This window comes from Gordionus sp. m RMFG-2023, chromosome 3 (genome assembly GCF_954871325.1).
Source record: "Gordionus sp. m RMFG-2023 chromosome 3, tfGorSpeb1-WG-v2, whole genome shotgun sequence".
NCBI lineage: Eukaryota > Metazoa > Nematomorpha > Gordioida > Chordodea > Parachordodidae > Gordionus > Gordionus sp. m RMFG-2023.
This window is the reverse complement of record NC_088777.1, coordinates 21722161-22010518: the sequence shown is the minus strand read 5'-3', so window position 1 is coordinate 22010518 and position 288358 is coordinate 21722161. Positions and strand designations below refer to the sequence as shown.

Below are 288358 nucleotides of genomic sequence, written 5' to 3'. Positions count from 1 at the left end.
GATTTTACCGGAAATATATGCCATAATGTTTGGAATACCTACCCTATGATTTCAGACAATTTTCCAAATTTAATTTATATTAATTTTTCCATAGATTTTTCTTATAAATTACTAAAAGGTTAACCTCTGTTTACAATTCATAATATAGGTATTCCAAACATGATAGAATATAATTTCGGATTTCTAAATCTAAAAAATGCGCTCAAGAAACTTTTAAACAATAGGCGGACGATGGATAGGTAAATTTGAAATATTTTATAGGCTAAATGGAATAGAAAGACTTCTATTAAAAATCATTTTTTTATTTCATAATATTGCATATTTTATAAGTTTAAGTAAAAATACATTAAAATAAAATAAATAAAGAGCCAAACTAACCATTAAAATAATTTTTAAACATTGGTCGGGTGGGCGGCGGGCGGTTAAACAAATTTTTAGATAAACGAGTAGACGGGCGAGTGAATTTAAAAACCCATGGGTGGGTGGGTATTCGGGTTAAAACCCGCCCATTGCAGACTTCTAATTGAGGCATGACCTATTACTATAGAAATTTATTCAGAATGATTATCTCTAAAATAATTTGTAAACGAATATAGTATTCATTAACAGATATTTTAGTATCTAAACAATTGGGATTTGGGATTAAAATAGGATGGAAATGCAAGTCATGCAGCTAGGGTCACCATGGGGAACCTGTCTTCAGATCATTTATTTATCAAACTTGAAACAGCAAATGCTTTTAATTCATTAAAGCGCAACATTTTAATTTAGAGTTCCCGAAAAATAGCAGAATTCATTAAGTACCTACTATCAAACTATGTATAACCATCTATAATCGTTACAAAAAACACAAATTTGCCAGCGCAAGGACTTCAGCAGGCGATCCTCTAGGGCCACCGATGTTCTGTTTAGCAATATATATAATAGGATATAAAGAATTGTGACCTTAATCTGAATGGTATTAGGGTAATGATACATTCTCAGTCTCTAAAACGAAATAAATAAAGCTTTTGACATTATAATTCTAGCTTTGAACAACTAAACTCATTAAATAATTCAAATGTAAAATTTATTTAAGAACAAAATATTCTTCTCTCATATATAAACCTATTTACTTCTATGATTAAAGACGAAACTTATTGGGTCATCAATAGCCAGCCAACTATTATTCAAACATTTCTGGAAAGGAACTTCAATAATATAACATGCAAAATATCCTTACACTCTTAACATCACCTCAAATCTATTATATAATTAAAAAATTCAAAATTCTTTAACATTTCCAAAGTTTTTTACTGCTTTAGATCATGGGACATTTCTATTTCCATAAATTTTCTATATGAAATTAAAAATTAAATTCATAATGGAGGATATTTTTTATTATTCCAGAATACATGGTTAAAAATTACCCCTTCCACAAAATCTGGAGGTCTTGGTATACGCTCACCTTTACCCATATCAATCTCCTATCATCATCTACCAGTAATCGAGACAGGCATAAGCGAAATTTTGCTAAAAGGGACACTATTAAGTAGACATCCTCCATAAATTTATCGGAGGTCTTTAGGTCCACTTATTATAAGCCTTTGGCTATATTAAATTTTTATAAAAATAATTTTGGATTTTTACTTTTTTCATAAAAATGCTTTAAAAATTTTGAATATAGTCGTTATTTAAAAATTATTAATGTTTACTAATTTTTCTTTTAAATTCTTCTAAGTGATATATTGTATATTTTGAAGGAGACGGGTGTGGTAGGAATGTTTATTAGCTTAAAATAATATTTACGATAACAGGCAAATTTCAGAATAGGGGGGATCTCCACTTGCCCACCCCCTGGCTACACCTACGAACAGAACTCATTTTTAATCTAATCAAAACCACTCAGGATTCGTTACTTAATCCTGCGGTCTCAAGCAGGTCGCCAAATGTAATAAAGAGAAGAAATTTTCCAACAACCAATACACAAACGGATTGGAATGCAGCTATCGTGTAGATATGTTGACTATTTACTTTTGAGCAATGTTACAATACAGCTTACAAATATAACTCTGTTCATTAGTTATGAATAGACATAAAAACATGTTCTTTTTTTCTAAGGATAGTGTGGGGAAAAATTTAACAAGACATCCTATCCATTATCTTTTTAATAGATATAAATGCATAAGGCATGAAATAATAAACATATTTCGGAAAAAAAATATAGACCAAATAATTAACAACCGACTGGATGGATATACACTGATCCCATGTAGTGTTGTTAAACGGCTCGTTTTGAGCCGATTTTTAAAAACGGCTAACTCAATATTCCATCCAGAAAAATATTACGCAAGCCTGAAGATTTAGCTCATAGATGGAATAAAGATCTAGACATATATTAACGAAATCTCGAGGCTTAAAAATAATTTTTCTGAAAACATTGAGTTAGCCGTTTTAAAAAATCGGCTCAAAATAATCCGATCGTTTAACAACATCAATCCCATGGGGCAGGCAAACTTATATATTGAGACTTTACCTGTATCGACATTTTTTCCTCCTCTCAGAGCGATTATGATTCATTTGGAATTGCTAAGGGAAAGAAAAGTCCAAAATATTATCACATATCTGTCAATAACATATCATTCCATTAGTTTTATTAACTTCCTGTTTAGAAGAGATGCCAAATATAAACTTATAAGTCAAAGTAGCCCTTAATCTAGAATTCCAAGAACATTTAAAATTAAACAAAAATTGAGCTAAGAAATAATCCGTTTTAATTTCAAATTATTCAAAGATCATGGCCATTGTATTATGATGACGAAAACTTGTAATCATTTTTTTAAAATTATTTTAAATCGCCCTCGGTAAAGGATTCAAACGAGAGATTCCGAATCCCCACGGATTCCTTCTCACAATATGACACATATATTAACTTTTTAATTATCTTATATATTTGAAACCAATAAAAATTATTATTTTCCAAGTCTCACAACAATTTAATAAATTTCTAGACTTTTTCAAATTAAAAAAAAGATGGAAAAATGTTTTGGAATAATTTTATTTTTCTATAGAAAAATTCTTAGGCCGTTTCTGGTCCGACTTATTAACTAAACAACAGGCTGTTTGGCCAGCTATTTAACTTCAACTAGAATTAAGAAAAATAAATTTTTTTTAAAAAAACAAAACATAAAAAACAAAACATAAAAATCTAAACATAAAAAACAAAAACAAAAAAACGAGAAAAGAAAATAGGAAAAGATAAATAACAATGCCATCAAACACTTAAAAGTTAAAACAAACTAAAGGGTAAAGTAAAATAAAGAAATTTTGTTTCGATATCTTTTGCTTATCTATACCACTCACACCATATTAGCACATATCAAAAGTTATTTAGCCTGCCGAACCAAGACACCGCCTTAATTTCATTAAATTTTTCGAATTTTGTCAATCTTTTTTGAAGATTTAGACACCGTCTAAATAGATCAAGTTAATATGAAAATAAATTAGAATATATATTATAAATAAATTATTTTTAACATGACTAATCTATGATAATGTTCACTCATTGTTTTATTATAACTAACTTTTTATAAACTAAATGTAATAAATTTTCCCAATCTTCATTTGTATTGGAACAGAAATTTATTTGTAGAGATATGTATGACCCTTAAACACTATACCATAGTTATACCCCTGATAATTTGAAACAAATTTAGCAAAATATTTTGGTGTAGTAATTAATTTATTTATTGATATAAAAGATAAACCAATTTCTAAATCGAATTTAAAGATTACTTTGGAATCAAAAGCTGTAACCGATAGTTTGCCAATAAATCCATTAACCGGTAAAGTGTTCTATTTGTAAAATAATATTTGTTGTCTTTCAGAAAATAACATTGAAACGCCTAAAAGTATTAAAAAAATGTTATTTAAATTTAATTCTGAGTCATCGAAGAATAAAAATGATATTATGGCAACTCCTATAAAAAGTTTTTAAATATCTATAATTTTTTATATTAACCTATTATTGGTAAACTATTAGATGAAGATGTAGATAGTTTGCCAAGTTCAAAAGTCAAGAATTTACTTTCTAAATTTGATAAAGACTCTAGTCAAAAATTAAAGACTATTGATACTAAATCAAATATAAAGCCTGGAATAGGTTTAATAAAAATAATATTAATCATTATAATCTATATAAATTTACTAATTATATTTAGAGAATGTCGACAAAAATAAGATAAAAAATTTATTGGTTAAGGACGATTTAGAGCCCAATGTACGTTCTAAAAGGAACAGTGTATCTAATGCAATAGGTAAAATTCTATAAATAATATTAAATAATTAACAAACATAGACGATCCAAAATCATACTCAATGGTTAAAAATTTATTATCTAAATATAATATGGAATCTGATGTAAAGTCAAAGACAAAAATTGAAGCCAAAACATTGCTAGACCCAAAAAATGGTAAAATATAGGAACCTCGTATTTAAATTATTTAAATATTAGAAAATATTATGAAACTCTCAAATACTGGAAAAAGTTCGCAAAAAGACAAAGAAGAATTAGATAAGCAAGTAAAGGGTAAAATAAAATAATTGGCACATATAATCTTAAGCAAATCTATAGAAAATTTAAATTATCCTACTGAAATAAAGGTTAAAACTATATTGTCTAAATTTAATGTGGACTCTTTCCAAAAGTTAAACAAAGGAAATACAACTGAACCAGCGCCAAAGCTCAAAGAAGGTTGTTTTATATTTCATAGTATATATCGTATTAGGATATGGAAAATTCAAGCGGATTTGGATTCTCTAAATTTTAAATTCTCTGCTTAGAGCGATTTTTAAATATAAAAAATTGGATTTGACCTGAATAATATTTCAGTATATATATAGTACATATCCTATGAAGATCGGACCTGCCGTAAAATTTATGTATATACAAAATTATATATAAATTTTTATAAATTAAGAGTTTGTAATTCAATTAATTTCTGATAAATATGTCTGAAAATTACAATGTGGGGGCTCTATACATGCTGGAAACAGATTTCGTAAAATGAGATTAATTAAATTTAAAAATTGCTAGTAAATGAATTTAAATATGGATTTCATATCCCAATGATTCATTATATTCTATAATATATATATAACCATGTGAAATATGATTAAAATTCATTTTTTTAGATGAAACTACCGAGGATAAGGACAGAGCGACTAATGTTAAAAGTATAATTAACAAGTATTCTAACAAACCTAAATCCAAGACTTTGGATAATATATCAAGTAAATCCCTCAACCCCGTACCAACTAAAGAAAAAGGTAAATTTGAAAGAATGATTCAATTGGATGTGAAATCTGAAAGTTCTAGAGGTGAGGTCTCGACAATGAGTGAAAATGATGAAATTTCCCGTTTGCATAAAAGGCAAAATTTGCTGGTAGAAAATTTAGGACTTCAGACAAAGAGCGTGAAAGACAATGTCAGCACGAACTTGGATAAAAAAACGAGTGATGGTATTAAAAATAAAACCAGCCAGATTTTACGCGACACAAAAAGCGATTTCGCTAAACCTGCTGCAAAGCAAGCATCGGTTGTAAGGATTGATAGTGATAAAATTATTAGAAGTGAAAAGTTTAAAGAAATAACTAAAAATTTAGATTTGGATATCAACAAAATGTCCAGCTTAGTAGAAGAATCATCCAAAATAGCAGATAGTAAAATTATATTTTTTTTTATTAAATTGAATGCTTTGGTATTTTATAAATGGTTTATACTATAAAACTTAGTTTAATGAACCTCTTATTGATTTTATAGACATTTTTGTGACAATCCATTTCCTATTAATCTATACTAGAGGGGGGGGGGGGGGTACGACACAAGATCGCTATTAAAATGCAAAGATGGTAAAAAGTTGTGGAAACGATATTGTCATTAGAATATAAGGAATAAATAGCATTTTAAATGGGGAGAGGGGGAAAGGGGTGGGGGGGGGGTGTTTAAACTTGCCTTATTTTTTTGTAATTTTTTGATCTCGATGCTCTGACTATTCTCCAATGAAAATATAGTTGTTATCAAAGTTTTGGAAAGGAAAAGGTTATAGAACATATAAATGGGTTAGCCATATTAGAAGATGCTATCTGAATACTGAAATGAAAAAGATTAGAAATAGTTTTAAAATAGTAGTGCTGTAAAAAAACCTCAATAAAAGTAACGTCGTTACTAGCGTTGTTACTTTTTTAAGGAAAGGAACGACACCAGTTACTTGTTTTAAAAGGTAACGAGTAACGAATAACAGGTTTCTTTTTTTGAGCAAGTAACGCGAAACGTTATACGTTACTTTAATTTTTTTCTTAAAACTTATTTTATTTTATTATATTTTTCTCAATTTTATAAATAATTTTACCATCGTTTTTAATTAATTTTAACCTAGTTCTTCATTTTTATTTGTTATTGAATTTAATATAGCCAAGATTGTTAATCTAATTAATATTGAATTAATCAACGTATTAATTTATATTCTCTTAGAATTTATTTGTAAAAAATATGTAAAATAGTACTTATTTTTCTGATGAAGATGCTCTGCCCTGATCCCAATATGAAGCATTTTTTACACCAATAAAGAAAATAAGGACTCTCAGTCTACACTTTGTAAGTATTTATGCCTTAATTCAAATATTTCAACTTCAATGTCCAGAAGTTCGAATCTAAAGAGACATGAAGGCAAAAATATAAATTCAGATTAAATTTTGATAAAGATTTTAAAAAATTGATAAGGATCTGAATGTAATTTCTTGTATAGATTCAATAAGTATTTTTAAAAATAAAGATCATGCTTTAAATAATAAACTTCCTCAATTAAAATTGTTTATTAAATATAATACAACTCTCTCATCCTCTTCGCTAGTTGAATGTTTATTTAGCACAATCTGATCAAGATTTTAGAAATCAATTGTTGTTAAAAATAAATAAAAAATTACAAAGAGATCTTATCTTATAATATATTATTTTTGTATAATTTGTTTTTTTATTAACTATGGGAAAAATAAATAAAAAGATTTATATAATATTTAGTATTTTTTAAAGTAAAGATTAACGTGTTACTTTTTTGAATAGATAGTAACGCATTTATTTTATACAAGGTAACGAATAACCGTAACGCGTTCTTTTTTCAAATGTACAGAGTAACGCTTTTTTTTCTTGAAGTAACGTTTACAGCACTAAAAAATAGTGATAAAACCGAAAAATTATCAGCATGGCCTAAAAATAATAGAATACGTATTATTATTTAGCTTTTATCATTTTAGGGATAAAATGTGTAAAATAAATTTTAGATAATTAAAATAATCATAGGAGGATAAAAAAAAATTTGTATGCAGGGGATGTCGATAAAGATTATTTTTTAGGGATGATAGGGAATTGGTAGATGGGGGGGGGGATTAATATAGTCATTGGCTTAGAGGGTGTAGAAGTGTCTGATCATACATGGTAGTAAATAAGCCTTTTTAAGTTAGAAAAAAATATATTATCCATAAGTTTAAAAAAATATTAAAGAAAGAGAATTAAAAGATGCCGCTCTGACTGCTGAAAAAACAACAAAAGAAGAGGTAATGGATTGGAAAGATTGGGCTATAAATCCCAAAACTAGGCTTAGGTATACTTGTTGCCATAATAACAATTTTGAATATTTTTTAAAGCTTTAATATTTTGAATGTGATATTGCAAATCTTTCATCTCATAGATGTATCATTTATTACTTATAAATTATCCGAATCTATATTATAGCATTTCGCGAGGAAAGCACGGGAAGATGTTCATGTTTTTTTTAAGCGGTGAAAAATCCCCGGGAAAAACTTTCAGTAAAACCCCCAGTTACTGACATCCCAAAAATAATGAAATCATCAGGTTTTTTGAAAAGGCCAGTGAGTACAATCAAATACTTAACTGGGGGGAAGGGCATACCTTTTCCTTGTAACTAACTTTTTAGAAGAGTTCAGTGTTATGGATAGCCAATATGGGGTAAATATAATAAAAAATATTTAATAAAATATTATGGCTAAATATTCAAAACAATTTTGAGTTAGGTGTGAATATATCTCAACCTCTTGGATAAAGTTGGGGTATAGGTCCATTGACTTTTATATCATTAATGGCGAAGTGAATCGGCACAACTATATAATTTTTTTGTAATACATTAATATTTCATTTTATAAATGATAATTAATTTTTTTTTAAACTCTCAAAAAAATTCAAATAAATATAAAATATACACTAATAATAGTAGCGTCACTAGGGAAGGAAGGAAGCGTGCAGGGGCTCAAGCTCCCTGAAAAATTTGAAGAACCCTTTCAAAATTTTGAATTTTTTGCCAAATGTAATTTGGATGATGTTAGCTAAAAAGGTAATTTTGGATATGTTAGCCAAAAAATAGGTCAATTTTGGATAATGTTAGCTAAAAATAGGGTAATTTTGAAAATAATTTTTTAAAAAAAAATTAGCCCCCTGAGATTGTATAGACTAGAGACGCCCTTGACTAGTGATATTATTCTTTATTGAAAAATAAAAAACTTATATTTTATTCTATAATAAAAAAAATAATTAAAATTTCAAATTCAATTCTGTAATTTTATAATTTTAAAGTTATCATGTATAAAAATAATTATATTAAAATTTCCCGGAATTGTGACGATCTCCTAAATTTAACGTCAACCCGGTGATAGAAATTATTCTTTTTGGTTAGCAAGGAAAGATGCGGAAGTTTGTTCCTTTATACTTTCCAAAATTTAGAGCATCTATTTCCTGCAGGTGACATTTTCCGATAAGAATATGTTATTCTTGTTCCTATTCTCATAGTAAAATTATAATTCATGTTTGTCATTGAATATTTACTTGCTAACTTGTTAGAAAGCTAGTATTTGATATATCCCCCTGGCTTTCATTCTATATATTTATTAATTGAATACCACGTTCTCTAGAAGTTTAATATGTTTTAGTCTACGTACAATTTAGTTCTGATATATATTTTGATATAATGTTTAATTTTTAAATTGGGGGTCTGATAAAGAAGCCAACAAGATAATTTATAAAATAAAAAAGTAAATTAAAATATATAACATCACCTGTATATTGCTGACTAAAGCTAGTTTTTAATAACATATTTTCTTTTTAAGAGAAATAACCTCTGAGCTCTCATTATCATTTACTAATAAATGAGTCTCTGCATCATTTCTGAAAAGTAATACAAAATTTAAGGTAGCACATTTTTGTAATGAATAATTCAATTGTTTCCTTAAGTTTTGAATGAAATATTAAAAGCTCCTCCACAAGATCCAATGCAAATTTTGAAAATTAAATATACCTTTTCCAATTCTTTTTAGAACATTATTAGGACATTTCCAGACAGAGCGTTATTTCAAAGCAATTTCTGAAACATGTTTCAAGCAATTTATTTTTATTTCCAAATATAGGGTAATAAATTGTAGAATCAATTTATTTTTATAATATAATATTTATAAAAAAATTTAACGATAGTCCGATCTTAGGCGCCATTTATTCGTTTTATGAGAATCAAAATCTTTGTTTATATTAAGGATTAAATGGCGTCTGAAATTGAATCATTATCTAGTTTTTCCAAAATATTATATTATAAAAATAAATTAATCGGACAAACTATTATCCTTTATTTGGAAATAAAAAAATTAGCCGGAAAGTCACAAAAACAGCTTTGAAAAAATTTTCATCTAGAAATGGCGCAGTTTTACTAGCTCCAGAAATAGTTTCGAGAATAACTAATATAATATACTGTACCATATGGTTGGGACTTTTTATTTTAATGGCTTCGTTTTATGTTATTATAGTGAATATTATGATTAGAATCTCTAAATGGAAAACAGTTAGGAGGGTAAGGATGCTACCAAGATCATCTCTTGTATCTAGGAATGTAGCTCAATTTTAATTTCTCTTATTTAAGATTTTCTATAAAAGGTACATTTTTTAATGCCAATAAAAATTATTAGCTTTTTAATTTTATTAAATTACTAGATGATAACCCGTCAAGAATGACTGGTAATCAAAATTTTCTTCTTTACTCAATGAATTTTTTTTTTGGAAAAATCCTTAGATGGCAGATTTAAGAATTGCTGTAAGGGTGTTTGAGGATTATTATAATAGATAGATTTAGCACATAAATATAATTTTTGTAGATTTTTGATAGCCCGTCAAGTATGAGGGGGAATAGGAATTTTCTTCTTTATTCAATGATGGATGAATAATAAATTTTACCTTTATTTGATGATGCATGAATCAGAAATTTTCTTATCTTATGAGGTTCTAGCAAGAATGTATTTTTTTATATTTAAATTACAAATACAAATAAATTAAATTTAGTTTAAAAGATTTTTTATTGTGCGTATTAGTTAAAATTACTAACCATATACTTCATAAACATTATAAAAAATAATGGAAAATTTTAGAATCACTCCTCATTTAAATAAATATAAATTATCACATTTCATTAGATAGGAAAATTTCTGATTCAATCATTATCAAATAAAGGTAAAATTTATTATTCATCTATCATTCAATAAAGAAGAAAATTCTTATTCCCCGTCATTCTTGACAGGCTATCAGCTAGTAACTTATATTTTTGATAACGGGTTCTTAAAAAATCCTTAAAAAATATGTAAATTTAAGGCAAGGTCACAACAGGCATTATTTTTTTTTGTTATTTATGCTAAAAAATATGAATTAATATTTCATGCTAACTTCACAATGGCTTTCTTTACCCTGTGTCCAACAATTTATTGAATCCATCAATTATCAGAAATTGCATATCTATGGTTTGCCCATTCCTCTATGTTCAAATAAAGTTAGATGGGAAATGAAATAATTCAGTTATTGAAATTAGAGACCTAGCCTTCAGCCCAGGTCAGCAGCAAAAATAATTTACAGGCCCATTCCATATTTAAATAAAAAATCAAACCCAAGCCCATCATAAGTTTCAAAAATTTTGGCTAAGTCTATATCCAAAAATTTAATTTATTGCTCTAAAAAATAAACAATATTTAAATGTATTTGGCCAATCAGTTTGTTTGCAACACTGAAATTTATTATCATTAGAAGAAAAAAATGCAATATATTTTTAAGTCACAGTTTAATAGGCTAAATTTAATTAAAATTTTTTAGGCTTTTTATCAAAAACCTAGTCCTGACCCAGGCACATTAGTAAATATATTATTTCTGATAAAAAAATGGATTAATATATCCTCCATATATAACTTCACAATGGTTTTCTTTATTTCCTTATTTCCAAGAATTTCTTGAATCCAGCAATTATCAAAAAAATTTTATTTATATATATAAATTTGCAATTGCTATCAGCTAAACCAAGCAATTGATTCAAAAGATCTATAATTGTAAAATTCCAGATTTTGCAGGACTTTTATTTTTATGTGCTTACCATCTAATGAGCCAATGCAGTTAAAATATTCTTGTGCAATCTAAAAATATATTAATATCTAAATTTAATACCTTCTCTCAATGTTATCTAGTTGGAACTGGAATATAAATATCTTCTAAAGTTTTTATGTAAAAGTTACCAAAATAATTTAAAAATAACTTCAAAATAATTTTTTATTTAAAATTTTTCTCTTCTTCACAAATCAAGAAAATAATAACAATTATACTTTTAAAATTATAAAAACCACATAATGATTTTTAACAAATTAAATCAAATCAAAATAAATATTGATTGACATTTTTTTCTAAAACAAATAAACATTTTTCTCCGTCTTTAATTTAACATCTGCGACACGCCCACCCTTCATAAGCCCAGATACCATCTAATTATCGTAATTTTAGGATATTGATCCTTTTGTCATTTATCGAATTGTACCTTTGAATCTTATCGACTTTTAACCCGATTAATTACACTTTTGAATTGCAATTCGACATATGAAATGCGAGTTAAATAGAAACGGCTCGTTTTGAGCCGATTTTTATAAACGGCTAAGTCAATATTTTAACAAGAAAACAATTTTATAAGCATTGAGATTTTGCTGATAGATGGCTAATCCTTTATGCAATCCATGGGCAAAATTTTCAGGCTTGCGTAATATTTTTGTGGATAAAATATTGAGTTAGCCGTTTTTAAAAATCGGCTCAAATCGAGCCGTTTAACAAAACTAGTTAAAGTACATGTATTTATATTAAATAATTAATATAATTTGTTTTACAAGTGTTTCATAATACATATACTCGTATAATTTTGATTAATCAATCCTTTTACTTTAATAGGTCAATACAATAAAGAAAATTACATACAATAATTAAAATAATAATGTCTAATAATCCTTTATAAGCCAATGACAATTTATTTTGTTGTAAATTTAAATCAAACAACACTGCGAAATTTTTTTTTAAATTTCACAATTATTATTTTTTTCTTTAATTTTCAATTATATAAAACGAATAAGTATGAACTACACAAAAAAATATAAAGATGTGAAGAAGGGTTAAAAAAATATAAATTTATAATTATAACTATTAAAACTATTAACATGGAATATCATCACATCACATTCCATTTTTTTATAAAGGAAAAAAATAATATACATATCGCTTCAATTAACATATGTGGTAAATTTAATTTATTCTTTCACATTGTTGATCTTATCAAAATTACAAAAATTAAGTTAAAATTAAAAAGACATATTTCAGGAATATCACTTCATTAAGTTTACAATATAAATTATGCCTGAAATTTTGTTCATTGTCCTCTCAATATTTTCACTAAAAAAATTTTTTTTTTACAATAATAAATCTTTTCACTAAATTTATTTATTTTTTATCCACTAATTCGGTATGTTGGATAAGACTAAAAAAATAGTCAGTAAGATAATAAATCACAAATTATCAGTATTTAAATAAAAATTAAATCATTAACTGAGTAAGAGCAATTAATTAAGTAAGGAAAATTTTAAACTTGAGAATATTTAGTAGATCTTCATCTACGTATTCTCAATTGTCAGGTTCCCATAATTATAATTATACATCAATTTGAGAATATTTAGTAGATCCTTATCTACGTATTCTCAATTGATCGTTATGTCAGATTTCATTCCGTCCACAAATTCCACACAATTCAATTTATTTTCTAAATTTTCTAATATACAACCCTTTTCCCATTTCTTTTCCTTATTCTCGAATACTCGAACCCATATAATTTGTCGCACAAGAAACTTTATATTCTTTTTTTCACAGGGTAATTTAATAACACTTCCCTTTGATTTAAGAAAATCTAAAGGTAATCTGGTCCTTCGACCCAAAAACAATTCCACAGGAGTAAAACCCTCCTTATTTTTAGAATTATTATCAGGGGTTCGAACCGAACCGCAAAACCGGAATGAACCGTTATGATTTTCTGAACCGTAACCTTAACCGAACCGTTATGAAGAAAATATTAAAAGAGCGAACCGAAGCGTTATAAATATTTTGAACCGGTTTAAACAGGTTTAAAACGGTTTTAAAAATAATTAATTTTAAATTATTAACCTAAATTTAAAATTTTATATTTCCTTGGGGGCATTTTTTAAATTGGTGATTTCTTTTCAAATTAAATATTTCTATATTATCAACATTATATATCAAATTAAATATTTTTATATTATCAACATTATATATCAAATAATACCAGGTTTGTTGTTTTTTCTTTAAATACTTAATTTATAAGAGATTAGACATTTTATCTGTTAATTAGATAAGATATCTTAAAATTAGACATAATTATTCTTGGCTAAATTAACAAATTTATATATAAGATATTAATAAGCTTTTAGAATAATACCTGCTAATAATTAGGAAAAAATTATATAATTCTATTATTAATAAATAACATCTAATAGAAATCACGTACCTTTTACATTCATTTTTATATTATATGGTTTATTTTTTATCTCATTATAAAAACTTGGATCATAGAATTTAAATGACAATAAATAAAATAGTCAGCAATATTTTAATAATATAATAATTTTTTATTTATAATCATTGTTTTTTTTAAATTCAGAATTCTAATATTATAAATTATTTATTATTATAATATGTTAGTTAGCATTTACCATTATCATATATGCAAAATAAAAAAATATGATTAAAGAATGGCATTTGTAATGAATATTTTTCTAAATCTGTATTTTTAAATAATAAAAATCTTACTATAAATCTTCTGTTTAAATAAGTTAATTAACATTGCGTTAAATTATTTTTATACTTTTATTTATTTATTAATGTGTTTCATATTTAAATAAGCTTACAGTGAATTAAAAATATGAATTACATTTTGATGTTAAACTATATATAAATACTATAGTTTAACTTAAATTACCTATTCTGTCATATTATATTAACATCTAATAGAAATAAAGTACTGACCAATTTTTATATAATATTGTTTTACAATAATTTCTTATTAATTGATATATTCAAAAAAAGTTTATCTTAGTTTATATAGAATATATCAGAGTGGGTAATTTGAATTAAACTATACTAGTTATATTTAGTTTAACATCAAAATGTAATTCCTATTTTTAAATGTAAGTCTATTTAATATAAAACACAAATAAATAAAAGTATAAAATAATTTAATGCAATGTTAGTTAACTTATTTAAACTGAAGATTTATAGTAAGATTTTTATTATTTAAAAATACAGATTTAGAAAAATATTCATTACAAATGCCATTCTTTAACCATATTTTTTTTTATTTTGCATATATGATAATGGTAAATTCTAACTAACATATTATTTTAATAATAAATATTAGAATTCTGAATTTAAAAAAAATATGATTTTTATAAATAAAAAATTATTATATCATTAAAATATTTATTGCTGACCATTTTATTTATTGTCATTTAAATTCTATAATCCAAGTTATTTAAAAAAATAAAAATGAAGGTAAAATTGTTTCTATTAAGCTTTTTTATTTATTCTATTTATATAATAAAAGATTTTCATCTATCATCATATAGCTTTTTAGTTATCTATTAAATGGTTCGGGAAAAGTCAAATCCTGTGCATTCCTATTTTAAATTAGATATCATAAAAAATCAATCTCTTTGTAAAATAGAAGATTGTGGTAAGGTCTTAACTGGGGACCATGCTGCAAATCTTGAATGACATATAGAAAGATTCCACAATAGGGAATTCAAATTATTAAGAAAAAAATTTGACTATTAAAAAAATTCAAATAACGAAAACTGCAAACCAGTATAATACAATCCAAGATGCTTTTAAGTCCAACACTACTACAATACAAATCAATATAAATAAAGAAACTTTAATCCGCTCCTGCACCGAGCTAATAACAGTTCACGGTAGGCCAATAAAATATATGACGACAAAGCATTTCGAAATATTATAGATCCAATAATTATAGGATTGGGTGGAAATTTAACTATCAATTCGGAAAATATACGCAATAATATTAAAAAAATGGCGTTAGATTTATCGGGAAATATAAAAAAGGAAGTATATCAAAAACTTATTTCGTTAAAATTAGATATAGCAACTAGATATGATAGGTCCATATTGGGGATCAATATTCAATTTATAAATAACGGAAAAATAAAATTAAGGACTCTATGCATGAAAGTGATTAAAGAACGACACACATCAGAATATCTTAAAAAAATTATTCTAGATGTTCTAAAAGAATATGAAATAAAAATTGAGCAGATTTACACAATAACCACCGATAATGCAGCAAATATGATTAAGTTAATTAAGCTATTAATACTACACAATGAAGAAGATTATGAAGATGATGACCTTAACGATTATTTTAATGATGATTTAAATAATAATGATATAGATAATGATGATTTAAATAATAATGATGATTTAAATAATAATGATATAATTCATGATGAAAATAAAGAACCTTTTAATATTGAAAATATTAATCTTGCATCAAATGCCAGATCCATATTAATAGGTATTAGATGTGCTTCACATACATTTCAATTAGCAATTAATGATTGCATTAAAAATTCAAATGAAATTGTCATTATAAATAAAGCAAGAAACATCTGCAAAAAAATAAGAAATCAGACAACAATGGCTATTCTCTCAAAATTAAATTTGAAAAAACCACTAATAGATTGTTGCACAAGATGGAACTCTATCTATTTAATGTTGGAGAGATTACTAGAGTTAAAAAGCTTTTGCCAAGAAATATCGCTTCAAAGCGATCGCGAAAAATATCAGAGAATGAATGGAAAATAATTAGTGACATAATAAAAGCTTTATATCCAGCTTATGTTTTGACAAAATATTTACAAAGTGAACAATTGACAATGGGCGATTTTTATGTTTCGTGGATCAAATGTCTCATGCAAACGAAAGTAGACACTCCATTTGCCAGACTTTTAGTTTCTACGATGAAAGCACGAGAAATAAATTTCAAAAATGAAGTTTTTTGCTCTGCTATTTATCTCGACCCTAGATATAATGTATTTTTAACTTTTGAAGAAAGAGAGATCGCCAGAAAACATCTTTGTAAAACTTGGAACTTGATACAAAATCTAAATAATCAGAATATTGAAATTCTAAATACTATGCCTACGTGTTCGTATTCGAAGGATAATTTAGATGATGATTTTGAATTATTAAAGTCGCATAAAAGTCTTAATAAGAATAATTCTCAGGGCATAGAAAATTATAATAAATGTATAATAATAGAATATATAATTTGTTCATTTGATAATATAGAGAGATTAGAAAAAGATACTAATCTTTTGAATTGTTGGGAAAATGTAAAGAATAGTATGCCAGAACTTTATAAGTTAGCTATAAATGTGCTAGCAGTTCCAGTTATGCAGGTATCCGTAGAAAGAGCATTTTCTAGCCTTAAGTTTATACTCTCTGCGCAGGGAACTAAATTAAATCCTGAAATATTATAAAATATTTTAGTCATCCGTTCTAATTCTCTTTTTAAACATAAATAGTATACCTTTTATTATATTTATGTGTTATTTTATTCATCATTGTATTTACTCATGTTTGTTTTTATCTTATTTATTTATGAAATAAAAAAAATTAATTTGTCTAATTTATATTTACTAAGTTTAATAAAAATATCTATTAGATTATCATGGATAAATTAAATAAGAAATTATAAACTAAAAAGATTTTTCTCTAAAATTAATATATGCATGGTTAATGATTAATTTTTTTTTAAATTAAATTTATAAAATCCGGAACCGAACCGATATGATTTTTTTTTAAAAAACCGAAATGGAACAAAACCTTTATAAAATTTTAAACTAAAAACCGGAACGAACCGAACCGTTATACTAAACGGTTCGAAACCCTGATTATTATAATACAACTGAGCCATTCAAATTTCATTTTTTTCTAGTTTGGCCTTTTTAATCCAATTTTTTACTATGGCTACCATTCTTTCAGCCTGACCATTTGAGCTAGGATGATATGGCGGAGTCAACACATGTTTTATTTGCAATGAAGTACAAAAATGTCTAAAATATTTACTTATAAACGCTGGACCTCCATCGGACACAATGGTTTTAGGAATCCCAAATTTAGACCACAATTTTTGTAATATTTTAATAACAACTTTGGTTGTTAACCCATGAACTTCTTCATATTCAATCCACTTAGAATATGAATCCACAATTAAAAAATATGTTTTTTTATCCAAATCAAAAAAATCAATGCGAACCCTTTCCCAAGGTTGATTTGACTTTGGCATATACCTCCCATTTCTTTACGGAGCATTGGGGATCAGGTATTACATGGAACACATTTATTTGTAATTTTTTCAATTTCCAACAGCACGATTTCCACGCATTTTACAATCATTTTTGCATTTTATTATATTTTTCCAATGTTTTCTCCCCATTAAACACAATTTCAAATGACTTAAATCTTTGTCTCTCAAAGTATTTAATTTAAGATCTTCCCAAGTTGTAGGACCTCCCTTTAAGATATATGATAAATTACACACTAATGCATCCACCCTATCTAAAATTATATTGTCAATTATTTCAGGATCTGCACAATCCGATCCTAATCTAGACAAAACATCTGGCAAATTATTTTCTTTCTCTCGCCGATATTTAATTTCCACATTAAAACTTCCCACAAGCAACAATCAACGTTGTAATCTCGGGGACATCATTAATTCTTTGTAATCATTTTTAAACAAATGAATCAATGGTTTATGATCACTATAAATCACAAATTTTTTACCAATCAAATATTCACGACACTTAGTTAATCCAAAAATAACCGCTAAGGCTTCTTGTTCAATAACAGAATACCTAGTTTTTTCATTTAAAATTCTTGAAAAAAAAATAATTGGTCTTTCTAAACCATCAATTATATGTAATAATGCACCTCCAATACGCTTTTTAGATTCATCTACGGCTAAAATTATTTCTAAATCATTATTAAACATACTAAAATCGGTTCTTCACCAATTTTCCTTTTCAAAATTTCAAAAGCATTTTGTTGTTCAAATTTTCACTCAAAATGAACCCCTTTCTTTAATAAATCGTACAATGGAGATTATCCACAAAACGATGATAATAATTTACCATGCCCAAAAAAGATTGTACCTCAGCTTTATTACTTGGCTGATTTATATTAAATATATTTTTAAAATTTTTATCAAGAGGTTTCACTTCAACCTCATTAATTTGATGACCTAAATACACTATTTCAGTTATACCAAGAACACTTTCCTTGCTACCCCTCAAGTCCTTATCACGAATTCTCTTGAAAACTTCTTCAAGACGTTTATTATGTTGTTCTGGCGTCACTCCAATTATCAACACGTCATCCATATAATAAAATACACCTACTAGCCCCTGGAAAACAGATGCCATGGTACGTTGGAAAATAGGTGCTGACACACTTAATCCAAACAGTAACCTGCAAAATGCAAATAATCCTTTAGGGGTACTTATCGTTAACAACTTTGAATTTCCTCCTTCAAAGGTAACTGTAAATAAGCTGAAGAAAAATCAACTTTGGAAAAATATTTCGCACCTTTTAAATTAGCCAAAATTTATTCAATTCCCGGCAATGGATATTTAAATTCAACAACCCACCTCTTTAAAGTTACTCTAAAATCAGCACTAAGCCTCAAATTTCCATTAGCTATTTCACTGGAACTAATGGTGTCGCCCATTCACTATATTCCACCGAAATAATAATGCCATGACCCAACGGTCCAATTCGTCTTTAATTTCCTTTTTCCACTCAAAAGGAACTCGTCGACATGCTAAAAAATGGGTGAAAATATCTCTTTTAATTTCACATCAACTTTATAATCATTAAGACCTCCCAAATTGTCTTTAAAGATTATATCATATTTCTTCATTAAAATAGATATATCTTGACACATTCTCTTCAATTTAATAACTTCTAACAACAATTTGATTCTCCTTAATTACAATTTTATTTTTAAAACTGTCCGATTTAACCATTAATTTATCTGAAATATCACACATATCAGAATTAATAAGGGGATTCACTTCCTCTTTTATTAAATCTGCTATTTTTATTTCATGAATTTTATTTCTGACATTATCAGTCATAATTTTGCATTTAGTATTTTTTAATGTCAAATCACTATTTGTTGTAAAAATATTCCAATAATTGTTTAGGGGACCAATTTTAGTAATCCAATCCCAACCCATAATGGTTTCAACATTTTTTTCTACCACCCATAAATCAAGAAAAATTGTTATATTATTTAAAATCACTCCCAATTTAGTTTTACCCAAAACCAAAATTTCAGACCCAGCAAATTTTCTAACACACAATGATTCTTTCTCCAGTGTACCCTCAGGCCAATATTTATAATAATTCGCTCTAGACATTATTGAAATGCTTGCCCCAGTGTCAAACAAGATTTCTATATTTTGTCTATCAAATTTTATATTCACACGAGGACATGTACACTGATTCTCTCAGTCATTAAAATTTTATTCATTCTAATCAGCTGAATTATATTCATTATATTTGAATTATCATTAATATTCATGCCTAAATTCAACTCTGAATTTAATGGCCTCTGAATATCAATAATTTTTTTATTAAATATATCAGAATTATTTTTAACATTATATATATATTAAAAATTTTATTATTAATATATGATTTTTCAAATTTTATATCATTCTCTCTCAAACATTCACTGCAATCCACTCATGGATTGACACAATTCATAGCAACATGACCCATCTTCTCACGATTGAAACACATTCGGTCATTATCCTTTTTACCCACATCTTTTTCACTTGAAATAATAGGATCTTTTATAATACCAACCACTGGATTTTTCAATACTGAAAACCATCTTTAAAATTTACTTCTTTCACCATGCAATTTCTCTTTATATGACCTGAGAAACCACATCGATGACAAATTATATCATTTTTATCAGTTTTACACTTACATTTTCATTAACTTTTCGATCAAGCGAAAAACAATTTCCCACTATGACCTTTTCGGCCACAAATATCACAATTTTCACTGAAACTATTGTTTTTATTTCTAAGTGTATCTATATCTCTAGAAATATTTTTTAAACTTTCTCTAATTTCTTTGATATCAATTGGAATTACGGATTCATTTTCATATAATCTTCTCAGGTTTATCAATCACAATATCAGATATTTGCTTTTTAATTTCACTCATAAATGATTTAAAACTATCATTATATCTTTCAACATCATAATACTTTTACCAATAATAGGTATTCACTAGTATTTGACTTCTCATTCCCACTGGAATTATTTATTTTTTGATATTCAAATTTCTAAATTCAAGAAATATCAAATTTAAAGTATTTTTTATATCTTCGGAAAAGTCTAAAGATTTTACAGATATCATAGAATTTACATCCACAATATTTAAATCATCTTACTTACTCACTTTATTTGTATTTCTTCTTAATTATCTTAATTAATTGTATAATAAAAATCAATGAAATATATAAGATGAAAAAAATTAAAGCTGTAACTACACAATTGGTCACATCCAATTTATCAAAACTCGAATTAAATACTCTAAAAATATTATTCTTATAAATTTGCATCTTATTAAAAGTAGGATACCTATGAGTATTATTAAAAAAATAAACCATGTTCTCATTTAAATATTTATAATAAAAATTTTATCATTAAATTAGACCACTGCATTGTGTATAAAAATATATTTAAACAAATAATATTTTTTACCTTGAATCCGGATACGAATGATCTTCTTTAGGAATCTCGTCCTATAATTTTGTTTTTCTCTATTCAGATATTTTTCCCAATTAAAATTCAGATCCTGGTCACGGCACCATTTATGTAAAAGTTACCAAAATAATTTAAAAATAACTTCAAAATAATTTTTTATTCAAAATTTTTCTAATCTTCACAAATCAAGAAAATAATTATTATTATACTTTTTAAATTATAAAAACAACATATGAATTTTTAACAATCAAAATAAAATAAATATTTATTGACATTTTTTTTTAAAACAAAAAATATTTTTCTCCGTCTTTAATTTAACATCTGGGACAGTTTTTCATATAGCATCACACCTCTGAAATCATGGTAGCAATGCATTTTATTTATTCTGCTACTATATGATAGTTGAGAGTAATTAAGGCCTGTTCTTAAGTATCTTAAATAGTTTGCCTATTCTTTGGATATACTGAAATAAATAGTGTTTACTTTGCTGTTCAGCAACAAATATTTTAAAAATATTATCTAAATAAAATTTGTTGAAAAAAGAATATTTTACCTTCACCATATTATAAATCACATGGGAATTACTACTGGCTTAAAATTGCTATGATGATTATCATTGGACAAATATTTTTTAAAACAACACTATTGGTTAAATTAGATTAACGTTTTTTGAGGATTATTATAATTATATATTTAAATTTCGGTTTGACTAAACTACAAATGCCAAGGTAAACTTCAAATGCCATAGTAAACTGCAAATGCCATAGTAAACTGCAAATGCCATAGTAAACTGCAAATGCTTAGGTAAAAATTTTTGTATAATCTCTCTTAATTGGAGCGAGGTTCATTTTCTTATTCTATAAATAACTTATAAAAAAATATATTCTTAGATATATTCAATAATAAATGAATAGACATTAATAGTTGTATTTCCTTTTATCTCATAATAAAGAGTTTAAATCCTTTAGTATAATTAAATTAAAAATAATTATAAATACATTTTATATTATTGTAATTTAAAATGTTATTATAGTACTTTTTATAAGTTATTCATATCAAAAGAAATGAATCTCACTCCAATTAATAGAGAATATGTCAAATATTTTTACCTTAGTATTTGCAATTTAGTCAAACCCCTTATAAAATGTTAAATATATTTTTAAATATCTTGAATAATAATTTTTTTTCAAATAATTTTAATATAAATATACAATAAAATAGAAATATGAATTAAAAAAATAAAATAATATTTTTAAAATAAATATAGTAAGATTAATAATATTTTATAATCATTTATGTCAACTTTATCTAAAAATAGTTATTATCAATTTGATAAACAGATTTTATAGTTTATAACCAAAAAAAATATAAAAAAGGATTTGATTTAGATATAAATTATAATGCAAGGTGGAGCTAATACTTTTTTAAAAATCTGGTTTTAGACAGAATACAAATTTGGGTAGCATACCAATATTAAAATAATTTCGAGAAATTTATAATGCTAATTTTCTTCACTCCATGAGGGAAAAAGTAGAAAAAATTATTAACTTACTTTTGGATAAAACATTTTGGGTGTAAAACTTACAAAACATTGGAAAGTAGTTTATCGATAGTACAATTTTCTATACTCTCTAGTATTGGGTAGGATAAAATGTTTTGGGTAGTAAGTATCACAAATTCATTGGGATAGTTTGAAATAGATTAGGTTAAAATATTTAACTCCACAAGGAATAAAGTAAAAAAATTTAAACAACTTGGTTTTTAACTAGATAAAAAGTTTTAGTTTATTTAGATATTTTATCTTTTTCCTCGTTAACAAAATTGTACTATTTAATGCAAACCAATCTGAGGGGTTTTATAATACTCATCTACTACCCAAATATTATTATCTAGTTCAAACTCAAATTGTTTAAATCTTTTCATTTTTCCTCGTGGGCACATCAATTTTAAAATACTCTTAAAGGTTTTGTAATACTGGTCTGCTACCTAAAAAATTATCTAGTCAAATTTTTAAGGAGCTATTAGCGCCACCTTGCCTTAATTTTTTTAAAATAAAATATTATTAGCATTGTTATTCTTGTTTATTAAAAGATGGTGGGGGGGGGGGTGGGTATTTTGTCTCATTTATTTTCGTCTAATAAGAAGTTTATGGATATAATAAGTTCATTAGATTTAATTGTGTATAATTTCATCATTCATTCATCCTTCCGCCAAATATTTATTCACTTTTTGGTTAAAATTTCCGATCAGACTACATATTGAATGTAAGATTTTAAAATCTTGAAGATTATAAACGAGAATATTAAAATTGAGTTCTTAAGAAATAAAAATTATATTCCTGCAAACGGTTAGATTTGGAAGAGGAAAATAATTGTTATAATGAGGAACCTGCTCCAATTTTAGTATTTAAAATAATATATTATATTTTGATTAATGTATATGAATGTTTAGAAATTCTATTCGTCGATCTAGCCAAATTATGATTAATTTGAATATGAAATATAAGTTTTGGCTTATAATTTATATTTAAAATTTTCTCCAGCCGAGCGAGCCAAAAAATAATAAAATTCGAGGTTTGGTATCCTATTATTATTCAAATCTCGAAACAATATTTAAAAAGGCGTAATCAAGATTTTAACAATAACTAACTAAGCCTCGAAATGCCACATGAAGGGAGAGAGGTATAGCCCTCCTTTGCCAAAATCTCGAGGCTTAGGTAAAATTTGTTTAGCTAAAATATTAATTTCGGCGTTTTTTTAATTAGATTAAATCGAGATTTTTAACACTAGCATAAGCCTGATATAATATTTTTTGTTATCGGGTTTTATAAAAGTCAATAAAGAGCTGATTTAAAAACTATTAAAACTAAATTATGTAGAATTAAATTATTCATTAAAATTATAGGGACGATAACGAAAGATTAAAATTCGCGCGTTATTTAAGACAAATGCTTATTGATAGTGGAAAAACGACTGAAATGATATTTCACCGGGAATGTAACCCTTCGTCAACTATGTTAACGCGAAAGCCTTGGGATGATAATGATATGGTCGGAAATTTTGTTAACAATTTTTTCGATAGAGATGACTAGTATAATCATTCAATTTTATACATTTTCAATTTTTTTATACAAAAAGAGTTAAGCAAAAATATTAATATTTAAAATACAAAATTATATTAAAGTGGTTATTCGTAATTTTTCTCTTAGTAGTAGGAAATATCTGAGGATAAGTAACGGCCATGGAGTTTTCCTTTTTGGATTGAAATATTTGAAGACTCACTTTCAAAATCAGAAGGCAAATATCTCCCCTTCATAAAATCTTGAGCCTTGTTAAAAATATATCAATATCACTCAATAAATATTAATTTAGCATTAAAAGTTGAATCTTAATTGACTTTTATTATTTAAATTATTATATAACCCTAATTAAATTAATATAATCATTTATTAATTGAAAATTAACAAATTTAATTGTAATTAGCCGAGTTTAACATCACTAATCAACTATATTATATTTTTAAATTTAATTATCATGTCTCTTCCTTAGTGTTGTTAAACGGCTCGTTTTGAGCCGATTTTTAAAAATGGCTAAATCAATAATTTATTCATGTAAAATATTATGCAAGCCTGAAGATCTTGTTCATCGAAGCAACAAAGGTCTAAACATACATTATAGAAGTCTCGGCGCTTAGGCAACATTTTTCTAGCGAAGATATTGAGTTTGTCGTTTTAAAAAATCGGCTTAAAATGAGCTGTTTAACAACACTACTCTTCCTAAAATTATTTCAAGGTCCAAACACATAAAGTATAAGAGATTTATTTATAAAAAGTAGGTAGACATATAGTTTATAATCCTCTATAATATATAATTATTTATAAAATTTTAGGTAAAATGCACTTTTGCAGACGTATCTGACAGTTATATAATATATTACAATTAATATTTTTAAAATTTTACTAATCAATGCTTTTGATAATAAATATAAGTAACAATATGCATTTAATTATTTAACGCCATTTATTTATTTAAAATATTGTTATAATAAAACATCTTGTTATTCATCCCACAATGGATATAATAAATTAGATATCTTTCCTTTTCTTTTTTACGTGTTTTTAGGAAAGGTATTTTTTTCTTCTTTGAAAAACAGTTTTGAGTTAAATTTTTAGTACGAATATATTTTAGATATTATTACAAACTACTATTATTTTAAAATATAATATACCAACTAGAGATGGTGCGACAATAATATATAAAATTTTAATTGCTTTCATGATATCACTCTGGTTCTTATTTTATAGTTACAAAATGTTAATTTCTTATATGTCATCTTTGCCGTAAATAACTCAAGACTTCTATATATTTGCATAATTTCTTTTAAAGATTTTTAGTGTTTTTGTTTCATCAATTTATCTAACATAAAAAATTCTGATATGGGTTACCATCGTAAGTGTCATGGCTATGACTGTAAATTAACCAGCATCTATTATTTGTGTGGCTATGTAATTTAATATTATTACTACAGCTGCGGAGAGCATATGAATGCATATTTTAGTATGCAATAATAGTCAACTGTGTAGTCGTTTATATATCATTAAAAATGGAAGATAATCTTTTAGAAATTTAATATCTCACTATAATCGATTACTTATCTTTTTTCCATCATGTCATCTAAGAGGAAGCTCTAACTACCATATAGTTTTATGATTTAGATTGGTCGTTTATATTCTCTTCTTCAAGAATTGTTAATTTGGTAAGGCTTATAAATTTTTTCTTATTAGTCCATTCTATAAAACATTGTCTAAAATGGTAACAGAGAGTTAAATTAGTTTCATGACCTTTGTCAATGTAAGTTGCTAAGAATTATATAGTCTTATGTGTTTTTTAGATACCATTATCAATTGAGGCATATGTATGAATTAATTAACCTTTTTTATCACTTGTAATTCTTTAGACGAAAGTTTTTTTATATCAGCAATCGAAAATGTATAAAACTGTAAAAAATAGATTTTGTATTAAAAAATATTATTTTTAGAAATGTCGTGTATTGTTTTAATTTTTTATATGCTAGTTTATTTTGTATGCAAAATATAATAAATGACAAAATATGAAATTCAAAATAATTGTTTAGAGTTAACAAATTTTAAAAAAGTTTAATATATAAATATAAAACCCGGCCGAAGGCCGAGTAAAAGCGGGGCAAATTGGGGGTATGGGGAGCGAAGTCCCCCATAAGAAATTTTTAATTGATCCCTTTGAGATTGTAAAGGCTAGCGACGCCCCTGTAATTCATTGCAAACCCTATACCCTTTGACATGATTTGCAATTTTGTGCAAGCCAAGCATAACACTAGCCATGGTAAAAGTGGCAGAATCTTTTGAATCCTTTAAACTTATTAAAGCTACCCTCTGAGCATCACAAATTAGAAAAGAATATCAATAACTTTATATGATTATCAGTTTCTATAAATATACAAAATAAAAATTTTAAATCTAAATAAGATATTACCAAGTGGTATTCTTGATCCCTAAAAATTGTTGCGATTTTATCAGTTCACTCTGACATGTTTTGAGAGCTGTATATCTTTTACTCCATTGAAATACCTACGAGTCTCCCAAGATCCCTAAAACATTTCTTAGTCCTTTACCGATTGCATAAATGAACAATGATTAAATTTAATAGATGACAATTAGTACCAAGTAAAAGTCGCCTTTGGTAATCAAAGCCTGTTCTACGTTGATTCATCCTCTAATTCTTGAAGCACTTATAGCTTTGCCCTACTAAAAATTCAATGAGTAGATTCATGAAACTACTTTTGTATATTATATTTTTTAATGTCAACACCAGTCGTTATTGGATTCAATATAACTATATTTTTCATGGTTTGAAAAAGTACATTTATATTATTATAAATATAAGGTTGCTAAAAATAATAATCAGCATATATATAAAAATATGAATTAATAATTTTACTAACACTTTATTACATGATTCAACATAATTATAAAATAATAAGACATATATATTAAAACGCAAAAGGTTAAAGTTAAATAAAAAATTAAAAAAGAATTCTTTCTAAAAACTTAAAGTATTATTATAATATTTACAATATCTCAAAACATCTCTTTCCTTTTATCTTCATTTACATAGTCTATAATCTTAAATAATATAGTAATAATTCTTCTAATTTGAATAAGCCATTTTTCGTTTACAAGTATTCATCTGAATATTACAAACGTTACTTTTACAACTCAAGTTTGAGCTAATAATTAAAAAAATTTTTTATCGTTTTAGTGCCAAACTCAGCAAGAGTGGACGATAAATTATTGATGAGCTAATTAAAATTTTATTATATCGTTTTAGTGCCAAACTCAACAAGAGCGGACAACAAATTAATGATGCCCTTGGTGAAGATTTAAAATTGGATTTCATGTCTAATTTATCCGAGTTAGCTGACTTATATATGATCTTTAGCAATTTCTAATAGATTATTTTATATCAAATATAATTAAAAACGTAAAATTAATTTATTACTAAGTTATACATTTAACTCGTGAAGTATCATCTCAAATATAATGTGTATCATCTATGCAAAATAATTTCAAAAGATACTTAATAACGTTTTGAAATTAAGGCAATTTTTAGCTCACCGTAGTTTATTTTTAATTCGTAAATACTACATTCCAAAAATTTTACATGAGTCCTTTTTTTTAAAATACTATCGGACAAATTGCTAAATTAACGGGTTTAACTGGGCCCTTTTTCCAAATTACCAGAAAATTATTGTGGGATAGACCTATTTCCACTTTATCTCATATCACTGCTGTATCTATGATTTACGTAAAAAGGGGAACTTTTCAGGGATATTTTTAGGTTCTCTCTTTGAAGAACTTTGGCAGAATTACATTTAAAAAAATATAATTTTAGTTTTTCATATTAGAAAAGGATTTTCTCAAATTTTTATTGTAGGAGGGGGGAGGGGTATTGTCATAAACTGATATTTATGGAAACTGACAAATTTGCAAAGGCAGAAATTTCCACTCTATCATTTATCGTCTCCAAATTGATGAACAATTATATGCTATCTGGATCACCTGGCAATCATTATTTATAGTGCATATCTTTCTTTCCATCTAAAGAATATCCCTTTAAGCATTCTTTTTTTTTTATCAATAATTAGCTATAAAAATAAATTCTAACCCTTAATACAAAACGTAAAATTATCATCTACCCCCGCCTCTCCCAGCAATACATTTTTTGATAGCAGATTAAGATATGAATGGTTGGGTGAGGTCCTTCCTAGTTGAAAACTAGGTAGTCTATAATCAGTCAAAAAAAAAGGTTTCTGCTAGCAAAATAAGTTTACGATACACCCATAGGCTTACGACTAGGATGTGATAGTATAACAGCATAAATATATAGATTGCAACCAGGATTTGGTCTTATCAGGAATTTGTATTTATTTGAAGAGAGATTTTGTTAGAATTAATACTAAAAAATTAAAAATCGTACGATTATTGCGATATCATATATTTATAAATACTTTTAACCCTTTATAAAGCTCGACTTTTTAAAATAAAACTAAAAAAAATTTTTTATAAAAAATCTTAATTTATATACACCAAGGATGTAAAATTTTTATTTCGACTTTTATTTCATAGTATACAGGTAAATAAAAATCATGATACAATTTGACATCATTGAGCGAAATGTATGTATAAAAAATATTTATTTATTTATTATGAAATGTTTTAAAACAATTTCTATCCTGGTTAAAGCATAAATAAATTTCACATTTTTTTTGAATATGCGCTTAACACATCATTTTTTTCGAGTGTTGGAAGCTTCTGATATTATCTTAGGTAACTTAGATCCTTTTTGTATTTTTCTTTACTAATTTTACCTGCCATTAAAAAAGCAGTAACTATTTGAGAATTAAAAGTAATAAGTTTTATAAAAGATTTTTCATTTTTTTTGAAGTAAATGTCTTCAATACAATAACCATGCATTAACAATGCAGGTATCAAATGAAATTTTATTGGAAGATAGAACCTTCTACCTTTGATATCTAAGCTGTAGCATTCCACTAACATAGTAAATCTCTCTCATTCCTAATACAAGGCCTAGGGATCTGAATAAATTTTTTTCCGTCAAGAACCATCGTCTCACATCTTCTATTGGGTCTATACTTTTGAAGGATGATATAACATGAACAAATTTGTTGTCAAACCATTTGACAATTATATTATTATTAATGTCAGTTTTGTAGGAAACTACCTCTCACCTTTTTCTTGAGATCGCGGTCGCTTTTCAAATTGCAACCTTTAGGCAATTGGTGTGAAGTGCATTTGTGGGCGAATCTATATCCATATTGACAATAGGATGATTAAAATTATCCTCACTAACATCAATATCTGTTTCCGAAATATCACCTTCAATTATAAATATTTTATTTGACATCTATAAAAATAAAATATATAAATTCAATATTAATAAAATAGCTTATTAAATTCCCAATGAATTAATTTGGGATCATAATTTTAAAATTATATTTACAAAAATTATTAAAATTTAAAAAAAATATAAATTCATGATATACTTAAATATTTTCTCTTTTTTATAAAATTAACACTTTTCAGAATTTTTCAATTAAAATATATTTAAATAATATGTAAAATCAAGTAATTTAGAAAAAATCGAAACGGAAATATAGTCAAAAGTTATGTGATCATAAAATAAAAACAAAAGCATATTTTTTTTGATTATTGAAAAAATATGATTGGATACATTCTATATTTATTTTAAAATGTTAAATTAAATTAAATCATTGAGTGGTTTTTAACACTAAAAAATAACATGCAATATGATGATGTCAAATTAGCTCACAGGACTTAAAAGGATTAATTTTTATAAATTAGATTTATTAAATATTAATTTTGTGATTAGAGTTAAGGGAGAAAAATCAAGATACTATGTGGCATTCAGCAGTAATAAACCAGAGACCTAATTTTCAGACTCAACCCGTGTAAAGAATTTACGACTCGGGTTTTTAAATAAAAATATATCGGCCTGTTTTTAAAATGTGGTTAATTATATTTTAAATTATTTTCTAATATTTTATATTCTATAAAAAAAATTACCAGTAATATTAGTTGGATTTGGTTAGTTTAAATAGTAACTTTCTTTGTTATAGTCTGTATAATTTTTGATTAGAAGTAAAATTAAAAATTATTTTAATTAGTGAATAATTTAAAACTATTTTACTTTACTTTTATTTTATAAATTAGTTAAGTATTTTTTAAAGATATAAAGAGTTTTGAAATTCTATAATATAGTTTTTACTTTTTATTATTATTATACATAATAGTTGAGTTTTAATTCGACCACCCAAATTTTTTATTTTTGAGCGGGTCCGGGTTTATAGAAAATAATTTCCATCCCAATTCTGGTTGATAAAAAAGTCCGGTCCGAGTTTAATTTTTTAAAAAATTAATACCCAACTTTTTATTATTATTATACATAATATTCGAGTTTTAATTCGACCACCCAAATTTTTTATTTTTGACCGGGTCCGGGTTTATAGAAAATAATTTCCATCCCAGTTCTGGTTGATAAAAAAGTCCGGTCCGAGTTTAATTTTTTAAAAAATTAATACACAAGGGCCGTTAAGGACCTGGCTTTGATCTGCACCTGCAGGTCCCTCTTATAAATATTTGTATTACTGAAGTTGCAATAAAATAACTGTAAATTTTTTAATACGATACTTTTATTTACATAATTATTTTATTTTTAGTGGTTAATAAAAATATTATTACAAGTAAATACATATACAAAAAGTATTCCTTAAAATATTTAAATACATTTTAGAAATTGTTTTGAGGGTATTTATAATTTATATATATCAAATACATTTTTTTAAATGTATTTATATTTATATTAAAATATTTTTTTGAGGTGTATTTACATACTAATACATCATTCTGAAAATTTGCCCAGCCATAATTACAACACATTAGTTATGTCTAATGGGAGCATGAACTAAACAGTAAACACATTATAGGCCGTTTTCACGTCATGTCTTAGTTGGTGCCTAAAAGTGGTTCACAGTCGAATACCAAATATGTAAAAAGGGTAAATTTATCATTAGAGGACAATATGAGATCTGATTAATTGACTAGAGACAAAATCCCCCTTATTAGAACTTCACTTTCCTCATTTCCATTAGAGAAAAATACAAAATCATTAATATCAGACGTATCAAGAAAGATAAAGAAATATATTAAACTAACTTTATTTTTACCCCAATTGTTCTGCCCACCAATAAATAATTTTGCCCTTAAACACATTTATTGAACTGTAAAATCAAGGCTTTTTCAAATGAGTGGATCGAATTTCTCTTTCTTCCAAAAAAAAGAAGTAAATAGAAAATTTTAATTACAATTATGGCTCCTTCTAGATAACCTACTAATTGACCTTTATTTTTGCTTGTTTGTAAATAGAATTTTTATCAATTGTAGAGTATAATATAGAAATATAAGATTAAATTTACGTGTTTGCAATCATACTATAAATCCAAAATGATCGAGGATGTATATAAAATTTTCAGAAAAAAGTTCTTTGTAAAAAAAGCGCACGTTTTACAACCCAATGAGATACCATTAGTCTGATGTTATAATATATTTTGTGTGCTAAAGTAAAGTTGGGCTTAATGAGATATTTATTTTGGCCAATAAGGTATTTTAATAGGCAGATTGAACTAATAAAAAAAGGAAAAGTAACCAATATTGTGATGAACATCTTTATAATATTTATTGTAGCGTGTAATTTCTGAAAATAAAAATAGATGTATACTTTATAATCATGACAGAAATCCCAGTATAAATTCAGATGAAATTTTTTTTAATGTTATTGGATTTTTACAACCTCCTGTCCTAAAATATTCTCTTATTTTATAAAACATTATTATATACATAATGAAAACTTTATTTTTATTTTCAGAAAAAAAATTCTTGGCGAAAATATTTTTTTTAGACCTTGGCCATCGGAAGGAATCATAAACAAAAAAGTATTTGGCTTTAACAGGTTATATTATTTTTATATTTAAAAAATGAATTAGTTTATAAAAGCAATATTTATAATTTGATTGTTAAGCTAGACTAGAATTTCGAATAAATTTACAATTGAAACAAAATCATATCCTTACAATATATATTCTTGATCATATGATAAACATTCTTAAAAAATATACAAACATGTTTTATTCATATTTTAAAGATCGACAAAAATGTTCAGCCCTCCAAAAAGACGCAAATCTGATAGCGATATATACTATTTATGGAGAACCATTACTTATAAGTTTGTGTTTAAAACGTTTATTAAATTTGGTAAATTTTTATGTAGCATAAATGATAATTGTTATTTCTCTATTATTAATATAAATCATATTATCTAAATAACTTTTTCAATTATGTAAAAAAATATATGACTCCTATATTAAATTCTCAGTCTTAATGCTGAAAATGTAACTCGAAGATTCTCAATGAACGCTAGTAGCTTTAAAAAGAATAAAGATGATCGAATAAAGTAAAATAACAATTTTATTGATAAAAAAAATTTTAAATTTTTATTAGGCATAGTAAATTAGATGATAGAAAATCTAAGTATGAATAATACTATTATAAAATATTTTTTACTAATTAATATAGGTATATAAATTTTTTTAAATGGCTGCTGGATAATTTAAAAGGTATACTTTATTTACCATCAATGTTGTCTAGTTAAATCATATATTTTTTAAAAACACAACAAAAGACAAAGATTTTGACCTATTAGATTTGATCGATCAATATTTATACCTTCTAAAGCATGGAGGTATCGATTTTGATTTAAACATGTTCGAAATTCTTTCTTCCATATGTTCCTGTCTAGACTACGAACGTATCTTAAAAAGATATTTGGCAGGACTTGATGCAGATTATATGGACGCAGTCAAAGCCGGTTGCTTCCCTACGCCTACACTGCTTAGCTGCCATGCTTATAAACGAATCCTTGACATGAAATTTTCACCTTATTTAATACCATCTTTTTAGACTTTCAAATATATATTTCTTTCATTCTTAGACACTTTTGTAAAAAAATATAATAATAGTTTGTATATATTCAATATTTTTATATGGGTACAGTCCAACAGAAACTCTTATGAGAATATAATATGTAAACAATATTTTGTTTCCATTCATTTCGAACATCATAGAAAAAAGAATAATAATGTCATTCATTACCCCTATTTTCATTCTTTTGATCTAATTCCCATTTAAAACGAGCATATATTAAAAAATATAATTTTTTACACTAACCATAATTTATTAAATAAAAATCAGCCGAATATCTATAAAATCATTTTAAATAATTCTAAATAAATTTATTTGCTAAAATAATTTTTCAGATCAATGAAATTGCATATGTCGAATGCTGCTTACTTATTGAGTCCTCAATATCAAGGAGAGCATCTTACTGCTAGATAATTTATTGAAGGATATGATATAATACAAGAATTAGACATTTAACAAATAAGTGATGATCCAAATATTTCAAATGATACATAAATTTAAGAAGTAAAAGCGGCAAGTTTAATAACAAATTATGTGGAAAGCAGTAACTCCCATAAGAAACAATAAGATTCGGACCTCAAGTTAGTGGAATGAGCTTTGCTCTCAATGTCCTTTAATAGAAGTGATATTTTACTATAACTTTTCCTTACTACTTCAGAAAGAAATTGGTCGATTTGGGTTCAGCAATTGATTGAAGATCTCGATTAGTAGTTTTACATTATATTTAATTTTATTAAACATCGTATGACAATAAAATAATTGATAAATGTCGAATATCAAGATAATGTCAATCATCAATTTTATTCTGGGAGCTTGGAATAGGTTTGAGCTAGTGTTGTTAAACTGCTCGTTTTGAGCCAAGAAAAACGGCTAACTTAATGTTAGCCAGAAAAAATATTGCCTAAGCCTCGATAGATAATATATGTCTAGACCTTTGTTCCTTCTATGAGCAAAATCTTCAGGTTTGCGTAATATTTTTCTGGATGAAATATTGAGTTAACCGTTTTAAAAAATAGGCTCAAAACGAGTTGTTTAACAATATTAGTTTGAGCATCCCTTTGTTTATGAAATAAAACATCGTGAGTTAGAAGATATACATAAACATGAGTAAATTTAATATATATGGTGAATTACATATCAAATCAACCATAAAAGGTCTCAACCAGATCCTCTCAAAATTTTTTTAAATTATGTACATTGGTAATATATGCTATAAATATGAAAATAATTAAATTTACACTTCATTACACCATTTACTCGCTAAGAGATGGGGGTTTAAAAAGCGAGAAAATGGTACTTTGACAAAATACATTTCATTTATTTTCAAATATCGCAAAAATAAATTAAAGAGAAATAATATAAATTTTATTATATAGATTAATAATAGTTCTTTAATTTGACATATAAATAAATGTGATAGAAACTCGACTAATACCCAAAACCAAAAATAGCCATAGAAAAAGGTACTTTTTTAAAAATAAAATCTGTAGATGTAAACCAGACTGCTTTATATTTGTACAAAATCCTAGACTGGGATTTCTGAGGGGGTCGGATAGAAACTTTGGTTGATTTGATATGGAATTCACCATATATACATATTTTAAAAAAGATATATATGGGAATAAAACATCGACAACAGGAAAATTGATTAAAAAATATTATAGAAAATGATAATATTGAATATAAATTGAACAAGATCTGCCAAGGAGAGCGAAATATTAGTTATTGAATAACAATGAATTTAAAAATATTATGGAATTAATATTATAGATTCATTTTACAATTATATATAAAATAAAGTTAATATTGTCTTAAAAAACATGTATTTGAATTAGACCGTATTTGATGGTAAATGTCAGTCCATTGACAGAATCGTATTTGGCCGGTCAAATACACAACCCTGCCATTTATGCACTAAATTAAGCAAAAATTTATTTGTAATTTTTTAAAATAATTTAATCAATATTCAGCTGATATTCGTTAAATAAATTATAAGTTTAGAGTAAAAATTATATTTTTTAATAAATGTTCGTTTTAAATGGGAATATGTTCAAAATGGTTTAAAAAAAGGGCAATAATATTTTTTTAATAATTATTATGGAAACAAAATATAAAAAAAGACGTTTACGTACAACGGTAACCTATAAATTTAAGTATATAAAAGATTGCAAGAATTAATTTAAATAAAATAATATAGTACAACTATCCTGTATAGTTTAAAAAAAACATACCAAAGCAAGGATTAGCTTACAGATAATAGAGCTAGGAATGCTGAGGATGATGGGGTAACCAAAAGCGATAAGATGAAAAATATATATATACTAGAAAGTTTAAAAGTAATACATATAAAAAAAATCATAGTAAATTAACTACGGTGATATGGGGATCGGAAATAAAGTTAAGAGCTTAAAAGTGATGGATAAATGGCAGAGTGGAGCCAAAATTTCAATGGTCCCATAAAGTAAAAACTAAAATCACCAAATAAAAATTAAATAAGACATCAAAAAATGGAAAGATATATTAGAGAAGCTTACCACCAGGTGAAAGTTAAAATATAATTGGAAACGACTCTTATCGACTAGGACACAGACATTTCCAAAAATCACAATTTTTTAAATATATATTATAAATAAATTTGCCAAATGAAAAATAAACAAAATACCAATTTGATATAAGCAGCACGCAGCATCTATCATTAACCGATATTATAGCACATGGCCAATTTCATATATTTTAGAAATTTAGAACGAGAAATATAATTTTGTTATTATTTCAATAGCAGTGATTATCAAAAAAAGTTGCAACAAATATAAAATATATCAAACTAAATAAGCTGAACGCAATTTGGCAGATCTAGATCTTGGATTATTATGAACTTCGTCCTTACTAGGTTCAATGACGTATTTATTGAAAGGTACCCATTTTCTATGTGATTCTGGCTGGTAATTTAATTTATCCTGATTTTCTTGACTTAATTGTTGATTATGAAAACGATGTTTGACTAAACGATCTTCCAAAGAATGAAATGATAATACGATCAACAAGGGTGGGAATATTTCATCTGGTTGTAAATCGTTGTATACAATATTTTGTTGATTGTAGGATAATATCTGCCTCTTGAAATGACTCGATCGAAATTTGTGGAAGGAATGATTAGCAGATAGAGTAGTTTTAAGGTAATCATTAAGTTTTAATAACCCTATTTCAATCTGATTATATTCATCATTTATAAATGCTCGTAGTGCTTGGAATGTTTTGGTGGCAACATGAGAATTTCTTCCAAGTTTGTCTAATTTAAAGAGTGTTCTTTTTACCTTATTATCTAAATATTAATCAAATACAAACAAGCTATTAATAAATCAAGTATTACAGTGTAAAATTAATCATTAATATTAATATTATTAATCAGAGGTAAAAATTGTACTATCCAAACTTAAATACTTCACCATCCCTTCTTTAACTTAATAAAATTTCCAAATTCAAAGTCCATTTTTTGCAAATCTATTTATAAACATAATTTACTAATCAGAGACCCACTGTAACGATTTAAACACACTCCCATATTAGACAGTCAAAGAATGTAATTGCTAGATGTACTCATACTTTTAAAACCAAAATATAATCAAAGAAATAAATGGTAAGATACTATCTCTAAAAAATGAATGTATTACTTATCTAGACAGGTCCATTATTTGAATTAATCTTCATAAATATTCAAAAAGCAAAAATTGTTTTGAGAACACCAGCAATTAAAGAAATTTTTGAACGGCCCAATGCAGAATATTTATAAATATTTATATCGATTAACGTTTAAAAACAATAATGAATTTTATTTGTAATTCTTTTGCATATATATACTTTTATATAATTATCAAATTTATATGCAATTTGATTAACCTCGATAATATAATATTAAATGTAGGAAAGTTATAATATTCTATTATAAATATAATATTCAAATTATAACCTTTTAAAATATATAAGATATTATGATATAACAATAAATACTTTTAATAAAAGTATTAAATGATTATGAAATCAAAACATTACAAATATACACTATAACAACTGACAAATATTATTATAATAGTAAAATTATTTTTAGAGAATAGTGATGAAGACTAGAGATCTGCAAAGTAGGGCCGGGCCCAATATTTTTTAAGAAAATTCGGGCGGGGTCGGGTGGGGCCTTAGAATTTTTTTAAAATATATCTAAATTTATCAATTTTAAGTTGAATTTTTTATGTAAAATAAAATATGTGATTTTATTTATAGAAAGTGGACGCCAAATAACATATATCGTTTATTTTGAGTTATCATAAAAATTAATTTCTATATTCAAATAAATCGAGCCGGGCCGGCAAAATTTTTTAAAAAATCGGGTTCGGGCCAGACCGGGAAAAACTTTATAAAAAAATTTCGGGCCGAGCTTCTAATGAAGAAAATCAAATGTCTGAAAATGATGAAGAACAACAAATACAAAATATAGATAATTTGAATGATGTTTCTACTAGTAACACAAACGTACCTGATGAATTAACAATCAATCTTAATGATTACCAATATAATATTATAAATATAAGATGTGCATCTCATACCTTATAACTTAAGTAGATCATGCATTAAAAAATTGCTCAGTTTCTAATATAATTATTAATGCTCGTGCTTCATTCAAGAAGCTAAGGAGACAAAATAGATATCAATCATACTAAAAAAATTTAACTTAAAAAGATCTGGATTATCATAGATTGTTATCAACCTATGACATGCAAGAGAGATTGAATGAATTAAAAGATATGTGTGAGGAATTATCAGTATATCATACATAAACTTTATTTTACATCTTTGAAATGGGACACAATTATAGGGTTGATAAATATCCTAAAACCAATTAAAGTAGCTACCAAGAACTTACAACTTGGGTAGATAATCTTAGGGGATTTTTATGGCATATGTCTAAAAGTTAAATTAAACATTTATATTTTACTTCACCCTTTGCTGGTTCAATAATAGATGCTATGAATTTTAGAGAGAAACAACTTTTAAACAACAATGCCTTTTGTCATGCCTATATCTATATTTAAGCTATGTTTTAAAAATATAATATATATTATATCTTATATAAATTTAATTAATAATTTATTTTATTTAATTTAATTCTTAGTTTTATTTTACTTTATATATTTTTCTATCTATTCATAAAAAAATAATAAGATTTTTTTAATGATATTTTTAATTTTTATTATAGAGATATCAAGTGCTTCCGACTAAGAAAAAATAAGAAAAAAAACCAAGTCTAGAGAGCATATTATTAAAATATGGTATAACATGGAATTTTACTATGTTATAAGAATGGTGGATATGTAATTCCATATCAAATCGATAACTTTTCGACCCGACCTTTTTTTCGAAAAAATTTTGCATGCTGAGAGAATATCATTAGAAAGCATAGAATCCAAAATTTTAGCCTCCTAGTACTCATAGTTTCTGAGATATCAATGGTCAAAAGTGCCAAAATGACCTTTTTTCGAAAAATACGATTTTCTAAAATTGAGATAAGATAAAAAATAATGATTTTAAAAATATAAGTTATATGTCATTTTGTAACTCTATTAAAGGCCTTTTATTAAATATTAAGGATTTTTTTGAAATAATATTGTTGCGATTTTTATTTACGTTATAAATTTTAAACATGAAAACTCCAGGTGTTTCGCTTTCCAAATTTTTTTGAAATTAATATTTTCTTATTCTCTAACCTTATATCTATTCATAAAAAATTTAAACTTGGGACAGCCGTGAGTTTTTTAGTTATTACGATTTAAAAAATCAAAAAATTAATATTTTTTTCAAAAATAGATGGCGCTCCTTTATAAAATAACGTGTTTTGTTAAGATTATTATTTTTTCAAACTTTTTTTCATTTTTAAACATAAATAATAAGATTTTCCAGCATTACTATCATGAAAAAATATTATATAGATCGTTTGATAGGCTTATTACTATATTGATAACTTGTAAAAATTAGTTGTTTTTATAATTAATGATTAAATTTCCTAAAAAGATAGTTAAGATTCCGATATCTCTTACAAGAAAATATAATAATTAATGTTGAAAGATAAAAGCAAGTTTTCATGCACCTGCCCTAATATTAATTTTTATTTTAAAAATATTTTGATATTAATTTTTCCTTAAAATTATTTATAATGTATAAATATAAATGCGTAAATCCTTTTTAAGAGTCTAAACACTTTAATTACAAAAAGAACCTGCGTAAAGTCATGACGTGGATGACACAATATTCCAACATTGAGGCGGAACACTATATTTGTGTTAAATGTCGTAAACGGTTATCACAAAAAATATTGAAAATATAAATTCTGATAGCGAATATGTAATTAATATCAACACAGCATCAACATCAATAGATACAATCAATATAACTTTAAACGAATTGGAATATCTCCATTAAGAAAAAAAACTAACCGAAAAAAATTATCTAGCTAAAATATCAAAAGCTATTTCAGAAATAATAATTAACAATCCAGAATCGGATACAAAAGACAATAGTGATATACTATAATATACTAATTTATCTAAAAATAAAAAATATCAATTGCTGACCATTCTGCCTCCTAATTGAAGCGCAAATAAAATAAAAACGACATTCAACGCTACATATCATATGGCATATAATTCCAAAATCATTTTAGAAGAAAGGGGATTCTTTCAACTCCAAATGGAAAGCCTGCAAAATATCTCAATCAAAAAACAGTTGATATTGTTAAAAATAAATTTTTGCAGTAATGAAATTAGTAGAGTATTACCAGTTAAAAAAGAATATTTATCATTGAAAAGGGGGAACGAGTGAACACTCAAAAAAGTAAGTTCTTAATAATTTAAAATAATTATATAATCATTTTAAGGCGAGTAAACATAACAATTGTATTTTCGAAATTTGCTAGCTTAAGACCAAAAAATTGTATATTAGCGGGGGCTAGCGAAACATATAGTGTATGCGTTTGTAGCATACACCAGAATATTAAACTTATGATTTTAGGTGTGAATTAGCAACATTGACTAAAAATGGTGAGGATACATTAACAACTTATAGAGATGTTATAGGCAGAGTGATTTGCAATCCACCGTTACCCACCTGTTATTTTGGTGACTGCAACGAGTGTCCTGGCTCGGCACTCTTAAAGAACGCATCGAAAAATTATTTATAAAAAATGATATAGCTCTTGTTACGTTTAAACAGTGGGTTTCGGTAGATAGAACAACTCTGGAGACTATTTCTCAATCTTCAGACGAATTTATTAATTATTTTTTCGATAAAATGAATATTGCCATTCATTTATTTGTGAACAAAGTTCATTTCACAATAACCTTAAAAATAGGAGTGTTGATAAAATAGCGCGCTACAGCGGTAGCTCGCTACTTTCAATTTTACATAATAACTACATTTAAAAATTATTAAAATATATTTTTTATTAAATCTAAAATTATAATCCTTATAATTAATTTAATTTTGAAATTTATATTTAAAATAATACATTATAAATCTAGTTATTAAAAATGTGTGAGATTGTTGAAGATAGCGAAATTTCTTTGGAAAATGAGAAAAATATAGATTATCCTTTCCCAAAATTCAAAAAATACTTTAATCTTGAAGAAAAAATTACTACTGGATATCGGTTTCGATGCAAGATGTGTCGCAAAATTCTATCCTCAAATCATACAAGCAGCTTTAATTTGAAAAAAACATTTAAAGGTAATATATTAAACAAATTTAATATCAATTTGTAGGCTAATCCTTAATTTTTAAAATAAATTTAAATCAAAGACCAATCTATTTTTATATATTCATAAATTTTATCTAAATTATTTAAAACATTTTAAAATAGTTATTTCACATTTTTATGTACTTATCTCTTACATAATTTTTATTCTAAGTGTTACTGTTATAAATTTAGACTGTTCACACCTCAAATTATAAAGAGATTGAAAAATATCTCAAAAGTTTTGGGGTAATGGAACAAGATACATCCACTTCCAAATCAAATATAATTCAAACAAAATTAAGCAATTTGGATTCATCAACACCAGGTGTATCTCAAAAATTGGCTGACAAAGTCATAATTAACTTTATAATAGATACTGTTCAACCATTATCCTTGGTGGATAATGGTTCTTTTATAAAGATGATTAACACTTTTTCTCCAAATACCAAGATATTTTGCCGGCAGACACTGATGGCAAAAATTTTGGATAGCTTTAAAACAATGAAAGAATCTTTAATATTAAATCTATAAGATGTCTCCTACATCTGTACAACAGCAGATTGCTGGACGCACAATAGAAGGTAAAAATGTTTATTTTTTGATTTATAATATAATATTCATATTTTTAGAGCTTATTTAGGAGTGACCGCATATTGGATTGATCCAAAAAATCTAAAACGTAAATCTGTAGCATTAGCTCTAAAAAGAATAATTGGCTGTCACTTATGACATTCTAGCAAATATTTTTTCAGAAATCCATATGTTTTACAAAATTCAGAACAAGGTTTGTAAGATGATTACAAATAATGGGTCTAATTTCCTGAAGGCTTTCAGGTTTTAAATTTATTATAATTGTTTTATAATATGATATAAATATAGAATATTTGGTGAAGATAATAATAATACTTGTAATATTAATGACAATTAAAGTGCAATAATAAATAAATTATAGTCATGTTTTATACCAATATTTTATTTGTTGAAATAAAGTTACATAAAAAATATTTTTAAAAAAAATCAAAATAGCGTAAAAAGTAGCTAAAGCTAGCTAATAGCGAGCTACTCATTTGAAAACGATAGCGGTAGCGATAGCGCGCTACTTTTAAAAGTAGCGTTTAACAACACTGAAAATATTTTAGAAAATAATCACTATCTAATTATTTGTGACTTTTCCAGAGTTGTTAAAGTAGCGCGCTATCTTTTTTTGGTTGCTATAGCTAATAGCGGCTACTTTTTTTGTAAATATTTAATTTTTTAGCGCGCTACTTTTTAAAGAAGTAAGCACGAAAATTTAAATATAATACCATAATTAATTATAATTTTAATGATTTATTATTTAATTTTGAAATTGAAATATATTTTCAATTTTTAATTTATATTTTCAATTTGTATTATAAACCTAAAACCTGTTAATAATTTAAAATGGCATCGCTTATGGATATCCAAATCGTTGAAAGTGATGCAGAGTCAGACAATGATGTTAATGAAATGGAAAATACCAGGGAAAAAAATGATATTCATGGAAATACATTCCCATTCCCTAGATTTCAAAAATTTTTCAAAATAAATATTAAAACAAAAACTGGTTTCAAATTTAATGTAAAAAAAATATTTCGTCAAATCAATCAAGTAGCTATAACCTAAAGAAACACCTAAAGGTAAATTATCATTTTTACATAAAATAATAATATTTATTTTATTAGACTGTTCATGCTAATGGTTTTAAAGAAATTCAAGAACATTTAAATAACTTTATCACAAGAGAATCTACATCCAAAAAGTCATTTCAGACTAAATTAATTAATACAAATGCTCATATCTCTCAGAAATTAGTTGATAAAGTTATTGTGGATTTTATCATTGATACAGTGCAGCCAATGTCCTTGGTTGATAATCCAGCATTTTCTATGATGATTAAAACATTATCACCTGGTACAACTATTTTATGTCGCCAGTCACTTGTGAATAAAATAGCTGATAAGTTTAAAGTGATGAAAGATGCTTTAATAGTAGAGTTATCAGAGATATCTCATATATATACCACGGCAGATAGTTGGACACATAACAGAAGGTAAACACTTATTTATAATTATAAATTAATCTGATTAAATATTTTTAGAGCTTATTTGGGAATCACAGGCCATTGGCTAGACCCTAGGACTTTAAACAAATATCTGTCGCATTAGCCCTCAAAAGGATAATAGGATGCCAGACATACGATGTACTTGCAAATAAAATTATTGACGTCCACAAGTCTTTTAGGATTCATAATAAAGTTTGCAAGATGGTGACCGATAATGGGTCCAATTACCTGAAGGCCTTCAGGTTATATTATAAATTTTTAATATTTATTTTAAGTTATTTTGATTAGATTTTTACTATATTTATTTCTTATTAATTAATATCCATCAATTTATATACAGTACAGGGAATTCAATGTATTCATTTGATAAAATATTTTTACTTAGTTACATCATAATTCCTGAGGTTCAAAATTTAGAATAGCTACCAAATGATTTTACCACTCCATTTTTGATAAATATCACTACACATTTATATAAAAAACTGGATGAATAATTTATTCTATTTAATATGAATATAGAATATTTGGTGAGGATAATGTTGAAGGTGAGATACAGAATCTTAGTCAGCATGTATTGGAAGAGGAGGAAATGGGTGTTGATGCAGTTGATATTAATGAGATCTTAGAAGAAGGTTTAAATTATTTTATAATACATGTTAATCTTATTCTATAACATCTTCAAATAACTCCAATTCAATGTTACCCAGTTATCAGAGATGCTCTTGCCATAATCTTAATTTGATAGCAACAGTGGATGCTGAAGGAGCCCTAAATAATGAAGATTTTAAAAGGGTTTCAAGATCCACTTTCCATAAATGTCAAACTTTATGGAATAAGCAGAACAAGTCTGCTAAAGGCTTAGACTTATTTTAAAAAAAATTAGGCAGATACTTATTAACTCCTAACCATACAAGATGGAACTCTGTATACCAGGCAATAAAATTAATAGCATTTTTTCTATAGGAAAAAAGATTAGAAATGAATTTCCTATGTGATCATGTTGGAATCCAATATATTAATGATGAAGAGCATACTTTTATAAAAGAGTATACAGAAGTAATTTTAATTAATAATGATTAGGTTATGCAATATGTGGCTGTTTCCCTTAAAATTTTGGAAGGTGAGGATAATATGGAAATGGGGTATTATGTTCCCACATTAAGTATCCTAACCACCAAACTAAAGAGATTTAATAATCTAATCTTATGCCAGCCTCTAGTAGACTCCATGTTAAAAGGCATTGAGAGAAAGTAAATAAAATTTATATTGTTTTGATTTTGACTGAATAATTTATGTTTTAAGCTAAAAAATTTATAAAATGTTATGATTAAGATATATTTTAAACACTCTATTTTTGCAACTTTTAGATTCCCCAACCTTTACAGTGATGATAATGTCTTGACAGCAATGATTCATTCAAAGTTTAAACTTAACTGGCCATACATCAATTCCCATGATGCTATAAATCAACGTGATAGGCTCATGGCTAGGCTCAATAGTCTGAACCCAAACAAAGAAGGACCTATTACAACATCGAAGACATCCGACAATAATTTTTTTGAAATTGAAGAGCGTATAATGGAAAATCCACTAGATTCCTTTTTTAAGTCAAAAAATACTGAAATGAGTATTTTTGATAATCTTTCTTATGTTAAAAAAATGTATATAAAATTAAATACTACCTTGCCCTCAAGTGCTAGTGTCGAGAGATTATTTAGTAAAACTGATACTTTCTGATCGTCGCTCTAGACTTGGGGATGATAATATTGAAATGATTTTATTATTAAAATTCAACAAATTACTATAAATATTTAAAATTTATTACATAAATTTTTTTATAATCAAAATTAACTATATTTTAATATTTATAAATATTGATTTTTATATATTATTTATACATTTACATTATATGCAAAATAAAAAAAAATTAGTGTAGAGATAGCGCGCTAATTTTTTTGACAAATAGCGATAGCGGTAGCGCGCTACTTTTAAAAGTAGCGATTAACAACTCTGCTTTTCAGAATATTATTCCTTTATTGTCCAAGACGAAGTTCAGGGTTATCATCGGACAACTTCGCAAGTTACGTTGCATCCATTCTCAATTTATTATAATATAGGAGATCAAATAAACAACCTAAGTTATATGGTAATATCGGAATCCTTAATTCATAATATTGTTTCATTCCATTTGTTCCAATCGCATTTGATTCATTTAAAAAAAAAATTCTACACTCCACCAGAAAAATTTCACTACTTTTCTGATGGTTCAGCAGCGCAATATAAAAATAGGAAAAACTTTATCAATGTTTGCTACCATGAAATTGATTTTGGTGTTCAAGCAGAATGACATTTTTTTCCTACGGCACATAGTAAAAGTGCCTGTGACGGCATAGGCGGCACAGTAAAAAGGTTAGTTGCCAAGGCAAGCTTACAAAGACCTTATACTGATCAAATAATTACACTACAATTTTATAAATATGCGGAAGAGCATATAAAAGGTATAAATTTTTCTTATGCCACTATACCAGAGTATGAGGAAGAAGAGATTAGGCTAAGTGAGAGATTTAGTAAATCTATCTCAATACCTGGGACACAAAAAATTTATGCAGTGTTTCCGATTGGTTTAACTAAACTCAACACTAATCTTTATTCAAATTCGCAGACATTTATTGTGGAGAATATAGTATATCCACGTGACTTTTGATTGAGAATCTGTTAATCGATGAGATTAGAGGATATGTAACATGTGCATATGAAAACGATTGATGGTTAGGATTTGTACAATAAGTAAATGTAATTAGATGAAGTAAAAATTAATTTTCTTCACCCTAAAGGACCAGCAAATTTTTTTGTTTATCCAGCGGCACAAAATATACTTTTCATACCAAAAAATAATATTAACAATAGTTAGCCCATCAACTATAATTTATCGCAAAACGAAATTACCATGGCGTCAAAAAAACGAAATTACCATGGCGTCAAAAAAACAAAATTTAATGAAAAACCGAAAATAGGTTATATCTTTCATGAATTTTAATTATATATAATAACTTCAAAATTTATAAAATAATTTTTCGAAAATTAAAATTTTTTATAAAAAAAATGATTATAACCGCAGCGAAATAATCTCATTTCATGATATTAATGCTGGAAAATCTTATTATTTATGTTTAAAAATGAAAAAAAGTTTAAAAAAATAATAATTATAACAAAACATGTTATTTTATAAAGGAGGGCCATCTATTTTTAAAAGAAATAATTTTTTGATTTTTTAAATCGTAATAACTAAAAAAACCCATGGCTGTCCCAAGTTTAAATTTTTTTTATGAATAGATATGAAGTTAGAGAATAAGAAAATATTAAATTCAAAAAAATTTGGAAAGCAAAACACCTGGAGTTTTAATGTTTAAAATTTATAACGTAAATAAAAACCAGGGATGTGAACCCTTCAACAAAAAAAAAGGGTCCGGGTTCGGGTCCTTTAATAAATTTTTAAAGGACCCGGGTCCAGGGTTCGGGTCCAGGGAACATAAAAATAATGACTCAAAATAAGACTTTTTTTTCATTCATTTTTATTATACTTCAATATATATACACATTCATAATTCAAAATGAAATAATTTAAATTTTAAATATTTTATTCAATCGAACGATCATAATATCTTCTAAAATATCATCCTTGAGATTTCCACGTAAATTAGACAATATGTATTTCAAAGAAGAAAATCCACGTTCTACGCTGACCTAAAATAGATAGTTATCTTTATAATATATAAATTATTGTACCTGTGTCGCCGGTACAGCCATGACGAATCTAGACAAGGTATACAATTCAGGATATATTAGAGAATTTTCCTCCCAGAATGTTAAAATATTTTTATCCCTATTAATTCTCTTAACTTCTGAGAATTTTTCAATTAAAGATACAATCGATATTTTTTTCACCTTTCTATCTGATCCTGATGATAATTTTATTTTTTTTTCTCTATCTAATAATAAAATTTCGAGATCGTCAATATTACTTTCATCATTACTATCGCTACAACCATTAGATGTTGAAGCCTCCAATATATTGTTAATAGAGTTATGCTTATGCCATAAATCGTCGAGATGGTCTATTGACATTTGCTTTTGCTCAATACTTAATAGAACTTGATATCGAGGATCTAAATATATTGAGGCATACACAACACTATTTTTCAAATATTGTTGCTCTCGTATTTTTATGTTTTCTAATATTTCGTATGAAAAGGAACTTGTAAATTTTTCTAATTCTAATCGACATCTCACCCATATGCCATAAAAATCGGATAAACACAACTGTTCTGACTGCAATCGTAATGTAGTAATTTTCAAAGGAACCAACACCCTAGTAAGGTCTTTGATTTGATTCCAATCATCCTCTGACATAATGATTTCACATGATCCTATAATAAAATCATCACAGAAATCTTTTAAACTTATTAATCGCTCTAGCATCATACAGATAGAGGACCAACGGGTTGTGCAATCTAATATTGCCATTTGCCTTTTCATGGATTTTAATATTCGTACAATTGTAGGAGTTCTTAAATATTTAGCAACATCCCTTGCTTTATCAATTATAGTTTTAAAGATATTGTTTTTGAGGGAATCATTAATAGCTAATTGTAGTGTGTGGGTTGCACATCTGATACAATATATCTTCGTGGAAAAATCTTTTATTATCTCCTCCGGTATGTCAAATTCACTTACGTCCTCAAAATTATTATCATCATTATTTATATCTATATCATCCATTTCGTCCAATAAACATTCATTTAATAATTTAATAGATTTGACTAGATTAGCACCATTATCCGTAGTAATGGTATAAACGTTTCTTAAAGGAATATAGAATTTATTTAAAGTTTCTATTATCATTCTTTTTATATTTTCAGAAGTTGAACTTTCTTTAATCTCCTTCATTGCTTAATTTCTTAAGATTATATTATTTCCTTTAATATATTGTATATTTATTCCTAAAATATTTCTCCCTAATCTTTGGGCGGAATCTATTTTTAATGAAATTAATTTGTTTTTTGTTTCTTTTATAATTTTTGCTTGTATTTTTTTCGATTCATCAACCACTAAGTCCTTAATTTTAAAACGGTTAATTGATGTTCCAATTGCCTTACTAATAGGATCAATAATTTTTTTTAAACCAGAATCCTTAATAATATTGAAAGGTCTTCCATTTATTGTAACAAGCTCAACTAAAGCATTCATCAAATTCTCCTCAGACATTTGAATATGAATGCTTTTTTTTAGGCAAAAAGCATATTAATAAATTTAATAAAATATTATTACTTACACTAGAAAATAATTTATGGTATCAATCTCTAAATAAAATGAAATGAAGTCCAGGAAGAAAATCAAAAGAAAAGCGCGAATATAAAATAAATGATTCCACGAAAAAAATTAATAAAATTATAAAAATTTTATATTATTTTTTAAAAATAATATTTTTACATTATTTAAAAAAAAAAATTTATATGTTAAAATTTTTACCCTGAACCCTTGAACCCTCCACTTTTTAAAAGGGTTCGGGTCCGGGTTCGGGTTCAGCCAAAATACGAGGTTCAGAGGGTTCAGGGTCCGGGTTCACATCCCTGATAAAAACCGCAACAATATTATTTTAAAAAAATCCTTAATAATAAAAGGTCTTTAATAGAGTTACAAAATGACATATAACTTATATTTTTAAAATCATTATTTTTTAGCTTATAAAAAAGGTCATTTTTGTCATTTTTGACCATTGATATCTCAGAAACTATGAATACTAGGAAGCTAAAATTTTGGATTTGATGCTTTCTAATGATATTCTCTCAGTATGTAAAATTTATCGAAATTAAAAGGGTCGGGCCGAAAGGTTATCGATTTTAAAGGAAGGTGAATCAATCCCGGTTTATGTATCTTCATTTGAAAAGGATTTAGTAGAAAGTTTTCTTTAAAAAAAGATGTTAAACAAAAACTGTTACAAAAATCGGAGAATATTAGAAATATTTTAGTTAATTTCCCTAAAGAACCTTGGTTAAATAAAACTGAATATTTTAAACTATTGGAGAAATCAGAGTAATTGATGCCCAGAATTATGTAAATTGTTTGATATCATACTGGCAGTGCCAGCTACTCAAATTAGTGTTTAGTGTGGAAAGATGTTTTTCAACAATTAAATTTATACCATCTCTTTATAGATGTAATTTGAGTGAGACAAATCTTGAAAATATATTAATTGTGTGGTCTAATAAAAATTTTTAAGTAAATAAAGATAAATATTGTTAATATTAAAATTAATCATTGATATTTATTTGTATTATTTATAATGTGCAATTAATAAAAATGAAGGTTTTATGTATGTTTTTTATTTTATGATGAAATAAAAAAATTATACCTCTATATACATAATTTGAATGTAGATTTGAATACAAAAATGTTCAAACCAGTTAGAGCAAACCAATATTTTATTTTTTTACAAACCCAACCTGAATCATTATTTTTACCTAACCGAACTGATATTTGTTTCGATTTGGATCCCTGCCACTAAGTTATGAAAATTTTAAAAATTAATATTAACATTCTCTGAATCCTTAGAGCTGAATATGATTCTGCATTCAATTTTTAAAAATAGTGAATAGTTAATGAGGATGCATAGGGCATATATTAATCATGTAAAAAAAGTTTTTTTATAAATTTCATTGTTACCAGTTTTTTTTAAGATTAAAAATAACATCCTCTAAATCAGCTCAATAAGTTAAACAAGATTCTATATTATTATTAAATTAGTGCCTCTTTAATAGAGGACAAGTAGGTTGAGATCTACAGAAATATATGGCCTAATTTAAAATTTTGTCCATGCCCAAATAAAAAAATTTATTTAAGAAACAATTAAAAATTATGTATTTATTCACATATTCTCACCTTAAATAAAAATAAATTTAACTCCAAAATTCTAACCAATATTCATATAAAGTTGCATTTTATTTTATTTGTATACATTTAAATTCTATTCAGTTAAAAATATAAAAAGTTAAAATACAATCGAATTTAAAAATTATTGTGATTATATAAAAATAATTTGTATGATTGATGTTGAAAAAAGATGATATAATTATTTATATAGAGAAAAGATATTTGAATTTTTAATATTTATTTATCAGATTGGGCTTTGGTTTGGACATATTTTACACCACAACCTGAACCCGAGGAATTTTTTTTATGTTGTAACTCAGCCCAGGCCTTGGGACAGCCCATGAAAACCTATGTAGAGACAGATAGTTTCTGGGGGAGCATATGCCAACCCCATTTTTAAACAAACAAATTTTCTTATTTTTTATCATTATTCAAATCATACAAATACTAATATGATTTGAAATTTTCAAATTAAAAAATTCAATGCAATTTTCTAGAGGCATCTATAAGAAGCTATTATTAAAAATTTTAAAAAAATATGATTATTGAAAGTTTAAAATATTGATAATATATATATATATAATTACCTTTGGTGTCTAATTTAACAAATGCTGATTGAATTATATTACTTAATTCAACAGTAGTTTCAATGATCTTCATGAAATTTCTCGCATCAATTATAGCTTTAGCTATAAAGGATGCATTCATTTCTTCACCATATTTAATTAAAATATCTTTAATATTAATTTCTGACAATAAATTTACAATATCATGAGCTGTTATATAGTTGCTATATTCAAATGTAATCATTTAAAATTAAATATAACTTATCATTATCCATTCTCATATTTAATGGCCCAATCTTGTTTAAAGAAAACCCTCTTTCACCTTTATCAAATTGCATTGATGAGCAACCAAGATCAATCAAAATACCATCATATTTAATATTTTTAGGAAGTAGAGAATCAATATTAGAAAACTTACCTTGAAGGGCATAGAATCTACCACTATCAGTTTTTATAGCTCCATTTAAAATTTAAACTATTACTTATAATCCTTTTCAAATTTTTGGGCTATTTTATAAGCTAAAGGATCTTGATCTAATCCATATACTATATTCTCAGGATTAGAATCCAATAAATACTTGGAATGACCTCCCCCTCCAAAAGTCATATCTAAAAATACCTATATATAACTATAACTATAAGTAATATAATGAAAATAAGCAACTTTTTTAAATTTAGGTTGAAATAATTGCAGAACCTCATTAACCATAACTGGGTTGTGCAAACGCCACATCTCGAGCAGTTGTACTTAGGGGGTATAGGTTTTATTTGAATCTAGGAAATGTTCAATTTTTAATGGTCATTCATAATGCCGTCAGTCAATAATAATGATACTTACCAAAACTAACAATTCATTTTAATCTTATCTTATCCAGCACGTTGGTCATAGACCTTGTCAAATGGGCGAACGTTAATTATATAAAAGTAAATTCTTCATATAATTATGACGATTTATTTTCTCAAGGATACCAACAAACCAGTGGCGTAGCTACGGGGGGGGCCCCCACCCAGAGCAAAATTTTTTTTTATACGTTTAAAAGACTCTAAAAGTGACTTTATATCAAATAAATACCATGAATATTTATTATCTTCTAGTCTTGATGTTTGTGGAAAGATATTATATTACTATTGATATTATTATGGATAGTATTATTATAAAGTAATTGAGAATAACCTACTAAATAATAATAATATAATATTATTGATGCATTTAAAAAATATATTATCGAAGATATGGTCCCCCAGAGCAAAAAAAAATTTGGATCATACGTTCATAAAAATACTTTAATTTAAATAAATACCCCAAGATAATATTTTAAATAAAAAGTTTGTTGAATATGATTATGAACTTTAAAATTTTGCTGGTTCTGATATTTGTGGAAGAATTATATTACTTTTAAATATATATAAATTATTCTGTATATTTTTATATTAAAGTTATTGATAATAATCTACTAAATTGATGCATTTAAAAATATATTTATTATATATTATCGAAGATATGATTCGAAAATAATAATATGAAATAAAATAGTGCATAATCTACTTTCTGATGCTTATATTTCTAATAATACATATTTGGCTTATATTTTGTTGCATTTTTATAAATGAAATGAAATTATTAAAATGATTAAATTTTATGACTAAAAAGTAAAAATAGTTATTTCCTACTCTTTCTCAAATTGATAATTGGTATGGATATAAGGAAATATCTAGGTAATAAAAAAACATACTAATCGATACTTTTATATAATTTTAGCCAAAAATAATGAAACAAATTTACCACCTAATATCTCATCTGTTGAAAATGATAAGCATGTTCTAAATACACGAGGTTAAAATAATATAGTGTACTAATTAATATCTTATGCATTACAGGCTCTATTGAAAATGATGTAGATAATGTAAATACACCAGGTCATAATAACATTTAATATAAAAGAAGTTATTTAAAATCAATAGCTAACTATTTTTATTTTAGTATTTAAAATTAAACACCTAGCCATAGTTTTGACTAAATTAAAATTGCCAGTACAAACCACTTTGGGTAATATATTATTTTAAATAATTTTGGCTAACCAAATAATATTTGACATTTATAAGATATACCCAAACGTAGGAGGGAAGAAAATGATCTTATTAAACCCATTTATATACCCAAAGAAAATTATAGAAAACTTCTAAGTACATTAGATCAAATGAAATCACTCCCTAGTACAAGTAATATAATCTATTATCTTTAATATTTATATCAAAATTTTAGGTATATCAAGTATCACATTGAAGAAGAATGATAGTAGTCAACAAAATATTATAGGCTATATCAATTTAGAATTTAAAGGTTATCTAATATGTTGTTTTATTTTAATTTATTGTTTATAGGGGAAATGAACTTGATACTTTAGACTCCAATTTACCTTCCACATCAGGTATTATATAATTTTATTTTAATAGTTATTCTTATAATTATAGAGATATGCAGTTATGCCAATTCAGATTTCCCATATGATGTATCGAATTTTGTTACCCATCATATTAAAGAAAAATTATACATATATTCTATAATATGGCATCCTCCCTCATCTTATATTTTCCCTCAACTCAATTCTAAAATGAAAATGTTGTCACTTCAACATAATTGGCTAAATCAGTTTAAATGGCTTAGTTATTCTCATCTTACACATTCTGCATATTGTAAAGTATGTGTAATCTTTGGTCCTAGATGTTGTAGTTGATGTGAAGATTGTCTGTCAATCAATCAAAAAAGATATTATTATTATTTATTATATCGATCGCGTATTGTCGGTATTGTACATTTATATATGACTTATGATTTAAGATTATAACAATAAATATTATTAAAACCAATATCGTTACAGTGGTGCCGAAACCCGGGACCTTGCGCATTAACAGGGATTATGTTATTATCAAATCAGTACTTTAGAATATATTTTATTAAGTTTTTAGTTTCTTTATTATAGTAATAGGGTGGAAATGGCAAAATTTATCTATTATACGGTTAGTCAGTTACATGTATTAGCAATAATTGTGTTAGTAATAGTTTTAATAGTGTATTATGTGGGGTTTTGGATGGGAAGAATAAATGTGAGGGGAATTGTAATGTAGGATTCCGGGTGGAAAGAAGGGCGGAGATGGAGGTTCTGGGAAGGAAGGTAGTGAAGGGAATACGTTGTTTAGATGTAGCAGAGAGGTTCATATCAGTAGGGAATGCAATGTATTAGGTGAAGTGAGAAATATGGAGTGGTATAGAAGATGTTTTAAATGTGGTAAGGAGGATCGGATTGTGCGGGAATTCATGAGTGGGTAGGGACATGACTGAAGGAAAGGAGTAGATTAGATGATTTAATAGTTTATAGTTTAAATTTATATAGATTTATATTTAATAACAAAATTATTTATTATTTGGAAAATATATATAATATATTAATATTTATAAAAATTATTTTAATGTGAGTAATGTTTTTAGGATGATTTTGATTAAATTTTTATATTTTATTAATTTTTTAATAATATGTATAATTTTAATTGGAATATTTTACATGTATTTTTAGATAGGGATTATTTTGTCTCTAGTTTTATATATATATATATATGGGGGTATTTAATGGGATTGGTGATTATTGTGTAGATGGGGATGTTTGGGGTATCATGAGAATCCATAGAGACACGGAAAGTAATGGAGGAAGGATGGTTAAAATGGGGAAGGGTTGGGAGAAGTTAAGTCTTGTTGGGGAGTTCAAAGTCTTGGAGAGAGTATTGAATCCTAGGGGCATAGTCCGGTCTAAAGTCCATTAGTAGTTTGACTGGGGGGGGGGGGTAAGTTGCAAGGGTTATTTTTGAGTCCACAATAGGAGTTCAAACAGGGGGATCTGGTGGGTGAGACAGAAAGGGTGTTTGGGGAGGGGTCAAGTGTAAGATCAGGGGTTGGGGAGAAGGTTAGTAGATGTCTACATGGGGTTTTAAACATGGAAGGAGTACAGATAGAATTTTGATACTGGAGCGACAGCGAGTTTAATGGCAATTGGGGAGGTGTTGAAGTATTGGCCGGAGAAGAAGTTAGAGAAATCAAATAAGGTGTTGTATCTATTGAATGGGAAGACAGTTGACAATAGGGGAGAGTTGACAGTGAAAATACCAGGGGTTAATAGGGTTATTCGATTTTGTATAGTAGATAAATTGGAGATTATTTTGGGGTGAGATAATTTATGGTGGGTAGGGCCATTGTATAATTGGTGGGGTGAATTTAAGGGGATTGAGAAAGAGATGAGTAAGAAGGAGGTGGTAGAGAAGGTTCAAGTAATGCAGAATGAAGGGGAAAATGGATTGATGATGGATGATATAAGGCCGGAGAGTAGAGAAGAAAAGGAGATTTTGGAGAAGTATAAGATAATATTTGAGAAAGGGTTAGGGACTTTGAAAGATTTTGAAGTGACTATGAATATGAAGGATTACAAGCCTAGATTTTTACTTTCAAGGAGAATTCCTTTCCAATGGCGCGAGGAGATTAATAACGACTTAGATAGGTGGAAAGAGGAAGGGATAATAATACCTGTGGTACATAGTGAGTGGGCTACTCCATTAGTACCTGTTTGTAAGGCATATGTTAAGTTACGTTTGTGTGCTGATTTTAGGATAACTTTGAATCCGGGTTTAGTTGAGGTGAGATATCCTTAGCCAAGGTTGGAGGAAATCCTAGCTAGTTTTGGAGGGGCTAGATGGTTTTCAAAGGTGGATTTTAGTAATGCCTATTTGCAATTAAGGGTGAATAAGGATGAGTGATAAGTTAACGATTAATACACCGAAGAAGTTATTTAATTTTTTGCGATTACCTTTTGAATTAAGTTTATCGGCCCAGTTTCAGAAGGCCATGTCGGAAGTGTTTGCTAGAATCCAAGGGATATTTTATTATTTAGATGATGTGTTGATAGTGGGCAAGACAAAGGAAGTGCATAATAATAGATTGAGAATAGCTTTATCAAGGATTTTAGAGAAAGGGTTAAGAGCTACAAGAGATAGAATATTTAGGACATGATATAAGAGGATATGAAATTAGACCCATGAATAAGAATATTGATAGTATATTGAAGATGCGAGTGCCGAAATATAAATTGGAGTTGCAGTCATTTCTGGGGATGATTAATTATCATCATCGTTTTATTGAAGATTTTGCGAGGGTGGCGATCCCATTGTATGAGTTAATTAAGAAGAATAGTAAGTTTGAATGGGGAGATAAGCAGGAAAGGAGTTTTCAAAATTTGAAGCAAGAGATTAGTAAGAGTCCCATACTGGTGAGTTTTAATGAAGAATATGAGGTAATATTAACCGCGGATGCTTCTAATGAGGGGGTTGGAGGGGGATTGTTGCATATAATAGAGGGGAGGGAACGGCCAATATTGTATTTTTCAAGAGCTCTAAGTAAAGCAGAAAGGAATTATTCCGTCATAGAGAAAGAGGCATTAGCGTTAAAAGTAGGGTTAGTAAAATGTAGAGAATATTTAATAGGTAGAAGTTTTGTAGCATACACTGATCATAAGCCGTTGGTGGGGTTAATTAAGAAGGACAACAATTGTTGTTATCAGAACGTTTGCAGCAATGGTTGTTATTAGTTGGGCCATTTAACATGGAATTGCGGTATAGGAAAGGGAAGGAGAATTTTATGCCTGATGTTATGTCCAGGCTATATGTGGAAGTGCCAATTGTAGAAGATGTGGACGGTAGAGAGGAAAAGATAAATGTGATAGGAGTTAAGAGAGAGAAAATTATGTGAAGTGGGATGAGTTAGTTGAGGCAACGAAACAGGACATGGAATTAAGTAGAGTGGTGAGCAGTTTAAAGGGGGAGCGTGAATGGGATATAAGAGATGGAAGTATGAGTTGTTGAAGGAAGAGTTAAGTTTGGTGGATGGGAATGTAGTAAGAGGGTATCGGATGGTCATACCGATGTCTTTGAGAGAGTTTGTATTGGAAATGTTGCATATGGGGCATCAGGGGGTGAGTAAGATGAAGAAAGATGCGAGAGAGTGTATATGGTGGCCCAGTATTAATGCGGAGATTGTATGGTTAGTGCAAAAGTGTGAAACGTGTAATGAGTGGAAAGCTGTGCCGGGTAGGAAGAGAGATAGATGGGAGAAGGCTCAGAGGGCTGGTGAGAGGGTACATGTCGATTTATTTGAGTTGGATAGAAAATTTTGTTTTTTAATGGTGGATGCGTATAGCAAATGGATAGATTTTCACAATGTGACAGGATTGACCACGAAGATAGCTATTAGAAAGATTAAGGATTTTTGTGGAAATTATGGGATTATTGAAACAATTGTTTCTGATGGACGTCCTGCTTTCCAGGGTAAAGGATTCAAAGAATTCTATGGGAGGTTAGGAAAAATACATATTATGTCTTCCCCTAATTATCCCCGCTCAAATGGTCAAGCAGAACGAATGGTGGGGATAGTAAAGGGATGGTTGAAAAAGGAGAAATATGGGGAGGAAAAGGTGTAGCTAGCACAGTTATTTTATAATAATTCAATAGGCATATGGATCACCATCAGAATTATTTTTGGGAAGGGTAACTAGAAGGCCATTGGATATATTAAGAGAGAAAGAGAAGGGGAAAGCAGAAGAATGAGGAGTTGATGTTTAAAGTGAAAATGAAGGTATGGGTATGTCTGGAATCGTCCATGTAAGTGGGTAAAAGGAGTTGTAACGAAAAATATTGGATGTAAAAAGGTAGAGGTAATATTGGAGGAGGGAGGGGATACGGTAGTTAGACACATTAGGCAATTAAGAATATGGGTATAGGAAGAAATAGGTGAGGATATTTTAGAAGAGATATATGCGGATATTTTATTATGGAAAAGTATTAAAGAGATAAAAGTAAATTGTGATAGGTGAATTTTGGGTATAGGGAGATTGAATGAAATATTATAGTGAGGATTGAATTTTAATAGGAGATAGATTTTTACGAATTTTAATGGGTAACTGATTTAGTACTAAGTATGATAAATATTAGATAAAAAGAAAGGAAAGGAGTATTTATAGGATCTAATTTAATATTTTATTTTATTAAGACATTAGTGATATTTCGAATTAATTCTTATTTAATTCTTATATATAATTAGGTTGAATGAGAATTATCGTGTAAATAAAAACGTTAAAAAGTGGTAGGAAAGATACAGCTGTTTTATATTTTTGTGGATAATATAAGAAAATATTAAAGAATAATTCATGGGAAAAATGTGAATGTTATGTAAATAGAAATAAGATAACGTAACATATAGTATTAAATGTTTTATACTAGTGTTAATTTGGGGGTAATGTTATGTTATTTTTAAAAAAGATGTAACGTAACACGTATTATATTATATGTTTCGTAATGTAATGGTAAGATGAAATGATATTAATTTTTTTTTTAGGTTATTAATATAATATTACGTGTAAAAAGAAAAGAGAAGTAAAAGTTATTGTAAAGGAGAATTTTGGTTTAGGGTATTAAATCAATTGAGATTGGAATGAATTTATGAAGGTTGATTTTGAGTTAATTTGAATAACATGTTAGAAAAGATTTTATAGATGATATGTTAATTTCGTAATTATAATATCGTAATAAAATATAATTAAATGGAAATTATATTGAAATTAGTAAGGGATAAGATTTTGTTGGAGTTGGTTAAAAAGATAAATAATTGGTGGGGGTTATATTTAATTATAATTAAAGTTAATTATTATATAGAAGAAATTCTGTTTTGTAGTTTTGTTATGGTAAAGGTGTATGATTTTAAATGTAATTTTGGTTTATTTTTGATTAAAATTGGATATTTTGGAAATGTTGTGTTGTGAAGTATTGATGAAAATTAATTGTATTGATATTTGTTCGATTATTTTTTTTAATTTATGTTAAGTAAATTGTCTTATATAGATGTTGATGGTGATGAAGAAAAATGGAAGGAATGTATGTTTATATATACTAGTAGATAGCCCGTCAAAAATGACGTAGAATAAGAATTTTATTCGTTTTTTTAAGAAAGATGTTACCTTTTATTTAAAAATCATATCCAATTTATATAATTTTTAAACCCCCCCCCCTCCCCATTTATGTCAAGTTTAAGCAATGTCATTGAGTCCAACCCATTAGGACTAAGAGTGGAAACTATTATTTGAGTCAAAATATATTTAAATGAGCTTGTACCCAATACCAAAATTCTTTGTAAATATATTACTGGTTACATAAGACTAACATTTAACATTAAAAAATTTCAAGCCAGGTCCAAGCTCATAATATTTGGAAAAAATTTCCACGCGTTCAAGACCTTATAATTTATAAAAAAAATTCTCAAGCCTAGCTCAACCCATAATAATTTTGAAAAATTTTTCCTAGCCCGGCCCATAATAATTTGTAAAGATATTCCCAAGTCAGGTGCAAGCAAATATTAATCTTGAGGAATATTTTTCAAGCCCAGTCCATCCCATATTAAGTTTCAAAACTATTTCCCAAACCCGGAGATAGTTAAATTTCTAAATAATTTATCAACACATGGGGAAATCTCGGATTTACCAATTAGTGGGTTAACTCCTTTTATCAAAAAATTTGATAAGGGCTATCTATATCTTTTGTTAGGTACAAAAAAAATACTATCTATTTAAAAAATGCCATTCAATACTAATGAAACTTATATGCAATTTATTTATATATTTTTTAAGAAGTTTATTTTTCTTGCCATATAAATTTAGGTAATTTTTTAAAAAAATGATGAGGATTAATTATTATTTTGTGTGTCTGATAAAATTAAGAGCAAATCCTTTATGACATTTTAATTTTTGATGGAAAAAGCGACAAAATAAATCTGGGCAGTCGTCTGCAGAAGAAATAATAAAGGTATAATATCATCCCATTTAAGATTGTAGGAGAAAGTAATGAATAATGACGGATTTGTACAACACCCACGGCCTGATAAAGCTGATGCCCTGGGCTACTGGTAAAAGAAGAACGCAAAATAATATTTCTGCCAAAGTGTCAGTCTTGGTATCCCCCTCTAAAATAGAATCATGAACGACATTGTCAGCTCAACCATAAAACGGTCGTAAGTATTGTTATAATGCCATGACAAAACTACAGCATATTTTCCCATTAATAATGTTAATGAAATTGGCCGCACTACACATTCACGTTTGAACATCTCTCTAAATATTCATGAAAGTTCTTCAGGGAATCGGATCTAGTATTATTTATAATAACTCCTAATGAGGTAAATGATAGTGGAATTAAATGCTTTTATTTGTTAAAAATTAGGTAGAGGTGGCATAGGGATTGTGGTAGGGGTGATAGAAATATCATTTGGAGGTAACTGGGTGTATAAAATAAACATATAGATATAAAACATTAGATAAAAAACAAAATAAACCTCCAGAGGATTTCACAGTGCCTTATTATCTTGGACACCAGTAACTCTAGAACGGGTAAGGCGGTTGTTGAATCGCCATTTTTTTCTTTGCTTATCTTTAATAAAAGATTCAACATGTTTGGTAGCAATGTGAGGGATTAGGGTTAGCCTAGACAAATAAAGAAATCAGGCAAAAATATAAATATACTATTGTTGAAATTAAACAAACATTAAAATAATGTAAAACCGATAGAAGGGTCAATATTAGATGCATATTTCTAATAAGTTGGAGGGCTATCATCAAATAAAATTTTTGGGGGACTAATCAAGTCTATTATGGTATTCTAAAAGTTAAAAAATAACATGATAAATGTAATGATCCAAGCATCTAAGATCTTTTTATGATCATAAAAAATGAACAAATAAATTACTTCTTCTGATTTCAGGAATTCAAATAAAATGATAATCTCTAAAAATTGGTATCTGGCACTCCGATTTCAGTCAAGGAAAATGATAGTCTCTAAAAATAGATATGATCATAAAAAATCAACAAATAAATTACTTCTTCTGATTTCAGTAATTCAAATTTGGTATGAACATCTGTTTATAAAAAAATCAACAAATAAAAAATAAATAAATAAATACGTACCGATGACATGACGTAACGATGACATGACGTAGCGATGACATGACGTAGCGATGACATGACGTAGCGATGACATGACGTAGCGATGACATGACGTAGCGATGACATGACGTAGCGATGACATGACGTAGCGATGACATGACGTCACGATGACATAGTGAGGACATCGGAAAATTATAATATAGATATATATAATTTAATATTAATATGTGTAATGTAAAAAGTTAATGAGTGATTGAAAATATATATATTCTTAGACAATTTATTTGGTGGTAACCAACTAGAATATGGTGTTTTTAAATATTTTTTTGGAATGAATGTAACAGGGGAATGATTAAATATTATGTATAGTTTTTGGAAAATAATGTTATATGTATAAAATAATTGATATTGGTAATGGCAAGATGCTGTTTTAATGATTACATATTATGTATAGTTTTTGGAAAACAATGTTATATGTATAAAATAATTCATATTGGTATTGGCAAGATGTTGTTATGTTTTAAAAAAAACAAAAAAACCAGAGTTGTACATTTGCTCAAAATAAAAAGATCTTCAAAGCTAGATCTCGCTCAGAAATCTTCAAAGAAGATCTTTTGTACAACTCTGAAAAAAACTATGAAGTTAAAAAAGAAAAAAGAATTGAAGAATTAAAAAAAAAATTTTTTAAAAAAAGGAAGAATAAAAAAAAAAATTAAAAAAAAAAGAAGAAGAAAAAATTAAAAAAAAAAATTATGAAGTTAAATAATATAAAGGAAAGAAAAGGATAAAAAAATGTTAGAAAAAAGATTTTAGAAAAAAAGAAAGATTGGAGGTAGTGAAAATGGGACAAAATATCTAGGGTTAGATGAAAAAGAATTGTCAATGGTCAAATGGATTATAAAATGGAAGGATACAATGGTCAAATGATATGATGAATGGTCAAATGACATGTGAGGAAGAAAGTAACATAAGGGGAAAGATGGGCAATGATGTAATTAGATGTTTAGTGTGGATCAGATGAGCAACGAGATGTAAATGAAATGATAGCATGGAAGATTGAAATGGTCAATGAAAATTGTCAATTGTTAGATGTAGGATAAATAATGTGAAGGATACAGTAATAATTATACAAGTGGATAATCAAATGACATGTGAGGAAGAAATGTGGATCAGGTGAGTAACTGAGATGTAAATGAAATGATAGCATGGAAGATGGAGATGGGGTAAGATGGAATGGTCAATGGGAATTGTCAATTAAATGGGAATCAAATGGATAGAGGTTGGTCAATGGGCAAAGGATAGGGTGAATGGTCAAAAGGTTGTGGGTCAATGGTCAAATGATATGATGAATGGTCAAACGGGAGGATAGGATACACAGTTTATGGAATAAGAATGATGTCTGATGAATTAGTTCAAGATCGAATGATGTTGGTTTCAAGGACAGATGGATGATTGGATCGAGTGATGTCTGATCGAATGATGTCTGATAAATGGTTTCAAGGATGATTGGATCGAGTGATGTCTGATATGAATATGCAAGCTGAAATGGTGATTTGCTATGATGTAGATGAATTGGTTCAAGATCGAATGATGTCTGATAAATGGTTTCAAGGACGATTGGATCGAGTGATGTCTGGTATGAATATGCAAGCTGAAATGATGATTTGCTATTGCTATGATGTAGATGAATTGGTTCAAGATCGAATGATGTCTGATGAATGGTTTCAAGGACAGATAGATGATTGGATATGGATGTTGGAGAAGGGGGGTGTTTGATTTGTTGATGATATATAATGGGATTGATATAAGGGGAAGGTGTTGTAGTTGATGTGAAGATTGTCTCTCAATCAATCAAAAAAAGATATTATTATTATTTATTATATCGATCGATCGCGTATTGTCGGTATTGTACATTTATATATGACATATAAATTAAATTGTCTGTATTTTTTTTCCTCTTCATTTCTAAATAAAATCAAATTGTCAGCTTTCATTTTTAATTTATCTAATAAAAATCAAAACTTAATTTTTTACAATTATCTTTTTCTTAAAATTATGTCTTTAAATAAAAAATTAATTATTTAATCTTATAGTATACCTGGTTTACTAAATAAAATTACAATATTAAGAAACTTAATGGAAGAAAAAGATATTTTTATATTAATGACACGAGAAACTTTAATAACTAATAATTTAATTAAAAAATTAAGAGGCTATACAATCTTCAATTCTAATTCTTCCAACTATCATAATGGTGTATCATTTATTATTAAAGATTTTATTCTAAAATATACATCCAATTTCACTCCAATCAGTAATCGCATTTCTTCAATTACACTAAAAACTAAAGGAAAAATCACACATCTTATTAATATTTATGCTCCGGCCAATTATTCAGAATATCCTAATTTCATTAATTCTCTAAACAGCCACCTTAAACAAATAAATACCAATCATTTTATCATTATAGGTGGCGACTTTAATATGGAAATAGGTAACGAATATAGAAATAATACTATAGGTTTTGCTGCACTAGATCAAAAAACTAATCAAAACGGTAAAAATATTATTGAAACCTGTAAAAAATTCAACCTTAGAATTATTAATTCTTTTTTTAAACAAAAAACAATAATTATTTTACTTATTTCAAACCCAATTCATTATACAAAAGTCAACTTTATTTTTTTCCCACTAGTATTAAAATGAATTTTTTTATTCAAAATATTATAATTCTCAATGAGATAGATTTCTTATCTGACCATCGTCCTATTGGTCTACAACTTTTCATTAAACCCTCATTATTAAGAAATCTTAATATTACCAATTCAAAAAATCTATACCTTCCAACCAAAAAAAAAATATAACATCAATAATTTAAATATCCAAACATTAGCTAATAAATATCATTCAAGTGTCAAATCAATCAATAATAACAATTCATGGAACAATATTCAAAATTCCATTATCAATTCTGCAAATCTTCACTTAAATATTAAAACCATTTACCCTGATTGGCTAAGTCTTCATACTTCCAACCTAATCAACTCTTTACCCAATAAAAATATAAAAAAACAAACTAGAAAAAAGGAACATATTAAAACCAAACTTAAAATTATTAAAAAATCAATAAGAAGAGATAAAAGAAATTTTCTTAAAAATAGAATTAATAATATCTCTGAATTTAAACGTAATAACGGTCTATATAATGCGTTTAAAACATTAAAATTCATCACTTCTTCCAATGATAAAAAAATAATAACTTGAAAATTGGTAAAATTATTATAAAAAATCTTTTAGATCAATTAAACATTTTCGTAGATCATTATAGATCACTTTTTAATAACAAATTTCCCTGTCCCTCTTCCTTATCTTCATCTCAACTTATTACTACTCCCCCCTTCCCCCTCAACAAAAATGATTTTATTAATATTATAAAAAATCTAAAAAAACATAAATCACCTGATGATAATATTCATAATGAAATATTAAAAATATTTCCAAATACTATCACCGATATTATCTTTCCTACTTTAAATACTATATAATATTCAACAATCCTATCTACCAATTGGTGTAAATCCACCACCATCATTAACCTACCTAAATTCCCAAATCCTTCCACTATCCATGATTACAGAAGTATAACTCTTTCTTCCCCTTTTTACAAGATATTTACTACATGTTAATTGTATTGTTTATTCGAATTTGTGAAATAATTTATTTAAATGTTTTTTTACATATTGTGTTGTTTATTCAAATTTGTGATATAATTTATTGAGTATTAATTTAAATTTGTTACATATACCAGTTGATTGAAATGTTTTAGTATATATACCAGTTATTATTATACATATGATTATTATATTTATTTGATTTTTAAAAGTAGAAATAAAATTTTATTTAAAACAAAATATAAATTGTTATTTTCTTGTTTCTTTTATGTACGTTTTTGTAAAAAAAAAAGAAGAAAATATATAAAATTTGCCTAAAATTAAAAAAAAATTAAATTAAATTCGAAGGACATGACTTGTTTTTAAAAAAAATATATATAGTCAAATATTATTCACTACCTTATCTATTGATATGACTACCTATTGTGATGACTACCTATTGTGATGACTACCTATTGTGATGACTACCTATTGTGATGACTGCTTAACCTATTGTGATGACTGCTTAACCTATTGAGATGACTACCTATTGAGATGACTACCTTATCTATTGATATGACTACTTATTGTGATGACTACCTATTGTGATGACTACCTATTGTGATGACTACCTATTGTGATGACTACCTATTGTGATGACCACCTAGTGTTGTTAATCGGCTTAGCCGAGTCGGCTCGAACAGAGCTCACCCAAATTTTGGGTCGTTTTTTTCGACTCCAACTCAAAGTTTTGGTCGTTTTTTACGACTTCGACCAGAGTTCAAGCCGAAAAAAACGACTTCGACCCAAAATATGGGTCGTTTTTTTCGACTCCGACCCAAGTCCAAGCCGAAAAAAACGACCTCGACCCAAAATATGGGTCGTTTTTTACGACTCCGACTCAAAATTTGGGTCGTATTTTTCGACTTAAACTTGAAGTTTGGGTCATATTTTTCGACTCAAACTTGAAGTTCGGGTTGTTTTTTTCGACTAAAACATGAAGTTTGGGTCGTATTTTTTGACTCAAACTTGAAGTTTGGGTCGTATTTTTCGACTCCAACTCAAAGTTTGGGTCGTTTTTCTGACTCAGACTCAAACATCGGGTCGTTTTATTCAATCCGACCCAAAATATGGATCTTTTTTTTTAAAGACGACTTAAAGTTAGGGTTGCTTTTTTTCACCCCTAACCCAATTATCTAGATCATTTTTTTCGACCAAAAGTCAAATAACATTTAGTATATATTAATATTATAGGCGGGAAAGTTACTTAAAGCTTCTTTAAATTATAATGCTATTAACTATTCATCATAGTTATATTTTAAAATTTTTAATTGATGTACCATAGAAAAGTGCCATTTGTCATGATAATTATTTTTGAACTTTTTTAAATGAAATAGATAAAAATATATATTGTAGACATGTTAAATCAAAATTTCAGTGATGATGTACCATAGATAAGTGGTAATTGTCATAATCGCTATTTTTGAACTTTTTTGAGTTTTTTAAAGCAAATTGCTAAAAATATATTCTAAACATGTTAAATTAAAAATTCAGTGAGGATGTATCATAGATAGGTGACAATTGTCATAATCGCTATTTTTGAACTTTTTTCAATTTTTTTAAAGGAAATAGCAAAAAATATATATTCTAACCATGTTAAATTAAAAATTCAGTGAGGATGTATCATAGATATGTGACAATTGTCATAATCGCTATTTTTGAACTTTTTCAAATTTTTTTAAAGGAAACATCTTAAAATATATATTCTAAACATGTTAAATTTAAAATTCAGTGAGGATGTATCATATATAGGTGACAATTGTCATAATCGCTATTTTTGAACTTTTTCAAATTTTTTTAAAGGAAATATCTAAAAATATATATTCTAAACATGTTAAATTAAAAATTCAGTGAGGATGTATCATAGATAGGTGACAATTGTCATAATCGCTATTTTTGAACTTTTTCAAATTTTTTTAAAGGAAATAGCTAAAAATATATATTCTAAACATGTTAAATTAAAATTTCAGTGAGGATGTATCATAGATAGGTGACAATTGTCATAATCGCTATTTTTAAACTTTTTCAAATTTTTTTAAAGGAAACATCTTAAAATATATATTCTAAACATGTTAAATTTAAAATTCAGTGAGGATGTATCATATATAGGTGACAATTGTCATAATCGCTATTTTTGAACTTTTTCAAATTTTTTTAAAGGAAATATCTAAAAATATATATTCTAAATATGTTAAATTAAAAATTCAGTGAGGATGTATCATAGATAGGTGACAATTGTCATAATCGCTATTTTTGAACTTTTTCAATTTTTTTTAAAGGAAATAGCTAAAAATATATATTCTAAACATGTTAAATTAAAATTTCAGTGAGGATGTATCATAGATAGGTGACAATTGTCATAATCGCTATTTTTAAACTTTTTCAAATTTTTTTAAAGGAAATATCTAAAAATATATATTCTAAACATGTTAAATTAAAAATTCAGTGAGGATGTATCATAGATAGGTGACAATTGTCATAATCGCTATTTTTGAACTTTTTCAAATTTTTTTAAAGGAAATATCTAAAAATATATATTCTAAACATGTTAAATTAAAAATTCAGTGAGGATGTATCATAGATAGGTGACAATTGTCACAATCGCTATTTTTGAACTTTTTCAAATTTTTTTAAAGGAAATAGCTAAAAATATATATTCTAAACATGTTAAATTAAAATTTCAGTGAGGATGTATCATAGATAGGTGACAATTGTCATAATCGCTATTTTTGAACTTTTTCAAATTTTTTTAAAGGAGATAGCTAAAAATATATATTCTAAACATGTTAAAGTCACCTATCTATGATACATCCTCACTGAATTTTTAATTTAACATGTTTAGAATATATATTTTTAGATATTTCCTTTAAAAAAATTTGAAAAAGTTCAAAAATAGTGATTATGACAATTGTCATCTATATATGATACATCCTCACTGAATTTTAAATTTAATATGTTTAGAATATATATTTTAAGATGTTTCCTTTAAAAAAATTTGAAAAAGTTCAAAAATAGCGATTATGACAATTGTCACATATCTATGATACATCCTCACTGAATTTTTAATTTAACATTTTTAGAATATATATTTTTTCCTATTTCCTTTAAAATAATTGAAAAAAGTTCAAAAATAGCGATTATGACAATTGTCACTTTTCTATGGTACATCTTCACTGAAATTTTATTTTAACATCTTTACAATATATATTTTTAGCTATTTCCTTTAAAAAAATTTGAAAAAGTTCAAAAATAGCGATTATGACAATTGTTACCTATCTATGATACATCCTCACTGAATTTTTAATTTAACATGTTTAGAATATATATTTTTAGATATTTCCTTTAAAAAAATTTGAAAAAGTTTAAAAATAGCGATTATGACAATTGTCACCTATCTATGATACATCCTCACTGAAATTTTAATTTAACATGTTTAAAATATATATTTTTAGCTATTTCCTTTAAAAAAATTTGAAAAAGTTCAAAAATAGCGATTATGACAATTGTCACTTTTCTTTGGTACATCTTCACTGAAATTTTATTTTAACATCTTTACAATATATATTTTTAGCTATTTCCTTTAAAAAAATTTGAAAAAGTTCAAAAATAGCGATTATGACAATTGTCACCTATCTATGATACATCCTCACTGAATTTTTAATTTAACATGTTTAGAATATATATTTTTAGATATTTCCTTTAAAAAAATTTGAAAAAGTTTAAAAATAGCGATTATGACAATTGTCACCTATCTATGATACATCCTCACTGAAATTTTAATTTAACATGTTTAGAATATATATTTTTAGCTATTTCCTTTAAAAAAATTTGAAAAAGTTCAAAAATAGCGATTATGACAATTGTCACTTTTCTATGGTACATCTTCACTGAAATTTTATTTTAACATCTTTACAATATATATTTTTAGCTATTTCCTTTAAAAAAATTTGAAAAAGTTCAAAAATAGGGATTATGACAATTGTCACCTATCTATGATACCTCCTCACTGAAATTTTATTTTAACATGTTTAGAATATATATTTTTAGCTATTTCCTTTAAAAAAATTTGAAAAAGTTCAAAAATAGCGATTATGACAATTGTCACCTATCTATGATACATCCTCACTGAATTTTTAATTTAACATGTTTAGAATATATATATTTAGATATTTCCTTTAAAAAAATTTGAAAAAGTTCAAAAATAGCGATTATGACAATTGTCACATATCTATGATACATCCTCACTGAATTTTTAATTTAACATGGTTAGAATATATATTTTTTGCTATTTCCTTTAAAAAAATTGAAAAAAGTTCAAAAATAGCGATTATGACAATTGTCACCTATCTATGATACATCCTCACTGAATTTTTAATTTAACATGTTTAGAATATATATTTTTAGCAATTTGCTTTAAAAAAACTCAAAAAAGTTCAAAAATAGCGATTATGACAATTACCACTTATCTATGGTACATCATCACTGAAATTTTGATTTAACATGTCTACAATATATATTTTTCTATTTCATTTAAAAAAGTTCATAAATAATTATCATGACAAATGGCACTTTTCTATGGTACATCACTTAAAAATTTTAAAATATAACTATGATGAATAGTTAATCAGAGCATTATAATTTAAAGAAGCTTTAAGTAATTCCCGCCTATAATATTAATATATACTAAATGTTATTTGACTTTTGGTCGAAAAAAATGATCTAGATATTGAGTTAGGGGTGAAAAAAAGCAACCCTAACTTTAAGTCGTCTTTAAAAAGAAAGATCCATATTTTGGGTCGGATTGAATAAAACGACCCGATGTTTGAGTCTGAGTCAGAAAAACGACCCAAACTTTGAGTTAGAGTCGAAAAATACGACCCAAACTTCAAGTTTTAGTCGAAAAATACGACCCAAACTTCAAGTTTAAGTCAAAAAATACGACCCAAATTTCAAGTTTGAGTCGAAAAATACGACCCAAATTTTGAGTCGGAGTCGTAAAAAACGACCCAAATTTTGGGTCGAGGTCGTTTTTTTCGGCTTGGACTTGGGTCGGAGTCGAAAAAAACGACCCATATTTTGGGTCGAAGTCGTTTTTTTCGGCTTGAACTCGGGTCGAAGTCGAAAAAAACGACCCAAACATTGAGTCGGAGTCGAATAAAACGACCCGAGCTTTGGGTCGGGGTCGCGACTCGCGGCGTTTTAACAACACTATGACCACCTATTGTGATGACTGCTTAACCTATTGAGATGACTACCTATATGACTTCCTATTGTGATGATTGCTTAATCTATTGAGATGACTACCTATTGAGATGACTACCTTATCTATTGAGATGACTACCTTATCTATTGAGATGACTACCTATTGTGATGACTACCTATTGTGATGACTACCTATTGTGATGACTACCTTATCTATTGAAATGACCAAGAATCAAACCTTAGCACGTTCTTTCATGCAAAAAGCTTCTTTCTTCATGGTGTCCTGGCTCTGGATGTTGGATTGAAATAGGATGAAAGAACCAATATGGAAGTTGGATGTTAGGTTATGAATTTTATATTGTGAGACCAATGATGATTACTTATTATTCTAATCCACGTAAGAAGAAAAGTTATTATAAATTAAAATTTTATGCCGAAATAAAGGCATGTTGTAAATTTACTTATTAAAATAACTTAAATGTAAATCAATAATGGACATATTTGAACACATAAAAAGCCTTAAAAAAATTATTTACTTAATTTCTTAGTGAAATATTGATATTTTTGATTTCTTGGATGATGACCAATTGTTGTAAATTAACTGAATTACCTAAAGATGAATTTTTAATTAAAAATATTACAAAGTTAAACCATTAAAAATCCTAAACAAGAAATATTATTTATCAAAATATAATTGAATTGAAACATATGAATTAATAGATTTAATAGATAAAAATCATATGATTAAATAAAAAAAAATATAATAATGCATATTAGAAAATTGTAAATTTAAAATAACTCGAATGTGATAAAAAGTTTTGGAAATGTTAAGCTTTGAAGACAAAAGGTTATGTAAAAATTAAACAACATTATTTTAGAAAAATATTGTGTGAAATTTAAATTTTTTTTAAGAGAGGGAAATGTGCATAATATTTTATTTGCATATTTTAACCTCGGAGATTGAAAATAAATAAAAATAAATTAAATATTAAAACGCAACTTAAATTATTAAAATAAAATATATAAAACGCAAAATTTGAAAAAACGCGAAATATTATATAATAATTTTTTTTGATTTATCATTCTTACGGAATTCTACATATTTATCATTCCATACTCCAAAATTTTTATTCCAAATTCTTTTATTCCAAATTTAAAATTTTATGCCGTATTCCATATATTTAAATTTGATCAATTGTTCCTTATGATTATGATAACGTACAACAATTTTAACAAACCTACGAAAACGTATAGACTCACGCGACTCATACAGACTTATGCGCCCACCGAGCAGCAACTTGATGCTTTGTCGAGGAGTGAATGTTAATTGTGTTGTTTATTCAAATTTGTGAAATAATTTATTTAAATGTTTTTTTACATTATGTGTTGTTTATTCAAATTTGTGATATAATTTATTGAGTATTAATTTAAATGTTTTGTTACATATACTAGTTGATTGAAATGTTTTAGTATATATACCAGTTGATTATTATACATATGATTATTATATTTATTTGATTTTTAAAAGTAGAAATAAAATTTTATTTAAAACAAAATATAAATTGTTATTTTCTTGTTTCTTTAATTACATTTATTTACAATCTTATTGTTACAAATCCGAACTTGCTCAGGGGCTTAATGTTATTTGGGAGAGCGTAACAGGAATCAAGATAAATAAAATCTATATAAAATAAACAAAGGATTAATCTTAATAATAATTTAATTAATAAACACTTACTATTCTACGAACCTAAAATAATATGATATAAACTCCTTTAATTAATTTATTTTTATTAAATAACTGTATTACCTTCTTTTTTTTTTTATAAGACACTGAATCTTTCTTTCTATCTCTATTATGAACACAAAACAATTTCCTTTTCTATAAAATTCCAACTCGTTTTTTATTGAAATAATTGAATTATATATATGTTCATTTTTTTTATAATCATTTGAATATTAAACATAATAATTTTTTGAAGAAATAAACATATAAAATAAAAATCCATCATTTAAATTAATGTTATTCCATAAAATATAAAAATGTAAAATTTATCTTTGCATATAACAAATATAAGTACAACTATTTTTTAAACTAAATTTGCATAATACAACTCTTGTCTTTAAGACATTAACAAAAATATTCATAATAGCATTCTTCAGACCAGGACCAAACACTATTGAATTAATTACTTCACTTAAAATAAGATTAGAGAAAGCACAAATTTATAAAACCGACACATACATTAATTTTTATCGATATTTCTAAAGCATTCGATTCCATAAAGCATCAATATCTTTGGAATATCATCTTTAAATATAATATTAATATTAATATTATTAAATTATAATGTATATTTATGAAAACAGTATTTTAAATATTAAACATAATAACCTATCTTCACCTTACTTCAAAATCAAATGCGGCATCAAAAAAGGATGCCCCCTCTCTCCTTCCTTTCTTAATTTATTAATTAGTGACCTCATTTATTCTTGCAACTTTCACAACGTTGATTGGCTTTGTTACGCAGGCGATATATGTATTATTACCGAAGACTTAAATTATATAAATAATATATTTACAAAAATATCTTTAGTTCTCCTTAAAATGAATCTTAAAATTAACTTTAATAAAACTAAAATACTTTCAACTTCTCCCCTTTAATCTTAATCTTAAATTTAATAACAATAATATTATTTTCACTAAATCCCTTAATTGTTTAGGCATTATTATTGATTATAAAGGCTCAATTAAACCTAACATATCTTCTAAACTCACTAAAGCCAAATCAGAATTTTTTTCTCTTAATAAATTATGGCATAATATTTTTATCAAATAAATTTAAAATTCAAATTTTTAAAACTTATCTTATTTCTTCATTAACCTATGGTATAGAAACTTGGGACTTTACCAACTCTAATTTAAATAAAACCCAAGTTTTTATTAATAAATCTTTAAAAAATATTTTAAAAATCAAATACCCTTATATCATTTCTAATTTTAATTTTTGGAATTCCTGCAACATTCTCCCCCTTCACAGACTCCTTACCTACAGAAAACTCGAACTTCTGTGTCATTCATTAAGTCATTCATACCACAGCATTATAACAGATGCCCTAAAACATATACCTTCGAACAAAAAAAAAACATTATTACTCATATCGAAAATCTTGGTACGGTCATGCCATCAATATTCTTAATATCAACAAAGTCAATGGCCTATTCCTTATAAATATTTCTCAAAATAAATTTCATTTAAAAGCTTGGCTTAATCAAGCAATCCTCGATTATTCATTTTCATCAAACCAATTAATATTAATTACTATTATATATATAATTTAATTTTTTCATATTAACTAATATCACAATCTTTAGATTAATATACATAAATTTATAATTATTAATAAACTAATAAAATAAAATATTTCTTTACATCTCATTTGCCTAATAATCTCTAAATTTAATTCTCAATTCTTTCTTTTCTCTTTTTATTCCTCCTATTTCATCTTCTTAAATTACTAAATTCCCTTCTTTATATATCCCACTACCTTTTATTAATAATTTATATATAAAACTCTTTTCTTACTAAAAATTAAGTGGATACTTGCTTTATCCACAAGAAATACCGTAAGCTCTCTTAAATTAAACGGGCCCTGATAGTAGGGTAAATTACTATCAAAATATTTTGTGAATCTCTGCTCATTCACGAGAGGTACCGTAATTCCTCTTAAATTAAACGGACCCAGACAGTAGTGTAAATTTTCTGCCAAACAGTGAATACAAATTAACTGCACTGGATACGCCCTCTATGGGAGGGGGGGGGGTGAAGTGCCTACTTAATTGTGGGATGTCTCCCCAGTGTATAATAGGATGGGATATATGTCATATGATTTAAGATTATTACAATAAATATTATCAAAACCAATATCGTTACACTAGATATGGTGGGATCAATCATCAAAAGTTGGGAGAATTAGCTTTGAATGAATTTACCAAATACAAAAATGCAAAAGAAAGATTCTCATCTCACCAAAAATGTAACTATCATAGAAACTCAATAAACATGTTAACCAACTTAACCCAAATTGCTAAAGGTGTTATTCCAGCTATTGACACCTAACTTTTAGATTTAAAAGCAATAGGGGTCACAAATAATCGGAAATATTTGCAAATTATTATTCAAGCCTACTTAGGAAGGCAGGGAATGCCATTAAGAGGCCACAGAGAAAAGAGTGGTGAATTGGATTACAATGAAACTTCAGTTAATGAGGGTAACTTTAAAGAGTTGCTCAAATCATATTGTCATCTAGGTGGTGATAAAACCAAGATCATATTTGACAATGTGGCTAATAATGCCCTATATATACTCCTGATACACAAAATGCTATTATAAACATATGTAATAATTTTATTGTTGAAAAATTGGTTAAAATTGTTAACAAATCTGCCTTTTTCTCTGTACTTGCAGATGAAACAACCGATATTTCAAATCAACAACGATGTCGTTGGTTATCCGAATATTAAACTTGGAAACCGTAAAAATTAGTGAATTTTTTTTACAATTTATTCTACTTGATAATGGTATAGGAGAAAATATAGCTAAACAAATCATATCTTTTTTAAAAAACAATAATATTGATATAAATAAAATTCGAGGCCAAGGATATGATGGGGCTCCAGCAATGTCTGGAAAAATCAATGGGGTTCAGACATATATAAAAAAAGGTGCCCAAAAGCTCTCTATGTTCATTGTGGAGAACATTCTCTAAATTTAGTTATCTCTAAAGCATGTGGAATTCATGAGATTGATAGTAGTTTAAGTAAATAATTATTCACATTATTTATATAATCTTTATTTCATAGAAATTGTATCCAAAATAATCGAATTTTTAAGTTTTGGTAAGCGATCAAAGGTGTTGTGTGATGTCTTGAAAGATATAGATGGATCTAAAGTTCACAAATTAAAAAAATATTTACCTACAAGATTCCTTCAAAGACAAGATTCAATTACTGGCTTTCTTAAAGCATTGGAAGGAATCGTTGAAACTTTGAAAATGATTAGTAAATGGAATGATAAAGATTCATATAATATTGCACAAGAATTGTGTTCATCAATATACCAAACCCCGCTTATTATATCAATTTCTTGTGTGAATTATTTTTTTTTAAAAACTGTAAATCTAAGTCGATATCTTCAGAGGGAAAATATTAACATTGTGGAGGCAATGAATGAAACCAAGAGGCTTCTTAAAATATTTGAAGATAATGAGGTAAATGCAAGCAATATTTTTCCACCAATATATGATAGATGCTTAAATTTGGGTGAAAAACTTAAAATTAACATTGAGAAGCCTAGGCTAATCATAGATGATATGTTAGCCTTGGAATCATCTTTTGATTATTATAAAAAAGTTATTTTTTTACCATTATTAAAAACAATTATTACTCATTTTAAATTAAAATTTGCTGGGCATAGCAAAATATTAAAATATTTTAATTTTTTTTTGCCATCATCATCAGAAGATTTAATTATTACCAATAATATAATGCTTAGTATTAAAAAAATAAGTATTTTTTATGAATCCGACATTATTGGAGGATATGAACAGCTAGAATCAAATACTGAAGCTTGGTATTCTGATCTAAGCACCATCATCCCTACAGAGCGTCCCAGCAACCCGGTTGAGGCATTACAATTATTTAAGGAAACATTAAATTTAAGAACAAATATCAAAATGCTTTTAATAATATTAGCAACACTTCCCATAACTACTTGCACCAATGAGCGATCATTTTCAACATTGACTCGACTTAAAAGTTATTTAAGGGCAACCTCTGGCCAGGCAAGGACCAATGGATTGGCTCTTCTGAATATATATAGAGATCTTAATCCTACCCCAAATGAGGTCATAGAGGAAAGGGCTAAAGGGCCACTAAGAATTATTAAATATATAAAATATAAAGTTTTTTAATAGTATTTATAATTTTTTTTAATCAAAAGCAATTGAAATATTTTGTCAAATAAGCATTTATTATTATAAATTTGTTTAGTTTACATAAAATATTATTTTCTTATTTATAAATTGTTTTACAATAGTTTATATTAACATTTATTTTATATATAACATTTAAAATATTTTAGTCTATAATTTAAATGTGATACTATTAATTATCAGAGTTGTTAAAAGATACTTTTTAAATGGATCTAGATACAGATACATAGTCTAAAAAGTTATCTAGATACAGATACAGCGTCTAAAAAGTTATCAAGATACAGATACAATTTTTTAATGTATCTTATACAGATACATTTTTTATTATGCTCTTATAGGTTTGCATAAAGCTAAATTAATATTATATTGTGAAAATTCATGATATGAGCTAAAAAATTTATTGACGCGATATAACATTTATCAGAATATAACTAAAATAATGATTTTAATATAATATATGATTAAATAATTATAAATAATTATTAGATTTCAGCAGAGTTGTTAAAAGATCTAGATACAAGTATTTAGATCCTGTATCTAGATATAAAAATGTGGTATCTGTATATGTATCTAGATAGATTTTTGATTAAAATATCGGTATCTAGATATTTTTTTAGACGATGTGTCTGTATCTAGATCCATTTAAAAAGTATCTTTTAAGAACTCTGGATTTCAGTAATAAAATATTTTCAAAATTTTGATCATTTAGGCATCCTCGTTTATCTGTAAGGACATTTTTAGCAACACTAAATAGTCTTTCCACAGGGGCGCTTGAAGGAATTGTAGTGTTATATTATAAATAACAATTTTATATCAGGGTATTCTTTAAAAATGCTAAAATCTCTACATTCATTTTTGAAAAAATTATTTAAAATTTGTTGATTATCAAAATTTAAATCATTATTAGAAATTATATCTGCTGTAGGGTACTGAAAAAAATCTGAAATTAAATTATTTGTTTTTTTTGGCAGGTTATTTGCTTGCAGTCAGTTGATGACTTTGATAATTCACAAACTTATCTTTGTATCAATTGTTTTTTATTAAGATTTTCTTCCATTTGCAACCATGTCTAATCAAGTTTAAAAAAAGGGTGGAGCATGGTTGCTATAATATTATCATCTTCAAATAAGGTCACAATAAACCTAGAATTATTAAATATTTTTAATTTATTATATTAATTTACCTATCCTCAATCCCTTTAAGTAAGGCATCTTAAGAGTGGTAAACAGATGAAATAAAATAAATTTTACAGTCAAATATTTTTCAAATATTTTTATTTATAATAAAAAAGGGGTATATAAAATGTATCTTAAAAAGTATCTAAAACAGATACAGATACCTCTAAAAAAATATCTAGATACAGATACCTTTCTAAAAAATCTATCTAGATACAGATACTACATTTTTATATCTAGATACTTTAACAACTCTGCTAATTATAAAATATATCATTTATAATTAAAGCAATTTATATGTGAATACTAATAATTATAAAGTATATAATTTATAATTAAGGCAATATAATATTTATAATTAAAGCAATTAATATCATTTATAATTAAAGCAATTTATATCATTTATAATCAAAGCAATTTATATCATTTATAATCAGCAATTTATATGTGTAATACTAATAGTTATATATCATTTATAATTAAGGCAATATAATATTTATAATTAAAGCAATATAATATTTAAATTTAAATAATCGCTTTTTATTTGTAAATATTTCTATAAAAGTATAATAAATTGAAACGTATATTTATAAAAATAATGTCGAAATGTGTTATTTTAATTAAAATTAGTGTTGTTAATGGCTCAATTTGAGCGATATGGCTAACTATATTAGCCAGAAAATTATGCACCTGAAAATTTTGCTCATGGATAATACAAAGGTTTAGACATTATTTGTGAAATTTTGTTTAAACAATTTAATTTAACATTAAATACGGCAATTCGTGATTGTCATTTTAATTTAACATTAAATACGGCAATTCAATTTAATCATTTTAATTTAACTTAAAATACGGCAATTCGTAGTTTAGTCATTTTAATTTAACATTAATTACAGCAATTCGTAGTTTAGTCATTATAATTTAACATTAATTACCGCAATTCGTAGTTTAAAAATTATAATTTAACATTAATTACCGCAATTCGTAGTTTAATCATTATAATTTAACATCATATACTGTTTAAACAATTTAATTTAACATTAAATAAGGCAATTCGTAGTTTAGGCATTTTTATTTTAACATAAAATAAGGCAATTTGTAGTTTAGTCATTATAATGTAACATTATATACGGCAATTCGCAATTTAATTTAATTTTAAATACTACATTTCTTAGTTTAGTCATTTTAATTTAACATTATAACGGCAATTCGTAGTTTATTTATTTTAATTTAACATTAAATACTGCAATTCGTAGTTTAGTTATTTTAATTTAACATTATATATGGCAATGCAGTTTAATCATTTTTTAACATCATATACTGTTTAAACAATTTAATTTAATTTTAAATACTACATTTCTTAGTTTAGTCTTTTAATTTAACATTAAATACGGCAATTCGTAGTTTAATCATTTTAATTTAACATTAAATACGGCAATTCGTAGTTTAGTAATTATAATTAATAATTTAATGGAAGGCGCAACTAAAACAATTAAATTTTTATTTTATTTTTTATTAACACTAAAATATTTAACTTTTTGTGCTCTATATATATACATTTTAAATTTACATTTTTACTTATTAAAATAATAAGTTTTTTAAAAGGTTATATAAAAGAATTTCGACAAGGTCTTCCTTATATTTTATAAAAAGTATAAAAAAGAATTCGAAAAGGTCATTTAATTTAAAAAGAAAGTTTTAATATTCAAAATTTATATATTAACATTTTCTTCTTTTTTATTGTCTTCTTTCCTCAGTTTCTTATCTTCACTTACAGTCATTTGTTTCTCATTTGCTCCATTAGTCATTTGTTCGTATATCTTGAGATTGTTTGTTCGACCATCTGATTATCGTTTGTTGAATCGATTATTGAACATCTTTTTTGAAAAATCGTTAGTTGCACATCATTGTTGAAACGTCGTTGGTTGACATTGCTTGTTGATTTGCTGTTTGTATTGATCATCCCTTTTCTCTTTCAAAATTTATATATATATATTTTTTTTTACAAATTTTTTTATTTATTTATAACAATCATTTTCTATGTCGTAAGTCATATTCTCGTTTTTGAACTTGACTTAGAATTTTCGAATTTTGAACTTGACTTTGAATTTTCGAATTTTGAACTTGACTTTGAATTTTCGAATTTTGAACTTGACTTTGAATTTTCGAATTTTGAACTTGAATTTGAACTTGTTCACTTCTTCCCCCTCTAAAAATTTTTTCTGCTTTTTGGTAGAATTTTTATTTGATATTATGTCGTTATTTAGCCTGAGTCATATCTTTTTCATTGGTTTGTTTGTAGCTTGTTATCCTTATCGTCTAGTCATTCGCCTGAAAAACTATAAAAATCATTTTTATTGGCTCTTAAGAAAATTAAACAAGATAACTAAGTCACTTTATTATGCTATATTTTTATTTATATGCACAAAAAAACAAATTGTTATATTATTGAGAATATATCTGAAAGCTAAACATTTACTTTATATTTGAAAAATATAAAGAATTATACTTTTAAGATTGAAGACCAAAAATTTTATATTATTGTAATCTATCTATGAAAATTATAATGTTTTAAATTTTCTCCATATCTGTGAGAGAATGCCTAAAAGTCAGGATTTTTAAATTGTATTTAGGTTTAAAATTACATTTGGGGTTTTTATTAATAAAGGTTTAATCTTTTCTTTGCAAATATTTATTTAGCTAGAATGCTTTATAGATAAAATTTAAGTTTGGATGTTTAAGCTATATAGTCATTTGTAATTTAATCATGATGATTAAAAATTCCTAATAATTCATATTTTTTCCTTGCGAAAGATTCATAATATTAAAGGGGTTAGAAAAGTATTATAATCATCCTCACATTAGCTTGTTCATCTCGTTATTTATTATCATTTTTATTTATTTATCAATGTTTGTAAATATATATTATGATCAATATATCTCAAATAAAATAATTTTGGAATAATTGAAATGATAATGGAATAAATAATTTATCAGAAACATTCATAAGAATAAGAATCATAATTTGGAATATAGAATAATAGAATATTTGACATTGTCTCTTTTTATATAATAATTTTTTTTTTATTTATTTAATTATTTTTATTTTTAAATTTTATTCCTTTATTTTTCAATTTAAACAATTTTTTTATATCATAATTTATCTTCAACTTGTTCTTTATAAGAAAATTTCTCTTACTCCTTCCATCTTCAACATACGATCTCCATATCATACTCTTAAAAACTTTTTCAACATCAAGATATTTAATCACCTTGCCTCTTATTTTAATATTTGTTTTAATTTTCTTTATTTCCAAAGTTTTTTTAAATTTTTTATTAATTAAAAAAAATTTTATTTTATTATTTTCTTTAATTTTTATTTCATTATTGTTTTTAATAACTATTATTTCTTCAATTGTTATCATATGATTTATTTCTTTTAATTTATAAGAATTTATTTCTTTTTTTAACATTTGGTATTAATTTACATAATTCAATTTTATTCAAGTTTTTATTATTTTGACTTTTAAAATTTTTATTAGGATAAGATATATTATTTGATCTGATTTTTCATTTATCTCTTTTACCTCTTTATAATTACAAAAATATTTTAATATAGATATTGCTTCTTCATAACTTGAACTTCCATATATCGGTAACATTGTGTCCATAAGCAAATATAAATCATCTGGTAGATTAAATGTTAAACTCAAAACATATTTACTCTTATGGTATATTAAATACTCTTCTAATTCATCTATGGATTTTGTTTTATTCTTATTGTCCCATATAGGTTTATTCATATTTTAAATATTTTATTATTAAAATTTTATTATATTTATTTTTAATTTTACATTTTAATCATCTCTTACGTGTTTTTAGAATTAAATTAACATCATTTTCCATAATCCTCTTTCTTCTAATTCTACCATGTTCCAGTATCTAAATTCATATCTAAAATTAATTTTTTATACATATTTCGGTTGGTAACGTAATAATTATCAAATATTCTCTGCCACCATAATAATTTAATGGAAGGCGCAATTAAAATAATTAAATTTTTATTTTATTTTTATTAACACTAAAATATTTAACAATTTGTGCACTATATATATACTTTTTAAATTTACATTATTACATATTAAAATAATAAGTTTTTTAAAAGGTTATATAAAAAAAGAATTTCGACAAGGTCTTCCTTATATTTTATAAAAAGTATAAGAAAGAATTCAAAAAGATCATTTAATTTAAAAAGAAAAATATAAAAGTTTTAATATTCAAAATTTATATATTAACTTCGTAGTTTAATCATTTTATTTAACATTAAATACGTCTATTCGCAGTTTAGTCATTTTAATTTAACATTAATTATCGCAATTCGTAGCTTAGTCATTTTATTTTAACATTAATTACCGCAATTCGTAGTTTAGTGACCTCATTTTAACATTAAATACGGCAATTCGCAATTCGCAATTTAGTCATTTTATTTTAACATTATATACGGCAATTCGCAGTTTAGTCATTTTAATTTAACATTAATTATCGCAATTCATAGTTTAGTCTTTTTAATTTAACATTATATATGGCAATTCGTAGTTAGTTACTTTATTTTTACATTTAATACGGCAATTCATAGTTTAGTCATTTTAACCCTTCAATATTCTGATGGGATATGAAACCACAGGCATGCTAGAAATTATATTACATAAAAACTGTTAAATATTATGATCTAGATTCTTCAGTAGCTTCATCAAATATATTTTAGAATATATATCCCAAATTTAATATATTTCGGTTGAGTAGTTTTTAAGATAAAAGCATTTTGTGACTAATTAGAGTTTGTGAGACCCAACCAAAGTTTTGTAATTTTTTAAGAAATTTTTTTTTTAAAAATTATAAATATATATACTACTATATTACAAAATTTATTAAAACAAAATTTAAATATCTTTTATTTTGATTGAGATATATGAAAGAGAAAACTTAAACATTTTTTTTAGTGGAGTTATTTTATTCTTATTTTCACAATCTGGCTCATTTCTCAAATTATTTTTATCGTATATTATCATTTTTACAGATTCTGATAGTAAATAAAATATTATTTAATATTATCATTTTATTTGAAGTGATTATGACTATATAATTGTTAGTGAGGAAGAAGATTTTATTTATGATAGTAATCTGATACACAATCTGAATTAGATGAAGAAGAAGATATGCTAGTTGAAACAGACAATAAACTTAAATATTATTTAGGTAAATATGGAATTATTTATCATATCTATTTCTGTGTAAAATGAGCTAAAAATAAGGTGACTCAATGGAAAAAGGATTGTAAATCAAAGAGTAAGAAAACACGTCAACAAAATTTATTTTTTCATATGCTATACTAATTAGTCTTAAATAAGCATACACATATATGGATGGCTTTATTAACTGAAAATCACCTGATATTTACAACTGATATATATATTAATATGATTGATTTGTATGTATGACATTTATAACATTGATAATATATAATATAAATCTCATTTATAACATATCCCCACACATATGATCTTACAATTCCTCAATCAGCCGATTTGTAGGTTTCCTGGCTCTTTGTGATTTCCGTGTTTCTAGTTCTCCGTTATCTTCCACATTTTCTAAAATCTCAACTATATCCGACTCTTTATTTTTTATATTTCCCTCTTCTCTCTCTGACTCCATATTTTCTCCATTTTCTTTCCCTGGCCCAGACTTCTCCATTTCTTTAGCTACCTCCCTTTTTCGAAGTTGATCCGCATGCTTTCGTACCATTCTATCCTTGCTTTCTACCAAATAAGAATATCTACCAGTTCGATCTTATAACTCCTTCTCTCCAACCTGAATTTATTTCATTATGCACCCATACCGGTTGTGCAATCTCAAATTCTCTCATATGACTATGTTCATCATGCGCTACTTTTTGTCGTATATTCGATCGTTCCATTTCATAACTAACATTAGGACGTAACCAATTTAATCCCGTTTTTAAATTTCGCCCCAATAATAACTTAGCCGGTGAACTTCCAGTTGATTGATGCTCACCCATTCTATATGCTAGCAAAACTTCTCCAATAGCTTCCTCGGGCTCCCTGATGTCTTTCCTAGTTGCAAAATATCGACTCTTGAGGGTTCTTATCGTTCTTTCCGCTAAACCGTTCGTTTTTGGATGGTACGGTGTTGTATGTATCAATTTAATATTTTTCTCGAAACAAAATTTTCGAAATTCTCCAGAAATTAATTGAGGTCCATTATCTGATACGATTTGTCTAGGTGTTACAAACCGTGCGAACCATTTCCTTAAAACCCCGATCATTGTCGTGGACGTGGTCTCTCTCATTAACTCAACCTCAACCCATTTAGTATGTGCATCAACTCCAACTAACCATGAATACGAATCAATAGGCCCCGCGAAATCCAAATGAATTCGTTCCCATGGTATATTAGATATGTTCCACGAATATAAAGGAACCTCCATAATATTCGACCGATTACTTTGACAAGGCATACATTGACGAACATATTGTTCAATATCTTTATCGTAATTCGGCCACCAGCAATACATTCTAAAAATTGATTTCATAAGATTTATTCCTGGATGCCCTCTGTGTATAATCGTTAATATTGATTTCCTCAAAATGGTTGGAATTACCAACTTCCCATTCTATTCAATAACATCATGATCTACTGACCATTCCTCTCTACGATTATAAAAACAAACTAACTCTGTATTTTTTTTCGCATCAAAATCCACCCATTCATGCTCAATGTTTTTAACTACTTTTTTAAACAAGCTATCATTCCTTGTTTCCTTTTGGAGTTCAACTTGACTAATATTTATATCGTGCAAATTTATAGCTCTAATTTTTAACGCGTTTTTTTGATCATTATTTGATTTTATGCCATCTATTGGCAGTCTAGATAATGTATCAGCTACTTTATTTTCTTTTTCAGGAACATATTCAATATCAAAATCATATGCGGACATTTTCCAAGCCCAGCGCGTTAATTGACTATTGGATATTTTTGGTAGTTCCCGTTTATCACCAAATAATTTTTCCAAAGGTTTGTGATCTGTTCGTAATAAAAATTTTCGACCAAAAATGAATGTATGAAATTTTTCCATACCAAACAAAAGTGCTCGTGCCTCTTTTTCTATTAGTGCATAATTTTTCTCTGACTCTAGAAGTGTTCGCGAGGCAAATGCGATTGGTCTGCTAATATCTTTTTTCACTAAATGACATAACACAGCTCCAAAACCAGTCTTGGAAGCGTCACATTCCAATATAATTGGCAAGTTTGGCGAATATGCAATTAGCGTTTTATTTGCTGACAAAAGCTGTTTTATTTTATTAAATACCTCTTGTTCCTTGTCCGACCAACCCCAGCAAGATTTAATGCTTGTTAATTTATGCAGAGGAGCGGCAATTCCATGTAGATGTGGTAAAAATCTCTCGTGATAATTTACAAGTCCTAAAAAAGATCGTAATTGGTGTATATTATTAGGAGTTGGTATCCTCGAATAGCATCTATTTTTTCTTTCGCTGGATGTATTCCATATTTGTCTATTATGAAACCCAAAAAAGAAACTGATTCATTTAAAAAACGTATTTTGGCTCATTTTGCCTTCATACCCACCTGTTTTAGTTTCATTAGTACTTTTTTTACGTTATTCAAATGTTCTACATCATTTTTCCCCGTTATGATAATATCGTCAAGGTATACTCCGGTCATTTGGCAGTCTTGTAATAAATTGTCCATATATCTTTGAAATATGGTCGGCGCACTAGAAAGACCGAAAGGCATACATTGATATTGGAAATAATTAATGTGGGTCGATATGGTTAAGTATTCTTTTGAACTTTCTTTTATTGGTAATTGTAAATATGCATCTTTCAAATCTATTACCGTAAATTTCAATCCATCTTTTAATTTGGTTAAAAGATCATCCACCGTTGGTACAATATGATAATCGTACAAAATATATGGGTTTAATGTCACCTTAAAATCCGCACAAATCCTGATTTCTCCATTTGTTTTTCGTACGTTTGCCGTTGGAGTGGCCCATGTCAACCGTTTTTGTGTTGGATCAATCGCCTTCAATATTCCTGATTTAACCAATCTATCGAGTTCCATTTCAATTGGTTTTCGTAATGGAAAAGGTACTCTACGAGCTGGCCATGATTTCGGCTTTGCTGCGTCACTCAAATGTATGCTAACTTCTATATCATTCACCCGTCCAGGCTTGTCATCAAAAACACTAAAAAATTCTTTTGTCATGCCAGCAATTTGTTTATTGGTTGTCATAACCTCTTTATTTGTGATACTACGTATAGTCACTTGTCGTGGAATAAACATATTAAATGCCAGTATCCATGGTAGTCCAAATAATGGAATGTCATTTGAACGGGTCACCACAATCAGTAGTGATCTGCTTATCTTTCCAAGACGAACCCTCACCATAGTTTCACCAAGCACATCTAGCGGTTGGTTACCATATACTGATAAAGGTTTGGTTGGTCCAAGTTTGGGTCGGCCAATTTCATCCCAATATTGTTTCCCAATCACCGATACCTGTGCCCCCGTATCATAGTCAAAAGGTACTCCATTTATCCAAACAAATATCTTTGCACTATTTCTACCAATTTGGGAAATATTATTAATTGAATCTGACGAATCATTTTCATCTATATGCATAGCTTGTAACTTCTGTCCCTTACAATATTTAGCAAAATGCCCTACCTTTTGGCAATTATAACATTTCACCCTTGATGCAAAACATTGAAAAGGGGGATGAGTTCTTCCACATTTTAAACATTTATTAAATTTATACATATCATTATTGTAAAATTTATTGTTATCTCTAAACTTAAATTATTATTATTGTTATTGTAATAACTAAAATTACCTTTTTCTTTGTTATTATTATTATATGAGTACTTTTGATTAGAAAAATTTTCTTGATTATTCTCTATCTGCTCCTTAGGTTTATTGACTTTTTTTACCATGATATTTGTCACTTCATCCTCAGCCCTTTCCATTGCCAAAGCCATATTTAAAACCTGTTGAAAACTCACCCTTTCTCCCAAGTCTCCATCTGGAAATCTAGTGCGAATATCTTTCTCCAATGCACCCATTTTGATTACAGCACCATCTGATTCCTCAATCTCCCATCTAAGTCAGATTCAAATTTACATTCTTGAGCCAATTTTTTAAGTCGAGCTGCAAACTCCGCAACTGATTCACCAACCCCTCTTTCTATCCGAATAAATTTAATTCTCGAGCTAAATAATGTTGAAATAGGCTTAAAAACTTTCTTACCCACTTCAATAATCTCTTCATAATTAAGATCTTTCAATATTTTGCTAAATTACTAATACCCATATACGCAAATAATATTTTTTTTTGGTTTCATTATTTACTAATATACCTCTTATCTCCAACATATCATCAATATATTCAATGTAATCAGCAAAATTGTTTTGCTTGTCAAAGTTATCAAATTTGATCATAATGTTATCATTTTTTTCTTCTTTATTCATAATTACTTTATTTTTGTCTTCTTTGTTCATAATAAGATCATCGACAACGTCGCCAATATACTAATTAGTCTTAAATAAGCATACACAAATATGGATGGCTTTATTAACTGAAAATCACCTGATATATACAACTGATATGTATATTAATATGATTGATTTGTATGTATGACATTTATAACATTGATAATATATAATATAAATCTCATTTATAACATATGCCAGGAGTAAAAGAATATGGGAAAGAAGCTGACACTTCAGAAAAATGTTTTGATTTGTTTATATCACCAAAAATGATTGAAGAAATTATTTATCAAACAAATGAAAAAATTAAAATTATAGGTAAAAACTACACTGATCAATATGAAAGTTCTACTAAAGAAGTTGATGTAATAGAATTCAAGGCATTATTGGGGATTCTTTATTTAGCTGTAATTTACAAATTAAATAATCAAAATATCTCAGATTTATACAAATCTGATGGATTTGGAATTGAGATATTTAGAACAACAATGATACTCAAAAGATTCGGATTTCTAATTCATACAATAAGATTTGATGACATATTAACAAGAGAAGAGAGAAAAGTGGTAGACAAAGCAACTCACATTAGAAATATTTTTCAAGAATTTGTTGATAACTGCTACAGATCTTATACAATATCAGAATACGCAACCCTAGATGAAATGCTTCCAGCATTTCGTGGTAAATTCCTATTCAGGCAATACATGCCAAATAAACCATCAAAATATGGCATAAAACATACTCCTTATAAAAAATCAGAATATTTTTGTCAAATATAGAAAATAAATTGATTATTAGAACACATAAATATTTTATGTAATAAATGTTTTGCATGTCAAATTTAACATATTTCAATTGTTTTATATTTTTTTTTATATTTGAATGTATTAGTGTAATTTTTATTTTATATTGAAGAATAAAGATCCATATTATAATTTATTATGATTATATGATGGATAAGTTATTTTTTTAATTTTATATTTGAAATTTAAAAAAAGTAAACTTTTTTTAAAAATTTTTGCCACAAATAATAATTATCCTCATAATCTTTAATCTTGGCTTAAGAAATAAAAATATTTATATCTTATATCTAAATATCACATGAAAATAATGAATATAACTGGAGATATATACATTTGAAATTGGGGTCCATTAAACCCCGCCCGAGTACTAACGTCATTTTTTCACCGGAGTATTGAAGGTTTAATTTAATATTCTATACTGCAATTCGAAGTTTAGTCATTTTATCGCAATTCGTAGTTTAGTTATTTTAATTTAACATAAAATACGACAATTCGTAGTTTAGTCATTTTAATTTAACATTTAATATGGCAATTCGTAGTTTAGTCATTATATTAACATTAATTACCGTAATTCGTAGTTTAGTCATTATAATTTACCATTAATTACCGCAATTTATAGTTTAATCATTATAATTTAACATTAATTACAGCAATTCGTAGTTTAGTCATTATAATTTAACATTAAGGCAATTCGTAGTTTAGTCATTATAAACATTATATACGGCAATTCGCAGTTTAGTCATTTTAATTTAACATAATATACTGTTTAAACAATTAAATTTAACTTTAAATACGTCAATTCGTAGTTTAGTCATTTTAATTTAACATAAAATACGGCAATTCATAGTTTAGTCATTTTAATTTATAAAATACGGCAATTTGTAGTTTAGTCATTTTAATTTAACATAATATACGGCAATTCGCAGTTTAGTCATTATAATTTAACATTAATTTCCGCAATTCGTAGTTTAGTCATTATAATTTAACATTAATTACCGTAATTCGTAGTTTAGTCATTATAATTTACCATTAATTACCGCAATTTATAGTTTAATCATTATAATTAAACATTAATTACAGCAATTCGTAGTTTAGTCATTATAATTTAACATTACGGCAATTCGTAGTTTAGTCATTATAATTTAACATTATATATGGCAACTCACAGTTTAGTCATTATAAACATTATATACGGCAATTCGCAGTTTAGTCATTTTAATTTAACATCATATACTGTTTAAACAATTAAATTTAACTTTAAATACGTCAATTCGTAGTTTAGTCATTTTAATATAACATAAAATACGGCAATTCATAGTTTAGTCATTTTAATTTAACATAAAATACGGCAATTTGTAGTTTAGTCATTTTAATTTAACATAATATACGGCAATTCGCAGTTTAGTCATTATAATTTAACATTAATTACCGCAATTCGTAGTTTAGTCATTATAATTTAACATTAATTACCGCAATTCGTAGTTTAGTCATAATAATTTAACATTAATTACCGCAATTCGTAGTTTAGTCATTATAATTTAACATTATTTACCACAATTCGTAGTTTAGTCATTATAATTTAACATTAATTACCGCTATTCAAGTTTAGTCATTATAATTTAACATCATATACTGTTTAAACAATTTAATTTAACATAAAATACGGCAATTCGTTGTTTAGTCATTTTAATTTAACATAAAATACGGCAATTCGTAGTTTAGTCATTATAATTTAACATTAATTACGGCATTCACAGTTTATTCATTTTAATTTAACATCATATACTGTTTAAAAAATTTAATTTAACATTAAATACGGCAATTCGTAGATGTCATTTTAATTTAACATAAATAAGGCAATTCGTAGTTTAGACATTTTAATTTAACATTAATTACCGCAATTCGTAGTTTAGTCATTATAATTTAACATTAATTACCGCAATTCGTAGTTTAGTCATTATAATTTAACATCATAACTGTTTAAACAATTTAATTTAACATCAAATAATGCAATTCGTAGTTTAGTCATTTTATTTTAACATAAAATACGGCAATTCGTAGATTAGTCTTTATATTTTAAAATTAATTACGGCAATTCCTTTCATTATAATTTAACATTATATACGGCAATTCGCAGTTAAGTCGTTATAATTTATCATTATATACGGCAATTCGCAGTTAAGTCATTTTAATTTAACATCATATACTATTTAAACAATTTAATTTAATATTATCGCCAATTCGTAGTTTAGTCTTTTTAACATTAAATAGGGCAATTCGTAGTTTAGTCATTATAATTTAACACTATTACCTCAATTCGTAAGTTATTCATATTAATTTAACATAAAATACATCAATTCGTAGTTTATTCATTATAATTTAACATTAATTACAGCAATTAGTAGTTTAGTCATTTTATTTTAACATTAAATACGGCAATTCGCAGTTTAGTCATTTTAATTTAACATTAATTGCAATTCGTAGTTTAGTCATTTTATTTTAACATTAATTACCGCACTTCGTAGTTTAATGACTTTATTTTAACATTAAATACGGCCATTCGCAGTTTAGTCATTTTATTTTAACGGCAATTCGTAGTTAATCATTTTAATTTAACATTAATTACCGCTATTTGTAGTTTAGTCATTTAATTTAACATTATATATGGCAATTCGTAGTTTAATCACTTTATTTTTATATTAAATACGGCAATTCGTAGTTTAGTCATTTTAATTTATCATTATATACTGCAATTCGTAGTTTAGTCATTTTACCGCAATTCGTAGTTTAGTTATTTCAATTTAACATAAAATTCGGCAATTCGTAGTTTAGTCATTATAATTTAACATTAATTGCCGCATTTCGTAGTTTAGTTACTATAATTTAACTTTAATTACCGCAATTCGTAGTTTAGTCATTTTATTTTAGCATAATATACGGCAATTCGTAATTTAGTCATTTTAATTTATCATTAATTACCGCAATTCGTAGTTTAGTCATTATAATTTAACATCATCTACTGTTTAAACAATTTAATTTAAAATTAAATAAGGCAATTCATAGTTTAATCATTTTAATTTAACATAAAATAAGGCAAGTCGTAGTTTAGTCATTTTAATTTAATATAAAATAAGGCAATTCGTAGTTTAGTCACTTTATTTTTATATTAAATACGGCATTCGTAGTTTAGTCATTTTAATTTATCATTATATACTGCGATTCGTAGTTTAGTCATTTTACCGCAATTCGTAGTCAAGTTATTTCAATTTAACATAAAATACGGCAATTCGTAGTTTAGTCATTATAATTTAACATTAATTGCCGCATTCGTAGTTTAGTTACTATAATTTAACTTTAATTACCGCAATTCGTAGTTTAGTCATTTTATTTTAGCATTATATATGGCAATTCGTAGTTTAGTCATTTTAATTTATCATTATATACTGCAATTCGTAGTTTAGTTATTTTAATTTAACATTATATACGACTGTTATATAGGCGATAACAGTGGTGATAGATAACGGTGGAGATTTTTATTTATAATAATTTTATTCTAAAACTAAAATGATACTTACAATAAATATAAAATAAGGCATATATATGTATTATAAAAAAACAATTTACGAAATATATAGTTAAAGGCTATAATAACAATTTAAGTTAAATTAAAAATCAATCGATCAACATTCCCCTTCTTCTGAAAAGCATTCCCACAATCCATCTGAGCTGTCATAGCAAGCTTGTCGTCCAAATGATTTATCATTTTGATTGTCAAGTTGTTGCATAAGTCGTCTTAATCGTTAGTTTGTTTAAATCGTAAGCTTCATATCTCAATAATTATTATTATCAATTTTTTAATATTGTTATTATCATTATTTGTTATTAAATATATATGAAGATTTTGAATGATTTAAATAACGTCGTTATAGAATAAGTAAACTAAATAGAATTAATTTAACGAATAACAAATTTGATTAAGAATAATTGAAGCAGAATAAATTTATCAAATATTGAATATTTGGAATGAAATAAATAATTGGTCGCGTTTTATTTTAATTTTATATTATATATATTTTGCGTTTTAGATAATAGCGTTTTACGTTTCTCAATTTTGCGTTTTAGATAATAGATTTCATAATATATCATTTATTTTTTACCGCGTTTTTTATAATATATCATTTTATATTATTTTTAATTCCCCTTTATTTTTTTTTTAAAAAAAATCAATATTATATTATGTATTTTTTTTTTATAAAAGATGATATGTACGTCTGTACATCCATCTCTCTCTTCAGAAATTTAAACTTTATGCCCTTATTTTTTAATTTAAAAGTATTTTGAAATAATAATTATTCATAAGATTGCTTTTAGTAAAAAATAATTTATCTCAAATTTTTAGAAAAAGATCTCTTCATCACATCCTTGAGTATTATTCTAGAATGAAGACGTTTAGTTTTTATATGACTTCTCTTAGTGATACTTTTAATTGTCTTCAAATTTATAAGTCTCAAGTTTTTTTTATCGCATTTATTGTTACTTATAAGAGTTTTTTTTAATTTTATCATTTTCTTTAATCTTTGTTTCATTGTTTTCTTTAATGTTTATTTCCTTATTTTCTATAATCACGAATATTTCAAATTTTATTATATAATTTATTATATAATTTATCTCTTTTAGTTTATAAGAATCTCTTTCATTTTGAATATTCGGTTCTAATTCAATATTTTTCAATTTTTTGTTACTAAGAGATTTACAATTACAATGATAATTTCTTTTATTATAATGTGTTTCTTCATCATATTTATTGTCTAATTTTCTATTTTCATAATAATTCTCATTATTAGATTTATTAAAATTTTTATTACGAACATTTTTCTTATCATGGGATTCACAGTTATGTCCTCTAAAGTTGTTATTTTTATAATTTCTGTAGTCTCTACAATTATAATTTTCATAATATCTAAAATTGTTATATTGCAATTTTTATTACAATTAATATCATATCTTTTAACAAAGTTTCGTCCAAAGTTGTTTTTAAAAGGTTCATTAGGTTTATAATCATTATAATTCCTTTTGTTATAATTATTATTTCTATTATTATTATAATAACCTATGTCACTAGTATTATAAAATTTTTTTTACGTGGATTTAGAATATTTTATAAATCATCATTGGTTTTACTACATAGAATTCATAACCTATTGTCTAAATATCATATTGGTTCTTGTAAGTTCATATACCCAATTTTAATAATCATTTCCATTTATAACAACTCCATTATCCATGATAGATTCGTCTAGTTTGATATTAAGTTTAGTAATTCTCCTTCCCAGTTGAATCATCCATTTGATCATCATTTGGTACATTTCAGTGTCATAATTTTGTGTGTGTCATTTATCGGCATATGCACAATATATACGAGATTTTTTTATATATCATTGTGAGTTACCATTCCTGGGCCGGGACACCATGTTACATAGGTGATAACAGTGGTGATAGATAACGGTGGGGATTTTTATTTATAATAATTTTATTCTAAAACTAAAATGATACTTACAATAAATATAAAATAAGGTATATATATATATGTATTATAAAAAAAACAATTTAAACGAAATATATAGTTAAAGGCTATAATATATAATAACAATTTAAGTTAAATAAAAAATCAATCGATCAACAACGGCATTCATAGTTTAGTCACTTTATTTTAACATTAAGTACGGCAATTCGTAGTTTAGTCATTTTAATTTGACATTATATACGGTAATTCGTAGTTTAGTCACTTTATTTTAACATTAAATATGGCAATTCGTAGTTTAGTCATCCTATTTTCCATCATTTTATCATATTTTAACATTAATCTGCGCAATTCTTAGTTTGAACGGCAATTCGCAATTTACTTGGCAATTCGTAGTTTTTAGAAATTTGTATTTTAGTCATGGCCGTTTTTATTTGATATGAAATTGTTTATAATATTTCAATAAATATCTGAAAATTATATAAACTAGTAGAAAGCCCGTAAAAAATAACGGGGAATGAGATTTTTATTCATTTTTTTCATCCAAGATCTTATAATTATAAAAAAGTTCATCAAGCCCAGCTCAACCCTTAATAATTTGTAAAAGATATTCCCACAGGTGCAAGCTAATATTATTTGAGTTTCCAAGTCCAGTCGTATCCAATATAATTTTGAAAATTTTTTGTTACCTCGTAGTTAAATTTTTAATTGATTTATCAAGGGGAAATATCTGATTTACCAATTAGTCTAAGATGTAAAAAAAACATGTGAATTTGTATTAAGGGAAACTGGGAAGGCCTGGGCAAATATTAGAGAATCATGACAAATAAAATAAAAATAACCGACTCTTATACTTTTTGGTAATATGATCAATTAAAATTATATCTAAAAAATAAATTGTTGTTATTTTGTAGGGTTATTGTTGCTTTTCAGATAAATTTAATGTATGTCTTGCATTTCCGAAATTATTTGTCTATATTTTTATGTTAAGTAAAAAAAAAATGCTATCTATTTGAATTACAAAAATGCCATTAAACACTTATGAAACTTATATGCAAATTATTTATATATTTTTTAAGAAAATATTTTTTATTGACATAAAAATTTAGGCTAATTTTTTTAAAAATAATGAGGAATAATTATTATTTTGTGTATTTGATAAAATTAAGAGCAAATCCTTATTGACATTTTAATTTTTGAAGGAAAAAGCGACAAAATAAATCTGGGCGGTCGTCTGGAGAGGAAATAATTAATGTACAATTTTATACCATTTAGGGTTGTAGGTGAAAGTAATGACGGGTTACCAAGCAGTGTACAAAACACATTACGTCCTGATAAAGAAGGCATATGCTTATGGCTTGGGATACTGGTAAAAGAAGAACGCAAAATGATATTTTTGTCAATGTCAGCATTGGTAGCCCTCTCTAAAATAGAATCTTGAACGACAATGTTAACTCAACCATAAAAAGGTAGTAAGAATTGTTATAAAGGCCGACAGAACTACTGCATATTTTTCCATTAATAAAGTTGATGAAAATGGCCGTACTGCACATTAAAGTTTGAACATTCCTCTAAATAATCATGAAAGTTTCTCAGAGAATCGGATAAAGTAATATTTATAATAATTCCTAGTGAAGTGAATGATAGTACGGAATTGAATGTTTATAATTGTTAAAAAATAGGCAGAGGTGGCATAGGGATTGTGATAGTGGTGATGGAAATATCATTTGGAGGCAACTGGGTGAAAATAAAATAAACATAAAATATAAAACATAAAATAAAAAAAACAAAATAAACCTCAAGATGAGTTAATTTCAAGCGTAGTTCTTTATTATTTTGGCTACCAATAACTCTAGAACGGGCAAAGCGTTTGTTTATTCGTCATTATTTTCTTTGCTTATCTTTAATAGATTCATCATGTTTTGTAGCAATGTGAGGGATTAAGGTTGGGTTAGCCTAGAAAATAAATCAGGCGAAAATATAAATAAACATTATTATTGAAATAAAACGAACATTAAAATACTGTAAAACAGTAGATGGGTCAATATTAGATACATATATCTCGTAGTTGGAGGGATATCATCAAATAAATATGGGAAGGGGGGGACTTATCAAGCCTATTATTTTATTCTAAAGGTTTATTTTGCATTTGTTCATTATTAATGGCTGATATATCAATATTTGAACAATTATAAAGAGGAAATAAGATGGGGATAGTTTTCTAAAGTAAAAAAAAAATAATTCTAAGGTAGGAATAAAATAAAATAACATTCGGAGAGATCAATTGGCACATTTTTAAAAAAATAGGATCCTTGTGAATAAGTATAGAATAATTTAAATAATATATAAATACCGTAATATGTATTTTTTTTGGAATAAATATATAATCATATAAATAGAAAACCCCATTTAGTATTTTTTATTGAAAGAATAAAAAGGAGTATTGTTAAAAAAGGTTTTTAATTGAATAAAAATAAATATTGTAATATATAATGATTTTTTAGAATAGATATAAAATCATATATAAAAATAATAATAATAAAAATAATGTACTATGTATATTTTTTTGAGCATTATACAAAATAATCAGCAGGAATAATAGAGCAATGGTGGATCCGACAAAATGGTAAGCTTTTAAAAAAGTAGGATCCTTAAAAATTGCTATATTAATTTAGTTAAATTTTAAAAATGTACTTTGTATAAATTTCAGTTAGACAAAATATTCATCAGATATTAAAGGGCATATTGTGCTGCCCGACAAAAGGATGCTTAAATAATATAAAATTGTTCAAATTATAAAATAATATCATACTAAGTAATGTTCACTCTTATTTGTATAAACCGGGATTAATCGGATATAACCTCACGATATACCACATTGGTTGTAGTTCTTGTTTTATCATTGGTTATAATCTTTAGGGGAAATCTCTGATTTACCAATTAGTTTACAGGTAAAAGATATTTCTTTATAAAAATATTAATATAAGACTAACATTTAATATTAAAAAATTCCAAAGGTTAAAGCCTACAATCAGTAGTGTACGCAGGAATTTGGTGTGGGGGGGATAATTAAAATTTTTTAAAATAAAATTATTGTTATTTGGAAATATCAAGCATAAATTTATTAGGACTAATAATTATTTCTAATATACAAATTTAAATTAATATGAATTATAAAAAATTAAATATATAAACCGATATATAAAAATAAATTTGATTTAAAAAATATTAAACGAATATAACCGGCGGCATATAAACACTTTAAATAAATCTGAATTATAAAATATTAAGTGGATATAACCAGGATATGATGACTATAAAATAAATAATCCATAATAGAAATTTAAATTTTTTTGAGCTTTTAAAATTTATATATAAAGTATAAAAAATCTAAATGTTGGAAATATGAACAATTATATTTTTTATGTAAAAGAAAAATATATAAGACATTAAAAAATGATAGCACAAAAAATATTATAGAAACATTATATTTTTATAATGTAAAATCCAATCTTCGTTGGGAGGGAGCTAATTTTTCAATTATCTCATCCGTGTTTGGCGTCAAATGCCTATGAATATTCAAAAGGGCCAGACCATTCAACCTACTTTCAGAAGTTGTACTTCTTAGGTACGTTTTTAATCTTCTTAAAGAAGAGAATGTTCTCTCATTAGTTGCAGTACTAATGGGAAGAGTTGCTAATATATATATTTCAATATATTGGGAAAATAATCTAAAAGATGTTTGAAATGATGCAAAGCATCATAGCATTTTTTGGGACTATATCAACCATAGTTAATCTTTTATACCATAGTTGGCATTCAGCTAATAAAGCATCATGATAAAAATCTTCCAAATATTTTATTTTTTTTCTATCACCATCTGAAAATTCAGAGGGCTTTTGCGGAAGTAATATCTGCAGATTGATAAGTGTTTCTTGATAAATTAAAATCCTTTCATTTACTTGGATTATAAATGTATCCAAAAGAGGTATTTATTTTATAATTTTCTTCTATTGACCCTATATTAATATATGATAAGTTTGCCTTACTGTAAGTCGAGGGAGACAAATATTGAACTCGTATAGCTCTGCTTTTGATTCAACATTAACATATAAAATATGAAATTCCTCATCAGCATTAGCTCTAATTTCTTTGAGTTCTAATAAAATTGTCTCTGCTATTCTCATCATCTCAATCAAATCAATATCAGGTTTTTGAAAAGTATTACATAAAATAGTTGTATAATTAAATAATTTATTAATACATTCTAATGCGAAAAAAAAAATTGGTATAAGTATTGAATCCAGTAACTTGCTTGCTTCTGAAGAAATATCTTTTTCAGACATTGTGATATTTCTATAAGAGCATTAATAATCGGCTCTTCTAACTCGATAAAAGCTGTTACTGCTTGATGTCGAAGACTCCATCTTGTTGGACAAGCTTTTTGCAATTTTTTTCTCCTTGTTGGGCAAGGAGTTTCAGATATAATTCTGTTCAAAATATTTTGACGCTTGGGGTATCTAAACATCTCATAGATGCTAGATATTTTACCTGATATAAATATAAAAAATTTAATTTAATAATTAAAAACCTAAGCAATTTGATATCAATGGTAAAGAACATGAATCCGATATTGCTAAGTTGAGTGAATGGGCAGCACAGTGGACATATATAGCTGTTGGGCATTTTTTTTTAATAAATGCCTGAAGCCCATTGAATTGTCCACTAATTGCACGTGCTCCATCATACCCTTGCCCACGTATCATATTTATATTTAGCTATATTTTTTAAAATAATTATATAATAAGATTAATTATTACTTTTAATTTTTTAAGATTCACAAATATTACATCAGCTAAAGCAGACCCAGTCATGCTTGAAACAGGAATAAATTGGAGAAACATTTCCTTGATAATGTTTTTATGAGTATCTACATATCGCGCACACAACGACATCTGCTCAATGCCAGCAATGTCCGTGGTCTCATCTGCCAAAATTGAGAAGCATGGGGCAGAATTGATTTCAACAATCAATTTATTTTATATCCTAGGGCTGAGATAAGTAGCATTTTTATTGGTACTAATGAGGCTCTCCATTAATACAGGATTTCCTAATGCTTTAAATTTTAAAAGTCCACGGAAATTACCTTCGTTATCATTATTATTAAAATTTAAGCTTCCTGAATCCTTGTGGCCACGAAGTGCTAGGCCTTGCAAGCCACAATATAAAATAGCCTCAATAGTTAGTTTTATCTTGCCTCTATTTTCTTTTGCAATTTTAACCCTATTTTTATCAATTATTGATGAAATGGGAATCATATCCCCCTTTTGAATTGATGAGGAAATCATCAGTTCACAGCTTTTGTTTATTAAATTATCATACTATACTTTTTTGCTTTTTAGCATGATTTTCACCTTCAGCGTTTTTTAAAAAAAGTCTAATATCCATGACTAGAAATTTGAAAATTATAATACGGGGAAATTTAAAAATAATAGATAAATATTACGCCACAAGAAAAACTTGAAAATGAAATTAATTGATAAAGTAAATTAGTAAATGAAAAAGGTATAATAATATAAAATTTTAAAAAGAAATAGATATGAATAATTATAATAAAATATAAAAATATAAAAAATAATATTTTTGAAAAATATGTCCGGCATCTGCATTTTAGCTTTGGGGGGGATTTGTCCCCCCCCCCCGCTGCGTACGCCAATGCCTACAATATTTGCAAAAAATTTCCAAGCATCCAAAATCTTAATAATTTAAAAAAAATTTCTCAAGCCCACCTCAATCGCTAATAATTTTGAAAAGTAAGAAAATATTAATTTTGAGAAATATTTTTTAAGCCCAGTCCAACCCATAATAATTTTGAAACCAAGCCCAGAGATATTAAATTTATAATTAATAAAGTGGAAATCTCTGATTTACCAATTAGTCTACGGGTAAAATATATTTCTTTATAAAAATATTAACATAAGACTAACATTTAACATTAAAAAATCCCAATATAGGTTCAAGCCTACATATTTGGAAAAAAATTTCCAACCATCGATCTTAAAAATTTAAAAAGGTTTTCTCAAGCACTTTTCAATCCCTAATAATTTTTGAAAACCAAGCCAATATTAATTTTGAGTAATATTTTTTAAGCCCAGTCCAACCCATAATAATTTTGAAAAAATTTTCCCAAGCCTAGAGATATTAAATTTATAATTAATGAATGAGAAATCTCTGATCTACCAATTAATCTATAAGTTAACTCAGTTAAATTGAATTTCTATATAAAATATTAATAATTTGTAATATTTAGTAAATAATGTATTACTTTGACAATAGGTTTTAATATAGCCTCCTACAGTTGCATTAATTTTGAAAAAAATTTCCCAAGCCTAGAGATATTAAATTTATAATTAATGAATGAGAAATCTCTGATTTACCAATTAATCTATGAGTTAACTCCTAGTTATATATGCAAAAAAACATGTGAATTGATAATAAGGGAAACTGAGAAAGCCTGGACAAAGCACTTATTAGAGAATCATGACAAAATAAGGTCTGCCCTAATATTATTATAAGAAATAAAAAATATTACCTCGTATTATTGGAGATAACTCCAAAAATGTTTATTTTTACATCTTAAACTAATTGGTAAATCAAATATTTGCCCTTCAGGCGATGATAAATAAATTAAAAATTTAACTATCTCCGAGGTGGGAAAAAATTTTCATAATTATATTGGATACGACTGGGCTTGGAACCTCAAAAATAATATTAGCTTGCACCTGACATGGGAATATATTTTACAAATTATTAAGGGTTGAGCTGGGCTTAATAAACTTTTTTATAATTATATGCTTCCTAATATTGTGAGCTTGGACCTGGAATGACATCTATCGTAAAAAAATGAAAAAAAATCTCATTCCCCGTCATTTTTGATGGGCTTTCGTAATAATTTGTAATATTTAGTAAATAATGTATTACTTTGACAATTGGTTTTAATATGGCCTCCTACAGTTGCATTAATTTTGAAAAAAATTCCAAGCCTAGATATTAAATTTATAATTAATGAATGAGAAATCTCAGTCGTAAATTATAATATTTTTTTTATATATTTGAAATGTCAATCATTTCAAATTATTTTTTTTTATCGTTTTTGATGAAAAAAGATTTTTATAATAATTAATTTTTTCATGAATATTAAAGAAAATAAAAGTGTATAAAAAAAACCTTACCTTTCTTCGCGATTTTTGTAATTTGAATAAGTTATTTCTATATTTAGATCTTTGCCAGTTTGGATTGTCTGCTCAATTTTGATAGTTCTTTTTTTTTTAGTTTTCTAGTTTGTCATTTAGGTTTGTTATAATTTAGTCTTTGACAGTTGTTGGCCGTGACTACAGGATAGTCTTGATACCAAGGTTATTCGTTATTATAAGGTAAAAACAATATTTTTATTTTATATTTTGTATCTCTCCTCAGGACACAACGCAATCACATTTTTGTTTAATTTTTTTTAGAAATTTAATTAATTTAAAAAAATAGTTTTTAAAAAAAGAACGTATTTTTAAATATTCTAAAATTACTTATTTACCACAGCCGATTTAAAGTAATATAAATTTTCCATATAATGAGATGTGCTTTATGTTTAATTTTGATATTGAGCCTAGCTTATTTAATAAAATTTCGGAGTATCCGAGTATTACTTATCAAAATCTTTATCGTTGATAAATTTAATGTAAATAATGCATTAGTGACAATTTTATTATTGATCATAATATATGGGTTATCTATTATAATAAAATTTTTGTTTGGAAAATGTACTCTGGTTGCGACCAAAGTATATGGTAATTGGAAAAGAGACGCTATAGCGTCGGCTGATTGTTGGAAAAAAATTTCGGTCTTAAAAAGTAATTTAAATGTGGTTTTAAATAAAATCAAGAACGGCAGACCAGAAGTGGTAGAAACTTTGGAATGTAATAACGATGATCGTTTGGATATTGTGGAGAGATCTGTAGTTATCCTCCGAGAATTGAAAGAAATAAAAGAAGTGATTAAGATTATATATCAAGATATAAATAAATTGGTTATTGCGAATAGTAATGGTAATAAAGGCCAAATATGTGGTCCGACATGGTCAAATTGAAAAAATATCTCCGTTGAAAAAAATGGTTTTTCTGGTAATAAAAAAATCTTAGAAGATTTGAAATGTACCCGCTGTGGGTATAGGGGCCACAAGGTAGAGACCTGTGTGGTCAAAGAACAAAATTTTCGTGAGGGTTTTCATTTAAAGAAATTGACATTAGAAAATTCTAATGTTAGAAAAATTTCTGGTACCAACACAAATAAATTGGAGGTGCCACAATCGCATTATGGTAAATCCCGTTTGTGCTTTAAATGTAACAAACCGGGACATGTAGCCATAAATTGTATCGAATGACTATATGATTGCAAGTGTAATCATATAGTAAGTAGGAGATCGGGTGGTAGAAATAGTAATAAAGTAAATAACCATGCTGAAATGAGATATGATTCTCGTAAAAGCCGTGGTTTTAACAGAAATTTTTTTCATCCTGATGATAAAAATAAAAATAATGAAGATTCTAATAATTTTAAATGGGAGAAATATCCTAAGGGTATTGTTAAATATTCCGATAAAAGGGGTGTTAATACTTTCAGATGGGAAAAATATCCCAGTGATATTGCAAAAAAATATATGAATATTGTTAATGAACCACTGAATTCCGAGTTGAATTTATGTTCAAATGGGAATTTTCATGAAACTGAGGTTTCAAATGAGATAAATATTGATCAGTCAATTAAAATATATGAGATTTTAATGACTGAGAGATTAGTCGAATCTTGTCCTTGTCCGAGAGTTACTGTAAGAGTTGACTCGAGGGACATCGACATGTTGTTCGACACAGGGGCTAGCATTTCCATAATGTGAAAAAATTATTTTAAGTATTGGCCTGGGGGTAAACTTGAAAAAAAAATCTATGTGTGTCAGACAATTTGATGGATCTGAAATTGTAGTTTTGGGAAAAACTAAGTTGGGAGTAATTCTCCATGATACCACATTTTTCCTAGATTTATGAGTAGTAAAAAAAGATGTGGAGACCATCATGGGGTGGGATTGGATTATTCAGTTAGGTCCTTTCAATAATTATTGGAATATTTTTGCCATACATAATGGTTCGGCCCTAAATGAGACTAAAAACAAAAATATTGCTAATAATGCTCGAAAAAAAATTCATGAAATAGAAGGGACGGATTTAATAGTAAAACAAGATAATTCAACCCTTAATTCTGATAGGTATGTAAATTCCACGGAATTAATGGTTGAAAACAATATAAGCATTGATACAAACCAAATGGTTGCTATTGATAGTAATGAATTACATAAAATGCTTGAAGATATATCGCTTTTAATGAAGAAATATGATATAATTTTCGAAGACAAGTTAGGATGTCTTAATGATTATCAAGTGGATGTAAAATAAGATGGGGTAAATATTATGAGAAGATATACTCGATTTTATTTTTAAGAATGAATCTTAAAACTAATTAGACGGTTTATATCGTGTTAGGGTTCAGTAAATTGGATAATTATTTTTTATGTTATTCAATTTATAAAGGTTTTGATGGTCAATTTCGGTCTAATTTATGGTTCAAATTAGACAAGGGTTAAAAAAATTGTTTGGTATGAGCTTGTTAAAAAGAAAAGAAACAAATTTTTGTATCTGCCAGATAATAGGAGCAAAAAATCATTTTTTTCAAATGAATAGAAAAGTTTTTCATGGTATTAAAAAGTTTTGTTCTCGGAGTAAGTCGAAAGGTTTTTGTTTGGATCAATAGAATTTTTTTAATATTTGTATAAAAAAATGGAAAGTTTTGTTTGCTTAATGTTATTAAAATTGTTTGTCGTGCGTAATCTGTTTTTGTAACCAGATGACTGTTTTAATGAATAGGAAGATTTTTATGGTATTAGTAAAGGTTGGTGGATAAATTTTTGTTTTAAAAATTTTTTTTTGTCTGGCCAGTTGCCAGGGTAGATGGTCGTTAAAAAAAATTTTTTTTTTGAAATTGCCATTATGTTCATAACAATTAGAAAAGACATGAATAGGGATTGGGGGATTCGCCTGATTGACCTAATATTTGAATAGAAAAGTTTTATTTTTGTGTTAGTAAAAAAGTTTTTGTTTGGTCATGTTTATGTTTTGATTATTCACATTGATAAAAAGTTTTTTTCAATCGGCAGTGTCTGCCATTTGTTATTTTTTTTTTATCTGGTTTTATGTTGTAGCCAGACATAAAAGTATATATTTGTTGGAAAGAAAATACAGTATCAATTTAGTAAATGACTTTTTATCATGGTTCTTAATAATATATATTGAAAAGAGAATCTTAAAAATTTTGTTAAAAAAATTTTTTTCCCCTAACTTATTTTTATTGGAAGTTACCTCTAATTTTGTAATTAATATTAAGGAATGAATAATACTGACCTGGGGATTCGCATGACTGGGTTAGTTGTGGATAAAATAATTTTTTTGTGTTATAAATATCATTAGTATTTATTTTTTTTTCGGTCACTTATATGATAATTTATTTTCTTTTATTTTTTTGTGTTTGTATTTCACTTGTATTTTAATGATTTTTTTTTTAAAAAAAATTAATTATTATAAAATAATAATAATATAAATATAAATAAATTGCCAAAATCACATGTGAAACGTATTACTCATTATAAGACTCCTGTCAAGTTAATTATCAAGCCAATGGTCATGAATTATCGTTTACTCAACGTTTCGGAGCAATGACAACCACCCGATTACGATGTATGACGTCAATGTAGACAAATAGAGATCAAATCCCTTTACGCTATGGCCATGTTATTCAGTGGGGCTACATTTCTCTACGTCGCCGCTTTTCACATCTTGCCAGAAACAGGCTTTTTGAAACATTCGCCTCATAATAATAACGTCAATCATTATTCCAAAACTCCACGAAGGAATACCACAGTACTATCAATGATGAATTTAGGCAATGAACATTCTTTATTACGAATGGATATCGCAGACGAAAAAAATCGAAGTGGAAAACGAAGCAGATGATTTGACAAAGATTTTATTATTACCGACAAAACAACTTAATGTTAATGTTTAAAATAATATTAATGACGATTCTGAAATTGGATGCTTTAGGAAATATCTATTGTTACTTTCGGGTTTGGTGTTTCACATAGTTATATTTACTATCACAATGGATCATTATTGAAATTAGCTATTTTTTGAAATATTTAAGGTAATCATGATATTATTGAATTAATCAAATAAAATCGAAGGACTTTATAAAATTTTACTAATCTGTTATAGCCTTATTGTAAAAAATAAAATGCTTAATTTCCAATAAGATTAAAAAATAATAATCGGATTTTTACAGAACCTTTAAAAATACGGTCACAAATTAATTGATCATGCAACACCGTTATATATCGACCATTTTTTTTAAATAAAAATATATATACATATACATTTTTTTTTGTATAAGAAAATATAAGTGTATAAAAAAACCTTACGTTTCTTTGCGATTTTTGTAATTTGAATAAGTTATTTCTATATTTAGATCTTTGCCAGTTTGGATTGTCTGCTCAATTTTGATAGTTCTTTTTATTTAGTTTTCTAGTTTGTCATTTCAGTTTGTTATAATTTCGTCTTTTTTGACACTCAGATTTACCAATTAATCTATGAGTTAACTCCTAGTTGAATTTCTATATAAAATATTAATAATTTGTAATATTTAGTAAATATGTATTACTTTGACAATTAGTTTTAATATGGCCTCCTACAGTTGCATAGAAAACTTAAGTTTTAGGATCATCTGTTTGTATAGAATAAATAAATAAAATCAACAAATAAAATAAATAAAAATACGTACCGATGACATGACGTAGTGAGGACATCGGAAAATTAGAATATAGATTTTAATATAAAATTTTTTTTACCCATATACAAAAAAAGTTTAAAAAAAATAACTATTATAAAAATTGTCGATACATCTTTATTGAATTTATATTTTGATTTAACATGCTTACTATCCCATTTACTTCAAAAAATAATAATTTACTATAACATTATAAAATATGAGGATCTTTGAAGATAGTTGATCTAAAATATTTTTAAATGCTCAAAATTTTTTAAAAATATAAGATCTTCAAATTTTACGATCTTAATTTTTTAAAAGTAAAAGATCTTCAAATTTTCAGATCTTCAAAGATCTTTGTTAATTGTGTTGTTTATTTAAATTTGTGATCAGTTGAAATAATTTATTTTAATGTTAATTGAGTATTAATTTGAATATCTATTGAAATGTTATAGTATATATACCAGTTGATTGTTATACATATCATCATTATTATTATTTGATTTTTTAAAAGTAGAAATAAAGTTAATTTAAAACACCAAAATATAACCTGTTTTCTTCATGGCGCCCCGGTACGTTTTTGTAAAAAAAAAAAGAAGAAAATATATTTGCCTAAAATTAAAAAAAAGTAAAAATTAAATTAAATTTGAATTGAGATGACGGTAACAGATTAAATCATGGGAAAATTTTCATATATTATTTTTTTTTATTTATTTTTTTTTAATATTTTTTATTTATTTTTTTTTTTTAAAATATATTTTTTTATTTATTATTTTTTTTAAATTTAAAAAAAATCTTAAATATATTTAAGAATTCAGAAAAAAAGAGTATATTTAAGAATTTAGAAAAAAGAGTATATTTAAGAATTTAGAAAAAAAGAGTATATTTAAGAATTTAGAAAAAAAGAGTATATTTAAGAATTTATAAAAAAAAGAGTATATTTAAGAATTTACAAAAAAAGAGTATATTTAAGAATTTAGAAAAACAGAGTATATTTAAGAATTTAATAAAAATAGGTATACTAAATAATTAATGAATTTATTTGAATAAACATAATATATATACAATGATAATATAGATATATAAATTTTTAAGGAAAAACAAAAATAGTTCTATATAAATTTAACAACATGTGTGATTGATAAGAAACTCATGATCTTAAAAAGCCATGGTCCTTGTATAAGAAATACTGGTGAAATTTATGTTATCCATAAAGATGTAAAATGTTTAATTTAAAAAACTTTGATATTGTATCAAAAAATTTCCTTCAAAATCCACACGATATTTATTTATCAAAAAAAAAATCTAAAAATACACCAATTGAAAGTAGTGTTGTTAAAAAGCCGAGTTTTATCGGCTCCGACCTCGAGGTCGTAGCCAAAAAATTCGCTCAGGCTCAAGCCGACTCATTGAGCCGGCTGAGTTGGCTTGCTCGAGTCGGCTCAGGAGTTGGCTCAAGCCGGCTCAGGAGTTGGCTCAAGCCGGCTCAGGAGTTGGCTCAAGTCGGCTCAGGAGTTGGCTCAAGTCGGCTCAGGAGTTGGCTCAAGCCGGCTCAGGAGTTGGCTCAAGCCGGCTCAGGAGTTGGCTCAAGCCGGCTCAGGAGTTGGCTCAAGCCGGCTCAGGAGTTGGCTCAAGCCGGCTCAGGAGTTGGCTCAAGCCGGCTCAGAATTTGGCTCAAGCCGGCTCAGAATTTGGCTCAAGCCGGCTTAGGAGTTGGCTCAAGCCGGCTCAGGAGTTGGCTCAAGCCTGCTCAGGAGTTGGCTCAAGCCGTTAGCTCAAGCCGAAATTTATTTATTTGTGATTAGTGTTGTTAAACGGCTGATCCAAATCCGCTTCTTGGCTTACTAGTTTTATTAAACAGCTGAGCCAAGCCGGCTTCTTGACTGCCATGCCGGCTTATCCCTAAACTCAGTCAAATTTTTAATCGAAAATTTGACTTAGACTCAAGAGTTGACTCAAGCCTACTTTTAAGCCAATAATTAATTTATTTGTGATTAGTGTTGTTAAATGGTTGACCCAAGCTGGCTTCTTGGCTTATTAGTGTTGTTAAACGGTTTAGCCGTAATTTGAAGCCTTTCATTGATTTTAAATCAGTGATGTAATAATATAACTGTAAGGTATTGAATGTTTTTCCTAGGACTATTGCAATTTATTTTACTATCTCTCAGCCAATATTATCTTTAGAAATAAAATATTATGTAAAAAAAAATAATAGCATAATTTAGGATTTGATATAGAAAACTGTTTTAATAAACAAATTTTCTTTTATATATAAAATATCAAACTGAATAAATTTTATTTTGATATTTTACACTCATCTTACATGATTAAAATAAAAAATTGTATTTATAAATCTTGGTATATTAAGCTTTTTAGACCATGTATCTATCTAGATAAATATGAAAGTATCATAGCAACTCTGGTGTATCTATATTCAAAATTTTAGATCTCAAACTTTAATGTTCTGAGATATAGCTAATCAAAATTTGGGGTAAAATAGACCCCACCTTTGTAGTTAAGGGAGTTTTTTCCATCTTTGTAGTGAAGGGTTAAACATAGAATTACAAATAAAAAGAAATTATTATTTAAAAAAATAAATTTCAACAAGTTCCTATTTTTTTTTATCGCATAATGTAATTTTTTAAAATTATTATTTAATATTTTTTATGCTTATTTATGCCATGCTTAGTGGTGTTAATTGGTTGGTTGTGTAGTGCTCAGACCCGGGTTTTGGGTCTAAAATATCAACTAAACCAGCTCTGAGCACGAACCCCGAGCACAGACCCAGGGTTTGTGCTCGGGGTTCAGACCCGGGGTTTGTGCTCGGGGTTCAGACCCGGGGTTTGTGCTCGGGGTTCAGACCCGGGGTTTGTGCTCAAGGTTTGTGCTCGGGGTTCAGACCCGGGGTTTGTGCTCGAGGTTCAGACCCGAGGATTTTTTAATTATTATATAGTCCTGTTCCTGCAAAAGCTAGTTAGCTTCGGTTCTCAGCAGGGCAAAGAAAATTATAATAAATGTATAGAAAGAGAATATATAATTCGGCCATTTGATAATATAGAGAGATTAGAAAAAGATACAAATCTTTTGAATTATTGGGAAAATGTAAGGAATAGTATGCCAGAACTTTATAAGTTAGCTATAACTGTGCTAACAGTTCCAGCTACGCAGGTATCCGTAGAAAGAGCATTTTCTAGCCTTAAGTTTATACTCTCTGCGCAGAGAAAATTAAATCCTGAAATATTAGAAAATATTTTAGTTATCCGTTCTAATTCTCTTTTTAAAAATAAATAATATAAATTTCATTATATTTATGTGTTATTTTATTCCTCATTGTATTTGCGCATGTTTGTGTTATCTTATTTATATATAAAATAAAAAAAATTGATTTGTCTAATTTATATTTACTAAGTTTAATAAAAATATCTATTAGATTATCATGGTTAAATTAAATAAGAAATTATAAAAAGATTTTTCTCTAATATTAATATATATGGTTTATTATTAAATTTTTTTTAAATCAAATTTATAAGAACCGGAACAAACGGAAAAGAACCGTTATAAATTATAAACCGAACCGATTTAAATTTTTTCAAAAAAAACCGAAATGGAACAAAACCTTTATAAATTTTAAACTAAAAACCGTAACGAACCGAACCTCTATACTTAATGGTTCGAAACCCTGTTGAAAAGGGGTCGGCCAAATCGTGATCGATTTAACGAATTTCATTTAAATAATTATATTTATATTTATTCAAATAACACATTACATAAATATTATATTTAGAAATATTCATATAATAATTTTATAAAAAATCGGAAGTATTTATTTTTAGTAATTATGTAAAGAAATATTTTCTTTTATAAACAAATTTCTCCCCCCATTATTTTCGCTTAATATGGCTCATAAAAAGTTAGATAAAATTATAACAAGAAAAATGGGGGGAAAAAAGTTCAAAATTTAAAAAAAAAGAGGAGTATAATTATGAACAATCGAAATTAGGGGGGTTGGTAAATTTAAAAAAATAATAATATTAAAGAACAAGAAAACAAGAGAAATTAGGGTGGGGTGGGGGGGGGGGGAGGAGGGTTGGAAAATTTAAAATAATACTTAGCAAAAATTTGGTTAGGGTACCTTTTCAGGGGCAATTATTTTTGTTATTTTTTTATGTTATTTTTTGTAATTTTTTTATGCGATTTTTTGTTATTTTTTTATGCGATTTTTTTTTTATGTAATTTTTTTATGAAAGCTATTGTTTTTATGTTATTTTTTTATGATTGGCTCATTTTCTTATTGGTTAATTTTTATTTAAGATATTTTTAAATTAATATATCTTTTTTTATTTAAGATATTTTAAAATAATTTTTTCTAAAATTTAAAATTCGTACAATTATTTAAAGGAAGTGAATGGGGGCAAAGGGGGAAGGCTAGGGGTAAGGGGTAAAATTATTAGATTATGTACAATGCGGGTAGGTTTGGGGTTAAATTTTTGATAGATGAAACTTCGCTATTTAAAATTTATTTGGTTGATTCTTTCTATACATTCCCTCTATACAAACTTAATATGATTCCTTTTATACAAACTTAATATGATTCCTTTTATACAAACTTAATATGATTCCTTCTATACAAACTTAATATGATTCCTTCTATACAAACTTAATATGAATAATTTTTTCTAAAATTTGTATAAAGAATTTGATTTTTTTTAGTGATAACACTATAATTAAAGGAAGATTCCAAAAATAAATAAAATTTAAGCATAACAATCGAAATAATTTATTCATTAAATTGAAATATACTATTAAAATTTATACAATCATTAATAAAATGATAAAAAACATTAAAACGATTTAATAATCTACAATCATTAATAAAATGAATAAAAACATCAAAACGATTTAATAATCTATATTTTCGAAAATATCTATAAAAAAATTATTTTAAAATATCTTAAATAAAAAAAGATATATTAATTTAAAAATATCTTAAATAAAAAATTAACCAATAAGAAAATGAACCAATCATAAAAAAATAACATAAAAACAATAGTTTTCATAAAAAAATTACATAAAAACAATCGCATAAAAAAATAACAAAAAATAACATAAAAAAATAACAAAAATAATTGCCCCTGAAAAGGTACCCTAACCAAAAATTTTTATTCTTTAAATTTTTTATTTATCCTTCATTTTATTTTTTACTTTATCAAAAAAATTTTTCCCATATTTTTTTAAAATAAAACAAAAAATTTTTTTTTGCGATTTTATTTAATGAAAATAAACAATATTTAAATATATCTAGGCAATCGTTTTGTTTACAATACTGAAATCTATTATTAGGAAAAAAGGCAATATTTTATTGTTTTAAATATTCTAAATTTAATAATTGTAAGCCAAAGCTTATTAAAAACGTTTTAAAAACTTATGACAGCTAGATAATATGATATTAGGCCCTCTGGGCCGCTGGCCAGAAACATTACTTTTTAAAAACTTCCGGCACTAATTTCATAGACCTAAAATAAATTTTATGGATTCAACAAGTTTTGATTTACCATCTACATCTACCTCACACCAAGAAATGAGTGGAATAGAAGTACTACAATATTTCTATTTATATGTTCAAATATTAGCTAATCGTTTAGCTAAAATCGTTCTTGACTTCTCAATAGAAGTTTTTTAAGAAGACTTATTTTACTACTAATTATAATTATATTTTTGATCTGAATTTTAATCAATTTTTTCGTTTAGCCGAAATCTTCACTACGCAATATAAGTTTTTTTTAAGAAGAATAATTCACTAATTATAATTATATTTTTGATCTGATTTCTAATCAATTTTTAAAATAAGATAAGGTATTTTTTTTATTATTAATTACATCTTTACTTAATCGAAAACGTTGAACTTTATCTACGCAATAAAACACGAAAAGAAGGAGTGGCTTTAGGGTAGATAAATCTTCTTTCGAATTCCATTTATTTGAGGGAAATGGAATATAAAACAAATTAAAATTAAATATACAAATTGTTTTTTAAGATTTCGAATGAGAAAGTCATCTTCGGAAATTCCTATCATCCAAACTAACTAAAAGATACTTTTTAATTTTAAATCTGATTAATCTAAATCGATTTCTTTTGTCCAATAGCTAATATATAGGAGTCCATATCTTCGTTATTCATGTAAACGGTAATGATCTAGAAGATGAAAAAAAATATATATATTATTTTTAATGTTTTTTTATTATCTAACAGTTGTTCTTTAGACTACTTTTTTTAGCTTATAGGTAGTATTCCTAAATGGCTTAATTTTTAAAAATGGCTAACCCGATATTTTAGCAAAAACTATTTTGGTTACCCATGTCATTATTAAAAAGGCAAACAGATTAAAGAATGGTTCCAGATCATCGAGAGAATAAGGAAGCAAGTTATCAATTTAATAATAGTTTTTAACATGAGAATAATTAGTATATGGGTTATGGGAAATATGTATTATAGCTATAAAGAACATTTTCTTCCCTGGTATCTTCTATTTCATTAATATCATTGTCTGAATCACTTTCAACGATTTGGATTTCCAAGGCGATGATATTTTAAATTATTAACACGTGATTTAGGTTTATAATATAGATTGAAAATATAAATTACAAATTGAAAATATATTTCAATTTCAAAATTAAATAATAAATCATAAAAATTATAATTAATTATGATATTATATTTAAATTCATGTTTATACTTACATTCATTATATTTTTTAAAAGTAGCTAGGTAGCGCGCTGTAGCGCGCTAAAAAATAAAATAATTACAAAAAAAAGTAGCGGCTATTAGCTATAGCTACCAAAAAAGATAGCGCGCTACTTTAACAACTCTGAAAATGACTAAAAAATAATAAAAATATTGGTTCGGATAGGTTTCTTTAAAAAATATTGGGCTAATTCAATATTTTACAAAAACAATAAATTCGATCTGATATTTAATATCGCCAAAGCCCTAAATAAAATGACTAGTTATATTTATCATTTTAAAACATTAATTAATTTTTTTTAAGTAGCTTAATAAATTAGCTATTTTTTTTAGCTATAGCTGCACAAAAAAAAATAGCGACATTAGTAATTAGCTATTTTTCTTTATAAAAGTAGTGTCACTACCTGTCCTGTATTTAATTTAATTGAAAAATATAACTAAACGCCTATTTAACAATCAATTAATATAAAAATTTAATTCCTTTACCCTAATCTTAGAGAAATCTATTTTATTGCTTAGAATCCTTTTTTATATTTTGAGTCAAAAAAATAAAAGCCTTAGCCCTATCTTAAAATAAATTTTTTTAGACCCAAGTCCATCTTTAACTTAATTTCCACGTTAAACTAAATGACCGATAAATATAAAATTGTCTTTCAAGTAAAATAAAAGATCTCTAAATTTTACATCTATTTATTTTAGTAAATGTATAATTTTAATTTTTTGAATAATATTTAGACGCAGCCTATGTCCAGTCCAATAAGGGAAATTGAAGAAGGATATAAAGTATCTAGATCGGATAATAGTATTATGATAGGAAATAATTATAAAATGACTCCCAAGAAAACCAGACGAAAATGTCGGTTCTGCGATAAATACTACCTAGTTAGTACAGCATCTAGTAATTTAAAAAATCATTTGAAAAGATTTCATCCGAATGCCTTACATGAAAGTCTTCAGAATGCATCCTCATCTTTGTTTGGAGTTAAAATACTTTCACCTAGTAAAAATTTAAATCTTAATAAATTAATCCTCAAATATTTTGTTGATGAAAATATATCTATCAATTCATTCGACAGTGATTCATTTAAAAATATATTTAAATATATTAATAAATACGCAAAAATTTGGTGTAGACAAAGCGCTTCCAAATATTTATCTAAAATATATATAACAGCCAAGAATCAAATGATTGCTAATCTTAAGAAGGTGAAGAGCCAACTATCTATTACGACTGATTTGTGGACCGGTATAAATTCGATATCATACATGGCTTTGACAATCCATTATATAGATAATGATTGGTCACCCAAAAATTATTTATTAGATTTTATCGAAATATCTCACCCACATACGAGTGAGGAGATTTGTGCAATAATTATAGATTCCCTAGAAAAATTTAATATTATTAATAAAATTACATCTATTACTCATGATAACGCTTCCAATATTTTATTGGCATCCGAATACATGAAAAAATATTATATGAAAAATTATAGTAAAGAATTTTACAGCCATAGATGTTTGGCACATATTTTGAATATAGTAGTGAAAGAGGGATTAGATTCATTCTCTTCCCTATTAGAAAATGTAGACCGATTTGTCAGGAAAATACATAGAAGTCCTAAAATGATGCAAGAATTCCTAACCTTAAGTGGTGGCACGAAAATACCAATAGATGTGGCTACCAGATGGAACAGTAAATATTTAATGATACGTTCAATCAATCAGGTATAATTATTAATTATAAATTTTATTTTTTAATAATGTTTTATATTTTTAGAATATTGATCCGGTCTTTAAATTTTGCAAAAAATTTGATGATGAGTACCACATCAACAATGAGGATAGTATTTTTCTCAAGGAACTCGAATCATTTTTATATCCATTTATAAGATAACAAACGAAATAAGCTCCGAAACAATAACCATGGTAGGCTTATCTGTATTATACATTAATACAATAATGACGTCCATGGAACGCACAGAGAATCATATGCAAGCACTCAAATAAAAAAAGCGGCTTCTAAAATGAAAGAAAAATGCAAAATATATTCAGAACATATGGCAACTTTTGCAAATTATGTCTGTGCATTCCTAGATCCTCGAATAAAAAAAAAATATATACCAACTTTTCTTAATAAAGCTACATATTTGGATCATTTCAAAATTTTATATAACCAATATAATCCGGAAAATTTAAATGTTTATGATATCGATAACGAGCTTAATCCATCAAATCTTATGTCGGTAACGATATTTAATGACCTTAGAAAGTAAATACAAAAATTTATTATATTTAGTCATATATTTTTATAATTCGCTTTTAAGGGAAGCATATCAATATCCAGATCCAGCGAGAGAGGAGATGGAAGATTATATTGGAGAGGTTGTTGCTAAACCTAAAATCCATGTTTTGGATTGGTGGAGTTCGAACAGCACAAGATTTCCCAAATTAGCAATGATGGCTAGAGATTTCTTTTCCCATCAATCAACATCTGTACCTAGTGAAAGAACCTTTTCACGTGCGGTTGACACATTGACAAAGAAAAGAAATCGAATTTCTTCTACAAAATTAAATGAATGTTTGTCATTAAAATCATGGAAATTTAATTTTTTAACTTTAAAAGATGATTTTTATATATAAATTTTAAGTATATTATATATTTGTTTATACTATAATATACAAATAAATCAATAAATTTTATGAAAAAATGTGTTCTTTGCGCTGATATAAAATATCTTATTTCAATAATCAAATAGGGTTTATGGACCTTAGGTATGTTGGAAATTGCATAAGAACGGTCAAATAATATATTTGTTAGCTTTATTATTTAAATATATTATCATATATTAGATTTATTTTGGCCTAATAGTTTTTATCATAATAATTAAAATAAATATTTCAAGTTAAAAATAAGTGAAGATAACTTTAGTGGCTATTTTTTATTTTTTTTTAAAAATTGGATATCAAATTAAGTATATAAGTAAAAATGGAAAAGATTTAACAAGAATTTTAAAAATATAATAAAACAATTTTTTGTATATTAAATCGCAATGAGAAATATACACAACATAATTAAAAATATATATTAAAAAAATGAATTGGAAAAAAAAATTTAATACATAAAAAAGAACTGAGAAAGTATTTTAAAAAAAGCGGGTACATATCATCTGAGAGAAGCTTGAATATTTATAAAATTGGACCTGCAGATTTCCTTCCAGCGAAATCTGCTGACGAAGGTAAAATCCTTCATTGGGGTGACCTGATATCTGTCTCATTTTTTTCCCTTGATTTTAATTACAAAAATATTTATTTATTTAAATTTCTTCCCAACCCCCTCCCTTTCTATATTACTAAGGGTTGACTATAAATATAATTTATTATATTAGTTTATGATTTTAAAGGAGAAAATTAATTATTTATATCAAACATGTCAGCCTCCTATTTTTATTAACTTGAGATAAACTAATGATGTATGGGTTGCCCTTGCCAGGTTTATAACTGCTGCTTTCTTATTATATTTAGAATAAATAAATATATGCATTCTTTACCTGAATAAATTACATAAAAAGTATTTAAGTAAAATAGATGAAGCGGCATTAAAGAAAAAAAAATCTTAGATATTTTTTGTTTTTAATATTTTCTTAAAATATATAATATTTAAAAAACTAAAATCTGAATATACAAAGCACGGACTATATGTATATCTAAATATTTTTTAAGAAATACTGGCCAACAAACGGCTCTGCAGCTATCGGATATAATAATTAATATTAAAATAAACCACATTTAAAAATTTATAAACAATACTTAATAATATTAATAAAAACCAACTTAATGTTTAATAAATATTTATACATCAAATTCTATGAAAAAATAAAGAAATAAAATGTTGAGTCAATAAAGGATATTTAAAAGAAATTATTTATATTTTATACCTAAAAAATAAAATATGTACAAAAAATATTGAAAAAACAGGATGTATGTAACTTTGCCTTTTTTATTTATGGAACAATATAAATTTTAAAAAATTTCATTCAACGATAAAAAAAAAATAGGAACTTGTTGTTGAATCCATTATAAAATTTATTTTAAATAATAATAATTTCTTTTTATTTGTAATTTTATGTTTAATTTATTTATCGCGTAATTACAGAGAAACCATTACAGAGAAAACAATTATAGAGAAACTTTTACAGAGAAAACAATTATAGAGAATGTCGTTTATAGAGATTTATTTTACAGAGAATGATTTTATAGAGAATTTTTTATAAAGAATTTTATTTAAGGAATGATTATTTTATAAAAAATGTTAATCTATTTTGTATAAATTTGTGTAATTATTACTTAGGTAGGGTGCGCCTGCGTAAAACAGTTTTCTATATCAAATCCTAAATTATGCTATTATTTTTTTTTACATAATATTTTATTTCTAAAGATAATATTGGCTGTGAGATAGTAAAATAAATTGCAAGGGTCCTAGGAAAAACATTCAATACCTTACAGTAATATTATTACATCACTGATTTAAAATCAATGAAAGGCTTCAAATTACGGCCAAACCGTTTAGCAACACTAATAAGCCAAGAAGCCAGCTTGGGTCAACCGTTTAACAACACTAATCACAAATAAATTAATTATTGGCTTAAAAGTAGGCTTGAGTTACAAATTTTCGATTCAAAATTTGACTGAGTTTAGGGATAAGCCGGCATGGTAGCCAAGAAGCCGGCTTGGCTCAGCCGTTTAACAACATTAGTAAGCTAAGAAGCGGGTTTGGATCAGCCGTTTAAAAAGACTAATCACAAATAAATAAATTTCGGCTTGAGCTAACGGCTTGAGCCTACGGCTTGAGCTAATGGCTTGAGCCAACTCCTGAGCCGGCTTGAGCCAACTCCTGATCCGGCTTGAGCCAACTACTGAGCCGGCTTGAGCCAACTCCTGAGCCGGCTTGAGCCAACTCCTGAGCCGACTCGAGCAAGCCAACTCAGCCGGCTCAATAAGCCGGCTTGAGTCTGAGTCTAATTTTCGGCTCAAAAACTGGCTGAGTTTAGGGCTAAGCCGGCTTGTCTCAGTTTTTTAACAACACTAATGAAAGAAAAAGGTAACATTCAAAAATTTCTACCAAAATCCAGACAATCTAAAAAAAAAAAATAAAAAATTTAAAAAAAAATAAATAAAAAAAAAATATTATAAAAAAATAATAAAAAAAAAATAATATATTTCCCCATGATTTAATCTGTTACCGAGATGACTACCTAATCTATTGAGATGACTACCTATTGAGATGGCTACCTAATCTATTGATATGACCAATGCCTAATCTATTGAGATGACTACCTAATCTATTGATATGACCAATGCCTAATCTATTGAGATGACTACCTAATCTATTGAGATGACTACCTAATTTATTGAGATGACCAATAATCAAACCTTAGCACGTTCTTTCATGCAAAAAGCTTCTTTCTTCAGGGTGTCCTGGCTCTGGATGTTGGACTGGAATATGATGACCAACACCTAATCTAATGTGACAACCTAGAAAGAACCGATATGGAAGTTGGACGTTAGGTTATGAATTCTATATTGTGAGACCAATGATGATTACTTATTATTCTAATACACATAAGAAGAAAAGTTATTATAAATTAAAATTTTATGCCGAGATAAAGGCATGTTGTTAATTTACTTATTAAAATAACTTAAATGTAAATCAATAATGGACATATTTGAACACATAAAAAGCCTTAAAAAATTATTTACTTAATTTCTTAGTGAAATATTGATATTTTTTTGATTTCTTATATGATGACCAATTGTTGTAAATTAACTAAACCTAAAGATGAATTTTTAGATATAATTAAAAATAAACCATTAAAAATCCTAAACAAGAAGATAAAACTTTAATTTTAAATATATTAAAATGTAATTAAAACATGAATTAAAAGGTTTAAATCACATGATTGATTTAAATAACCCTTATAAGTAATACTTAATATGATAAAAATGTTTTTGAAATAAAGCTTTTGAAGACAAGTTATGTAACATCTTCATTTTAGATAAGTATTTAAATGATGTGATGAGATCATTTTCTAAAAATTATCTTATGAAGAATTTTTATTAAAAATAACACTTTATAAATTAAAACTAGGGTGTGAAATTTAAATTTTTTATTTAAAGAGAGGGAAATATGAATAATATTTTATTTGCATATTTTAAACCTCGGAGATTGAAAATAAATAAAAATAAATTAAATATTAAAACACAACTTAAATTATTAAAATAAAATATTAAAATAAAACGCTACTTAAATTTTTAAAATAAAATATATAAAAGCAAAATTTAAAAAAACGCGAAATTTTATATAATAATCTTTTTTGATTTATCATTCTTACGGAATTCTACATATTTATCATTCCATCTTCCAAAATTTTTATTCCAAATTCTTTTTTTCAATTATAAAATTTTATTCCGTATTCCATATATTCAAATTTGATCAATTATTCCTTATGATAATGATAACGTACAACAATTTTAACAAACCTAAACGTATGAACTCACGCGACTCAAACAGACTTATGCGCCCACCGAGCAGCAACTTGATACTTTGTCGAAGAGGGGAATGTTAATTGTGTTGTTTATTTAAATTTGTGATCAGTTGAAATAATTTATTTTAATGTTAATTGAGTATTAATTTGAATATCTATTGAAATGTTTAGTTTATATACCAGTTGATTGTTACAGTCAAAACCGTTTAATTGCATATCGCTTAAGTGCAAAAACTTTTAAATGCGAAAAAACCCCGCGATTTTGATAATAATTACTATGGTATAATGTTAAATTACATTTATAATTGCGAATCGGTTAATTGCGAAATATCGGATAATTACAAAATTTTTCAGGTCCCATTTATATAACAATAACGTTAATTTAATCGGATAAGTGAAAAAATAAAAAAATTTATCGAAAAAAATTATTCATCATTTTTTTTATTTAACCTTTTTCCATTCATTTATTCATTCATTCATTCATTCATTACCACGCCAGAAATTAATATAAAAATGGTAAAAAAATCATTCCAAACATTAACCCTGAAGCATAAAAAAGAAATAATTGATAAATTAAACACTACATCAAAAACACAATTAGCATCAAATTACAATTGCCACGTCTCGACAATCTACCGTTTAATAGCGAATAAAGAAAATCTATGCTCACAATTTCTAAGGAATAAAAATCCTACAACTAAAGGAGTTAGAATGAGTTGTTACCCAAAGACAGAAGCAGCTTTATTGGTTTGGTTTACCCAAATGCGAAGTAAAAATTGCAGTCTAAATGGGCCAGTGATGTTAGAAAAAGCTATGTTTTTTAGCCAAACATTCAATGAAGGTAATTATAAGTTTTTATAATATATATATATATAAATTATAGGCATTCCTACTAGCAGCTGGTTGCAGAGATTTAGGAAAAGACAGAATATAAATTTTTATAATGTTTGCAATGAAAAGGGGAGTGCAGATATTATTAATGCAAATGAATGGAGCAGAAATACACTCCCATCTCTGATTAAAGATTATCAAAGGAGTAATATTTACAATTGTGATGAGACAGGACTATACTACCTAGCATTACCAAAGGGCACAATGGAATTTAGTGGAACTCAACCACTGGGCTTCAAACCAGACAAGAAAAAGGTCACAGTTCTATTTATCATAAATGGGGATGGATCTGATAAAAAGTTATATGTTGTAGGGAAATTTAAAAACCCTAGGTGCTTTAAAAATAAAAAATTACCAGTTAAATACTACTCCAATAAAAGCAGCTGGATGACAACCTCAACTTTTGAAGATATTCTTAAAGAATGAGATTCCTCATTAAAGAAGAAAATTTAATTAATTTTTTTACCAGCAAATACAACATCATTAATTCAACCTTTGGACATGGGTGCAATTAGATCCTTTAAATGTCATTATAGAAAGGGTATCATGAGAAAAATGATAACATTGATGGAAGGAAATGACACCACCTCTTTTTATAAAAGATTTACACTTTATGATAGCCTCTATCTTATAAAATTTGCATGGGGTGAGGTGACAAGTACCACAATCATAAAGTGTTTTATTGAAGCTAAATTTTTTGATAAGTCTATGGCATTTGATTGGAAATTGGAGGATGATATAGCATTAACTGACAACGAAGAAGATGAATTTGATCCCATATTTGAAGAATATGCGTTACACGATGATGATGCTAGCTGCCATGGAATTTTAGATGATCAGGATATTTGTAATCAGATAAGATTAGAGTTGGAAGGTTTAATTACTTAAAATTTTAATTAATCTTATTTTTTATAGAAGGTTATGAAAGCTCCGAGAATGATGAAGGGAACCTAGAGATATCTGATCATTTAATTACAAAAAATCAGGCTCTTAATGGTTATTATACTTTTCTTGAATCTGCTCATGAACATCTAAGGGATCAAGATTCACTAAGAAAGCTAGAGAATATAGTGGAAAAAGAATTATTTACTCCAGAGTCTAGCCAAACTCTTATCACAAAATATTTTTATTAAATCTTATATTACTTTATAATAATTGTGATACATGTATAATAAAATTAGTTCAAATAAAATCTTATGTTATAAAGCATTAATAAACTTTCATTCCAGCATGGTCTGTTAATACATTTATATTTATAATATTAGAATTTATAAGATTTGAATAGGCATAGGATTTTAAATCAAATATCATGTGAATGAAAACAAAACACTTAATAAACTTAAATTCTTTTATATTAATCTTATTGTTTCCAGTTTTTTAGGCAAAATATTTTAAAATTTGGCTTTAATAATAAATTAGAATTTAAAAAGTGATAATATATTTGTGTAAAATTATATTTCAGTAAATTTAATGAAGGTAAAATGACAAAAGTAGTTAAAATTAATGGAAATAAATATAAGGGTATTGTAAAGGAAAAAATGTTATTATCTTTCACAAAAGCTTTTTTTGCTTTAATTCTTACATATCTTAAATAAAAAATGAGATAAAATCAAGTAAACAAATTTAATTATAATTTTATTCAATAAAAAATAATTTATCAACAACGCTAATACATAAATAATTACAATCTTTTTATAATTAAGTCTTGTTTTCTTTGTTCCTTTCTGTCTATAATCATGTCTAGATCTAGAGAAAATATAAATATATATATCAAAATATATCACATTACTTTCAAGTGCTTCAGATATCTTAATATTATTTGATTGATTTAAATTAATTGAATACTTTTTATAAAATAATAACTTGATGAATTGACGATAAAAATATAGGATTATTGGTGGGAAGAAAAAAAAGCTATGATCATATGTTTCAACAAATAATATAAATTTTTAAAATTTAGTTTTTGTATTCGTTACATAACTTATTCAAATTAAAATATATAGTTGGTTACATTAATTAAAAATTGTATTTATTGCAAAGTTTGATGGCTTATATGATTAAAATATATATAGATGATAAATATCTTTATAAAAAACACAAACTGATTTTAATAAATAAATTGTTGAATTTTAATCGTATAATTGCGAAAAATCGGATAATTGCGAAATTTTTAAATATTTTGGTCCCAAGCTTTCGCAATTAAACGGTTTTGACTGTATACATATCATCATTATTATTATTTGATTTTTTAAAAGTAGAAATAAAAGTAATTTAAAACACAAATATTAACTTGTTTTCTTCAATCCTGCTCAAATTTTTGAGATCTCGCTCAAAAATCTTCATAGAGGATCTTTTGTACAACTCTGAGGTTAGATCTATCTTATATCCAAATATCAAATGAAAATAATGAATATTACTTAATATATACATGAAATTGGGGCCTATTAAACCCAACCATAGTACTAACGTCATTTTTTTTCACAAGAGTATTGAAGATTCATTAAAATATATTTTAAGTGACGTTTAAAATAACAAGCTGGTGACACTCCAATTTGGTTTATAATATACTCTTATTATTATAAATGAAAGGCATTTTTTTAAAAAATATCTTTAAATAATATTAATATACGTTTAGAGCTAATCTACGACATTTGCATCAATACAAATTAGCTAATATCATACAATTATATTTTCTTTCTAATTTTTTAAAATCCCATCGAATATAATTGTTGGAGCTTCTATACCTGGGCTCTCGCAGTCAAATTTGCTTCAGCAGAATTTTGATCAGATATTTAAAACTCAATTTCAAGGATGCATTTTATAACTTAATATATTAAATTTAATAAAGTCATTGATTGATACATGTCAGATGTTTATTTGCCTTGTCAAGTCATATATAATTAGAGTATATTTAATTTTTTGGTAACGCGCAATTTTTTAAATTGATCAATTAGTAATATGTATATCAAAGAAATCATTATTGATGGCTTTAAATCTTATTCCCAAAGAACGGAGATTAAAAATTTCGATCAAGAATTTAATGCTATAACAGGATTAAATGGAAGTGGTAAATCCAATATCCTGGATTCTATATGCTTTGTTTTGGGAATTTCTAATTTATCTCAAGTAAAGAAAATATTCTAATGCTTATATGCTTTTTAAGGTTAGGGTAAACAATTTACAAGAACTCATATATAAAAATGGTCAAGCTGGAATTACAAAAGCTACTGTTAGTCTAATATTTGATAATTCATTTAAAGCACAGTCCCCAATAGGATATGACAACTCGGAAGAAATTATAATTACTAGACAGGTTGAATTTTAAGAATAGCTAAGATATAATATAGTTTTTAGATTATTTCTGGTGGTAAAAATAAATATTTAATTAATGGGTATAATTCAACAAATCAGCGTGTTAGTGATTTATTTCGTTCAGTCAATTTAAATGTAAATAATCCACATTTTTTAATTATGCAAGGGCGTATTACCAAAGTATTGAATATGAAAGCTATCGAAGTTTATATGCATTTTAATTATTTTGAACTATATAATAATCCCTTAAAATGCAGGAATATTGATTTTTAATATTAAATTTTGATTTAGATACTATCTCTTATTGAAGAAACAGTTGGAACTAAGCTATATGATACTAAACGGAATTCTGCATTAAAAATTATTGAGAAGAAAGATTCAAAATTAGAAGAAATTCATAAAGTATTATAAAATGGTTATGTTATTTACACACATATATTTATTTAAGGTTATTAAAGAAGAAATAATGCCATTGTTAGAAAAGTTGAATAAGGATAAAGCATCCTATCTTGATTATCAAAAAATTACACAAGATTTAGATCATTTTGATAAAATTTATAAAGCCTATATTTATTGGAATGCCCAAGTTTTCACAAAATATTTAATTAAATTATATTTTAGTTTCATTAGGAATCTCTTGAAAAATATCAGACAAAATTATCGGAAGTGATGCTTAAAATTCAGTGTAATAAATCAGATATAGCAAAAAAAGATTTGATGATATTAAGCTTTGATACTTATATACACGAATTAGAAAAAAAATTAGGAAAAGTACAATAAATTTAATAATTCTATGGATTTTTAAAGAGATATTAGATACTTTATTTATTATTAACCTTGGGGCCATGAGCCCCTACAATTTCTGAATGATAGAAGGAAAATTCCTCTTACCCCCACCTATAAAAAAATACCCGGCCCCCACCTACCTTTATATAAAATATTCCATTCCAAAAAAGCAGTTAATCTTGAAAATATTTTTTAAAATAAATAATTTAAACAAATTAGGAGAGTGAAAATGAAAGAATTTATAATTTTGTCAATATTTAATTATTTATATAAATTTTCTTCCATTGATAAAATGATTTATAATAGTATTTATTAGAGGTGGGCACGGGCCATGAAGGGTCATGGCGTGAGTGTGAATAAATTTTAAATTCCAAGGCGTGATGGGCCTTCCCAAAATTTTCCCCGGGCGTGAACATAAATTTCCCATGAATCACGTAAATTTTAATTTCTAAAATTGTTTTTTTTATAAATATAAATTTGCAATTTTATAATTATGAATTTGCAATTTTATAATTATATTTTCTTATTTAATTTAGTTCTTTTTTAAAAAAGAATAATTTATGAAAACTAAAAATCTTCCGCATTTTATAAACAACATCCGGTATCATTTCGTTAGATCTATTTTCTTTTTATGTTTAGGTGTTTTTTATCGCTAGACTTTATGCTAAATTTTGCTTAAACTTTTTACAGAAAAGTCAGTTATATTTTATTTGTAAAGAACTTCAATCTTCAAATGTAACAGAAAGTGAAGAATTTTACAAGCTAGGCCAAGAGATAAATGTTGGTGTTACATATGGATAACAATATAAAAAAGTTGTGAACCAGAAAACTCTCATGAATACTTTAGGTCCAAAAATATACCATGAAATAAAATTTAAGATTAAAAGCATGATCAATAATAATTACTTGTCTATAATCACTGATATTTGGACGGATGAATAAAATCTAAGTTTTTTTTAAACATTATAAGACATAAAGAATTTTTATTAAAAACATTTGTTTTGGCCACAAAGGCAATGGATGGAAAAAACGTCAAAATTATAAGTGTAGTCAATTCAATTTTAGGAGAAATATTTTGAAAGACTCTCTTGACTCGAATTCAAATGCTAAAATTCCCAGATATCATCTGAAATTTATTTTCTGTCATTCTCTTTGGGAAAAATATTATATCTAAATATTTTATTAATTCATCATTAAATATTTCATTAAACTGCATTATTATTAAATCAAGTGCAGCATAAAATATACTAGTTTGTTTTAAAAAATGAAATATTATATTTAATAAAGAAAGTATATATACCTCTCCATTTTTGATCATAATGTTTGAAGCCAGCCTAGAACCTTCAAAATTAAAAGGTAGATATCTACACTTCATAAAAAAACATTCAAAAATTTAGTATCTAATAAGCAGAGTTGTTAAAACACTACTTTTAAAAGTAGCGCATTACCGCTACCACTATTTGTCAATAAAGGAAGCTGCATTTTTTAAAAGTAGCTTTAACTACTTTTTAAGCTACCTTTTATAAAAAAAATTTAGAAACATATTTGTTTTATTTTTTTGTTTATAATTATTGTATAGTAAATAATATAAAAATCAACATTTATAAATATTTAAATATAGATTGTTTTGATTATAAAAAATATATGTAATAAAATAAATATTTATAGTAATATTCATTTTTTATCTATTTTGTTGCATTTTAATAATAAAATCATTTCAATATTATCATCTCATCCCCAAGTCTAGATCGATGATCAGAAAGTATAAATTTTGCCTTACTAAATGATCTATCAAACACTAGCACTTGAGGGCAAGGCAGTATTTAATTTTATATACATAATTTTAATATAAGTAAGATTATCAAAAATTAACATTTGAGTATTTTTAGATTTAAAAAACGCGAGGTGATTTTCTATTATGTTATCTTTTATTTCAAAAAAATTATCAGTGGAAGTCATTTTTGTGCTTGTAACTAGGCCATCTTGTTTGGTATAGACTATTCAACTTTACGATTAGCTTATTACATTGATCTTTAGCATCATCTGAATTGATATATGTTAAGTTTAGTTTAAAATTGGGATGAATCATTACAATTAATACAATATCATCATTTTATAAGTTTAGTAATCTAAAAGTTACTGAAATAGTGTATTTAAAATATATCTTAATCATAAAATTTTATAAATTTTTAGCTTTTAACTTTAAGCTAGAATAACTAAATTTTATTTACCTTCTCTCAATGCCTTTTAACATAGAGTTTATTAGGGGCAGGCGATTAGATTATTTAATCTGTAAAATTAGAATATTTAAAGTGGGAACATGATATCTCCATATTATCCTCACCTTCCAAAATTTCAAGGGAAAGAGCCACATATTACATAACCTAAAAAATTAAAATGATATGAAATTGAATAATTATTAATTAGAATTACTTCTGTATTTTTATAAAAGTATACTCTTCATCGTTAATATATTAACATGATCACCAGAAAATTCATTTCTAATCTTAAAATGCTATTAATTTAATTGAGTGGTATATTGAGTTCATAATGGGTTAAGTGTTAATAAATACCTGCCTAATTTTTTTAAAAATATGTCTGAACTTTTAGATGATTTGTTTTGCATATTCCATATAGTGTGACATTTATAAAAGTGAATCTTGATACACTTTAAAAATTTTCATTTCTTAGGACTCCTTCAGCATCCACTGTTGTTATCAAAATTAGATTATGAGCATCTCTGATGAATAGGTATCAGAGCATTTTTCATCACTTTAAAGTTATCTGTTATCTGATTCATTAGTTTCTGGCAACATAAAATTATGTACCAGGAGATAGAGTTTTAATCATCATGGTAAATGATGGATTATCAATCAAAGACATTGGCTGAACTGTATCAATTATAAAATCAATAATAACTTTATCAACCAGTTTCTGAGAAATATTGGCATGTGCATTATTAATATGTGGTTTGAATTGAATTAATTTTTGAATGTAGAGTCGCCTATACGAAAATTATTTAGATGTTTTTCTATTTCCTTAAAACTGTTGACATGAACATTTTTATAAAATAAATACTATTAGAATTTAAAAATTACAATTACCTTCAGGTGTTTTTTGAGGTTATAGCTACTGGATTGATTTGAAAATATATTTTTTTTACATTTTAAGCAAATAAATTTGTAGCCAGTTTTAGTTTTTATATTAATATCAAAATATTTTACATATTTTGGAAATGGGAAATTTTATTATTGTTATTAAGAAAAAAATTTTCCCAGGTATCTTCCATTTCATTAATATTATCATCTGACTCACTTTCAACGATTTGGATATCCATTTGCGATGACATTTTAAATAATTTACACGTGAGTTAGGTTTATAATACAAATTCAAAATATGAATTACAAATTGAAAATGTATTTCAATTTCAAAATTAAATAATATATCATAAAAATTATAATTAATTATGATATTATATTTAAATTTTCATGTTTATAGTTATATTCCTTATATTTTTAAAAAGTAGATTTTAAAAAAAATAATGCGCTATTAGCTATAGCTACCAAAAAAGATAGCTCGCTACTTTAACAACTCTGCTAATAAGATTACTAGATGATACAAGACAATAATTTATATTATACTTCTCAAATTAATCAGGCAATCTTTTGCCAATTAAATTTAGTTTATTGCAAACCGTATTCAACATCTCTTGCCATTTTCTACAAGCCAAGCTTGTTATCAACAATATTTTATCCAAAACACAAACTGATAAAATAAAATAAAATTTTTCTATTCTAGCCATGGTGGAAATGGCAGGATTTTCAGAATCCTTTACCTTCAGCCTCATCGTTGTTGGGGACTGGCAACGTCTTTTGGCATCAATGGAGGCTTAAAAGGTTCCCTGTGATCTGGGTCTAGAATAGGATCACACTCTCCTCGACAAGGTGTAAAACCGGGGAAAGTTTACCAAAGCTTTGTGAGGAGTTTTTAGTTTATTGCGGCGAAACATGGGCAATGAAAGCCACGCATGAAGCTACATTAGAGAGAAACGAAATGAGGATGATTAGATGGATGTGTGCGGTATCTCTGAGAGAAAGAAAAACTAGCAAGGAATTTGAGGGCAAAATTGGGTATAGAAATTATTGGAGTGGTATTGCGACGAAATCAACTAAAATGGTTTGGGCATGTGGATTGCATGACAAATGATTGGGTAAAGAGATGCACCTTGATGGAAGTAGTAAAATCAAGACCTAGAGCAAGGCCCAAATGACGTGGACAAATGTTATGGCGGCGGATATGAGAAGCACGAATCTTACAAATATTGATGCTAAGGACCGTCAAAAATGGAAAAGAAAAATCAGAGGGTAAACTGACCTACCTGGGTAAACCTGGAGATCGCCATAAAACGGAAAAGAAAAAAACTGCCATCATAAATTTTTTTTACAATAGCCTTATTTAATTATATCATATAAATATAAAATACACATTTTAAATCTAAACAAAAGATAATATTACCCAGTAGTATTTTTGATAGGTAAAAATTATTGCGATTTTGTCAGTATATCACCCTGACATGTTTCGAGCTTTGCATATATTTTAACGCCATAAAATACACGTGAATCTCGTAGAAAATCTCAAAAATATTTCTTAGTTCTTTTATCGATTGGCATAATTTAACAATGATTAAATATAATCGATTACAATAGCACCAAAAAAAGCTATCTTTTGGGGCCTCAGCTCAAATCAAAGCCGATTTTCACTCATGCTTGAAGCATCATCATAGCTTTGCTTAACTAAGAATTCAAGGGGTAGAATCATGGAACTAAATTTGCACATAATATTTACTAAATTTCCAACCCTTATCGGTTACTAAAATATATATCCATTAATCTTTCAACCTTAGGCGTTTCACCATTTTCAATATATTATACTAACAAATACTTCTGATTTTGGAACATCATATGTAGCATCACTATAATTGAAAAATATCTGTTAAAATTAATTTCTTTTTGAATATTTTAATAACCATATTTTTAGCATTGTTAAATAAATTAGCCAATTTTAAATTAAGATCTTTGTCAAAATAATAGTACACAAGCCTCGAAATTTTGTTATAGTTGTCCAAAATTCTCTGCCAACTATAAGCAAAATCTCCAAACTTGCGTAATATTTTTTGGCTAATTAGACTAGCCATTTTTAAAAATCGAGTCATTTAATATTTTTCATGGTATTTATATTATTATAAAATAAAGATTGGAATATAAAATGGATTAAAGATCTACAAATTATCACCCAGCCCAAATAAGTTTTGAATGTGCTTGGTATTTTTTAAAAAAAAATTGGGCCTGATATTTTTTAATAAATTTTGGGCTGGAACCAAGTCAGGCATAAATTTTTAAATAGATATCATTACATTTTGTCAAATAAATTGATAAATTTTAAAATTCTTACAAGAAACAAGGCGCTAATATTTTTTATTTGTAGAACATTTTTTTTACAAAAAAATAATATTAAAATTTACATAATTTAAATACATAAAATAATTTTGTACTTCTTTAAATATATTTTTTTTATAACATTCAAGTCAATTCCCAATCCATACAAATTTAATTACAAATAAAATAATCAAAATATTAATTTTTTTACATCAATTAAAGAATTTTGAATCTCTTTGAGCTTTTGTTTTTCATGAGATAAATTTTGATCAGCATTTTGTTTTACTTTCCATTTTACTGTCTTCTCTTTTAAGTTCACCCAATTCTCCTTCTAGATGTTCGATGTTATTCCTCTTTTCCTAATTTTGTAATAAAATACAATATATAAAGTCTCCTATTAATTAATTAAAACGTTCAGACAGGAAAAAATATTGAATGCCAGAATCAGAAATGTACCTTTCCTTGATCCAGCATAAAATTTTATTTGTAATTAAATTTGTATGGATTGGGAATTGACGTGATTGTTATAAAAAAAATATAATTAAAGAAGTACAATTTTGTGGAAATTTTTTGTAAAAACAATGAGCTCCGTGAAGTTGGCCTAACGATTGGAAGCACTAACGATGAATCATATGTCATTTTTTAGTGCTTCGTTAGTGCTTGTTAGTGCTTCAATCCATATAGTAGCCGAATTCAAGGAAAAAAAGTTATAAGCAAAAATAAAAATTTGTGCCAACTTCACGCTTAAAAGTCGATTGAAAGCACTAACGATGAAACTTTTTGTTTGGGATCAGGCTGGACAAAAAAATTTTTTTTATAAAAATTTTGGGCCAAGGCTGGGCTTGAAAAACTAGGCCCAATGCAGATCACTAGTTTATATTTTAATCCATTTTTTTATATCACTTCCTTTTTTTTATTTTTTTTGTATATATGACTTGTAAAACAAATTTTCCTCCAAATATCCAAGGGGAAGAGGGGGGGGGTACAATATTTTCTAAAAAAATTTTACCACCATCATTATCTTAATTTTTTTGGGTTGGAATTTCTAAATCTTTATTTTTGGTTGGCACCTTATAGAATTTTATTTTTGATTTTAGAACATAGGATTTAAATCTTTCAAACAATTTATTTCTTAATTTTTTTTATCAAATATTTTAATTTTATTAATTAATATTTTTTTGTATTTCAACAATAAATATTCTCATTAATTATCAATATCCAGATTGTATAACTTTTGATTGGCATTTTTATAAAAAAAAATAATTTATATTATAAAAATAACTAATTTGAGGTTCTACTCTACAACAATGGGGGTACAATATTTTCTAAAAAATATTTCAAAAAAAAGTACCCCCTTTCAAATTTTCCCCTACATTTTATGGGCAACAGCTTGGTGCTCTAGCAAGTGTTGATAAATCGTTTCATTTTTGCATACATTTTAAAGTTTAAAATCCTTGTAATAATGAGTTTCTCTGATTTTTATAAAATTTGAAAAACGTTGTTAAGACCAATCTCTTTATATATTATATATAAAAAAAATAGGAATGCCAAGTTTTCACCTTCATAGTAAAAATCGAGATAAAGAATATTTATTTAGCATAATATACAATAAATTGTCCTACTATAGTTTAAAATGTTTTTATATAATATTCTCATTATTGTAGAGATTCTTTACATATTTATATATATTTTAGTTTTTATTGCTAAATTACTTAAAGGCAGTTAAACATGTATTATATTCCAAAAATATTTTTTAAACCATTCAACCTCAGAATTTTTTGTAAAATTTAAAATTTTGTTATTTTATATTTTTTATTATTATAAAAATATCATAATAAATATATTTTAATAATATTAAAACAAATAATTACTTATGCTACCTACAGAAGAAAAAAAACTTAAGTATCCCCTGATAAAAGAAAAAACTTGGCATTCCATTTTTTTTACAGATGTAGCTAGTTTTAGTGACATTTGCTTAAAATTTTATAAAATTCAGAGAAATTCTTTTTTTATCAAAAATTATAAACTTTATAATGGAATTAAATGGACCTTCCTGTTAAAATTAATTTTAAAAATATAGAGGCGACCTCAGCAAAGAATTCTATTTTCATCAGCAGATGAGAAATCTGCCAGTCTAATTTCCTAAGCATTCACTCCTCTCTAGGATGATATGAATCTTTTTTTGAAGTTTTTTAAATGTTTTTCTATATAAAATTTAATATTTTTTTTTTAAAATATATTCTTATTTGTATTTTTTAAAATATATTTCTGATTTGATATTGTTCACATTTGTATTTAATTTTTTAAATTGAAACTGCTTTTTAAATAAAATTGACTCTTTTATATTAAATTAATATAATTAAAAATTAATTGAAATTATACACTTTATTTTGATATTAGAAATTATTAAGAGTTTTAGTAAATATTTACAGTGAAAAATAGTGTTGACAATTAATCGAGTTCTTCTGATCACAACTAAAAGTCATAGTCGAGTAACCTAGCAAAACTAAAACGACGTTGACTAGCACCCATATTTTCTACTTTTCAAGAATATTTTTTTAAAAAAAAAACATGAATTAGATATATTTGTAGCCATATATCTTTTATTTTAGAAATTAAAAATCAAAATCTTTGAATATTTTTTAAAGAATCCGTTATATTATTCAAACCAAAATGGGCATATGAATAGTTGACTAATTTGGTAGACTTAGCTTGAGTCATATTGTAGCTTACTAAATCTAGTCATATAACAACACTAGAGAGAAGTATATTATTTCTAAATTTAATACAAAAGAATTTAGCAAAAATTTTTTTTTAAAATTTATGTAACAAAACTAAAAAAGGAAAAGTAATTTTATCTTTTCCATTATTTTAAATATATGAAAAAATTATATTAATTAATTTATTTGTAATTACTCATTTAGAGCCAAAACTTAATCTACAAAATTTTAAATTATGAAATGACAAAAATCAGTAATCATTATAATAGTAATTTAAATTAACAAATCTTTTTTAGATTAATTGCTTGGAAAAAGGTTCAATTTTGAAATAAAGTGAGAAAAATCAGATCATGCATAAAGGATTAGTTAATTTATTTTCGTTCTAAATTAATTCTTCTTTTTATATATTTTTTTAACTCTTAAAATTGTATGTTAATTGAGATAACCTTATATCTTCAAAGTTATCAATATTCATCTTTCTAAAATCAATTTTAATATATTATAAATAAAAGGACAATGATATAAAATAAATTTAATTAAGCTTAAAGTTTATCATATTTATAAAAAGTTTAGCTATCAAAATTTAAGGTTTATAAATTTACGAATTTAATGGTTTATTAAATTAGATTCAAATCATTTTTACGAAAAATAACCAATCCTTGAAGTTTTTTTAAATAAAAAAATAATGATTAATTACTAGTTATAATTTTCTTTAGGAAATTATGTCTTTGCGACTATCTGATCCGATATTTCCCATGATGATTTGGAATCTCTCAATTATAAATATTATATTTAAGGCGATTTTTAGTTTTTAATAATCTGATTTATCCGGATATCATTTCACTACTACCTACCTATTATATTAATTTCAAAAAATTTATCGCTTCATTTATTTTTATAGATTTTTGAATTTATGTGAAAAATTAAAATAAGCTGTTTTCAAAAGTTCACGGTAAAATTTTATACAAGGTAGGTATATTGATCTCAAAATTCATTTTCTGTAAAATCTTATTATTCAAAATTTATGTCTGAGTAAATGGTTTAAAATTGGGATTCCGAATCACCATGGGGGGGGGGGATGTGAACAATTATTTTTATCGAATTTTTTTACCTTAAAAAATATTATATTTAAAAATCGATTAATCCAAATATGGACAATTTTATGCTGGATCAAGGAAAGGTACATTTCTGATTCTGGCATTCAATATTTTTTTCTGTCTGAACGTTTTAATTAATTAATAGGAGACTTTATATATTGTATTTTATTACAAAATTAGGAAAAGGGGAATAACATCGAACATCTAGAAGGAGAATTGGGTGAACTTAAAAGAGAAGACAGTAAAATGGAAAGTAAAACAAAAAATGCTGATCAAAATTTATCTCATGAAAAACAAAAGCTCAAAGAGATTCAAAATTCTTTAATTGATGTAAAAAAATTAATATTTTGATTATTTTATTTGTAATTAAATTTGTATGGATTGGGAATTGATTTGAATGTTATAAAAAAAATATAATTAAAGAAGTACAATTTTGTGGAAATTTTTTGTAAAAACAATGAGCTCCGTGAAGTTGGCCGAACGATTGGAAGCACTAACGATGAATCATATGTCATTTTTTAGTGCTTCGTTAGTGCTTGTTAGTGCTTCAATCCGTATAGTAGCCGAATTCAAGGAAAAAAAGTTATAAGCAAAAATAAAAATTTGTGCCAACTTCACGCTTAAAAGTCGATTGGAAGCACTAACGATGAAACTTATATCATTCTTTAGTGCTTCGTTAGTAGAGGTTAGTGCTTCAATCCATTTTGTAGCCGAATTTATGGATAAAAAGTTATTCACGAAAAAAACAAAAATAAACAAATATTGGCGACGTGCCAAAACAAAAACTAGAGTAGTACTTAACATCCGGTTTTCGCCATTATTTAGTGCTTAATTAATGTATTTAAATTCCATTATTAATTTAGTTAACCGCCATATGGAAAAAAAGTTATTAGGTAAATAAAAATTATGACGTCACGATTTAAGCGTGATATTGGCCGAACTTTTGGAAGCACTAACGATGAAACTTATATCATTCTTTAGTGCCTCGTTAGTAGAGGTTAGTACTTCAATCAGTTCCGTAGCCGAATTTAAGAATAAAAAGTTATTCACGAAAAAAACAAAAATAAACAAATAATGGCGACGTGCCAAAACAAAAACTATAGGAGTACTAAACATCCGGTTTTCGCCATTATTTAGTGCTTAATTAGTGTATTTAAATTCCGTTATTAATTTTGTTAACCGTCATATGAAAAAATTGTAAAATGTTAAAGAAATTTTTAGAGGTCAAATTTCGGCTAGAAAATTATGAAAGCACTAACGATGAAACTTATATCATTCTTTAGTGCTTCGTTAGTAGAGGTTAGTGCTTTAATCAGTTTTGTAGCCGAATTTAAGAATAAAAAGTTATTCACGAAAAAAACAAAAATAAACAAATAATGGCGACCTGCCAAAACAAAAACCATAGGAGTACTAAACATCCGGTTTTCGCCATTATTTAGTGCTTAATTAGTGTATTTAAATTCCGTTATTAATTTTGTTAACCGTCATATGAAAAAATTGTAAAATCCTAAAGAAATTTTTAGAGGTCAAATTTCGGCTAGAAAATTATGAAAGCACTAACGATGAAATTTATATCCTTCTTAGGGCTTCCTTAGTAGAGGTTAGTGGTTCAATTACTTTTGTAGCCGAATTTAAGAATAAAAAGTTATTTGCGAAAAAAACAAATAATGGCGACGTGCAAAAACAAAAACTATAGTAGTACTAAACATCCGGTTTTCGCCATTATTTAGTGCTTAATTAGCAAATTTGAATTCCGTAATTAATTTGGTTAACCGTCTTTATAAAAAATTGTAATAGGCTAAAGGAATGTTTAGAGGTAAAATTATGGCCAGAAAATTATGAAAGCACTAACGATGACATTTATATCCTTCTTTAGGGCTTCGTTAGTAGAGGTTAGTGCTTTAATCAGTTTTGTAGCCGAATTTAAGAATAAAAAGTTATTAGCAAAAAAAATAAAAATAAAAAAATAATGGCGACGTGCCAAAACAAAAACTATAGGAGTAATAAACATCCGGTTTTGCCATTATTTAGTGCTCAATTAGTAAATTAAATTCCGTAATTAATTTGGTTAACCGTCTTTATAAAAAAATTGTAATAAGGATTATGAAAATATATAAAATTATAAAATATGTAAAACCTAATTAAAAAATTATAATTTATAATTATATAATTAAAAATAAAATTCTTGAGTCCTCAAAAATGAACCATAATTGTGTCTAAAAATTTCTATTTTAATTTTTTGTCGATTAAAAAGGAATTCTCTTGGTTCATTTGTAAATAGTCGTATTTTATTACGCAGATTTTTTAAAAACATAAATGTTGAAGGCAAAAAATGCCCGTTAGTAGAAGTCACTACTGGAGTGAATATGAAGTTTTTAAAATTTTTGTATTTGTTTGTCTTTTTAATTTCTGCCTGTGTTATTAAATTGAAATTTATGTTTGAAGGGAATGATGAGACACACGTGTAGTCCCAATGAGTGATTTGCCGAGGGCCCAAGGTATGGTTGTCATACCATCAGGTCTTAAACCATCTACTTGAGATAAATTTGATGGTTCAAGATTGTTTGTAATGTGTGCAGCTGTTAGGCTTTTATTTATTATATGGTTTACAGCGGAGTGTTGATTTATTAATCACATGTGGGGAATTCTGTGGTTAATTTTTTATATTACTCAAAAAATTTTGATTACTTGTAAATTTTTATAGTATGTAACACATTTCCATAATGTGAAACATTCTTATATAGTTAAATAACTTTCCATAATTATTGTAAAAAATATTTTGATATAATTTTTTAAAAAAAATTTTTTAATAAAGACGAACGTCAAATTTATGAATCGAATATAATTTTTTAATGTTTTGGTCTAAAATTTTCTTAGGCGTCGAGAAAGGTGTCAGAAAATTTGAAGGATTAATATGTCAGTAATTTATCGAATCAGGAACTCTCAGAATTCCTACATAAGTATTAGTGATCTGCATCGGGCCTAATTTTTCAAGCCCGGCGCGGTCCGAAATTTTTTTAAAAAAGTTTTGCCGGTCTGGCCCGAACCAGAAATTTTTTTAAAAAAATTTACCGACCCGGCCAGGTCATGCCCGAAATTATTTAAATTTAGAAAATAATTTTTAAAATTATTCAAAATAAAAGACATATGTTATATGTTGTCTAGTTTCTATAAATAAAATCAAATATCTTTATTTTACAAAAAAAATTTAATATACAATTGATAAATTTAGATATATTTAATAAAATTTCTAGGCCCATCCCTACCCGGCCCTTTTTAAAAAATATTAGGCCCGAACCCGATTTATTTTAAAAAAAATAGGTCTGAGCACGGTTCGACGGGTACTTTATAATATTGTGAACCTAATATAACTAAAATTTATGATAGAAATAAATATATGCGTAAATTTTTCGAATAAAATAAAACTTAGTAAAAAAGAACAATTTGAATTAAGAATAAAAAATTTCTGAGAATGTTTTAAACTATATCATTCAATGACACCTCAGAATAATAGATGCTGGAGAAAAAATGTAGTTGTTACAATAAAATAATAAAAATTATATAATTATTACACAAGAATGGGGTTCAATGGACCTATTTAGACAGTAGTGGAAATAATATTTTGTGACTTGGTTACAATATGCATTTTTTAATTACTTGGGGTTTTTAATCAAACTAATTAGGGTTTAAATTTTACAAAATAAGTACTAAATAATGGTAAAAATAAAATGTTTGTAGCTGATAGATTTTTTGTTTATTTTGTTAATAACTTTTTTATTTTAAATTAGGCTATTAAACTGATTGAAGCACTAACCTCTACTAAGGAAGCTCTAAAGAATTATATAAATTTCATTGTTAGTGCTTTCAAAATTTTCTGGCCAAAATTTGACCTCTAAAAATTTCTTTAGCACTTTACAATTTTTTCATATGACGGTTAACAAAATTAATAACGGAATTTAAATACACTAATTAAGCACTAAATTATGGCGAAAACCGGATGTTTAGTACTCCTATAGTTTTTGTTTTGGCACGTCGCCATTATTTGTTTATTTTTCGCAAATAACTTTTTATTCTTAAATTCGACTACAAAAATGATTCAAGCACTAACCTCTAGAAGGATATAAATTTCATCGTTAGTGCTTTCATAATTTTCTGGCCAAAATTTGACCTCTAAACATTTCTTTAACGTATTACAATTTTTTATAAAGACGGTTAACCAAATTAATTATGGAATTCAAATTTACTAATTGAGCACTAAATAATGGCAAAACCGGATGTTTATTACTACTATAGTTTTTGTTTTGGCACGTCGCCATTATTTGTTTATTTTTGTTTTTTTCGCAAAAATCTTTTTATTCTTAAATTCGGCTACAAAAGTGATTGAACCACTAGCCTCTACTAAGGACCTAAAGAAGTGTATAAATTTCATCGTTAGTGCTTTCATAATTTTCTGGCCATAATTTTACCTCCTAAACATTTCTTTAACATATTACAATTTTTTATAAAGACGGTTAACCAAATTAATTATGGAATTCAAATTTACTAATTAAGCACTAAATAATGGCAAAACCGGATGTTTAGTACTACTATAGTTTTTGTTTTTGCACGTCGCTATTATTTGTTTTTTTCGCAAATAACTTTTTATTCTTAAATTCGGCTACAAAAGTAATTGAACCACTAACCTCTACTAAGGAAGCCCTAAGGAAGGATATATATTTTATCGTTAGTGCTTTCATAATTTTCTAGCCGAAATTTGACCTCTAAAAATTTATTTAGCATTTTACAATTTTTTCATATGACGGTTAACAAAATAAATTTCGGAATTTAAATATACTAATTAAGCACTAAATAATGGTGAAAACCGGATGTTTATTACTCCTATAGTTTTTGTTTTGGCACGTCGCCATTATTTTTTTATTTTTATTTTTTTTGCTAATAACTTTTTATTCTTAAATTCGGCTACAAAACTGATTAAAGCACTAACCTCTACTAACGAAGCACTAAAGAATGATATAAGTTTCATCGTTAGTGCTTTCATAATTTTCCAGCCGAAATTTGACCTCTAAAAATTTCTTTAGCGTGTTACAATTTTTTCATATGACGGTTAACAAAATTAATAACGGAATTTAAATACACTAATTAAGCACTAAATAATGGCGAAAACCGGATGTTTAGTACTCCTATAGTTTTTGTTTTGGCACGTCGTCATTATTTGTTTATTTTTGTTTTTTTCGTGAATAACTTTTTATTCTTAAATTCGGCTACAAAACTGATTAAAGCACTAACCTCTACTAACGAAGCACTAAAGAATGATATAAGTTTCATCGTTAGTGCTTTCATAATTTTCTAGCCGAAATTTGACCTCTAAAAATTTCTTTAGCTTGCACTTTTTTCATATGACGGTTAACAAAATAAATTACGGAAATATACTAATTAAGCACTAAATAATGGCGAAAACCGGATGTATAGTACTCCTATAGTTTTTGTTTTGGCACGTCGCCATTATTTGTTTATTTTTATTTTTTTGCTAATAACTTTTTATTCTTAAATTCGGCTACAAAACTGATTAAAGCACTAACCTCTACTAACGAAGCACTAAAGAATGATATAAGTTTCATCGTTAGTGCTTCCAATCGACTTTTAAGCGTGAAGTTGGCACAAATTTTTATTTTTGTTTATAACTTTTTTCCCTTAAATTCGGCTACTATACTGATTGAAGCACTAACGAAGCACTAAAAAATGACATATGATTCTTCGTTAGTGCTTCCAATCGTTCGGCCAACTTCACGTAGCTAAAACAATGACGTAATTAGTCATAAATCAACAGGGATGGAGAGGGCACAAATAGGCCAATTATTTCAAATTAAAATTGATCTACATTTTTTTTAAAAAACTAAATTTTTTTCCCATATATTGTTTTAAAACTACAAAAAATTTATTTATATCTGTTAAATATGTTATTCCATATTTTATTTTAATCTAGTTTTTATACCTCTTATGCATAGCCTTAAATACACTTTAATTAAAAAATTTTTTTTTTATCCCACTTTTGTTTTGCTCTCGCAGTTATTTCCGGAGATAACCGGACATCTCGGCCTTTATGGCTTTGATGTCCCTAAGGCCTTTATTGTTAAAAACAAGTCAATCAAAAATTTACAGTATAGCAATAGAAAATAAACAATGAATATAATTAGCGTAATAATAACTATTTATGTAAATAAATATTGAGGGATGAATCGTTCTAGCTAAGTGTTGTTTATTGCTGTGATTTTTGATTGACGTATGTCAGGCCATGTCTTGGGAAGAAATGGATAGTTGATCCCAATTGTACGAGACGGTAGTTGCGTCGTCTTCGAGTATTGATAGGTTAGAGATTAGCGAAGGGGTATCCTGGCTAGACTGGGGCCCGAATAGAGACTCGTCGTCTTGCTGAAGTAAGATTGCTCCTTCTAGTATGGGACCCTCGAAGAGTCCTAAGTGTCTCCTTGGTGCCATCCAGGTTCTTGATGGTAGATCGGCTGGATTGTCTTCAGTGGGGATCCATTGTATATTTTGGGAGATGGCAGTGAAGTTGGACAATCCTAATTTTATCATAATCTGAGTGATGATGATTTCTAGTGATGGGGATCGCGAGCCTCCTTTTCTAAAGGTATAGTATGCCACTGATGAGTCCGTGAAGATCATTGGGTGTTCATTGTTACGGTGTATTGCCATAATTGCTCCCATGCCGACCGCTAAAATTTCCTTACCATTGATATGGGATATTGCGTGCATCGGAATGTTGAAGAAGAGGCATGCTTCACTGTATGCTACCGAGAGGTTGTCGGTTTCCCAGAAGTTAATACCCATGTGGGAATTAGATGCGTCGACGTATACGGGTGAGTTTGCATAATAATGTAAGGGCAAAGGTGTCGCTAACGCATCAATGATTAGGCGCGCTTTGGTGAACGCTAGGAAGGTGTCCACTACTGGGGTTAGTTGTCCGCTATTCATAGTGACGTAGTAGGGTGAAAATAGTCTTGACATACCCGTTATGGTGTAGGCGTAGTGGTTGACAACCCCTAGGACCCTGGCTGCAAGCTCGATCCCTATGTCAAGGTGCTGGTAGGAGTGTCGCCGGAAGACTTCTAGACACTTGAGTAGTCTTCTTCTCGTACCAGTATCCGCGGAGACAGTTTTGTTGGTTAAGTCAATGGGAACACCTAGGTAGGTGATTAGCGGTGTGGGATCCAACACTGATTTCTCTGGCGCTTTCTGCAAACCCCAGCCTTCGAGGGTGCAGCGTAACGATCGAGTTGACCACTTAACGTCATTTTCGTTGGGTCCATAGATCAGAATGTCGTCCAGATAGACGTTGTAATTGGCTTTCTTGACGGTTTTAGCGCATGCATCTAGGATGATGGATTGGAGGCAGTAGGGGCTGAAGAATGCTCCCATGGGTAGCACCTTGTACCGGTAGTTACTGTCGTTGAATTTGAATCCAAAAAATTTCCTTACGCCGCTAGCTAGGGGGATGGAAAAGAAGGCGGATCTGATGTCAATCTTGCAGGCGTACGATGCCTGTTCGAGCTTGGCTGACATGAGCGGGATTGATCTCAAACGAAAGGGGTAGTGCAAAAAGTTTTTAGAGACTTCGGAAAAGTCGCTGATGACTCTGGGCGCTCCATTTCCTTTGGGAATCACGAAAAGCGGGGAACAGATTTGGTCCTCGTCAGCCGGCTCGATGACATTGGCGACAATGAGTTGTCTTACGATGTCATGGTATTTATTGTGTACGCCCGCGCGGGTATTGTGTTTGAAGTATATGTTATTATTATTGTTTATTTTGAGGTGATCAATGCGCGGGCGAAATCCTCTCTCAGCAACTCTTCCCGTGAAGGGAGATATAAGTGGTCCCACTGTAAGTCTTGCGTTGCTGATATTGAGGCTAGGGCGAGCGGCTAGCTGTTCGTCTGAAAAGGTACTCCTAGGACCCCCGACAACGATACCATTGAGGATACCGGGAATGTTGGGTGTGCTTGAGGCGCCTCCCTGGGGCATACCAGGTTCATCGTCGGTGCTATAGACGGAGTCTTGTAGTTCCGAGATGATTGACCGAGCTGCGCTGCTGTCCGCCGAGCTACTCGATGGTAGTGAGTCAGAAAGGGGACTAGGTGTCCACCATTCGAGTATTCCAGAGTCCTCCGATAGGAATGAGGGAATATCCGATACTGACGGAGGGCTAACTTCAGGGATGTTGCACGCAGGGGTATGATTGCTGTCTATTGCGGAATCCGATGCATCACTGTCCCTGTCAGTGTCTGTCGGCGAAAACATCTGATGCCTCAGCTCCCTAAGAAATTTATTTACTATAGTTAGCCAGCTAGGGGGCTGCGATGTTCCCGCCCTTCGAGCCGGTGGGCCGTTGCTCGGACCGGTAACCCCTGGATGTACCGGTGGGTTGATAGTAGGAGGTAGAAGAGATAGTGGTAGAGAAGAGGAGGGAGATGATAGAAGGGGAATCGGGAGTACGACGGAGTCGCTACTTCCTTTTCTTGCCCCTGGCGGGGGCCGTGTCCTTCCTTTCGGGGCGCTTACGGTAACTGGAGGTAGCGGGGCCTGTTCGGCCCCTATCTCGAAAGGGCAAAGGGTCCTGGTAAACGGTGATGTTTTCCCCTCATAAAAATTTTTCTTGATACGAGGCATCGTTGTTTCTAGCGGTCTTCCAGTTCCAGTGGATGGCTAGCGCTAACACTCGAATTCTTTTGGCTTGAACTTTCAGCATTCTGATGTCGGATTCCGGCGACAGGAGCTCCAACACCTCGGCGATGTGCTTGATCTCGTGACGATCTCTGTCATTGGCCTTGCATCTGGGCTCTAGGAGATCTTGCTGCAAGCCAGCCCAAACTTTCATGAGTCTATCGTAAGCCTCAGCGGATGTCGCTGGCGGTTCGAGCTGGACCAAGGGCAACGTGGGCGGTGCTCCTGGTGTAGATGGCGGTGGCGGCGCCTCGCTAGTCTGTGTACCAATCACTTGTGGGGCTCTTTCCCTCGGGGTATAGGTGACGGGGTACGTTGTCGCTGTCGGTCCTGGTTTACTTGTGTAGAAAGTGCTGCCATGCGATCGGAAATGGCGTTCATCGCTAGGATAATAGCACGGGTACTGGGATCGACGGGGACAGCGTCCATTGAATTGTCCGGCGTGAGAATGAGGTTAATGCCGTCCAGATTCGGGTTCTGTCCTAGCGGTAGGTTAGCGGTATCAAGAGGGGGTCTATTCCCTGCAAAAGTTCCTTGAATAATACGAGGTCTAACCATGATTTCGGATTAGTTGTGTATACAAATAAAATTTACAGTATAGCAATAGAAAATAAACAATGAATATAATTAGCGTAATAATAACTATTTATGTAAATAAATATTGAGGGGAAATACATAAAAATTAAATAAAGTATTTTAGGTCTCTCTTTTGTTTGATTTAATCACATTAAAAATAAAACATATGGTTTTTATGTTTTCTTTTAATCAGGGGTTTTTCGTACTTTTGGATTCCTTAGTAAGGTGTTCGGTAAATATAAATTAGATATTTAGGTCTCGGAGATCGCCCTGAATCCAGAGGTATAATTTGAGTTCCGAAAAGTATAGGGAATGGTAGGTTTTATACCCAATTATGTAAGATAAAACTAACACAACTCCTCGTAAAAAAAGTTCTTTTTCTTACTTTGCAATTATATTTTAATTTATAATTGCGCTTTTTATTTTCTCTATAAAAAAGACTAATTTTTATGTTTATAAATTAACAAATTTTTGGTTTATAAATTGTTATAATTAATTAATTTTTATTTTTAATAAAAAAGTTTTACTTATCTTTTGTATATACGAGCGTTTTAGTTTCTTAAATAATCTATAATGACTCATATCCGATCCCATGGACTGACTGGCGAGGTGGCCCCCCAAATTTAATATCAGACTTTGGAACCAGAACCCTGAGAATCTTGACAAATCTAAGAACCATAACCTGGAACCCTATTTTGAAATTGATAAGAAATGGAACTAGAACCTATTTGTTTAAAATATTGCATGATGTATTTTAGAGAGTATATTTATTGTTTACATTTTTTTAATTTTTTTTTGATTGCTTTAACAATATCTGAAACCAGGAACCTTTATAAATGTAGTTTAGGAACCTGAACCTACTTTTCAAAATTTGATTCACTGGAACTAGAATCACTTTTAACCTTTTTTTTTCGTTCAGGTTCCAACTTCTTATTTATATATAAAAACTTTTTAACAGACCTTATTAATTATATATATGATTAAATATATAGTTATGGAGGTTTAGCAATTTAAGCATAAGTTTTTTTAGTTTAAAAAATCTCATTATGCCTGCACCATATTTCGACATAATTTATATAGTAAATGTCTGCAAAACCAGATTGTGTTTAATTTTTATTTTGGGTTGGGCCGTGCTGGGAAATCTTTTTCAATGAGGTTGGGTTAGGAAATATTTTTGTTATAATTTTTAATCAATAATATTAATAGATGATTTGAGTTTGAAATATTTACTTTGCGACACAATTTACATTTAAGTGTAGACTTTGTACCCTTAATTTTCTTTATTGGTTTAAAATATGTTTCAAATTGGGGTTAAATCATCTTCATCTGAAAAAGTAAGTATATTATGGACATAATATTCTTAAAATAAATTATAAAATAAAATAATAATACTATTATTAACATTTACTTTGATTTATGATTGAATATTAATTAGGTTAACATTCGACTAAAAATTTAACAACGAGAATTTAAAATAAAAATGAAGGAATGTTTGTTGATATGGGTTAAACTTGGTTTAAATTATTCATATTTAAATAAAAGTAATTTTATAGTACAATAAAACATGTTTTTCTTTTTTTAATTTTTTTTAAGAAAAAATTTAAAGTTAACGAGTAACGTTTACCGTTACTAAAAAAAAGAAACGCGTTATCGTTACTCCTCTAGAAGAAGGTAACGAATGGCGTTCCTTTTCTTCAAAAAAGGTAACGCCGTTACTTTACAGCATTATCTAGAATAGATTAGTGACTATTTTAAACATTATAAATGGCTGCTTGTACCAAATAAATGTGGTTGCCTTCAATTTTTTTTATTTTTAAATTTTTTTTATATTATTGTCTGCTATTTCACTTAATCTATTTTTTAACTAATTTTTTTTCTTACAGATAATTTATTAAATTTTGCATTTGTATTTAACCAAGAATATTGTCTATTTGGTTATAAAAAAATTAATATTAACATATTTTTTTTGTATTTTAGAAATTTAGGCATGAGAAAAAATATGAGTGAATGAGCATTAATAACATAGGGTAGTATTTGTAGTTATTATATTTTATCTTATTTGCAAACATTAACAAAACAATAGTGTATTCCCAAAATATCTTATTGACACATACATTTAAATCATAGATATTATATTTATTGTATGTAATCATCTATAGGAGGAAAAACAAAAGAAAACAAACGCAAAGATTATGAACGATTACGAAATACCTCTTCAAAAATTGGAACAAAATTTTAAAGATGCTCAAGTTGATTGCAGTAATGCACAAACAAGGTTGCAAGCATGCAACACGGGTATGTTCGAAGTCCAAGAGGGGGGTGAATCAACTACACTCACCCAACAATTCATAAGTTTTATACATCATTTTTTTAAAATATTTATATATGCTTTACATAAGAATCGTATTTAACTAATCTTATTAAGATTTCACACTTTCCTAAAAATATAGTTACACTAATTTTATTGTATTAATAACAAGCGTAATTACTGATAATACATAAAACATGTTGATTATGAGAAATAAGATAAGTTAAGTATAAATTCTAATTTTGCAGATATTGAATCCATAAGTAATTATAGGTAAAAGATGTATAAAAACAAATATTAAAAACTTATAAATAATCATTTTAATATTGCTAAATACTAGCAGAACACACTAACACATAGTAACCAAGCCTATTGAAGTCAATGACTAATAATACTATGTAAAATTTGTAAAGAAAACTGAAAAATATTGAACCGAAAGTTATATATCAACCTCAAAAGATCTTTTGAAGATAATAAAAAATCATCAAACATATTAGATTGTGTCAAACAATTACTGAGGCATCTAGTATAGACTTATTAAAAATGAATAAATATCTAATATTGAATTATTTTATTTATATACAATTAAATTGCTGGTTCTAAGCTCGATGGACTATTATTAGAGTGAAAAGCTCTATTGGTAATTATATTTATTTCCTGGTGACATTTATGGCGCCCTTTTAAAAGTGGAAAGGATGATGACCCAGGCTGTCAATGTTGACCTGACAGTTTGCAAGGTGAGAGCATTATGATATCTCCGCCTACGAAAGCCTATTTCCACAAGAATCTATATTAATCTGATTTATTGGTGAAGTATTATTTAATTAGACCTGTGCGCCGATGAAACTATCGGCGGCCGGCGCAATTTTCAAAAATCTAATCGACGGCCGGCGGCGAGCCGATTTTTAGCTGCCGTCAACAAAATCGGCGCAGTTATAAATTTTTATAACATAAATTTTTTTAATTGCTTAATAATTTTTTTAAAAAAAACAAATAACACTACTCTACAGTTATCTCGGCATAATTTTTAATATTTATTTAATAGAAAACTCATTATAAATCCAAAATCGATTTCGTAATTTTATAATTATCAAGTATAAAAATTATATTATTTAAATTTTCGGGACATAATGATGATATCCTTGAATTAAACATCTATCCAGTGGTAGAGAAAACTCTTTCACTAGGTGTGCTGCTAGCCGGAATGCAAAGAATTTTTTTGGCGAGCTTGGAAAGATTGGGAAGTTCACTCTTCTTTTCTCTCCAAAATTTTAGAACGTCCACATCTTGTGAATATCGTTGCGGCATTCTTGTTCTAATTAACCTATAAATTTGATACCTTCAAAAAATCTTTCATTCCTATATTATCCATTGATTGAAAAGGTAATAAGCCAGCACAACATAGTAACACATAATTTCTTGCTAAAAGCCATTTTTTAGAGGTTTTAGAATTTGTCTGGAATTTTGTTTTTGAATATAAAATATTTTTTTAAATCTTGCGATTTTGATGAAGTATCTGCTTTAATATTATGTTCAGAAGTCAAGTGTTTTAACAAATTTCTTGTGCTAATATTTGTTGAAAAGTTTTGAATTTTAAAGTGAGGTTATATTTTACAAAAAATATATTTTAATTTAGTAAAGATTTTGGATATATATGAGAAAATAATATTTAAAAAAATATACTGTGGAAATGGCTTATTTGAATCATCATCATCTCCAATAGCCATTTCTAAGCAACAATTGCAGTAAAATTTGTGAAAATTTATGGAAATTGTTTTGTTATCTCTTTTTAAGTGTAAGTAGTGTTGTTAAATGGCTCGTTTTGAGCCGAATTTTAAAAACGGCTAACTCAATATTTTATCCAGAATACTATTACGCAAGCCTGAATATTTTGTTTGTAGAAGGAACAAAGGTTTAGACATCTATTAGCAAAATCTCGAGACTTAGGCAATATTTTTCTAGCTAAAATATTGAGTTAGCCGTTTTTAAAAATCGGCTCAAAACGAGCCGTTTAACAACACTAAGTGTAAGTATCCAAAAAATTTCTAGACTATGGATTTTTTATTTTCCAGATATTAAAATTATTTATAGAATTATTAAATGTAGATGCATCCATTTTAAAAATATGTAAAATTATGGTAACTTTTGGAATTTTTGATTGATTGAATCTATAATGACGTCAATATAATTATGATTTTAAAATAGTAGAAAATAAAAATTCATCAAAATCCTGATTGACATTAAAAAAATTACAATAGTGATGTTGACCAATTATTAGAATAAAAAGGTATAAAATATGGAAGTAATTTTTACACCGGCCGTTCGCCGCCGATATGAAAATCAGTGGCGTGCCAGCGAGATTTTTCTAAACGGCAGCGTTTTCGGTGTATGGCCAGCCGGTGCACAGGTCTATGTATATATAAAAATTCAACATTTATAAATTTATTATTTTAAGATAAAACTGTAATATAATTAAAATGTAGAAATCTATTGTTAGTTTTAATCAGAGACTGCAGAGGTACCATTTATACTAGTGATCTGCATTGGGCTTAATTTTTCGAGCTCGGCCTGAAATTTTTTTTAAAAAAATTTATCGACGGCATGAATTTATTTAAATATAGAAATTAATTTTTATAATTACTTAAAATAAAGACATATGTTATATGTCGCTTAGTTTCAATAAATAAAATAAAATAATATATTTTACATAAAAAATTCAATAATATAAAATTTATAAATTTAGATATATTTTAAAAAAATTTCCAAAGTCGAACCCGACCCGGCCTTAATTTTTTTTAAATATTAGGCCCGGCCCAAACCCGATTATTTTAAATAGAATTAGGCCCGAAGCCCGTTCAGGCCGGATATGAGCCTGACCTAACTTTGCAGATCTCTACTTTGTACGTCCTGGCTAGGATTTTTTTCGGTCTTGCCTAGCCCGGATTTTTTTTATAAAAAATTATCAGGCCCAGTCCGGATTTTTTAAAAATATATTTTAGCAAGTTGTAGAATACTTGCTGATAACTCTATATCGATTGAGGCATAGGGGCCGGTATTTTATAAGGAGTCTGTCTATGTGACTCCTAAAGAATATAAATGTTGGTATGGCCTCAGGATAGTTTTCTATTTCTGGGTCCTCCAGACATCTTTTCCATAGTTTGTTGATAAATATTTAACCGTATCTCAAGAGGATTGTGAGCTATTATGTTTTCGAGTGCTTCTTTAGTTTTAAGCATCTCGAATGTCCCAGTTTCAAATAGATGATCATGTTTACCAGAGGCTATGTATACACCTCATATATACATTTGGCATAACAATATGCTACTCTATAGCGATATTTTGCAATATCCCCATTTTGGGAGTAAAATCTATAGGGATAGTTTTGAAAGAAAAGTAACATTTTCCCCTTTTGGCTTTTGACAAAACTAGCCTCTATTTATTTTTACCATGAATATTTGAATTTAAGTCTAATAAAGCTTCTGCTATGTCAAGAAAGGAATCTAGATTTGTGTAGTTTGAGAATTTGCAGTAAACAAAATTCTTAATTTGAGAATTTATAAAATTTTTAATTTATTGAGTTAATAGGCAAAATCACAGAATCTTGTTATATGGAAAAGCATTGGATGAACCTAGATTATAAACAAAATTTTTAATTTGTGAAAAACTATGTTAAAATATATTTAATATTTATTTTATTACATTTACACATAGCTATATGTTTTATGGTAATTATTATGTCCTTTAATGATATCTTAGCTCTACCAGAACATTGTCACGATAACTTAGGTGTATAAACTTTTTATTAGCACTTTTTATCAATTACTCGTAACCTTTAAATGGTTTCCTTTATGAGTTTTCTTAAAATTAAAAAAAAAACATAAATTTATATAACAATATTAATTCAAATTTTATATTTTGTATTTTTAAGATAGCATTTCTTTACATAATAATCCTTACAATAGTTATCTTTAGGTAATTTATTAGTTGATGTCTAAAATATTTTTTATCATTGCCATATTAATTATGTTATAAAAAGATTGGTCGTTTGTTGTTATTACAAAACTAACATTTAATATAAATTTTATATTAACGCCTATGAAGTACATAATTTATAAAAATCATGTATTTCTTTTTATAAATAATCAAATAAGATGCAATCAGGTTAAGATAACTATTTCAAGAAAATTTTCTTAAATTATAAACTGTGTCTAGTGCTTATTATTCCTATATTATTGGAAATTTGTTGAGAATTGGTCTAGGCTTATTTTTTAGATAATAAAGATTATTTTAGTAAATAAATAAAATTTTATTACCCTACCATAGATATTGCTATTTTTTTTATTTATAAATCTTGTATATTTAAAAAAAACAGCAATTTGATTATTTTGCGCGCTGAATTATACCCCTCTTAATTCATCACATCAAATTTTCTGCATTTAATTGACGTGACACCAAATATATCTATTTATTACGCTTAATAATTGTGCAGATTTGTCGTGGCATCCTAAGTGTCATATTGTTTTGCTCATTTTAAGTTTTATTTTATCATTTTTATTTCGGCGAATTGTTGCTGCTATTAATCCACGCCATATTGACTAGCCAAACTATCACTGATCAGAATTGCCTATGTGGTCAATTTGGAGTCACTTTATCACGCGTCACGTCGACATTTTATCACGGCGACACTATCATGAGGACTATCATGACGACATTTTATCACTCAGTTACTATATCACGCGTCACTTTATCTTGTGGCACTTTATCATGCGACACTTAAAAATTATAAATAGGGCTGTGCCGATATTAAATATCAGATCGGCACCGATATTTAGCCTTTTTCAAAAATATAGGATCGAGCCGATGCCTGTAAAAAACCGATCTTATCTTTTTTTATTATTTTATATATATTTATTTTACATTAGTAATATTTTCTAAATAATTATTTTTTAAACAATGCAAATACACAACACCCCTTAAATTTTATTTATTTTTTAAAATAGATTTATAGTATTTTAAAAGTTTTTTTTTATAAAATAGAAAGGAACACCCAAGGTATTTTAAATCTTTTTAAATAATAACGCCAATTTTATTATTTATACTTTAAATAAAAGAATTTTTTAAAATATGGTATCTGAATTATGGAAATATTTTTCAAAAGACAAAGTTAATTTTTCAAAATGCGTTATCTACGAAATACTAATTTCATAGGGTGGAATAAAGAAAAATTCATTTAATACTACCAATATCCGTAAAATTTTTTTAATTATTGAAGTAAAAAAATTAAATTAAATGCATAATTAGATTTTTTGCATAAAAATATTGATTTCTTAATTACATTTGGTTCAAGGGGGTGGGGGTGGTGAAAAATCAATATAAATATCTTATCGGGTGAACCATATCGGATCGATCGCATCGGCGAAAAATATGTGGATCGGCACAGCCCTAATTATAAATAACAAAATTTAAGTGTGGTGTTTTTGTTATGTTTATTATTAACTAATAAAATTCTTATCTCTTAAAATTCTTGAAAATAATGTATTTATATTTTGATATTTTTTAAGTCAATCGTTTTTTCACAAAGATTTATAATTTTTAAAAATTAAGGTTTTGAATTTACCCATAAACATAATAATATTTTTTTCTTTATATATAGCTCAATTTTCTATATTATTATATGTTAAGGAATATATTTTTATGAATTTGGACTTATATCAAAAAATAAACCTACCCTCTTATATCAAAATTATGAATATACGAAATTTAGAACAAATAGAAATAAATCAATATCCAGGAAGTGCGCTAAAAATAAATCTCAAAAATGCAATTCATTTATAACTACAAAATTTAATGATATTATAAGAAGTCGCCTTGATCATACTTTTAATAGTCAAAACAATTGGTATCTTTATTTAAAATTTTTATCTATATATACTATTTTATAATTAATTTAACTTCTATAAGTATTCAATTACATTCATCTATATAATATTAAATATAAATACACCAAGTTCAAGTTCGTCTACTAATCTTTTTTATTTACCGAGTTCAAGTTAGTCTATTAATCATTTTGTTAGCTTTCATTCCCTCTTTCGACGGTTTTGAATTCTTTCTTGACTTGGCTTTATTTTATCTTCTTTTAACGTTATATTGTCATCTATTTTTATTGTATCGGGTTCAATTAGTTCTTCTCTTGTTCGTATTTCGTCGGCGTGTTTTCGCGATTTTTTCTTTTTCTTCTTCACTTTTCCAGGGTTGTGATGGCGGATTCTACTGATATATGGCAATCTGGTATATCTCTGCGTTGTTTTTGATACAGTGTTTTTCAACATCTTTATCTAATTGTTCCCACCTTATAATGTCTCATGATGGATTTCATTGATATAATACCCGGATGTCCCTTATGCAATACATGTAAATCTCTTTTTTGTAGTGAGTACGGAATGATTAATCTGCCATTCCAAAATAAAATACCGTCGTCATATTTCATCTATTTTTGTTATAAAAGTTTGTAATTCTGGTGCTTGATTTTGTATATTTGTACCATTTATTAATATTTTTACTCTTTTTAAGATTGGATCTTTTGCAGTTTCTTCTCTCAGTTCTTTTCTAGATAGAGTTAATGTGTCATACGTAAGATTTATTATATAATTTACTGTATTTTCGCTTGTTAATCTATCATCATTTTTCTCTATTGGATTTGGCGATAAAGCATATTATATTATTAGCGCCATTGTACATAATATCGTAATCATATGGCTTTTATGCCCACTTATTGTCTTCAGCTATATTTGATTTATAATGGAATTTCATTTTTTTATAAAAATGTTTTTTCAGATAATTTGTAGGCCCAACGTAATAATCTAATCTCTGTTATTGCCATACTACGCCTGTTATTGCTTTAGCTTCTTGAAAATTCGTTTCAGTTATCATATTTTTCTTGGCTTGGTTAGAAGCATCTGTTTCTAATATTAACTCGAGGTCCAGTTTATAAAACTATATTTCTTTTGCTCTTTCAAATAATGTATCATCTTTTTTAGTCTAATTCCATTTAACATTTTTACTAGTTTTTTTATGTAATTCGGCTATAATTTTATGTAAGTTTGGTATGAACCGTGTTGTATGATAGTTTAATATAACTGAAAAGGATTTTATATCATGTTTATCTTTTGGAGTTGGATTTTTTTGTATTGCTATTATTTTATTTTTATCTAGGTCTAAATCCATTTTATCTTATCATCTAGTTGAACTTTTACATAAGCTTCGCCCATAATTTTTATTGTATTATTTCCATATGTAGTTGGACTCTAACCATCTAATTTTTGGCCTCCCAATTTTATTCCATATTGTTGCATTAATGATGGTTACTGCTGAATTTGATCATATTCTATTTTAATTTCGGGGTTGTTTATTAATATAGTAATTGTTGAGTGCTGTCCATATTTGTAGACTTTTCTTATTGAGAAATCTAAATCGTCATCGTTACTATTGTAATTTGTACCATAAACTTTAAGTTGCTTAATTTCTTACATTTGCTGAACGCTTTTCCGTATGCTGGACAATTTCGAATAGCATGAAAACTATTACAAAAATATCAGGGTTTTCTTATAATATTATTTGTCTAGTAGTTATAACTTTGAACTGGTTCTCTTTTTACGTATATTTTATTATCATTTTGATAGTGCCTATTATCATTATCATTATATCGTCGATTATTATCATTTAGATTTAATCGTTTATTATTATCATTATTTTTGGTCGTCTCTTTGATTTTATAAACCATTTTATTAATATCATTTATTTAAAGCTATTTCTATAACCTTGTTCTTAACGGTTAGTCTTTGCCTCTAGTATCTGGATATCTTAGACGTAGTTCTTTATCTAGTTATGACATCAATAATCCTGCGATTAATTAATCACGAATTCTTAGTTCAATATTATCTTCAAATTAGCATCTACGGGCTAGTTCCTTTTTAGTTTTTAAATAACTCAATATGGATTTGTTGGTCCGCGACTAAACAGTTCTTTCATCTTTAAGTTGTTTTGCAACTTTGTATAGATGTGCCCATACAACATCATCAATTTTTCTTAGAAATAATAATTTTTTTATTTTGGTTATTATATTTATTCCTCTATATGCTATGAATAATTTTTTCAAAGTTGCGTCATTTTGGAATATTCTTTACATTCAATATATATTTTATATAATCTACATAATCATCAAGAGAACAATCTTCTTTTTGGAATTGATTTAAATGTAATTTTTGAAATATCACCCATAATTTCTAAAAAGATATATACAATTCTATTTAATATTTAACTTGACTGAAGACCGCATTTTTTTTTATCTCGTCACTAATTTTATAATCAAAACAATTAGTATCTTTATTTTACTATATATACTATTTTATAATTATTAAATTTAACTTCTATAAGTATTCAATTACACTGACCTTTTAAATAATATTAAATATAAATACAATATATTATTTTATGACAAATATATTATTCAAAAACATTTGAATAACCTTATAAAATATAGCAACTCATGTAGGTGCTATTTCCAAATCTAATGCCAGAAAAGCTATTTCAGAGATGAAATCAAAATTAAGTGAGTATTCTAGTCCTTCGTTGGTCACATTACTAAATTATGATAATAATACATTAATGGTTACGCCAAATTAGTAAGCCCTTTATCGATCATTACAATCAAATGACTGAGTAAGTGTTGTCGTGATAAAGTGTCGCGTGATAAAATATTGTTAGGGGGCGGTAAATTAACCGCGCCGAATTATCGCTGAGCAAATTGGCTGCACCCAATTGACTGCATTGAATTTTTGGTGTGTCAGAATGATCACGCTAATTCTGGCTCAATATTAACTTGTCATTAATTTCATTGAAATAAATTACTACTAAATCAAAAATATTATTGTATTTTAGAATTACAATCAAAGCTTGCAGAGTTGCAAACGGAAAAAGAACAAATTCAGATGAAATTAACTCATGCACAATCCAATTTGAGGGGCGAACTCGAAAAATCAAACAACTTCTCTAGACACGAAAAAATTGATCTTCCCGTTCAAGAAAAAGAATTCAAAGATAACATAAAATTGTTGCATTCCATCGAGAAAACTCTCGATACTCTTCAAGTAATCATGTTAGGAAGTTGCTAATTATTAGCAATTTATGCAACATTTTCATTATTAATTCATATCACTTGAACCATTTATTCAATTTCCATATTTATTTTGCTGTTGCTTTTTAAAATTAGCAGTTTAGTAATTAGTTAAGAATTGATATTTAGACTTGCCATTCTAATATGATTTATTAGTTTAATAATTTTTCTTGAATTTTACAAAGAACGAGCTAAAAAGTCATGCGTACCATATAAACCCGGATGAAATGGATGCCGATAAACTATTAAAGGTTCAACTACAATCAAGGAATCAGTTGATCGCGAACATTCAAAATGAAATTGGCCTGAAAGAAGGCAATTACCCTGAATTGAAATTCGATTTCAGTGATTTCGCAAACATGAAATCAAGCGAAAAGGTTAAGGGGAAAATCCTAAACCTTATAAATGCGTTGACCAATCAGAAATATTGTCGTGCTATAGAGGTAGCGGCTGGTGGTAGGGTAATATTATTAACTTTATACCGTTTATCTATAATTTATTCAATTATGAATTACTTTTGCAATAAAACCACAGGGTTTTTATTTGAACTACACTGGGTATATGGGAATTCCATTTTACACTAAGATCTAGATTGATTTTGGAGGATATTTGGAAGCAACTTCTGTCTAATTTGGCTAAATGATATGTAGGGAATGTTAAGGCCTTTATCCAGAAAAATATTACGCAAGCCTTATCAATTAGTAAAATCTCGAGTTTTAGACAATATTTTTTAGGCTAAAATATTAAGTTAGCCGTTTTTAAAATTTAAACCAGCCATGCTATTAAACAACACTTCATGAATTATCCTAAATCAGTGGACTAGAATTTATTCTATAAAATCTAGAAAAAAAGTATTTTTTTCTATTTCATTAATTAGTATGAATGTTAATCATTTTAATAAAATAGAATGAAATAAATAATATCTTGATTCTCTTCTCTAACTCAGATCACAATTAATATCTAAAAATATAATTTATATTTTGATTAAAATCATAATAGATAAAAGATGCTCTAATTTTTAGTATTTACAATACTAAATACTCTAAATTAGTCAATTATATACAAATACTTAATTTTAAATACACGTATTCACTACTACCTAACTCTGTCAAAGTATAATTTTGTATGAGGCCCACAATTTTTTATAATATTTTGACACATCAAATTCAATTTCATTGTATTTTACTTTTTTTGGCATATAAAAATGAAGCTTAATAACGTAGTAGTTGACACTGAACAGACTGCCAAGCAAATTTTGATGCATGGAAAATTAGTTAATCGAACCACTTTCATTCCACTCAACAAAATAACGCCCAAATATATCAAAAATAGCATCATCGAATTAGCGACTCAAATTGTATTTAAAAAAATACAAATACATTTATATTGCTTATTCAATCAAAATCATTTTATATTATTTGATAAATGAATTCTCTTTTATCATTGGACACAAACTGTAAAACATTAAAAGCGATAATTTTTAAAAAATTTAGCTGACTATTTTATAAAAAATTTGACCCCTCAATGCCATGTGACTCTGAATTTAAGCTTTTATTTAAATTCATTTTTAATCCTAATATTTAAGAGAGAAGGGTAGAATAAGAATTGTTAAACGGATAAGTCAGCTGGCTTAGCCAGGTTTTGAATGAAGGTTATAATTAAAAAAATGCTTAAGCCAATAAATATTTTTAATTATTTTTTCTTAAATCTTTCGACCACAGTATCAGATTGGTCATGCCAAATTGGGCCAAGTTAATTTGATCAGGAATCGAATAGCAAATAACCTAATTGGGTAAATTAAACTAATATTTTAGTGAAAATGCATAATTAATTTGAGCACAAATAAAATCGAAGCAAATGAACCAACTCATGCGAGTTGATGAATTGGCTCAAGTAGTAGTTAATTCGTTGACTAAAATTGACTCGAGTTGTAGATAACCACGGTTTAGCCATTTAACGACATTACTTCCACATTTATTTACTTCATTTAATAAAGGGTGGAGGCTCAGAAAACGTGATACCAATGATAGATATAATCAAATATACAGACGAAAACATAAGACTAGCCATGCAATTTGTATTTGGTAATACACTTTTTTGCAAGGATATCGACACAGCCAAAAAAATAGCTTTTCATCCCCAAATCAAACTACGATGTGTAACTTTGGATGGTGATATTCTGGAGCCATATGGGACTGTATCTGGAGGTTACATTGTACAATACTATATATAATATAACCCAAAATCATATAAAAATGCTGGACTGCATATATTTCTGTAAAATATGAATTTGTTCCCAATAAACAATAAGTTAAACATTTTAATATGAGTTTTATATAATTATATATACATTTAGATTTTTTCTTTATGGGGCCCTTAAGCCCATAATCAATTAATTTTAGGTTTAAAAATTTTTTATTGGTCATGGATGCCAGATCGAATATCAGGTAAATATGACTACCATATATGCTTTGTTTTTGGCACTCCATGGCTACGCCCCTGGTAATATTAGAAAAAAGAGAGAATGGAAAGAACATAAATATTGAGAAAATAAATTTAAGTAATTTATTAAAAATATTAGCTAGAATTGTTTTTATATAATTTTTTTGCCCATCCCGAAAATATTTTTGCCAGGCATGTTAGCCAGGCTTTGCAGATTTTTAGTATGGCTTACTCTACTGCTACAGTCGAAAATATTGAAGTTACTATTCATTATTAACACAAACCAAAGTCAAAAAAATTTTTAAACAATTTTGATAAAAAAATAACACTAATTTTATATTTATTAACAAGTTATATAAATAATTAATAGTAGTGATTGTAAAAATAACCTATCTTTGATTAAAAAAACTAGCTCTATTACCAGTAATGGGTGAAAACGTAGGCCATCTAAATTTCTGAGTATGCCTGAAATATTTTCTCTTTGAGCAAAAAAAATTGAGTGTGCCAAAATAAATGAAACTTTTTACAAGATTTTTAGTTGATGCCACTGTAAAACAGTCAATACTAGTTAAAATTATGATGAGACAATAAAAAGTAGTTCAAAACATGTCCAATTTTTTAAATTAGAATTCTATAAAAAATTTCAACAACTTTTTGTCCTTTTTACAAATCCTTTGAGCTCCAGAAAGTTTGCTTAAATTGCTAAGGAACATTAATGATTAACATCAACATAATAAAAAAATTGATAGAGGCAAATCCCCTCCAAAATCTATACCATAGTAAATCGATGTTGTTAATTAAAAAAATACATAGGATTAGGATATTATTATTTTATAAATGTCCAAATTAATTGAGCCATTCTTTATAACCTCCACCCAACAAAATCAAAATTATTTCTCATAATTTAGGACAGGAGGAATTAAACATTATGTGTCACTAACTGTAATCTAAAAATTAGTTATGTTATATATATAAATTAAACTGTTAGAATGTTATCTATAATTAATGATTTAAAATTTAATTTAGCACTAAAATCGAAATAAATATCTATTAATAAATTAGAATTTTATAACAATTATTTAAATATCAATCTACAAATATTGTTTATTTTTATTTTCAACAACCCTCTAGCTTACCTCTTTAGAAGTTGGAGACAAATGGCTCCTGATCACCTTAGTGATTGCTTTAGTCATTATGTTTGTAATTACTCATATAGTTTTTTTAAACCAGGTTACCACAATCCATCTAGTTTTTCAGCACTCTCGAAAAGCCTCGAAATTAATGAGCTCAAAAACAAGTTGGCAGATTTGATCATGGACACAGATGGGTTGGCATCGCAATTTGATAAAATCAAAGAAAACCAAAATAAGTCCTAAATCTTTATGCATTGTATTTAATTATTAAATGATAAATTAATTTTTTTTTAAAAATTGCCATAAATTGGAAAGTAGAAAATCAAGAAAAATTGAACGACAAACGTTTATTATTTTCTAATCACGTCAATTCGGGGCAGAAAACTTGATGCAACCACAAATCGGTGGGATAATTCTGCCCAGTGGCAAATTAGCTAACGACAAATAGAGGTTGGCCTGGGTCTAATATTTTATTCACAACCCACCCACTCATGGTGGAAATAAAAAAATTCACACCCATTCATCCTTATCATTAAAAAATTTTCGACCCGACTTGCCCACTCACGAAAGACAATATTTTGATTCACGCCCGAAAATTCACTGCTTTTAAATTTTTCAAAACTATTACTATAATTTTACACTTTTTTGAATTTATTCCAAGGATCCAAACCGAAACGAATATCGGTTCGGGTTCAGGTTCTGATAAAAATAACGCTTTGAGGTTCAGGTTCGGTTCGTAAAAAATTAAAATATCCTTGGGTTCGAACTTCTAAAAACCGGCATTAGAATTTTGTATAGGGAAAATATTTTTTTTATTTTATCATTAATTTAAAAAACACATATATAAAGCTTTCATTTTTATTAATTGCACATTATAAAATAATATTTAATTTATAAATATAAAAATAAAAATATATATCAATGATTAATTTTAACATGAACAATATTTTCCTTTTTTTACTTAAATTTTTTTTATTAAGCCGCACAATTAATATATTTTCAATCGGCTCACTCAAATTACATCTATAATGAGATAGCATAAATTTAATTGTTGAAACATCTTTCCACACTAACTTGGGTAGCCGGCACTGCCAATATGTTTATAAGCTTAAAATATTTAGAAAATGTTATAAAATGACAATATACTAAAGTCTATAAAAATTATGACCGACACTTATCAATCAAATGTGATTGATGATAATCTATAAAATAATCGAATAAAATTGAAATCTAATAACTTACATATTATTTTATAAACATAAAATCATGACACTCGAACAGGTTCAGAGGCATTTTAGCAGTTTGGTTCAGGTTCGGTTTGAATTTTTTTAGCGGTTTAGGTTCGGTTCAGGTTTGATAAAAAATACCGGGTTTTAGCAGTTTAACTGTTCGGTTTGGATCCCTGATTTATTCTATTTATTTCTCTAATTTCATAATCCATTTTAATAAGAAAAAATAAATACAATCTATAAATCGAAATTTTTATTTAGGAAAAGAAGAATGTCCATCTATTTTAATTTTTCCGCCTTTCCACTAATAAGAGATTGGCTACAGAAAATAACCTTTCACTAGAAGCCGAACTTACCTTGACTGACAAAATTTTACTCGCTAATTTTCTCAAAAAAGGAAATGAATATTCCTCAAATTTTAATTTTTATAAATTTACCCGGGCCAGGCCTGAAAATTTTTTAAAAAAAATATCCTGGCCGGGTTGTATATTTTAAAACCAAATATTTGAAATCGCCATTATTAGTTGTAAAAAATAAATAAAATATATTTTAAAAAAATCCGGGCCAGGCTGGTCCATACAAATGGTACCTTTGCAGGTCTTTGATATATATATCATCCTTTTCTAAACAAGACCTCTGAAATTCGGATCCAGAAATAAGCCTACCTTATGTAGTTGCTGCATAATAAATCTTTCTTTTAAAAGAAATATTGTTCTGTTTTTTAAGGTTTTGATTATTATTGTATCACGTTCAGAAGGTTAACAAAATTTTACTAATTTTTGTTTCCATAGATTAACTTCATTTATTGGGGACGAGAATCTGCACTCAGATTATCTGAACATTCTTAAAATATTGATAAAAATTTATCTAACTCACGTAGGATGATAATATTAATTGTGGCTATTTAATTCTTGCTTGCTAAACGACACTTGCATTTCAGAATATGATTTTAAGAAACTCTGTATCATGATATATGCATAGTTCCTTCTAGTTATTACATCTTGTTTAAGGGTATGCTTTAATTTGCTTTGCAAGCTGTAGATTATTTGAAATATCGTACTATTTTTTTTACCCCATTTATATTTAAGGCTATTTTAGTTAAACAATTGTCTTAATATAATGCATATTTAATATATGGCACATATATGCTAACGTTTCGTCATCTTTGAATGCACTTATAGATTTGCTCCGCTAGCAGTCACACAACTATACATTTATTTTAATAATTTTCTACTTCTGTGTATTCTTCTAAAATTGAATTGACTACACTTTTAATATTGACGCCTGTTTTCATTTCCCTTGTGGCCAAAATAAATGTTTTCAATTCTAAATCCTTAAAGATAATATGTCCTGTAATGGTTAAAAACTTCGATTTATAGTCATCCGTCCAAGAATCCATGGTTATGGAACAAGTAATTATTATTGATCGCACTTTTAATTTTAATTTTATCGTATATTTTTGGAGCTATTAGTATTCATGAGAGTTTTCCGGTTCACAAGTAAATCTTTTATATTTTGTTGTCCATATTTAACACCAACATTTATTAACTCTTGGCCTAGCTTGTAAAAACCCTTCACTTTCTGTTGCATTTACAGATCGAAGATCTTTACAAATAAAATATACTTTTCTGTAAAAAATTTAAGCAAAATTTAGCAAAAAGTCTCGCGATAAAACACCTAAACATAAAAAGAAAATAGAAATAATGGCATGATACCAGATGTTGTTTATAAAATGGAGAAGATTTTTTGTTTTCAAAAATTATTGTTAAAACTAAATTAAATTAGAAAATATATATTATAATTATTGCAAATTTATATTTATAAAAAAACAATTTTAAAAATTAAAATTTTCTTGATTCATGAGAAATTTATGTTCACGCCCGGGAAAAATTTTGGGAAGGCCCGTCACGCCTAAATTTAATATTTATTCACACTCACGCCGTGACCCACCATGACACGCTGGGTCACGCGTAATTTCACGGCCCGGGCCCACCTCTATTAAAAATAATATTTATTTATATATTATTTATGAATTAAATATTTTTTAAATTATTAAAAAATGCGATTTTATTTTTTAAAATTAATAAATATTATTTGCTAAAAACATTAGATTTGTAACAAGATGATATGTTATTATAAGACTAGTAATTTACAGAAAAGGTATCGAAATATTATTATATATTTTATTCTTTTAATTTTTGATGTTTCATATTTTATAAGACCATCGATTATTATATTACAATATTTTCTTAATACAAACTGCAATACCTTTCAGCTCCAATTGAAAGGTTATTTATTGTTACAAGGTTCGCCGAAACGGCAAAGGTCTAATGATAAATCATTTGAAAAATTTGATTTATAAAATAATTAATCTATTTTAAATACTCTTCTACAAATTAATATTTCAACTCCTATTAAAAATACTAGTCTCCCTCCCTCCTGATTATTATAATTAATTCATCATTAAATATTTTAATAATTATTATAAATAGTCATATGCTGATGAACCCTCGACAAAACTGCAGATGGAAATCGTTATCTTCACAAATAAATAATAAAAACTATTTTATAAACTATTCTAATTTAATTGGTAATGATAATTTGAAAGTATCTTTTTTTTAAGATATTCCAATTTAGGAAAAGATACAAGTATCTTTTATCTTGTATCTTTTTGATATTTTAAATAAGATACTTGTATCTATATATAAGATTGATTTTTTTATAAAGAATCTTTATCTAGATTTATTTCCGGAGGACCTGCCCAACTCTGGTATACCAAATAAATCAGGTATACATATAAAATTAAATTTTTATTTGATATTAGTATTAAAATATATATCACATTTAATGAAATATCATTTTAATCAAAATATCATATAAATATGTCATAATTAATAGAACCAGAGTTGGCAAATTGGTCAATTGAACGATAAAGTATTTGACCTGGTCAATTACTTGAAAAAAATCTGATGAAAAAAAAATGTTTGAGTTAAGAAAAAACGATATAAATATGTGTGATCACAACGCTGCTTATTTATTGGGTCCCTAATATAAATGAGAGCATCTTACTAATAATGAATTTAATGTTGCATGTGATATAATTAGTGTTGTCGGCTCACCTTTATCCGATTTTTAAAAACGGCTTTAGCCAAAAAATATTGCCTAGGTTCGTTTTCGATAATAGATATCTAGAACTTTGTGCCATCTATGAGCAAAATCTCCAGGCTTGAATAATATTCTTCTGGATAAAATACTGAGTTAGCCGTTTAACAACACTAGATATAATACAAGAATTAGTCATTTTATAAGATGAGGAGAATAAAAATATTTCAAGTGATATCATAAATTTCAGAAGTAAAAGCAGCGTGTTTAATAGCAAATTATATGGAAAGCAGTAACTTTCATAAAAAACAATCAGTTCTGACCTCAAGTTGGTGGAATGGGCTTGCTCACCATACCCATTAAGTGGCATTTTACTAACAATTCCTTACTACATCGGTTGATTTGGGTTAATATTCTTACTAAAACAGAAATCCATTGAAGATTTCGACAACATAAATAGTTAAAAAATATTAAAGAAGATAATAATACTGAATATGAATCAGAACAAGACTCTACCACGGAGAGTTAACCATTGGTTATTGAATGACATTGATTTAAAAATATTATTATAAAATTAATATTATAGATTCGTTTTACTATTATATTCAGAATAAAGTTAATATTTTCTTAAAAAACATTTATTTGAATTGACCATATTTGACCAATCAAACCGAATTTATTTGACCGGTCGAATACATAACCCTGAATAAAACCAACGCTCTGCGAATTACCATCAACATGCCCTTTAATTTTATTAATTCCAAATAATAATCCAATTGTATTAATATTTTAAAATAAATTGCAACTTAATTAGATCCTCTATGAATTGTCATTGCACCAAATTTCTGCACCGAATTGATATGTAAAGATTTTTCTCTTACCGTTGACATCAAATATCTTAAATTAAGATAATAATATATTAAAAAATAGTTAGAAGTTTATCTTTATAACTATTTAAAGACTGAATTTTTAACTAATCTGATATCATAAATCTATTAGCCTAGTTTTTATAAATAATTTGAAAAATGTAACAAATATAGGAATAATTTGGAATAAACGAAGTTTTAATAATTATTGAATCGTCAATTCCAAATTTTTCTTTCCCTATACGTTTATACACATAGGTATCAAGAAATCAATAGACTTATAGAGTTAAAGAGCCGAGATATGAATATGTTGAATTTCAAAATTAAAAACAACCATTTTTATCTGCTACAACAAGAAATGGAGGATACGAAAAAACTCATAGGTATCCTCAAACTATTCTTTTCTTTAGATTATTTAACAACTATATTCCTCGATTACAAAGATGATATATATTTTGAGAAGTGGTTACTAATTAGAGACAATAAGCAAATTTAATCAATTTTATTTAATATAAAAAGTATTAATATAATATATTAAATTATTCTTTTAACAGAAGTTATAAAATAATATAAAAATTTCTTAAATACAAAATGAAGTTTTTTAAAAAATATATTTTTCGATTGCTTTATATCTATATATACTAAATTATAAAAATAATTTGAATATCTAATATTCGATCAAAATATTCGAATAATTCGATTAGAATACAACGAACGAATAAATGAATTATTATATTAATTCGTTAAATATTCGAATTATTGATTTTATTCAATCGAATAATTCTTTATTTGTATTCAAACCTTTAATATTTACTAAAAGACTTTTAATAGATTTTTAACAACAATCTTTTTAACTTATCTCAATTTTTTAAAATCGTATTTTTAAAATAAGATCATTTTTGGCCCTTTTGACAATTAATATTTCAAGAACCAATAGTACTACTAAAATTTTGGATTCGATGCTTTCAAAGTTATCGATTTAAACTGAATAAATTTTAATGTATGGATATTGAACCTATATAAAAATATTAAATACACCAAACTTGGTCAATTTGGTATTATACATATGATTATTTATTTTCCTTGAACAACTTTCCATGTACAATATTCTGTAATCATTTATCAAAATTACTTTACTATTAAAATTATATGTGATACCATTTTTTATCATTTTATTTATACTATTAGTTATATTGATTACTAAAGTTTTCTAAAATAAATGTTACGAGATTATTTATTTTATTTTAAATTAATAATTTAATTTTATATAATATATTTTAAAATTTTACATCTTTTTATCATAATAAAAAATCAGGCTTATATAACAATTTTCATATTAATATATAAAAAAAAATTAATCTACACAATTTATATAAAAAAAATCAATTTATATAAACATAAAAAAAAACAATCTAAAGGTTAGTATTAAGGGTTCATATCAAAATTTCACCCTTTAAAAAATAATGTTCTCCACTCAGGTTTTTATTGCATGTGAATCTTATCGTGCAGTCTGTCATACATAGTCTTGGAAAATGATATTTATTTTGGTTGTTCATATGATTGTTCAAGCCGTTCATAAGTCATTGTAATCCTTGGCTTGATTCTATCACGTTGATTTGTTTATATTGTTCTGAGTACGCTGGCTCGTCGTTAAGCTCCGTCGTTATCATTGTCAATTTTACAAAATTGTTATCACCATTTGTAAAATTATCATTATTAAATAGGATTTCGGAATATTACTTTTAATTGTCTTCAAATTTATAAGTCTCGATTTTTTTTATCGCATTTAGTGTTACTTATAAGAGTTTTTTTTATTTCAATATTTTCTTTAATGATTATTTCCTTATTTTCTTTAAAGTTTATTTTCTATTATCACAAATGTTTCAAATTTTATTATATAATTTATTTCTTTTAGTTTATAAGAATCTCTTTCCTTTTGAATATTGGGTTTTAATTCAATTTTTTGATATGAAAAGATTTACAATTATAATGATATTTTCTTTTATAATAATGTGTTTCTTTATCTAATTTTCTATTTTTATAATAATTCTCATTATTAGACTTACTAAAATTTTTATTAGAACAATTTTCTTTTATTTCTGTAGCCGATTTAATTACATAAACACTTTAATGTATATAATGTTTCATCATAACTTGAATTTAACTCTCTTGGAAACACTGCTTTCATGACTAAATATAATTCATCTGGTAAATAACCTATTAAGCTTAGAGTATTCTTACTACCATGAAATTTTAAATAATCTTCTAACTTGTCAATGGATTTTATTTTATTATTATTGTCCCAAATAAGTTTATTCATAATTTAGAGATTTAACGTTAAAATTTTTTTAATTATTCTTCACTTTTTCAAATAAATCATTTCTTACGTGTTTTTAGAATGATATAAATATTACATTCCAGAACTTTTTTATCTAGTTGTCTATGTTCCAGTAGCTAAAATCATATTGTCTGTGGATTTTAGAATATATTATAAGTCATTATAGCCCAATTTTGTTTAGTTCGTCTAATTTGATATATACCTCATCTGGTAGTCTTCTCGTAAAGGAACCTGCTTTTTCAATGTCCGAATCTGAGTGTCCTTGAAGATGTCTTCGAATCTACTCAAAAAATTATCGCCATTGCCTGAGTATATTGAAAATTCAATATTTATATTAACATTATTATTGGGAATCTGTTTAATATTTATTTATTTATTTACGATTTCCTCGAATATGTAGAGGAACTGCCACCATAAAGTTTTCTAAAATAAATGATTGTTATGAGATTATTTATTTTATTTTAAATTAATAATTTAATTTTTATATAATATATTTTAAAATTTTACATTTTTTTATCAAACTAAAAAATCAGGCTTATATAACAATTTTCATATTAATATATAAAAAAAATCAATTTATATAAACATAAAAAAAACAATTTAAAGGTTAGTATTAATCAGTCATATCAACTATTACATTATATATTTATAGATTAATTTTATTGCCCTTAAAATTTTTAAAATATTATGAATGCCATTAACACTATCTATTTTTTTGCTAAAATTTAATTTTACATTTATAATTGGCCCTACAAAAGGAATAAATCTAGTTACGCCACTAGTTAATTGTCTAAAAATATATAAATATTTATAATACTATAATTAATTTAACAAATTAGACGATGAGGGCCTAAAATTAAAAGCTGTGATTTGTCAAATATCGGAGACAGAATCTAATATAGCTGATATAAAACTTAAGCTAAGCGATGTTGATAGTTTTCAAGAAAATCAAATCAAATTGGCCAAATTGCAAGTTGAAAAATCTAAGACTCATCTCGATGACCTTCAAAATCAACTCAAGGATTCTAACATGGTTTAAAACTATTCTATTATTGTTGCCTTAATAGCCTAAATAGATTTTCTTAAACCATTATAGATATAGAGATCTGCAAAAGTAGGCTAGGTTCGAAAAATTGTGTTCGGGCAGGATCCGGTCGTTCCTTGGAAATTTTTTAAATATATCTAAATTTATCAATTTTATGTTGAAATTTTCTGTAATATAAAAATAGTTGATTTTATTTATAAAAACTAGACGCCATATAACATATATCTGATTTTGAGTAATTATAAAAATTAATTTCTATATTTAAATATTTTCGGGCCGAATGAATTAGGCCCGATGCAGATCACTAATAGATATTGGGTTTATAAGGAATTTATTGCCATTTCTCATTTATATGTTCTCTAGAAATTTTAGATCAGATTATTATTGAAATGCCTTGAAGTTTTTTTGGAAATTAAATTAGTGTTATTAATAAATTTATATTTAAGGAATACGAGAAATTAAAGGTGGCTATCATGGAAAACGACAAATATATCGAAAATTATAAAATATCGATTACTGAAGTACAAACAAATATAATTAAAGCCGAAACAGATTTTATTAACCTAAAGCTTGAACATCAGAAAATTAAGGTTCATCTAGCTATCATCTTACTTTTAAAAATATTTCACTATATCATTTTAAATTTCGATTCCCTCTTTTTATAGCTAATTAAAATGGGCATAATAATCATATAAATTATTCTTCTATATATATATATTGTAAGGGTTTAGAAATTTGGGGCTTTGCTTTATAGAGACCCGTGTTTTTATCAAATCTTGAAAACTCAATTTACAGCTCCCGCTTTTAATTGTAAAAGACCTGATTTTACAAGGAATAATATACCAGCATGTATAGAGTGTGTGTGTAATGTGAATTTACAATTTCACCATAATTTTTTAAAATTAATTAGAAAAATATTAAAATATATATATTAATAGTTCAAAAGTTTGGGCAAAATTTTGTGATATTCACGTAGCTACCTTATATGGTATCACATCAATTCGACGCGGATATATGGAGTACTGGGGAAATATTTAGATGTTGGCTAAATGTATTGTTACGCGGTTCATGGCAAGGTCTGATTAGGCTAGGGTTAATCTAAGCAAAGAAGATTATTTTTATAGTCAAAAACAATCGATATCTTTTTTTAAATTCTTTTCTATATATAGTGTTTTATAATTATGTAATTTAACTTCTAATATTATGCAATTATATTGCCCTACATAATATAATATTAAATGTAGGAAAGTTATAATAATATAATATTCAAATAACGTAACCTTTAAAATATATAAGATATTAAAATATAACATATCTTCTTTCCCACCAAGTTAAGATCGTCTACCAATCTTTTTATTTACAAGTTCAAGTTCATCTATTAATTTCTACTGTTTTATCATCTCCTAACTTTATAATGTCATTTGTTTTTATTGATTTTTCAACTGGTTCTTCCTTTATTTGTAGTTGGTCAGGATGTTTACGTTTTTTCTCTTTTTCTTCTTCCCTTTTCCAGGATTGTGATGGTGGATTCCCTTGGTATATGGCAACTTCTGGTATATCTCTGCTTTGTTTTGACATCCACTATAGCTGTTTATTAGTTTTTCGACATCTTTATCTAATTGTTCTCGCCATATATAATGTCTCGTAATGGATTTCATTGATGTAATACTTGGATGTCCCTTATGCAATATGTGAAACTCTTTTTTGTAGTGAGTACGGAATGATTAATCTACCATTCCAAAATAAAATACCGTCATCATTTTCTATTTCATCTATTCTTGTTCTAAAAGCTTGTAATTCTGGTGCTTGATTTTGTATATTTGTACCATTTATTAATATTTTAACTCTTCTTAAAATTGGATCTTTCGCGGTTTCATTTCTAAGTTCTTTTTTTGATAGAGTTAATGTGTCATAAGTAAGATTTCTTATATATTTCACTGTTTTATTTTCGCTTGTTATTTTATCAATATTTTTCTCTATTGGGTTTCGCGATAAAGCATCTGCAATTATATTATTAGCGCCATTCTTTTACATTATTCATAATCATATGCAGATAATTTATAAGCCCAACGTAATTATATTTGGTTTGTTAATGAGCTTAAATCTCTGTTATCATATATTTTTTTAAAGGTTTGTGGTCCGTTCGTATTTTAAATTTTCGTTCATACAAATAGTTATGAAATTTTTCTACGCCGTTTATTATGGCTTTGGCCTCTTTGTCGATTGTTGAATAATTCTTTAGTTCTTTGAGAATTCGTTATCATTATCATATTTTTACATGAATACAGCTCCAAATCCTTGGTTAGATGCATCTGCTTCTAATATTAACTGAGGTCCTGTTTATAAAACTGTATAGTATTTTGTTCTGTTACAGTTAACTATTCCTTTTGCTTTTAAAATAATGCATCATCTTTTTTAGTCCAATTCCATTTAACATTTTTACTAGTTTTATTATGTAATTCGGCTATGATTCCGTGTAAGTTTGTTATGAACCGTGTATAATAGTTTAATACACCTAAAAATGATTTTATGTCATGTCTATCTTTTGGCGTTGGATATTTTTGTTGCTATTATTTTATTTATATCAGGGTGTATTCCATTTTGATCTATTATGTATCCTAAATATGATATTTTTTCTTTCATAAAATTTATTTTGCTTGTTTTGACTTTTAATCTCGCATTTTGTAATTTTTTAAGGACTTGTTTTATATTCTCGATATGTTCAGTATCATTTTTTCCTCTGATTATAACATCATCTAAATTAACTGCTGTACTTTACAATCAGCCAGTAAATCGTCCATATATTGTTGAAATATTATTGGTGCTGTAGCTATACCAAATGGTAATCGTAAATAGCGGTAGTATCCATTTGGTGTTACCATTGTTAATAATTCTTGCGATTCATCGTCAATGCTCATTTGTAGGTATGCATCTTTGAGATCTAATGTTGTATATTTATTTCCATTCGCTATTTTTGCTATTAATTCTTCAAACGTTGGTAGAATCTGATAGTCTTTTAGTAGAAATTTATTTAATGTTACTTTGAAATCTCCACATAATCGTAGTTCACCTGAAGTTTTACGTACCACTACCATTGGAGTTCTCCAGGTTACTCTTGTTGTTGATGGATCTATTTTCTTGATTATATTATTTTCTTCCAAACGTTTCAGTTCATTTTCAATTTCTACTTTTAAAGGCAACGGTACTCTTCTAGCTGGCAGTGCAATTGGTTTTGTATTTTCTTCCAATTGTAGTTTTACTGGTTCGACATTTTTTATTAATCCTAATTTATTATCAAACACCGTAGCCAATTCTTTATATAGTTTGTCAATATTCACGTTACCATTCATTATTATTATATTTATTGTTGATCATATTGATTTTTAAATATGTTGGTAACTATAAATCAAATTCTATAGTCCATGGAAATCCAAATAGTGCTGCATCATTTGTTTTTGTAACTAATAACAGGAGCCATTTTATTTTATCATCTAATTGCACTTTCCTATAATTTTTATTGTATTGTTTCTATATGTAGCTGGAGCTCTAGCCATTCTAAGTTTTCGCCTCCCAATTTATTACATAAATTGCATTAATGATGGTCACTGCTAAACCTGTATCATTCCATTTTAATTTCGTGTTTATTAATACCGTAATTGTTGGGTGCTCTCCATATTTGTAGACTTTTCTTATTGAGAAATCTGAATCGTCGTCGTTATTATTGTAATTTGTACCGTAAATTCCTCTAGTTTTACAACACACGGCAAATTGGTTTGGTTTCTTACATTAGTTGCATGTTTTTCCATATGTTGGACAATTCCGAATAGCATGAAAAATTACAAAAATAACACGGTTTTCTTGTATTATTATTTATGTGGTAGTTATTATAACCTTGCATTGGTTCTCTTTTTACGTATGTTTTATTGTCATTTTGATAGTGTCGATTATCATTATCATTTAAATTTAATCGTTTATTTTAATTATATTTGTTCGTCTCTTTGATTTTATAAACCATTTTAGTAGTATTATTTATTTTTCATTTGTTTAAGCTTAACTGTTGGTCTTCGTCTTTAATATCTGGGTATCGTAAACGTAGTTCTTTATCTAGTCCTGCGATTAATGATCTCAAATTCTTAGTTCTACATTAACTTCGGGCTAGCTCCTTTATAGTTTTTAAATAACTCAAAAAGGATTCTGCAGGCCGCGACTTAATCTAATGAAATCAATTTTAGATGCCAGAACAGTTCTTCCATATTTATAAAGTTGTTTTGCAATTTTGTATATATCTGCCCATACTACATCAGCAATTTTTCTTGGAAAGAGTAATTTTTTTATATCAGTTATAATATTTATTCCTCCATAAGCTATAAATAATTTTTTCAAAGTGGCGTCAGTTTGCGGAATATTTTTAACATTCAGTATGTATTTTATATAGTCAATATAATCGTCAATGGAACATTCATCTTTTTTAAGTTCCTGTAATATTATTTTATCCATAATTTCTAAACAGATTTATTATTATTTTTTTTATAAACAGATAAAAAATTATAATTCTATCCTCGTCGCCATTTTTTATAGTCAAAAACAATCGGTATCTTTATTTTAAATTCTGTTCTATATATAGTGTTTTATAATTATGTAATTTAACTTCTAATATTATGCAATTATATTGACCTCCATAATATTATATTAAATGGAAGAAAGTTATAATAATATAATATTCAAATAACGTAACCTTTAAAATATATAAGATATTAAAATATAACAAATATGATAATTATTTTCTTTCTATTATGATTAGTTATTAGCTTAATTTTAATAGGCTTATTATATATGCTTAATTCTTTTATCTTAAACTTTATTAATTAATAATTAACCACTACATTTTAATTTCCTTTTAGGACCAGATGAATTCATAACATGTTTTTACCGAACTACGCTGTTTAGCTAAGAATAATGCTAAGCTCGTGGACCGCGTTAGCGGTTTCCCTGGAGGTATGCATTAAAGAGACGGGTTAGTATTTGTATTAGATGAGGAAAAATACCGGTAAAATCTAACACATACTAACTGTAGAATAAATTAATATTCTTTTTTAAAAAATTCCCTTTCTTATAAGCAGAACGATACTTTTGAAATGATCTAGATACAGATACATTTTCTAAAACCGTAAGATATAGATACAATTTTTAACATACTTATACAGGGTTCGTTGTTCTCGAACAGAAACTTTTATTATGTCAGCACAAAATACGTAAACTATTTTTATATTTTGTTCTCATTCAATTTAAACGCCATATAAAAAATTCCTTTTTATCTTTTTTTCGACAAATTCTCATTTAAAACGAGCATTTATTTTAAAAAATATTTTTTACATTAAATTTATAATTTATTCATTAAAAGTTAGCGGAATATCTATAAAATTAAAAAAATTTTAAATAAATTTATTTGCTAAAATAATTTTGTGCATCAATAGTATTGTTTTTAATTAATGGCATTATGGCTAATCAAGGATTTATATATATCTTTACATAATAAAAATATCCTTCACAATCTTGAATGGATATCTATAAATTTATATGGGGAAAAAAAATAATATTTAATGAATATTTATTTTTTCATATATAAGTTTTAATATTTTATATATTTTTTATTATATTAGTCTTAATATTCTTTAATATATTTATTAGAGACCTGCAGAGGTATCATTTGCACTGCCCAGCCCGGATTAAAAAAAAATTTTTTTTAGGCCCGGCTCGGAATTTTTAAAAATTATATTCGACCTAGTATATACAAAAAATTTACCTATTGGTATTTTAAAATTTTTTAAAAAAATTTTATGGCCAGGCCCGGGTATTTAAAAAAAAAATTTCAGGCCCGGCCCGGGTATATTTGAAAAATTTAAAATCAGGGCCGGGCCTGCTGGTCTCTGATATATATTTAAATTATATGCTCATGAGATAAAATGAATATTGTATTCAAATTTTTATATTTTAAGATAAAAAAGGGTTTCGGCCCGGGTATATTTAAAAAATATAAAATCAGGGCCGGGCCTGCTGGTCTCTGATATTTATTTAAATTATATGCTCATGAGATAAAATGAATATTGTATTCAAATTTTTATATTTTAAGATAAAAAAGGGTTTAATAAGTATAAATGTATCATAAAACAGATACAGAGACCTCAAAAATAGTATTTAGATACAATTTACTTTTTATTAAAGTATACCTTGATACAGATAAGACATTTTTATATCTAGATACTTTAATAACTGCTAATAAACATTTAAAATTTTTATTAACTTGGAGTATTTATGTCCGGTATATGCCCGATTTTATTTTTGTCAGACATTTAAGCCCTGATTTTATAATAGGTTGATCATTCAATCATCAACGCTGCCTTTAATTTGATAAAAAAATGATAATTTTTAAATAAATCGCAGTTTAATTAGACGGGCGTCGAATTGTCATTACGCCGAGTTTTCAGCACTGAATTATCGTGCGCTTAATTGATTTGTCACCACTATACATGTTGGAATACGATCAGCATAATCAGGTCTTTCAAAATTAAAAAGTTACGATATATATATATAGGCTATATAAAGGAAATTTTTTTGAAACCTTAGGACGAAGAGGAAGTTATAAAGCAACAATTGGTTCAAGAAAAACTTACTATACAAACCAACAACAAGGATATCAATGATAAACAAAATGAAAAAAGGGCTCTTATTAAGGATAAGAATGAAAAATCTTTAAGCCTTCAAAAACTTAATCAAGATCTACAAACAATCAACCACAACCTTAAAACAAATCAAGAAATGGTTTGTTTTTGTTATTATTTATTATAATCTCAGGTAAATTATTTTTTTTTTTAAAAACTTTATTATTTACTGAAAACTCCATTGTAAATTATGCAAATGAGAGATCTCCAAAACACAACCCACCAGAAAAGTCATTCAACCATCGCATGGGTCGGGTCAAAAAATTGTGATAATTTTTTTTAATGTTTGGAATGGGTAAATTATATGTTTACATCATATTCATAATTATATATTTCTTATTTAACTTGAAAAATTAAAGATAATATTACAATTCTTACTAATAAAGATAATAATTCGTAGAGTTAGGCCATTTATAGTCAACCTTTTTTCAAAGCCGTTTTAGAGGCATGTTCCAGGTTCAGATAATTTTTTATTTATTTTCAAACAAAGGATAAGAATTTGTCGAATTATTTATTTTATATAATATAATTTTTTTTTTAAAAGAGTTTCCGGATTCGGATTTCATGGGTCATTTAATCGTTAATAAAAAACAAACGAAAAAAAAATTAATTCAACAAATTACTATCCTCTATTTGGAAATAAAAATAAATTACCAGAAGCATGTCTCAAAACCCGCTTTGAAAAAACGTTATGTTTTGACCTTAGCAGGCTTATGAAAACATATACAAAAAATTATGTTATATGGTTTATAATTGAATTATTTTTTAGGACTACTATATGTTAGTATTATATGAGCATATGTCTATCTAAAATTTAAATTTTTAAAAAATCATAAATTTTAGTAAATATTTGAATTATATGTGATTTTAGAAATATACAAATATTTGTAATTATTATTATTTTTTAATTATAAGCCACTGTAATCGAGTTATTTTTTTTAATGGAATTTGCAATATTATCTTTTGGATTATGAGAGTGACTTTTTGGAAATTTCCTAAACTAAAAATAAATATTTATAAATGGTAGAATTATGCGATCAGGTGAGGAATAGGGCTGTTCTACATTTTGTGAGTTATTTTTATATGCACAAATATGATTGTCAAAGATTGCATGTTTCTAAAAGATAATTGCATCTTACGTTCAATTTATTAATTACCCAATAAAATGTTTGAATATTATCTTATTATTGTGTACTAAATAAAATATATAATAATCAGTTTTTTAAAAGGGTAAGACTAACCGAAATGTATTGCAAATGAGATTTAATATTAAAAATGCTTTTAGATTATTTATATCTATTTTATAATTTTAGATTATTTCTTATGACATACTGAAAAAAAATCATTTTTTTGGTTTAAGATTTCTTATTTGATTTTCTGGTGGAATCCATAAAGGAATTCATTTTTTATTCGGATTGAGCTGGGTTGGGAATATTTATTTTTCCAGGTTATGCAGAGTCGGGATGCCTCATCTTACGGTTTGAGTTTAAAAAATTGGCTTCCAGGAGATGTAAATTTCCCCCAGGAAAATTGGTGAAAAATGGGAAAAAAAATAATCACAAAATACATTGTAAACATTTCATTTTTTTATTGTAACTTTATTAATTACAAAAAGCATATAAATTTTATTTAAAATTCATGGGATTCTAATAAAATATCATAAACATCTTCATAGGATGCAATTGAAATATCATCATTATAACTTGATAATATCCCGAACATTATGTATTTGTGTGATCCTTTAAATATATGTTATGATTGATATTAATTTTTAGACTCTTTCATTCTTTATGCTATTTCTCGTTCTTGAATGAATTTTTCCAAATGCTAATTAGTCTCTATCACTCGGCACTTGAGGGTGTTATCGAAAGGCATCTTAGCGCCACTTGACAAAGAGGTTGATTTGTACACAACCCTTTCTACCATATGAGTGATTTGGTATGGATCGAGCTCTCCCATATTCCAGCTCCTTTATAGAAATCTTATTTTGAACGATATTCTGCTAAATTACCCATAATTCGGAATTAATTTGGCCTGAAATAATATTTATTAAATTTAAAGCTACAGTTAATTCGCGGTCTATTAATTTCACACCATTAACATTTTTCAAATCATTTTCGTTAAAAATAAAAGTTGATGAATTGAGTTTATCTTTTATATCCCAAAATATTTCTGGTGCGTCAGATAATACCATTGTATCCGATTCTACAATTATAATTTTATTATAAATAAATTCCAAAAAAGTCAGTACTGACTCTAATTTATAGTAGCCTTCTTTGTTTAATATAATACGCCTTCTTTGTTTGTCTCTAAATAAACTTGAAATTGCAATTTTTTGCAAAGCCTCCTTATTTTTTACAACACTTTGTAACTTTATAACAAAACCTTCCCATCTTGTCGGTCTTGGAATTTTAAGGAAGATTTGTATCCTTTCACTATTTGCCTTTCTTTAAAGATTACCAATAAAATACTATTAAATTTTAAATATTTAATTATTTGTTTGGCTTTTGCATATTTATATAGACACTTTCTTGTTATTAGCTGTATTTTTAATAAAATGTTTCCAGATGTTGGAAGTTTTCCGAGTCATATAAAATATTGCAATCTTATTAATTTAATTATATAGTATAATTAAAATATAATGATACTTATATATCAAATCTAAATATATCATTAATTATTAATAATTCTATAATATATCATATCAATATTATGTATGAGAATATTTACATTTTACCTTTGTCTTTGTACTTTATGGTTGCACTAATAAAATAAGTCTAAAGAGAATCACGAGAAAATTATTTTAAAATTTATGATATAATAAATGAAATTATAAATCATAATTTTTGATAAAATATTATATTTTATAAAATATAAATCATAATTTTTGAATAAAATATAATATTTATATTAATGGAAAATTCGGGAAATTTTTCGTTATTTCCCAGGAAATTTCTCTACCTTTATATCTCTACTTACAGCAGATCTCTCGAAATCATTAAATACTAATCAACATACTTTCAAAAAAGTTATAATAAAAATTTTAAAAAGGTCCTTTGTAGAAACACGTTTTCCCCAAATGTGTTCGATACCGATACATAAGATAATCCATTTCCGATATAATTTTTTTTATTAATCGCTAATATTTAATAAAAACATCATTCCCCTCCTTCCTACCAGTATTGCAATACTGAATAGAGGTTCTACTGTTGGCCTAGATAAAATAGTACCATTTTTTTATAAAATATTGTTTAATATTCTAAAATTATTAATAATATTAAATCTTGTCTGCTCGATCTGTTACATGAAAATATTATCTATTAGCTGGCAATCATCATCATTTTCGATATTTGGATTACTATGTATTCCTCCACTTTATTCAATGATTTGGTTTGTAGGGATATAGGATTAGATAGTAATAGTTAAGAATATTGAGTACACTCATTCATTGTATAAAAGTATATTTTAAACTTTATTTGTTTTCAAGTCATCTGGGATTTACTTTTTCAGAAAGTAATTCAATCAAGGTTATTACTCCTTTCAACGTAATATTCTGTATTTTTAGTCTCTAAGTTTTAAATTGGTAGTATTGGACTTCCTTTTGATAATCAGAATAATTTTTAGAAAAAAGACACTTCAGAGGAGGTGGGTATTTCGTACAAGTTGGGCTTGTTAGAGCAAATGACTTAAGATATCTTCAGACAAGATGGTTATCTATTTTTCCTGATACCTTGAAAATCGCCCAGGGCATAAGTTTACCCATATTCGATTTTGAGATAAAAATAAAGATTGATGGTATAGATCATAGAGCAATAGAAGGTCAAAATAGAACATTGCTAATTTAATTTTTTGACCTAGGCCAGGCCCGAAATTCGGATTTCTAAGCTTGGCCTTAATTTTTATTTGAGGCTAGCTTGGTCAGATTTAATCCAAAAATATTTATTTAACCGCCGACGTTGCTAGTTTTTTTAATTTGAGGAAGCTCATTATTCTAAAAAATGATAATCCTATCTTAAACGGCAACAAAAATATTTTTCTACCTAAAATCTGGGAAAAGGACCATAACTAAATAAAGCTAATATTTTTCAGGAGAATTCCCAAAGTTTACAGGAAATTATTCTCTCTGCGCCCACTCATAACATTATTATGAAGTTAAATGAAATAAAAATTATTAATTGTATCGCCCTTGTCAGGATATTGAACCAGTAGTTATAACGGTTCAGTTTCATCTCGCTTTTAAATTTTTAAAACGGTTTAGTTCCATTCCTGTTATTTTTTAAATGATTTATATCATGGTTCGTTTCGGTAATAAAAATATTTTAAAAATTAAAACCAAATAAATGATTAAGAAAATAAGTTAAATTATTTTATTTTAAAACATAGATATAATATAGCCACATATAATTGTGCACTAAAAATATTTTATTTAATGCCAGTCTTATAGAATATATAAATATAATTTCAAAACTGTTATTACCGATTTAAAACAGTTCTAAAATATTTATCGGTTTAGTTTTTTCCTTTCAATTTTTTATAACGATTTGGTTACGGTTATGAAAATTATATTATTTCAGCTTTCCGGCTCGAATCGACAACTTTTGATAAAAGAAGCGATAACATCTTTTACATGTTATTTTTTAAAATATTTGTTAAGTTCTGTTCTATAGTTTTTATGGCTCTAACCAAACTTTGCGCCGAGTAAGGCTTAGTCAAATCTGTTCTTTTATTTTTAGGACGGCACATATTCCAAATAGGCCATATATGGAACTGGTCCAACGTGTAAAGAAAGCGAATAAATTAATTTTGTCTCTTTCTTAAAAATATAATTAAAACAATAATTATCTAAAATTATGTGAATTTTTAATTATTATTTAACTTTTATCACAGGTCAACAAGTTGATGAACGAAAACAAATGGATTAAACAAGAATCCATATTTTTTGCCAAACCAAACACCATCTACGATTTCAATTCTATGAATATTAAGGAGATGGAAGTCAAATTGGTTAGCTTGAAGGATAAAAAACAACAATTATCCAGAATTGTTAACAATAAAGCCCTCGTTATGTTGGAATCGGTGGAGGAAAAAGTTATTAAAAACTCATTTTAATTAACATTTTATGTTATTTCAATGTGCTAAATTGGCAACCTTTATGAGATTTTACGAAGTGGTAAAATGGGTGAATGCCATTTAATGAAAGCAATATAATTGCACATTATCTTAGAGACCAACCTGTAGGTTTTAGCTCTCCCGCTAACGGCGTAAGAGTTTTTTTTAGCTCAGACCCTGTGTATAGTGTTGTTAATTGGTTGGTTGTGTAAAACCCAGACCCGTGGTTTGGGTCTAAAAAATCGACCAAACCAGCTCTGAGCACGAACCCCGAGCACAGATTCGGGTCTGAACTCCGGATACCCGGGGGGGGGGGGGTATAAAATAATTTTTTTTGATATGGGTATCAAATAAAAGGTAATTAAAATATTTTTTAATGTAATAATAATAATCACTCATAGAGGGCAAATCTAGGTCTTGGGGGGTCAGGAATATTTTTATCAGCACAAAATATCGATATGGGTATCAAATAAAATTTAATTTAAATATCTTTAGATTGAAAGTATTCATTTTTTATCTTGATGGGTGTGACTTGGTCTAGGGGGGGGGGTGTAAAAAAAATATTTTTTTTGATATGGATATCAAATAAAAGGTAATTAAAATATTTTTTTATAGTAATAATAATAATCACTCATAGAGGGCGGGTCTAGGTCTTGGGGGGGGGGGGGTCAGGAATATTTTTATCAACACAAAATATCGATGTGGATATCAAATAAAAGCTAGTATAAATATCGATTGTAATAATTATACTCTAAGTAGTAGGGATGTCTTAGTTAGTCAGGAATAACACAAAATATTGATATAGAAATTAAATGGTATTTTGGTTATTATTTTCAAATATCCAGTAACAACTATTATAAAAGTAAGGAGAAAATTCTCATTCCCCTTCATTTTTAACGATCTCAGCAATGCTGATAGATGAATCAGAAATTAAGAATATCTTATGAGGTTTACCATTTTCTCCTAAATTTTAATATTTTTATAAAATATATTAATATTAAAAAAACGCATGTGAGATGTACTTTGATATTTTCATCACAAATTGTAAATTTACAAAATAAATATCTTTTTATTATTTAAACATGAATCTTTATTTTTTTTAAATTTCAATATGTAATATTTTGTTTACCCCCTTTTATTTTATATTTAATAATAATAATACTCGTTTGTTGCGTTTCGTTTCACTTCATTCACTGTAAAATAATAAAATTTGTTTTTAAAAAATATTCAATATAATAATTTTTACTTTGACTTGTTCACTTCTATTTTCCTCTAATTATGTAATATCTTTGAGAATTAAAAATAAATGATTATATAATATTAAGTATTATATTATGTTTTTGATTTAATTTTTATATTCTGTTTCAGTTTTAATGTGGTTATTTATATAATTATAAGAAAAGCGATGCTGATGTTATTTACGATTACGAATATTTTTTTGATATTAGAATAAGAGTTTTGAACATCATAATTAAAAACCAATGTGTTTTCCTTTTCTTCCGAAATTTTTTTAAAAGAAGGAAAAAATATAATTTTCATAATTATACCTGTTTTCAACGAGAATGTTGGAATAATACATTAGAGACTGGACATTTTTTTAAAAAAAATTAGCTTCAGGCTAGGTCGGGCCTAATATCTTTTAAAAAAAATTCAGCCTGGTCGGGTTGAGCCCAGGGTTGCCAGATGTCACGATTTAGCCGTGATTCTCACGATTTCATACCTAATTTTTTACTTACCCACGTTTTCTCACACTTCACGCTTTTCTCACGTTTTTTGAGTAAATTAAAATAATCACTCTTAGTCGTTTTTAAATTTTTTCAAAATATTTTTATATTTTTTTAAAATATTTAAAAACAAATATAAAATTTTAATTTTATTTTAAAATATTTAAAAAAATTGTAGTATTTGTTAATAGTTCTACTAACTAATCATATTCATTGACACAACAGAAATTAAATTTTTAGAAAGGTTATCAAGTATAATTATAATATTTTATTTTTTAATTTTAATAAAGTTTAATATTCAAAATCCTTTATTTTCAATTTTCAAATAATAAATAATATAAAATATTAAAAAAAACGAAAATATAATATTTTATGTTTTAATATATTTAAAAATGTTTGAAAAATATATAATAATACTATAAAAAAAAGAACGGAGATGGTGTGACGCAGGGAAACAAAAATGAAAAAGGGACTAAGTGTTGTCTAGGATAGCTCTTTGGCTAGAAGACTACCATTGAAACTGATATAATTAGCTTTGAGATTCGCTATGGATAATCGTTGACGAAGAAAAAAACCCTCTCGAGGTTCTTCTGAGAGTTTGCTGATTTGTGATCCTAAGTTTTTGAAAAATGCTAAGGCGAGTTTGCCGAAGGTGCCAAGAGTGGTTGATATGATTGGGATGAAGCAATGATCGTTTATTATTTCTGTGTATTTAGAAGTTTTAAGTTGTTCCTTCTGGTCAAGGATGTTGATGGCGTGGTTGGATGGGGCCAAGGGGTCAATACAGGAATAGTCTCATACCAAAAGTTGGCCTCTCCTCCATGGGATTTGAGGTCAGGACGTTTATTGTCAGATCTAAAAAGACCCTGTAGTTCTAGAGTGGAAGGAATTTGGGCGGATTTCAGTGCATGTTGGATGATTGTATTACATTGCTTGTGTCTGATGAATCGTCTATTGCAGGAGCGACAATGTAAACTATGTCTACCCTTCGAGTCAACTGGCGAGTTGCACCCTGAGCAGATGTGAGGGTGAGTGATGGAACAATTTAGACGAATGCCGATGGCGTGGGTAAATTCATTGTTGGATAGTTGAAGCTGAAGATTGGTAGATGGGATGGCCTCAAGAAACTAATGTCCCGTACCATTGAGCAGGGAAGAGAATAGGGTGCGGTCGGTAGATTGCATGCTAGATAAGAGAGTTTCAACGCAGCGAGCAACCACTGGTGCATCCCAATCTTTCTGTCTATGGGTTGTGGGGGGATGAGAATCAGCATTGATCCTTGTTTTCCAAATATCCATAGCCACGATTAAGGAAAGGTCTTCTTTAGAATTATGAGCGGTGGTTATTGGCTTTGTCAAGAGACTACTCGATATGAAAATAGTTATTGCTAAGTCATGTGGAGATCTGATGCCGAGACCACCAAATTTGGTTGGAAGAGTTGCTTGGGCCCAAGCGGTTTCGTTGAATCTGATATTTACTATTTTTTCGGTTAAGTCCTTTATTCCTTTTTCGTAAGTTTGGAGAGGAATAGGATATTTAAAAATTGGTGTTGACCGAAGTGCATAAAGAATCCTTGGTATGAAAAAGAAATTTTTTAGCAAAAAAAGGGACTTGTGTGATGGAAGTAGTGTAAAGATGTCCTCCAGTTTAAGGAGTATGTCAAGTGTGGAATGAAGAAAGGTGCTTATTGCCTCGTGTCCTCCTACAGGCGATCCTAGATGTGTTAATTCAACGCTTGATGTGAATTTGAAATCGTGAGTGTTGGGAGCATTAGAATTTAAATGTGAGAATTCAGATTTGCTCTGGTTAAGTGAATTTAAATAACTATACATTTCTTTTATTGATTTTATCAGAGTTGTTAAACGCTATTTTTAAAAGTAGCGCGCTACCGCTATAGCTATTTGTCAAAAAAAGTAGCGCGCTACCCCTTTCGCTATTTTTCAAAAAAGTAGCGCGCTATTAGCTACTTTTTATAAAAAAAATTTAGAAACAATTTTTTTTTGCTTATAATGTAAATGTATAATAAATAATATATAAAAATCAACATTTATAAATATAAAAATATAGTTAGTTTAGATTAAAAAAAAAAGCAATATAAATAAATATTTATTTTAATTTGTTGCATTTTAATAATAATATCATTTCAATATTATCATCCCCGTCTAGAGCGACGATCAGAAAGTATAAGCTTTGCTTTACTAAATAATCTCTCGACACTAGCACTTGAGGGCAAGGGGGTATTTAATTTTATATTTAAATTTTTAATATATGAAAAATTATCAAAAATATTCATTTCACTATTTTTTGATTGAAAAAAAGATCAATTGGATTTTCTATTAAATCATCTTTAATTTCCAAAAAATTATTTGAGGATGTCTTCGTGGTAGATACTCGGCAATCTATGTTTGTTGGAGTAAGATTATTCAGCTTCGCCATTAGCCTATCGCGTTGATGTTTGGCATCATCGGAATTTATATATGGCCAGTTTAGTTTAAACTTTGGATGAATCATTGCCGCTAAGACATTGTCATCATTGTATAAGTTTGGGAAGTTACAAAAATAGAGTATTTTAAATATATCTTAATCATAAAATTTTATAAATTTTTTAGCTTTAAACATTAAGTTAGAATAAATCTTCAGTCAAAATCAAAACAATATAAATTTTATTTACCTTCTCTCAATGCCTTTTAACAGAGAGTCTACTAGGGGCTGGCATAAGATTAGATTATTCAATCTCTTTAATTTGGTATTTAGGATACTTAAAGTGGGAACATAATACCCCATCTCCATATTATCCTCACCTACAAAATTTCAAGGGAAACAGCAACTTATTGCATAACCTAAAAAATTAAAATGATATGGAAATGAATCATTATTAATTAGAATTACTTCTGTATACTCTTTTATAAAAGTATGCTCTTCATCGTTAATATATTCAATTTCAACAAGATCACAGAGATAATTAATCTCTAATCTTCTTTCCTCCAGAAAAAAAGCGATTAGTTTTATTGCTTGGTATAGAGAATTCCATCTTGTACGATTAGGGGTTAATAAATACCTCCCTAATTTTTTTTTAAACATGTCAGAACTTTTAGGAGATTTGTTCTGCTTATTCCATAAAGTTTGACATTTATAAAATGTCGATCTTGACACCCTTTTAAAATCTTCATCATTTAAAACTCCTTCAGCATCTAATGTTGCTATCAAATTTAAATTATGACAGGAGCATCTCTGATGGCTGGGTAACATTGTGGAGTTAGTTGAAGATCCTATAGAATATTGATTAGATTATCATGTATTATAAAATAATTTAAACCGGCATCAACACCTATTTCCTCCTCTTCCAATACATGTTGACTATCATTCTATATCTCATCTTCAGCATTATCCTAACCAAATATTCTATATTCATATTAAATAGGACAAATTAAATTATTCATCCAGTTTTAATAGAAATGTCTAGTAATATTTATCAAAAATGGAGTGGAAAAATCATTTCTTAGTATTCTAAATTTTGAACCTCAGGAATTATAATGTAACTAAGCAAAAGTATTTTATCAAATGAATACATTGAATGAATTCCCTGTACTGTATATAAATTGATGGCAATTAATCAATAAGAAATAAATATAGTAAAAATCTAATCATCCATGAAATACTCAATAACCATATCTTAATAAATGTTAGATTAGATCAATGACACTGTACAATAAAAATTAATGAAATAATTCACCTCTGTTTTATATTTTATTAGTTAATTTCACTAATTTTATTTATAATTTGATATAAATTATGATAATCCTAATATTACTAAAATATGTGTGTATTTAGTTAATAAAAATTCTATAAATAATGTGAAATATTAAAATACTAAATATTTTATAGATTAAATAATAATCATTCCATTCTGATTAATTTACTGCCCAAAAAATCATAACTTAAAATAAATATTATAAATAAATTTGTGATATAACCTAAATGCCTTCTGGTAGTTAGACCCATTATCAGTAACCATCTTAAACTTTATTATGAATCCTAAAAGACTTGTGGATGTCAATAATTTTATTTGCAAGTACGTCATATGTCTGGCATCCTATATTCCTTTAAGGGTTAAGGCACAGATCTTCTTTTTAAAGTCCTAGGGTTTAACCAATGGCCTGTGATTCCCAAATAAGCTCTAAAAATATTTAGTCAGATCAATTTAACTGTTGTGCCAGGGGATAAAGTTTTAATCATCATAGTAAATGATGGATTATCAACCAAGGACAATGGCTGAACTGTGTCAATAATTACTTTATCAGCCAATTTTTGTGAAATATTGGCATGTTTATTATCATTAATTTGGTTTGAATAGTATTTGTCTTTTTTAATGAAGATTCTCCTATACCATTTTTTCTCTATTTCCTTATAGCAATTGGTGTGAACATTCTAATAAAATAAATAATATTATAATGTAAAAATAACAATTTACCTTTAGGTGTTTCTTCAGGTTATAGCTACTCGATTGATTTGATGATATATTTTTTTTACATTTTAAGCACAGGAATTTGAATCCAGATTTTGTTTTAATATTTATTTTAATATTTATTTTAAATCTAGGGAATGGGAAATCGTTATTAGAGCTATTAAGTACATTTTCTTCCATGTCTGAATCACTTTCAAGGATTTGGATATCCATGGGCGATGCCATTTTAGATTATTAACACAGATTGAAAATATAAATTAAAAATTGAAAATATATTTAAATTTCAAAATTAAATAATAAATTATAAAAAATATATTTAATTATGATATTATATTTAAATTTTCATATTTATACTTACATTCATTATATTTTTTAAAAGTAGCGAAGTAGCGCGCTAAAAAATTAAATAATTTTAAAAAAAGTAGCGGCTATTAGCTATAGCTATCAAAAAAGATAGCGCGCTACTTTAACAACTCTGGATTTTATAAATCTTTTATTAAAACTCGTGAAATAAATTAAGGGCAAATATTATAAAAGATCTAAAAAACATCATCCGTTTTCAATACTAACGGGTGCATATAGAATAAAGGTAATATAAAAACATTTCCCTTATTACTTAGATACTTCAACAAAAAGAATGGAATAAATGTTTAATTACTTAAAATTTTTTCGTCTGACAGTGAAACCCCTAAAGAAATATCTAGATGCTTGCTAGAAAATTTAAAATTCGCTGAACTTGAAATTGCTATAACGGCCTATTGTGCAGATAACGCATCTGTAAACTTTGGGAAAAATTAAAGGATTTAGACAGAATTGAAAAGCCTTAGTAATAATATTATACCAATGGGTTGTATATGCCACATTCTTCACAATTCGTTTAAAAAGGCCATAATTTTTCTTAAATATGATATTAAGAGTATAGTTATTAAATGCTATAATGAATTTAGCAACTCGACAAAAAAGAGTTACAATTTTAAAAGAATTGGTAGAATGGTGCAATTTAAAATGGTCAGTGACTTTGCCATGTTCCAACACGCTGGCTTACATTAATCCCAGCGATTAAGCGGATGCTTAAGTATTTTCAACCCCTTAAAGAATATTTTTTATCATTATCAGCAACCACACCAATTTTGAAAATAATTTTTGGAGATGATTTTGCAGAGGCATATTTAGGTGTTGTCCTAAACGTTGGCACTTTAGTCAATAACATAAATTTACAATTGCAAACTGAAGATGTATTAGCAATATATATACATGATCTTATCCAAAAACTAAAGAATTTATTAAATTCAAAAATTTAACAAAATTTTTATGGGAGCGTTTCTAAAAATATTTTACAACATAATAATGATGTAGAAAAGGCAATAAATTTCAAAAATGAATTAAAGATATTTATAAAAAATATTATAGAATATGTAGAAAAACGTTATGATATTATAGATAATATATGAAAATATCTTAGCCCTATGACATTAATACAATGTCCAGAATTTGAACATTACAAAAAATTATTAGTAATTATAAAATGCTAAACATAGATACAGAAATTATCTTTGAGGAATATTCACAATTTTATTCCTATTATGAAGAAAAATAATCAAAAAACAATCACATGAATACCCAAGAAAAATGGATGGATTTTCTTTCTAATAAAAACTTACCATTGATAGAGAAAATATGCAATTTTATATTTTCTATTCCACATTCAAATGCTTCATCAGAGAGAATATTCAGTCTAATGACTACTGCTTGGCGAAAAGAACGTCAGGTTAAATAAAATATAACTATTCATGCAAAGAGTTTTCAATCCGATGGGAAATCTTTATTGCCTCTTTAAAATCATCCATAAAATATAATAATTAATATTATGCTATATTTATAAACATGAGAAAATTATATATCATAATTGTTATTAGATAAAGAATTTTCATTGTTTTTAAAATCTTGTTATATTAAATATAACATATTAACTTAGATGAGTATGCTAAATCAATTACTCCGGCCGAAGTCCGGTTAAAAGCGGGCAAATTGGTGGGTATGGGGAGGGGGCGAAGTCCCTTCTAAAATAAAAACTCACGTTTTCAATAGAAGAATATCTGGCAACCCTGGTTGAGCCACGAAATTTTTTTAAATATATCTAAATTTAACAATTTTATGTTGAATTTTTAATGTAAAATAAAAATATTTGATTATGTTTATAGAAACTAGAGGCTTTAATATCACATCTATATTTTAGATTTTAAAATCATGTGAAAATATATAATTTAATTTTTTTATCACATAAGAAAACATGGTATTTTATTCAATAAATTAGCTACAGATACTTAATTTTATTATTAAAAAAACCGAAAATAAAAATTATTTTTTAATAATTATATTATGAAATATTCGTCCTCTAGTTGATGAAATTAAACAAATCCCACTTCGTATCTATCTAACTAGGATCAGGATGGTATAGCTGGAGATAAACTCTCAGCTAACCTAATTTTAATCCTATTTGATATTTATAAGCCCTAAGTGGTCCCGATTAAAAAATTCTTAACCATAAGCTGAGTTGCTTGCAGGATTTTACTAAGTTCGATATTATTGATAAATATTTTTTATTTGAAATATTTGAAAGAACATTATTCATCTGGACTCCGGGTCGGCCTGAGAACATAAGAGGGTCGTAAAATTTACGACCAAGCAAATTAACAACACTACCTGTGTATTCGACCCATATTTTTTTTTCATATATTGACCGGCCTGGAATTTTGTAAATTGCTTCAAAGGAAAATTGAAAATATTAGCAGCAAATTAATATTTAACACTCCATTGTATTATTTATCAATCAATTAATTCATATATTTGAATTAATTTTTTATAAACCGCCCTGCCCGGTTTTGTAAATTTAGGTCTCTTATAATTATATAAAAATAATATAAATAAAGAACAGACCATTCATATAATTTTTAAACATCGAACAGGTGCAAATGGTCTAGCGGGCTGTAATTTAAAAAACATTGGGTTGTAGATTAAATTTTTTTAATCTATTGGGATTTCATTTAAGTCGAAATTAATATTTTAGATCATTTAATATTCAATTTTTTTCCTCAGTTAAATCTATGATGGAAGTTTAACCATCTTTATTATATTATTGGCACTTAAGCAAATTTTCGAAGCTAACACAAAAGATAAACAACTGTATTAGTAATTGGTGTACCATGATTTTTTGTAAATTGTAATTATAAATTATTTTTTTCGAAATTCATCTTTATTGTTAAAGTAAAATTTAATTAAAATACATTTTTAAAGAGTTAATATTTATTATGAAAAGTAGGGAAATCGCTACTCACTACTTTCAAAAAGGTAGCTCGCTATTTTGCAAAAAATATATATTGCCAAAAAAGCGTACTTAGTTAACAACTAGCTGCTATTATCATTAATAAAATAAATAATTTTTCTATCCACATATAATCAGCCTATTTCACCTAGCATTACTTCTAGTATTTACATTAAAAAAACCCAATATTAATTCCAAAAATATAAGGATCGGCACCGATATTTAGCCTTTTCAAATATCGGATTGGGTCGATCTTTTTTAAAAACCCAATCCGATCCTATATTTTTTATTGTTTTGGGTTATTTTATAATTGTACATAAAATCATATAATATTTTTTATTTTATAAATAATTTCATAATAATAAATTAATGAAAGGAACCAATATACATATTTGTTGTAAAATAGTTTAAAATTTTATACTCATTTTGTTTCCGGGAAATTTACATCCCTAGGAATGACCTTGTTAGAACAAAACAAGAATGCATTAAGGTTAGAAGAATGACTGCATCCAAAAATACTGATATCTTAATCTGTATATCACATGGAGTTATACATAATGAAGGTTGGTAAGAATAAAAGGATTTTAAAATATCTAACGAGTCACATTCCGTTTGAGGTATAGGTAATAATATTTTGGTTAAAATTTTGATTTGGCCCTTTTAAAAATTCGGCTAAATGGAACTGTTTAACAACACTACATTCACCCATAAACATTGTAACTTATGAAAAATAAAATACACAATCATATTATTCCGTATTTTGGATCATTTTTTTTATAAATTTAAAGAATTTTTAAATACAATTACATCCATTCGTTATTGCATATTTTTATGTTAACAAGAATAAAAATTTTGAATGATAAAAAGTATATATGGAAGAGATGATAATTTTTACGCATCTTTTGAGGAAAAGAGGAAAAAATAATATCTAAAACCACTTTGGCACCATAATTCCGTTAAATGAGCTCCAGCAACTTCTTCCTGATCAATGGTTATTAGGATTTGATATCTGGGGTCTAAATAAAGTGATATATATAGAATATTATTATATAAATGAGTATCCTCTCTAAATCTCATAAGTGGGGCACAAAAATTAAAAATAAAGGATTACTACTCAGTGAATTGCGCAATGCATTGTTTGGTATTTCTATGACAAACCCGCATTGTAAACTAGTAACTGAGTACTATAGATTATTATATCTTTCACTAGTTTTTTTACTTGAATTTGTGCTTTCATTTAAATTTTAAAGTTATAATTTTTTAAACTCAATTTCAAATATTATCAAAGTATAAAGAGTTGATGAATAAAAAAATGACGCTTCTAGCCGACAAGCGTAAAATTGAGGAGCTCATCAAACAATTGGATTCCAAAAAATGTCAAACAATTCAAAAAGCGTACGTTCAAGTTAATAAGGTTATAAAAATATTTTATACATGATTATTATTTTAGATATTATTTTTATACATACTTTAGAACTTTTAGTAAATTAATTATAGATTTGTTAGTTCTTCATTAATTGCTAGTGCTGTAAACATTTCTATTCGTTCAAAACTTTATGAATAATTTTTTTTTTTATTTCGTTTAATATAAATAAATACCATATACACAATATATTAGCCATGTCTAAAATAATAATTTTAAGTGAATAAAAATATATTTTTATTTATTAAAAATAAATTATCTTCCTAATTATAGATATATATAAACTTTTATATATGATAAAAAATTAAAATATTTATAAAATACATAATTTATTATGCTTTAAATTGTGTTCAAATATTAGAAAAAAACTTAAAAATAATTGCGAAATATCAATCATAAAACATTTCCCAGTTTTTAGAAACTATATCCTTTCATCCTATAAGAAACCATCCCATTTGATACTTGGCAATTATGTCTTATCCCCTTCTAAGGTATTCAGTAGGGTGACCCCCTGGGTTCCATAGTTTTATTTATGGGAATCCATGATTTGATAACTAAAATAAAAAATGATTACTCGCTGCCCCTACATTTATGTTATATTGTTGATGGGGTCATCTTTGACGATTCCGCTGAGGTGGAAAAGGCTGTTAATATTATTAAGGCTTCCACTGACAGTCTTGGACTTTAATTAACCATCAAAACCGAATATTGCGAAAATACTATTCCATTGAGCGTTTTTGGTTTTAACCAATCCCCTTGAAAAATTTATTTCATTTGGGCTCTCCCATTGGTGAGGAGTCAGTAATTTTTTTTATTTAATGATATAGACGATATTTTTGAAAATTTAAAACGCATTCTTCCCTGTCTCTCTGTTCACATGGCCTTTTTAATTAAGAATTTTTTCAACATCCCTAAAATCCTTTACTCCCTACGATCGGGCCCATTATTTTTAGAGAGGGTACATCTAGTAAGATTGAAACCAGAATAAGAGCCATAATAATTTTTAAACATCAAGTCTTCCTTCCATGGCGGTCTTGGTAGATCCCCACTGTCAATTTCAATATGTACGTTCATTGCTAGCCACCTTCAGGCACGTAGATTAATTGACAAACATCTGTCAGTCCACGATCTTTTTTTGAATACAACTAGAACGGAGTAGACAAAATCCGTCACAACCGAACTCTGTAAAACATAAGGATTTTGATCTATCACTTATGAAAAACTCCGTTGATTACTTAGCTAGATCTATATTCATTGAATTTATCAAGGATCGGGGATATGAATTTTTAAAAATTATTCCATCTAACAATCTCAAACTTGAATTCGACAACCACGAGCTCGGCTATGATCTCTTGTAACAGGCTCTTACCATAATATGCAGCAAATGTCATACTGATGATGACAATATGGCTTTGCATCATTTACATTGCAATTGTAATCCCGGTCGGCAAACCCGATACTCGAGGTGCAATCAAATCTTATCAAAAGCACTTAGGTCAACTGGTTTTCCTACCTCATTAAAGCCTTCTGATCTCTTTTCCGATGGCAGGCGTCTTAATGCAATCACACGAATTCCATGATATGGAAATTTTTCTTGTCTGGACACGAACTCTCCTTTCATTTTTAACAAGTACGCTCTGAACCTGGTATGTGAACCCTCCTTCTAAAAAAGTGGGTTTGGATAATGACTTATATTAAAATTAGTTAAAATAATAGAAACATCATTTTTTTCGATTTAGCTTAATTAGTTTTGCCAAAAATACTTTATCATCATAATTATTATATATGATATAATACTATAATACAATTTAAAAAATAACATATTTCTACTTGAAAAATTTTATTTATGCTATTTATCATAATATCTTCTAAAATATTGTCATTAAAATTTCCCCTTAGGTCCAACAATATAAATTTTAAGGATGAGAATGATCGTTCAACGCTAACCTAGTAATTAATTTACTTTAATATAATATACTTTTGTTGCTGGGGCGCCTACAACAATTTTCGCCAGCGTGTATAATTCTGGATAAATTAAACTATTATCTTCCTAGAAGTTAAAATATTTGCATCCTTATTAATTCTAATGAGTGAAAAAATTTCTAATAATGAACCAATTGGAATATGTTCACTTTGATGCTCTGTTAATTTAATTCCTTTATATAATAACAATTTTCAAAATCATCATCAAGATCATTTGTAGTTGAAATTAATGTTGATGCATTCAATAATTTACAATTTAATGATTTATGTTTTCCCCATAATTCCGTTAAATGAGCTCTAGCAACCTCTTCCTGATCAATGGTTAATAGGATTTGATATCTGGGGTCTAAATATAGTGATGCATATAGAATATTATTATTTAAATGAGTATCCTCTCTTAATCTCATATGCCCTAATAAATCATTGGAAATATTTTATTTCCAATTTCTAAAGTGTATTTATCCAACTGCCAAATCGGAGAGGCACATTTGCTCCGATTGTTACCTTAAGTGGTTTCAAAATTACACTTATGTCATCTATTGAATCCCATTCTGTTTCCTCTAGAATAACTTCCGATGTTGTGACCTCTATTTATATTACATATTATACATAGTTATATAAAATATTAAAGCTTATATATAAATCTGTATACAGTGAAACGAGTGTTTATAATTAACAATAAAAGGGGGTAAAGATAATAAGATATTTTAATTTAATACATATTGAAATTAAATAAATGGACAAGCAATTAATTAACAAGATTAATCGTTTTTTAATAAAAAGAAAGGTAAATATATAATTTTTGATGAAAAATGAAAAATAATTTTTGATCTTCTTTGAGAATGCTAAAGTAAGATTTTTGATTAAATTTTATCTTAAAAATTCTAAATTATTTTTTGTAAAAAGTCTTTTAAATATTTGAAAATATTTTATAATTTCTTAAATATAATTATTTTGTAATTGTGTATCCATTTATTTCGATTAAAATATGATAATACTATAAATTTTTAATAACTTCGACAAAATAATTAATACATAAAAAATATAATGAATTTTATAATGTTTAGAAATTAAAATAGTTATTATAATTATTAATACAAATCAATTATAAGGATTACCTAATTAATCAGTTGTCCGCGATAACCCAACATCAAATAGCTTTGCATGTATTTGTAAAAGTTAATAAAATCATAAGGAATAAATCCGTGTAAGAGCTGGATAATATTCCCAATAATTTCATCTCTTGAATTAGGGCTAGGATTGAATGCTTCGATGGAATTAGCTCAGGTGAATATGGTGGTAAGTATTCATTCCTATCTTTATGAGCATCGATAAGATGGCTTCTATGGATGGATGCATTATCCATTACAATTATTGCATCTGGTGGTAAGACACTGATAAGCTCTGTCATAAAATCAAGAGATAATAACCCATTTTCGATTATTTTATAATGGACTACCCCTTCAGTTCAAATTGTACAAAGTATGCTTACATTTTTACCCTTAGAGGATGGGATTTTTATTATTGGACGGACATTGTATGAAGCCCAGGCGTAGATTGGTATAACATGCAAGTTTATTCCAGTTTTATCTAAGAAATATTAATTTTCTCTTGGGATATTCAAGATCTTTACACAATAGATTTGACTAATATAAATTGCCCCGGGATTACCCATATGGATATAAAATCTGCTTACCTCTATGGAAAGGAAAGGATTTTATAAGAAAATTTAGTATATAATTTGTTGATTAGAAGATTAAATATTTTTTAGAAATCATGGAACGATAAATTAAAGTTATAAGGCTATATTTTTAGTTAATTGATCAATTTTTTTAAAGAAATTTTAATATAATTCCTTATATCTTGATTATAACATATTTGGATTATTAAACGAAAGATATAATTATTATTTATAAACTTAAATTTGATATTCATTCAAATTAACTGGTTTAGGATTTTGGTTCTATATTTTCGACCCTGCTTCCTGGTTCATATGTCAAACTCACGGCATCAGAAGGTCAAACTATTCTGCAGGGCTTAGAGATTAAAGTTAGTTTTAACGATATCTGGATAGAATCTTTAACTGAATTGAGTGGAGGACAAAGGTATTTTTTTCATCATTACATATTTAATGTTTTGACATATATCAAATATATACAGATCATTGATAGCTCTATCCTTAATTTTGGCTCTACTCTTATTCAAGCCTGCTCCTATTTACATATTAGATGAAATAGACGCCGCTTTAGATGCTTCCCACACCCAAAATATTGGGATTATGCTAAGTCGCCATTTTAAAAAATCGCAAGTTTTTACATTTAATTATATTTTTAATTGTATAATAGATATATAAAAGTTCGAATTTGTCGCTTGATTATTATTAGATTCTAAATTTATTTTTGGTAGAAATTGGGGGCCAACATAATCTTATCCTTAAGGGTCTTACCTACCCCTGTAATATTTATTTTAAACGTTTTTATATAGATTGCCACTGCTGATACCGTTGGTATCAGCGACTGCAGTCTGTCCGAATCATATAATACAACATTTTATTGTAATCATCTCTATGGCTATCGCTTTTCTAAATCCACAAAATAGTTAAAAAATACAAACATGATAGATTACACAGAAAGATAATAATTGTGGTTGATTATATTAAAAAATTGTTTTTATCTTTTGAAAAAGTAATACTTAAAACAATTCTTTAACACCACCTCTATAAAGTGACCAGATAATTAACTGCCCTGAATTTTCACTATTTGGAGGATTTACTATATTAAATTCAAGATAAAATTTTATATAGAGAAAATAAATATATAGAGGTTTACTTGACCTATATATTAAGATATGTTAATAGTATATAAATCAAATTGAACGACATTTCAAGAATCAAATTAATCATACTTAATTTACTAATTTTTCAAATAAGTTGTATCAGCTGTTTTTATATTTATCGTCTGCTAATTTTCATGGTTAAAATATTTTTGGAAGTTACATTTTGACTAAATAATGCACGATCCAACTCATAGGGATCAAAAAACTAAAATTTATATAGATGGGATCCCTATGACGAATTTTTTGAAAAATCGATGAATAATCGTGAAACTGCGCGTGATATCATTATAGATGCAAAAATAATTTAGTTTTAGCTAAAAAGAGGAAGTGAAAGATTTTATAACTCAACTAAATTTGAGATGTTAGAAAACTTTAATGAGGGAAAATAGACTTTTATCTACAAGTCATATACTGAATCGAATTATTGCTCAAAGAATTACTCTATTAGTACCTGCAATAGAAAGTTACATTCTATGGGGGTTTTTATTTTATAAGGTAGATTATAATATCGTAAATGATCTTTATCTAAATCTGCTATTTTTGAAGCAAAGAAAAAGTTCTTCTTGACACAGTGAAAGAGACTCAAATGGGCTAAAGAACATCAATCCTCGGGTGAATACTAATGGATGCAAATTTAAGCTTGAATACTCATAGGTAAAGAATTTTAACCACAGTATGATGAAGCTTTTAAATTTGATATCTTAAAACAATCCTCAAACATTTCTATAGGAGTTATGTTATGGGGATGTTTGACGAGAAAACGGCTGATGCAACATGTGATTTGTTGAAGCAATTAAAAATTCATCGAATTACAAAGATATTTTGTCGAAAAGCTCATTTAATTGACGAACGTGTAATTTTCACGAAGAGATTTTATTTCTCAACGCAATACACCATCTCATTTTTATAAATAGACTAAGAAATTGTTATCAGACAGCCTCTTGCCTTATTGGAATAACCTACAAGGTGTGAATCTTTGATTTGAACTCTTAAAAGAATTAAGGCAAAGTTAAAGGCTCCTATTTACTCGCTCAGAATTAAAAATAAAATGATCAGAAATAAAATACGCTCAAAATAAATAACGAATGCTCAAATTGAAAACACAAATGCCCAGAAAAATATAGTAATCGCTTAGGTATAAAACTGAAGCGCTCAGATTAAAAATAGATTGCTCAGAATGCATGAAACGCTTATAAAATAGTCTTAGATTTTAAGAAAAATATCTGAAATTTAGTCAAAATTCTGAAGTAATTTTTTCTGAGCAATTTAGGAAAAAAAATATGGGCGAAATCAAAGTTCAATAAATAAAAATATTTTAATATTATGAATTTTGCTTTCAAATATTATTATCTGACGTTTTAATATAATTTAGAGATATATTATGAATTATTTATTATATTTTTGTAAGGTAATCGCACATTTTACTGAATGACAATATCTTATCCCAGATAGGTTGAAGTTGGGTTTAAAATCAGTTTATTTTATTTGGTTGTTAAAAGCTAAAGTTTTATTAATATAGCTAAATGTAACGGCCTATTGTGCAGATATAGCATCTGTTAGCTTTGAGAAAAATCAAAGTATCGGAATTGAAAAGCCATAATAACAACATTATACCATTAGGTTGTATATGCCACATTCTTCATAATTCGTTTAAAAAAATCATAATTTTTCTCAAATATGTTATTGAGAGTAAGTAATTAAATGCTCTAATCAATTTAAAAACTCAACAAAAATAGTTACAATTTTAAAGGAATTGATAGAATAAGAATTACTTAGCCACCCGACACGCTGGCTTACTTTAATCCCAACGATTGAGCGGTTGCTTAAGTATTATCAACCCCATAAAGAATATTTTTTATCATTATCAGCAACCCCACCAATTTTATAAATTTTTTCTTGAAGATGATTTGCAGAGGCATATTTAGGTGATGTCCTTAACGTTAGCACTTTTGCCAATAACATAAATTTACAATTACAATCGAAAGATGTCTTAGCAATATATAATCACTCTTATCTAGAAACTAAGAATTCGTTAAATTTAAAAATTCAACAAAATTTTTATGGAACATTTCCAAAATGTCGAAGAAAAAGCTAAATTGAATCAAAGAGGTTTATAAAATATTATAGAATATATAGAAAAACGGTATGATAATAATATAAGGAAATATCTTAGCCCTATGACATTAAAAAAATGTCCAGCATTTGAACAATTTCAAAAAATTATTATTAATTATAAAATATCAAATATGATACAGATATTCTTTTTGAGGAATATTCACATTTATCCTATTATGAAGATAAATTATCGAAAAAAATCAAGTGAATACACAAGAAAAATGGATGGATTTCCTTTCTAATAAAACTCACCTCTGATAGAGAAAATATACAATTCTATATTTTTTATTCATTCAATCATCAGAGAGAATATTCAGTCTAATTACTACTGCTTGGTGAAAAGAACTTATAGATTACATTTATCATCATTGGAAGCTGAACTTATGGTTAAACTAAATTATAACTATTCATGCAAAGAGTTTTCAGCCTAACTCTATCATGCTGATGGAAGATCTTTATTGCCTCTTGTAAAATCATCCATAAAATATAATAATTAATATACTATATTTATAAACATGGGAAAATAATACATCATAATTGTTATTAGTAAATCAATAAAAAATATTAAATTTAATATTGTCTTAAAAAAATATTAAATTTAATATTGTCTTAAAAAAATATTAAATTTAATATTGTCTTAAAAATCTTGTTACATAAAATATAACATATTAACTATGAGTATGCTATATCGATTAACCCGGCCGATGCAAAAGCGCGAAGGCTCGTAAATTGGGGGTATGGGGGCTCAAAAGAAAAACTCACGTTTTCAAGTGAAAAGGCAACCTTGTATACAAGACTAAATAAACTAACAATTTAATCAAAAAAAATATTTATATATTAGTTGTAAATTTATAAATTTGATGCATAAAAACTTTGGGAAAAAATTTTTTTTTTCCCACTTGACAGTCATTTACCATTATTTAAACAAAAGATTCACTGTTTTGTTGGACCGTCAAATACAAATTGCACATGGTCAACTATAAAAAAGAATTTTTTCTATCAAAACTATTTTCTAATTTTTAATTTATAGTGTCTAACAAAATTTTTTAAAAAATACAATTAATATGAATATATCAAATTTTTTATCCACAATATTTTAAATTAACAAAATGGCATATATTACTATAAAAATGACTTTCTTTAATTAACCATGTGTTAAAAAATTTTTAAATCAGCAACATTTTAAATTCCTTAATTTTCTAGTGTCACATTCCATTTATAGCCCAACACAAATTTCAATATCTTTACCCATCCCAGGCTACATTGAGAAGATAGAAACAAATTTTTTATTAATTAAATATTAATACAGGAAATACATTTAATTATTTGCAATTTTTTTCATGGACACATTGAGAAGATAGAGACAAATTTTTTATTATTTACATGTTATTACAGGGAATACATTTATTTGTTATTTTTTCAATAGCATTACCCATACCAAGCCACCATACATAATTCACGAGCCCAAGATTTCATTTTATCCTAACCCTGATATCCGGCATGTAATAAATCTACAATTTTACTAAGTAATTTAAAAGGAATTACAATCCTATTTCCCCGCATTAGACAATCATCCACCAGGGACGATTATTTTTTCACAGGTTTTTCCCCTTTAAAAATAATCTTACCTGGCTCAATTCTTTATCTTTTACATTGAATTTAAAATCTTCCCAATTAGTAGAACACCTCTTAACATATGTGAAATAACAAACCATTGCTTTCTCCTTATCCATTACTTTATTTTTATTAAAATCGAGATCCTCACTTGATCCCAACCTGAATAAAGCAAAAAATTTTCTTTGCCTCGACGATATCTAATTTATATATTGAAACTTCCCACTAATAACGACCAACGTTGTATCGTAGAGATAATATTAATATTATCCTTTTTGAATAAATGAATTATTGGTTTATGATCGGTATACATTACAATTTTTTTTCCAATTAAATATTCCCGACATTGGCTAAATCATAGCCGCTAAAGTCTTCTGTTTAATAACAGAATATCGCGTTTCCGCTTCTCGGAAAACTCTTGAAAAAAATAAAATTCTTGCTAGATGCATCAATAGCTAATATTACTTCTAAATCATTGTTTAAACACACGTTTTAACATTTCAAATGCCATTTGTTGTTCATTAGCCCTTTCAAAATGAACCCTCTTTTATAATAGCTTATATGAAATTACTGCAACCCGTTCAAAATCATTCAAAAATCTATGATAAAATCTAAAATGATTGAATCTTCCCTTTATTAGTTGGCGGCTTCATATTTGATATATTTTCCAAATTTTTATCAAGCGGTTTCACCTCCATCCCAATTAATTTGATGTCCCAAATAGAGATAACTTCTGTTACCCCAAGAACACTTTTTTCTCTGTTGGCCCTCAGACATCACGAATTCTTTTGAAAACTTCTTCCAAACGTTGATTATGTTGTTACGGTGTTACACCAGTAATTAACACATCATCCATATAAAAAACTCCCTTTAGGCTCTGAAAAACTGATGCCATATTACGCTGAAAAATCTGCGATGGCACTTAATCGAAACGGTATTCTACAAAAGGCAAATAATCCTTTACGAGTCGTTATCGTAAACAATTTATGAATTTCCTCATTTAAAGGTAATTGTAAATACGCAGAAAAAAAAATCAATTTTGGAAATATATTTTGCAAAAATTACCTCAATTCCAGGCAATAGATATTTCACTTCCACAACCCCTGGATTTATAGTAACTCGGAAATCAGAACACAGCCTCAATTTTCCATTAGATTTTTTTAATGAAACCAATGGTGTGGCTCATTTACTATATTCAATCTGAATAATAATTCCATCATTCACCCATTTGTCTAATTCTTCTATTTCATTTTTTCATTCAAAAGGAACTCGACATGCCAAGAAAAGTGAAAAACCTTCTTTAAGTTTAACATCTACTTGATAATCATTTAGACGTCATAACTTCTTTAAAATTATACCATATTTTTTAACTAAAATAGGTGTAGCTTTATTAACTTTATTTAATTCATTATTTTCAAAATTTATCATTTTATCTTTATCAATTTCACTATTTGCTTTATAGTTACTCTACTCTCTCAATAATTTTTTAGACTCATTAATATGATTACTAACGACAGGCTTCTTTCCTTAGTTCAATAAATTAGACATTTCTTTTTCTTGAATTTTATTTCGGATGCTATCCGCAATGATCAATCCTTAATTTAACCTGAGGGCAAAAACATTGTTCATTTAATTTTTCATGGAATTTAGAGTTATATTAAGATTGATTTTGATAATCATTTAAGATACAATTAACATAAAAAATCATTTTTATAATAAATTTACAAAAGATTATTATTTCAGGCATATTTTATTTATATTTGATTTGATTTAAGGAAATTTTGAACAAGAAGTCACAATAAAAAATTTAATACTGCAAGTGCAAGAAATAATAACATTTGATTTACTGTATTTAGTTTTTAATTACGAACATTGTAAATAGGTTTAGCAATAATTTAAATTTATTCATCAATTTTATTTCTATTATTTTTTAACATTTAATACAAGCCTACCAAAGTATGAAACATTTTTTTTAAACCTTGTTTAGTTCAACCCAAAATAAAAGATAGCTGAGTCCTATCTTTGTAAAAAATAATACTATATTTAAGCGGCATTCTAAAAATATGTAAATTATATTTATCTGATCTTTTGCCTCTCTTAGATTTTTGAAATATAAAGCAATTTGAATAATGATAACGATTATGTTTTTAATAAATATAGTTTATAGTGGTCTCATTGAAAGATGGTATGTTTCAAAATGCTAACGTTTTATTCAAAACTGCGCTTGTTGAAGGGGGATCAACTGTTTCAAGATATACTAAATCTGCTTGAATCTTTTATTTGCTTAACACTTATTAATATGAATTTTATTGCACAAAATTTTTCATTGGATTCGAAAAACATTATTATGCAACTGTGAAACATGAATTAATTTATTTATATTTTAATGTATTACAATCTAGAAGACTATATAGACTAATAATCAGAGTTGTTAAAGTAGCGTGCCATCCGCGCTACTTTATTTCAAATTATTTATTTTTTTAGCCCGAGTAATAGTTGTTACATGTTAAAATAAAATTTCAGTGAAGATGTATCATAGATATAAGTTAAAATTGTCATAATCGTTGTTTATAAAGTTTTTTGAACTTTTTTGTTGTAAATGGGTAAAAATATAAATTGTGAGTGTCTACATGAGCGGGGGGGGGGGGGGGTAGGAACAGTTTGCATCCTAATATCTATAAAGGGGTATGTGGTAGGGGTAGGTTTTAATAATCTAGAAAATTCCATTACATTTTTAAATTGGATAACATTTTAGTATTTTTGAGGGGGGTTTGCATCCAGGGAATATACTGTCATGTAGACGCTGTAGATTGTAAACATGCTTAATTAAAATTTAATGAAGATCTATAATTATATGTCATTGTTGAAAAGTGACAATTGTCATAATCATTATTTTTAAACCTTTTTTGACGTAAATGGGCCAAAATAAGTATTGATAACATATTTAAATAAAACTTCAGTGAATATATACCCTAGATATGTGACAATTGTCATAATCGTTATTTTTAAGTTTTTTTATTTTTTTAACGCAAATGGGTAAAAATATAGATTGTAAACATGTTAAATTAGAATTTCATGAAGATGTACCATAAAAAAGTGACAATTGTCATAATCGTTATTTTACAACTTTAATTTTAACCCCAGATGGGGATTTGTATTTGTTAAAAAAATTTTTAATTTTGGTGAATGATGAGAGAAAAGTTGCAATACTCAGTAAGGCCGGAGCAGCGTCTACATGACAGGATTTTCACTGGATGCAAACCCCCTTCAAAAACCTTTGCCTACCCCCATAAAAAATCCCCTCCAGCTTCGGTGGCGGTGTCTCTTTATCGTTATTTTCACCTATTTATTGATTCGAACCCGATCCCGGAGAAGTGAACCCGGGTTTTTAGAAAAAAACTCTGAACCGAACCTGAACCCCATTTATAAAATTTTCAAAACCCCGAACCGAACCCAAGAATTTTATTTGAACCCGGGTTCAGTGTATTATTTAAAATCATATATTAATATATGTAAATACAAATATTATATTTTCAAATTTCCAATTAAATGAAGTGTTAATAAATTTTAAACAACTTAATTCATTTACGCCATTTTTAAATTTATTCTCGATTCCTATTGGAGTGTTAAAAAATTTTAAACAATTGAATTAATTTACGCCATTTATTTTTAAATTTTTATCTTATTATTCTTAAAGATTATAAATTAGAAGAAAATGGTTAACAAATCAAAGTAAAAATTATTATATTGTTAATTTAAAAATTTCTAAACATCTAACTTAAATATTGTTAGATGTAGGGCAGTTTTTGTGAACTTATTAAAATGATTTTAAAATTTATATATGCTAATCATTTATTTTTGGTTCAGATTAATTTTTACAAGATATTAATGAAGTGCATATTATAAATTAAATTTATAAATATCTCTTTTTTAATTCTGAAATTATTGCTATTTAAAAAAATTGTTCTCTTTTTATAGATTAAAGATAAAGTCATATTTGAAAAGCATTTACCCTTAATACAATAGAAAAAAAATCAATATGTTCATATTGCAAAGTAAAAATGTCTGGTAATCACTTGTCAAATTTAGAAAGACACCTGGAAAGAGATCACAACAATAAATATTTAATGAAAAAACCAAATATCAGGAATTGTTATTGGCAAAAAAAAACTAAAATTAATATATCATCTAATGATTTGATGAGTTCTATACTAGAACTTGTTACTGTAAATGGCCGGCCTTTATCAATTATTGAAGATTCGGGATTTCAAAGAATTATAAATCCACTCCTATCTGGGCTCAATTTAATTATAAACAAAGAAAATTTATCCAGAACTATTAATTAAACAGCCCAATCAATTAGAGACAAAATATCGAGAGAGGTAAAAGGAAAATTAATAAGTTTAAAAGTTGATGCAGTTCAACGACTAGATAAATCAATTCTTGGTGTAAATATTCAATTTATATCAAAGTCCATTATAAATTTGAGGGCTCTTGGAATTGTAGAGCTGAAAGAGAGATGTACAGGAGAATATATTAAAAACTTTACTAAAATTTAAAATTAATATTGAACAAATATACACAATTACTTCTGATAATGGTTGTAATTTTTTAAGAGCTATAAAGCTCCTGCAACCTGAAACTGATTATGATATAAGGAGTGAATCAGCAGATGAGGAAAATATGGATGTAAATATATATAAATATGATATTGATGATATACAAAATACTTTTTTATCAACTATTATATCATCCGATTTATAGTGTACGGTGTGCAGCTCACACACTTCACCTGGCACTTCAAGATGCTATAAAATTATCACCTATTGTGGAAACCAATGCAAAATCTAGGAGCCTAAATTTAAAATTAAGACATCCCACTTACCAAAAGTTATTAAAAAATATGAAACTCCCTAAGCCTGTGTTAGATTGCCACAAATGGCATTCAACCCATGATATGTTAGAAAGGCTGATTTTACTAAAACCCAATATCGAAGATTTTTTTCAGAGCAATCTGATTATTTATTGACTGAAGATTGGAAAGAGATAATAACGATTGTTGAAATTTTAAACCGCTAAAAATCGCAACCAAACAATTCCAATCTGAACAGTTAACACTGACAGATTTTTATGCAGCATAGTTAAGATGCTGCATCGAACTGCAAAAAAATCCAAACCATTTTGCTCAATTACTATATTCTAGTCTTAAGAATAGAGAAGAAAGGTTTATAAAGAACGAAATTCTCTTAGCTGCCATATACCTGGACCCAAGATACAAGGTTAATTAAAAGCTTAGTAAATTAATTATTTTAGATTTATATTAAAATTGTTATTTTATGGAATATTTAAATATAAATCCTTAAATATTACAGGTATTACTTGGTGATGATGATAAGATTTGTGCAAAAAGGCATCTTGTCAATTTATGGAGACGAATTAAAAGCTTAACAACGCCGATTTTATCTGATGATATTAGTTCCGATGAAGTTATTGAACAAGAAGATGATTTAGAGAAATTGATACAACTTAAAGAAAGGCAGGAGAAAATACTTAAAAGAGGGCCAACGATTGCTGAGAAAAGTATTGGAACAATAATTACTGGATTTAGCGATTATAAAAGATTAGATAAGAAGGAAAATATTTTGCATTTTTGGGAGTCTGCTAAGCTGGAACACCCTGAATTATATATTTTATCTAAAATCTTATTTGCTGTTCCTGCAACCCAAGTTAATTTATCATATTTTCACATATAAATACATTTAACATAGGTTAGCGTTGAAAGATCTTTTTCACATTTGAAATTCATTCTTTCACCACATAGATCGAGGATGAGTGAACAACTCTTGGAAGATATTATGCTAATACGTCTAAATAAAATTTTTAAAATTGATACATGACTATATGTTTTGTATTTTTAACTATATTTGCCTATAAATAAAATAAAATTTATTTTTTATTTCAAATTTATGTCTAGTTTTTTATTATGATTTAAATATATAATTTTTTTTATCATCTCAAAAATTCTTGAACACGAACCGAACCAAACCCGGGTTCAAAAATATTTCCCTGAACCGAACCCGAACCGAACCCACCTTTTTTTTATACCCCGAACCGAACCCGGGCAAAAATTTTGTCGGGTTCGCATCCCTGGTCATAATCGTTATTTTATCTTTAATTTTAACCCCAGATGGGGATTTGTATTTGTTAAAAAAAATTTGAATTTTGGTGAATGATGAGAGAAAAGTTGCAATACTCAGTAAGGCCGGAGCAGCGTCTACATGACAGGATTTTCACTGGATGCAAACCCCCTTCAAAAACCTTTGCCTACCCCCATAAAAAATCCCCTCCGGCTTCGGCGGCGGTGTCTCTTTATCGTTATTTTCACCTATTTATTGATACTCTTTTCAAAGTATAAAGGATAACTTAAATTAATCTATCTCTACTACCAACTAGCGATATTTTGTGAATATGAAGAATTTATTTTTTAGATAATAAATTCAATTAAAACCTCCATTATTTACATTGAATTAATTATTATGTCATTATGAGCTTGCTGAAATATCTAAACTTTATAAATTACATTTAAAAGGATAGTTTATTTGGAAAACAATGTGTATGATTGTTTGCAAGATATAGATTTGGTCGATGAATTGTATTATAATAATACTATAATAAAAGTATTAATTTTTACAGCAATAAATTTTGTCCTATTTCATCTCAAAATTTAATAGATAACCCCCCAAAAAATTTATTTTACCCACATTAAAGCAGCTTACCCCCTCAAAAAAATAGGATGCAAACTGTTCCTATCCTACCCGCTCATGTAGACGCTAGGGCGGAGATCGAAAGCCTATACCCCCAAATTTACATGGAAGAGCGGCCTGCATCCAGCAAATGGGCGAGAATTTGAGGTTGAGTATTGATTTAAGAGAGATTTTAAGTTCTAAATCTAGTAGCATGTCTGGGAATTGGAAAAGAGGAGTAGAACGGAAGGCATGCAATATTTTTGGGATATACAGGAAATTCTTTAGGAGAAAGAATGCATGATGAGTTGGTAAAAATCCTAAAATTTTCTTAAGTCTGTCAAATTTAATCAGGAAGTCTTCCGTAAATTTGGACATTGCTGCTTTGCCTCCAAGAGGTGAGCCTAAATGAGTAAAGTTTGATTTCTCGATTATGGAAAAGTTATCTGGAAAAGAATATAAGTTGTTGGGCATATAAAATTCACATTTTTTATGATTGAAGGAAAGCCCAGTAGTGGGACTGAGATCAGAAATGATAGATGGAATTTTAATTAATTCATCGTATGGTCCTGCAACTTCATCTAAATATCATATGTTTAAAATTACATTTGTTGTTGATATTGTCTATGGTGGTGCGAATAACTTCACAGAAGATAGCTGGGCCTAAGGGTCCCCTTGTTGTATTCCTTGACAGGATTCTATAGTCGTTTCATGAAATTTTAAAAACGACACATGACCATAGCAAGCCGATATATGCGTTGAATATTCTGGGAATGTGTTACAAAAAGAAGGAATGAAATATTCTCTCTTAAGGGAGTTAAATGCATTGTTAAAATCTATTTTTTTTTAAAAAATATTGTTTGATTTGTGGAGTAGATGGCGTGGGATGTGTGAAGCAGCTTCACACCCTGCAGGAATACTAAAACCTAATTGGTGAGGAAGTAAAATATTTGAAAGTTTGCCTTTAATCGCCAACAAATGATTTTGGATATGATTCTTCGGAAGATGGACCCAATAGCAATGGGACAAATGCCTCCATCCTTTTTGGATAGCGCAATGAGTCGAGCACAAAAATTAAGGGTAGAATACATGAAGGAACAAGGTTATTAAAGATGTTATTAAGAAGTATGGTAAAGGCTGATATAAGGCTTTGGTGGTAAGGAATGGATGGCTTTATTAGATCCTGGAGGTAAATTGCTCGGAAACCACGGTTTGGAATAAATTATTACCATCCTTTTGTATTAATGTATGTATAAGTAATTTATTATATTTTATATAAACTATTAAAAAATTTGTTCCAGGCTTATTTTTACTATTAAAATTAACCTCCTATCTTATGAAAATATTTTATGACTATATATAGACTAAGAAAACCCGGCTGAAGGTCGGGCAAAAGTTGGCCAGTGGCCCCTCCCTAAAAATCCCCCTCTAATAGAAAAATCCTGGCTACGCCTATTTTAGAAATGAGTCATTTAGTTATTAAAAAATAAAGTCCAGAGTGATATTACGAAAGCAATTAAATTTATATATTATTATCGCACCACCTCTAGTTGGTATATTATATCTTAATAATAGTAGTTTGTAATAATATCAAAAATATACTCGTATTAATAATTTAACTCAAGAATATTTTTCAAAGAAGAAGAAGAATAGCTTTCTTAAAAATAAAAAAACAGACGGAAAAAAATATATCTAATAAGATTGCATCCATTGTGGGATGAATAATAAGATGTTTAATTTTTAATAATATTTATAAATAAATAGATGGCGTTAAAGAATAGAATAAATTGTTACTGCATTTATTAATATATTCTATAACTGTCAAATACGCCTGTAAAAGTGGCATTTTACCTAATATTTTATAATCAATTTTATATAATAGAGGATTATCAATATATATCTACTGACCTTTTATAGAAAATCTCTTATACTTATTTGGACCTTGAAAATATTTTTAGAAAGAGGCATGATTATTAAATTTAAAAATGAATAATATAATTGATTAGTGATTTTGAACTCGGTTAATTACAATATTAAATTATTTAATTTTCAATTAATAAATAATTATATTTATTTAATTAGGGATAAAATAAATTAAATAATAAAAATCAATTAAGCTTCAACTGTTAATGCTAAATTCATATTTAGACAATATGAGTGATATTGATATTCCATTTTTAATACAGAATTTGATTGCAAGCTGTCATAGTGAAAATATAATTTATATTAATCTATTATAATAAATAAAATTGCAATCATTTAATAGAAATTCAAATAGTCTTATTAATTTTTAAATAATTAAATATAATTTATATATGTATTAATCTAATCTAATAATTAAAATAGCACTCATTTAATAAAAATATAGATAGTCTAATTAATTTTTAAATAATAAAATCAAATCTATATATAATCATAATAGAACTATAAAAGAAATCGTTCAGGTGGCTATCAAAAAATTTATTTTTAGTTCAGGGGGATATTAGGGAGCCATTAAGAAATAATTTTTTCCGCTTCAGGGGGCTTTAATTTTTCAGTGGGCTATAGCCACTGCGCGTTCCCCCCCCCATCCCTAGTGACGCTTCTATTTAAATATTTATAAATAACGATTTTATGTATTATATACGATACAATTATATTATAAGCAAAAAATAAAACAAATTATTTCTATTTTTTTTTTATAAAAAGTAGCCTAAAAGTTTGCCAGAACTACTTTTAAAAAATAGTAGCTAATAGCGAGCTACTTTTTTGAATAATGTTAAATGTATTTATTTTATATTCTCTTTTTTAAATCGATTAAATTCTATCAAGCCCACCAGGTCCGATCCGGCCTAATCAATTCTAAGTAGGAGTTAAATTAAAATTTATTTAAAATTTTGCCAACTCCTAGATTTGAACTTGTGACCTTTCGTTTCAGAAGCAGCTTGGAGGTGGCGCTATTATGTTTATTACAATTTGGTATGGTATAAAAATTTGGATTTAAATTAAACTCAAGGAAATTTCCGTTAAAACAACTGATACATCTGAATTTCTGTTCCTTTATTTATAATCACCTTGGCCTGTTAGAATTGACAAGTTATTAAAATAAAAATGATAAATACATATCTCAAACCTTTAATTAACCTAACCCTTTCTCTCTAACGTTTAAACCTGATTATTAATTCAGATACTTGATTAATTTTAAATTGTTTTATCCAATTAAAAAATCTTCTTAACATTTTTACCCCGTAATTTTATTAGTTGATTTTTATGATGATAATAGAGGAAAAATCTGGTGGTAAAAAACCCCATGGAAAACCCCTGGAAATAAATAATTAAAAATTTCAAATTAAAATAATATTTTCTTATCAAATTTGACGTTTATAATAACACTTTTTAAAATTCTCACATATAACATAGGATTTATTATATTAATATATGAGGGTTGGGTACAAGAATGCGAACCCGACAAATTTTTTGCCCGGGTTCGGTTTAAGGTTAACAAAAATAGGTGGGTTCGGTTCGGGTTCGGTTTAGGGAAATATTTACCCGGGTTTGGTTCCGGGTTCAGCTCGGGTTTTAGAATTTTTGAATTGATAAAAAAAATACTATATTTAAATCATAATTAAAAAACTAGACATAAATTTGGTATAAAAAATAAATTTTTTATTTTATTTATAGGCAAAATATAGTTAAAAATACAAAGCATAGTCATGTATAGATTTAGAAAATATTTAGACGTATTTCTTTAAATTAACAATATCCAATATAATAATTTTTACTTTTTGACTTGTTCACTTTCATTTTCCTCTAATTAATAATTTTTGAGAATAAGTTAAAAATTAAAAATAAATGGCGTAAATGAATTTAATTGTTTAAAATTTATTAACAATCCAATAGGAATCTTTGAGAATAAAGTTAAAATTTAAAATGGAGTAAATGAATTAAGTTGTTTAAAATTAATTAACACTTCACTTAAATGGAAATTTAAAAATATTATAAAATGGCAAGTAAATTATTAATATTTGTATTTACAATTATACAAATATCTTATATTAATTTAAACAATACACTGAACCCGGTTGAACCCGGGTTCAAATAAAATTCCCGGGTTCGGTTTGTAGTTTTAAAAATTTTATAAATGGGGTTCAGATTCTGTTCGGATTCAAATTTTTTCCCCCAAAACCCGGGTTTTCTTCTCCGAATTCGGGTTTGGTTCGAACCCCTGGTTGGGCATTTTTTGTTTTTACTTTTTTGCTAATTTTTATTGTTTTTATGCACTCTTATATTTTAGTTGTAACCTAGCAATAATTTATATTTATAAATAAATTTATAAGCTATTGCTCAATATATTATATTGATAAATAATTTTAAAAGCGAGTGCCACAATCATTGACAGCTATATGGCATATTGGAAATTTTCCCATATCCCCAAAAAATTTTCTATGTCATTAGAGTATCTATAAACACTATTTTTATCACCACTGTTTATTGTGTACTCCAAAAAAAAAATGCAAAATACTTACGAAAGTATATTCGAATTAATAATATCTAAATGTCAGGGAAGGGATTTATTTCCTGACCCATTTTTTATATACATGGATTTCAAAATGTCTGCTATGACCGCGGTTAAAACTAAAAGCTAGGTGTCGAAAGCCAAGACAGGGCCGATAAAACTCTAAGCTTCTTTTATGGCATAATGGACGGCTTAGTATTTGTTCCTTTAGGTAATATGGGCAATGCAATGACATCCTAAGATCGGTTACTCCGAACATTGGTAAGGATATTCGTAATTACGATAAAAATTATCAATGGACAAGGGAGTCACAAGAAGCAATTCTTAATCCCAGACACGTCGAATTGAGCCTCGATTCTTCCAGAAACTTGGAACGTGAATGAAAGCACTATCCAATGAATAAGGCACAAAAAAATGAGGATAGAACCATCGTTTTTCTAATCTGGCTGGGAATAAACACGCATCAATCTGAGTATTAATTAAAAAAATCGATAACTCACTGAAACAAAGGGAAATTTTTAATAAATTTTTTTTTATTTATTTAAAAAATAATAAATATGCGATCGCACAAATCTTAAAATATAATATTTTTTCAAGTTATAACATTCTTAATTAAAATGAATATGATCATTACTCGGTTAATCATAGCAGAAACTTTATAGACCCAAATGATATATCGACCCATGTTCAATGTATTGAACGTTTATGGAGGGATTTTAAGGCAAGCATCCAGAAATGGAAGAAAATCTTCCTCACATTTATACATAAATAGGTGAATATTCCTATTTTCGTAATATTAAAAATATGTCAAATTTTAATAAATAAATTAAATTTTGAGTGATTTATATTGAACTATTTTTTTTACTTTAAAATTATATATTTTTTTTGTCCAACTCTCTTTTAAATAAGCCTATAGAGGTTTAAGTAATATTTTTAGAAATTTTGCGCCTACAAGTACGTGCGGCTTGCCCACAAACGTGTGGAGGGCTCCTTATATTTTGACTTTTATACCCAAATTAAATTGATCCAATAAGATGGAAATGAGGAAAACCTAGCGTAGCTCTGTTGCATTTCAACACTAGAGGACATAAACGCTATATATCACGTATATTATCATATATTTATTCGAATAAATTGATAGTATTTGATTTACTAGTCCTAACTTAGTATCATCATTGCACATGCCTTTTTAAAATTTTTAAATATACACCATCTGTTTTTATTGTAAAATTAAAGAATTATGAAAATTTTCACAAAATAAAATTGATCAATTATCTAGTATTTGATTTAATAGTCCTAGCTTAGTAGCATCCAATATAGCACACGCCTTTTTAAATTTTTTAAATAATATACTCTATTTTTAATGTAAAATTAAAGAATTGTGAAAATTTTTACAAGAAAAAAATATGAAATTCTTAAAACTTTTGAGTAATGAAACTTTGAATTATTATTACATCAAAAAATTTCCACCCATATCCTCATGATCGCATATTTATCCTCTTTAAATAAAAAAAAAATTTTAAAAAAAATAAAAATTTTCCCGAGTTTTCAGTAAGTTACCAAAAAAATGATATTCCAGGTGGCTACCGATGAAACCAAACTTGAATGATGGCTAATAGTACAGAGTTATAATACCCAGAATAGGTTAAAGAAACTTTGCGAGGAGTACTGTGATGGGGTACGAAGCCTTCCAGATTTTATAAGAGCGATTTCCTTCAATATTCGATTTTAACCCATTTAATTATCATTTTTAAATTATTAAATATGTATATACATAATCATGATTTATCAATAAAATAAATATATCTTATTACAAAATTCTGTAAAATTAATCTATTTTATATCATAATTAAGGATGGATATTTTATTTACTTCTATAGCAAATAATTTTTACGAAAATAAAATACATGGGTTATTTTTTCCCAGTAAATTTAAACATCAGCATTATCTTGTTTAAGCAATTTTTTATGGAGGGTATATGAGTAATCTTTAAATAATGAATTAGGACCTAAAAAATTTTAGCTTATTAATAAATTATATTTTTTATAATATTTTTTTCTAAATACTAATTATAATACCTTATAAATATGAGTATATCCATTATAATTCAAAAAAAAATATACCAATATTATTAGACTTAAATAAATTTTATAAATATGAAAAAAAAATTCCGGGGGTTTTTCTGGGATTTGATTTAGATGATTATATTACTTAATCATTCTTATCTGATTCTAATAATTGAGCTAAGTAAAAATATAAAGGAAATAAATATAAAAATTAAAGCCCATATCTTCTGAGGTTGATTAACTCTTTTTATAAGCTTATTCTTTATATATTAATTGGTAAATATTTTGTGCAGGTGAAAATCAATGCTCATATTTCTATTTAAAATTAAAATGGTAAAATATATTTATGAATTTAAGGAATGCAGCTTTTGGAAAGGTTTGCTACCATAGTCAACCAATGTCGTTAATTGAGATAGGCGAATCTCATCTATTTAGAAGAACTAAAAAACACTATTTTGGTAGTAGGAAGAATAATCGGGACAGGCAATAATTTTTTTTATTGTTAAATAGAAAAAGTGAAAACCGATTTGCAAACGAAGAGAGCCTTGAATTATTTGGTAAATATTTGGCCCAACCATTTACGCCTAGTAAATTTTTAGATTTTAAATAATTTTGGCCTAATCTTGCAAAATTGTTTCAAATGAAATTGAGCATTCAATGCATATTAAACACTCCATTATATGATTTTTCTGATTTATTAATATTAGAGCCCTGTGTAGACCGATCTGATTGATTAAACAAAAATCTCTTAAATTCATAATTTTTTGAGACGATGCAGCATCTACAAGACAGGATACTCATTGGAAACAAACCCCCTCAAAAACTAGACCTACCCCCCTCCCTCCTCCCATCCAAGTTTTTTTATAGGTTTTTAATTATAATTGTACTCTCTTCATATATTTTAAAAGAATAACTTAAATTATCAATACTCGATTATCAAAAAATTTCCCTTCCCCCCATCGCAAATTTGACTGCTTTCATAAATATCATTTTAAGCTAATAAAAATTTTACCCCCCCCCCCCCCCCAATTAAAATTTTACAAATATTTGAATATCATTTTTTAACATATTATTCAAAAATATTAATAAAATGGAAAAATATTTAGTCAAAGAGATTGAAATCAAACGATAATTTATTTTATTATTATATATATTTATTTTATTAAATTCAAAATTATTAGTGAGTTAGAATTAATAAGTTTTTTTAATAATATTTTAATTATTAATAAATATCTATAATTTTTTATATTTTTCATTTTTACTTCCATTTTGTAGAACAGAAGAAATAGAAATACAAAAGTTAAATAAGGCTGAGCATGAAAAAAAGTAATGTGTCGTCAGAAGCGATATCATTATTGAATTCAATTGATCAATCAGTGTTTATCATTGCTGCTAGTTGCATCAATAAATTATTTTTAGCTCATTACTTTGTAGAAATTTACAAAAACCAAATTTAGATTTGGTTCAGGTTATTGATTTGGCGGAAAATATATAAGAACAGTTAGATACAATAAGAATGAATGTAGATAAATATTTTCATAATATTTATCTAGACGTTGAATCGAAGGCTAAATTTTATGATATAACACTAATTAAACCTCGTCTAGCACCTAGGCCATTATTGAGATGTAAAATAAATATTGGCTCAACTGAAGAATATTATAAAATATCCATTTTCATCCCATTCTTAGATACTTTTTTATCGCAAATAAAAGTACAGTTTTTAGATAAAAAACAAGTCTTTAGTAATCTTCAAGTTTTATTACCCAAAGATCCTTCTTCGTTTTCTAATGCCACTATTGGTAAAATTAAATATTTAGCAAAATTTTATTCCTATGAGATTGATACTGAAATAAATTTAATCAGTGAATTCGAACTGTGGTATAAATATTTACTACGTTTAGCTATTTTACCTGAGCATGCTATTGATGCGCTCAATCGGTGTAAAGAAACTTTGACTCAATTTCTTAATATTTTGAAGTTGTTTTTTATTCTTGCATGTTTGCATATTACAACATGTACGAATGAAAGGACTTTTTCCAACTTGAGAAGGTTGAAAACATATTTACGAACAGAGATTTGGTTCCAACGACAAACGAAATTCTTGATGAATTGGCAACAATCCCACGAAAATTAAAAATCAAATTATAATTATAGAAAATATTTTGTATAATATTATATTTGATAAGAAGTTAAAAGTATTTTCAATAAAAAAATTATATTCTACTTATATTGTATGAGAATTTAAGCTGAGGCTAGTTTTTAAAGCAAATTTTATAAAAAAAAATGACATTACACTTTATTTAAACTTTACATTTAAAAAAACTTTAATAAATATAATATACATAACTTGAAATAATAAAAAATAGGCTTGTAATATCCATAAGTAAGAATTAGTAAATAATAGTTAAAAATAGAAATATAATTATTATTAAATTATGAATAATTTAATAGAATAGCAAAACATAAGACCCGGACGAAGGCCGGGGAAAGCTGGCCGAAGGCCAGGTAAAAGGGGTTTGGGGGCGAAGCCCCCAAAACTACCCCCCCCCCCCATAAGAAAATCCTGGATACGCCACTGCATTGCTTAGCCCTTTTAAATTAAAAAAATAGAAAAATATCTGGAAATAAGTTTTATTTGAATAATGATTATGATATGCAATATATCGATTTGGTCGATGTTTATCAATATAATTGTATCACAATAGGTATATAATAAAAGTATTAAATAATTTTTTACAGCAATATATTTGCTATATTTCATCTAAAAATTTAATTGATAACCCCCCCCCCCTTTATAAATTTATCCTACCTCTCTTAAAAAATTGGAGGCAAACTGTACCTCGCCCGATCTTATAGACGCTGGTTCACTCCTCTCGTTCTATTTACAATTAGACATTTTTATCCCCTTATAAATTATTAAAACTTCTAAATAATAAATCGAGTAGTTTTCAAATGAACCAAGAGAATTTCTATATTGCCAAAAAATGTAGATATCTTCAAATATAATTACGACTCCTTGGAAGCCTAACTAAAAAGTTGCATACTAATATTTTATGTTTGTAATTAAATTTTTATCAATGTTTATTTAATAGTTATTTTTATTTAATGCAAATCCATAAAAAAATCAAATATTTTACTAAATACTTTAAAAATAAAGAAAATATTCTTAACCACCCCTATCAAAATATAGGTATATTTCCTATTCATAACTCATAAAATAAAGGTGGAACTTCTCATTAAACCGTCATTCTTTGACTAGTTATCTTCTGGTATATAATTTTTATAGTCAAAACAATAGATTCTTTATTATAAAATTGTTTCCCATATATAGTCTTTTATAATTATGTCATTTAACTTCTACTAATATGCAATTACATTGACCTCCATAAGATAATATAAAATGTAAGAAAGTTATGATAATATATAATTCTAATAGCGTAACCTTTTAAAATAATAAACATTCAAATATAACATATCTTCTTTCCCACCAAGTTAAGATCGTCTATCAATCTTTTTATTACCAAGATCAAGTTCATCTATTAATCTTTTTGTTGGCTTTCGTTCCTTTGTTGGATAACGCGGTTGCCTTCCTTTTTGACTTAGTTCAATTGGTATTATTGATTTGGTTTCGTCTGGTTCTTCCCTTATTCGTAGTTGATCTGCGTGTTTTCGTACTATTTTATCTTTTTCTTCTACGTTATACGAGAATTTTACTTTTTGATTTATTATTTTTCCTTCATGCCATCCTTTTTCAAGTGGATTTTTTGTCCAAACTAATTCGTTTTTTCCAAAATCTCTATGTATGCCTTTGTTTAACTGGTTGTGTTTTACTACAGAGGTTTCTAATTTTTCAGTAATTGATGGTTTCACCCAGTCTAATAAAGTATTTAGTCTTCTCCCCATAAATAGTTTGGCAGGTATTCGGCCCGTTGAGGAATGTTCGGAATTTCTACATGTAACTAATACTTCATTAAGGCATTTTTCCCCATCATTTGTTTGTTCTCTATTAGCAAAATACAGATTTTTTATAGTTTGTATGCATCTTTCAACTAATCCGTTACTTCTCGGATGGTATAGTGTAGTTTTTATGTGTTGTATATTCTTATTTTTGCACCATTTGTAAAATTCATTTGAAATGAATTGTGGACCATTGTCTGTGACAATTTGACGTGGAACACCATATCGTGTAAGCCATTTTTCTAATCTATTTATTAAATTTTTACTTGTGGTATCTTTGATTCTATCGATCTCTATCCATTTTGAATAAGCATCGATTCCTACCAGCCAATAAAATCCGTCTAATGGTCCGGCAAAATCTAAATGTACCCTTTCCCAGGGTTGTGCTGGCGGATTTCATGGGTATATGGCAACTTCTGATATATCTCTGCGATGTTTTTGACACCCAATACAGCGGTTGACTAATTTTTCGACATCTTATTTAATTTTCCCACCATATATAATGTCTCGTAATGGATTTCATCGATGTAATACCGGGATGACCTGTATGTAATATCTGTAAAACTCCTTTTTGTAGTGAATATGAAATTATTAAGCGACCATTCCAAAATAGGATACCGTCATCATTTACTATTTCATCTATTCTTGTTCTAAAAGCTTGTAATTCTGGTGCTTGATTTTGTATATTTGTACCATTTAATAATATTTTTACTCTTCTTAAAATTGGATCTTTAGCAGTTTCATCTCTAAGTTCTTTTCTTGATAGAGTTAATGTGTCATAAGTAAGATTTCGTATATATTTTACTGTTTTATTTTCACTTGTTATTTTATTATCATTTTTCTCTATTGGGTTTAGCGATAAAGCATCTGCAATTATATTACTTGTGCCATTCTTATACATTATTTCATAATCATATGCAGATAATTTATAAGCCAACGTAACAATCTTTGGTTTGTTAAGGCGTTTAAATCTCTGTTATCCCCATATATTTTTATTAAAGGTTTATTGGTCCGTTCGTATTTTAAATTTTCGTTCATACAAATAGTTATGAAATTTTTCTACGCCGTTTACTATGGCTTTGGCTTCTTTGTCGATTGTTGAATAATTATTTTCAGCATCTTGTAAAGTTCTCGAGGTGTAAGCTATAGGGTATTCGTTACCATTATTATATTTTTGCAAGAATACAGCTCCAAATCCTTGGTTTGATGCATCTGTTTCTAGTATTAGCTCAAGATCCGGTTTATAAAATTATATAGTATTGTGTTCTGTTACTATTCCTTTTGCTTTTTCAAATAATGCATCATCTTTTTTAGTCCAATTCCATTTAACATTTTTACTAGTTTTATTATGTAATTCGGCTATGATTCCGTGTAAGTTTGATATGAACCGTGTATAATAGTTTAATATACCTAAAAATGATTTTATGTCATGTCTATCTTTTGGCGTTGGATATTTTTGTATTGCTATTATTTTATTTTTATCAGGGTGTATTCTATTTTGATCTATTATGTATCCTAAATATGATACTTTTTCTTTCATAAAATTTATTTTGCTTGTTTTGACTTTTAATCCCGCATTTTGTAATTTTTTAAGGACTTGTTTTATATTCTCGATATGTTCAGTATCATTTTTTCCTGTGATTATAACATCATCTAAATAAAATGCTGTATCTTTACAGTCAGCCAGTAAATCGTCCATATATTGTTTAAATATTATTGGTGCTGTAACTATACCAAATGGTAATCGTAAATAGCGGTAGTATCCATTTGGTGTTACCATTGTTAATAATTCTTGCGATTCATCGTCAATGCTCATTTGTAGGTATGCATCTTTGAGATCTAATGTTGTATATTTATTTCCATTCGCTATTTTTGCTATTAATTCTTCAAACGTTGGTAGAATGTGATAGTCTTTTAGTAGAAATTTATTTAATGTTACTTTGAAATCTCCACATAATCGTAGTTCACCTGAAGTTTTACGTACCACTACCATTGGAGTACTCCAGGTTACTCTTGTTGTTGATGGATCTATTTTCTTGATTATATTATTTTCTTCCAAACGTTTAGGTTCATTTTCAATTTCTACTTATAAAGGCAACGGTACTCTTCTCGCTAGCAGTACAATTGGTTTTGTATTTTCTTCCAATTGTAGTTTTACTGGTTCGACATTTTTTATTAATTCTAATTTATTATCAAACACCGTAGCAAATTCTTTATATAGTTTGTCCATATTTAAGTTACCATTATCATTGTATTTATATCTATTGTAGATCATATTGATTTTTACATTTTTTGGTAACGATAAGTCAAATTCGATAATCCATGGAAATCCAAATAGAGCTGCATCATTTGTTTGTGTGACTAATAATGGAAGCCATTTTATGTTATTATTTAATTATACTTACCCATAATTTTTATTCTATTATTTCCATATGTAGTTGGTGCTTTAGCTCTTTTAAGATTTGGCCTTCCGATTTTATTCCATATTATTTCATTAATAATGGTTACTGCCGAGCCAATATCATATTCCATTTTAATTTTTTGGTTGTTTATTAATACCTCAATTGTTGGATGTTGCCCATATTTGTATATTTTTCTTATTGAGACATCCGAATCGTCTTTTTTATTATTGTAATTTGTTCCGTAAATCTTTTCTTTAGCTTTACAACATACGGTGAAGTGGTTTGGTTTCCTACATTTGCTGCACAATTTTCCGTAGGTGGGACAATTTCTAATAGCATGAAACCGATTACAGAAATAACATGGTTTTCTCCAATTACTATTATTATTTGTATGGTAGTTATTATACCTAGGCCCTAGTTCTTTTTTTACATATGCTTTATTATCCTTTTGATAGTGCCGTTTATCATTATCATTAATATTATACTGCCGATTATTTTTATCATGTTGATTTATCCGATTATTATTATCATGTTTATTCGGCTCTTTGATTTTATATACCATTTTAGCAGTATCATTTATTTCTAAGTCAGCTCGTTCCATCGCTAAAGCCAATTCTACCACTTTGTTTAAGCTTAACGGTTGGTCTTCGTCTTTAGTATCTGGATATCTTAATCGTAGTTCTTTATCCAGTTGTGACATCTTTAGTCCGGCGATTAATTGATCTCGAATTCTCATTTCTACATTGTCTTCAAATTCGCATCTTCGGGCTAGCTCCTTTATATTCCTTAAATAGCTCATTACGGATTCAGTAGCCCCGCGACTTAATCTAATGAAATCAATTCTTGATGCCAAAATAGTTCTTTCATCTTTATATAGTTGTTTTGCTATTTTATATATGTCAATCCATCCTACCTCCTCTATATTCCTAGGATAGAGTAATTTTTTGATATCAGTTATAATGTTTATTCCTCCATAAGCTATAAATAATTTTTTTAAAGTGGCGTCAGTTTGAGGAATATTGGTATATATTTGATATAATCAACGTAGTCCTTAAAGTCCTGGAGAATAATTTTATCCATAATTTCTAAATATATATTATTATTTTTTTATAAATAGAAATTTTTTTTATAATTATATATATTATGAAACTTGACCGAAAACCGCGCGACTTAGATTTTTTTTTATTTCGTCGCCATTTTTTATATTCAAAACAATAGATTCTTTATTATAAAATTGTTTCCTATATATAGTCTTTTATAATTATGTCATTTAACTTCTACTAATATGCAATTACATTGACCTCCATAAGATATTATAAAATGTAAGAAAGTTATAATAATATATAATTCAAATAGAGTAACATTTTAAAATATATACAAACATTCAAATGTAACAATAATATATTTTAATACAATTAACAATTTAATTAAAGTGGCTACAAATCTTTAAGACTTATATGACGAATAAATTTGTTAATTATCTCATTGGAAATGCAAGTTTTTCACACTAGATTGAACAATGGAAAAGATCACCTAGAGATGGGCGCTGACCATGAAAATCCCCATGTCTGATAGGTCTCGTGAGTGTAGATCAATTTCGAATCGTGATTTTTGACAGGCCAAAAAATCACCAGGCATGATTAGACTGTATAAATATTTTAAGGAATAAAATCTTTTAATTTAATAATATCCTTGAAACTAGTGCTGTAAACATTTCTAAAAAAATCGAACGCGTTCAACGTTCATTGACAAAAATCGAACGCGTTCACGTTCAAGTTCATATTCAAAAAAAAAGGAACGCGTTCACGTTCATAAAACCGTTCAAAATTTTATGATAAATTATTTTAAATTTTATTTAATATAAATAAACTTATATTTTTTAATACAATATATTTTAGCCATGTTAAAAATAATATAATTTTATTTTGATAATATAATTATAAATAAAATATAATATAATATAGCAAATAAAAAGATATTTTTATTTATAAAAAACTTTTCTTATTATTTTAATAACAATTGTTTTCAAAATATTTATCTGATAGACAGGAACATTTGGCAGTTAATATCAGATGAGGGGATTGCGGTATTATACTTAATAAACAGCTCTTTTAACGTGGAGAATTAATTAAAAACTTATTGTTTTGTTATTTGCAAAAAATTGAGATAAGTTATCCTCCTCCAATCCATTCTCTACTCTCGACAAAAAAAAGGATATCTCGAAATTAACAGTTCTCTAGGGTTTTCAAAGCATTTTTTTCAATAACGCTAAAGTTTATTTTTAATAGGTTCGTTCTGTGGAAGTTTTATCCATGGCCATTGAAGTTTGAATGCTGGATGTATAATTGCAGAAAGAAAATATTGATCCTTATATATATATGTTCAAATCTTTAAAAAAATAAAAATATGTAATTAATTGAGAGTGATAGGTTTAATACCTTTTATTAATCCCATTTAATACGGCGTCTATCAATGGTTGACCATATTTGAGGCCACTAATTTTTTAATTTTTAAAATAACTACCGTTATTGTTGGGGTCAAATATCCAAAATGCATTATTTCTTCAAATTTAATGATTTAACTTAGTTATATCATATAAAATCAAATAATTAATATTAAAATCAAATAATTAATATTAAAATCAAATAATTAATATTAAAATCAAATAATTAATATTAAAATCAAATGTCGTTTTAAATTGGAACCTGAAGATTTTGACATAATACTTTTTGGCCACATTTTACACTTGGTAAGCATTGGATTAGTTCCTTCAATATATAGGATGTTAATGTAAAAAATTTATCATATTTGGCCATAGTAATGATAATTCATCAGATTTTGGATTTTCAGAATCAGATGATGAGGATTAAATAATAATATCCATGCTTATGCTAATCTATTAAATTAAAATATAAACAATAATATTCAAATTAATAAACTGTGTTAAAAAAATTGAAATGTGAAAAGGAAATACACAGCCGATTAAAAAATATAAATAATACATTTTTTTTATAAATTCGGAAATATTAATTTCAAATAAATAAAAATATTTTTAAAGAACGAACGTTAAATTCAAACGCGTTCATAAAAAAGGAACGTGTTCACATTCAAAGTTAGTCAAAAATAGAAGGAACGATTTTTTTCAAAAAAACGAACTTCGTCCGAAACTAAACATCTTTTATGAATATATCATTTTCCCCCAAGAAACTATCTTAGGGAGACCTTCCACATTTAATTTTTTTTTTAATTCAAGAACTTTCACAAATAATTTTAATAAATAATTAAGCCGTGTCCTGATTAGTCTGATTTTTGTAACTTATTTCTGTTTAGCCTATGCTTAACAGATTTTGAAGGACATCCTATTATGATTTGTTTTATTGTACATTAAATAAATATTATTTGTTATTTATATATTTTTCCGGGACAAATAAATTCTTTCTTTTTACACAGTTTAGAGGAAGCCATATAGATGGCTAAACAGATATCAGGTTAGAAATAAGATGAACCAACGCGACCTTAGAATTTTTAAAAGTTTCAAAAATTGGTTTATTTTTTGGAAAAAGTTTATTTCTGTTTTCAAATTGTAATTAAAATTTTCTTTAGGAAAATTAGCAAGGTTTCCAGTGAATTATTTTCTAGCTAATAATCGTTTAGTACATGAAAGGAGAGCGTTACAAATATAAAATATCGGTATTCACTTTTAAATAAAAATTTCGATTTATAAAATAAATGTGGCGTGAATTCTTAATTACAAAAATGTATAAGGCATTTCTAGACAAGTCATTTTTTCAAAGCAAATTTAGGTACGTCTACCCTGCATTCAGTTAGCGTGAATTAGCGGAGAACTATAAAAAAATATTATATTTATATCATCTTTTGTATAATTCGCCGCAAATTGGCGATCTGAACTCATGGTTAAGCATCTTTTATTTCCAGACTTAGTAGGATATAGTCAAATTAAATTTTTTAACAAACTATTTTAAAAAAGCTAGTACCGACATCGCTTCTATGCAAGAATAATTAATTCAACAAATTATTATCCTGCTTAAAATAAAAATAAATTGATGGGAACAACATGCCTAGGAAACCACTTTGAAAAAAAAACGACTTGCCTGGGATTGGCCTATGACGATTTATTTTATTATTTTGCGTGTAGAAATGGAAAAAAAAGGAGAATTATAATATTTAAAAAATGATGCAAAGTTTTTGAAGAGATTTCAACTTGATTTTTTAATTTTAATTAAGTTTAAATTTTAATTCAATTGAACTTTTACCTTACCTTTTTAAACTTTTTACTTTAAATTCGATTATATTTTTTAATTAATCGAACCTTTTAAAATAGCTAACCAAATTTTTATATAACACCTCTATAAACCGGTTCATATAAGGTTTTTATTTAATATTAAAATTATACATATTTCTTAAATTTATCTCTATGCGCTTTTTTTATATTTATTTTAAACTATTATAAATTATAAAAAATATAGCAATTGTTTAAAATAAAAGGAAGATGAATTTTAGGCGATTTTATTTATCTATTAAAATACACGATTGAGATAAAGTAATTTAATACAACATTTGCTAAATTCTTCCATAAAATCAAAGGAGATAAGAGAAAAAAATGACGAATTCTGTGTCTACATCTTGACAAGGTACCCAAAATCAAATATAATTATCAGATGAAGAAAATAATAGAAGTAGAAAACATCTTGTACAAACTTGACATGCAAATTGATTTCTTCCATTAGTTGAAGTCAAAATATATCATGATACAAAATAAAAGCCATTAATAGGTATAATTATAAATTCTTTTAATGTCGTTGAACGGATTAATAAGAACATCGATATTCTTGCATATTAGGTTGAAAGTTAGAGAAACCCGAACTCTATTAGCAACACTATTCTATCCCAGCTAATAAGGTTTCAGTCGAGAGAATATTTTCAGGATATAAAATAAAAATTGCCAATTAAATAAGATTCCCCATATTTATCATAAAATAAGATTAGAATTGTTTATCGAATTATATATGGATACCCTTTAAATAATAACTGAACCTTCATTAAAGGTTTTTGATAAAATTAAATTTCTAACCCGAGCCTAAATCTTTATAATTTTTTCTTCCTGAAACCTTATCGAATCTATATATCAAAAGGTTAAAAATATATTTTGAAACTTTATGAGCATAAAACATATTCTTAGGATTAAATTTCAGACCTTAACCACTATAAGTTTTAAATAAATGAGATGGTATCACATGCGGACCTATGTGGCCCGGCCTCCCATTACAATAGTGATTCTGCAATATCAAATTTTGACTAGCGTAGTGTTCCAAATCATTACGAACGATAGTGCTTACAATTAGTGGTTTCATAATTCTCGAACGGGTATAAACTATAGGAGCGGATCTTTCGTAAAAATGATTAAAATGTACACCTTATTAGAAGTATTAATTAAACATAAATTGTTACAATTTTAATTATATATTAAAAAATGGCACATAGTATAAATATAGCTACATACATTTTTAACATTACATATAATATATTAAGATTATTACAGCTATTAATAATAGCTAATCGATATATTTGATATAATTATTCTGTGATTTATATGATAACTCAATTGGCGATGGATATTTTGGTTTTTGGTCATAGATAGTTGATATTATATTGATATGTTTTTTGGTATGGTATCTCTGTATTACGGGCTTTGTTTCGATAGTATTATCATTATAACTGTAGACATTTCTATTTCTATTGATAACGGTCCCAGTATAGCTAAAAAGAATATATATTTCAATTTTAAATTAACACATAGGTAGTAAAACTCTTCCTTTAAGATCGAAAGGCTTAATAAAAAAAAACAAGAATGGTTAGATCTTAAATTGATTAAATCAATAATCATTTGGAATTTATTATAAAATTAAGTTTTTTTTTGCAAAAAGTGTGGCAAAATTGTCATGTCTATATTATATTCAGACGCCCGATACTCATAGTGTCGATCTAAATTTCAATTTAAGCCAATAGCAGTGGGCAATCAAAGGTGGTACAACTAGACCTTACTTCTCGTTGGTTAATTTAATTTGTCTGCTATGTTAAAACCTTATATTGATGAGCAGCCGTAATTCCCAAGAGTTTTTCATAGGCAAATTTAGAAATGGTCACAAGATATTTGAAACTATGATTTAATTTATTTTATTTAAGCAATAATAGAATTTGATATTGAGGTAAGGAGATAGAATGAAGGGACCAAGATCACCGTTGCACTCATTTAGAAAGGAAGACAAATATTTGATGGGATCACCCAGAATAATGCGAGATACTGCTAATGGAAAGTTTTAATTAAAGGTTTAAATATAAGAAGAGAAGATATAAAAATTTGCTTAATGTATTATCTAGAATGTTTTGAGTGAAGAGAAACACTCAATGGTCGAATCTTTAAGGAAAGGAGGATAAACGAATCTTTAAGGAAATGAGGATAAACGATGAAAGAGGATAATAGTAAAGAGGGTTTAGATGTCCAGGAAACGAGATCAAAGAAGGATGGGAGAGATGGCAGTGTGAATACAAATGGAGGTGGAAGGACCCTTAACGAGGACAACGTGAAGTTAAGCAGGGTATGTGTGCGCATCAAAATATAATGGTCCATGTGGTAGATGAATGTATTGTAGAGGGCTAGATTGGTGATACTATGGAGATTACGTCCTTAGGTATTCGAATTATTGCATGGAGGAATCAGGGTTGGTAAGAATGGGCGAGGGAATAGTTTGTTGGCCTTCTTTCGTTAAAAATATTAAATGATTAAGATAAACTTAGATTTTATTTTATATATCTAGAAAATAATTTTATTGCAATTTTTTTGCCCTTTTAAATAACGAGTAAAATAATACTTATATTTTAAAAATTGCATATGCGGATGATGGGAAATAGTTCATATCAAAGATTTTCAAAACAATATGGGTTTTATAAATGAATGTTAGGTAAATTAAGGTGAGAGGTTAAAATAAACTGTTTTAGATTAAAAGTTGTCATAGAAAAACAGAATATGACGGTCCTTAAAATGGTCTAATTTCGGGGGCTTGGGAAAACTGCCCTACGGTATTAAATTTATTCATTATAAAAAAATTATTCTTAGAATTTTAACATTATTAATAATTTCAGAGACCTGCAGGCCCGGCCCTAAGCCCGGCCCGTATTTAAATTTTTTTAAATATACCCGGGCCGGGCCTAAAAATTTTAAATATATCCGGGCCGAGTTTAAAATTTTTTTTATAATATATCCGGGCCGGGCCTAAAGAGAAGAGAAGAGTGTTGAACCCGGGCCGGGCTTTAATATTTTTTATAAAAATTTATACATTATGAATTAATTGTTATAAGATTATATTATAGTAGTTATGATTAATTAATATGGTGAACACTACCTAACACCCACAGATCGATCAAATTATTGTTTTTCTGTCATTTAAATTACGCATTAAGAATTGTTGCTCAAAATCCAAAGTAACTAGTTAATTAATTTATTTAATTCAACATCTAAATCTTGCTTACATATTACTCCATTTTAAATAATCAAATCAAAATCAAATTTACTCAAAATCCAAAGTAACTAATTAATTAATTTAATTCAACATCTAAATCTTTAGCTTACATATTACTCCATTTTAAACAATCAAATTTACTCAAAATCCAAAGTAACTAATTAATTTATTTATTTAATTCAACATCTAAATCTATAGCTTACATATTACTCCATTTTAAACAATCAAATTTACTCAAAATCCAAAGTAACTAATTAATTTATTTAATTCAACATCTAAATCTTTAGCTTACATATTACTCCATTTTAAACAATCAAATTTACTCAAAATCCAAAGTAACTAATTAATTAATTTATTTAATTCAACATCTAAATCTTTAGCTTACATATTACTCCATTTTAAACAATAAAATTTACTCAAAATCCAAAGTAACTAATTAATTTATTTATTTAATTCAACATCTAAATCTTTAGCTTACATATTACTCCATTTTAAACAATCAAATTTACTCAAAATCCAAAGTAACTAATTAATTTATTTATTTAATTCAACATCTAAATCTTTAGCTTACATATTACTCCATTTTAAACAATCAAATTTACTCAAAATCAAAGTAATTAATTAATTTAATTCAACATCTAAATCTTTAGCTTACATATTACTCCATTTTAAACAATCAAATTTAAATTAATTTATTTAATTCAACATCTAAATCTTTAGCTTACATATTACTTCATTTTAAACAATCAAATTTACTCAAAATCCAAAGTAACTAATTAATTTATTTATTTAATTCAACATCTAAATCTTTAGCTTACATATTACTCCATTTTAAACAATCAAATTTACTCAAAATCCAAAGTAACTAATTAATTTATTTATTTAATTCAACATCTAAATCTTTAGCTTACATATTACTCCATTTTAAACAATCAAATTTACTCAAAATCCAAAGTAACTAATTAATTTATTTATTTAATTCAACATCTAAATCTTTAGCTTACATATTACTCCATTTTAAACAATCAAATTTGCTCAAAATCCTAGTAACTAATTTATTAATTTAATTCAACATCAAAATCTTCAGCTTACATATTACTCCATTTTAAACAATCAAATTTACTCAAAATCAAAGTAATTAATTAATTTAATTCAACATCTAAATCTTTAGCTTACATATTACTCCATTTTAAACAATCAAATTTAAATTAATTAATTAATTTATTTAATTCAACATCTAAATCTTTAGCTTACATATTACTCCATTTTAAACAATCAAATTTACTCAAAATACAAAGTAACTAATTAATTAATTTATTATTTCATAGATTATGACACTAAATAATACAAATGATATAATCAATAAAATTAAAAATAATGTATATTCTTTTAAAACTAATAATCTAAAAAGCGAAATTTGGACCAAATTTCATATCATTGTAGATGAATATAAAAAAAATATTGGATATGTACAATGTAAGAATTGTACCAATTTATTATCTTATAATTATAATCATGGTACATCTCATTTAAGAAGACATAAATGTGATGGTAAATCCATGAAAATTAATAAAATTTTTACACCTGAAAAACAGACCTATAAATGTAATCTAAAATATTTCAAAGAAAAATTTATAGATCATTTCTTAACTCTTTGCGCAAAAGATATTAGGCCTTTCGAAATAACGGTTAACATGCATTATATATCAAATGACTGGAGGTTAGTGAAGAGAAATCTATTTACTGCTAAATTTAAAGAAGTGTAAAGATTAGCAAGGTAGTTAAGGATGAACTATTAAAAAAATTTCACAATTTTAATTTTAACACTAATGATTTTATTAATATAATATTTGTTACAGACCTAGGTAAAAATATTATAAAAGCATTGGAGTTAAATGAACGATTAAATTGTTGTTGTTATATATTAAACACAATTTTAAGAAATTCATTTAACTTCAAATATTTGGAAAGTAATGCCCCATTAATAAAATCAACAAGATAATACTAAAATATTAGTGGGGCATTTAAAACAAAGTAATAAATGCCAGCATTTGAAAGCCCTTTATCAAGATATAGAAGTCCGCTGGAACTCTAAATACAATATGCTCAATTGTGTTTATTCTCAAAATGAAGAAATTATAAAAGTTCTTCAAGAACATGGGGGATCGGAAAAGTATTATATTATATACTTTCCGATCCTTCAGGATCTAGTCAATATTCTTGAGAATTTTCACAGAGCTATTGTTGAGTTACAGTCGGACTCTTATACTCTTTTTAAAGTGGTAATTTAGAATTATGAACTTCTTGAAGTTTGTAATACCTTTCAAAGCGAAAAGGGAGAAATATAAAAGATTATATTAAATTACAAGAGGCTCAGGAAGTTAATGAAATACCATCGACCAGTCGAATTACGACTGTTGTTAAACAAACTGAATCGTTTTATGACAAATGGGGCGATGGTAATTCAGGTAATAAGTTAATACCCGATGATGAATATAATAATTACATAAATAAAAAAATAGATTAAAGATTTAAGGTGGATAATTTGTTAGAGTGGTGGGCAGCTCATCAAAGCGAATTTCCAATTTTGGCAAAATTGGCAAAACGGGTATTGGCAATTCCTGCTTCAAGTGCAAGCTGTGAGCGGAATTTTTCACTACTGGGAGAATTTTTGAAGAAAGAAGAAGTAATCTTCAACCTGAAAAGGTAGATATGCTTCTCTTTCTTCATGATAATTTGTGAATTTTTAATATCATTGAGTATAGAGTTTCGTCATTCATGCTGGTTTTTACTTTGCAAACTGTCAAATATTTATTGCATTTATTATATTTTACCTTGAGTCCTGAAAGTTTTTAATCCAACATTTTTCATTATATTTTTTTACAATATTATATAATACAATTATCTTCTTTTGTTAGAAATTTATATTATAAAATAAATTATATAAATATTGTGCAATTATATTATATTTTCAAAATACTATTTATTATATACATGCATTTTTTTAAATAGCGATTTATTTTTATTTTATAAATTAAATAGTAAATAGTAAATACAATATATTTTCCATTTTTATAAATTAAATATTCGTTTTATTTGTTTAAAAATGGTTTTATTTTTATAAATGCAATACTAAATATTGTATATGCTCAAAATATATTTTTTTATAAATATCAGTTTTATAATTCATTATTCAATATAACATTCTTAAAATATTAGCTTTTTACCATGTATTTTTTAAATACAAATATCACAAATACAATCTTTTATGTTCAAAAATATTATTTGCACAAATTTTTTATTTGTAATTAAATATCTGAATAAAATATGTAATATTCGCTGAAAAATATGGTAAAATACCTCATAGGTGAATTTTTTTGAGTCGACCGACTCGAGTTCATAACTCAAGTCAGTTTGGGTCGATTTTTTCGACCCAAAACTTAAACTCAGTTTTCGACTAAGTCGACTCGACTCAGTAGATTAACAACACTACCAGGTCGAATATAATTTTTAAAAAAATCCAAGCCGGGCCTAAAATTTTTAAATCCGGGCCGGGCCGTAAAAATTTTTATTAAAAAATATCCGGGCCGGGCCTAAAATTTTTAAACCCGGACCGGGCCGTAAAAAAATTTTGAAAAAAAAATCCGGACCGGGTCGAAAATTTTTTAATCTGGGCCGGGCCGTACAAATGGTGCCTCTGCAAATTATATTCAAAATTATACTGTACATTCTTTAAGGATGAGAAAAATTAATTAAGAGTATGAATATAGACTACTACTAGCTATCATTAACCCGTTATTTAAATTGAATTTTCCATGGATTAAGTTAGATTCAATGAAGGAAAAAAGCATGAACTTATCAGCTTGAAATAAATTTTGACACAACAAATATCAGACTTGGTTTTTTTAAATAACAAATACACACCAGGTAACTTCTGATAAGATTAAAAACAATTTTTTTGGTGATGATCTAATAAATTTTTTGAAAAATATGATCATTCTTTAACTAAATTCCCCCAATTAAAATTTTTAATATAATACTCTCCCAAACCTCTGTGCCAGTTTGAGGGTCAAAATGTTAAAAATATTTAAAAAAATTATTATAAAAAAACTTATCTTATAATATAATATTTATGTATGATATTAATTTTATAATGTATGGGGAAATTTATATATATATAATCTGCATTTTTTAAGTAACGAGTTACTTTTCGAGTAATAAATTATTATAACGGGTCACTTTTTTTCAAGGTAAAGAGAAAAAGAGTAATGTTTGCCACTAGTGAAAATTCGTCATTTTTTCACTTTGACTCCCTAATATCTTCAAAAATATAAATATATGGAGACTAAAATTTAGGCTATTTCTTAGTTGTATTTGCCTTTCTTTGCTTAAAATCGACGGGGGTTGGCCGAAAATTTCCTTTTTGGGTTACATTTATAATTGATTTAGCCTGCTTTGAAGGAACCAGGGTCCGGTTCAGAACACTGATCATAACAAATAAAAAGCCCTTGGAAATTACATCTTACCAAATATTCGTTCAAATGCGAATCATGGGAAAAATATTTAAAGCTTAAAATATATTAAAACATGTTATGATTATAAATTTTTCCAGATATTAGAACAAAGTTTAAATTCTATTTTGATTGAAATAATGTTTGTCATGTAAAGTAAAACAATTAAAGGATTTTATAAGAAACTTTGAACTCCACTATTAACTTAATTTAATAATATAAGTAAGAGTATTCAGGAATAATTAAAATAAATGAGGCAGATTTTGTTAAAAAGCTATACCTTATTATGCATCTTAATTTGGACTTGGAGCAGTTTTGGGAGATAAAAAAATATGTAATTGTTTATTTTATACAATATCATTATGAAAAAAGTAATTTATGATTTGATAAAAATCACTTAAATATTAAAGATAAAAAAAAAACCATTAATTTATAGTATTCAAAAATAATTTTTGAGTGATTTTCGTAAATTATTAAATGAATCAAATTTTGTCAAAAATACATTAATATCATGGAATATATGTATTTATAATACCCTAATCCTGATTTAGCGTCGGAACCTTTTCCTTCAATTGGTACAGGTTGAAGAATACCCTTGTTATCTTTTCCCAATCCCTGTCCATGTTTCCAGCCTATTTTTTCAATAAGTTCCCTTCCTTTACCTTTAACAACCTTTAAATTGATTAAAGAATGGATTCAAATGTTGAAAATGGTATTTAAACTAGTGGGTTTACATAGAAATACAATATGTTCTTTATAAATGATTCAGTGTAATGACTTTATTAATACGATTTTAAAATAAGTATATATGCTGGAATAGAAATATTAATTAATCCAATTATTAGACTGTAAAATTAATAAATAAAAATATTATATTATATGGAATATAAAGTATTATTTCATTGCCCTTTTTACAGGGGGTTTCGAATAATTTAAATAAAATTGTAACGAATACGAATAGTAAATTATTCGATTCGTATCTGAATAGGCCTAGTTAGAATTAATTTCTGTTAAGAATTGGCTTGGTATTAATTAAATTAATATGTATTTTAATCGTTAATAATATCATCTCATGTTATTGGTTTGTATCAGTTTAAAATTAGATGTGCAATAAAAAAATTAAAAAATTCTGTCAATATATTTTCATATGAATTATTATATAATATTTCAAAAAAGAATTTTTAAAATGAATATAAATAGCAATTATTTGCAGTCGCATGAATACAAATAGTAAATTTTTCTATTCACGAATAATGCACTATTGGATTCATATTTGTTTTTTAAAAGATTTAGTGTAAACCAAAGGTAACCATAATAGTGCGCACAAATTGAAAGTTGCAACGCAGCGTTTCAAAACGCAAACAATGCATTTGTTCAAATTGAGAACATTTCCATTTTTAATTTTAAATTATTTTTTAAAAGACAAACTTGCTTGCGTTTTTCAAAACTTTTTAAATTTTGAAGTGATAAAACTTATAAATTGTAAGAATAATTATTTTCAAATAATATAATAATATTTTTAGGATAGGAACGATGAAATTAACAAAAGGTTTGCAGAAATGCTGGAAGACCATAAAAAAAGTTTCATTGTTATGGAACATTTATCAGTTATTGGTTTCAGGTATAAATATATAAGAATATTAAATATAATTAGCTTGGCATTGGAATTCCCTGGTTTTGATAACAGTCCTATTTATCTCAAGAAGAGATTGAGAAACTTCAAGGATCAGCTGAATAAGGAGAAAATAGGAAAACCTACTTAATTAAATATTCATGTTATTTATTTTATTGGTAAGTTGAATAACTACCTGGAAAATAAAGAGTAGGGCTGAGCCAATCCTTAAATTCTGATAATAATACAGTCAATCCAATACTGATCCACAATTTATATTGATTTTATTTACCATCTATATTTGAATAAATCCCACAAAATATTTTACTATTCATAAAAAATTATAGTGTATTTTGTTTTCTATTCTCAAAAAGTTAATTTCCTCACTTAAAATGTTAATTTTTGTGGAACTCTCAACAACAAAAAAACCTAAAGTACTGAATAAATTTTTTTTTCCTCTTTAGCTTTCACCTTTTCTGGTGGTAAGCTCCTTAAACATCTCTCTCCACTTTATGTTATTAATACAATCTCTTTTATCTATTTTATACTTCTTTATATTGGCTCTAACTTTATGGCCCCATTGAAGTTTTGGCCTTCCTCTTTTACGTTTGCCCATCACTTCCAAACTCTTAACTTTATTTCCTATGTAGTTCATAGGCCTTCTCATCGTGTGCCCATACCACCTAAGTCTGTTTACCATTAACTTAGTCTTAATGGGCACTACCTTTAAACTACTTAGTATTCTTTTACTGCGCACTTTATCCTTTCTTGTTACCCCAGCAATCATCCTCAGCATTCTCATCTCCATGGTTTGTAGACTTCTCTCATCTGATTCTTTGGTTGGCCATGTTTCCGAACTATATAGAATAGTTGGTTGTATTATAAAACTGTAAATTTTTCCCTTTAATTTGTGTGGGATTCTTTTATCAAATAGCACTCCAGATAAAGATCTCCACTTTAGCCACCCTTGATTAATCTTACTCTTTATCTCTTTTTCTATTGTGCCGTTTGTTTGTATAGTGGAGCCCAAATATTTGCAGCTTTCAATTGCAGATATCTGCCATTCATTTATATCATTACTCTCTGTTTCATCTCCTATCACCATATACTCCGTCTTTTCTCTATTTAATTTTAATCCGTGAGTTTCTACGATATTTAGCCAACTCACTAGTCTTTCTTTCATTTCATCCTTAGATTCGGCAAGTATCACAATATCATCTGCAAATATCATATTCCACGGGACTGCTTGAGGTATTGTGCTAATACATCTATTACTGTAATGAAGAGAAGTGGGCTGAGAGCCGACCCTTGATGAACTCCTTCGGCTATTGTGAAGCCTGCTGAAGTACCTGTTGTGCTACGGACCATTGTTGTATGGCCCATATACATATCCTGTATTATTCTTATATATTTTTCAGGAACATTTTTGTGGCGTAGCGCCCACCAGATAAGTTTTCTTGGGATTCTATCAAAGGCCTTTTCTAGATCGAGAAAGACCATGTGTAGCTTTTTGTTCTTTTCCCTGTATTTCTCACTCATTTGCCTAATTGCGTGGATAGCATCGGTTGTTGATCTTCCAGGCATAAAGCCAAACTGAGTCTCTCCTATTTCGATTATATCTCTTAATCTTTTTTCTATTATTTTTTCGTATAGTTTTAGACAGTGTGACATTAGTTTTATACCCCTGTAATTTTGACAATTATATGGATCCCCTTTATTTTTGAAGATAGGAACTAGATAGCTCTGCCTCCATTTTTGGGGAACCTCTTCATTTCCAAGTATCTTATTGTATAGATTTGTGAGGAGATGTATTCCATCATCTCCTAGTGCTTTAAGGCTTTCTATTGGAATATCGTCTGGACCCTTAGCTTTGTTGTTTTTCATATGCTTGAGGCATGTGATTATTTCTTGTTGTGTTATAGATTGTACAAGGTTTTGACATGGGGAGTGTTCGTCTAGATGCAGTATGTGCGGATTAAAGTTGAGAAGCTCCTGAAAATATTCTCTCCATCTACTCATTATTTCTTTTTCCTTTATTATCAATTTCCCATCTTTATTTTTGATTACTTTCGGAGCTCCGTTTATATCCCTAGAGTTCTTTTCTAGCTGTTTGGCTAATCTGTATATTTTATTTTGCCCTTCTTTGGTATGTTTCTTCGTACATGTCATCGTATGCCATAGATTTGGCTCTAGCCACCGCCTTTGTAGCTAATCTCTTGAATTTTTTGTATCTTGTCTTGTCATCTACGTTTTTGGATTTGTAGCATATTTTATAAAGGGTTTTCTTCTCCTGTATAGTGGTTTGTACCTCTTCATTCCACCACCATAGTTCTTTGTATGATTTGTTGCCTCCTCTTGTCAAGCCTAGTGTCGATTTGGCAGTGTCTATTAATCTGGATGAAAGGTCTGTCCACATCTTTTCACTGACTTGTGAGGAATCTATTGTTTCAATGTTTGCATTGATTGCAAAGGCATCTGTCTGAATTTAATAGGTTATTAAATTTTGGAAGAAAACCCATCTGAGATGCAGTAAAGCTAATTTTTATCTATAATTTATTTATATTTTATTTAGACTTTTTATAGATAACCTTGTAGAATTTGGACAACCAAGTGTTTAAAACTGAGGTTTTAAAATTTCTACACTATCTGAAGATAAATGATACCTTACCAAAACCTACATATGAATCTGCATTGACATATATAATAGCATTATATAAATTATTTATTTATCATAAAAATATATTATGCATTTTATTAATATTTATATTGACATTATATTCTTTTAATAAAATTTTTATATATTTTTATTTGTCTCTTTTCATATTTGGCATGGCCGACCTTTTTTAAAATTGTTAAAAATTTCTGGAATTATTTAGATAGGTAAAAGAGTGAGAAAGCCGTTTATTTTAGCTCGCTAGCACATATGGTTCTCGAGATATAGGGGCTCAAAGATACAAAAAAGAGCCACTTTGGAATCTGTAAAATTTTTAAAATGCTTATATCTATCTCAAAAACTATTTATAGTAAAAAAAATTATAATATATCATTTTGTAGGTAAAGAAATTCTCTAATGGGCTAACAAAGAATAATAAATATTGGCGCCATTATAGGCTTTTAACATCCGGTTTACCTAAATTGCTTTACCTGTGTTTTTAAGCAAAATAGTGAGTTTGTTTTCGAATTTTTTTTATTGCTTTTTATTTAGACACCTTTGCTAAATATATATACAATATCAAAACCTTGACGACGCTATCGACTTCAAAAATTGATAAAAAAATAGATGGCGCTTTATAAAATTACGGATTATGGTTAAAATTTTGCTGCTAACTTATCAATAACCAGATATTTTCACTTTATATACTAAAAAATTTTGATTTTCTATTAAATATACTAATTAATTGAGGAGAAGAGTGGGCATATGCCCATTAGACACTTAATAATGTAACAAATTTCCAATAATAAATATCTTTCATATAATTTTTTTTAATTTTTAAGGTATCTACAATTTCATCGAATTTTTCATCATTTGATGAAGATAATGGTATAATTTTAATCGTTAATACTTTTTTTTACTCTAGATAATTTTTTCTTCGAATATTTCTTTTTACATAAGCGTTTTCTTTTAATGAGAGATTCCCCATTTGATTGTAGGGATATATTAATGTTATCAATAGCCTCTTGATTAATTTTATGAAGGGGAGAATCAATATCTACATTGTCATTTGAAGTATAAGGAATGTTTGCTAATTTTGTTGCCATGAAAAACATATTAACATATCTAAATTGAATGGTAAATTTTTTTGGGTCATCCAGGGTAGAATCTTTCTTAGATTCTCGCGATAATAAGCATGTCCCTGTAGATTAAATGGGTTGCAACATTTTAATATTTGGTACGTCCATCTGTGATATAGAATAAAATTTTAATTGATCTACACCTAGAATACATGTTTTTGCACTCTCCAAATCCAGATTGTTATTGGTAGACAGACGATAAAATTAATCTGAACGGACAGGTTAAAATTATTTCGCAGAAAGAGAGATCGTTTTAAACAATTTATTTTGTAAAATATAATCGAATATATGACTAATAAAATATTCGTTTTTCAGCTGTTATATATTATCGAGCTAATAAGTCATTCGCTCGCTATAGTAGCAAAGTAGAGATCTAAAAAATGTAAAACATTTTAAGGATAGTGGGAGGGGGGGGGGCATAACTGGAAAATTTTATCACAATTCTTATAAACGTATCAATATTTTCATTTTCCTTAAGAATAATATTTTTCAACCATTAGCGCCATCTACTTTTTTCTTCAATTTTTGGTAAAAATGTATATTTCAGAAATGTCGATAGCGTCGCCAAGGTTTTGACATTGTATAAATATTTATAAAAGGTGTCTAAATAAAAAGCAAAACAAAATTCGAAAACAAACTCACTATTTTGTTTAAAAATACAGGTAAAGCAATATAGGTAAACCGGATGTTAAAAGCCTATAATGGCGCCAATATATATTATTTTTTTAGCCCATTAGAGAATTTCTTTACCTACAAAATGATATATTATAATTCTTTTTACTATAAATATTTTTTGAGATAAATGCATTTTAAAAATTTTACAGATTCCAAAGTGGCTCTTTTTTGTATTTTTGAGCCCCTATATTTCGAGAACCAGGTGTGCTAGCGAGCTAAAATAAACGGCTTTCTCATTTTTTTACCTATTTAAATAATTCCAGAAAATTTTAACAATTTTAAAAGGGTTCGGCCGAAAAAGTGCCTTTTTTGATCGATTTGACATGGAATGGCCCATTTAATATAAGTTAAATGATATATCAATTTAATTTTTCTTAACATTCAAATTATATTAATGTCCAAATTAACATATAAATTAAGGGATATATCAATTAAATTTTTCTTAATATTCATTTAATTTAGTTATATCATTTAATTAGTATGGTTGATATTGAAAATCTATTTATAGAAGCAACAGATAAATCTTATTTAGTATAACACTATAAAATTGAATTATATGTCTTAAATTATATGGAAATTTCAATTTTATCATGTTGTAAGAGAATAGAATTAATATTATTTTAAGTTTGAGGTTCATTCCTCAAGTTTTAAAATAGCGCAATTGGCTACATCTAAAATAGTGTGCAAATTAACATGATAGAAATTAAGGGATATACCAATTAAATTTTTCTTAATATTCAATTTAATAATATCATTGTATATAAAAATTAAATATGTAACATAGTTTAATATAAAATATTTTCATAAATAAATTTAATAAAATATAAATATAAAAATTTAATAATTTGTAAAATTTTAAGTTTGTCTCTAAAAATTTTTGATTCCATTGAAGTAGAATTATTTTCCCTGCTAGGCAAGAAAGGTTTTGTAGTGATTTTTTTGTTTTAATGTTTTAAATTTAAATGCTTCATATAGAAAAAATAAAACTTAACGCATCAATTTAAACATGGCTGCGTTTACGTTTTTTATATGCCTTTTGAAACGCTGCGTTGCAACGTTTAATTTGTGCTCACAAAGAGTGTAAAAACTTAAGAGTGATTTTAATTCATATACTCAAAGTCTGTCATCAGACTGAAGAATTGGATAGAATAAAAAATAATATTGGCAGTTTGAAAATTTTTATTCTATCAGGGTAAGTAGTGATTGCAATTTTTTTATATATCGGTTAACTATGTCATATTTATAAAATTATACATCTAATAATTATTTATTGAATCATTTACAAAAATAAAACAAATATTTCTAAAGAAATTTCACACAATGATCGAAAATATTATTAACTTGGATTAGATAAAAGTTGGTACAAATCAGAATATTATAAATAAATACAAGTTAAAAATAAAATCCCAAATATAGTAGCGGTCTATGGAATAAGAATCGAATTACGAATAAGTTTCTAAATGTAAATTAAACGTATATGAGGAAAGAGTCAAACAAATAAACAGATATCAAATGTCTAAAATTGGTGGAATTAATAATAATTTTTATTTTTATTTTTAAATTCAATAAAATAAAATAAAATGCTTTTATAAATAAAATAAAATATTTTTCTTAAATAGAATTCACAAATTAAGCCCGAAAAATTCGAAAAATTAATAATTATAGACGTTAATTGACCATTTCGGTAGTTTTAGGATGCAAAATGATTAAGAAACGAAGAATAAAATAAACAGATTCAGATTTACGTGCGATTCGTATGTCTCTTCAATGTATTTAGGCTTTGACGTTTTAGGAAAACGATTTTCGTAATTCTTCCGCTTATCGAAACGGTAATCAGGGGGTAAATTATACCGCTCAGGGGCCCAACAATCAACACCGCCATTATCTTTTATGCGGATTGATAAAAGATCTCTAGCGTCTTTATCGCTGGTATCTAGTTTTTCGTTTACCAAGTAGTGAAAGAATATAATTAGTGCATATTATTTGTCTGTTTACTTTATAAATGCTTTTACAATTCCTTTGTAGTAAAAAAGTTTTTAGATAGTAATTAAACTCAAATTAAATAATTATATTATAATTATCAGAGATCTGCAGGCCAGCAATAAGAAAAAAATAATATTAATTTATTAAAATTACAGGGCTTAAAAATTTAAAAATCCTGACTAGGTCGATTTTTAAAAATAAATTTAAATTTTATCAATTAATATATAAAAAAAAAATCATACAATTGCGCGTTTAATATATTTACTACTCACATTTTAAATTTCCTTTTAAAATTATTAAAAATTCCGGACCAAAATGATCAACAATATAATTACGCACCGGACCTAAAAATTTCCCCGAGTAAAATTTAGATCCGATGTTTAATAATCTTTGAAAAATGTATACAATTAGAATACATTTTTATAATCTTATTTTCTATGTCTCGCTTTTTAGTTTTTATAGTAAGAATTGTTTCTTTCTTTCTTATCATGTCGGTTGTATTTATTATGGGCGTGATTGACAACATCAGTGGTTACTCCCGTTCCTTCCTGCTCCCTCACTGAAGGATTAGTCGGGTCACCAGTGATATAAGATAAATATGTCGAGGGTCCTAGCATGTTGGCCACAAGTTCTCACACATTTGTTACTTAACACCATTTTTAATCAGGGAAAATTAAAATATTCTGTTAAACACTATACACCCTCCCAGGAATTGGAAGAAAAAACAAAACCATACTCAATTGTCCATGAATGGTAATAATCCAATATACCATAAACGCCTACATTTGTTACTTAACATCATTTTCATTAAGGAAAAATTAAAGTATTATATTCACTAGGAATGAACCCATATCCACCTAAAGAAGTATAAAATTTAATGTTGTATAGCATGATCGTCATGCTAACATTTTGGACTCTCGTTTAAATTATTCGATTTAAGACCCCATTTTTTTTCTTTATTATCGAATAAACGGACCCAAATTATTTAACTCTCTCCCACCGAATGTATAATATTGCCATTGTTTGGTTTAAAAAAACAAATGGAACCTTGGTCCTTCGATCCAGAAATAATTCTGAAGGCGTCATACCTTCTTTACTTTGAATTACTATTGTGCTACCCAACTAAATTTTAACTATTTTTTAATCAAATTTAAAGGTATGGGCTGGAAAATGGACAGGTTTGGGAAATGAAAATAAAGGTATTCTTCAACCTGTGCCAGTAGAAGGAAAAAGTTCTGACGCTAAATCAGGATTAGGGTATTATAAATTAAATACAAAGATGTTGTTGGGTGGCACAACTTCATTATAATAATTCAAGCAGTAAAGAAGTGTAATGTATTATAAATATAAATTGTATTTTGTTAATTTGGTTTTAAGTTACAATTTATAATAATAGATTAAATAGATAAACGATTTTGTAAAAGTATATATGGATATATATTTTCTTATTGTAAACATATAATATATTTATACATAAATAAATCACTTCATTTCATTTGGCGACGATTATTTTTATTTAAAAAAAAGACATATTAAATAAAAAGGTAAAATTAAACTATGCACGAAGACTCAAAGAAGATATTTTTGAAGAAAAACGAAGAAACACAAACTTCTACTCAATTCCATATTCCAGAAACCGTCAAAGAAAAAGTGAATATTCAGGATTATTGATATAATTAAGAACTATCTTCAAAGTAAAAAATAAAGTTGATCAAAAAAAATGTTATTAGAATACATAGGTACCGATAATTTAATTAAAATAAAAAATTTTCACTACCCAAATAATTTAGAGCATTAATTATATAACTTTACTTGATAGTTTAGAGAAAATATTTAAGAATATATCTAGTATTTTCCTACATCGCAAAAATTTTTATACTTTAAAAAGAGGTGGTGAAACTATTGTCCATTTTTCGATCAAATTGAAAAGTATTTGCACTGTATGTAATTTTAAATAGCCGGTTGAGGAACTTTTAAGAAATATTTTTTATCTTAGGAGTAGGGTTGCCTGAGCTGAACAAAGAACTTCGGTCAAAATATATTGAAGGAAATATAATTTTTGAAGATACTGTGTGTTTAGTGATCGGCTGTATTCATTGGAGAAGGAAACCCAGGCAGAAGTTAATAAAATAATTAAACATAAGCCTACACAAGGTTCCAAAAATACTTACTTTAGAAATAATAAATATAATAACGTTAATAAATTCAATAATAATAATTATAATGCTAACAAATTCAACCATAATAATTATACTCCTAATAATTATAAATCAAGTTTTAAACTTAATTTCAACCAAAAGAAAGTAATATGCTAAGGCAAACCACATAGCGAAAGATAGTAGAACGCATGCTATACAAATAATTCTACCACGGACACTTCGTCTGTCATTTGCTAATAAAGCTACAATCGATCCGAAGATAAATGGGGTGCAGCCTATGGAATTTGATACCGGTGCTGCGTGTAGTGTGATAGATGAGGTTACCTGGAGTCGCATAGGCAAACCATCATTATTGCGTGCATATAAACCAGAGGAATATAACCATATCAAATTGAAATTTGGGTAAATGTTTAGTGGAAGTCGAAGTAAAGAATATTTCAAAATTTATACCTAGTTAAAGGTGAGAATTCAATTATATTCGGAATGCTTTTTCTTAAAGAATTTGATATAAAACTTCCGGAAGAATTTCGGATTAATAATATAAATATGAAATTTTCCAGTTTAAATACTATTGTTTCAAAATTTTCGAAAGTTTTTTAAAAAAAATTAGGACAAATAAAATCCAAGGAAGCCATCATCAAGATACAACTAAACACAATGCCAATTGCCCTACCGTCTAGAACTCAATTCCAATCATTTGGGCTACGCCAACGGTTAATATTTTAAAGAAATCTGTGCCGTGCGGACATGCGGAGATTTTCGTTTAACAATCAACAAATATTTAACGATAGATAACGATCTACTAACAACTTTCGTCGACCTGACAAATAGGATCGCTGGTAGTAAAATATTTTCTAAAATAAATTTAAGAGATGCATTTTTACAATTCGGAGTTAATCCAGAATGGGACCTCATGTACCGATACCAAAGAATCCCTTTTGGTTGACTAGCGCTCCGATAATATTTCAACGCTTTATGCAAACCCTATTAAAGGGAATTCCTATGGCGTATTTTTAGACGACGTGTGGGCGACAATAATTTTGATCATATAGTTAATCTTAAAGAAGTATTAAGAAGATTTGATAAGGCTGAACTGACAATGACGACCGATAAAATTACAATTGGAGAAAAGTCAGTTACTTATTTAAGTCATGTTATTGACGAATTCGGAATTCACCCTATAGAAGATAAGATTAATGCCATAAAAAATTTACATTTTATTTGTGCGACTTACACCGACTAACGAGTAAAAATGTGAGTTGGTTTTGGTCAGCTAAAGAAAATGAAATATTTAATAGAGTTGAAAAAATATTATCAATAGAAGATACATTCCTTATTCAGCTGATATTCCTGTAGTTTTCTTGTGACGCTTCCAAAGATGGTCTAGGAGCTGTTATTGAACACCGATTTCTTACTGGTCAAAAGAAACCGATTGCTTAAGCATCGAGGACACTTTCGGCGGTTGAAAATAATTACGCCACCATTGATCGGGAGGCTTCGGCGATCATGTTCGCTATCGAGAAGTTTCATCAATGTATTTATAGAAGACATTTTATTTTGGTTATGGATCATAAACCTTTAAAATATAGCTTAGGTGATAAAAGAGACCTAAATAAAATAACAAATAACCGTTTAATACGGTGGGCGACGAAGCTATTAAATTATGACTATGAGATAATTCATAGACCTGGTAATCAAAACAAATGTGCTGACGCTCTGTCCCGTTTGGGGGTAGAGTTAAAAAACCAATTAAGTTACAAAATATTTTTAAGATGAAATTAGAGAATTAAAAATAAATTTAATATAGATTTACCTTTCACTCATAGTAAAGTTGTAAATGAAACGAGCAATGATATCAATCTGAAAGAGATTATTAAATTAATTAAAAATCATTGGTATATTGATAATATAAATAATTATTCAGAGATTTTAAAAATCATTTATTTTAATTAAAGATTATGGTTACAACAAAGCATGGGCGGGGTACAGTCCAAAGTACCCCGTGGGCCTCCTCATCAGCCTACGACAAAAAGAAGGATGGAAAACCTGGTGGAACCACGATTCATGAAAATGAAACATATGACGGCCATAAACGACTTGATAAAAAGTGGAGAAACCAGTTTACGGGGGATCGAGTACGGATTGCGACATGGAATTTTGGGAGTATGACGGGAAGAGAGGGAGAAGTGGTCGATGTACTGCATAGAAGGCATATAGATGTGTGTTGCATACAGGAGACCAGATGAGGAAATGGGACAAGAATGATTGGCAAGACTAGTGAAAAGTATAAATTCTTTTGGCAAGGAAGTAATGATGGTAAGGCTGGAGTTGGAGTATTGGTTGCGGAGAGATTGGTAGACAAAGTAGTTGAAATGAGAAGGCTAGATAACAAGATAATGGTTATCAAGATGATTTTTGGTAGAAAGCTGCATAATATTATCTCGGCAAATGTTCCTCAGGTTGGAAGAAGTGAAGAAGAGAAAGATTATTTTGGGACAGTCGGGGGTGACATCGAGACTGGCAAATGAAGAGGGGGTTATCCTGGCTTGTGATCTGAATGCATATGTGGGAGCGAGTAGTGAGGGTTATGAAGGAGCGCATGGAGGGTTCATTTACGGCATGAAAAAACTTAAAGGGGAGAGGATCTTCGATTTTAGTGATGCTATGGATAAGATTGTCTGTAATATAATGTTTAAGAAAGAATCAGAGAAGCTGGTGACTTATAAGTCGGGTAATACCAAAAGTGCAGTGGATTATTTGTTATTAAGGAGATGTGATAGATGTACAGTAAAAAATGTAAAAGTGATACCGGGAGAGGAATGCATTAATAAGCATCTACTAGTTATAGGAGATCTCATTTTTAAGGATGCCAGAATCACTAAAAGAAAGTTTGTGCCAAGGCTGAAGGTTTGGAAATTGAAGGAAGAGAATGCTAGACGTCAATTAAATATGACATTGACGATTAGTAAGGCGGAGGTGGCACAAGCATCTGGGGTAAATGAGAAGTGGGAAGCCATGAAGAAAGCCTGGGTGATGACAACTGAGGAGGTATGTGGATGGACGCCTAGACATAAGGAGACTTGGTGGTGGAACCCGGAGGTAGCGAAAGCTGTGGACGAGAAACGGAGGTGCTTCAAAGAATGTTATAACAGTAAAAAAAATAGTGATAACGATATTTACAAGATGACGAAAAGAAATGCTAAGAAATTAATAGCGAAGGCGCAAGAAGAAAAAAGGCAGGAGTTTGCTGAAGAAATGGAATGCGCTGATGGAATGGGAAATGTGGTTCGAATGGCAAAGCAGATGGCAAAAAAGAGGTAGGATGTGGCAGATGTTAAATGTTTGAATATGCAAGGAAAAATGGTGATTAATAGTAGTGATATTAAGAACACCTGGAAGATCTACATGGAAGGACTTTTGAACGAAGAAAATGAATGGGATAATAATGTTAGTTGTGCACAGGTATAAGGTCCAGGGTGTAAATTTGGAAAGGACGAGATAAAGAGAGCAGTGAAAAAGATGAAAAAAGGGAAAGCATCGGGTTTAACGATGGTGGTATCAGAGATGTTTAAAGTTTTTGATGATTTAGGGATTGAATGGTTAATGAATTTAGCCAATCAAATTGTCACAGAAGAAACTATTCCCGAGGACGTGAAGAAGTATAATTATCCCAGTATACAAGGGGGAAGGTGATCCTTTAGATTGCGGGTCTTACAGAGCTATTAAACTCTTGGAACATGCAATTAAAGTATTTGAGAGGGTGTTAGAGAAGCGAATGCGGGAACAAACTAAAATTGATGAAATGCAGTTTGGCTTTACATCGGGAAAAGGCACGACAGATGTAATTTTTGTGGTGAGACAAATACAGGAGAAATATCTTGAGAAGGAAAAGAAACTCTATTATGCGTTTGTTGATTTGGAGAAAGCATTTGACAGGGTGCCGCGTGAGGTTACTAGATAGGCCTCGAGAAAATCAGGTGTGGATGAATGGTTGGTTATCGCAGTGATGGCAATGTATATGGGAGCACAAACAGCTATACGGACGGATTATGGTGATAGTGAAAGCTTTGAGGTGAAGGTAGGACTTCATCAAGGATCTGTGCTGAGTCCATTATTATTTATCTTAGTAATGGATGTGGTATCTGAAAAATGCGTGAAGGACTTCCCTGGGAGCTATTATATGCAGATGACCTTGTATTAATCGGTATGACTAAATACTGAATTGCTAAAATGAATTGCTAAAAAGCAATTAATCATAATCAATCAAAATTTTATTATGTATAATTTATTTAATGAAAATTTTTAAAACTTTTTTTAAAATATACTTAAATTATTTTTTTATTAAATGAAGGATACAGATTAAATATCATATAATATATAATTTTATTTTGAGTTAATATTATTATAAAAGAAATATTTTCATAGCTTATTAAAACATAAATAAATTTTTTTCAATTTTAAAAATTAACAAATATATATCCGTAAAAGGGCGTTATATGCGTAAATATGTAAGTATCATTTTAGGAAACCGGAATGATGATTGAATAGCGCTTTTTTTATATTTGGGTATATATACATATGAAAAACCTAAAAATTAAAAAAAAAATTTAGGTTTCTTTGATGTTTAATTTATGAGTAGGTTTAGAATAGTAAAATAATGGAAATTTTCTAAGGTAAATATTGCTGGCGTTATTTATCAAAATCTCTTAATTTTGGTTTTATCTGTGTATATTTACGTGCTAAGCATTATCCTAAAAAATTTTTTGAAAATATTTTGATTTGACCGATTGCCGAGCTCAAAACCGACCACTTACTAAATATTCGATTGACCAAATTTACTAGTAATATAATTTGAAAAATGTTGATTTTCGTATTATATATCTATAAATACGTGTAAAACATAATTCTAAAAAATATTTTTAAAATATCGCTATTTGGCGGATAACCGACTCGTAGCCCACCCAATGACTAAATAATGAATTGCTGGCGTTATTTATCAAAATATCTTAATTTTTGTTTTATACGTGTATATTTACGTGCTAAGCATTATCCTAAAAAATTTTTTGAAAATAATTTGATTTGACCGATTGCCGAGCTTAAAACCGACCATTTACTAAATATTCGATTGACCAAATTTACTAGTAATACAATTTGAAAAATGTTGATTTTCGTTTTATATATCTATAAATACGTGTAAAACATAATCCCAAAAAATATTTTTAAAATATCGCTATTTGGCGGATAACCGACTCGTAGCCCACCCAATGACTAAATAATGAATTGCTGGCGTTTTAAATCAAAATATCTTAATTTTTGTTTTATACGTGTATATTTACGTGCTAAGCATTATCCTAAAAAATTTTTTGAAAATAATTTGATTTGACCGATTGCCGAGCTTAAAACCGACCATTTACTAAATATTCGATTGACCAAATTTACTAGTAATACAATTTGAAAAATGTTGATTTTCGTTTTATGTATCTATAAATACGTGTAAAACATAATCCCAAAAAATATTTTTAAAATATCGCTATTTGGCGGATAACCGACTCGTAGCCCACCCAATGACTAAATAATGAATTGCTGGCGTTATTTATCAAAATCTCTTAATTTTTGTTTTATATGTGTATATTTACGTGCTAAGCATTATCCTAAAAAATTTTTTGAAAATAATTTGATTTGACCGATTGCCCAGCTTAAAACCGACCATTTACTAAATATTCGATTGACCAAATTTACTAGTAATACAATTTGAAAAATGTTGATTTTCGTTTTATGTATCTATAAATACGTATAAAACATAATTTAAGATGCATAAATTTTAAGTGTTAATACAAAAATTATATAAATGTTATAACTAAGAATTTATAGTAAATTTGGTCAATCGAATATTTAGTAAATGGTCGGTTTTAAGCTCGGCAATCGGTCAAATCAAATTATTTTCAAAAAATTTTTTAGGATAATGCTTAGCACGTAAATATACACGTATAAAACAAAAATTAAGATATTTTGATAAATAACGCCAGCAATTCATTATTTAGTCATTGGGTGGGCTACGAGTCGGTTATCCGCCAAATAGCGATATTTTAAAAATATTTTTTGGGATTATGTTTTACACGTATTTATAGATACATAAAACGAAAATCAACATTTTTTAAATTGTATTACTAGTAAATTTGGTCAATCGAATGTTTAGTAAATGGTCGGTTTTAAGCTCGGCAATCGGTCAAATCAAATTATTTTCAAAAAATTTTTTAGGATAATGCTTAGCACGTAAATATACACGTATAAAACAAAAATTAAGATATTTTGATAAATAACGCCAGCAATTCATTATTTAGTCATTGGGTGGGCTACGAGTCGGTTATCCGCCAAATAGCTATATTTTAAAAATATTTTTTGGGATTATGTTTTACACGTATTTATAGATATATAAAACGAAAATCAACATTTTTCAAATTGTATTACTAGTAAATTTGGTCAATCGAATATTTAGTAAATGGTCGGTTTTAAGCTCGGCAATCGGTCAAATCAAATTATTTTCAAAAAATTTTTTAGGATAATGCTTAGCACGTAAATATACACGTATAAAACAAAAATTAAGATATTTCGATAAATAACGCCAGCAATTCATTATTTAGTCATTGGGTGGGCTACGAGTCGGTTATCCGCCAAATAGCTATATTTTAAAAATATTTTTTGGGATTATGTTTTACACGTATTTATAGATATATAAAACGAAAATCAACATTTTTCAAATTGTATTACTAGTAAATTTGGTCAATCGAATATTTAGTAAATGGTCGGTTTTAAGCTCGGCAATCGGTCAAATCAAATTATTTTCAAAAAATTTTTTAGGATAATGCTTAGCACGTAAATATACACGTATATAACAAAAATTAAGATATTTTGATTTAAAACGCCAGCAATTCATTATTTAGTCATTGGGTGGGCTACGAGTCGGTTATCCGCCAAATAGCGATATTTTAAAAATATTTTTTAGAATTATGTTTTACACGTATTTATAGATATATAATACGAAAATCAACATTTTTCAAATTATATTACTAGTAAATTTGGTCAATCGAATATTTAGTAAGTGGTCGGTTTTGAGCTCGGCAATCGGTCAAATCAAAATATTTTTTAGGATAATGCTTAGCACGTAAATATACACATATAAAACCAAAATTAAGAGATTTTGATAAATAACGCCAGCAATATTTACCTTAGAAAATTTCCATTATTTTACTATTCTAAACCTACTCATAAATTAAACATCAAAGAAACCTAAATTTTTTTTTAATTTTTAGGTTTTTCATATGTATATATACCCAAATATATAAAAAGCGCTATCCAATCATCATTCCGGTTTCCTAAAATGATACTTACATATTTACGCATATAACGCCCTCTTACGGATATATATTTGTATTTTTAAAATTGAAAAAAATTTATTTATGTTTTAATAAGCTATGAAAATATTTCTTTTATAATAATATTAACTCAAAATAAAATTATATATTATATGATATTTAATCTGTATCCTTCATTTAATAAAAAAATAATTTAAGTATATTTTAAAAAAAGTTTTAAAAATTTTCATTAAATAAAATATACATAATAAAATTTTGATTGATTATGATTAATTGCTTTTTAGCAATTCATTTTAGCAATTCAGTATTTAGTCATACCCTGTATTAATGGCAAACAGTGAGGAAGATATGAGGGATAAAATTAGTAAATGGAAGATGACTGGCCTGAAAATGAATGTATCAAAGATAAAGGTGATGATTGGTGGGGAAAATCTAAAGATGGAGAAATCCGGTAAGTGGCCTTGTGGTGTGTGTGGGAAAGGAGTTGCTAGAAATTCAATCCAATGCACCTGATGCCAGAAATGGCTACATAATAGATAAGCGGGAAAAAAGGAATTTTGATGTTAGGAAGAATGATCTTTATTTGTAGAACATGCATGAAAGGGATACATAATAATGATAATCTAGAAAATGGTGGTCTGAATATTAGCAATGGGTTAACCCTAGAAAAAGTGGATAAGTTTTGTTATTTGGGTGATATGCTAAGCGCAGATGGTGGTGTAGATTCTGCCGTTGTTGCAAGGGTTAGACAAGCATGGAAGAAGTTCAGAGAGATGTCGTCTATTCTAACAAGTAAAAAAGTCTCTCTGAAATTAAAGGGGAAAGTTTACGTAAGCTGTGTGAGGAGTTGTTTAGTTTATGGCGGAGAAACATGGGCAATGAAAACAACTCACGAAGCCAAATTAGAATGAACAGAGATGAGAATAATTAGATGGATGTATGGGGTTTCTTTGAGAGAGAGAAAAACTAGCAAATTGCAAAGATTGGGTATAGAAATGATTGGAGTGGTAATGCGAAGAAATAGACTAAGATGATTTTGGCATGTGGAACGTATGACAAAAGATGACTGGGTAAAGAGATGCACCTTGATGGAAGTAGGAAGATCAAAACCTAGAGGAAGCCCAAGATGACGTGGACAAATGTGATAGCGGAGGATATGAAAAGCATGAATCTTACAAATATTGATGCTCATGACCGTAAAAAATGGAAAAGAAAAACCAGAGGGAAAACTGGCTTACCAGGGTAAACCTGGAAATCGCCATAAAACGGAGAAGATTTCGTTAAGGATTATTATTTTATAATGATAGAATTATTATTCCCGATAATCTAAAGAAGGAGGTTTTGACTGTTATTCATCAAGGACATCCTGGGTAGTGGGGATGAAATCATTATGTAGTTACTATGTTTTTTGGACAAATCTTGATCGTGATGTTGAAGAGTTCGTTAAAAGCTGCAAGAGTTGCCAGGAAAGAAGACCGGGAGCCAGAGAAGTGCCGTTATACAATTGGAAAATTTATACCCGACCTTGGGAACGAATATATATTGATTTGACAGGCCCCTTATTTGAAAGGTATTGGTTTATTTGCGTACACGTTTTCACCAAATGGGTTGAAGTTGCAATTTTAACACATATTAATCGACGAGTGTAATAAATAATCTGCGTAATTATTTTGCTAGATTTAAGTTACCTCGCTACATTGTCTCAGATAACGGTACTCAGTTTACTGCTAAATTCAAAGCGTTTCTTTTTAAAAACAACATAAAACATTTTAGATCGGCCCCTTATTGTCCCAAATCGAATGATTTGGCTGAGTGTTATATACGTAAGATAAAGACGCGTTTCTATGGTGTGGAAGGAGAGGTGGGACTCCGGACCAATTAAATTTAGCGAATGTTGTAATTACTAACCGAAATACTCCAAATGCAACTACGGGTAAATTCCATGCCGAAATGATGTTTGGAAGGCAGCTCTGGATGACGTTAGATCAATGGAAATTATGTACGAGGGAAAGGACTGAAAACGCATTATGGAAACAAAAATATTATAAAGATAGGAACGTTGAGCCCCGTGAATTTGAAGAGAAACAAAAGGTTTGGTTAGAAAACGAAAGGACTGGGGGGTGGCATGAAGGTACTGTGGTTCAACGAAAAGTGAGATATTGTATGATGTTAAATCTGAGGGTATTGCTAAAAACAAGCATGCCGACCAACTGAGGGATGTTCATGTACAAACTAAAGAAATACCCATAACAATGACTGAGGATTTGGACAATGCAGAACATAATGGAAATACAACTCTTAAAAAATGAGTTTCGAAATTACGTTATCATGATTCAATTTGTAGTGGGGAGAACTGTAATATATTAATATAAATTGTATTTTGTTAATTTAGAGGCTATAAATTATTATAATAGATTAAATAGATAAACGATTTTGTAAAAGTATATATGGATATATATTTTCTTATTGTAAACATATAATATATTTTTATACATAAATAAATCACTTCATTTCAGAAGGTATAACGCCTTTGGTATTTTGGGTCGTTCCATTTGATTTTTTTTAAACCAAAGAACACCGATGTTATGCATTCGATAGGGAAAAAAACAGTTTATTATGGGAAAAATAATTTGAGCCCGTTTATTCGATAATAGACCATGTGGGCTCTAAATTAAATCGAATAATTTTGAAAACGAGAGTCCAAATTGTTAGACATGACGATCAAGCTAAACAACATGAGATATAATGCCTATATAATTTTTAAATTTCTAAGTGAATTCTTAATTAGTTCATTTTTTGGTGCATATAATATTTTAATTATTATTTATTGAAAATGATGTTAAGTAACAAATGTGTATAATGTTTAACTTAATATTTTAATTTTCCCTTATTGAAAATGGGTTAAATAACAAATATGTGTTAATACCAACTTAATTTGTTTAATTGGCTTTTGTTTTGATATAGTATTGTTGACGCGAATGCAATGGGAAAAATTATAATTTTATTATATTCCGGTTAATAAGATTTTAATAAATGTTACTGATTAGGAATAAATAATAAAAATTGTTAATTATTTCTAAAATGTATTATTATTGTTAATAAGATCAATAATTAAGATCGTAAAAGTTTTTTGCTTTCTATTTCGCATTAAATAATGTTATTATGAACACATATGTTAATATAATTAAAGTGCAAATTGTTGATACTAATTATTCCCAACTCATAATTTGTGATATTAATTCATTTATTTTTTTGTAAAGTAAAATTAATGTAAATTTACATTGTAGTAATAAAATTTTACAACTTGTGGTTATAACATACATTTGTCATTTTGTGCCACTACTACAATGCAGACACAGTCGTAGCTTGTTGATTTTGTATAACATTATATTCAATTGACAATAATTCCTAAGAATACCATAGAGATTTAACCTTTAAAAAATGCGGCACCGATTGCCGTGAAGAAAAAGTGCTAATCTAAGAAATATGTGATGACTTAATGCGATGGTCCTCCTAAGAATTGGAAGAACAAAGAAAACCATACTCAATTGTCCTGAATGGTGATAATCCACCATCGCATATAGGCCTAGCCCGAGAATTTGTGGTAAACATGCTAGAACTTTCAACATCTTAATCGTATACCAGCGAGTGTGGCTCGACAAATCCTTCAGTGAGAGAACAGGAAGGAATGGGAGTAACCACTCCGATGGTATCAATCACGCTCATAATAAATAGAACCGACATGCTATGGGAGGATTTGTTACTTCAATAGATATTCCATATAGGGTAAAATATATATCACCTGGAATGGAAACCATAACGAAAATTTTTTTAAAAACTTTTCTTAACCCTTTTATAACTTAGCATATATTTTTATAAAAAATATTTGTTAATAATATATTCATATGTGCATGCTGGCCCATAAAGGGGTGGCATGTAACCAAATTTCATTTATTATATTATTATATGTATAATATTGATTTCGTTTATCCAATATGTCAATCAATATTTTTATTAATTTTTGATTGGATATAAAATAACAAAAAAAGATTTTTTGTATTTATTGTGAATATTTTGAAACTTATAGAAATTATTGTGAATTTATGAATAAAGAGAATAAAATATTCCTAGATTATAAAATATGAAATTAAATTGAATCACAGGCCAATAGGAAAAAAATTAATTAATTTAAGCATAACGGAATTTCGATTATTATATAATATAGATTTTGTTTATCCAATACGTCAATCAACTTTTTTAATTTTGATTGAATATTAAATAATAACAAATATCGATTTTGTAATTATTGTTAAAGTACAAAATATATCATTATATTTGTTATGAATGTGTTATTTATTATGAATGTGTTTATTATCGCTAATGTGTTTCAATCGATCCATTTACTTTTTTTGTTATTTTTCTTTATTATTCAAATGTAGTGTTGCTAAAAAGTTGAGTTCATCCAACTCCGACTCTCGAGTCATGAACTCAAGTTCACAAAATATTCGTGTCCTCTAGTTTCAGATTTATTATTATTAATTAAGACATTTGTTCTGTTTTTTACTTTAGATTTCTAACTTGAGTCGTAAATAAGAATTATAAAACTGAGTCGACTAGAGGACGAATAGTTTTACATAATTGAGTCGACTAGAGGACGAATATTTCAAATTAGTTATTATTAGTTAAGATATTCGTTGTTTTTTATATTTTTTTACTTTAGATTTTTAACATCAGTCGTGAATAAGTATTATATACTTGAGTCGACTAGAGGACGAATATTTCAGATTTATTATTATTAATTAATTAATTTGTTCTGTTTTTTACTTTAGACTTCTAATTTGAGTCGTGAATAAGAATTATATTTGAGTCGACTAGAGGACGAATATCTCTATGAACTTGATTCAACTAGAGGACGAATAGTTTTATAAATTTGAGTCGACTAGAGGACGAATATTTCAAATTAGTTATTATTAGTTAAGATATTTGTTTTTTTTAACATTTTTTTACTTTAGACTTCTAACTTGAGTCGTGAATAAGAATTATATAATTGAGTCGACTAGAGGACGAATAGTTCTATGAACTTGAGTCGACTAGAGGACTAATATTTCAAATAAGTTAATTTCTATTTAGAATTCCAACTTGAGTCGTGAATACCAATTATATACTTCATTATCTTATTCCTCAATCCTCATTTTATTTGATCAAATAAATTCTTATTTACATTTTTTGATTGAATACTATATTCTCAAATAATAAAATATTTTGCAGGTATCTGAATATATTAAAATTATATTTCAACCATTATTTGAATTTTATATAGGAAAGATAGACTTGTGATAATAATGAAAACTTTGAGATGGCGGGTTAATTTACCGTAGCACTCCTCCTAATCTATATATAAATTTAGTATTTTTATAGTTCTTGTAATTATTTTATTTAGTCATTAATATAACTATTAAAATATTTAAAAAATATCAAATGTACTTGTGCAAGATACATTTTTAACATTAGAGAAAAAAAACAGTATACGTGTTTAAAAAATAGCGATGAAATTAAACAAATTGGCCAGAAAGTTCGTACCAAATTCTTATATATGATGGGGCATAACGATACTAATTTATTATTAAAACTGGGCATGCTGCCACAAGAAAGTTTCCTGACCGGTCTGTTGTTTTTAATCCTCTTTTTTTTAAACGGAAATTATTTTAAAACGCCAAAAAAATGATTTATATTTTGATTTAAAAATTACAAAAAGAAGATAATAATTTCTAATATGAATTAAAGAAAAATTTAAATTGTTACTATTTTTTTTTTTTAAATTGTTGAACTTCTTTATTATAATCTATCAAATAAAATTATATGAAAATTAACATATCAAATATAAAATTAAATAAAAGATAGAAAAATAAATACAAACAAATTTTTTTTAACGTATCACTTCACAACACAATTAATTAAGTTATATATTTTTGTTTATTTTTATATTTAAAATTCTTTTTAAAAAAATGTAATACAATAATAATATGATTGTAACACATTTCATTTCCATAATGTGAAAAAACATTCTTTATATAGTTAAATAACTTTCCATAATTATTGTAAAAAACATTTTGATAAAATTTAAAAAAATATATTTTTGATATAATTTTAAAAAAAATGTAATAATAAAAGTTTTTAAACTATAATGAAGACTAAACTCAAAGTTATGAATGAGAATTTTTAAAAAAATTTTCAAGATTTTTACATAACTTTTTTTAAAAAATACTTATAAATATTTTTAAATTAAATTTGAAGTACTACAATATATTAATTTTTACTTTTCGTTATCTAAAGAATAAAAATCAGGATAAGAAATTTGAATAATTTCTTAATAAATGAGTGAAAATTCGAATTTAGGGTTTTCAGATAATTCTTATTTGTTTAGATTTATTTTATGATCAATTCGAGACACCAAAATAAAAAAAAACCATTTATTATTTATTAATATAAATAAAATATAACAAATCAATTATAAATTAATCATATAAAAAAGCGAAGAATTCCATCTTCAATTAACTTTATGGTGTGAGAATAAAAATTTGAAAAATTTAATGTAAAATAACTGCTCAAAATACTCTTAACAATTGCAATAACTTCTATTCGGTTAATGGGTTTAGGAGAATTCGATCGGTATTGATTTTTAATAACTCCGAAAAATTTTTCAATCGAATTTAATAGTGGCGAATAAGGTGGTAAAAATATGATATTTGGATAATTTTTACTAATTATCAGAGACCTGCAGGCCCGGCCCTAAGCCCGGCTCGGGCAGTATTTTAAATTTTTAAAATATACCCGGGTCGTGCCTGTAAATTTTTTTTTAAATATCCGGGCCGGGCCGTAAATTTTTTTTTACAAATTTATACAACATGAATTATTATATTCGTTAATTAGATATGGTTATAATGATTATATATAGTTAGATTAATATACTGTTGGGTGAAAGTTATCACTAGCTAACACTCATAATATCTATTACATAATATAATTATAGTTTTCCTGCCATGGAATAAATACGCAAAGGATAATAGGTAATAAATACATTATTATATAATATATGTTATATTTTTTATTAATTAAAATATAAGTTTTATTTTTTTTATAAATACAATTAATATAGTATATTCTCAAAATTATTTACACAAATTTTTTATAGTATCAATTTGTAATATACTAAATATCTGTTTAGAATAAAAAAAATAAAATATGTAATATGTAGTGTAGTTAAAGGCTCGTTTTGAGCCGATTTTTAAAAATGGCTAACTCAGTATTTTATCCAGAAATATTACGCAAGCTTGAAAATTTTGTTCATAGAAGGAGCAAAGGTCTAGACATATAGTATCGAAATTTAGAGGCTTAGTCTCAAAATATTCAGATACCTGCAAAATATTTTATTATTTGAGAATAGTATTCAAAAAAAAATATAAATAAAAATTTATTTGATCAAATAAAATGAGGAATAAGATAATGAAGTATATAGTTGGTATTCGCGACTCAAGTAGGAAGTCTAAAGTAAAAAAATGTAAAAAAGAGAACAAATATCTTAATTAATAATAACTAATTTGAATTATTCGTCCTCTAGTCGACTCAATTATATAATTATTCACGACTCAAGTTAAAAGTCTCGAGTAAAAATGTAAAAAACAACAAATATCTTAGCTAATAATAACTAATTTGAAATATTCTTCTCTAGTCGACTCAAGATCATAAAACTATTCGTCCTCTAGTCGAATCAAGCTCATAGAAATATTCGTCTACTAGTCGACTCATAATATAATTCTTATTCACGACTCAAGTTAGAAGTTAAAGTAAAAAAAATGTAAAAACATAACAAATATCTTGATAATAATTATACCTACAAAAATACGAATCGAATCAAATAATAAAATTATTCGTATTCGTTTAAATCGAATAATTTATTATTCATATTCGTAAGAATAATAAAATGATTATTCGATTCAATTCAATTAGAAAATTTTATATAACCATAAATTAAAAAAGATAGAATATTAAATTTATTTTGTAAAATATAACTGGATAAAAGACAAACAAATTTTAATAGTAAGATAATATAGAAGCATATATATATATAGTATTTTTATATATAATGTAGTAAAATCAATATAATATTCATATCATGTAGAAGACAAATATACCAACAACAAATTTTTTAAACAAAAAGTTTTTGCAAAAAGTAAAATATATGATTTCTCCATCATCAAACGAGGGTGAAATATCTGGTTCGCCCGTCATTCTTGATGGGATGGCTACTAGTTTATTATAATTGTATATGTGTTATAAATTGCATATAAAAATAAATACTTTCTTCGTTCATCATAAAACAATTTTCGGAAGTTAATTTTATATTATGAAGTTATTCGAATAAAAACAGCCGTTAACAACAAATTTAGAAATATAAAATGTTTCTTCATTATTCCACCAGGAAATTTTAATAAATAGGAATAATTGCAAATAATTCCTACTAATAATATATGATTATTTTTCAATATTATTATTTTAATCGAATAATCTCGAATAATTCGATCGAATAATAGATAAAAAATTATTTGACGAATAATATATCTTCCTTATTCGAATTCGATTCGAATAGTTGTGTTATTCGTATTCGTAAAATATGAATCGAATCGAGTCGAATATCGAATAACAACTAATTCGTTTGAGGTATAATAATAATAAATTTAAAATATTCGTCCTCTAGTCGACTCAAGTTAAAAGTCTAAAGTAAAAAATGTAAAAGCAGAAAAAATATCTTAATTAATAGTATCTAATTTGAAATACTCGTCCTCTAGTCGACTCAAGTTTATAGAATATTCGTCCTCTAGTCGACTCTAGTTTATAGAACTATTCGTCCTCTAGTCGACTCAATTATATATTTCTTATTCACGACTCAAGTTAAAAGTCTAAAGTAAAAAAATGAAAAAAACAGAACAAATATCTTAATTAATAATAATAAATCTGAAATATTCGTCCTCTAGTCGACTTAAGTTTACGACTCACTTGAGTTCATGACCCGAGTTCATAACTCATCGACTCAGTCGATTAACAACACTATTCAAATGTTTTCAATAAATGTAATACTATACTATATTATTTATATCAACACATACTGATGAGAAATCATATTATTATTTTTTTACTTGTAATGTTTCAAATTTTATACGAAAAAATAAACGTCACTTTTGACTTTTATAGTCGAAAATGAAAAAATTATTGTGAATAAATTTTAAAAAATTATAGAAATTATTGTAAATTTATAAATAAGGTGAATAAAATTTTTCCTAGATTATAAAATATGAAATTTGATCAAGGGCCAATAAGAAAAAAATAATTCCTACTATAAAAAGTAAGACTAAGAAATTGATTTTATTCTCTTTATTCATTATAACTTAACAGATTTGTTTAAAGAAACTTTGCAAATGAATCTAGATACAAAAACAATTTTTTTATTATACTTATATACAGGGTTCCCTGTTGTCGAAGAGAAGCTCTTATTATGAAAGCATAAAATACGTAAGCAACATTTTTATATTTTGTCCTCATTCAATTCGAACACCATATAAAAAAAATACCACTATTTTTATCATTCTTTCGAGAAAATTCTCATTTAAAACTAGCATATTAAAAAAATTACATTAAACTTATAATTTATTCAGTAAAAGTTTGCGGAATATCAATAAAATTATTTTTAAGAATTCTAAATAAATTTATTTGCTTAAGATAATTTAAATAATTTAGTACATCAATGGATTGTTTTTAACAATGGGCGTTACTAAGCAAGGATTTATATATTCCTTTTTAAAAAATATTCTTCACAATCTTGAACTGATATCTATAAATTTAAATGGGGAAAAAATTATTAAATGAATTTATATATTCTTTTTATATATAAGTTTTAATATTTTTTAATATATATTTATTGAAAATATTTGCTCATATGGAATAAAATAATTTTGCATTCAATTATTTTTATTTTTAAGATAAAAAATCAAAATGTATCTTAAAAATATTTAAAAACAGATATAGATACCTCTAAAATAGGATCCAGATACATATGCTTTTTTATAAAAGTGTACCTAGATACAGATACGACATTTTTTTATCTAGATTACCGACTCTGTAATTTAATGATGTATATTTTGTACTTGAACAATAAATACAAAAAAAATCTATTATTTTATATCCAATCAAAAATTAATAAAAATCGTTGTTTGAGATATTGGATAACAAAATCTATATTATATAATATAATAATCGAAATTCGTGACACTTAAATGTTTTAAAAAAATCTATACTTGGATTATCGTAAACAGACATATCAATATCCCAATCGTCAGGACAACGTTCTTCGAATACTATAATAAATTCATAAAATTTAAAAAAGTAATTAAAATGGAGATATCAATTGCAGCAATTATATGGTATAATAAAAACAATTTTAAGGAACTTAAACCTCACATGATTCTTTTCCTGGTAGAAATTATGATAATTGTTATGTATTTATTTAATGTTATTATTATTTTTATATATTATGATCAAAGAGATATAATAATACCTAGACTGACGTGTATTCACAAAAAGTGTACATCCATGAAAAACAGCTGAGGCTGCTATTATAATGACATTTTGGTTATGTATAGTATATATAAAAATTTTTAAATTTTAATGTATGAGTAAGGTAGTATATACTACCTCACAATTATTACAAGAAAATATGTATTAAGCAGACCAAATTCAAATAATTTAAAGTATACTGGATAAAATGGAATGTCATGTGGTCTCCAGCTGATTTGCATTCAACGACGCTTTAAAATACATTATTATGTATAAATCATCGGTCTAGGTATTATTATATATCATTGATTATGATATTATTATGTACCGTGAAGCGAAATAAAATTAATTTAGCAACAAAATTTTAACCATAATTTGTAATTTCATATAACGCCATCTATTCTATGCAAATAAAAATTTCTATTTTTGATAAAAATGCATATTTCGGAAGAGCCAATAGCGTCGGCAAAGTTTTCACATGTATATATATTTATAAACGTTGTCTAAATGAAAGGCAAAAAAAATTTCAAAAACTAACTCTATTGCTTAAAAACAAGGGTAATTCAATATAGGTAAACCGGAAGTTAGAGACTCAAATTAGTGCCAATTTTTTTATGATAGACTTTTAGAGATTTTATTTACAATTTAATACATTACATTTAATTTTACTATTAATAGTTTCTAAGATATAAGCATTTAAAAATTTTTACAGATTCGAAAGTATTTTTTGCACCTTTGAGGCCCTATCTCTCGAGAATCAGGTGTCTAAATGAGATAAAATAAACGGCTTTCTCATTTTTAACTATCTAAACAATTCCAAAAAATTTTAACAATTTAAAAGGGGTCGGCTGAAAATGTGTCTTTGATTGATTTGACATGGAAGAGCCCGAAATCATCATATGAAAATAATGAATGAGATATAATATGATAAAGTCAAATAACTAATCAGTCATTTCACGTATTATAAATAATTTACAATGTAACTAATTATTTAGGAATATAACGGAGGTAGCTAAATCTTTTTGATGTAATTAGTAACATTTAACAACAATTAAAAATCTTTTTCCGAATGTATAAATCTGCAATATGTAGGTAGAGTTAAAATTTTTGAGGATTTGATCAGTTGTTAAAATTTTGTTTAATATATTTTATTCTTCATCATTTCACTTTTGAAAAAATAAGGTATGCATTTAGTTCCTATATCTTTGTTTGAGAAACAAATTGAATCTTGTTTGTTAACCAGGAACGACTTCAACAAAACTACTGACGTCACTAATGTCATTCATGATAGAAAATTAATAAAATCTAAAAATATTTATTTGTTTTTATCCACTCAATTTTTAACTACATGAAAATTTCCGATTTAATCTTAGATTAAATTAAGAAATATAATTTTATTACCATTTCCTTTGCCTTCTAGTGCATCCCAATAAGCTGCATCAGTGTACCAAACTAAACCGGAACCACCCTTTTCCCAAGTTATTTCTTTATCTGTTTCAAATAATCTTTCCTTAATTCTGTCTTGTTTGTCAACATCATCACGAAGGCTACAATGTCTATCCCATTCTTCTTCCGATTCAGAATTTTTATTATCCATATTGCCATTGTTTGAATTTGAGTCATAAATATTGTTTGAATAAGCCATTTTTCTATGAAACAAGGTCTTTTTTGGGTATATATTTGTATCTGCAAGGTTATTACCAAAAGTGTCTAGTAACTAAAGGATAAAGATAAATAAATTTAATACTTGTATATAATATTAATGATACCAAGGAAATAATAAATAGTTGGTTTAAAAATTTACATAAATTCAGTGGCATAAACAGAATAGCAGGGGATGCACTGCAATAGGACTTGGCAAACAGGTAGTCAGCGAAGACTTAGCAAAAAATTTTGAAAAAATATAAAAGGTTTTTGTGAATATCAAAGTATTTTATTTCAAATAAATTGTATTTAATTTTAATATGAGCAAAAAATTTAAAATTAATCGAAATATTTTTACTTGTGTATTAAAATTTTATCCCATGAAAATTTAAAGTATTATCTGCTTATATTTTTTAAACCTTAAACACTGATGTATATAAGAAAATTTTTTAACCAAAAAAAATTCTATTTCTTTTTTCTAGTAACTATATTTAAGCAAAATTACTAGTGTATAAAAAGTTTAAATATCCAAAGAGAAGGAATTTGATCAATAGAATGATTTCCAGGACTTCCTGTGCTACAAGAAGAAAGAAACTATAAAAGCATATTCGACGAGATATAGACTTTGACATAAAACTTTTACAGAATTTTTGGATGTAGAAAAGCCTATTTTGAGTGCTTTTGAAGAAATACCATAATGGCCTAAAATATGACAGCCGATATTATTGTATTGAAATGCATTAATATAAATTATTTAATTACACAACAATTTTATTCAATATTTTTCACAAAAATGAGGATTTGGCTCGCTAATATTATTATTTTACAAGTAAACTAAGAGATAATATCGACCAAGAATATCAAGACATTTATGTGATTGTTAAGGCGAAAGAGGATTAAGATTAATTGTGGTACTCTTTCAAGAAACATCAATTAGTACAAGTTGCGTAAAGAAGGGGGCAGGGGGGGTTGAAGCCCCCCCCCATGACGTCCGAAAAAAAAATTTTAATTAAAAAAAAACTTTCTAAAAAAATTTTTAGTAAATTTTATTAAAAAAATTTTTTTTTTTAATTTTTTTCTTATTGCAAATAATTTTATTTAAAAAATGGTTTCAATTTATAAATAAAATTATATGCGATATGAAAATGAAATATTAAAAAAAAAATAAGAATTTTTAATTTTAAATGATAACATGGTTTAAAAATATATATTAAAAATTATATGTAAAATATTAAATAAAAATATATTGTAAATTTTTTCTCGCATAGTTAAATTAGATATTTATAAATTTAATAATAAAATTTATAATGTTAAACTAATTAGATAGTTTTAAAAATTTTAATTAATTTTTTATAATTTTTAAATAAAAGAAAAATCATTTAAGTTGGTAAATGTAATGAAAAAGTAAAGGTGCTAATATGTTTGGGAAATATTTTGAACCTAGAATAGTTTCTAGATAGTCCAATCTAGAGGTGGGAGCGGGCCGTGAAATTAGGCGTGACCCATCGTGTCACGGTAGGTCACGGCGTTAGTGTGAATAAATTTTAAATTCCAAGGCGTGACTGGGCGTGATATGCCTTTTCAAAATTTTCCCCGGGCAAATTGTTTTTTATAAATATAAATTTGCAATTTTATAATTATATTATATATTTTCTTATTCAATTTAGTTCTTTTTTAATAAAGAATAAAAACTAAAAAATCTTCAGCATTTTATAATTAACATCCGGTATCATTTTATTAGTTCTATTTTCTTTTTATGTTTAAGTGTTTTTTATCGCGAGACTTTATTCTAAATTTTGCTTAAACTTTTTACAGAAAAGTCAGTTATATTTTATTTGTAAAGATCTTTAATCTTTAAATGCAACAGAAAGTGAGGGATTTTACAAGCTAGGCCAAGAGATAAATGTTGGTGTTACATATGGATAACAAAATATAAAAGTTGTGAACCGGAAAACTCTCATGAATACTATAGGGCCAAAAATATACCATGAAATAAAATTTAAGATTAAAAGCATGATCGTTGTCCATAATCACTGATATTTGGACGGATGACTATAAAAATCTAAGTTTTTTAACCATTATAGGACATATTATCATTAAGAATTTTAATTAAAAACATTAGTTTTAGCCACAAGGGCAATGGATGAAAAAAACGTTAAAATTAAAAGTGTAGTCAATTCAATTAGGAGAATATACAGAAATAGAATATTACTTAAATAAATTATAGTTGTGAGTGATAACGGAGCAAATCTTATAAGTGCATTCAAAGATGACGAAACGCTAGTATGTATATGCCATATACTAAATAATATTATGCATTAAATTTTTGACAATTGTTTAACTGAAATAGCCTTAAATATAAATGGTGCAAAAAAATGGTACAATATTTCAAACACAGCTATTAGCAAACTAAGCCACACCCTTAAACAATATGTAATAGCGAGAATAACAAGATGGAACTCTGTATATATCATGATACAGAGTTTCTTAAAATCATATTCTGAAATACAGGTGTACTTGTTTAGCAAGCAAGAATTAAATGGATTAGCCAAAATTGATATCAGCATCATACGTGAGTTAGATAAATTTTTATTAATATAAGAATGCTCGGACAATCTGAGAGCAGATTCCCGTCCCACAATAAATGAAATTTGTCTATGGAAACAAAAATTAATAAATTCTTGTTAACCTTCTGAACGTGATACAATAATAATTAAAACCTTAAAATACAGAACAAGATTTATTTTAAAAGATTATTATGCAGCAAGGTAGGCTTAATTCTAGATCCGAATTTCAAAAGACTTAAGTTTTTAATAAAAGAAGAAAACGATATATATAAAACAATCTTAAAAATGCTAAATGATATAAAATTAGATGATATGCATAAGTCGATGCCAACTACCATTTATAACTTTCCTAACTTATCCCAAACTCATAAAAAAATGTATATTCTAAATGATCAATACCAACTACCACTTTCCTAATTCATCCTACACTCATAAAAGACCGTATATTTCTAGATGATTATGATGAAGCATCAACATCACCCATGAAAGCTGTGAGGATGAACTTAAGATTAATATAAGATAAATAACAAGACAATATTTTGAAGTTTTGGAAGCAGGAATATTCATTTCCTTTTTTGGGAAAACCATCGAGTAAAATTTTGTCAGCTGCAAGTTCGGCTTCATGACTAAGAATTCTTGAATATAAAAATTTTATGACAAAGATCATATTATAATAGTATAGCAATTTTATAATTTAGGTCTACTTTTCTCTGAGATTTGACTAATTCATCTAATCAAATTTTTATCTAGAATAATCTCCTTATAAATATTTAATATTGCGAATTCATTTAAACGGCTTTCACCGATGCTATTTCTTAAATAGGTTTTTAACCTTTTCAAAGTTAAAAAAGACCTTTCATTAGTTCAGGTGCTAATCGGTAAGGTAGCTAAGATAAAAAGCAAAGTTTTGATATTAGGCAGGGAATCTAAAGTGCAATTATAGATGGAAACGGCCTGCAAAGCATATTTTGGTCTCAAAGAGTATTCTATTCTGTCAAAATTTTTATATTAAAATTCGACATTAAAGTAATTTATCATACGATCCTGATAATTCATCAGAATAAAACTCTGATATTTTCTTAATATCCTCTCGCGTTTCAAGTGTATTTAGACTCAACCGGTAAAAGAAAATAAAAGCTGTTTAAAATAAAATTGTGACTAATAAATCTTTCATTTAATTGAAATAAAAATGTCTCAATAAGGGGGGTAAAAATATTTATTTTATAAAAATCCTCAATCGTAGATTCATCAATATTTAAGCGATTTAAAATAAAATTGTGACTAATTAATCTTTCATTTAATTGAAATAAAAATGTCTCAATAAGGGGGGTAAAAATATTTATTTTATAAAAATCCTCAATCGTAGATGCATCAATATTTAAGCGATTAGACTAGAGGTGGGCGCGGGCCTAATTTTTTATTCACGGCCCGCCCGCTCACGGTGGTAATAAAAAATATCACGCTCATTCACGCTTTAACACTAAAAAATTTTCGACCCGACCCGTCCGCTCACGACAAGGAATATTTTGATTCACGCCCGTTACGCCCGAAAATTCACGGTGTTTTTAAATTTTTCGAAACTATTGCTATAATTTTACCCTTTTTTGAATTCATTCTATTTATTTTTCTAATTTCATAATCCATATTAATAACAAAAAAATAAATATATTCTATAAATCGAAATTTATTTGGAAAAAGAAGAATGTCCATCTTTTTTTATTTCAATTGTGTACGCCTTTCCTCTAGTAAGAGATTGGCTACAGAAAATAACCTTTCATGGAATCATAATTTTTCAATAGTATTTTTAATGCATTAAAAATGGCCATTGATAACTTTTGATGTCATATTTTTAATCCTTAATATTTGCTGTTTGGTATTTTATCAATAACTAGCTTTGTTTCATGTTATTATATCATATTATAGTTATAAAATCAATATTTCATACCATTTTCGTGCCAAAATTTTAATTCATATTTATGGTTATCAAATCTTGCTATAATTATAAGTAATACATCGAGGGAAAAAAGTAGAGTACGAAAGGGTAAACAAAAATATATATCAAATTTGAACTTTTTAAATTTTTTTGTGATAAACTTATGTTGTAAAGGTTTTCTTAAAATGTAATTAAGTAAAAAAGCAGGCAAAGGAAATAGAGTAAAAAAATAATACACTAAGAAATTTGGTAATTTAATTTTTATTTTTACTTATGAATACAAATGAAAAAATATATTTATTAAAAATCCAGGATATATATAAATAAGAATAGTATGAATACAAATAATTTTGAATAACAAAAAGCTTATTAACAATATTTTTTCATTCGAATTGTGCTATACAAATTGAATAAAAAAATAATTCATTACAGGGCCTAAATCAGATTTATAAATTTTTTATGATAGGCATAGCCTTTATAACTTTTGGCCATATTGAAAAAAAAATTACACACAGGCCAACATTGTTATTACCCCCCCCCTCCAAAAAAAATTATAATTTTAATTACATATTCAAATTAATACACAAATAGAATTTTTTTTAAAACTAAGTATTATTGTTTATGAAGAACAAAATAATAAGTCATTGGCATGGCATGTGTAAATAAATCATTTTAAAAAGGCTTCAAAAAAATTATTAATAATATATTACCGATATTTTTAGGTTTCTACATATTTCAGATTCTTTAGTATAGTGAGATTTAAGATTATCTGAAATAAATATATAAAATATAAGGGGCATATATTGTATAAATTTAGTTATTTGAAAATCTATAAATTAAAAAGAAAATAATTTCAATGATTAATAACAGAGATATACAGGCCCAGTCCTAAGCCAGAATACATGGGCCAAACTGTATTTTAATTTTTTTTAATATATCGTGAGGCAATCCTAAATTTTATTTTTAAAACACCAAGGCCTGAAAATTTTTTTAAAAAAATTACCTGGGCTGATCAGTATATTTTAAAACCAAATTATTTTAAAAAAACCGGGCCATGCTTGAAAATATAAAACATGGGTTGGGACTAAAAAAAAAATTTTGAAAAAAAAATCTGGACAAGGCAAATGGTGCATCTGCATGTCTCTGATTTATATAGTTTTTAATTTCCTACCTTTATAAGTCATCCCAACATTTCCATATTCTTTTATATAATCATCTTTAACTGAAAACTTTAAGCCTAATTTTTATATATAATCATCTTTAACTGAAAACTTTAAACCTAATCTTGAAATAAGTTGTGTTGGCATCTTACATTCTTCTATTTTTTTGTATAAATATTCTGTGGGTGTTCCTACATTCCCAAATGGGATAATGAAGGGGGGATTCATTTCAGGAAGATTGGAAATATCTTGGAGCTTAATAATACTATCATCACTTAAATTCTTCATAGCTTAAAAAAAATTAATATTTGTTGAACAATATATACTTTTTTCATTAATTGGCATGATTTGACATCTTTTATCTAATATGTTACCATATCTATCAATCCAATTATGGTTATGAAAATCATTAATAAATTGTGCAATAAAAGTTAATCTTAATTTAATAAAACAACAGCATACGTTTTTTGTATTAGTTAAGTTTTTCACTAAATTATTTCTATGTTTATAATGAAAACAGAGGAATGCATTGGTCTCAATGTAATTTGAAAAATATAATCTAAGTTGAGGTGTTCTTATTTGCCTTGGAATATTATAAATCAACAAATATTCATATCTATTATCTATATAACCATACTCCGTCATTCTAAAATGAACTTGACGAAATCATAAGGAAATCACTCTTTGTCCTATCAGATTTAACAGCATTGACAGTTAATATAACTAATGACATCTTTTAATTATATTATAACATATAAATTAACTATCATTTCTTAATCGAGCGATATTTGTAAATATTTACCTACATATAGCATCTACATGAAAGAGGGAGTGGGGCGATTTACTTCAATTTTTTTGAAGGAGGATAGGGTAAAGTAAAATAGCTAATAAAATATTTAATTAATTAATAAATATTTATTTTTCATTCATTCACAGATAAAATTATAATACAGTCTTAAGTTATACATATTTGTGGCTAATATTTAGAATATGAATAGTAACAACTAGTTGATTATAACTAAATAGTAGTGCTATAAACGTTACTACAAAAAAAGTGTTACCATTACTCGTTACGTCTGAAAAAAGTAATGCGTTACAGTTTCTCGTTATCTTTTTTAAAAAGAACGCGCGTTTCTGGCTGTTCTAAAAAGTAACAGGTTACTCGTTACTTAAAAAATTAAATATTATATACAAAAAAAATATTTATTTTTCTCCTACAAAAGGAATGTATAATAAGATAAGATCTTTTTATAAAAAGAATTTTCACGTATATAATTATAATATAAATAAAATTATTATTATATATTAGATAACATTTTAACAATTTTTTATTTATTTTTAGCAACAATTGATTTTCAAAATTTTGATCAGACAAACAAGAGCGCTTAGTGTTCACACGATCAATTTGCTCAGAGGATGGGAGAGTTGTATTATATTTAATAAATAAAAATTTTAATTCGGGAAATTTATTAAAAATATTTTATCTTTTGAAAAAAGCTAAATAGATCATCTTCATAAGGATCTTCATTCATTTCCTCATCAAAAATTTTTTTATCTTTATCAGAAAATATTTTAGTATGTGTGTTGGATAAAAGAATTAAGTCTACTCTTTCCTTATCAGGATTTTTTCTCAAACTGGAAATAAGTTCTAGCATTTCCTTTGTTGACCTCTCATTTTATCCAGGGCCAATTCAAATAGCGGATGAATAATTGCAGGTAGTATATATTCATTTTTATAGATGTGTTTGAATGTATTGAAAATAAAAGATAATCAAAATATAAATTGTAAGCAATATTTGAACTGATCTATGCCTTCCAGGATTGAATTAATAAGTGGCTCACAAAACTTGAAATTATTTAAAGCCATTTTTAAAAGTTTTAATATTACTAGTAGAAAGCCTGTCAAAAATGACGGGGAATGAGAATTTTATTTGTTTTTTTACGATAGATGTTGCCTTTTATTTAAAAATATCCTATTTATATTTTTATCCCCCCCCCCATTCAAGTCAAGTTCAACCAATGTCATTGAGTCAAACCATTAGGACTAAGAGTGGAAACTATTTTTTGAGACAAAATATATTTAAATGAGCTTTTACCCCATATCAAAATTCTTTGTAAAAATATTACTGATTACATAAGATTAACATTTAACATTAAAAAATTTCAAAAAAAATCCAAGCTCACAATATTTGGAAAAAATTTTCAAGCGCCCAAGACCTTATAATTTTAAAAAATTTTCTCAAGTCCAGCACAAGCCATAATAATTCTAAAAAAATTTTCCTAACCTGGCCCATAATAATTTGTAAAAGATATTCCCAAGTCAAGTGCAAGCCAATATTAACTTTGAGGAATATTTTCCAAGCCCAGTCCAACCCATAATAATTTTGTTAATTTTTTCCCAAGCCCGGAGATAGTTAAATTTCAAATTAATTTATCATCACATGAAGGAAAAATCTCTGATTTATCAATTAGTCTACGGGTAAATTCTTAGTCATATATGCACATGAATTCCGTAATAAGGGAAACTGGGATAGCCTGGGCAAACCACTAATTAGAGAATCATGATAAAATCGAGTCTGCCCTAATGTTATTATATGAAATAACAAATCTTACCTCATATTATAGGAGATAACTATAAAAATTAAGTTATAGAGAAAAATATGAATTGAAATTGTGTTCACTGCAACAATTCTAACAATTTATTTTTTATAATGCTTAATGATTGCACCATTATTTGTTATCCATGAAATAAAAATAAATGTTTCTTATAACTTTTTGTACTATGATCAACAGACACGTACGTAGGAATTTGGTCTGGGGGGGGGGGGGGGATAATAATTTTTTTTAAGAAATAATATTGTTAATTAAAAATACTAAGCATAAATTTATTAGGATTAATAACTTTTCTAATACACAATTTTAAACTAATGTGAATTAAAAAAATTATATATATAAACCGGCATTGAAAAACTATAAAATAAATGTGAATTATAAAATATAAAGTGAATGTAACCCACGATATGAATCACTTAAATGACCCAAAATTGAAATTTGAATTTTTTGAGCTTATAAAATATATAAAGTATAAAAAATTTAAATGTTGGAAATATAAATTAATACACAAAAAGTTTATTAGGAATAATTGTATTTTGTATGTTTTGAGCTAATTTTTCAATTATCAATCCTTGCTTGGCGTTAAATGTCTATAAATATTCAAAAGATCCAAATCATTCAATCTACTTTCAGATGTTGTATTTCATAGGTATGTTTTTCACAGACTTGCAGGCCCGGCCCCCGAGCCTGACCGTATTTTAATTTTTTTAAATATACCCGGGCCGGGCCCGTAAATTTTTTTAAAAAAAACACCCGGGCTAGGCCTGAAATTTTTTTAGAAAAAATATCCGGGCCGAGCTGTATATTTTAAAACCAAATATTTGAAGCCATTATTAGCTATAAAAATCAAAAATAAATATAATTTATTTTAAAAAAATTTGATCCAGGCCAGCCGGGCCGTGCCTGAAAATTTTTTTAAAAAAAACCCGGGCAGGAAAAATTTTTAAAAAAAATCTGGGCCATGTCCTGTAAATGGTACCTCTGCAAGGCTCTGTTATTCTTCTTAAAAAAGTGAATGTTCTCTCATTAGTTTACTAAAGAGCTGCTAATATATATATAACCATTTTAATAATTGGGAATATAATCTAAAATGTGTTTGAAATAAAAAGCATCCATAGCATTTTTTGGGACTGTGTCAACCATAGTTAATCTTTTAATGATAGTTATTCAGCTAATAAGGCATCATAAGATATTTAAACATCTTCATGATAAAAATCTAACAAATATTTATATTTTTTTTCTATCGCCATATGAAAAAGGTTGGGAGAGGGGACATTTGTTTTATAATACTCTTCTACTGATCCTATATTAATGTTTTGACGATGAGCTTGCTTGTTGCAAGTCGAGGGGGACAAATATTAAACACGTATAGCTCTGCTTTTGACTCAACAATAACATATAAAATATGAAATTCTTCATCAACATTAGCTCTAATTTCCTTGAGTTCTAATAAAATGCTCTCAGCTATTCTCATCTTCTTAATCAAGTCAATGTCATGTTTTTGAAAAGTATTACATAAAATAGTTGTATAATTAAATAATACATTCTAATGAGAAAAAAAATTTGGAATAAGTATTGAATACAATAATTTTCTTGCTTCTGAGGAAATATTTCTTTCAAGCCATTGATATTTCAGTAATAGCATTAATAATCGGCTCTTCTAACTCCATAAAAGCTGTTACTGTGGCGGAGAATCGATCTCGTTGGACAAGCTTGCAATTTCTTTCTCCCTTTTGGACAAGGAGTTTCAGAGATAATTATTATTTGACTCGAAATTTAGATAAATATTACGCCACTAAAATTTGAAAATAATAGGTAAATTACGCCAAGGAAAACTTGAAATCGAAATTGATTGATAAAATAACTTAGTAGATGAATGTGATAAATAAATGTAATTAAATATATATATATATATATATATATATATATATATATATATATATGAGATAGAAATAAATATTAACAAATATAAATTAATATTAACAATAATATTTTTGAAAAATATAATCCGGCGTCTGCATTTTTTGGCTTTGGGGGAGGGGGGGATCTGTCCCCCTGCCCCTCCCCGCTGCGTACGCTAATTATGATCAAGGTTATAATTAAATTTTATTTTATAAATTTATAAAATATTTTTTTTATAAAAAAAAAAAATCTTGAAATTTAAATGATTTAAAAATAAATCAAATAAGAAAATTAATTTTGGATATTGTAATATAATTGATACTAGTAGAAAACCTGTCAAAAATGAGGGGGAATGAGATTTTTATTCATTTTTTAAGATAGATGTCATGCCAGGTTCAAGCTCACAATATTAGGAAGCATCCAAGATCTTATAATTTTAAAAAAGTTTATCAAGCCCAGCTCAACTTTTAATAATTTGTAAAAGATATTCTTAAGTCAGGTGCAAGCTAATATTAATTTTGAGGTTCCAAGCCCAGTCCTACCCATTATAATTTTGAAAATTTTTTCCCACCTTGGAGATAGTTATTTTAAATATCATCACATGAACGGGAAATATCTGATTTACCAATTAGTCTAATATGGGAAAAAACACATGTAAATTCCGTATTAAGGGAAACTGGGAAGGCCTGGACAACCACTTAATAACCGACTCTTATACTTTTTTGTTATATGATCAATTAAAATTATATCTAAAAAATATGTTGTTTATTATATAAGGTTATTGTTGTTTTTCAGATAAATTTAATGTATGTCTTGCATTTCTGAAATTATTTGTCAAAGAATTTGATAAGGGATATATATTTTTTTATGTTAAGTAAAAAAAAATGCTGTCTATTTAAATTACAAAAATGCCATTAAACACTAATGAAACTTATATGCAAATTATTTATAAATTTTTAAAGATATTTTTTTTTATTGACATATAAATTTAGGATAATTTTTTTAAAAATAATGAGGATTATTTATTATGTATTTGATAAAATTAAGAGCAAATCCTTGTTGACATTTTAATTTTTGATGGAAAAAGCGACAAAATAAATCTGGGCGGTCGTCTGGAGAGGAAATAATTAATGTATAATTTTATATCATTTAGGGTTGTAGATGAAAGTAATGACGGATTAACAAAGCAGTGTATAAAACACATTACGTCCTGATAAAGATGATATGCCTATGCCTTGGGATACTGGTAAAAGAAGAACGCAAAACGATATTTCTGTCAATGTCAGCATTGATATCCCCCTCTAAAATAGAATCATGAACGACAATGTTAACTCAACCATAAAACGGTCGTAAGTATTGTTATAAAGGCCACGACAGAACTACTGCATATTTTTCCATTAATAAAGTTGATGAAATTGGCAGTACTGTACATTCAAGTTTGAACATTCCTCTAAATATTCATGAAAGTTTCTCAGAGAATCGGATAAAGTAATATTTATATTAACTCCTAGTGAAGTGAATGATAGTACAGAATTAAATGTTTATATTTGTTAAAAAATAGGCGGAGGTGGCATAGGGATTGTGGTAGTGGTGATAGAATCATTTGGAGAACTGGGTGAAAATAAAATAAACATAGATATAAAACATATGATAAAAAAAAATAATAAACCTCCAGATGAGTTCATTTCAAGCGTAGTTCTTTATTATTTTGTCTACCAGTAACTCTAGAATAGGTAAGGTGTTTGTTTAATCGTAATTATTTTCTTTGCTTATCTTTAATAATAGATTCATCATGTTTTGTAGCAATGTGAGGGATTAGGGCTAGCCTAGACAAATAAAGAAATCAGGTATATAAATAAACTATTGTTGAAATTAAACAAACATTAAAATAGTGTAAAAGCGGTAGATGGGTCAATATTAGATGCATATTTCTAGTAGTTGGAGGGCTATCATCAAAAAAAAATTATTCTAAAAGTTAAAAAATAACATGATGAATGTAATGTTATTAAGATTAAGGTTAATTAATTGTAAGGTAATTCAAAAATAAGATTAAAAAAGGGGGGAAAAAAGAAGGTATAAATTATTATATTATAAAAATAATAAAAATTAAATTAAAGGAATTGATAAGGTTTTGAGAAATAGTGGTTAATAGATAGTAAAGATAGAAAGAAAAGAATGAGATAAGGGAGGGGAAAAAAATAAAGAAAGAGTTATTTATAAGGATTGGAGATTATAAATAAGTTAGGATAAAAATTTTTAAATATTTGAATATACTTAATTATCTTCTTAATTATTGGTCATGAAAGAAAAATATATGTAAAAAAAATTGCAATGTAAGTACTGACAAAAATTGTGAGCATGTTCAAAATAAATATACAAGTTGAGTATCTTGTAGAGATTTCATTAATGTGTAATTGATAATATGAGATGAAAATTGATAAGGTAATCTAAAAAATAAAGAAAGGATTAAGTGAAATATTACCCTGAATCTTTTTATTCACATCATTTATTCTATTCATGTTTAGAAAGTTGAGGGAATATTGTTTATATCAATTCAAAGACGATTTTTTAAATCTCTCAATCCATGTTTGGTATGTGTACACCATCAATTCTCGAAATTCCATTCATCTGTTTGTCTAAAATAAATAAAAAAAATAAAAATAAATAGGTACCGATGACATGACGTAGCGATGACATGACGTAGCGATGACATGACGTCACGATGACGTAGTGAGGACATAGGAAAATTATAATATGGATAATGAAAATATTATGTATCATATTGTATTTTACATTTATAATTGTTTTCACTAATAGCAGATTCTTGAGTAATAATTGTTTTGACTGTTGGTATTTTATTGAGTAAATATAATTTTTTTAATGGTAGCTTTATAAAATATTAATGATAATATGAATAATTTGTAATATTTTGTAATATTTTGTAAATAAGATATATTTAATATATTACTTTGACATCCAATACTTGCATAGGTTGTAAAATATTATAAAGATAAATTAAAAGTATATTTAAGGTTTTACTTTGGCATCCTATAGTTGCATAGTTAACTGAAGCTGTAGGCGCATCTATTTGTTTAGAAATTAAAAATAAATAAATCAACAAATAAAAAATAAATGAATAAGGACCGATGACATGACGTAGCGATGACATGACGTCACGATGATGTAGTGAGGATATTGGAAAATTATAATATAGATAATAGGAGTGAGATATCCTAAATGCATTTTTTCTTCGTCCTCTATAATTAAATAGACGGAGCAATCGGTTCCATGACCTATAAAATCATATATATACATCATATTTCTCACTAACCATACAATATTCATCCATGAACGACTTGTCGTTATCTGAAAATCTCTGTAATTCAGATTTATTGGCAATTCTCCTTAATAAGACTATCTATTAATTTCACGTAATTATAAAAAGAGTTCCACTTCTTATAACCGATTTAATCAGATATCTTCTCATGTTTTCCTTAAATGGCTGCACAGTTTGAAGATTGCCCATGTTTATTCCATAATTTCTTACACTTATAAAATGTTATTTTTAAATGGTTTTGAAATAGACATCGTTACCTGAGATCAAATAATGGCAGAGGAACTATTTCATCGTCCTATTCCTCTTCTTCTTCATATACTCTAATAAATTTTTAATAAATATATTATATTTTTTTACTTGAAAGCTTTAAGATAATTTCTAGCATTGTCGATGATGCATTTGGTCACTTTATTTTGTATCTTATATGGGGTAAAAATTTCGGTATCACGTCAATTCGGCGCGAAAAATTCAGCGTAGACAATTTGGCGCGGCGACAATTCAGCGCAACGTCGATTCGGCGCGTATTTATTACAGTTGCAATTTATTATAATTAGTTAGTATAAAAAAATAAGGATGATTAAATAGAAATCATTTTGAATATTGGTCCTATTAATTATTTCTTCATATTTATTATTACAAAAATCTCAATTTTATTTACTAAATGAATAATATCAAAAAAAATTAACACCAATATTTATACCTATTTCTTTGGTTCACCAATTTAACACATAAGGTATGTTGATTAGTATGTTATGTAGGCCGAGATTTTGGGCATAGAAGAAAGAAAGAAAAAGAAAGGTTTAGAACTCTATCTCGAATCTTACGTATTATTTTGGCTAGAATTTAAATCGACCGTTTTTAAAAATATATCCAGCCATATTCCAAAAAAAATCAAATTAAGATTGACTCATTTTTTAGATTTATTAAAAATTCTTAAATTCTATTAATCCTTTAAAAAAATATATTATGTTTAGACTAATTTTTTCTATTATATAAATCAAAAATGAATTTACGCACAAATTTTTTATTTATTTATAAAATGAATATAGAATAAATATACTATACAAAACATGATATTAAAAAAAAATTATATTTGTAAATTAAAATTATATGCGATCCCCCTTAAATAATCATTAATCGGGCGATTTACATAGTCAGATACAATTAATATAATATTTTCAGCCGTATCCCGATACCTCTTTCTTGATCTCGGGGGTTGCTTACCAGAAATATATTGTTCAATTTTTGCTTCGGTTAACGATTGTTCTAACCGTAGAGCATCTAAAAATTTCCAAATAGAGGGATGGTGCGATGATAGCAGAGATGAGAATGCTCTATAAGTATAACTACAATTTTGTTATGTATTCATAATTAATGGCATATATAGCATATTTTGATTTTCAAAAAAAAATTTATTTGAAAAAAAATAAAGACAGAAATATAATTACAATTGTTGGACAGAGAATATTGGTTAATGATGCTTGGTACCTTAAGGTACCATCTATCAAATTTGAATTTTGTTCATTTTTCATTTGGATAGGCACTACCAAATATATTTATAATATATATTTGAAAAATCGTGATTTTTGGAAAGCCTCTATGGCCTAGTAGCCAAGAGCTTGGTTTACTTATCCCATGCTCCCTGGTTCGAATCCCAGGAATGATCATGTTTTTTTTCTTATTCTAACTTGGTGGTTCCATCCTTGGGGGGATAATATATAGGAGGCCGGACTCGACCACGTGATTCCGTATTAATATATTAAATAATAAGGATCTTATTACATTTTAATAAATTTTGGTCGGTATTTAGCAAATTAGGTCGGTATTTAGAATATTTCCATACATTCACTTGGTAGTAAACATCATTAACCGAGAATATTGTACAATCTAATAAAAATGAATTTTTTTTTATTTACATGATTTATCAATTATCATCTTGCACCCATCTCAATGATAACTTTACATTAAAATATATATCACACATATATTTATCCATTACAATTAAATACTCAGGGTTGGGCAAATTTTCAGAAAATTGTATTCGGATACATATACAGATACTTTATAAATATTTGTATTTAAGATACAAGATACAAGATACTAGATACTTTAGAAAAATTTCAATAAGATATAAGATACAAGATACTTGTATTTTTTTTTAAAGTATCTAAGATACAAGATACTTTTTTAAAAAACTTTAAATAGTCAAAATCAAAATGTATAAAGCTTTATTTTCTTATCTATATATAAATTTATAAAAAAATATTTAAAATAAATTGTAGAAAATAACAAATTTATTATAAAAGATAATGCGATATTCCATTTAATAATTATATAATTAGTAAATAATAATAAATCAGCATCATAAATCAGAATTATTTTTTAATATTATTAATTTTTCGTTCAATCTTTGACGATTTGGTCTATTAACCATATTAGCAAAGCTAAATAATCTTTCAACGGGAGCTGAGGAGGGTAATATTGTGTTATATTTAATAAATATTTCTTTTATATATTTATAACTATTTAACATATTTTTACTCCGCCTGTCATCTTTCATATAATTTAGGACCTCTATTTCAATATCATTTATTGAATTATTAGAATTGGATGTGGTACTTTTAAGACAAAAGTAATCATCATCTTCATCAATCAGCGTCTACATGAGCGGGAGGGGTAGGAACAGTTTGCATCCTATTTTTTTGAGGGGGTAGGAGGTAAGCTGCTTTATTGGGGGTAGGATAAATTTTTTGGGGGGTTATTTATTAAATTTTGAGATGAGATAGGACAAAATTTATTGCTGTAAAAATTATACTTTTATTATAGTATTTTTATAATACAATTCATCGACCAAATGTATATATTGCAAACAATCATACACATTGTTTTCCAAATAAACTATCCTTTTAAATGTAATTTAAAAGATTTAGATATTTTAGCAAGCTCATAATGCCATAATAACTAATTCATTGTAAATAATGGAGGTTTTAATTGAATTTATTATCTAAAAAATAAATTATTTATAATCACAAAATATAGATAGTTGGTAATAGATATAGATTAATTTAAGTTATCCTTTATAAATTCTTTGAAAAGAGTATCAATAAATACAAAGGTTTTTGAAGGGGGTTTGCATCCAGTGAAAATCATGTAGACGCTGTCATCAATTGAAGATTTTGTTGAATTATTAATTTCAATATTATTTTTAAAAACAATTAAAACTTCATGTAATAAAAAATCCTGTAAGTATTTTTTTTCTTTTTCACCATCAATCCAACGATTTTTAAAATAGGGATGAGAAATAGTTACCAAAAATGCACTTTTAAAATTGTTATCAAAATCATATATATTTTTAAATCTTTTATTTAAATAATTTTCTATGGCAACAGCTAATGGTTTGCAAAATTGTAGATTGGTTTGAATTAAATTTGTAATTTTTTTTAACGACATTTAAAATTGGAGCTGATTCTCCATAATAGCAGTTGATTTGACTCTGTATTTTGTCAATCGCTATAGCCAATGGGGACATTATATTGCAATATTCTTCTAAATATTGAATTTCAATATCTCTTAATTTAGGAAATTCTAATTTTTGACATAATTTAGGAAGTTCGCCTTTAAATTTTAATAAACTATGAAGACTATCATACAAACTATTCCATCTAGTTCCACAAGGTGTAACTAATTGTTTTCCTAAAACTGCTTTGATAAGTTCTGCAGTTTTATGCCTATTATTTGCATTCCATAGCTTAGTACATTTAGCTCTTGCAGGATGATGAATTTTAGAAATGTTAGGAGAATCCTTAATAGCTCTCTCGACATCTGTTGTGGCAATTAGACTTATCGTATGGCACAAACAACGAATGTGTTGAGGCAATGTTATTGAGGCTTTTTTATATCCTTAAATAAACAAATAAATAATTTTATTTGAATAAAATTTTTTACTAAATTTACAATATCATAATAAATTTTAAAGAAGTATTAAATAATACTTTCAATGATTTCGAATTCTATACATTCATCATCATTGATGTCAAAGTCATTCTCTACAGCTTCCATAGAATATCCAACCTCCTTGAAAGCTTTCTTAAAGTTAGAGCCGTTATCTGTAACAGTTGCTATAACTTTTTCGTCAATACCAAAGTCACGATGAATTTCTTTATTATGATCATCTTGAAGTACTTCAAAAAATTTGCCATTAAGTATGCTTAGTTTAAATTTATAATTGTAATTTTCGGTTGAAGAATCATCTGAAGACGATGATAAACATATTATTCTATTTTCTTCTTCCATAATTTTAAAATAGACAGATATAAAACGATTCAAATATGGTAGTTCTAATTGTTAGCAAATTGCTATATGACGAACAACGTCATATATCAAAAATTATCTTAAAATATCTAAATTTTGATTAAATTTTTCATTTAAATCTTAAAACAATATCATTTAAAATTTTAATACTATTTAAATTAACCAATATAAATTTTTTTTAAAGTATCTGTATCTTTTTTAATACAAAGTTGGTTAAGATACAAATACTTTTAAATAATATGTATCTTAGATACTGGATACAAGATACTTTCCAAAATTTTAAAAAAGATACAAATATCCGCGATACTGCCCAACCCTGTTACTTTATTTATTTAATTGCAAATTAAATTTCAAATATATCACATATACATTTATCCCTTACAAATTATCACATATATATTTATCAATCACCATTAAATACTTTATCTGTTTAATTCCAATTAAACCTCAAATATACATATATCATATATATTTATCCATTACAATTAAATATCTAAATGGTACATGCATCACTTTTAGTATTATGATAACATTTATTTTACATTCCAATATATATAACATATATATTTATCATTCACCATTAAATACTTTATCTGTTTTCCCAATTAAACCACAAATATATCACATATATATATAAATATTATATATGTTTAATTCCAATTAAACAACACATATTTGATATTATGTATCCCACTCGCCTTTAAACTTTATTTTAAATGTAGTTCAATTTATGAAACTAACTTACCCACCAACCTCTTCAAAATAAGGTTAAAATTCATTAATACATATATATCCCAACCTTCTTAATTTTCGTATCCTCCCAACGTCATTTCTCACTCACTAATTGATATACTTTATAAATCCAACTCACCTTTAAAATTTACTTCAAATTTAGTTCAATTTATGAAACTAATTTACCCACCAATCTCTTCAAAATAAGGTTAAAATTCCTTTACAATACTAATAATTGTAATGAGTGCCCATTATTATTATAACATCAATTGACCACAGCCAAATTAATAATATATAAACATTAATAGAAATGAATTATCCATCATAATATTTCTTATTCCTTAAACTAGCCTAACAATGTACAAACATGCCTATCTCATTTTATATATTTTCATAAATTAATTTATATCTTTAACATGAAATATTTACTGGTCTTACCTTTCTTATCCTTTACACTGTATTGTGCTCTCATTAATCCCTAAATAGATCCTGGTCATGGCACCACTTTAAAAGAATCGTAATATATATTGTAGAAGGAATATTGAATATTATATTTGCAGACTGAATATTGAATATTTCAAATTAAGTTTATATTCACTTTATTAATTAATAAAATCATCAAAAATTGAAAAATCAAATAATAATAATATATATCGAAAAATATATATTATATATAAGTAAAAATATACATATACCAACAACATCCAAAAATCCATCAATAAAAGAACATCTTATCTTCTTTTTTACATTAATCCTCTAAAAAAACAAAACTCCCATTTAAAAGATAACTTTTGATTGACATTTCATATATATCATTAAATATATATATATAAATATATAACAAAAATACAAAACTACAACAATTATTTCTTTTAATTTACATTATATACTTAATATTTACCATACGGACTGATTTTATTATATCTTTTACTTTACATTATATTTAATAGTTTCTTAATACTTTGGTCGTTTAAATGATTGTTATTTTATATTAACCGATTAAATAAATTGTTAAATTAAATTTCATAATATATATAGATGTAAAATTTATTAGATTCAGTAGTTAAAATTTTTTAATAAATAAAATAAAAATAAAATTTGTATAACTTTTTATTTTATTTAATGTCTTACTCCCTGCCTACCTTAACATGATGGCAGCGGCTATCTTTTATATATTAAAATTTTATTAAAACATAAAGATGAATTTCATATTAATTATATCTTTTTTCTAAAAAAAATATAATAAAGAAATTTTTTTTTCATAATTACTTAAATATAGTGGATAATATAAAACTAGTGTTGTTCAAAGTTACTTTTGAAACATAGCTAGTTACAGTTACTAGCTACATTGGTAAAATTATAACTAGTTATTAGTTACAGTTAGATTTTAAAAGTAACTAGTTACATTTTAAGTTACCTATACATCATTCATATAACTCATTATTTATTTGCTGAACGCATTTATTATAAAAAAATTAGTATATACAAATTATAATCAATTATTTAAAAAAAATATACAATTTATTTATATAAAAAAATAATTAAACAGTAAAAAAATATTGGAAAATAGAATATATTTATATTTACATCGAAATAAAGATATCATATATATTTGCATTGAAAAAAAACATTTATTTTTCATAAAAATTAGTTTAATAAATGTTTATCTGTTTTTAACAACAAATTGATTTCAAAATTTTTATCTAAGAGAAGCGCTCGTTTCTTTCAAAAAAATAAGCTTATCTAGACTGAATAAACGCTCTACTGGAGCACTTGATGTCAAGACAACATTATATTTAATATAAAGTAATTTTAAAGAACATGATTAACTTGTCTGAAGGATATTTGATTAATCTCTTGTTGAAGGAAATGATATTTGATATCTGCATTATAATATTTTGTTTTTCTTTCATAGTCTTTGTCTTTCCATATTAATAAGTAATGATTACTAATTTAGTATTTATATAAAAATATTTTATTCTAAAATGATCTAAGTCTTTGTCTTTCCTTATACTAAGTTTTATGATCTAATTTAGTAAAATTTTTAAAAAATACATTTATTACTTATGAACAGAGTATAAATATTGCCAGCAACTTGAGGCAAAAAATATTCAATATATTTTGCTAAATTTGTAAAGAAATATAATAATAAAAAATAGGTTTATTACTTGAATTTGGTTATTTTTATATTTCTCAAATTTCACTACAAATAATTTAATTTCAATAACTTCACTTTATTTTTCATCTAATAAATTCCAATAGTATAATCATAAAAATAGATATCAAATAATTTAAAATCCAATTCATAAATATACAACTCCTTTAATCAAATCTCAAATATACCTAAAACGAATTATTTGTTATTCGATATTCGATTTATTTCGATTCGATTCGTATTTTACGAATACGAATAACACAATTATCGAATAAAGAAAATATATTATTCGTCGAATAATTTTTTATCTATTATTCGATCGAATTATTCGAGATTATTCGACTAAAATAATTTATAGTATTAATATATATTGGAAAATAATCATATATAAATCATATATTATTATTAGGAATTATTTGAAATTATTTCAATTTAATAAAATCTCCAAGTGGAATAATGAAAATTGCGCCAAATTTTGAAACTCCATTTTAATTTATCTCATAATAGACCATTACTTTAGAAATTTCTTTTATGATAGAGATGGACGAAGAAGGTAATTTATATAACACATAACATATACAATTATAATAATCCCATCACATCAAGAATGACGGGCAAACCTGATATTTCTCTTTCATTTGATGATGGAGAAATCATAAATTTGACTTTTTGCATAAAGTTTTTACCACTTTATTTGTAAAATATTGCTAATGCCGTGTTATCTAAAATGGCGAGGGACATATTGTCGATACAGGGACAACCCCATGTGAGCGACTCTTTTCTGTTGGAGCTCATATGGTTACAAAATACAGAATGTCGTTAAAGGAGGAAACAATCCGAAAAACTTTATGTTTGAAAAATTGGCTGTTGTCAGATTTATCTACATTATAGATATGAATATTATATTGATTTTTCCACATTGTATATAAATATATTATATATGTATGCTTCTATTTTGTCTCACTAATAAAATTTGTTTGTCTTTATCCTTAGTTAAATTTTACAAAATAAATTTTATAATAGATCTTTTTTAATTCATGGTAAATAAAATTTTTGAATCGAATCGAATCGAATAATAATTTTATTATTCATACGAATACGAATAATAAATTATTCGATTTAAACGAATACGAATGAATAATGGAATTATTCGATTCGATTCGTATTTTTGTAGGTATAATCTCAAAATCACCAACTAAATCATTTATTACCTTTACAATAAAAACATATTATTTAAAAAATAATAATCTGATTGACATCTCTTGAAAATAAATAAACATTTTTATTTTTCTGTTTAATTCAACATTTGCAACACGCCCACCCTTCAAAAGCCCAGATACCATATAATTATCGTTCTTTAAGGACATTGATTATTTCCTCGTCATTTATCGAATCTTATCTTTGAACATCATCGACTTTTAATTCTTGAATTGTCTTCTTTCGACATGCGGATTATAATAATTAATATATTTTGTTTGTTTTATAATACATATAAATTTGGATTCAATAATCCTTTACAATTATTTTCTTTTTCTTAATGTTCAATTATAAAACAAATAATTGACCACAAACAAAATAAAAGAATACGAATAGGGAAAAAAAAATTATTTATAATTATCACTAAAACTACATAAATTGATTTTCGTTATATCCATTAAGAAAATAATATGAACCACAAAAAAAAATATTAAGACATGTCATATAGCAAAAATACAAAGCTACATAAAAAAAATATGAAGATATGCCGATAGATAAAAAAAATTTTAATTTATTATTATAACGATTAAAACTATAAGCAATATATCATCACATCACATTCCATCTTTTTTTAAAACTCTTTTATTTTACATAATTCTTCACTAAGTCAAATTTTAAAATCTTTTATTGTCCACCGACTTTTATTTAAGAGTTTTTTTCTTTACCACATAATATTAAAAAAATTTTTAATTTTACATTGTTTCACAACAATGTCTCTTTAAATTAAAAAAAAATAAATTTTTTTTTTAAAAATTAATTTACACAAAAGTTTGTATTTCATTGAACTTTCCAAATACCATACCACATGGTATTATTCACATGAATTTAATAAAGTCAATGTTTTTATTTTATTGATAACAATTTAATTCTTAAATTAAAATATTCTTCTCTATTGATTAAGATAAATAATACTTTTCTTCCCAGATGTTATTTTTATTAAAACTTTTATTACAATATATTAACACTTTTAATTATGCTTTACTCAATTTTATATTGACACGAAAACACCAACACTGATTAATTTCTATTTTTATATGACTCTCTTTCAAATCATATATTCACTGTGTCCCACTCACACTTTGGATACAATGTATGGCAATGTATCCCATTTCTTCACATTTGAAACACATTTTATCATGGTCTGTATTATAAGTTTTAATTTCATCCACATTTATAATCTGAGGATTTTGTATACTTCGAACCACTGGATTTATCACTACCGATGTTCGTTGCGGAAATCCACTTTTGAAATTGGCTTCTTTCACTATGCAATTTCTTTTTATATGTCCTACAAAACCACATCGATGACACACTATGTCATTTTTTTCACTTGGTTTTGCAGTCACATTCTCATTAGTTTTTATGTCTCTTGCATAACAATTTTTACCGATATGTCCTCTTCCACAAAGTTCACAACTTTCAATCACATTATTACTTTTGATTTTTAAGTTGGAAACTTCTCTGGACAAATTTTTCATATTTTCTCTCATTTCTCTAATTTCACATAAAATTAGAGATTCTTCGGTACTTTGTCTCAAAATATTATTTGTTTTATTATTTTTCAAAATTTCTACTGGTTTCTCGATTAAAACCTCAGAAATTTGCTTTTTAAATTCAATTACAATTGAATTTAATTTATAATTTATATCCTCCGATATGTCAATATTTTGAGGAAAATTAAATACTTCACCTGTATCTAATATTTTCTCATATTTTTCTTCAACATTTTTTTTACTATTTAAATTTTTTAATTCTAACAAAATTAAATGTAAACTATTTTTCCAAAACTTTAGGAATTAAATTTTCAGTATTTGTATTTTTTATATCATTTTCTCTATTTTTAAGAGATCTTCTTTTTATTTTCCTTATTACTTGTTTCATTATAATTAAGATTACATAAAACACAAAAAAAATTAATGCAGTAATGACATTATTGGTCACATCCACTTTATTAAAGTTTGAATTAAAAATTTTATTAAAATTACTCTTAAAATTTGACATTTAATTAATATTATGTTTATTATAATTATCATTAAAATAAAAAGCCATTTTTCATTAATTACCCAAAATTTAAAATTTTATCTTATATATTTCTAATTTTAATCCAAAAAATCTTGCTATTGCGTTGTGTAATTTATAATACAAAAAAATAATTTCTTACCTTTATACATCCGGAATCCACTATTATTCTGAGGAACCCGAGAAAATTTTTTTCTTGATTAATAACATCTGAAATTTATTTTTATAAAACACTCTTGTTTTATTTTTTTTTCTCTAAATATTTCAATTTTTATATTTTTCTCTAACTTATTTTTTCCCTAATAAGTGTTCACGAATCCTGGTCGTTAGGTACCATTTTTATATTTCTCAAATTTCCCTACAAATAATTTAATTTCAATAACTTCACTTTATTTTTCATCTAATAAATTCCAATAGTATAATCATAAAAATAGATATCAAATAATTTAAAATCCAATTCATAAATATACAACTCCTTTAATCAAATCTCAAAATCACCAACTGAATCAATTATTACTTTTACAATAAAAACATATTATTTAAAAAATAATAATCTGATTGACATCTCTTGAAAATAAATAAACATTTTTATTTTTCTCTTTAATTCAACATTTGCAACAGTTATAAAAATATGAAACCCAGCAATTTAACAATTTAAGAAAAGAAAATCTATTTGGACGGGAAATTATATTATTGTTGCATTTCGAACAATCAGACATTTAAACAAAATTTTAAATTAGTAAATTTAATTTAAAATTAATTTATCACACCCTTGAATCGGACTGCCCACGTTAAAATTTTATTTTAGTAAACAAAACTAGCTTTACCCCCCCCCCCCCTTCCCCCCCCCCTAGGTTCACCCATTGGAAGTGAAAGTGCTATAATTCATTTCAGGGATGAATATCTTGCCAAATTCAAAAAACATTTACCTGCTTATCAAGCTTTTTATTTACTTAATTTTTATTTATTCATTTCTATAATTTTACATGCCTTTCATTCATCAACAATTTTCATGTACCCTGAAATATTATTATACCTTGAAGTTCATTTAAAAAATATTCTCAAATCTATTTTAAATATCAAATTCTCATTACTCTCCTGAATGCAAGCTGCCCTTCCATCAAAGCGAGTTGTTATAAGTATCCATTCCCCATATCTTTAAACATTTCAGGATTTTTATCCTCAGTTGCTAAATTTTGATACACACTTGGAGACGGATACTATCGATACATATCATACGGCAGCATTAGATCTCTGGAGCAAAAATGCTCCAAGCCGCTCATAACCTCATTCTATAAGACAAAGAGCTGGAAATTACTATTTATTCAGCATTGCGTCGAATACTTACACCTCAAAGCTGTTCAAAGAAAATCTTTATCGCTTTTTCTCCACCTAAACCCAACCCCGAGTATACATGCCATTAGGGGTGAGACCAATACCAATATAATATTGGTTTACAATACCAATACCAATACCAATATAAACCAATATATATTAAATATTGGTATTGCTTTTACAACCAATACCAATTACCTAAATATATTGGTTTTGATATATTGTTTAAATACAATTTTAACCAATACCAATACCAATATTAAAAATAACATAATTATTTGGGTTTATCGTGGATAATTATATCGTGGTATTTTTTTTACTTTCATTGCAAAAACTGATTACATCTGTTATTTCTTCCATATACTACTGTGATATCAATATTTCTGTTATTTATAATTATAGTTTATTTTTTATTATGGAAGTAAATTTTTTACATGATATCTATCAATTTATCTATTTTTTAGGATATTATAATAAATGAAGACCAAATAGAGTTAATAAATATAGATGCTGTTGGTATTAATAATAATAGCGATAATGAACAAGAAGAATTATCAATATCTAATAAAAGACGAAATTCAGCAAAAATCTGGGAATTTTATAGTACTTGTGATAATAAAAAAAAAGGCAATTTGTAATAAATGTAAAAAAAAAATATCACTTCCCAATTTTAGAACTTCAGGATTATGAGCACATCTTAAATCCATCCACCCAACATTATATAAGAAATGTGAGCAAATATATATTGGCAGTAAAAAAAATTAAGACATTGAAATCATTTTTACTTAATAATATAAATATATGCTAATTTAAATAATTGATTTATAAACTTTTTCATTCAAAATAATTTAGCCTTTTCAATAGTTGAGGATATCACTTTTAAAAATTTAATAGCATATTGTAACCCTTCACTAACATTAGTTTCTAGAAAAACACTAAAAATAGAAATTATGAAACATTATCATAGTTCTTTTATCAATTTAAAATCTGTACTTTCTAACATTACATCTAAAACAATAAACATTTGGTCCTCTCCAAATAAAATACCCTTTATGGGCATAAAATTCATTATATTAATAATGGTTTTAAATTAAATAATCATTTATTAGATTTTATTCCTTTTAAATCAGCACATAATTCTATTAATATTTTTAATTCTGTATTAAAAGTAAAATTTGAAATTGATTTTTTTTGCATTAAATTAGACAATGCAAGTAATAATTTAGCATTTCTAAAAATTTTAAAACAAAAAGATAATTTTGATAATGTGTGCAAATGCTTTTGCCATATTATACATTTGGCTGTCATGGCTGCATTGGAACCCTTAAATACAACTTTAAAAAAAATAAGAAATTTTTTAAACTTTCTATATCTAAATTTAATAAACTCGAAAAAATATATCTTTAAAAAAATCCACACTTAAAATTTCCTCACCCAATTTTGGATATACCCACAAGTTGGAATTCAACATACCAAATGCTTGAAAGAGCAATATTGCTCAAACCTTATTTGACAACATATACCAATCATTTACAAAATACCAATCAAGAAAATTATATTAGTGCCTTAACCTGGACTGGAATAATATAGAAATATACCGAGAATTTCTGGAACCATTTAATTTTGCTACAGAGATGGCCTCATGTGCTAATACTCCAACAATTTCAACAATTATTCCTTTATATTCCAGTATTTTTGAGCATGTGGAGAGTTATAATAATAAACCTAATGCTATTTTAAAGACAGCTTCTTTAGCTGCCTTAACAAAACTTAATAAATACTATAATTTTAATAAAAACCTCTTTATTATTTCAACAATGATTGACCCAAGATTTAAACTATCAAGTCATTTATTAAAGCATAATAATATGGAAACTCTTATTGGATATCTTACTAATGAATACAATATTTATAAAATAAATAATAACAATTCAGCGGAACTTACAAATGAAGCACAAAATAACAAAAAATTGTCCTTTTATGACAAAATTTATCAGGTGAAACCTCATAATAATAACAACTTAGTAAATACGTAGATGAACTCACAATTTCCAATGATACAAATCCATTAGATTGGTGGAAACTAAATAAAAATAGATATCCAGTATTATCAAAAATTGCCAGAGATTATCTAGCAATTCCTGCCACCTCATCTAGCTCTGAAAGGGCTTTTTCAGAAGGACAGTATGTTATAACAGACTAACGTTGTTCACTAGATGAGCATACTATACAAGCTTGCCTGTGCCTAAAAAGTTGGATGCGCATGCAAGATTCTTCTTAAATACATAAAATTATTTCCTCTTATATTAAAATTATATCATTCTTTTGCATTATATTTTGTATAAATAGACAGTTATGTTACATTTTTAGTTTACTTATTTTGCTATATTCTTTGTGATAAATAAAATGGTTCAAAATCAATACGTTTATTATTGTTTATACAAAAAATACATGATTAAATAAAAAAAATTTATATTCATATCACCTAATAAATTCCTAGTTTAAAAAAAGAAGTAAAATTTTGAGAGTTGGTTCTTAGCCCTGATTTTATGGTATCATGATTTTTTTTCACATGTTTATTTAAAATTAGAAATTAAAGGGTTTTATAATTACTATTTCTATTCTTTTAATTAGTAATTTGAATTTAAACCAATACCAATATAAACCAATAGTTACCAATATAAACCAATACCAATAGCAATACCAATACAAGAAATAGAAAATATTGTTTAAACCAATACCAATATTTTAGACCCAATACCAATACCAATACAATATTTTGTTAATATTGGGTTTTTACTATTGGTTCCCAGCCCTACATGCCATCAATACGACTCTTTTTCCGGATCATAATTGCAGTTTCAACCATATATTATCTTGGTTACGGATGGCTAGAAACTATACCTAGTTCTTATTTAGCTTGTTACTATCAATGAAGTACCTAGAATAGCCATAGGTCTTTGTTTATGCTGTAAAATCATAACGCCAACATCATGGTAACTTGTGAAACTCATATCGATAGCCTTGGACACCACCCCCTCTGTCGTTTTTCTAAAAGCAGATTACCCAGGCATTATGCCATCAATTCGATCTTCAATAGAATCTTAAAGTCCACAAATATTTATTCTACACTGGAACCCTCTGGCCTCAGCCCTGATAATTAAACCAAATCTGATGGAATGACGCTAGTCCCTTGGAACCAAAATATATCCCTCGCTTGGGATTATCACGTGTACATTGTTTTGCCAGATATTTTTCTGTCAACTCCATCACGAAAGCTAAAAAACAAAAACAAATAAGAATAGCCACCTTAATAATCTTTTGTTTGTTCCGGTAGTCTCAGACACAAGTGGATGATTTGTACCCCAAGCCCTAAAATTATTCAAAACAATAGGACATAGGTTACGTTTAATCACAAGTGATTCAAAAGAAGGTTTCTACTTACGACAAAGAATATCAATCGAAATTTGTCCATCCAACTGTATATCTGTACATGGATCATCCCTCCGACCAAACCCAAATATATTATTTATTAAATTTTTTTCTTTTAATTATATATTTTATATAGAATATAGATATAGTTTGTTAATTATAATCTAAATATTCTTTTGAATAAATAGTATTATAAAAAAACATATTAAAATTAAAATTATTTGAATATATTATTTAGATTTATACATACATATTTTCATATTTTTAAAAGTAACTAGTTACTTTTCGCAGTTACATTTCAAATATAACTAGTCACTAGTTGCAGTTATTTTAGAAAAAATGTAACTAGTTACTTTAACAACACTAAAAAAACACCCACTGTTTCTAAATGATACTGTATTATATAAATGTGAGTTTTCCTAAATATATAGGAAATATTGATGCATATATAACTATAATTGAACTTATTTTTAAGAATAATTATGTACAGAAGACGATAATGCCACTAGTATTAAAAAAAAAAATATGCCCTTTACTCTCAACCCTTCCCTCACAAAAATATAACTTCTCAATCCAAAATAATCCCTTTAATAATATTAAATAAATATAATAAATATAATAAATATAATAAATATAATAAATATAATAAACATAACTACAATTCCACTTTATTCATGTATATATAACATATAAACATATTAAATCTTCCCCAATCATTCCCGTCTTCATCCAATATCTTCATTCCAATAGCAAACAAAGAAACTTTTTAAAAACAACCCATGTGATGATTTCGTTTTCCCTCCATCCACAAGGAAAAACTAATTCCCCTGTCAGAAAATAACTGACATTTGATGTATTATATTAAATTTATTTCTTCTTCTTTTCAACAGCTACAACAGTAATGATAACTGAAATTTTCGTATTCTTTTGTAGATATAGAAATAACAAACATTTTACTATAAGAGATCTGTTTTCTTAATTTTGAGATATTATTTTAAAATATGCTCTATAAATTGGCCATAAAACAATGTCTGAACTTGTTGATGCTTCATTGATTATTACTTCTTCCTCTTTCTCTTCATCACTATTAATATTAATCTAAAATAAATTTTTAAAATTAGTATAATAAAATAAAATTAATCAATTCCATCGAAAATAAAAATGGCAGATTCCTTGAGTTGCATTGTAATATCAATTTGTCTGGTTTGTTGATAAACTCACACATAATATTTAATGGATATATACATATATATATATTTTTATATATAAGTTTTAATATTTGATATATATGTCGTATTGGGATATGGAATCATGTGGGATTCGGAATCCCAACGTGGGGATTCAAGATCTTGAATCCCCACGTTTTACTCGGGATCTTTTTTTTTAAATATTTTTTTTATAAATATTTAAAAAATATTTCGAATCCTCATGAAAAAAAAATTCCGAATCCCCATGAAAAAATATAATAATATAATATAATTACTTTTTCTTCTCTTTTTTGAGGCTGGCACCATATAATTAAAAAGCCAAAATAAGGGATTTAAAGAGAATTAAAAAAAAAGTAAATAGTATAAATTTAAGGCATATAATGAATGAAAA

At 26.7% G+C, this 288358-nt stretch overlaps 7 protein-coding genes and 1 long non-coding RNA gene across 15 annotated transcripts; 4 read left to right on the top strand and 4 right to left on the bottom strand.

Annotated features, from left to right (window-relative positions):
- Positions 1–36086: 36086 nt before the first annotated feature.
- On the bottom strand, positions 36087–51609 carry LOC135927599 (12S rRNA N4-methylcytidine methyltransferase-like). 7 transcript variants are annotated; one of them, XM_065463700.1, is made up of 6 exons: positions 51565–51583; positions 51391–51500; positions 51209–51355; positions 50988–51167; positions 50748–50950; positions 36088–36689 (listed from the first exon to the last, which is right to left on the bottom strand). In XM_065463700.1, the coding sequence occupies exons 3-6, from the start codon at positions 51331–51333 to the stop codon at positions 36187–36189; spliced, it is 1011 nt and encodes a 336-aa protein (XP_065319772.1). In that variant the 5' UTR covers positions 51334–51355; positions 51391–51500; positions 51565–51583; the 3' UTR covers positions 36088–36186. The 7 variants fall into 7 exon arrangements, with proteins under 7 accessions (XP_065319773.1, XP_065319772.1, XP_065319771.1 ...); XM_065463696.1 differs by having other exon boundaries at positions 36089–36689; positions 51209–51345; positions 51565–51609; XM_065463701.1 differs by lacking the exon at positions 51565–51583 and having other exon boundaries at positions 36087–36689; positions 51209–51335; positions 51424–51559.
- Positions 51610–94376: 42767 nt separating this feature from the next.
- On the bottom strand, positions 94377–103608 carry LOC135927261 (uncharacterized). The gene is made up of 3 exons (XR_010572019.1): positions 103479–103608; positions 94541–94699; positions 94377–94480 (listed from the first exon to the last, which is right to left on the bottom strand). It is a non-coding gene; the product is annotated as an uncharacterized LOC135927261 (long non-coding RNA).
- A 14850-nt stretch (positions 103609–118458) lies between these two features.
- LOC135926808 (tigger transposable element-derived protein 4-like) lies at positions 118459–119262 on the top strand. Its single transcript, XM_065462738.1, has 2 exons — positions 118459–118786; positions 118829–119262. Exons 1-2 carry the CDS (start codon positions 118459–118461, stop codon positions 119260–119262), a joined length of 762 nt encoding a protein of 253 aa, XP_065318810.1.
- Positions 118657–119969, top strand: LOC135926807 (jerky protein homolog-like). The gene is made up of 3 exons (XM_065462737.1): positions 118657–118786; positions 118829–119710; positions 119752–119969. Exons 2-3 carry the CDS (start codon positions 119338–119340, stop codon positions 119967–119969), a joined length of 591 nt encoding a protein of 196 aa, XP_065318809.1. The 5' UTR covers positions 118657–118786; positions 118829–119337.
- A 1825-nt stretch (positions 119970–121794) lies between these two features.
- On the top strand, positions 121795–165890 carry LOC135926806 (structural maintenance of chromosomes protein 2-like). The gene is made up of 17 exons (XM_065462736.1): positions 121795–121962; positions 122000–122149; positions 122191–122352; positions 122440–122550; positions 122597–122734; positions 122779–122919; positions 132367–132516; positions 143661–143853; positions 152747–152955; positions 153167–153442; positions 154192–154338; positions 154978–155188; positions 156654–156792; positions 162012–162136; positions 164931–165124; positions 165583–165726; positions 165861–165890. The coding sequence occupies exons 1-17, from the start codon at positions 121795–121797 to the stop codon at positions 165888–165890; spliced, it is 2688 nt and encodes an 895-aa protein (XP_065318808.1).
- A 4202-nt stretch (positions 165891–170092) lies between these two features.
- LOC135926804 (structural maintenance of chromosomes protein 2-like) lies at positions 170093–198716 on the top strand. Its single transcript, XM_065462735.1, has 7 exons — positions 170093–170131; positions 171761–171955; positions 176743–176943; positions 187764–187889; positions 191835–191986; positions 192042–192189; positions 198606–198716. The coding sequence occupies exons 1-7, from the start codon at positions 170093–170095 to the stop codon at positions 198714–198716; spliced, it is 972 nt and encodes a 323-aa protein (XP_065318807.1).
- Positions 198717–203275: 4559 nt separating this feature from the next.
- LOC135926803 (uncharacterized) lies at positions 203276–215702 on the bottom strand. The gene is made up of 5 exons (XM_065462734.1): positions 214983–215702; positions 214750–214937; positions 214244–214467; positions 213274–214095; positions 203276–203769 (listed from the first exon to the last, which is right to left on the bottom strand). The coding sequence occupies exons 1-5, from the start codon at positions 215700–215702 to the stop codon at positions 203276–203278; spliced, it is 2448 nt and encodes an 815-aa protein (XP_065318806.1).
- Positions 215703–221666: 5964 nt separating this feature from the next.
- On the bottom strand, positions 221667–264339 carry LOC135925740 (G patch domain-containing protein 3-like). 2 transcript variants are annotated; one of them, XM_065461201.1, is made up of 9 exons: positions 263993–264339; positions 263786–263956; positions 263678–263743; positions 263217–263275; positions 257764–258079; positions 256104–256163; positions 235985–236172; positions 228696–228832; positions 221667–221889 (listed from the first exon to the last, which is right to left on the bottom strand). In XM_065461201.1, exons 1-9 carry the CDS (start codon positions 264309–264311, stop codon positions 221685–221687), a joined length of 1521 nt encoding a protein of 506 aa, XP_065317273.1. In that variant the 5' UTR covers positions 264312–264339; the 3' UTR covers positions 221667–221684. The 2 variants fall into 2 exon arrangements, with proteins under 2 accessions (XP_065317273.1, XP_065317274.1); XM_065461202.1 differs by lacking the exons at positions 221667–221889; positions 228696–228832 and adding an exon at positions 235565–235695.
- Between the last annotated feature and the right edge of the window lie 24019 nt (positions 264340–288358).

Excerpts from the sequence above, each read along its gene's own strand:
- LOC135927599 (XM_065463696.1), bottom strand. The coding sequence starts at position 51,459 with ATGTGGCGTTTGCACAACCCAGTTATGGTTAATGAGGTTCTGCAATTA. Across the intron at positions 51,346-51,390 it reads TTCAACCTAAATTTAAAAAA|GTATTTTTAGATATGACTTT; the intron begins GTTGCTTATTTT and ends AGTTATATATAG. Across the intron at positions 51,168-51,208 it reads AAATTTGAAAAGGATTATAA|TGGTAGATTCTATGCCCTTC; the intron begins GTAATAGTTTAA and ends AAAAACTGATAG.
- LOC135926808 (XM_065462738.1), top strand. The coding sequence starts at position 118,459 with ATGGTAAAAAAATCATTCCAAACATTAACCCTGAAGCATAAAAAAGAA. Across the intron at positions 118,787-118,828 it reads TAGCCAAACATTCAATGAAG|GCATTCCTACTAGCAGCTGG; the intron begins GTAATTATAAGT and ends TATAAATTATAG.
- LOC135926807 (XM_065462737.1), top strand. The coding sequence starts at position 119,338 with ATGGGTGCAATTAGATCCTTTAAATGTCATTATAGAAAGGGTATCATG. Across the intron at positions 119,711-119,751 it reads GATAAGATTAGAGTTGGAAG|AAGGTTATGAAAGCTCCGAG; the intron begins GTTTAATTACTT and ends TATTTTTTATAG.
- LOC135926806 (XM_065462736.1), top strand. The coding sequence starts at position 121,795 with ATGTATATCAAAGAAATCATTATTGATGGCTTTAAATCTTATTCCCAA. Across the intron at positions 122,551-122,596 it reads AATTAGAAGAAATTCATAAA|GTTATTAAAGAAGAAATAAT; the intron begins GTATTATAAAAT and ends TATTTATTTAAG. Across the intron at positions 162,137-164,930 it reads GGATACGAAAAAACTCATAG|ACGATGAGGGCCTAAAATTA; the intron begins GTATCCTCAAAC and ends TTAACAAATTAG.
- LOC135926804 (XM_065462735.1), top strand. The coding sequence starts at position 170,093 with ATGCTAAGCTCGTGGACCGCGTTAGCGGTTTCCCTGGAG. Across the intron at positions 171,956-176,742 it reads TTAAAACAAATCAAGAAATG|GTCAACAAGTTGATGAACGA; the intron begins GTTTGTTTTTGT and ends CTTTTATCACAG. Across the intron at positions 176,944-187,763 it reads TGGAATCGGTGGAGGAAAAA|TATAAAGAGTTGATGAATAA; the intron begins GTTATTAAAAAC and ends ATATTATCAAAG.
- LOC135926803 (XM_065462734.1), bottom strand. The coding sequence starts at position 215,702 with ATGGTAGTGGTACGTAAAACTTCAGGTGAACTACGATTATGTGGAGAT. Across the intron at positions 214,938-214,982 it reads TTGAAAAAGCAAAAGGAATA|CTAATACTAGAAACAGATGC; the intron begins GTAACAGAACAC and ends CCGGATCTTGAG. Across the intron at positions 203,770-213,273 it reads AATAGATGAACTTGATCTTG|ATGAAGTTGCAGGACCATAC; the intron begins GTAATAAAAAGA and ends TATGATATTTAG.
- LOC135925740 (XM_065461201.1), bottom strand. The coding sequence starts at position 264,311 with ATGACGGAGTATGGTTATATAGATAATAGATATGAATATTTGTTGATT. Across the intron at positions 263,957-263,992 it reads CATGCCAATTAATGAAAAAA|CTATGAAGAATTTAAGTGAT; the intron begins GTATATATTGTT and ends ATTTTTTTTAAG. Across the intron at positions 263,744-263,785 it reads ACAACTTATTTCAAGATTAG|GCTTAAAGTTTTCAGTTAAA; the intron begins GTTTAAAGTTTT and ends TATAAAAATTAG.